The following is a 255,108-nucleotide window of genomic DNA, read 5'->3' as shown; positions in this document are numbered from 1 at the left end:
TATCGTTTGGACATTTTTACCTTAAATGTTACTGGTCTGATTTCTGCAGAAAAAAGTCTTCTAGGTGATCCTGAGCAAGTATTCTGTCTGTATACCTCTGCTTCACGTGCTAATTAAGATACATTTCTCTTCTCATAATTGGTACTGACCTCATTGATGAAGAGAAGGCTGAGGTCGTGCTTCTTTCTTAAGTATCAAGAGTAACTCAGATCAGACAATACGAGATAGGAATAAATTAGGTAGTCCCAGTAAAGCTTTATGGCTCTGAAGTATGATCCCTTCCCTGGCGTTCCAGGGAAATTATCTAGATTGCACAAAACTGTATGTCTTGTGTTTCTTAGGAATATGAATCTGGCACCAACCGGAGAGTGAGGAACAGCTCATGATAAAAATGGGACAACATAGATGGCATGGCTGCTGAGGACACTGTTCTGTTCTGTCTGAGGGGGTGGGGAGGAATGTTAAGAGCTCTGGCCATGGTCTGCTAAAAAAAAAAAATTATTAATTCTTTATCATGACTGAATTGTGCACTTTGATTAAATCACCAGTTTAAGATGTTTGAAAATTTTGTTTTAAATGTGATTATTGGGGCAAGAGAAATACACCACTGCTACTGGACAGCTGTTGCAGAACTTGAGTTGTTTTCCAAAATAATCAGCATTTGCCTTAGACAGCTCCAACTCTTACGGAATTTTCACCCCCACCTTGTCACAGTTGAGTGAGCACAGACATCTGAAACCATTCCAGGACACTGCTCTCTCCTAAATACTTTAAAACCTATATTTTAAAGAGATATTGCCGAAACACAAAACCATTGTCTGATTATAAGCAATTTTTTCAAATACATTTTTGGAAAGTAAACAGGATTGTGCTTTTTGTTGGATATGCATTTAAAATTTTGCATATAAGCTTTAAAAATCTTTTTTTATCATTTTTCTAGCCTCAATTTTTGTTATCCCATAAACAATGGGAACACAAAACCTTCATCTTATTAAAAAAAAACAAAAAAACAAACAAACCAAAAACAACCCACAAAAAACAAATCAGTCATGGAGAGATTTCTTCTGACTCCAGTGATTGTTTAATTGACTGTGGAATGCTTTGTTAAATAAAAATGCACTTGAGCATATGGTGAGCTAGGCTGCTGATTCTGGTGCTTAGTAGCTGCTTTTGTTTAGTTCCTTATTTTTGCAAATGACACAAACCATTTGCTTTTGCCTTTACCCCTAATAGATCCTTTCCTAGTGCTACCTTTGAAATTTAGAATTGATTGTCTTGATTTTGCCTTGTTTTCCACTGGTTTACAATTCATCTTCTTCCTCTTATGCAAGATCTCTATGCTCTGATTTTCGTACTCCCTACAGACTTTTCCCTTCCATCCTGTTAAAAGCTGTTCCACTTGCTCAAATGTTCTGATGGAATTATTTAGGGATTTTTTTCTATCACAGATCAGTTTTGAACCTTCCCAGGTGATAATTATTTCCCTCAAACAAATCTTTCACTCAGAAATTTGAATCTGCATTATTTGTAAGTTAGACATTAGAAAGAGCAGTTCCTAAAATCAGGCATACACAGCAAAAATTTCTTGTTTCAAACCGTAATTACTTGGAGTTAATTTTTCCAGAGCTGAAACTGTACTAGGATTTCATGGGAGAGAGGGGAAGATTTCTCCAAGATACAATAACTTTAAAAATATCTCTTCCCTTAAAAAACATCTTGGAACAATTTCTACAGAAAACCTAGTTGCCAGAATAAGAGGGAGAAACTTAAATTAATTCAGAGTGCCTTTTGAGGTTGTTGTGCTTACTTATACACTTTGAATGAGAAAAAAGCCTAATTTCACCTACATGCACTGACACAAATTTGTCGTATCCAGCTGCCATCTACCCCCATTGACAGAAGAGCTCCAGGCCTGCTTCTCTCTTAAATTTCAGATTGTCTCTGTCCATCCATGAAGGAAATATAACAGCAGAGAAGGTAATGAGAAAGTTAAGCAGTGAGAAACCTGATGACCTCCCTGAGTAAAGGGAACCTATACTGGGAGAACTCAAGTTTTGGGCAGCTGACAGAGCTGGTGCCCCCTTTTCCACACCAAGGCTTCATTTTCCAACTTTTCTTTTACATCCTGCTGCCTCAAGCCATCTTAGACCCCAATGGAGAGCTAAGTCCTACTTAGACCTTGTCTGCCATTAAAGACTATTTTATCTGCATGTATAATTAATACCTACCACTTTGATGTTGCCTTACTTTTTGTACTTTTACTCTTAAAGTGTGTTATTTAGTCAGTAATTCAAAACCATACCAATAAAACATAAAACAGTAAACACTGTGAAATGCTGGAATGTTTGATGCTGGAGTGAATCTACTTTTGATAAGCAAACATTTCAATGAGAATTAGAAAATCTACATTTAAAAACCTGTATTGGGCAGGAATTATGTTTTTTATATATATAGTAAAGAGAAATTTTTAAGTTCTACAGATTCTCTACCTAGATATATTTTCCTGAGGTTTCTGAATGGAAAACCTATATTTGTGTGTTTCTCCCCACATATAGACAAAGTTTGTGCAAGTGCCCACACTAACATTTACTCTGTCACAGCACTTGTGTAAACTTCAGTAATAATTTTTCTCATCATAAATGGATTTCGATTCATGCTCTACCCAAAGGAAAAGTACTACATTCACATTACATAGATTAATCAAATATTAGATCTGCATAGGTGTCTGTTTCTAAATACAGACATCTATACACCACATTTAAAAATCCAAATTCAGAACTAAGGTAAAGTTGCATTGAAAATGCTGAAATATATTAGAAGTAACAACTTATGCAGATCCAAATATTTTCTGCAGTTTTAAAATTTTGACTCAAAATATCTAAATTAAAAAGTGCTAATCACAATATCAAATTACAGCACATGGAAGAATCCAGTCAGAAAGGAATCATATATCAATTATTTAGGGTTTACACAATAAAACCCTGAATAATGTCTAAACCCTGTCATCGGGTTGATCTGTTGCTGGAGTCTGAGCAGCCAAAAACTCCACTGTTATAGAATTACAAGGAATAATTATGTATATGAATACATCAGTAATTTCAGTAATTTGAAATTCATTTTCTCTCCATCTGGTGTACATTTTATTTTGAACCACAAATGAGGTACTATCCTCAGAAACTAATTAACAGTTATTGTAAACAATACCAAAGAGAGCAATCTCATTGATCTACTGAGTGCATTCCTTGCTTGCTCCATGGCACAGCCACAGCAACTGGTCCATGACCACACTGGGTAGGAGCACAGCACCATCCCAGTGGGTAGCAGGTGTACATTTCAGCTTATTTTCATTTTCTCCTGAACACTGAAGACCAGTATTTCAAACACCTTCCACAAATCTGTAACACAAATACTGCTGAATTCTTATTCTGACAAGAATCCTATAAAGTGTTAAGTTTTCCCAAATGGTTTAGAAGACAGAAGTGCTTCCAAGGGCACAATTAAAACCCAGTTTTGTCTTCAAGGGTAATATTTACATGTAAAGGTCTGCAGGACAAGGGACAATATTATCTCCTGTGTCATATGCAGCACCGAGTGAGGAGTGTACAGTAATGTTGCTGCAGAAAAAAAAAAGCTTTCTGAGACCACAAAAGCAACTTACATTATATTTAATTTAGGAAGAAGGAATTCATTTATCATTTTTACTGTAGTACAGTACAGGCTGGGATTGGACTTTGTGGAAAACATCCACAGAAACAAATAACTGAGGGTGAGAACATTAATTTTTGCATTGGACCCTACATTGTCCACATTGCTTCATTTTTTGCTGATTCCCTGGATCTTTTGGGCTGCTCCAGGTAACTGAGCAAAGTTTGGAGGAGAATTCACTTCAAAGCAAAAGACCCAAAAGGCGGTATTGACAAGGTTACATCAGTTCTATCTTTTCCTGTATACCCAGTCCTTCAATGCTATATCCCAGAAGTTTTTCCATCCCCACAAACCCTTAAAAATCCTCATGCTGCACTCCAACGTGCATAAGTGCCTTCACTTGCATCCTATAAAACCAGTGCCCTTGTAAGCTGGACCAACAGAACTCAGTGTAATTCAGAAACCTTAAAATGAGAGGAGTAGACAAAGAAAAACTTCTGTTTCTCAGAGCCACAGGCTGCAGGACCTCACAGGACCCAGCAGAGCCAGAGAGTATTGGAGAGGCTGCTGTGGAGAGCAACACAGGCACCAGCCAGCCTGTGCCACTTGGCTTCACAGCCAGGGACTGACTATCCATATAACCATGTAACTACATGAAACCATGTAGTTTCTATCCTGCATAGTTGAAGGTTGAAGAGACGGGATGAACAAGAAGAGTAGTAAAAGAGGAAAAACCACACTAGCAGTGGGCTGCAGCAGCCAGCTGCCCTGCTTTGCTTGCAAAGGTCTAGTAATGTGATGCATCCAGCAGAATAGTAACTCCACACTCCAAAATTCAGGATATTGTTGATTTTATATCCTACCCAACAATCAATTCAATGTTTTAAAAAATCAACCTCCATTTCTGTCCATAGATACCATACCTAGAGGTTTCAACACTCTGAGCAGGGGGTTACAACACTGGATGATCTCAAGAGGTCCCTTTCACTCTTCTGAGATTCTCCTGCCCCCTGAGAGGGATGACTTGCCAAGAACAGTGAAGCAAGCTCTGCAGAAATCCCATAAACTGATCCTCATGTTTCTCACTCTTTCTTACAATGTTACCTCTGCCTAAAGAAATGAGAGCAGAAGCCGCAGGCAGTTGGGAAGTTGTTTAAAAGTGTTCTGAAATCCAGCTGTCATTGTTGGCTGGAAGGAGTTCCACTTTCGAATGGCTCTTAAGAAATTTAGTTTTCCAAGGTGCTGATCAATTTCAGCCATCATTTCAATCACCTACACTAGGACCCAAAACACATATATATTTGGTGTCTTAAAAAGAGCTTTATAAATCTAAAAATTATAAAAGAGTGAGGCCTTTGATAAGACAGCTGCCTAAGAAACCAACCGAATATGAAGTAGTGTAGCAGGAGGAGCCATTCTTGCTCCTGAAGCTCGACGAGCTGCTGGTCTCTTCCAGGACTCCAGCCACCACACAGCGCTTCCAGGGTAGAAGTGTAGCGGGAAGAGCCTTTCTTGCTCCAGAGGCTCAACAAGCTGCTGGCCTCTCCATGCCTCGCACCAGAGTGAGCTGAGGTTTTCTCTGTGGGTGTGTGTCCCACCTTTATTGGCCCCCTGGTCTTGCTCATGCCCAATAGGGGCCTGTCCTAATCAGGCACAGGTGGACTCACACCCATTCACTGGCAATTCGAGGCACCTGGTTTATCTTGTTTCTCTACAAAGTAGTGCAAGTCCTCTTATCTAGGATCATCCAGAATCAGAAAAATAATGAAGCTTTAAAATCCAAATTCTTTGGCATTTCAAAAGTAATCTACTTCCATAGAAATGTATTTCATGTTGAAGAGTACACTTCCAGATTTCCTGTTTCTTGGTATTGCACATCCAAGGGCTTTCTAGAGATTTACAATTCCATCACAATTTCTCATCCCACATCCACATATAACCCAATTCTCTTTCCAGTCATATGATTTATCATATTACAGACAAACCATTTAACCTCTATGACCTTATGTATGATAGCAAATCAGTGGCCTGTATAATGAGTACAAAGATGCACCTGTGTTCAGCTGATAGCACTGAAGAAGCAACCATTAATTCACAAAATATCATAAAAATTATGCTTGCATAAAAGTACATCCTTTACAACTCAATCATAAAGAAAACTAAGAGTAACCACAAATAAGATATTAAATCAGGCCATTGCTTTGAAGACATCTATCTTTTCCTATATATACTGTCATAGAGACTAAAAAGTGCTAGTGTCTTTAAGTGACTGTGTAGCCATAACTAAAAAGCCAACTATGATCTGTTTGAAATCTTGGACTAAGATGATGTTCAAGGTTGTTAAAGAATGCCAAACAATGACACAAAAAAAAAATTAAAAACATGTGGATTTTCTTTTTCTCCAAATTTTAGGTTTGAATTACTGCTTAACTTACTGAGTTAAATTGCTCATCTGATTTACATTATGGAATGCTTAGAAAAAAATAGCAAGCACATCTTGCATAATGGTGCTACAAAAACTGACCCAAAGGTCAAATTGAAAAAAAGGATATTGCTGATGAAGTAGAATTATCTCATTTTATGCTGAAGTTCTTGAAAATATCCTGATAAGTATAAGTGCTCTAAATTTTATCTAAATAATAATCTTCAGTTGGAAAAAGTAGGTGAATACACAATTACACAATTTGATTTTTCTCTTATTGCAAAGATTTCCAGTTTCTGTCACTACCACTTTCCTCAGATGAGTAGAGATAGTAAGAAAAACACCTAAACAAAAAAGTTTAGAAGAATTTGAAGGCTGGATGTATGTCAGCCTAAAATCTTAGCACATTCCAATGCAGCTCTCCAAATGAAATAAAAACCTGTGTATCTACAGATATGAAATATCTGGAATATCCATTTTATTTGAACACATCCACAGTAGGACCAATCATAGCTAAAAAAAATGTATTTTTATGTTATCTTCACATACTCAAATAACAATAACATAATAAGCAGTAAAAAAAACCTACTTGTCACTCTGTCTAACTTCATGATCAACCTTAGCTGCTTTTCACTGACTTCTTTCTATCTAACTTGGTGAGGTAATTTTAGTTTGCATGGTACAAATCATTGGCAAGATTAAGAGTACATATTAAGATGATGTATGTTTTATTGCTGCTCAGCTAAATATGTCAGCTAAAGTAATTATGGCTATGAAGCTGCATTTATTTTTCTATAATGGGACCCTTTAAATCACACACATTTGGAATGAGGCATATCCAGCTCAGTCTCTTTCAAGAGCAGTTTTAAACTGCATTACATCATTTAATATGGAGTTGAAAGTTTATTATCCAGCACACAAATAATTTACTTCCAAAACTCTCTAACTTTTAAGAGGATCTAGGGAAAAGCTAACATTACCAATGCTACAGAAAATAAATAAAGAGTCTTGAGGACTGGATGGTTGTGGGACATGGCAATGGTATTTTGGACATTCCATTTCCAAGTCACTCTTCTTATTATGTGCTCTGTGAGTAATAACCAAGAGTTGTTACTACAGCTATTTGACATTAGCCCCCTGGCCTAACACCAGATACTCATGGATCAAGTCCATTTTTTAAAAAAAATAATCATATGGTCTTACTGGCAGTTGCAGCAGAAGCAGTAAGAACTGCACATGCAGATATATTACCTACTCTGAGATGGAGAAGTCCTTTCACAAGAGGTGAAAGGCATGCAAGATGAGTACTTTCTGTGTAATAATTTGTGTAGTTTATGTCCAACTAACAAATTATTTCATGCCACATAACAAAGGCTGCCAGAAATTCCCCATACTTGTTGGGACTTCTGTTCTGTGGTGTAGACAGACTTAGGGTGAAGTAGATTCAAGATGGATTACAAAAGTCCAAGGCATCTGCTGAGTGAGATATCTAATGCTGCGTGACAAACTCCGTTACTGCTGTCCAGTCCAGTCCAGTCCAATCTTACATACCCTTCATTTAATGAGGTGCAAGAAGTAGAAAATGCCATATTGAGGTGTGCAGTGGCCTCTAGATTGGAGTGAGGTGAAATTCAAATGCCAAACGAAGGGTGTGTTGCTCACCATCTGCCCAAATGTGGTAAGTAGATCACTTTGTGAGGGATGTGTTCACAGCTGCTATGGTATACAGGTGAGAGCTCTGGGAGTCTCAAACAAGGGCTGAGGTCAAATGCATGAAATTCCTCAGAAACAACAGCCCCCAGGCCCAGAAGAAAGAGACTACAGTCCATACAGTGCTTCAGCTGTTTTCCAGTAGGATGATTTATCTGAAGAGCCCTAAGTATGATAGGTCATATGAGGAATGTGTGATTAAGAAAATGAATGGAAGAGTTTCTAAAAAGAATAAGCATCAGGTAAGTTAAATAGGCTTCATAACAGAAATATCTTGAAATATGTTCTAATCTATCAGCTGACTCTATCAATTGAAGACAAAGTGAGTAGAAAACCCCTAACAAATGTCTCCCTCACTATGGCCTGAGAGGCTGAACCTAAATTAGCTCAAACTGAGAAAATCCTCACCTAAAGGATTCCAGAGGAGTGTGGTCCTTTCACCAACATAACCACAGGAACAAAGGGCCTGAAGCAAACACATGGAATAGGAGATTCTCTTCTGTGTCTCCAGGGTTCTCGGTAGCCTTTCCTCCCCTTTTTCACATACCAAAGGATGGCTCTCAGAAAGTGATAAACAATAATTTGATCAATCTGAAGTTAGTGCAGCTCTCTGGACATTAGTGAAGCACAAACAGAGACCCCTAACTAAAATATTATATGAAAACCATGCTTCATGTCTACCCATCTGTTTCACACTTCATTTTAGTGAAGTGTGGTCAGATTTTGACATCTTGTAAACCAAATGTTGGAAAGTACTCACTTGGTTTTATAATAAAGTGTATTATTGAGGCCACTGATAACCTTGTCAAGAATTATTTGCCCAAATTTGACACCCACATTCCAAATCCACATCCATCACCTTGTATTTTGATGGAATTTAAAAATCAAGTTATTATAGTTAAGGGATAAATAATGAAGAATATTTAATACATATCTCTAATCTCGGTGCACAGTCCTTCAAATACTGGGTTAAACTCTTCTTGAAGCCCTTAATTGAATGAACACAATGCCATGTGCTTTGTGTGCCAGCAATATGGTCAGAACTGACTCCAGAAATTTGCTTAACTATTGTTCTCCTTTAGAAAATAAACTGGGAAAAAAAAGTACCAAGTACATGGGGTATATATATTTAATATTTCTCTATATGATTATACATCCATGGACAGATGAGTGGCATGCAGAATCACAGTTTCATGACAAAATATAATTGAGGCTTGTTTGGCATAGTTGTAGGTTACCTACTCTCAAGTTTCTGTATCACGAAAGCAAATGTTTGTGAGTTGTACTACATGCAAAATTAGAAGCAAAGTTTCTTCTATAATTTTCAGGGTCTTCAACTAAGATTTACTGACAGTTTTATTCTTGACAATATATAATTAATTTCTGGAGTGTTTTAATAAAAAATGTGTCACTTTTCATTTGAAAAATTGGAAGCATTTCACTGCTGAGACAGTCTGCTATTAAAACTGCTCTGATTTGAACACATTGATAACAAAACTGAAGTACATCTAAAATCAGTCAAGTAGAAGACATTTTTTGTATTAATCTCATTAGATATCCTGATCATCTTTTGAGACTTAAATAGTCTGAGTTTCTAGCTTCCCAGTAATCTGACACTGAATAGCAAGATCAATCAAGTAAATGAGGATTAGCTGTCTGATTAAAGTATGAGAATTATTAGAAACACAAGGGGACTATGTACTCCTAAATTTCTGCAAAGAAAGATGAACTTTAACTTAGTATACTGCATGGAGCATCTGAATTTGTGTCTTTATCCGTAAATAGTTTTTTAATTTATAAAACAACTGATATAAACTGTTACAAAGATGACCAGACAAAATTGCTTAGTCACTGTTGTAAGCTTTGAGAGGACCTTAGGTTAAGGTAGTTATTACTCTGTAAAAATAAAATACAGCTTTAGAAACAAGACATCAATATAATTTTGAAAGAGGTTGGTCTTCTGAAGACTAGTAACAAGATTATTCAAATATTCCATTTCCTAAAAATGAAGTAATCCAAACCAAACTATTTAGAATTAAAAATAACTAATACGTTAGCTAAAATACACTTGACTAGCTAAAATAACTTTTAGCTTACAAGATGTAAGCTACAAGATTTTATTTACACATCTTATGGCATTCGGCTCAAAAAATTAAGCTTATGCATTTACCAGATATCCTATTTGCTCTCTTCTCAGTCTGTTTACTTGGCTTCCATTTTAATAGTAGTCAGCAGTTCTATGACTTTTTACAGTGCACAGCATAAGGTTGATTTTTTTCCCCTTTTTAAAATGTGTATTTGGTTACAGTCCTTGAAATTAAATTTCATGATTGGTCTGATATGGAAAATGTTGCATATCAATGCAGTTGAAATTTATGAAGACCATTTTGAGACTCTTAAATCATGTAACATTTTCTATCAGTTTTGGAAAGCCCACACTTCAAAGCTAATACCTTAGTTTGTGCATTTGACAAACTTTGATGTTACTGTGGTATGTACCATACATAGTGTGAAGTAACTGAGAACACAGGAAAGCTACTGAACACTGGTTTCACTTGTTGTATCAATAGGTTATTTTGTGTGTCTTTCTTAAAAGACATAAATAAATCTGGCAGGGAAAAGACATAAATTTCACACACAGGATGTAATGGAGATTTCATAATTAAATGTATTTACTAATCAATAGTTGTCAAATGTAACTTTGTTTTATTTTTAGATTAAGGCTCCAGAGTTGGACAGTGAACTGTGCAAAAGAAACACTATGAGTAAAATCAGTTAAAATGTTAGATGGTGTGTAGAAGGTACCTACTACAACACATAGGCTGCTGACCCATCAGTATCAGTAAGACAAGAGAGCATGGACTTAAGCTCTGCCAGGGAGGGTTAGGTTAGATATTAGAAAGAAATTCTTGACAGAGAGGGTGATCAGGCATTGGAATGGGCTGCCCAGGGAGGTGGTGGATTCTCCATCCCTGGAGGTTTTTGAGAAGAGAGTGAATGTGACACTCAGTGCCATGGTCTGGTAATCACAGTGGCAGTGGATTAAGGGTTGGACTTGATGATCTCAGAGGTGCTTTTCAACCTGGATGATTCTATGATTCACTACAACCAGACCTGTCACCTGTCCCACAGGCCAGGACTAAGCTAAACCTCTTTCCCACCTTCCCAGCCTGTCCTTAAAGATCCTGTACCCAATGCACAGCTCCAGTCCACAGACAGCAGTCCACAGACTGTTCAGCTCCAGAGTCAAAACTCTGCAGATAAGAAGTTTATTCTGAAGAGGCTACCATGTGGGACACATCTGACAATGCAGAAGATATATTGGTATCTAGATTTTAAATACACAGTTTTCTCAATATGCCCAGAGTGCCCAAATGACTCAAGTCTATTATTGCCTAATTCAGGAAGCTATCTGTGCACTTCCTGCTGCCCCACCCTCAAGACTCCCACCATTAAAGAAAGGATTTTTAATCAAAAAAACTGAACAGTTGTATTCCTACATATGGCATCAAAGATGTTTCAATAAAAATGCTAGAAACTCAAAATGGCCCAACTAGAAAAAGACCCTTATCATAATTCTTGTAATGTGTCCTTGTACTACAGGGGGAATATTACTTGTTACAGCAGGGAAAGCTACCATTCCTTTTGAAATAACAATCTGCAAAAACCAAGTATACTATCAGAGGTGTGACATCCTGTTTCTTCACTGCTAAATTTTTTACTTGATTGTCACAACATGAAAATTAAACCGTAAAGGTTTGGAACATGAACAGGGTATTTTTCATTAAAATGTTTTCACTATTGCTCTTACTGAACAGTATTGTTTTTCAAGTTAGATTTAAAGCATTCTTTGGTTATATTCTCAAGTTTCTTGACCCCTGTTGGTTCTCTCAAAGACCTCCATGTCAACTCTAAGTCTGCAGTTGCCTGCAAAAATTGTAATAAAATGTTCAGAAGCAGATGGATAACATATTCAAGCAGCAGATCCAGCAGACAGCAAGCACTGCAACTAACTGGGTGGCATAAAACACAGTATGTCAAATACTGATAAATACATCAGAGATTAAAATAAATTAAAAGTTTTTAAAATACACTGAAGTAATCTGTAGTTAAAGAAGGTGCAATGAAGGCTGACGTCAAAGCTACAAAACAGCTCTCTCTTTCAGGGAGCTCACCAAACCCTCAACATTTGAGACTGCTGGTTATAGTCAGTCTCAAATATATAACCATATAGCATATGTTTATATTCTTCAGAAGCACACAAAGTATAAAGACACAAGTAAGATCTGTACAAAAATGTATATTGGTATTTTTCATATTATGGAGTGAATTACGAGCTAAAAAAAAAAAAAGCTAATATTTACCTTCTTTTCTTTCCCCTTCCAGAAATATATTTTAGCATAAGCAGAGATCTCATGGAGTCACACACAAATCCGTGTTTTGTCTCTGGAAAACAGGTTGCTAGCTTAGTTTGCCATCTGTCTGCTCAGATACTCCTATAGCTATTCTAGCTCTTACGCTTGTATTCCCCTGCCTCACTGTTCTTAGCCTGGATATTTTTGTGTATTTCATTCAGGTAGCCCCAGTTAGCAGCAGATTCCCTGATTCTGCTCCTGGCTTTTTGTGCTCCAGCATTCTGCTCAGTCACACTGCTCTCAGCACCTCTTACTCCTTGAGAAAGAGGGGGAGCAGACAAAATGTGCTCTGTATGGACTGAAATCATAGAATGGTTTAGGTTGGAAGGGACCTTAAAGATCAATTCCCCTTCCACTAGATCAGGTTGCTCAAAGCTCCACAGGACCTGGCCTTAAACACTTCCAGGGAGTGGGCATCCACAGCATCCCTGGGCAACCTGTTCCAGTGTCTCACCACGCTCACAGAAAATATATTTCTTCCTAATATCTCATCTAAATCTACCCTCTTCCCATTTGAACCTTTTTTCCTTTGTCCTGTAACTACATGTCCTTCTTAGAAGTCCATCCCCACTTTTCCTGTAGGATCCCTTCAGGTACTGGAAGGTTGCTATGAGATCTCCTCAGAGCCTTCTCTTCTCCAGGCTGAACCCCAGCTCTCTCAGCCTCTCTGTAGCAGAGGTGCTCCAGCCCTCTGAACATTTTTGTGGCCCTCTGGACTTGCTCCAACACCCCCATGTCCTTCAGCCCTGATTTTTTCCTGTCACAGCCACTGCGGAACCACCTGTTAAAAAAAGCAGACTGGAAGGAGAGAGCATGGACTGCAGGGGAAAAGCACAACTAAGAGACAATTTAGCCTCAAGGGTGTGAAACAAATCCTCCTCCTCATAGTGTTTTAGCTCTGGCATGTTAATTTGTGTAAACATAACAGGTGATGAGAATGGCCATGCAGCCATTATGGCTCAGAGGAGCACTCCCTATCATCCCAGAGGTTCCTCAGGAGATCAGGGCCTGCACCTCTGTACCCGTGGCTTTCAACAACAAATGTTCTTCCCTTTACAAATATTGCACACAATTTATTGTAGACCACAAGGCAGTTTCCCTCCCAGTCTCGTGAGCATACATACCAGAAACTAATCTCCACTGATCTTGCAAAAAAATTACCTAACAGCCCTTAAAAAAAAAAAAAAAGAGTGGCTGAAAAAGCTGATGTCAGTGAATTGCAGATAAAAAAAGCAAGAAAAGCTACCTGGATACATATGGATGTATCCATACCTGGATACATATAAACTCAAGTACTGTTGTTTTACAGAGAAAATGTAATCTGGGCCAAAAAGCTAAATTCTGAAACAACCTCCCACTTTAACTTGATCATTTTTACATATGGAGAGGGTCAACAGTATTTTCAAACAGCTTTTCAGAGTTCAACTGCTAAAATACTGAGGATATATTTTAATTTAGAAACTTCATTTCATTAACAATAAAACTTTGTCTCTGCTTGAACAGAAATAGATGGTTGGTGGATAATCCATACTACAGTAGGACCCTTAAAGGCATAAAAAAGTAATTTAATAAGCTTATTAATACCAGGATTTAAGAAATTAACCAGCTCGGTGTCCAATAAAAAGTGACCACAACAAGATTTGCCACAAACTGATTTATTATTTTTTTGCAAATCCCATACAGCATGAGCAAGGATCTTTCAGCCACTGCATTAAAACATTATTCCAATTTATACAAATTGTAAACATCTTCAACAGGACAAACTGTTGGTACAGGTGTTCCATGATCCTGGCATATTTTCTCTGACAGTTCATCAAACAAGAATGAAAACTCAGCAAACCAAAGAACTTTTTTTCACATGTGCATTTCATGTCATGTCAATTCTAAGCAACATAGGACAGTATTTCTGATTATTATTTTAAGCAAAATTCATAGTGTTATTAATGAACAGAAACACTTTTCTTTCCATGCTGTTGCATCCAATTTTTGGTTTCAAATTAAAAATATTGTTTTATACATTCAAGGTAGTAAACCAAATCCTACAGTTGCTATAAATATGGCTATATTTGCCATACCATATCAGATAAATAAAGATGTAAAAACTCCTAATCTGGTTAATACTTTGTTTTCCTGGCACACACCAGCTTGAAGAAGTCATAATTCAAATTCATAATTCAGTTTGTCCAAAACCCCCTGCTATATTTGTGGTTTTTCCCCTCCCTCTCTCTCAAAGTGCTTTAAATCAAACATAATCTGATCCATAAAGTGAACACTTATCTCCTTCTTCTTAAGCAAAAGCAGATCTTTCTTTCTAATTTGTAAATCCCAGGAATGTCAATCTGCTGGCTAGCTATACTGAAGGAATACAGGATGTGCAGTTAGCTCATAAACCTCAGATCAGAGCAAGGGTATTTAAACTTGACATAAACCGCTTTTCTTCAAAGCATCTCATCAGCACTAAAATAAAGACAACTGGTAAGTTATTGGCAATGGCTTTAAAAAAAATAAATTAAAAATGCAGTACAACTTTGGTTTCGGTATGCTGTTAGTTTTGGAGTCACATTCACAGCGACTTAAAGAGAAAAATCTACATTTCTAATGTGAAAAAAAAAATCAAACCCTGTTAAAAAACCCACCTTTCAAGTCTCTATGTGTCATAACGAGCAACAAAAAATCCAGATTAATTTTTCTGTAAATCACCTTTCAAGTTACTGACAAAACCTAAGGTGGTTATTTTTACATCTGTATGCATCCAGCTCTTTAAAGCATTCTAAGATGTCACACTTTATAGATCATGAAGTGGTTAGATTAGCAGATCTATAAGTACTGCATTCAGGTAAATTTCACTACCTGAAGTGAAGACACTGAGGAGCCTTTTGTGTGCAAAATTTCTGTATCATCAAAGTGCAGAGATGAAAGACTGGAAAAGATGTACAGCACAGTTAACTTTCATCAGGCTTATGATGTACAGTCATAAACAACTATGCTCTTCTGTAGATTCAGTACCAGGAACAGCATCAATGCTTATGTTCCAACTGTCAACTGGGAACAAAAAAAAATGAAGTTCTCACACCTTGGTAAAAATATTAAAGTCTTTAAAATAAAAAGTGTGCAATTCTTTCAGCCAAGCAAGTTGTTCAACTACTGGATTTGCCTCCAGCTCTTCTCTGCCTGTATGAGAAAGGGGATCCCTACTACAGCATTTAAATCTAGACCCTGAAAGAAGTAAAGAAACACCACAGAGGATATTCTGTCAATCAAAAGAGGATACAATAAAAAATTTAAATGGCTTAACTCTTCCATGATCAAAATCTGCCAGATTATTATAACAGGAACATTCAGGTAACTTAATTCTTCATCAGAAATGCAGATCAACCAAAACATTTACTAGTCGGCATTTTCCCTGCAGCATGGGATGAATCTCTTAAAAAATGCCCTCTGATCTACACAGCCACCACTTCAGTGAAGATCTTCTAAACATGATTAAAACCAACAAGTTCAAGATACTGCTGTGCAGTTTTGGTTTTGTTTGTAAATCAAGAGTTACTCCTGATTTATCATCAGACCTTGTATGTCTCTTTTTCATTTTTAATTCATTCCATTTAATTTTACTTTGCAGTCTGTCTGGGATTTGTTTGGAGCCCAACACTTTAAGATGCAACTGTTATCCATGTGGATTTATGACTTTTGTATGCTAGCTGCCATTTTCTGTAGCAGTGTCCGTTAGAATTTTTACAGAATTGTAATGTTCTCCTAATCCATAAGCATGTCTCATATACCTAAAAAAACCAAAAGTCACAGAATTAGTGTTCTAACAAAAGTATTTTATATCAAACATTAACAGCATAAATAACAGCATTAACAGCCTTAATCTAAACTTGTCAACCACAAATATAATTTCTGACCTGCAAGATCATTATTGAAGTAGCATTTCACCGTCAGATACAAAACAGGAAATAGGAGGAGGTGATAAATCAAAGCTGAGCCCTGTGCTATAGAAATAAGTGCACTAATTTTAAAAACAAATAAAATTTCATACTTACACCAGTATTATTGGTTTGCCTGAATATTCTTCACCAACAATGATGGGAGGGGAATCCATTTGCACTACTTCGATAGGTGTTTGTAAAATGTGTGACAAAGCCCTTAGCTTTAGGCATAAAAACAATTGAATAATAGAATTAAACCCCAAGCAGGGAGAGGAAGACATGGCATTTAGCATGTTAGTGTTAGCAAACACGAGTTCAGGCATAATATTTCTGGGATTGTTAGAAAATAAACTTGATTAAATTAAGCAAAATTATTTTAACTTTTTCACATTTAATTGAAAATCAATCACTATTTTGATTTTGCAACACATGTAACACTGGATTAGCTTCAGAAATTTATTAACTATTCTTTCATAAAATAAGACATAAGACAAACTGAACTTATTATGTACTTTCTCAAGCTCAGGTTCTAGTTTACAGTATAGGAATCTAACATTGCTCTACTCTAGTCAGCTTTGCTACCATCTAAGTCTGCACAATAAAATGCTTTCTCCTTAGAAAGTCTTCCCCCACTCATACCATCAGTCTTCCTAATGATATTTAGAACTACTGATTTGGTAACTTGCACGTTGTCAAATACATGTCTACATGTGTACAGCAGTGCTTGATCAGCAAAGCTACTAATATGTCAAAACAATTTATAAACACAGGAGAAAATTCTTAATAAACTCCGTTTCCCTATGCCTTCAGGTATTTTTTCTTAAGAAGCCCTTTTTTGAAGGTATATGCACCCACTTCAGAATTTCACAAATAATTATTATCAATACCATACTTACTTCAAGCTGACCACCCCAGGCAGCTGTATTTGCTATATCATCACAGTATTTTTCAAATTCCTCTGTGGGGACAGAAAAGACAACTTTTAGTACTTCTCATATTTCATGACCTAGCAACTGAAGAAAAAAACCTAATTGCACAATGGAAAACTAGAAGATGAAAAGTCCAAACAAATTTTACAGGAAAACATGTACTTTCACTGAAGACAATGACAGGAAAAGAAAAAGACCAGAGGTAAAAAAAAAAAAATCTGTATTAGTTTTAGAAAGAAAAATTAAGACTGAAGGCAGGAATAAAAACAAATATGGGAATAAAAGGAAGTGCAGTTTTATATTTTAAAACTTTTAATTCAGGGAACTGTTAACAACAAGCACGAAATTACATACTATCTTATGTTAGATAGATGTCAAGTCTGTTTTTAAATCTTGTAACTCTATGGACTTTAACTGGTTTTTTTGTTGTTGTTTTCTGTTTTTTTTATTTCCAAATTAGCTGCCTTTTTTTTAACATCTGAACTATTTATTCCCAATAGTTTCTTTTCTTATAGCTAAACAAACTTTTTGCAGATAGATCATGTGGTACAGAAAACAAATTTATAAATTCCAACCCTTCAGGTTCCTGAACACTATGAATAGGTTCTGATACAGAACAAACAGATTTTCTGGAGACTGCCCAGTGTTTTTTTTCATGCATTTCCCTTACAACAAACTTAAGAGACATAGGAAAACCAGAGCTCCCTGATGCTCTGCAGAATTAAATTCGGTCTCCTCTTGGGGCACTTTTGCCCTTTGACAATTATTTCTGTCAACATGGGAAAGACATCTCTTACTTCACAACAGCCCCCAGTCACCAAATGAAATCCACAACAATAACTACCAAATAAATGTAGCTGTAATTAAAAAAAAAATTATAGTCATCTGCATGGTGTTCCAGCCACAGAGTAAGAAATTAATAAACCATGTATTGCTCAAATAAGTAGTACATAAATTCTATTTAACTGCCTTTAGTCAGTCTACACTGAGTAGACATGTAGAGTGTACACTCTACATTGCTCCACACTATTTGTGCCTTTTTTTTGTTTGTTTGTTTTATCTGTTTATAAGAAAGTGGTCCAAAAGACCTAGCATTAACAATGAAGGGTAGAGTAAGAAAAGCACCTACAAAAACTATTATAAAATAAGTTTGATTAAATTTCACACATTTTTAACAGGTTTCCTAAGTCAACTGAAAACACCAATATTAAAGTTGACCAAAAAAGTCATCCCTAAACTCAGCAGATAAGCTGTTTATAATACAAACTTAAATCACACTGCAGACCATGACTACCTTTTAGCAACCAGCAAGTTCTATTTTTTTAATTATTTTTTTAAAATGGGGAATAGCATTTGCTAAGTTACTTAAAAAAATAAATAATAATTACAAAATTCAGGTGTACCAAAATTCATAGCAGATCATAATTCTGTGTTCCACAGAACACGTTTGAACCAACAAAGTAACAAAGTTCAGGAACAAACATGGTAAGAGGTTAGACCCAACCCAGTTATAAATGAGACCAAGAATTATCAGAAATAGTTATACCAGGTTTTTAAAACCTCTTATGCCACAAGTCTTACCTCTGCTATACATGTCTCCAGTATTAGGGTTTGTAAGAAATGGCAAGAAGTCATCAAAGTGACTTTGCATATACTTTGCTGTTTGGTGCCTGAGAGTTGGAACAGTCCAAGAATTCTGGCAATCTTTGAGCTGATCTTCAATAGCTCTGTACATGCAATGCCCATCTGAAGGGATCTGTTTGATCTCCAAGTGTCTTGCAGCCAACAGGGTGGCAAGTTTCTGACTTTCAAGATGTCTAGCACCTGTTAAGTTTTCGATCTCAGCTTCAGCTATCCTTTCTTCTCTTTCTTTCTCCAAGGCAGCTTTTTTTTCCTTATATTAAAAACACAAAGAACCACATCAAATGTTAAAAATTAGAAGATGCTAGTACACTTCTTGGCCTAATTCTTGCTCCTAACCCTTCAAATATTTTCTTAGTATATTCCCACCTGTGAAATGTTCTCCTAAATCTGTATTACCAAATCTTAAGAGACCTTCTAAAAATAAACTTTAGCAAATGTTAAGTGACCAGCTACCTCTGATGCAACAGCCAAAATTACATGACAATAAAAATCTTAATTATATCAACATACCAAATAACACTCTACCACACCTGTACACAGGCTATTAGTAGTAGTAAATTCTTCAGGGCTACCTATTTCACCACATTGGCAAACAACTCAAATATAGGAATTCTAATTAAACAACAGAAAAGATTGCTCTTTCCCAATAAGCATGAGATCTACCACTTAGGCATATGACTGCATAATGGAGTTCATGCCATGAAACTGAAACTCCCTAAGGCTCAGTACTATACATCATAAACAGCTGCTCCTGACCTAAAGGCAGGTAAGAAAGCACACAGAGAATATTAGAGGGAATGTAATAAACATAAAAATGACTTAAAATTTACTTTTATGGAGTGCTTTCTAAGTTTACAATTAAGTTAATAAGGGAGTAAGAGTCAAAGTAAACAAAGCAAACAAAACCAAGAAGCAGTAGTACAGAGAATCATCTTTTCACTTTCAACCTTAAAATTCACCAGCAAATCAAGGCCAGACTGGTTAAGGCAACCACAATATAGGAATACCAAACTACAGTTTGTAGTTTGCCTAGACATGGTGTGATGAATCATGAATGTCCTTTTAGCATGTTGGTTACAAAGCAGCTTTGAAGCAGTGATCATGTAACATAAGATGTCCTCTGTAATAAAGCAGTGTTCCTCTGGACCTGAACCAGAATTCACAGAGGTACAATGAGAATGTTAATCCATCACTTTTTAATATCTGAAGCTTAACAAGATTTAACCAGGATGGCCCAGGTAGTGGTATTTTCAACAACTTGAAAATTTACAACAATTTCAGTACTAATGTTCTTTTGTTAGATGTGTAACATTCTGCTACTATATCTTCCATGTAGTATTTTACATTACTTTAACTCAATTGCTTTATTTCTTTAAATTAAACTTTATGGTGAAATTATTTTAAAACAATTTGCTTTACATCAATTGTTTTTTCTGGTTCCATTCTCCTGGCCTATCCTGATTCCCAGCTCACAGCTGAAGATAAAAAAGTACCACTATTTATGCTTACATATCTCTACATAGCAGCTCTACAGACTTTCAAGGCACCCAGTAGGTACAGCATCAATACAGAACTAGCCAGGTAATATCCCCTGCAAAATTGTTTAACTTTGGTTATAACAATTAAGACTACCTGTATGTAACTTAGAATTATAGAATCATAGAATTGGCTGGGTTGGAAGGGATCTCAGAGATCATCAAGTCCAACCCTTGATCCACTACCACTGCAGTTACCAGACTATGGCACTGAGTGCCACATCCAGTCTCTTTTTAAATATCTCCAGGGACAGAGAATCCACTACTTCACTGGGCAGCCCATTCCAATGCCTGACCACCCTTTTGGTAAACAAATTCTCTCTAATATCCAACCTAAACTTCCCCCGGCACAACTTAAGACCATGTCCTCTTGTCTTGCTGAGAGTTGCCTGGGAAGAGACCAAGCCCCACATGGCTACACCCTCCTTCCAGGGAGTTGTAGAGAGTGATGAGGTCTCCTCGGAGCCTCCTCTTTTCCAGGCTGAACAGCCCCAGCAACTTTAATCAAATATTTGTCAAATTTTGAAAGGTTAGGTCATACCCGTCTCTTCTGTGCTTTTGATATTCGATGATGATGAACCTGCTGCTCTACTCCTTCAAGCTCTAAATTTGCAACCCCATCAGCTACAGAATCTGTCTAAAAAGAAAAAGAAGTTAAACGTTCTCATTAGTATAAATGATAACCAAGATGTGTGTCCCGTGAAACAGTTTTAAGTTTTGTTCCTAGGTGACTCCAGGGTATATTTATGAAGTTTAAGATCTTTGTATAGCATAGAACCCATCAAAGCCAGAAGTAAAGCATTTCACATTGCAAGCCACTGTCAGGCATTTCATTACTTCTCCTGTAGTCTGAAGACAGTAATGAACTACACATCTCAAACTTAATCTACACTTCTTACAAGCTTCCACACTGAGGTGTGAACACTGCGCATTGGCTGAAAAGGAACATTTCCCTCACCATACCAGCTGACTGAAGTACCTGTCTTGGTGTGTACACAGAGAGTCATTTATTTATCAGTCATTTATTTGCCAGCCCAGTGTTTTGTGACAATCAAAGAAGGAGAAGGCTTCACCTTCTATACCAAAGTGTAAACAGGAGTTGGAAAAGGCAGGGACTTAATGGTTCCTGAGCAAAATGACAAAGGCAACCCCATACCAGTATGAAGATGTCACCTTTAGAAGCATGGACATGTTTCAATCCAAATAAAAACACACACGAGAGTGAAAGAAACCATGTATCTTAAAACAAAATCCTCTCAGGCAAAGCTATGTACAGGGCATGGATTTTATCTTGAAAGGTCCTCAGTTTTGGCAGCTTATTTTGCAAAATAAAAAAAGCTCCTGAAAGTAATCTAAGATACAGGTAAACAGAAGCATTATGATTTGTGCTTATGCATTAATCATCTGTGTAAGCATATGATTAAAAACTACTGCAGAAGATGGCTATAGGGTAATAACTGTTGTAATTGAAAACTCCTGAAAGTAATTCAGAATTTTTTTCACTCTTACTTTAAAAAAAATACATTCTGCTTAACTCTTGGTTAGGTCACTAATCGGAAAATATCTAGTACAGAAAGCACCAGGCAGACAGGTTTTTGTTTCTACACAAGATTTAAGCAGCCAAAAGACACACACTGTTACAGAAACACTTCAGGAGATATACAAGTGTAAAGCGTTACCATCACTGACAGGTTAACAGTGCTGCACCAATTTAGCCATAAGCTCTATTCCTGTTTATGTAGAAGTGTAAGGACCATTTGTGCAAGTAGGCCTATTCATAAATTCAGGCACATGATACAAATAAGAGTCTTATTCAGTACTGGATATAAAGAATTAAGTCTAGGGACTGCAAATTCACTACAACAGGAGTTTCCAACACTCTACCTACTAATTAAGTGCTAAAACGTAGCTGAATTTTTGCATGTAAGACAAGTATCTAATAGTACCTAGTTTACTCAGATGGTTGTATTTCCTTCAGCTAAATTTGAATAATACTAAAACCTCTGTTAAAAATTAAGCAGTTTACCATCAAACAGCAAACTGAAAGCATTTAAGAATGTAGTTAGATTGCCACCAGGGCAGAACAGCAGCATTTAAAAGGACAATTCTCATCATCACACAAAGTGTCTTCTTACAGGTCAGTTACACTGATACAACTGCATAATAAAACACACTGCATCAGCCAAACTCCCACTGATGGCAAACAACACTCCAGTAGTCTAAGCAAGATAATTAGAGTGACATTATAACAAAGACTCCAAAACAAAAAAAATTCTTTAAGAGGACTGAGCTAATAATTTAGCCTTGAAAGCAAAAACAAATACTGATCAAAAAGAACAATAAACCTCCTTCTGCAATGTAGAATGACCTTTGTAGTAATGCCCACCCAACAACTGAATCTTTCCGACAATGAAAAGTTAACAATACAACAAAGAAAAGGATAAATACTTTGAAGTGTTACTTCATTATAATTTTTAAAAGTTAAAAAAACCCTAACACAAACAGTATCTGTACAGCTTCAGTAAAAGTTCAGTTACCTACCTTATTCTGCTCAGGTGAAGCTTCCTTCAGCTGCTTTAATTCTTCCTTGTGCTTCTGCTCAAGTTCTGCCTCTAGCTTGGCAACTTCATCAGACAGCTGTTTTCGCCTCTTTTTATCATTCTTGGGAACTGCATTTTTCATGCCTTGAATTTTTGCTGTTGGAGATGTAATAAAATATTACCTCTAAATACAAACACCTGACAGTCATGGCAGAAAATGAACTTCAAGTCATACAGGAAAGGCTACAAATATCAATCAATCAAGAATGTTCACACTGAGAAATGTATGTTAAGCATTCTGCCTCAGAGATGAATCAGGTGAGTTTCACAGACAGATTAACATAGAGAAAGAGAAGGAAATCCAGGACTTGATGCACACACAAATACACCAGGAGAGTATGTCATGGGTGGTGAAGATAAGGATCATCAGCTGGAGAAGATGCTGGATTTTCAGAGGCTGAAATGAACCCTATATTAACTCCTATGAACAAACTGTTCTGGTATCTGTCAAACAGTTAATCATTGCACTTAACAGGAACCTATTTTTCAAGTGGGAAAATGTCTGCCTATAGGTCAACTGCCTCTCCTAACTGGGAAGTCTGGGGCTCTGCCTTTTGAATACCACTCCCACCTTTAGGCAGTGGGTAGACTGCGATTAGATACCTCCTTTACCACCTTCTCTAGGTGGAAAAGACTTCTGTGTCCCAGCCTCTCCCAGTCACTATGTTCTATGCTCCAGCCACCTAATAATCACAACACTTGATTCCTACCACTCTTTCCAATTTCAACCAAATCTGAGGGAGGAAAAGGCATCTCAAAGCAGGAATTTCTTATAAATTTAATGACAACACGAAATCCAAGAATCTCTCTCCCCTTTAACTCTTTGACTGATAAAAGGCTGCAGATAGGCCTGTTTCAGTACCTACCAAAAAAGCCAAGCAAAGGCCATGTCAATATACCAGCAGTGAGAAAGACATAACAAAAAGGTTATAACTGGCTATAGAACAGAACTACTTAACTATATTACTCTGCTGTGATAGGGCAGGTAAAAATGTGGCTCATGAACAGCTCATATGCAGCACTGTACTACCAGATAGCACAGATCTTCTTTACTGTGGACCGACATAATATGAAGGTTCATTTTGGATCACTTGAGCTGTGAATGAAGAAACATAACCACACGGGCAGCAAAGCCCCTTACGCACGCTTTTCAATCTAAAAAGCCTCACAAACCAAACAAATCTTCAGTTCAAAACGAAGCAGCAAAACGTTAACACAATGCTAATTCATTCAAGATGATAGTAGGGCGAACCCTGCATGACAAGACCCACACCCAGCAGCCCAGCGCGGCTCTGACACGTCCCTCCCTCCGCTTCCAAAGCCGCTCCAAGGCCAACGAGCCTGGCACCTCCCTCCCGCTGCCTCCCGGGCCTTCCAGCTCGGCTCCCGGGTAAGGCGGGGAGCGGGAGGCCAAGCCCGCCCCGCGCCTCCCCGCAACCTTTCCCCGGCCAGGCGGGAGCCTGAGGGAGCCGCCCTCCCCACAGCGCGACTCTCGAGCCGCCTTCTCTCCCGCCCGCCCGCCCTTCGCCGGGCCGGGCCGCCCCTCACCCTGCAGCTCCCGCTTCTCCTTGCGCTGCCGCTTCACCACCTGCTGCAAGGTCCCCTCGGCCGCCGGATCCTCCTCACCGGAGCCCTCCATGGCCGCCCGCATGACCCCGACCCCGGAGCTTTCCTCACTTCCGGCAGCATCGCCCCGCCGTGCCCCGCCCAGCGTCCTAACCGAGCAGCCGGACTCGGTTCAGTCCGGCTTTCACCTCCCCTCCTCACTCGCCCACTGTCCCTTCCTCTCCCTCTGGCGCTGTCTTCTCGGGTTGTGAGAGCAGGGGAAGATGGAGGGCGGGGAGAGGCGGTTTTGGAGGGAAAGCGACCTCTCCCTTCTCCTCTTCCCTCCCCCCTCCACGTCCTGTGTTCTGTCCTTTGGCATAACCGCGGAGATGCTCCCTTGCACAGTGAGGAGCAGCTGTGGAAATGCCTTCCCTGAGAAAAGTGGGCACTTTTAGCTCCAGGGAAGTTGAGGAACGTCCCCTCCTGGAAGCGTTCAAGGCCAGGTTGGATGTGGCTGTGAGACTCCCGGTCCAGGGGGAGGTGTCCCTGCCCATGCAGGGGCCTGGAACGGGGGGATCTTTACGGTCCCTCCCAACCCGAAACATTCTGTGACTCAGCTAAAGGTAAATCCTGTTAAAGAGAAAGGCTCGAAATGAGAAAATAATTAGTTAGGGTTTTTACGTGATTTATCAGATTAGGGAAAAGTATGACTTGACCTGCTCACTTTTGTGAATTGTGCTCTCTGTAGGTGTTTTTTTTTTTTTTTTACTGAAGTTTCTTAAAGCTAGGAAATACCCAAAAGACTCACAGTTTTTCAGGCTGTGATGTTCATGGGTTGTGTCTCATCACCACTGTGAAATTGTCTCATAAAGTGTTACTTTTTTATTGTAGTAAAACTACAAACCTCCTGGTTGGGGTCAAATCTCCACCTCTAAGTGGGAACTACAAATTCTTGAGTGCTACCCTGGAGTGAAACACTCCAGTGCTGTGACCAACATTGATTTGTGGTACATTCAGTTCATCTGGGCAAAATATGTTATAAAGTTGTAAAATTGGATTTTAAATTGTTCAAGTAGAGCAAAAACTTTGGTAATGGAAACAGAACATTTGTCCTTGACTGTTAAGGAATTGCTATTATTTTGTATTTTTATCAGTAGAACCCGCACAGGAATACCTCCCTGGAGGTATTTCAGGATGGGAAGATGTGGTGCTTAGGGACCTGATTTAGTGGTGGACTCAACAGTGCTAGGTTAACAGCTGGACTTCCAATCAAGGGGTCTTCCAATCAGAACAATTCTGTGGTTCCATCAAGTACACTGTAAAATGCAAAGAAAGGAAGCAGATCTGAAGAAGAGCCATAAGATAATGGATCAAACTCTTTTGCTGTGTAGGACTACCTAATTTTTAGATCTCCTTTATAGTTACCATGAAATGTAAATAATTTTCGGATTTCAGAAGTATATTTTTCCCTTACCTCCACCTGCTTTTTCCCACCTGTTGAAAGAAAACATGTCCCAGACCAGCTAGGAAAAAAAAAAGTCTCATCCAAAAAGAATGATTGGCTTTTAGCTAGAAAAGTAGGTTAGCACTGGAAATTGCTGGGGTGGACCATCAAATCCAGAATAAAGACATTCTGGGTTAGATTTGACTTTACTAACATATATATATGTTCTGTATCAATTGGCAATGACATGTATTAGTCCACATATACATATGCATGACTATGCTGACAATTAATACGTTTTTAAAAACAGCTTTTTAAATACTGCTTGATACCTTCTCTACTTGAGTATCATTTAGAACTTTATAAATCACAGCAAAGAAAGCAATCACTGTTCTTTTTAGCACAACAAACACTGTAATTAGATGTTCAGACATATGACCCAGTCTGTCCTTCAAAAAGGCTGAGCTCTCTGGTGTTTTGGGAGACTACAAGATTTAATATTTAAGAAAAAGAAGTAGCAGGGGCTCCTTCCCTCCAGTCCAACTATCCCCAGCTAGAGGGTATATCCTGTGAGGTCCCTGTAGTGGCTACTGGTTTCAGACCAGGCTTCTGCTGTATTTTTTGATATTAAGATCTTCAGATATTATTAGTTAGTTAGTTAGTTAGATATTATTTGAGATATTTGTAATGAGGTATTTATTTATTTAGTTGTTGGAATTTATTCTATATTCTCTAAAGAATCTAAATAAATAAATACCTCAGGCGACCAAGTGTGAAGTGCTAAGTGATGATGCAGGTAGGTTGATTAAAGTTATTTTATGATACAGTAGACTCATTGACCAGCATGTTTCTTAACTTGAACACAGTTATACAGGAATGGAGATTTTAGGGTACAGTAAGTACCAGGGACAACATTTTAGAGAACAACAGTACTATAAATACCGGGGAATTCATGCTGCACAACCAGCTGAAGATGAATTTTTCCTCTGCTGCCATGCAACCTAATATAAATGAAAGCTATTAAGAAGAGCACTACCCTTGCTAGCAGCAGGCCAGAGTCTTAAAGCCAGCTTCAGATGGCCCTGATCCTGTGGACAATCTGAGGTAAGAACCTGCCCTGTGAGCTGTGGTTTAGTGCCAGACAGCTGTCACAAACTGGAGTTTAATGTGGGATAAAAGCAAAGGCCTTGAAAACAGAGCACCCAACATTATGTACAATTAGCTGCTTGCTAGTTACTGGTTGAAAGAAGCACAGCATCACAGGTTATTAAGTCATCTCCTTTGAGCATGCCAAAGGAATAGCAGCACCAGGGCAACAGAAAAACAGCTATGCAGCAGGAGGAGTGCTGACTCTTTACAAAGTATTTTATAAAAGGAAAAAAGCCCTTACTTTGGGGAGGCTGTCATCATGGGGCTCTTCAGTCATGATGTCTGTGTGGGATCCCCAGGGCTGTATGTGCCCCTTGCTCTCCCTGCCTGCACCAGAGGCCCTGATGCTCCTTCCTACACAGCCTGCTGCAGGGACCATGTCTCTCTCTGCCTGCTTGCCCCAGGGTCCCTGGCTTCTCAGGGACCCCTTGAACTGCCAGCTCACCAGGACTGTGTATATCAGGACTGTGTACGTGCATTTTTACCCCTACAAATTTTGTGTGCTTTTCCTTTGATGCTCTTAAAACACTTAGAACCTTACTGCATGTAAACTCAGCTTGGCTAATTACAGTTCCTGCGTCGAAAGGATGCTTTAACAGACCAAAATGAAATATAATGCTCAGAAGCTGAAAAAAAAACCACCAAAGAACTGAAATCTGAGGTAACTAACCATGAAGCACTTTATCTGGGATGTGATAGGTTCACTGTCACACAAGTCTTTAAGTCAAGACTGAAAGCCTTCCCATGGATATCTGTCAGCTCGGCTTTAAGTTGTGGGCTCCATGGAAACAACACTTACTGGCATTCTTTCAGAATTCAAAGAAGTTTGAACTACCATAAAAGCCCTTTCTGGTATTAAAAATTAATTTTCAATTAATTAATTAATTATTGATTAATCTGTTTTGTGGAAACTTGAACCTGCTATTGAAACCTGTGGTAGCTGTAAGATGCTCTGTAGTGAGCTCAGTCAATGTCATACACGTTGTCGAAACTTTCAGAATTAAGGGGCACTTTTGAAATGTGACTGAATTATTATATCAAGTTAGTCACTGAAGTCAATGACTGATGTTTACCTTTGATAACAGCTGATTCATGTCATGTTCTCTTTGGTTCAATTTTATTTTCTGAGGAGGGAAGTATGCAGGGCTATTTAAAGTATTTATTTGACATTCTCTCTTACTGTCTTCCTCCCAGTGGTTTCCCAGTGTTTAGTAAGCAAGATCAAAGTCAGGAAGGTCAGTTGTTCATTGGTATTTTATAAGTTGGGGCAGGACCCCTGGTACTTCTGTCTCTCTAAAAATCTTAATTTTGTTTCCTTGGTTGCAAAATTAATAAGTGAAGGCTGTCTAGCAGACAGTCTTCATGACAGCAGTAAAGAAACTTCCAAATCTTACTCCAGCTAAGTAATACAAAATGCTGGTTGAGCAAAGAAGCTGTCTTGCAACTTTTAAGTAAGTGTGTATCTCATTTGCCTCCGTTATTTTTAATAATCTCAGCTATTGAAGCAAAAGTAACCAATTTTCCTTTGCTCTATGCCATAAAATTGGCTAGTAGTAAGATTTGTGATTTTCCTGCATGAATTGAAGAGTATTCATGACCTTGCAGTGAAGCCTCCACAGAACAAAAGGATCAATATGACACATTCTATTTGTCACCTAAAATCTCTTAGTGTGGTATATGGGCTATATATAGTTGTCTGAAAGTCAATTATATCTCTAAGTGAACTGGCTGAGCTTTTCCTGTTCTTAGTTTACGTTCACTGCAAACAGTGCTGACATTTTCATAGCAGGACATCTGCAGCTGAGATCCCTCAGCTGTGAAACTGTTTTCTAATAATTTTTCAACACAAATCTGACAAGCGTCAGGATTCTTAATGCAAAAACAATCAGTCAGTGAAATCTGCAATGAGTCACATTTATCAGTAAACAAAATAGGAGGGGATTATTTCCAGTTTTGATATTCTGGAGCTCACAAAGCCCAATGTATTTACCTTTTCTATTTGTAGCACTAGAAGGTGTAAAAAGAACCTCATACCTCTGTTAATGCAAACAGATTCAGGGTCACTCATTGTTCACTGTTATCTTACAAATGCTGGCATGCAGAGTAACAGCAGCTGTTATCTGGAGATGTCCTTGATTTCTATGAAAACTGCTACTGAGAAATGTATGCTAGTGGTAGCACAATTTTGACAGCCTGTACAGATGTATTGAGGGCTTTGCAATGTTTTTCTGTCTTAAATCTCAAGATTTGGAGTGGAGAGATTTCATTAGAACTCACGAGCTGGATTTTTAAGCGGTTTTCTTGAATATATGACTGAGATGTTTGACCTGTGTTTGAAAAGATGTGACTTGAATGTATCCTAAGTGCTCAGAAACAATAAGCCAAAAGGAGAAGCCCTAGCTCTTCACACTGCTTTTCAGTAGAAAAAAAAAATTAAAAATGGGACACTTGGGATTTTCGGTACAGACACTTAATACATTCAGGAACAACTGTCAATCATGTTTCACAGAGTTAGCACTAATGTCATCATGTTTTGCTGGTGTAGTCTTGGCAAGAATCTTGGCCAATAATGAACGCTCTGCTAAACCCCTTGAAGCAGCTGTAATTTTCACTGTGGTCTTTATTTACTTTCTAGATTGTAGGGATTGCCAACTATAGCTCATGTCATTGTTATAAAACTATGAGTGTTGCATTACACAGACATTTTTTTCCAGTTAATCTTCCCAGACCTCATAACGATGAAAGAGAAGAAGAGAAGAGAGAGAAGAGAAGAGAAGAGAAGAGAAGAGAAGAGAAGAGAAGAGAAGAGACGAGACCCTAGGTACTACTTACACTGCTGTAAAGTGTAACTGGACAGTTACTGTAATCTCTGAGACTCTCAAAGTGGCATTCAGCAGTAAGCATTCCAGCTAAACCTGTATTTTTCTTGTACATAGACTTCAAGACAAATATATGACTAAACATTTGTCCTGTGATTAGTGCAATATAATTTCAGTAAAATACAATTACACCTTGGTTCAAACCATGCTGTATAGCATACAGACCACTGGTTAATTTTCCTCATCACTGTCACAACTCAACCAAAAATACTTGTTCCTGTCAGACAAACTGGGTGTACTTGAGCAGAGAACATACACATGCACGCATGCTCAGTGGCAATTGGGGAGGGTCATAGGGGGGTCCAAGATAGCCCGAGTTCAGGTTAGGTAATCTTTGGGAACTTTCAGAGTGGGCCTGTGTTGCAGGTAGAAGGGATCTCAGGTACATTCTGCAGAGTTCCAGGTATGTTTAGGGCGTGCCTAATCACCCCAACCTCTCTGTTTGCACTAGGAGTAGAAGGCATCCAGTTATCTAGACCCACTGCTCCAGTAGGCAAGATCAGAAAGTGCCAAATTGTCTCTTGTTATTGAAACAAGAACAGTGTTAGGCCCTGTGTGCTTGAAACTAAAGCAAGAACAATGTTGTCTGATGCTGATGTTGCAGCGTGGCTCTGACCAGGCACACAATAGAGAACCATTCTCTAATCCTGATGCTGGATTGCCATTACCCTCCAGAAGGCTGAGTACCAGAGCTCACCTCTGGTGTTCTCCCTTGCTGGGTAACCAGAGAGAGAAGGAGTCTATCTCATATGAATGACCTAAGGACAGGGCAAAGACATGCAGAAAAGGAGTCTGGAGATCCAGACATGGTGAAAGGAAAAGGAAATCTCTGACTGAGAGTGGTGAAAGGAACATTGGCCTAGAGAGTTGATTGCTGGAGAGAGAAACCATGTCTGTGACAAGAGAAATGAAGGTCTGAAGCTAGTACAGGCAATGGAAGAGGGAATGGGAGAAGGTGTGTTTGACAAAGGAAAGGGAATCTGGGGGACAGACTTTTTAGTGGAGTCTGTTACAATAAGACAAGGGGTAATGGTTTAAAACTAAAAGAGAGTAGATTCAAACTAGTTATAAAGAATAATGTTTTTTATTATAAGGATAGTGTAACACTGGAACATCTTGCCCAGAGAGGTGACAGGCTCCATCCCTGGAAACAATCAAGGTCAGGTTGGACAGGGCTGCAAGCAACCTGGTCTAGTTCAAGATACCTGCTTATTGCAGGTAGCATGGATTAGATGATCTTTCAAGGTCCCTTCCAACACAAACTATTCTATGACTCTGAATCTTAAATTAGGTGATTACGACTGGGACTTGTCAGAGGAGGAGATGGGATTCCTATCACAGATAGGTAGAGTTAGGAGATAGCTCTGGCAAGAAGCAAAGCTGCAAAACAAAATCAGGATAAGCTGAGTGACAATCCATAGACAATCAAGGAATTGTGCGTGTAGAGGACAAATCCAAGAGGTAAAAGAAGCTAAGGAGCTGGAGTGGACAAGGAAATAGTTAAAAGAGATTAACGAAACAAATGGAGGAATTCCAAAACTCTGTAATGCAATCCCAAAGAAAGTGGGCTGCACAAATATTATGATTGAAACAGAGACATAGCTGCACACACTCCAAAGAAAACTATTGCACTGCATTCAACATTTTCAGAGCTGATTAAGTAGTTGATGAGTTTGGCAACAGAATTTTGTTTGCTCTTGCAGGAATGATTTATAGCTGAATTGTGCAGAGGGGTGAGATGAATTAAGACAAAAGTGATTAAGCAACACGCACAAATGAATGATTTGAAAAAGTACAGAACATATGGAAAGATACAGCACTTGATAGATGATCATAGGTCAAATGATTCATAAAGCTCTTATTATAGCTATGGGACTGTAACTACAAAAGCATTACTTCAAATGTTTGTAACCCATGCTGGTACCTACCATGAGCCGTCTTTCAATCCATATCTTAACCTGCTTCATGAAGTTTTATTTCTAGATTTATAGATCCTATTAAGAAGCATCTGCCAGAGCTCTCTATACCTTTGCTGTGTATCATGTGGGGAAAAAAAAAAATCCAACAGTTTGCCCCAAAAGCAAAGCGATGTATAGATGTATATAAACAAAGAAACAAAGCTGCTGTCATCTTACTGAGCATACATAAAAGAAAGTGATACAGAAACAGAATATATTATTCCTTCCAGGTTTGTTTTGGATTTGTTTTGGTTTGCGTTTTTTGTTTTGTTTTGGTTTTGAGTAGGAAAGTTACTTTCAGAGCTTGAATCTGTGGCAAAACTGAATTTTCCATTGCCTTGGAAATCTTAGATCAGTGTCTTTAAACTCCAAAGGTCACAATCTTCCAGTAGCATGGTCTCAAAAATATGTTTGGGAATTGCATTTGTTCTTGCCTGTTGTCTCTTCTAGTAATGTGTCCAGAGATGATGTCTTGTCTGATCACTGTCAGATGCTAAGGACATACCAGGTAACACAGATACTATAAATTTCACATGGATTTTTTTTTTTTTTTTTTTAATCTCTAATAGATAGAATGCTAAAGACCTCAAATGGTATAGCAGATCACCAGGGAGGGGTTGTGGAAGGAAGGCAGAGCTGCAGTATCTGCCTGTAGGAAATAAGGGAAGAATAAGCTATCCATGTTTCTATATGCACATTAAGAGCAACATCTTCCAGCTCTGCAGGGAGAGTTCAACTTACCATTTAAGTGAGCATCCTGATAGCAAGATCACAAGAAATCTAAGTCGTTGTCTCCCAAAGCTGATAGGCACTAAAATGACTTTTGCTGAGGCACACTGGGGAGACTAAGTCTCTTTTTCCCAGATAAAAAGATCACAGGAATCATGTTTCATGCATTATGTGCTGAGTAACAATGTGCAAAGACTCCATATTTATTAGCTCTTTTTTAGCAGAGCTACTTATAAGAAAGCAGCAGTGACATTAAGTACACTTATTTCATTGCATTGGTTTTAATTGTATGGATATTAAAACTCTCTTGTAGTACCTGTAAATTGATTTTTTCCCATTCAGTTCCTACCTCAATTGCAACATTTTGCACTCTGTCTCCTTTTTATGCATCCTGAATCTTTTCCCAGCAATCTCAAGATCAGTCAGTTGGTAAAGATAAGTAGCTCCTGGCTCAGTTTTGACCTTTCCCAGGAGAATACTGGGGTTTGTATCAAAAAGCTGTAAATTATGTTTCTGCTGGAGATCGCATACTATTGGCATGTTTCTCACAACTTTTCCTTCAATGGGAAAATAATGTGTGTTTCCACTTTCCATTTTCAATCTGTACAGATAATATCTACATGCAGAAAAAAAAATTGCAGTTATTTTTATTCTCATGGTGGGAAATTCAGCTTTCCAGTAGTTGGAGTCCCTCCAGGCTTCTAATTTGTCTGGTTTCTCATTGCTACTTTGTTCTGCAGTTAATTACAGTTTCCTCTTTATTGGTGTCTGTGATTAGAGGAGCTGTTGTCACCCTTCCATCACATGCTGAGAGCCACACAATAGGACTCCGTATCTGCAAAACTAAATTATTTATTAAAAGAATCAATTCAAGAGGTTCTGCAGGTGCAGCCAATATTTAGATGCAAATATCAAAATGTTTAATTTCTAGGTATGTACAGTAAACTCATCCCCCCTCCACCTCTTTTCTTTCTCATCCAGTTATGTGGAAGTTTCCTAACTCAGAGAAGTCTTACAGAACTCCAAGCCATAGTGGAGTCAAGCTCAAGGCACTTGATACATTTTAAGAATTTCATTCAATCACTCTTGCTGCATAGTTCTTCAGCAACACCATCTCTTCTGGCAGATCCAGTAGCAAAGCTTACCCTGGAGACAGGCCATCACCACTATTTTCACTCCCCCAGTCTGATTTCAGATGTTTACTACCAAAGTGCTGATGATTCAAAGATTGCCAGATAAATATGAGAAGTCATAGAATCATAGAATTGGCTGTGTTGGAAGGGACCTCAGAGATCATGCAGTCCAACCCTTGATCCACTACCGCTGCAGTTACCAGACCGTGGCACTGAGTGCCACATCCAGTCTCTTTTTAAATATCTCCAGGGATGGAGAATCCACTACTTCCCTGGGCAGCCCATTCCAATGTCTGGTCACCCTCTCGGTAAAGAAATTCTTTCTAATATCCAACCTAAACCTCCCCTGGCACAACTTGAGACCATGCCCTCTTGTCTTGATGAGAGTTGCCTGGGAAAAGAGACCAACCCCCACCTGGCTACACCCTCCTTTCAGGGAGTTGTAGAGAGTGATGAGGTCTCCTCTGAGCCTCCTCTTCTCCAGGCTGAACAGCCCCAGCTTCCTCAGCCTCTCCTCATATGATCTGTGCTCGAGTCCCTTCACCAGCCTGGTTGCCCTCCTTTGGACCTGCTCCAGGACCTCGATATCCTTCCTAAACTGAGGGGCCCAGAACTGGACACAGTACTCGAGGTGTGGCCTCACCAGCGTTGAGTACAGGGGCAAAATGTTCATGCTCACATCTGAGCACTGTGGTACAAATACAGCTAAGCTTAAAGAGCAGCATGGTGCCACTTCAATCCACACGACCCAGATCTATGTGGAACAGTCTTTGCAATACCATCTGCAATATTGTCATGAATCTACTAAGCATCATGTAATGAATCTACTAGATTATCAGCAAGACTGCTACTTACCTGAAATAGAGATTGATCCTTATCTAAAAATAGTGGACAAGTCTTGTTACTCTTCTTGATTCTCACAGCCAAATCTTGAACTTCTTTATGTTATTCACTTCATTAACCCCTGAAATGGAGGAATACTTTAATGAACACATTACATGAAACAAGTTTTGGTTGAAAGTGAAGAAGGCTCCCCATTGAGACTAAAATGGCAAAAAGAATTCAAGTCAATCTATTAATTAACCAAGATGCTTCTGTTCTTGTGATACGTGTCATGGGCTAGCTCATGATCAAAAGCTACCATAACCTTGACTTCAATTTAAGCTTCCTTCTTTAAATTTAGTTTCCACCTGGTACCAGAGTCATAGGGAAACTTTGGTTTTCCTCAGAGCAAAAGATGTCATCTAGTGAGGCACCAGAGGTAATTTTACCTATTTTTATTGGATGTATCACATCTAGGCATTCCCTAAAAATGTCATTGCTTAGTTTCATGACCAAAGACTCTGAGGTGTTTCTAACTAAAAAGTAACTCCAACATCAAAACTGAAAAAAATGCTCAAATAAAAGTGTAAGCCAACTTTTTCCCTGTTTTTGCCCCCCAAATCTCCACCTTCAGAACTAAAAATTGGAGATTAGATTAAAAGAGGATATGAATCCAACATTTACAAGTTTGTAAGTAAGTATTCCTGTAATATTCATCCACTTAAGAGCAGAAAAGAAAGTACAAAGAGGGAATTAAACTTTGATATTATTTTACTGACAAATGGAACAAATGGAATGGTTTTACAGAAGGAAGGGATGTAGACAGGTATTAATTATTGAGTTGGAACCTCTGACACACAAAGTAAGAAAACTTGAGAATATATAATGTGATTAGGAGGAGATTAATATATTAAACTAAGATTTTTTTAATGCAGGTGTTGTCCTCAAGATGACCAAGAAAGTACTTAGAATTATGGGAATACACTGATATGGGGCTGGGCTAGAAAGGCTCAAGATGACCAAGAAAGTACTTAGAATTATGGGAATACACTGATATGGGGCTGGGCTAGAAAGGAATCTAAAACCCATAAACAATTTGTCTGCCAATCAAGATTCCATTTTCCAGTACAAACTTCTTTGGAACCGAGACTGAAGATTCCTCTATTATTCTAAAAATAAGGTTAACTAGAAATAGCACCAGGACTGTAAAAGAAATGACAGATGTGCAATCAGGAAAAGATAATAACAAGAATAAGCTTTGCAAGAATCACAGTTTCAATTGAGAATAACAGAAAACGTCTCCCCTTATGTAAATGAAGATATCTTTGCCATGATAATTTCTGCCACAATCTACTGTCGTAAAATTGATGTGATCCATTAAATCACAGCTTTGTAACAGCAGCCTCCATACGTACATTAGCATGAGTGCCCTGTAGTGACAGGACTAGAATATATAGGATTAAAATGTTACTAAAAATAGACTTCTCCAGTCACTGGCCAAATGCACCCTGTCACTTCTGGAAACAGAGGGTGGGGACAAGCAGAAGCTGCCTGTGCAGCAAGGATGGCTCTGTTGTGCTGCTCTTCTGCCTCCATAGCCCTGCAGGTGGGAAGGAGTGGGTTGGAAGGAACAGCCAAGCTTTGCAGCATTAGCTGCTGTCAACCTCCAAAGTCATCACTGAGGAACATAATGTTCTTTGTCTGTGTTTTGCCAGTGGGAGGGTGACTTATCACACAGCCAGAATGGGATCAGCAGTGTTGATGGGACTAGAGATAAAATTCTTCTGCACATAAGAGGTTTATGTGTAATTTCTGTGTTCTGTAGACCTACGATCTAATTTCTGCTCTATGGAGAGGAATAAGCCCTTTCCCAAGTACAAATAAATATGGAACTGTGTGACATTACCATTTTCATGGTGCTTGTATTCTTTTCCATATCAAATGAAAAAAAGAATCCCAACGAACTTAACAGTTTAAGAGGTTATCACACAGTTGTGTGTGTCAGTGCCAAGTTACAATTTTATCTTGTGTCAGTAGTCTGCACTAGGTTGTGGCATGGCACAAAGGGCAGAAGGGAGAAGCATTTTCAAAAGACTTTTCAATCTGTCAAAATATACTCTCAAATACTATCCTGTATATTTGATCAGACTTACACTACCTTACCTGAAACCATATATATTTGTAACTATAGTTAGTTATTTTTATGACTGATGCTAATTATTGTATTCTGTATTTCATACTATACAAAATGATACTACATTTTCAGACTATGAGCAGTATAAAAATTTATCTTGTTGGTACATTGTATAAGCTGTTCCTATACACCTCTCTGTATTAGTTTTTAAAAATGAGTCAGGTCATATATTGTCTTACAGTGCCTCTTTCTAATGTAGTAGATTTGGACAAATATAAGAATAAGCATTTTTCATTCTATTTTTATTCAATATGCTTACTAAATAGCAGAAGAGGAATTAATGTATTTCAGCAACACAGGAAAAGAGACATTAAGAAAGCTTTAGCTGCAATTTACCTTGTCTTCCCCAGCAACATAATCAACATCTGACATCCCTAGAAATGCTGATATTTTAACAGTTATCTATACACCATAGCCAGTTCCTTTAAAAAATCATTTGAACTGATAAAAATTCTGGAACCTTGTTAAAGTAGATTTGTATTGTTTTCTTTTACTGTCTTAGTATCAAAATCAGCACTAGATGAACTTTTCATTGTTGGAGAGTAGAATTTTACTTGAGAATGGCTGAAAACAAGATATATAATGTGACCTTAATTTCTGCTTACTTAAATTATTAAGCTCTTTGCATAGCATCTGAAAACTGTGCTCAGGCCATAGTGGGGCACAGAGCTGGACCATGTGTGAGACAAATGCTCCCCTGCTTTCCTTTCCTCTTCCTTTAGCTGTGAGGTAGAAACTTGGTTTAGCAAACAGCCTTTTGAGTGGACTTGAGAAAAACTCTCTTCCATTTTTTATACTATCAGCAAGATAGGAAATGAATTTGCATAACCCATATTATGCCTGATTTTTTTTTCCTTTTTTGTTTTTTAAATAATCGGGACATTCCTGTGTGCCTTTGAACAGCTCCTACTCCAGTGGATTGAGTCTTCCAGTCTCTAAGCATTACCATGAAAGCAAAAAAGGTCATTACTGGTGGGGTTTTTTTTCTTAAATACAACACATAAATTTACTAGCTTATCTGAAAAAGATCTGTAAAACACAAATAGACTCCATACGATGTTTTTGGCACTTCCTACTTATTAAAGAGGAAAGATTAACAGAGTGGTAGTTGTCTATAGTATTGGTACAAAAATACTTCTGCACTTCACAGTGAGCTTCAATGTTCACCATACTTTTTCTTATACTAAGCTAATTTGATTCTTTCTTTTATCTAAGGAAGTGAAAAAAAAACCAAGAACTAGGTAGGATGATAGATTTTCAAAATGAAGAAAAACAAAACTTGAGCATTTATCAAAATGTTACACTAAGTATGGGAAATAAATAAAAATAGTAGAAAAAAATTTATATCCTCCAAATTTTAGGCCTCTAATTTAATGTAAGCCTTATTGATAACTGATGTGCTGTCTTACTCAGCCCTTATTTATTTAGTACAGAATATAATATGAAACAACCCAACTTTGGAGCAGGATGGAGAGGTACCTGTGTGATTCAGTACTATGACATAGATGAAGACACCTTGAGAATCCTTCTGTAAGGCTGTTCATTTGCATGCACCATTTTCAGACCTCTGTAAAAGCATGTTTTCAGTTTACCTGCACTGACTAGAGACGTTTTCCATGGAGGCAGGTGCTTGGATCATCCAACTTTTATTACTTGGGAACACAGGAGGTGCCTTGGCAGCATGAATAAGTACCACAGTACCAAAGTGAAGCATCTGCACAGTGCTCTGGGACTTGCTGGCCGAAGGGACAACAAGGCCAAGTGATGAAGAACTCAGTGATATGTCTTGCACAGTGGCTTGTGCTATGGCACTGAATTCAAGTCGTGACATGTCCTCTGGGTAGTTCAGTCACAAGCAGGGCTGCCCAGGGCAGAGCATCCCACCCACTGGATAAAGCAGGATTTTCACAGGAGAACCACACAGCAGTGTAATTGAACATGTATCATTGGGCAGCTGTGTCAAGAGGAAGAAAGAAGTGGCAAGGTCTCACTGCCACTGTTTTCTTCAGCCTGCCACTATCTAATGCTAAAATTACAGCATGAGTAAGATTCGAAGAAGGTTTGTTACCAGCTGAGTGCATTGCCTTGTTCCCCAGCATAACTTTTGGTACCCTCTGGTGCTACTAGTTGGGTCCACCCAACTTCACTTGGATACTGCAGTTAATGCTAACAGATCTACATGTTAAGCTGCTTTAAACTCAAGGACTCAAAATACTGAAAAAAAGAGGCAGATGATTTAACTGTTACCTAATTTCAGCTATGTAGTGGCTCAGCTGACTATTGGGTTGAAAGGACCCTGACAAGTCAAATCACAGTGGCTGGAGGAATGTATTTTATTTTTAATCCCAAATGGGTACTTACTTAGATGGCAATTTTATTTCCAAGAATAGGAAAGCTGGATGTTTAGTAACAATAATTCTCAGTTGTATGTGAAGGTTTGAGCTGTCAGACTTGAGACATAGGGTTCCCTGCAGGCTCCTGGAAGCAGTCATAAGGTTTCCAGTCTGCTTCTGAGGCACAGAACAGCAGTTCAGTGGAGATGGAGCTGCCACACAGACAATTTGCTGTCATTACAGAGGGATGGTCCAGGCAGTGGTGGAACTCAGTGCTGCCTACTTGGCAGTTTTAACAAGATACAAGTTTTCTTCTATCTTTCCCCAAACAAGAAAAATGATAAAGAAACCTGGTTGCAAATGCCATTTACTGCATTAGGAATCCAACAGAAAGCCTATGACTCTGTACTTGTTGAAAACTGGGCATAGCAAAAATGTTGAAAACTTGTTGAAAACTGAGACAGCAAAATCATGGGCTGAAGATTAACTGAAGGTAACTTTTTGCTGCCCTGACAGGTAATACCAAGGATCTTTTGAGCTGCTAATGTCAGCCTCACAGCACCTCAGCAAGATGAAGGATCTGGGGCTATGAAACAGGCATAAAAATCCTCATGAAAAAAAAGCTTTTAAGTATTTATTTGACCTGGAGAAAGTTCTTTTTAAGCTGACTGGAAACTGAAAGCTCAAGGTAATTTACAAAAAAGCATCTTCCAAGCTAGTTGCCACATTTTCCAAGGGAAGAGCAGAGTGACGTGGCATGACTGCATTGTTTGCACGATGCAGACAGTTTAATGCAAACAGCTGCCTTGGAGCATAGTATTCCTTGGGTGGTAACATCAGAGCCTGCTCTATTTCAGAGTTTATTTCTTCAGGAAATAAACTGTTCAAAACATATTTTTGTCCAAAATAAGAAAGAAAGAACAACATCTCAAAATAAAAGATTTTTTTTAACATTATAATAATGTACAACAACAGTGTTCGCCATCAGAATACTACCATAGTTTATTAATTCTATATTATAGTTATTAAAGTAAAAATAATAATTTCAATCTTACAGGAATGACATACAGCAGCCTCTTTAATACTTTATTTCTCAAAGTCTCTCAAGTACACATCTGTTTTTGTATAATGGTTTGATGTCACAGATTCAATTTTTTTTTTGGTGAAAAACTACTCCCACAGAAAATTTTCAACATGATGCAAGTAATAAATACTATTCAATCTTAGAAAACATATTATTAAAGAAGAAACATGACCAGAATATGATGAACTCTCAGGCCACTATGTTATACGGTAAAGTTCTCCAATTGTAATTCATTATCCAGTTCTTAGGAAAACACTTGCATGCTTTTCACATCATGTGTGGTGAGAAGCAGTGTGGTTCTGGGTAACTGCACCAGGTGGCACTTGGCAGTGAGGACTGGAGTCTGCCTGGGTACCAAGTAACTACTTAGGTTGTGGCATCACTTACCACAACCTGGCAATTTCTGACAACGGGTGGAAATGGCATACATGGAACAAACATCTGTCTTGTCTGTAGGCTGAAAAATTCATCAGGGGAGGTTATTTTCCCTCTGCTCGAGACCTCCAGATGGTGCCCAAGCAGGCTGTCTAGCAGAAGGAAATTAAGTCCTTATGTCCTCAGAGAGCTCAGTGACACCAGAAAAGTCTTCTCGGTTGAGCAAATTTGGTAACGTGCAGATTTATCTCCTCCTGTTCAGAGTGGCTTTAAGGGCTACCACCATTTTCACACCTCGATGGGTACAGCCTCAGTCGAGCTGATCACTGCTGGTCTGCATCCTCATACCCCTGGAAAAGGCGACTGGTAGCAGTTAAATCAAATACCGCACTTTCCTGATATTGGTATTTAAAACCACAGCATTTCAGAGAAAAACAAACCGAAACACTAGCAAAAAATATTACTGCAAAAACGGGCTTGTTACGTTTCTCCCCCAACACTTTCCTGCCGAACATGCCCTCGATTTACCGCTCCGCGCTGGGCTCCAGGCCCTACCCCTCCGAGCTCGCTGGGGCACGGCGGGGCGAGAGGACCCCGCACGGTTCCCTGATGCAGCGAGGGGCGGGCTGGGCCGCAGCTCCCCGCCCCGAACCCTCCTCCGGCGCCGCTGCGGCTGCCGGCGGGCTGCAGGGAGGAGCCCTCGCCCGCCCTCTCCTGCTCCTCCGGAGGAAGCCCGGCCCTCCCCGGCCTGCCCCGCTCATCAGCCCGTGACGGGGGAAGGCAGCCCCGAGCTAGCGCAGTCCCCGCCCCCCGCCCCTCCGTCTCTCCTCCCCGCCCCGCTCCCATTCATCCCCAGCCCCTTCCTCTGCGCTTCCCCGCCCCTCGCCGAGAGCCCGGCAGTGGGAAGGGCCCTTCGCGCCGCAGCCATGGCCGCGGAGGGGGTAGACGAGCGCTCCCCTTTGCTCTCCGCTCCCGGCTCTGGCAATGTCACCCCGACCGCGCCGCCCTATTTGCCGGACAGCACCACCAAAGGTAAAGCGGCTGCCGCAGCCCTCCCCGCCCGCCGCCCCGGAGCTGTGCCGGGCGCTGGGCCGGCTGCCGGCCCGGGTGCCGCGGGGCTGGCGGCGGGGTGGGGCGGGCAGGCCCGGGGGGTGCTCGGGGCGGGGGGGGCCGGGCCCCTGCGCTGCGGCGGAGCGAAGGCGCCCTCCGCCTTTGTCGGCAGGCGAAGTTTCGGCCGCTGCGGGGGGGCAGGGGGGCCGGGGACAGTGGAGGGGCTGGGCCGGGAGGTGCCGATGTGAGGGGGGGCTGGGGGAAGCCCTGGCCATGTCCCGGTGGTGGGGGGCGAGCTGAGGAACAACAGGTAACGCCGCTCGGGGCCGGGTAGGCCGTGCTCCGCGCTCTGGCGTGAGCCCTTCAAGAGGGGGGAAAAAAAAATAGCATAATGGTTTGCAGTGGCAGAACAAGCCTGAACCGGTCTGCTTATTATAACTCACTGGCGTGTCGGGGCTTGCAAGGTAATTGTTGGAGTTGGGTTCCCCCATTAATTAACAGCAGGATTAGGTAAGAGGTCCTTCGCTATGAACAGCAGAACTCGGTGCGGTGAGCTGGAGGGTGCAGTGCAACGCAGAGGCGAAATCAAGTACGCAGATCCCTGTTCCATCTCCAGTGACCGTCGAAGCTCTTTCCCCAGGAGGTGCCAGCTGATCGGTTTCTTTTCTGGCAGTCAAATTAAATAAGCAAGGGTCTCTGTGCAGTGTGGTAGTCGAAGTCCAAAACCACTAGGATGTCCTTGCAAACACGTTTCAAGGCCATCGCTGGGTTTGGCTTTATCTTTAAAGCCAGTCAGATGTTGTGGTTACATATCTGCAATTGTGGCTTGGTGGTCTGGTGTTAATTTTCTTCAACAGGTTTAGGAAAATCATCTTATTGATCAATACTGAATATTTAGTAAGCAAACGAAAAAATTACTTGGAAAACATAAATTGGGAAGTTTACAAAATATATTGAGAGGGTTTTTTTTTTTCCAGCTAAACATTTTAGAGCAGAAACCAAGAGGGGAGAAAGCTAAAGCAATGAAGGCTAAATAAGATTAGTGTAGCTTTGCTAGCAGTAGCTTTTAAAATGTAAGATTACAGTCCTGATCTCGCAGACTCTCGGCTTCCTTAGGGGTTTTATGTATTTGCAAGTTTTTATTACATGTGTATGTAACTAGAATGCTACAAATGAGCATATCTGTGTTTTATAATAATTAAACCTGTGCAAAGCTAATCCTCTTTGCCTTGATAGGAAAATGCATTGCAGTTTGTACTGTGGCTGGTATTGACTGTTCGCTTTCATTTGAAATGTACAAACTTTTTTTTTTTCCCCCCAATCAAATTGTATAGGACTGGTATAATTCTTTATAAGTATAAAAAATAATCCAGAAAAACTTAGTTTAAATTCTGATAGTTGATGTTTTTATCCTTAGTAGGCCTTATTTTGGCATACATTTCAAGTTATTTTAAAGAGTGTCTTCATAAACAGTAATGAAAAAGTGTTGGATCAGTGACTTTTGTTTAAACCCAGGATAAAACTCAGGACCTGGAAACAGGCTTGACCCCAAATGCTCATATTCCGTTGATAGCTGTGTCCTGCATCTTCAGGCCCTGTCTGTTAACTCCTGTTAACTGGTTTGGGGCTGATGGTGGGATGTGGTGCTTGAGATAAGTGGCTTGTGTGCAGGAGTGGGGAGGAACCATAGAGTTTTCTTAAATGTCAAACAGCTGATCACAATTTGAGGATCTCTTGGTTGGTCTACAAGCAAGCATACTAGGTAGCACTTTGAAGCTGCTCTACAAAACCAACAAAAAGGTATCTGCAGAACAAAATTCTGCAGAGCTGTGACACAGGGTGGCTAACTGTAGTTTCCTTTCTTTGTCAGTCATACTTAGTGGAAGGATCTATGCAAGCTGAAGTGCCTTTTTAGCTAGCAGGTAGTCTTTAGCTCTCTTCCTAGCACAAGTCTAGATGTAGAGGAAAGAAGTATTTTTGTGGCGAGATTAGGTTTGTTTCCAAACCTCATTCTGCAGAGATTCTAAGAGCTTGCTTAATGTAGCTTGACTGGTGTGGAGCTGCAGAGGAAAGAGGAAGACGACCTTTGCCCTCCAAACTACCACCTGAATGTTCACTAATATAGTTATCCTTGTAATTATCTACTGTGCCCAATATGTCCTCCTGAGCTTTAAATTAGAGAGGCTGTTATTTGAAAGTAGCCTCCTCTTCCCTTGTTGGGCTGCAGCTGAAATCCAGCTGACCCTTTTCAGTGTAAGGTGATGGGTGGCCAAATCCTGGTAAAGGTTCAGAAAAATATTTTTGATGTGGATGCAGGGCACAGTGTTTAAGAAACTTTATTCAGAGACAAAGGGTGGGACCGTCATCTGGTCACCTCAGCAATGTGGCTATTCAGTGCAGTTTTTTTTTTCCTTTTTTTTTGTTCTTCCAGCTTTCTACCTTTAACTACCTGTTTCTGACATAAATACTTCTTTTTCCCTCCCTACAACCCCTTCCATGTCAGAATAAAGAAAACTTTTTTTTCTTTAAGTCAAATAAGCAAAACAAACCAATTTCTCTTTGGCCCAGGTAAGCTACAGGTGGTCCCTGTGGAGCTGCCCTTTACATACCAAGGGAGAAAAGTGTGTAGGCACTACAAGGAGTTTCTAAAGGTTGAATGGTATCTTGCACTGCATCTCTGTCCTGTGAGGATGAGGAGGAAATTGTCAGTTAGATTCAGATGTACAGCATGATGAGGTGCTCTGCTAATCTCGCTGAACAAATTCCTGTTAGATTTATTTGGTTTTTTTTTTTACTAAAAAGTGATCATACAGTTGTAAAGTGGTATGTCAGCAGCAGGAAATTCAGTGTTTCATTGCATGTGTCATGAAACCTCTGGTATATATGTGAGACTTGCCTACCATCCAGTGACATTTAACATGATGGACCTTTATGAATGAGTTTTAGATGTTATAGTTAGCCTGAAATTCAAGCTGTCAAAAAAACCCAACAACCAAACCCACCCTCAAAGAGAAGTAATACCATGTTACTTTGCTTTGAAAGCTGCCAGTCTTTTTGTTAAGGGATACTAAGCAACCAGTCATGGACAATGACTTCACTTTCCTTTTCATACCCCCTCCCCGAATATACTTTTCTTTAAACTTAATTTTGGAGGGTTTTGCTGGTTAGTTTTTTGACAGTCTGTCTTCCTGATGCTTTTTTTCTTTAAGCATGAAGGCTGCAGTGCCAAGATACCTCCTGCTTTCTTCTCCGTAGCAAATGCTATTTGCTGCAGCACCACTCTGAAAAGCAGCCATTATTCTCTTCCTCTCTGAAATCTGCTGAGCCAGCAGGGACAGGAATGGAGAGGCTGCTTACCTGAAAGCCGAGCAGCTCCAGTGTGAAGCTGGAAAGGTGGCTGGCTCTGTCTGTATGTGCTCACACACCTCATTCAACTGACTTTGAAAAGCCAAAGAATTGTCACTTACAAATAGGGTATAAAATATTCTGAATGTCTAGATGGCTATAGTTGTCAATTCTTAAGGTATTCCAGGATCATGGAAAGCTGAAAGGCTGGGAGGGAAATGGGGGTGTGTGTTCTTTACTTCCTAGTACTCTTCCAGATACTGTTTGCCTTTGCTTAGAACAGCTGCCCTGTGCCCAGCTGATAGTTGGGAAGTTGCACTGTAAATGGAGAGGACAAAGCAAAGAAGTTCTGTGGCATGCTTGTTGCTTTTCAGCAAAGCAACCTTAAATCTGGAATTGAACTCTTGACAGAGTTTGGTGTTCAGTCTGCTGGACATGCGTATTGTTTTATTATGGCTGCCTAGTCTTTGAACCAGAAAGTGTGTCAGCTGCTTGCTGCAGGAGGAGGGAAGCAGTGTGTGTATGGCCAAAGCCCCTTGCAGCAGCCTTGATTTTGCCACTTACAGCTTAGACACTGCTTTTCCCATCAGCCAAATCTCAAACCTAATCAACTGTAGTGATTCAGTGAGCTTAAGATTGTTTCCAGTTGCCAAAGGGTGAGGGTCTTGGGAGTTTTCCTGTATATGTTTTTATTAATATGTTGTAATTTCTTCTCTCTTGCCTGCTGCAGTTTTGTACTAAAAATAGGGTATCACAGGAATGTAAAATACTGTTTTTCCTAATGTCCAACTGGATGCTACTGTAATTCCTCAGAAGCAGGAAAAAAAAAGACCACCCTTAACTTACCGGACATTTCTTGAGGATGTTGTCTTCTGCAACCAGGATATCACAGCTAAAAGTGTGAAGTTTGGTTACTCAGCTACCAGAGCATCAGTTTGTGCAATTACTTCAGAACTCCATTACTGTGTATAAATTAATTTTGATTCTTGTCTGCAATAATTTAAGTATGTTCGATGTGATTCTGAGACCTTCAAAGGGTCTCCCTTCTTTCTGCTGCCTTTGCAAGTTAAAATCAAGTATGGGTCTGGGTTGTTTGTAGGCCAGGTAGCAGAGGGAGCACTGAATAGCAGTGCTGCTTCAAAGGTTTTGAATTTTGTGGATCTGAAGGGCAGAGAGGGTTCCTTTATATCCTTCCAGCTCATGACATTCACTTTAAAACAGAATGAAGAAGGGATAAATATTTCCTGACATGAATTTAATACTTGCACTTTGAGCTTTTGATAGCAGTCTGTGATTTTTCTCCCCACCCCTCCAGCAGGTACCAACCACTCTGTTCAGTCCTGTTCATAAACTGAAAGGAGGTTGATTTCTCATTGACAATTTTGGTGGCTGCTTGGATCTAATTAGAAAATAATTTAATGAAGTCTAAGGCTAATAATTTCAAATGATTACCATTAAAAGAAGTTAACTATGAACTACTAAATATGCCTGTTCCTTGTTTGCTTACCTGAAGAGCTCTGAACTTCTTGATGAAATAAAAGCTGGTGCTACTACATGCCAAATAATTGTGGCAATAAGCTCATGAGAGGTTGCTGTATTTAATTGTTTTCATTCCATGGATTCTTAAACCAAGAAGGATCTTGAGTATTTCCTCCTTGGTTTGCTGTGGATCCAGGAGTGGCAAAGTTGAAGTCTGCTCTTCCACAGAGGCCTGAATCCACCCATGTTCTTTGTTGTGTTAGCCTCTCTTATGTGACTTAACCTCCATGTGCATCTGTGCTTTAGCTTTTGGATGACAAAAACATCTGGAACTCCTAAAAGCAGAAGCTCTGAGGGTTAAGTTCATCTGTTTTCCTCTTCAAGATAGCATAAATTTGCTGTTGTTGCACTCAAAGAAGCACTTCATGCCACTTCCATCTAAGACCTGTTTCCATAATTGAATTCTTCTTATCTGTAGCATTTGTTACTGAAATAAATACTTGTGTATGTTTCAGTCTCTCCAGATGTCTAAGTGGTGGCATAGGCTCTTCTGCTTAGTTGTGTTTTGTTTATCTTCTGTTTTTCTTCAGAAGCCATTCTTGTTCCTAGTCATCTCGTAGCTTTAGGGCTTGGTTCTCCTGCGGAACCCCCTGCCTCCCCCATCTAAACACTTTTAAAAAGTTGGTTTGAAAATAAAGTGTCATTGATGGGCCTTGGGTCTGATTCACTTTTCTGGGGTAATTTACTGTGTCTTTCTTTTGCTGGTTATGCTTTCTCTACAGGTAGGTTTGATGTTTTTTTATACAGAAGTTGTGGGGAAAGCAAAAGCAAACACATCTGTCTTACATTTATACTAGTAATATGTGATTTTTAAAAATTATTTTATTGAGGCCGTGACTATTAGAGACTGTCTTTGCTGACTGTGTATTAAGATCCTCTGTTTGGTTTTTCAACTGAGATTTCCTGATCTCTTGCAGCAGAGCTTCCTCCTCCCTACACTGCCATTGCAAGTCCAGGTGCCAGTGGTGTTCCTGTAATAAACTGCCGTGTGTGCCAGTCACTGATCAATTTGGATGGCAAACTACACCAACATGTTGTTAAGTGCACAGTTTGCAATGAAGCTACGGTAAAATGGATTTTTAGCATTTCTTTTTTGTGAAGGGAAGTGGGGCAAGGCTGAACATTTACTGGTAGAATTCATCTCCTCACCTCCAGAGGGTGAGTCCCTTCCTCCTATCCCTGCAAAGGACCTGTCAGTGCAGCTGGTGTGCAAGTTCCAGGGTTGCTGGCACAGGGATGGCCATAAGCAAGTAGAATAAATCATAGTGCTCTTTGTTGGTGAGGCTGCACAGGATGTTTCTTTATTTTGCAGAGGACAAAAAGCAAAGATGTGGTTGAAGTAATTACTCTTCTGTAAAGAAGGGTGAAACTTGTTTTGGTGGCATGAAGAGTATTTTGAATGTGAGGGGAACAGAGTCACATCTCTTCCTGGATGTGTGCTTTCCTCCAGTAATACTGCTATTCAGTCAGTTTGTTAGCTTGCTAACAAATGGTAACACAACAATTTTGAAAAGTGGAAATTGTAGGTTCTCTCTGTGATCACAGACCTTTTTACTTCTAGTCCCCTTAATTCAAGTCTTCAGCTTTTGGCCTTCTGCTTCTATTTTTTTTTTTTTCCTCCTTGCCAGTTTTAGTTTCAGGATGCAGCACTTCATAGCTGCTGGGGTCATTTATATGAAGACTGGATTGGATTTATTTTATGAAAATAACTTCATTTTTTTTTCTAGAAAACGGGAAGTTTTAAGTCTGAAGGAGAGCTTTTTTTTTTTTTCCCCTCTTAAAAAAGAAAGTAGGGAACCTGCCATTAATACTCACTTTCCCCACCAGTGCATAGTGGGTTTGGCTAAAAACAGTATCTTGCAGCTTTTGAAACCTGTGATTTGCTCTGTGAAGGGGATTCAGAAGTTTGACTCCCAGGGAGAAATATAATTCCAATATAGTTTAAAATCAGATTAGAGTTCAGAGATGTCCACATACTCTTTTAGTGACTGAGAGCCAGACTGTGGTCCTTTCACTGTTGAATAAAGACATTGTGTTAGACTAAGAGGTGTGCCTGATGTTTTAAAGGTTTTGGGTGTTGTTTTTTTTTAAATATACCACTACTTAAGTTTGCATTTTTAAAAATAACTAAACTGTTGAGCTCTTCATTATTAAAATATGAATGTTTTCTGGTATTTTTCAGAATATCTTGTTTGTTCTAGTGAGGAAATTTGTAACTCTTTCTCTGAGAACATGGAGAAGACTAATTTTTTTCTTGACTCTTGAGTTTGTTCTAAGAGGAACTGCATTTCTCTGTTAGGAAGAAGTTGCCAGTAAAGTTGTTCTGCTTTGTTGTACTGTTTTGAGGGGGGGGGGGGGGAGTGGGAGGAGAAAAACCTTAATTTCCTTGACTTCTGATATGTGTTTTCTGGTGTGTGGTTGTTTTTTTGTTTGTTTGTTCAGCCAATCAAAAATCCTCCTTCAGGGAAGAAGTATGTTAGATGTCAATGTAATTGTCTCCTTATCTGTAAGGATACATCTCGGAAAATAGGCTGTCCAAGACCAAACTGGTAAGAATTAAAAAGTGTGCCATGAGATAATTTTCTTTAAAGCAGTGGTGCTTTGTGTTGAATATTTAAAACTAAGAGATTCAAGCTTCTGTATGTGAACAGAGCATTAATGACTTACTGCAGAGATGGGTTGTGGTAGTGTTGTTGATTTTGAAATTTTTTTAAGACTGACTTTAAAGAAGAAGCTACTTTATAAGGAACGAACAACAAAGCTACTTTATAGGGAAAGAACAACAGAGATTAAAATCTCCTCTTGTTTCTGGGATGTAATATTCATCATTTTTGCCAACCTAATTACTGTAAACCCACAGATTGTTCACTTTGCCTAGTTTGGAGTGGGGACTTCAGAATGAAACAGGAGAGGGAGCATAGTTTGGTTTCAGTTCTGTTCTCCCTTCTTAGTTGTGCTGCATTTCCCATTTCCTCTCAGCTCTCAACTTTATTATACACAAATGTAAAAGAAATGAGCATGATTGCTATTGTGATCATACTTACTATTAGGTTTCAGGGTGTTAAAGATCCCACTGAGGTAGGATCTTTAGTTACCTGTAGTTTCATTGTAAGTAGTGCAGTTCAAAAAGGAGAAGCTGATACAACAACTAGGTCTTGCACATACTTGAAAGGAAGGTCTACCACACCTAATGCCCTGGTCAGCAGTCTGCCAATCTGGTGTTGAAATATAGTTCGAGGCTAGGGGAGGGGGATATTTCTTTCTTTATTTTTTTTAACGTGCATTATTGGGGAAAACTTGTAACATTAGAAGTATTTTCACAGAGTGAAGAAATGTTCATGGGATACTTCAGTTGTAATTCATTATATAGTTGGTGACCAGGTTGAATCAGAAACTCCCTAATTTTATTAAAATAAACCCCAAAGCATATATCTAAGCAGTTTTCCTGAGATAGCTTATGTATTTGTCATACTAGAAGATAAGCAAAATTGAGGTACTTCAAAGCAGAGTCATGAGTATATCCTAAAGGCAAGAGTAAAGAGAAGCCATCCAGAATTTTCATTGTATATGAAGAGATGCCATGCAAGTTAAGTGATGTTTTAATTTTTCTCTTGACTTTTTTTCATGCTAGGAAGTCTGATCCTGATTCTGCTTTGTGTTGGTTAATTTGGGTGCTGTAATTTTGGAAGGAAAAATCATATAATTAAATTGGAAACGTTGGATGAAAAAGGCAAATACTTACAAAATATTCTTAAAGAAAATTGATTTTCATTTAGTCAACCCTGGGTGGTTTTCTTTGTTAGTTCACTCTATTTGGATGGATTTTTTTCTGTCCAAATGCAGGTGCAGTGCTTATATTGATATGGTTGTCAGTAGTGTGGGAAAGAGGAGTGTCTGACTTGTTGAGGAGCAATAGGTTATGGAAGAGTCTTTACTTCTTCTATGTTTCACATGGGTATATACATTTCAATTCGTGGGCTTGCTCAGCTTGTGTGTTAAGAGTTAATTTTCCTGAAGAGTGTTTCTGCCATACTATGGCAAGTCTTTGAGCTCTGTGGGGTTCTGGCTTGCATGGCTGATTGTACAGTGAAAGAGAATGTTTTCAAAGCCGAAAAGGAAAACACTTTGGAAAGAGACCAAAACAGGGTGTATAATCTGTTTAAAAAGCATACTGTAGTTTTAAGAGTGTAAAATATTTGGTAGTGACTGAGCTAATTGCTTAAACACATTATCCTTCTCCTTTGGTAGCTTAATTACATGTACATCTAATGTTCTTAACACAGTAGACGCATCATTACACTTGGTCCAGTAATGCTGATCCCAGAAGAGCAGCCAGCTCAGCCTGCTTTGCCAGTTCAACCAGATGGAACCAGAGTGGTATGTGGGCACTGTGGAAATACATTCCTTGTAAGTAAAGCATGAGATTCTCTTCCTCACTTCACTGTGCTATAGCTCAAGTTATTTATTGTAAGCACTTTTAAGAGTGTATTACCTCACTCTGTGGCATCATTGAGGAACTAAAGCTTCTTCTCTGCTCATATTGTTATGGATGTATGATCTTTGGTTATCTTTATGTCCATTTCAAGACTTTTAACTATTTTTGTGTGCATTTGTGGATAAAGCCCAGTCAGTCTTACTCTGCTTAGTGATGAGAGAGTGGACAGTGCTGCAAAAGGAAATTATGCTTCCAAGTTCTTTTTAGTCTTGGTTGTGTTAAGCAGTGGTTAGGAGAGCAGTTCTGCAGCTGTTGTGTGGACCCCTGAAAGCTGTTCAGTTAAGAAAGTAGCCTTTTTTTCCCCTCACTTTTATACAGCTTTCCCACTACTCTTTTGCTTCTGCTTTTTTGCTGTTACTAAGTTTGAGTTTCTGCAAACAAAGTTTTTTGTTGAGACGACCCAGGAAATTGCTTGGCTTTTAGAGTGAGCAAAGACATGGAAAACAGAAAACGCTTTGGCCAACCTGGAAACTGAGCTTCTGTGAGGGTATTTCTGCTGTTTAATATCTCCACATTGTAAAGCAAATGCATAATTCTGGATGCATCGCTCAGCAACTCAATGAAGTGTCTTCTTTGCTTTACTTGGCAAAATAAGTAACATAGACAAGCAAAGCTACAATCACTGGGATGGAAAGGTCAAATATTCAGTTGCTTGTTCTGTGTTTTCTGCTTGTTTTAAGAGTATGAACTTGTTCACCACGTTTCCAGGACTTTTTTTCCCCTGGTATGAAAGCGTAAGTCCATGTTGTGCTCCCTACACGTGTTTGTTTTTTTATAAATTATTAAAAGCATACTTCATGCTGTTGAGTTCCTTAGACTTTATCTCAGCTGGGAGAATGACTGCGTATTGAAGTGATACTTTTGTTGAACTATCACTAGGTATTCACATCTTGTTAATCAGATTTTATGTATTTCTTTTCCTTGAGTAACCTAATAGGACTCTCCACTTTGTTAAAGTTTCCACTGTTTCTGGCAGATCTGGAGTTCAGACAAATGGGGAGAAGTTGTAGAGAAGAGAAGGAGGGCAGGACTGCTGTTGAATTGCAATCTGGTCTGGTTTTGACTTTGAGAGCTTCTGGACTCAGGCTGTGGCTGTGTTACTGTTACTGTAAGCCCCAGGCTGTAGGCTAAGCACTGTGGTTTGTCAGGTGTGCTCTCAGTTTTATTTTTTAACTAAACAAATATGAAAACTATTATTTCTAAAATTACTGGATAGAAAACCCTTTAAATTCTCTAGGAAACTACAAAGTGTTTTAATCTGCTGAAGTAAATCCTGTGATGGATGTCTGGTTTTGTCCACAGTTGAAACATTTAAGACCTCCCTGAAGCCCTCATATGTGTTTCAGTACCTCTGACCAGGGATTTGGGCTATCACTTGTTGTATTGTTTCAGTGGGAATAATAGAGATTGTGTTGCTGGCAGGGAGATAAATTTCACATAACTGGAACCTCAGGTTTCTTAACAACATGAAACAAGATTAGATACTTTAATTCACTCTGGAATATGAATAAAAATATCAGGTTTAAGCATGATTTAAGCTCCTTGTTTAACCACCAAAGTGCCAAAAATTAGAATGTGCATGAAAATAACTTTTCCCTACTGTGCTAATGCAGTCTGAGTTCTTGTAGCTTGAATGTCTGGTTACCTTTTTGTTTCCTTTCTGCAAATATTTCTGGTATACTCAGAAGGCATCATAACAATTAGTCCTTCTGTTGTTTCCAGGTAACTCTCAAAGAAAATAGATTGTGGGGTTTTTCCATCAAAAGTTGGAGCTCATATGTGTTTGAGTTTGTATCATTAATACCTATGGCTAATAATAAATCTCAAAATAAATAAAACCCTATGAAGATTGTTAATGAGTAACTCTAGGAATCAAGTTTCCTACCCTAGGATAAAACTAGTGTACAGGAGTGAAGTTGAATTACAGATGCATAAAATGTAAGTTCTGAATTTAGATTTGCTTCTGTTTATGGAATTGCTGCTTTAGTTGCTGAAAGAACAGCTCTGAAGAGTACTGTCTTCATCCCTGATACTGGCAACTGCATTTTAGCCCTCTTCTGGTGTGTAGAAGTAGGTGAAACTGAGTACCTTTTGACAGGAATGGAGGCAGATAGTTATCTTGTTTCTCTGGTAAGATTGTAGAAGTAGAATTAATGCTCCTAAACATGTTGCACAGGTGAGGAGCATTACAGAAGTTTTCTTCTTATTATTACCAGGCAAGTCATGGCAAAATTTCACATGGAAGTTCCAGTGCTAGGTTGCCAGTGACAAAAGGGCAGCTTGTTTGGAAAAGAAATCAAGAAATGAGTTGAAGAAGCCTGAGAAGCAGAATGTTTTCTCAGTGTCATTTAGCATGAAGTACAAAAAAATCCATTTTTTCAGGCTATTTTACTAACCTTTTTCTTTTCTCTTTTACAGTGGATGGAACTGAGGTTTAATACATTAGCAAAATGCCCACACTGCAAAAAAATGTAAGTGATCTGAAAGCAAGGTTGCATAAGTTAACTGTTAAATGGGTTATCAATGCTTCTTCTGTAAAAGTCTTCGGAGTAAAATGTGTTTATTGTGCTGATAGTTTTGCTATTCATATCTGGATTTCAAGGCTGAAGAGCATGCTATATGCACATGAATTGTCAATTCTATGCACAAATCAGTAATTCTGACAAATCCAACCTGTCTTTTATGAAAAGGCTCTGACTAGTTAGCAGTTTATTTTTGCTTCTAGCAATAAAGAGGAATGGGTTGCCAAAATTAACAACTTGTATCACTGCATGCAGTTAGTCATATACCATGTTTAAATGTAGAACTTCAATAGTCTTATTGTAGAAGGAGGAAATGAAGTTGTCTTGTCTTGATTTGAAAGAGGTTTTACTGATTTTGTGAACTCAACTAACTTGTTAAGCATCTGAATGCATTAGCTTGTTTAATGTTTATGAATTATCATGGAATGACTTACATACTCATTTGCTGTTACTTCAGTAAGAAGGAAAAAAAAATTATAGAAAAGGTCCAAGAATTTGGTTTTTTTTTGTTTGGGGCTTTTGAGTATTTGTTTGGCTTTTCTTATCATAGGTCAGGAATACTTTATTTGAAGTCTTGTTAGAAGCTGCAGTAATGACATACTTCAAATTTGAATGGAATCTCAACCACAGGGTGTGAAAAAAGATATAAAAAATATTACGTCTCATGTCCATATTTATTTCCTTTGATAGGCAAGTATGATTTGCAGTTAAGGGAGGAAATGTGTTTTCCACTGGGAATGAAGAGCCACAGCTGTGGTGCATGTTGTAGGATAACCAGCAGGTCCCTTATAAAGCAGAAGGCTTGGGATGAATGTAATGTAGATGTTGGCATTGCCTGGGCTTCAGCAGTGACTGTAATATTTTACTGGAGTATTTCAGAGAGCAGACAGTCTAGAGGTGCATTTAATCTGAAGAGTGTAATCAATTGGGTGTGGAGTATGGATATGTTCTAGTTTGCACAAGTCAGATAAACTCATAGTCTTGATAAGATGTTGCTTTGCAGGGATTTATTTTTTTTTAATTGACTGTTTTTTAATTGACAGTTTCATTCAGTGTCTTCAATCCTGGAGGGAGGGGCTGGTGTTATGTAGTTTGCTTTGTTTGTCTTTAAACTAATTGCAGCTATGTTTTATATTTTATCACGTCACACTTGATATTTGACCTAAGGTTTTTTTCTTGACTGTCCTTTGCAACAAAATTATTTGATGTTTAACCTTAAAAAAAAAAAAAAAAAAAAAAAAAAGGACCAAAAAGTAACCAAACAAAACCCCAACCATAATTAAAAAGCCCACACATCAGGCAGTGGTCTAGAAGTCATCCTGTGTGATCTTTTGGTCTGTTTTCTGTTGATTTATTTTATTGTTGCTGTTTATTTTAACTGTTGCTTTTATTTTAAAATACAGATGGAGCCTAAGGATTTCTTTGCATTTTTGTCTATAAAAGTGCAAAGCATGCTCTGTGTGTAATAAAGCCAGAGCATTGCTGCACCACAATTTGTGAAGATGACAGCTTGGGTGGCATCTGAGTTACAGAATACAAAATGAATTTAAACAAATAAATTAAACAAATAAGCATTCTTTCCTTGGGCTGAGGCTGCAAACTAGACAGTATTGCAATTTGGCTTTGAATGAGTTGCTTGGCATCTTTCTGTGTTTGAGATGTGATGGGCAGTTCTGTATGTCCAGGTGCATAAACATTTCTAATGCATGGATGCAGGGCACAGCATATTTGGGGCACAGCTTTGAGTCATGATGATGGAATAAATAACTGCAGTGACCTTCTGCTTTCTATCAGCCTTTTGTCAGAGGTTTTGGTACCTGTAGCCAAGTAGTCAGAAAGGAATGTGGGATTCTTTAGTTCTGCTTATTAATGCAAAATTTCTTTCATTAGTAGCCAAGCAGTCAGATGCAAAATTGTGCATTCCTTCTGTTGACTCAGTTAATGATTGTTACTGAAAAATTGCTCACCTCTCATATGAAGACAGGCTGAGAGAGGAGAATATTCTGGGGAAACCTTATAGTGACCCTCTAGTATCTGAAAGGTACCTACAGAAGAGCTGGAGAAGGAATATTTGCAAGAGTGGTTAGTGATAGGATGAAGGGCACTGGTTTTAAACTAGAGCAGGATTGGTTTAGATTAGATACTAGGAAGAAGCTCTTTATTATGAAGGTGGTGAAATATTGGAACAAGTTGTGCAGAGAGGTGGTGGAGACATTCAAGGTCTGGCTTCACAGGGCTCTGAACAACCTCATCTAGTTGAAGATGTCTCTGCTCACTGTAGGGGAGTTGGTCTAGATGACCTGTAAAGGTTCCTTCTAATACAACACATTCTGTGAAAAAAAGATACTGTAGGCTGATGCAAAGGCATCCTGTAACAGTATGTTTTCCAAGAAGGTGTCATCTGAGTATTTTGGATTTTTCAAATAACTTTCATGATTTTACTGTAAATCTTTTAAAAAGTTCAGTGAATCTGTGCAAACAGCTTGTTTGTGAGCACGAATTTGGTTGATTGAGACTAGATCTTGATATTAAGAATGCCTTGTAAAACTTCAGGGGAAGTTGTGCTATTACACAAAAAAGTCAATAACAAAACAATGTTCAGTGAAAACAAAGCAATTTGGCCTCAGTACATAAACAAAGGAACTGTTCATACCTGGATGCTGGGGGAAACAGGATCTTGAGTTTTGTTTTTTTGATCCCATCTATCTTCTTCCATTGTGGTCCAATTTATTATTTTGCGGTGTCTTTTCTTTTGTCTGTGTCATCCTATGTGACAATTACACAGAATCACAGAATCTTAGGGGTTGGAAGGGACCTTGACAGATCAAGTCCAACCCCTCGTGCTGGGCAGGATCACCCAAAGTAGGTCACACAGGAACATGTCCAGGTGGGTTTTGAATGTATCCTGAGAAGGAGACTCCACAACCTCACTGGGCAGCCTGTTCCAGGGTTCTGTCACTCTCACAGCAAAGAAGTTTTTCTTACATTTACACAGAACCTCCTATGATCCAGCTTGCACCCATTACTCCCAGTCCTATCATTGGACATCACTGAGAAGAGTCTGGTTCCATGTTCCTGACACTCACCCTTTACATATTTACAAACATTAATGAGGTTGCTCCTCAGTCTCCTCTGAGCTAAAGAGACCCAACTGCCTCAGCCTTTCCTCACATGGGAAATGTTTCTCCGTCATCTTTGTGGCTCTGTGCTGGACTCTTTCAGACCCTTCCCTTTTAACCTTTTTGAATATTAAAGTCTTACAGTCCTCAGGTATCTCTCCTGTTCCCCACACCCTACCAAAGATGATGGGGCATTGCCTATGAGTCACTTCTGCCTCAGCTCCCTCAGCACCCGTGGGTGTATCCCATCAGGACCCATAGGATTTGTCCAAATTGCTTAATGGATCCCTAACTGAGTCCACATCAACCACGGCACATTCCTCCTTTATCCCAACTTCCTCTGAGGCCTCAGGGGCCTCGGGCTCCTGTGGACAGTCTCCAGCTGTATAGGCAGAGACAAAGGTGGCATTCAATAACTCTGCCTTTGTATTCTCTGTCACCAGGGCACCCCACCTCATTCAATAGTGGGTCTATATTTCCTCTAATGTTAGGTTTTTTTGCCATGTATTTGAAGAAGTCCTTTCTCTTGTTGTTGGCCTTCCCCTCCCCAATTTAATATTTTGAAAAACAATTTTGGAAATACAGGAGATAAGTTGTGATACGGATAAGGAAATCACTTATTTGGTAAATGACCAAATGGCCATGCCAGCATGGACATGTTACTTACTGCATTAGGACAACAAATACACTGCAGCAGTTGCCTCTAGCTATAGTTTTATTTTGTAGTGTAGAGGATGACACCTGAAAAGGGGATAAACTGTTTCTTTCACTTTTACAGTGTTCTGTGATTCAGAGTATAAAATACCAGATGTCTATCTGCCTGTTTCCCAAAAGAGTGAGAGGCCTCTTCCTTAGATGAGTAAGGATAAGAGAAGAAGCAGGAACTGGCTTTGTCTGCTGCTCTCTTTCCCAGGTTGTTTGTTAAATCATATAAAAACTAAAGGATTGGGACTCTAGCTACACGAAAGAGAATTGGATGGTAAAAGGTTCTGTTTCAGAATGTGAATTTTTTTTTTCCTTTAGAACTTAGTTACTTTTCTTTTTAAGATGTGAGAAATTGTTGAACCCTAGTGAGTTTTTAACACTTTTTTATCCTTCTAAGTACATCTGAAATCTTAGCAACAATTCCTATTATTTGGAGCACAGGAGACCCTGTATTCTTTACTGTGCTACTCATTTAATAACCTCTCTCCCTTGTAGTGGTTTTTCTCTGTACTAATTAATACCTGATGCTTAATTGGCTTTGATGTCTTTTATATCTGCTGTGGCTGCCCAAAGGTCTGGAAGGTGCCTTTGCTTCCTTAGCAGCAGCTCTGAAAGAAAGAACCACTGCCTTCTGGGCAGCTTTGTAGAGACTTAACCCTCATTTGAGAAGCTTCTCTCTCATTAGTCCCACAACGCACAGAGCTGCTTCTGCAATTTAAAAATGTCCTTTTGACTCGAGTTTTAATATTTCTGAATGTGCCTGTCAAAGTTGCCACAATTGGTAGGCTTTGGGGTAGAGCTTCAGTTGCTGTTATCCAAAGTTAATTCATTTTTTTTGTCATCTGAGGTGAGGGAAACCTCACTATTTAGAGTGGCCCAGTGACTAATATAATTGTCAGGAGATGAAAAATAAATTATAATTAATTTGGATTGATAAATATTCCTAGTTATATTCTACAGCTATTCTGTAGAAACTGAATATATTTTTAATCTTTGCTCTTTGTGGAAAGAAAAAAGTTATTAAAATTGAGACATTCTTTACATTTTTTTATACTATATTTGAGGTGAAGGCATGATGGCTTCTTCCTCAGTCTTTCTTAATGAATGGGAGAGGACAGAGCTTGAGAGAAATATGGGTGGAAAATACACAGCACATCTTCAGAATTACAAAAACAAGGTCATGTGAGCCAACTCTGAAAGCGAAGGTCTTTTTCCCAACCTAAATTGTCTCCCTGTGAAATACTCGGTGCAGTAACTATACTGTGTCTTCTAGGTGAATTGAACATGACATTTCTACCAGCTTATCTTAAAGTATCTTGTTCTGTAATAAAATTAACTTACTACCTAGCCAGAAAATCCTGCAAAGGAGGGCACCCAAGGTCAATTTGGCAAGCTCAATGCTCATCAGTTCAGCTTTTGGAGATGTACCTGCCCTCTTATATAAAACTTTTTTTTTTCCTGTGTGTAACTTGGAATTGGAAAACACACTCCTCTTCAAGAATGTCTATAGAAGTATTTAAGGGTGGCTTTTGGGGAGTGTTTGAGTTTGAAGGTGAGAAGGTGATGAGATTGGGAATTATCCCCCCTTTGTTGGACCACATACACCCCTCAGTCCCATCCCAAGTGTGTACAGTGGGGCTTTTGATAAGAATTCATTTCCCCTGGGAAATGAATGAGCAGAACAGTTCTGGGACTTTTTGTCTTCTGATAATGTGTAACAGGTGGCTTGTGAGTGGTCACTGTATTCAATCTGTGCATTGTAAAATGAAGCTCACTGTGTGCATGTTAGCTTGAGGGTGGGTCTGGGTTTTATTTTTTTTTCCTTAGAGCATTTTAGAAATTCCTTGTAAAGAACATTGGAGCAAAGCAGCTTAAGTCAATCTATTTGAAGGCTCTCTAAGATGAATGCTTAAAAAAATTCTAGTCACATGCTAAGCATATGAGGCCTTACTATGTAGCTAGTTAGCTGAAGCCAGAAATTTGGTGAGTCTTATGACAGATGTAATGCTTTAATAGTTCAGCCGTGCTTTCTTCTGTTGTACATTTATCTTAAATATGTTCAACTATCATGAGATGAAAATCACTTTCTCTTGTATCTTTGAACACAAAGTACAAGCACCCCAGTATTTCGAAAGGCATGTTGATATCTCAGAATGGGATAAAATAGTTAACTAACGATACCATGCTTCAGGATGTCTCAAAAATACCTCTAAAATAGATGGTAAATGTTTTATGAAAGCACCTTTGCCTCTCTACTGCTTTCAGTGGACCTATGTCTGTCTTCACTGTGTTTCAGTGGAATTAAAGCATATTTCTGTTTTCTTCATTAGTATAGATGTATGTGAGTGGAAGTGTGTCTGCTGAACAATGATGAGTTTTTGGAACAATTTGTCTAATCTGTAGTAAAGAATGTAATGTTTTATTTACATTTTGTATTCTGTTTGTCTCTACCTGCTTAATTAAGCTAGTACAAAGTTGTCTTGGAGCTCATTGTCTAAATGATGACAGAACTTTCAGGGGGTTTATTTACCTTGGTTGTCAGCTGTGATTTGTGCAGCTCCTGTAACTTGTGGTAGAACCCTAAGAGAAAACTGGAAAAGTGAAGAGAACTTGTCATGTTTTGTAAGTTACAAAAACTGGCTTAAAAATGTCTAAAGAGTTTCAGTCTTTGGAAATGTTGAACATAAAAAATATTTAATTCTTATTACTAAAATGGTTTGGGGGTTTTATCTTCAAGAAATGGGGTAGAGTTTAGCCACTCAGTAGTACTGGGTGAACTATTCCAGGAGGTAAGATTATGCAGGTTGCTAATCATGACATTTAGGGGTTGTTGAAGTAACTTCCAGTTACTTAGATGCCTTGAATGCATTAAAGCCATTCACTGATGTATTAAAAGTCTAAAGGGTATCTTACAACCTCACGCAAGCTGCAAAATAAGCTTTGGTTTTACAGTCCAAAGGCTATTTAAGATACTTATCTAGGATCACTGTGGATATAGGAAGTATGCATGAAGTAGGCACAGACTATGGGTGTGGTACGTTCTCTTTGTAGTAAGCATACAGATTTTTAGATACTAGATAATCTTCCTCAATAGTTTCCCTTTCAAATAAACACCATCTTTTACTGCTTGGTATAATTGCAGACTTTGCCTAGAACTTTTTAAACTTAAAATGGTGTATGTGTAATCCCATTCTTTTCCCTGTCCCCCGTGTAGCCTGAACCACTGCTATTTATGTTCGAGGTTTGGTTTGTTGTGTGGTTTTGGGTTTTTATTATTTTAATTTTAAATAACATTTATTTTTTAACAGTTCTTCTGTTGGAAGTGCACTGCCACGGAGGCGTTGCTGTGCATACATTACAATTGGAATGATATGCATCTTCATTGGAGTTGGATTAACTGTGAGTGATGTACTCTGATAGGAGTGCAGCTGTGTGAAGGGGTGTGCATGTACAAAGGGGCTCCCTTGGTCAACCAGCACTTGAGTAAAACCTCCTAAGATTGCGTGCGTGTGTGTGTGTGTGTGTTTTCCCTATTAAAACAATTAACTTAATCATCTGAGTTAGCTGGAAAAAATTAAGTGTTCCTGAAAAAAAAATCATATTCCAGCACTTTGAGAGTCTCTTCTTCCTGATGTTAGATTTTGATTCTTCGTATCTCTAAAAATTTAAAGTATATGAAAAATTATTTTCCTTCAGTGTAGAAATACTGGACCATCTTCTTCTTGCTAGGGCTCTCAATATATCCAGGTCTGTAGAAATACATATTGCTGTATAGCCAGGAATGTCAGTTCCACTGCAGTAGAGGGGAGTAGGATTCCAAAAGATAAAAATGTGTACGTGCCTTTGTACAAGCAATAAGGAGTAAAACAAGCTATCTACAAATTAAAAGGCTTACATTTTTCTTAACTCTGTTACTCTGAAAACTATCTCGCTTGCTTGGCTTTTAAGTATATGGTACTGGTTGTTAGAGCAAGCTTCTGCCCAGCAGTCCCAGAAAAGAACATATTGAGAAGGTACCTGCAGTTGAATTCTCACTATACCTTTAACTTGCATTATAACCTATTTTTTTGTGAGCTCACATGAGTTATGAAGGATTTTCCATTTGCACTAATAGAAAAGTGACAGCCAGAAATAAAAACAGCGACAGATTTTTTTATTAACATACTTACCAACTTACCAATTATGAAAGTTTCCTTGTGAAGCATAGTTAGAGGCTTCTGCAGTCTCCATCCTTGGAGTGTTTTGAGACCCAGATGGATTAAAACCCTGAGCCACTTGGTCTGATCTTAGAGCTGGTACTGCATTGGCTGGGAAGTTGGCTCTAGAGACTGCCTGACGTCCCTTCCATGCTCTATTATCCTATGACTGTAAAAATCTCATCCTTATCATAGCAATAAAGGTGACAAGATGCTTCTTTTTTACCTTCTTTTGTTTACCTTTACAGCAGATAGTGCTGTATGTTTGACACTTTTTTCTCTTTTTTAGGTTGGCACACAGGATTTCGCCAGGCGATTTCACGCAACATATGTTTCTTGGGCTATTGCTTATCTCTTAGGTTTAATCTGTCTCATCCGAGCCTGCTACTGGGGAGCCATTAAAGTCAGTTATCCAGAGCACAGTTTTGCATAGAGAAATTGTTAGGTTATAAGCAGATGAACGTCTAGTAATTCTGGATATTACATCTTGGACTCTTTTAAAACCTTGTCCTGTAAGGATTCCATTCTGTTCAAAGTAGTTTTAAGACTGGGGGTCTCTAAGAACAAATGTTCATTGCACTACATAATATGCAAATAGTTTGTTTTGCTGCTAGATTCCCTAGCTCTGAATACTAAAGCTCTGTTTACATGTTCATAAGTCTGTCTTTGTAGGTGTTGAATTTTATTTCAACAGACAGTATTAAGTTTTACATTTCCTTTGTTATGTTAAAATCCGTCTCCATTTTTCTAGATGATCAGTAAGAATTTAAAAGCAAGAGTGTTTCTAAGTGTTTCTACAGTAGCTTTACATTTGTACTTACCATTTTAACTAAGATTATAATAAAGTGGCTTGCTTTAAAACCTAAGCAATAAGCATTTTGCTTGAACCCTGCTTACTGTATCTTTTGCCTAAGATCATAGTGACCTTATTCAGGAAATGAAAGTTATGAGTGTACTTCAAAATAAAGACTGACACTGTTGCTAGAGAGACATTTGTGAACACTGTATGCTTTGAAATTTTTCAGGTAGAGGGATACTGTTTTGGTAGTCCAATTAAATTTCCATTTATCCAGGATTGGATTTATTAGGATAAATGCTTTCTTCTCAAGGATCCTGGGACTTTGGTGTATGGTTTTGTTTGGTGTTTTGTTTTTTTTTCTAACTGGCAAATCCTAAAAGCCATGTTCGGATTATGGAACTTAACTCTGGTTATTCATACAAGTTCCTTTACAGGGTCTAAGGGAAGCATTTCATATGATGTGTTTTGTAACAGTTCAGTGTCACACAGGTGACAATAAGGTGGTGATGAGTTGCCTCTTACTTTCCTCTGATCATGTCAGACTTTCCCTATTTAGGAGAGTTATGCACTGGTCACTGCAAAGGGAGACACTGTGTAAATTCACATTAACTGCTGTAATAAGAAAATGAGTAATAAAGAAATGAGTAAACTACTACTTGGACCATTCCATGGAAGTACATCTGGTCAATTTAGCACTGACTTGCCAAGAGAATACGGAAACAGAAAGTTTCTTTTCTAATGATGTATTCACAAAGGATTGAGGGACCAGTTTGTGCACTGCCCAACTTTATAGTTTTAAACAAGTTACTGCTAAATTCAGAAGGAATGTCCCGAGTGATTTAGATGACTAGTAATTTAGATAATGGGGTCAGATGGGTAAAATAATGTGGATGTTTCAGGGATACATGTAATTTAAATTATCTATGTTCCTGCTAGGACAAAATGATATTCAGATAAGGATTTTGGAGCACAATAAATGTAAATGATCAAACTGTAAATGATCTGTCTTTGTATAATGCTAAATGTATAAAAGCTGTAGCTCAGGATTACAATGTACCTTTTACAAATAAACTAATAAAGAAATAAAGATTATTATTCAAACTTAATTTACTTTGTTATTTATATAAATAAAAGTATACCAGTGGAAGAATTTTGTAATATGATACAGGAACACACAATGTATTGTGTGTCTGCTAAATGATAGTCTCAGGAATAAAAGAGAGCAAGAACAAATTTGTTGTTGATGTTTTGGGAAGAATGAAGTAAAAAAGGGATGAGGCCACTGCTGGGATTGTGTCTTTAGCCAATGGCTTACTGAGGGAAATATGGTAATATAATTTTTCCCCTAATGCTACATACATTCCTTCATTGTAGAGATCTGCTGAACTCATTTGCATCTTAAACCTTCCAATACTCTTTACTGTTGTCTCTTATTTCTAAATACTTGCCTGCTTTCAACCTCCTGAAATAAAGTAAGCTGGGACTTCACAGAAAATCATCCACTGCTTTTGTAAGTTAAGTGAGGTTGTGGGTAAGAGATGGAGGAGCCTGTGTGCATTATATCAATGAATCAAGAGGGTTTGTATCTTTTCTTCCCATGTTAAGCTGTACTTTATTAGCTGTCTTGTGTTTCTTTGTTTTATTTTCTCAACCTTTTTGCTTAGAAGGGAAGATACATGGAAAAAGTAATTGTGTGCATCATGATAATAGCCCAATATTTGCTACTGCTTTTTGCAAAGTGAAAAGTTGTTTCTGTAAAATGTGAAATGTATTGAGGCATTGTGTTTCAACAGCTTCTGGGTACATAAGATATATTCACTATGCAAGGAAATTAATTTGAGGGGCATCTAAAAGGGACTGGAGCAGATCTGGGTATTTGTTGAGCTGGCTTGTTTGCAGGCAGTCACGACATTCTGTGCTGAACTGGATCAATCCATTAAATTCCTCTGGTTAAAAAACAGTCCTGTCCTGTGCGTACTAGAACAACTTTTGAACTTCCAGCTTTTACAGTCACTCATTTCTTTCATTGTCTCTTAACAGTCTTTTATTCAATGTATTATTTTTGTATCAGAGTAAGGAGCTATTGGAATTCATAAAGAAGGGCTCTTCTGTGCTTTCATGTTTTCTTTCCCCCCTTCCCTACTTAACTTACACTTCTCCCCACCAAAGAATTTTATATAAATTTAGTGGTGTTGAACACACATCAGAACTTAAGCTGTGGTTCAGGGTTTTTTTTTTGGTTGTTTGTTTTGTTTTTTCTTTTAATTAGGAATCTACTGATGACTGGTTTACTTGTTTGTATTCCTTGTATGTATTGATCTTTTGAAGACTAGAGGGTATTTTTTTCTGGATTAGATTATTAGGAAATCTTTGTCATGCATGTTGAAAGAGTCTAGAGGTTTCAGATCAGCTTGTTAAAGAAAATCGCCATAAAGTGCTTAGAGAAGATGCTGAAGCAACTGTGGAGCCATTAGTGATTATTGCTGAGAAATGGATAATGATGATGACTAATACTTTTTCCTGGCCTTTCACACCTAGTGTATGTCTTCAGAAACAGAGGGAAAGCCAAGGCAGCACCTTAAAATCAAATTCTAGAAAATCTCTTTAACTAGAAGGACTTGAATTTTCAATAGTTGAGTAGAAGCAAAGAGGATTTGCAGTGTTGGATCCAACAAACTGCCTTTTCTGACAGGGCAAAAATACCACACTGAATGTAATATGCCCTTTAAAAATAATTGTGCAATGTTCTTCCAAGCAACCATGAGAAACACACCAATAGAATTGCCTAAAGACAGTGATTATCAGACTGGAGGATGTGGCAGAATAATGCCAGCTATTTGGAAATACTTGTTTTGTAAAGTTAGTGTGTTGTTTACTTCTTCTGTTTCACTCCTAGCTGATAGAAACTGAGCAAGCTGAACAACTATCAGGTTAACCCATCCTGTTTTCCTATGTATTTTCCTTATGTGGGAGTTAGAGTTATAATGCCAGGGACTGAAATTTCCCTTTCAAAAAAAAAATTATTGTGGAGAATTACATCAGTGTTGAAGAAATGAGTGGCACTAAATGACCTGCAATAGAAAATTGTAATAATAATATTTTATATACCTTGAAAGTTGGACTCATTAAATACCACTTTATATAGAAGATTTTCTTTATAGTTAAGTTATAAACCACATTTGTCTAAGCCATACCAGGATAAGATCCCCATTCCTTAGACTTAACTGTTTTTCTGTCTTTGTCCCACTGCTCAGCAGTACTGCTGGAGGTGTGTGACTGACTGCTCTCTACATCCATCACTGGGAGGGGGAAGGGTTATTTTCAACCTATTTGAAAATAACTTAAGAAGTGCAACTTTGATTCAGATTTCTTTCAGTGATTTTATCAGTACAGTCAATGTAAAGCAGGTTGCATGAAAGGAACAAAAGACTGAAGGTCATGAAGAAGAGGGGAGAGAGGAACTTAATCTGATTAAAGTTATTTGCAAGATTTTGTTATGGTTATTTGAGCCAACAAGAAAAAATCTAGGCTCAGTTTCCTGCAGCTTTAATCACAAAAGGGGTTTTATATTAGGACAATATAGCTACTTGTTAGCCTGATTAGGTAGCAACTCATCATGTTACACTTCACTGGAAGATAAACTTCACTGGGGAGATATCCTTGTATCACTCTTTCTGCTTTTATATTTGTCTGAAGGGGTTCACTGTTAGCTGATCTTGGAAAAAAGGACATGGGCTAAAGGTACTTTGACTCAGGACCTGTATAGTAGTTCCTGTGGTTCCTTTTGAACAGGTTGTTAGAAGTGTGTTCAGCTAAATCTTGTGAACAAAAGTAACAGAGTATGGACTGGAAATTGCTGATTCAGATGACAAGTTGTATGTCACTGCAATGATGTATTAAAATTATTACCAAATGGGTTTAAGAACATTTTATAAATAACTGGGGTAAGATAAAAGTGTTGAGGTGGGGGTTCATAAAGACACTTGGGTGTTATGGTTTTATCCAATAAAAGTGTTATCTTGTAATGGAGAAGCAACAGTTTATTTCACAATGTAATGCTAGCTCTTCTGCATAGCTTTATATCAATTTATATTTATGTCAGTTTATATCAATGACATGGTTAGAGTTCAAGCTTATGAGAGTTTAAATGTGCTGTTTAGTGTTTATGAAAGACTGGGGGAGAGACAAAGACTAAGGTTAGAAAAACACCCATGAGGGCATGCTGCTTATTTTTGTTGCAATATTTCCTAGGGAAAAATGATGGAATTTCAAGACTGATTTAAGTAAAAACTGTGAGAAAGAAGCTGCTGCCAGGCTTAGGGCCGAGAACAAAGATAAATATAGTACCTTCAAAGAGTGTGAATCTTTGCTGGTATCAGACTGTGAATTGCTGGTGTTTCCAAAGCAACATCCCTGAACTTTTATTTAAGACAAAACTTCTATTTAAGACATGTCAACTTCTGCTGTAAAGGCAAGAGTTGTGGTCAACGTCTCGATGTCCACTCTGCTGCTTTTTTTGTGTGTAGTATGTCTTTGGCATAGTATTCAGTCCGCACAGGACTGCAGCATCCCAAAGATGCTTTTAGTACCTCCAGACTTCACAGCAAAAGGATGAGGATGGAGAGAACCTTGGCTACAAGTTGGTCATTTGGGCTAATCTCTGATACTGCCACTATCTGCATAAATCCTGTACCAGGTGCTGGGAAATGGAAGATTTGTAGAAGCAAGACATCCCTCTCTGAGATGAAGAGCACACTTGGCATCCTCACAGGTTCACTCAATCATGTGCTGTCCTATGTGACCGAGGGTCCTTGGAGTTGTGGCAGAAATGCTCTGAGGTTGTCAGCACCCAGGGACATCTGCATGTCCCAGCAAAAGGGGGGACAAGATAAAGTTCAAAGTGAAATCCTCTCTGTGGGGGGCTAAAACAATTAAGAAACAAGAAGGACAAGTAGCTTTTAAAATTATAAATTAGTAATTGATACAAAGTTGTTCTATTTGGATTTCGATTGTCTAAACTGGCCACAAGGAATCTACAGGAGCTAAGCAGAATGGTTAAAAATGCATGCACACTACAAAGCAAACAAAAAAACTGAGCCTACTACAAAATAGCTTAGATTGTCTCAGAGACCTGGCTCTCATTTAAAAAAAAAAAAGGAAAACAAACATCAACAAATGTTTCTCATCGTTGTTATGCATTAATCTTAAGTGGGTTTGCTGTCAGCCACCTTCTCCAGCCTGACAAGGCTGGTGAAACCCTCATCACTGTAAGCATCATTGTGTATCTTCTGTCACACCCAGTGCTAACATGAAAGCTGTTCCCAAAGTCATTAAGGTCAAACACCATAGGGGTCTTATTTGCAGATTGCTGAGCAGAAAAGATGCTGTAAGTTTCCTGAAAAATCATTAGAATCTGCACTTCTATCAAAAATACTTTCAGTTTTGTTTAAAATGTCCTGTCGTGAGGATCAGACATGGTAGGTTTTAGACTTCATTGACTGCCATCATCATGGCACTCATCAAACACTATATAGTTCTGGTACTACATCTGTGGCAGAAAGCTTAACAAGAATGCTTTTTCTACATTACCAAGATAACAAATGAGAATAAACCCTTTTTCTTCATCTTTCTTCTTTTAAAGTAAAAAGCAGAAAACATAATCTGTTAAATAAACCTATTTTAAACTGTGATTCTGTCAGTAAACCAAAACAAACCCCCTCTGCAGGCTGCCTGTTTCAGTTTAGCTTAAAATAAAAGTTTAGTGCATCTAGCTTGAAAAAATATACTTCTCTTTTTGTTTGTTTGTTTCTGGGTTTTTTTAGAAATACAAACTGTAAGCATGGGATATATCTCATTTTGAGAGGCAATAAATGAAAGCTTTCCAGTTCAAAGTATCCTACCTGAACATGTAGGATATGAGGAATATTGTTGCCTCTTCTAGTTCAGGCTTTATCAGTGAATTTCATATCATTGCATTTCCATACATTTTCATCATTAAGCAGACAGAGCAGGTCAAGAGTGTGGAAAATTCAATGTCTTGCTTCACTGCTGGTGGGAAAAGCAATGTTTCTGTCACCCACAGACAGCGTGGCACTGCCAGGTGTGACGCTGCCCTTCTCTACACTGGAGAAGTAGCCTGCGTCTAAGAGTTGCCAGGCATCAGCATAGTGGCAGGAGAAAGAACTTCCAGCATTGGCAGAAAAGACAGCATTACCATAGCACAATTAATGATCTTGTTATGCCCAAAACAACTCATATTTTTAATATAACATTAAGCCTACTGGACTTATTTTATATCTGAGATCGGGCAAAGGAAGAAAGAAATGCTGAAATTTACAATTTAAATGTGTATATTTGAATTTTAATTTACTTTCCTGCTATGATTATCTGCTTTTAGCTTCAGATCTATAAGTGCACAAACTGGCTCAGCTAGGAAGCTAGAATGGAATTTTCAAATAACAGCAGATCCTAATCTTGGCTTGAAGGTAAGCCTTGGTGTGAGCTGATTTAATGAGATATTTATGTGAGCTGACTGAACACTAAGTTTCCTATTGCATTACTGTTTATGGAATCTCAGTTTTCTAAGTCTGTAATTTTTTTGTAAGTTGATGATGAACATACCACAGAATCACAGAATCATCCAGGCAGGAAAGAACCTCTGGGATCATCGAGTCCAGCCCTTGATCCACTGCCACTGTGGCTACCAGACCAAGGCACTGAGTGCCATATCAGTCTCTTAAAAGCCTCCAGGGACAGAGAATCCACCACCTCCCTGGGCAGCCCATTCCAATGCCTGATCACCCTCTCTGTAGAGAATTTTTTGCTACTATCTAACCTAAACCTCCCCTGGCAGAGCTTAAGTCCATGACCTCTTGTCTTACTGAGAGCTGCCTGGAACCAACCCCCACCTGGCTACACCCTCCTTTCAGGGAGTTGTAGAGAGTGATGAGGTCTCCCCTGAGCCTCCTCTTCTCCAGACTGAACACCCCCAGCTCCCTCAGCCCTTCCTCACAGGACTTGTGCTGGAGTCCCTTCACCATGAACTTTAATAAACATAACTATTTCTTTCTTTAGATACTCCTTTGGCTAAAGTGAGACAACATTTTATGTTTAGTGCAGCCATCTATTATAGTTTCTGTGTTATTGCTGACTTTGATGGGATTCGAGACATCAAAAGTTTGGATTTACTTATCCCACAAAAATGGTGCTGCTGCTGAGAGATTGATACCACTGGAGTTCTTTGGAAGTCACCTTCCAGGAGTGAGACCAGCCTGAACAACAAATTCCTGACCCAGGGCCACACATGCTTAATGTTCAGAATGGAATACTGACACCCAGGTTTAACTTCCAAAATGTGCATATATTCCTCTGCTGCAGCAGCTCATGAGCTGTTTCTCACTGAAACTGATTTCTGAAGGGTACTAGTAGACTTCTGTGAAAAATGGCAAGAACACACAACTTCCTAAATACTTCCATGCTTAATTAAAAACTTTAGATTACAAAATAAATAAATGTGGAAGTTATATTTGTTGACTAAACTGCAGTTAATATGCCATTAAAAAGACTGTTGCAGCAAAATTCAGGTTTCTTGTAAACCAGGGTTTCAGTTGTCATTGGCAGTTAAAAGACAGCATGAAAAGTGAAATATTTGCAAAAAGGTTTTTTTATATTTACAACCTTTGAGGAACTTTCTTTTGGCTGCATCTCATAGAAGCAGAGTTTACTACAGTTGTATACTAAATATTAAATATGGATTAAAGGTTTTAGAAAAATATTTATCCCAAAATATTAGTTTTGTAGAAATATCTGCTGTCATAAAAATATGTAAAATGCAGAGATACAGTGTACTGGTATAAATTTGTTCCAAACCAAGGCACAGTATTACTGTAATACTTTTAAAGCCCTAGAAAAGAAGATTTATAAATTAAAACAAAGGAATACCTGTAACTACCTTGTGGGGCCAAATGCCTAGGCATATGCTCAGAGAGAACACTATTTCCTTCATTGTAATGAGAACTGGTTTAATTTTTCTTTTTTTTTTAATGTTTCCTATATTTTTAGTAAGAGGAATCTAAAATCCCTTAGGCTTTGCCAATTAGGGGACCACATTTTGTGCTTATTCTGAATAACAACAAAGATTTCCACTGTTCATTTTGCAAAGAGTGAATGTATTTTTTCACTTCATAGATGGAAAAAGAGATTTTTGCTTGTTCAAAAAAACAAATTAATTTTGATCCCAGTGGTGCTTGTACAGCTTCAGTGCCAGGATACAGTTTCTAGGCACTATTTTTAGGTTTTTGTGTGTTATTGGGGTTTTGTTTTTGTGTTTTGTTCATTTTGTTGTTTTGTTTTGTGGGGGGTTTTTTGTTTGGGGTTTTTGTTTGTTTGTTTGTTTGTTTGTTTTAATTAATTCTGTATTTGGTTAGTGATGGCAACAATTCTTTTGTTTATGGCCTGCAGTTGTGCCTTTTTCTCAATTGCTGTTTGGTGACCTTTGCTTCTTCCCTACCCTTGTCAGTGTTTCAGAGGTACACTAAATTACAGTATAAGGTTCAGAGTATCTGAAGGTTCCAAAACCACCTTCTTGGCCGAAGCTACCTGCTGCCCCAAGTTATGTAAACAGCTGAAATTTCATGGGTCTGTTGCTACAACGACAGTAGCAAGCATGGAGAATGGAGAGTAAGTAAACAAGGAGTGCATTGGGGCATAAACTCCAGTTTCTGGCTTCTCTTAGCAGGGTTAATGTGCAGCAGGCAATGCCAAAACAAGCCCCACAGTGCATTGACTTTCTCTTGGAGCACCCCACTGCAACTCTGCGCTTGGCAGGGCCTTCCTGCTTCTGACAGTCTCTGCTGTAAGGAGTCTATGCCCAAGTAGGAGTTACTTCACTAACTCAAACTGCTATTTCTGGCAGAGGAAAGGCAACTACTAAGTGGACAGACAAAACTTCCAGTGCTAGACTTTGTTCTCTACTCCTCTTAAGTGCTATTTCTCACATCAGTTCAATCTCACTTCTCCCATGCTACTTTGCATGGCAAGAGACTGCAGTTCACACAGTGAAGCAGAGAATGATGTTCTTACATTTTTACTGTCTTCAACAGCACACGCAGCAGCCAGATGATCCATATGCTGCAGGCAGGTGTATGCTCCAGACTGTCTTAGGGCAAAACTAAGGCTCATCCTCTGCCTGTTCCTTGCCATGCTTCCACAGGGAATGCAGGAAGCTGTCCCTGTCTTTCTCCACAATTGTAACATCAGCTGGACATTAGATGAAGCATTATCTGTCCTGCAGCAGACATGCAGGTGCAAAGACAGAAAGGGCTGGAAAGCACATTTGCTGGACAAAGCTTTTAAAACCCTAATACACATGTACACAGAAGACAAACACATTATATAAAATGGAAAGACCAATATGAGATGGAAGCTACACTGATTGCTGTCCTGATAGTTCATTGTAACAAGCTATTAGATATATACTACCTCCCATAAAAACAGTGAACTGACTTAAAACAGAAATTAACTTAAAAGCTATAGAAATATTAGCTTCTTTTAAGTAAATTGAATTTAAATGGCAAAATAAGTAAGAAACTTTATTCTGGTTCCTTATGAATCAGCCACAGCTTGTATCTAGAAAAAGATGAACAAGGTCAGAATTATTCCATTCCAATATCTGGTAATTTCCATTTAGTAATTTTACCATAATGTATCTCAATGTGATGAAGCAAGTTTGATTTCCAGGGTGCATGACGTGATCCATGTTGTCAAGATTTTTCTCCAGTTTCACAGAAATCACACATTTTGAAGAAAAATGTCAAGAATCTCTTATAATTAATGATTTCAGAAAATTACTTTTAAATGAAAATGCAAAATCCTAGTCCAAGAGAGACATGACACTTGACAGAAGTGAAGAAAGGTTTTTATTGGAAGAAAATATATCTGCATATACTATGTACATAGTATTATAGTCTGATGATTCTGTGTGCACACCTCTACATTTACACATACATTCCTGTTGCTTGTGTTTGTTCTGTTGACTGACTGATAAATCATGCAACATTGGAAAGAGTGTGGTGGTTTTTTTGCTTTGTCATAAAATGATTTTGAAAATTACTTTAGGAAAAAAAAAAACTCTCCCAGAAAATTATGGCTAAATAATTTAGCTGCATATGCAAATAGGCTGACTGCATTTGGCTGCATAACTGAATGATAAAATGACACTAAAAGTGGCTTTTTAAGCTTTCAACTACAGGTCTGTCCTGAGGCTGACCCAAGAGTCCTTTCATTTCAGCACACCATTGCTTTGCTCTGAAGTGACATCCATTACAAAACTAAAATCATGCAATTACAATTACACGCTCATTTACATGTGCAATTGCTCATTTTTACATGTGCAATAATCATATTGCTTTCTTAAATGTTTTATGCTTTCCTGAGCCTAAACTAGCAAAAGTGTAACTGTGGCTTTCTTCAATCTACAGGCTCTAGGATCCTGAGCAGTATGTTAAAAAAAGGAAATAATCTTCCTGATTGGTTCACCAAGCAGCAAAGGCCAGTAGTCTGGGGAGTGGGTTTTTTCTACAGAAATTAGTTTTCTTCATAGAGCAATAAAATTTTTAATACTTATATTTTGCTATGTATATAATAAATATCTCTTGGCTAAACCAAGTGGCCCTGCTCTGGCAGGGGGGGTTGGACTAGATGATCTTTCGAGGTCCCTTCTAACCCCTAGGATTCTATGATTCTATGAAACCTGTCATTGAGTCTTTGAATTAGATATCAGGTATTTGAGAGAACAGTATTTTATCATAATGAAATTAAATGAAAGAACATGAAGAATTCCAAATGAAGAAGGCATTTCTAGTTGGGAAATTACCAGCACCAGGCAAACTGTGAGACAATTGATAATGTGGAAAAAATGTTAGCTTATGTTTTCATTTCTCAGAGTCAGAAGCAGGATTCTCTCTAGGCACAGGCAAAGTTGCTTAATACAGCAGGTTGCTGAGATCTCCAAAATGGCTGCGGTCCAGAAGCTCCGTCTGCCTGTGCCAGACTGCTGGAAAACTGGCCTCACTGCTACTGCTGGGATTGCCAGCTCCTGGGTGGAAGCGTGGGAGGTGATAACTATGCCTGCTGGGATGGTCAGTGCCTCAAAACACAGCCATTACCAGCCCTAATATTCCCATCTTCCCTACAGGCCCAGGAGCAACAAGCTTTCAAAATACCTACCACGCTCCATTTCTTGCCTCTTGCCCTGTTTCTGCTCCTGTCCCTTCTCTTTCCCTTATATACCAAAAGCAGCAGCCCAGTCTACAGCCCCTGAGAAATATGCTAGTGAGGTTCTTTTACTGTTTAATTCATCCTTAGCATATTTAAATCTGAAAAAAACCCAACACTGGTACAACTGATAATTCTACATCACTGTGATAGTGATACCATTTTGATGTGAGCCACAAAAAGGGTTGTGTGGAGCCTGTGCAGTTGTAATTCTCAGCACCTCGCTCAGTGTTTTCAATAACCCAGACAGCCTTGTGACCAGCTGTACCTTTGCCTTGGTTGCCCCATTGATTTCCCTGCCAGTAATGCTCTGGAGTAGCAGCAGATGTTTATGTGCACTTACATATTAATAATTGATAGTTATCTCTAATTTATCTAAGGGAAAAGGCTGACATGAATAGAGGATTAACTCTTCTACATTATAATCTTTTGAGAATAGATGATAGGTCAGAAGAAACATCATTTGTCTGAGTATAAACTAAGTCACTTGGGAAAAATTCCTTCAGACTAGACTTGGAAGTGGCAGCAAGTGGGTTACCAACTATGCAGATGTACTGTATCAGTGCCCACAAAAATAATGTGATGGTGCACTATGAGTGAACAGTTCAGGGCACTTACTGGAAGGTGATGTGTTTGGAGAGAAGCCTACACCTATTATTTAAGTACATGCTATTTATATAATTGTTATATACTTGAAGTTACACTACCTATTCTGAACCACTGGAGTCAGTGGGTGTTATGAAATATTAAAATAAAAATATAAAAAATTTTTAAAAGTTAAGGATTTTTATCAATGTTCTCTAGTGACTTAATGTAACTAAATGGAATCCAGAAAAAACAAACAAACAAACAAACAAACAAACAAAACAAAACAAAACAAAAAACACAAAAAACCCCCCCCCCCAAAAAAACACCAAACAAACAGGGAATTTTAGTCTGCCCTTTTGGAAGTTAGCAGTGTATATCCGTTGCAATTGATCATATAATAAGTAAATTTCCAAAACATGCACAATGCTGTCACTTCTATAAATGAAAATCCAGTGGCCATTCTCCAGTCCCTCATACCTGTGTAACTGTTTGATGCAACTGGGCAGGTTGGCAAGGGCTGTCCCCTGATTCACAAACCACAACTGACAGATTTTCCAAGCCTGAGCATTTTATTTTTCTTTCTGGGTTAGTCTTAATTTTTGAGGCCTCATGGTTGTGTTCAAAAGCCACTTATTTTCTCCAGACTTCCACTGCAAGGCTCTGCAGAAACATGACTACACTTTGTAGGACAAAGGAGTAGTTCTAAGGATAAACACTGAATTTTTGAAAGAGCAGAGAAAGCTCAGTAACTACCAACAAAGGCAGGGGGGAAGAGTATGTGGAGAAATGTTTTCTGTAAATCACCCAGATGCCTAAATAGCAATTTTATGGGCACTGAAGTGCTCAAGATCAAAAATGACCCTCAGGGCTACCTCGGAATAGGAACATGGACTGTACCTCCCCTCCCTCACACACGCCAGGCTTCACTCTTACGTCAGAGGAAGAGGCTGTGCAGGTTGCTGTCATTGTGGTAGTGGTGCAGCAGCTGCAATACACGTAACATACACTTAAGTATTTAATTAAAAATATAAAAACATCAAAACTGCACAAAAAAATAGCTTCAAAGCACCCGGCAACCTAAAATAGCAAAACTTCGAAGGCAAGCGTGAAAGACTCGACTGGCTTCCTAAACGACACCTCTTTTACTTCTAGTCTCTCTCCTGACACGACAGGGGTCTGGCGGCAGCTAAGGCACCATGAGACCCTGCCTCCTCGGCAGGGCCGGCGATAACCCCCGCGCCCCGTACGGCACCCTTCCTGTCACCCTAAAACGCGTCCGGCAGGGCGAAGAAGCCACCGCAGCCCTGCTGCGGGACGCTGAGGTACCGCCACCGGGTGCGGACCGCCACCGGGTGCGGACAGACACCGGGTGCGGACCGCCACCGGGTGAGGTCCCGCCATAAGGCGATAACCGCTGCCCCCGCCCGAGGGCGGCCCGACCGTTAAACGGCCGCCGGTGTCCGCCCCACCTGGCACGCGGCTGAGGCGAGTGCCGTCGCGCGAAGGCCGGGACGGCCGCCGCCGCTGAGGCAGAGCCGGGGCTCCTTGCACGTTGGGGCGAGCGGGGCTGAGGCGCTGCCCGCGGCGGGGGAAGCTGCCCTGGGAGGCGGTTAGAGGTGGGCTGGGGCGGCCCGTGGAAGGGTTGCAGAAAGAGCTGGCGAGTCGTGAGGTGACGGGCCGGGGAAGTGGCCGGGCCGGGTTATCGCTGGCTACTAGGTACCCGATGGGGGAAGTGCCTCCTGTCAGGCTGGAGGAGGGCGCCTTGGTTTTCTTGTGGGGTGGGTAGGCGTTGGTGGGCTCTGACCGAAATAGTGCTGTGCCTCCTGGGGCGAAGGGAGATGTTTCTGGTCAGTTTCTGGTTACTGCCGAGTTTAGCTTGCTGGGCTGAGGGGGATTTTTCACAAAAAAAAAGGTGTTAATTGTTCATTCCCTTCACATGTTCAGAAGGGAGGCTTCCAAAGAAGTTTTCTGATGGGCCCTCAAAAACTTCTGTGAATGTCAAACTTATTAAGCTGAAAAGAACCCAAAACATCTTACATAACTCCTCCTGGACCCGACTGCAGAGGCATTCTTTCTGCTGGGCAGGTCACCAGTTGGAGTAACAGGACGTGCCCCTGCAGCAGTGGTCCCTGCTGGAAAGAATTTTGTTTCTCAGATATTAAAACTAACCTTTTTTCTACTTTTCTTGTTCTTAGTCAGATAGAATACTGTAATAATCCAGAGGTTCAGGCTCAATAACAGATCTTTTCTAGCTTCTTCCTTCAACTTGGAGGAAATAGAGCTGTTAAAATACTGTATGTAATTTCAGCCCTTGCCAAGCTCCCCTCTACCTCTGCTATACTGTTTTGCAGTCTTCAGGAGTATGTGGTCTCTTGCACATATTTCTCATGAAATCTTGAAGGGGAGAGGGGTAAAAATGTATTGTTAATGCCATCACCACAAATCATCTTTATTGACACAAGAATGCTTTAAAAAATAGTGTGTTACGTTCTACAAGTTAGCCAGCCTCATAAAAAGTTTTTCCTGTCTTTGAGAAGGGTCTGCGTGTCATTTGTCATTAGGGTATGGAGGACTTCAACTTAAGTCTTTCTTCAACTTAAGTCACACAGAGTAGATTACACATCAGAGGAAACCTTTTTTAATTCCACAGACTGGAATGAAGAAATTCTCACTTGCATCTGACCAGCTGATTCATGACTGTTTCTGAGTTTTGGGCTTTAAAAATGCCCAGTCCTTACAAACTTAAAAAAAAGTAGCTTTTAAAAAAATCTTCTGATGCAAATACCATGACTGCATTGCTTTCTGCTGAAATATAGTATGTATAGTATGATTTAAACTACCATTCCTGATCTGGATAAAATGAAATAAGTTAAGTAGTCTCAGTTCATTCACCAGCAGGAATTTTTATTGTTGCTTTTGACTACTGCTTTCAAGTCTTACATTTTTTGTTGAGAATTACATTGGGCAATTAAAGTGGGAAGTGATACTGGATCATACTTTAAGTAGCCTAACTTCTCTTTTCCCATTCCATACTGGAACTGTATAATAAATGATGTAGTTTTACCTCTTGAAGGCATGATAGTTTCCTTTGAATCTGTGTAATACAAGGGAAGAACTGTTGTAAAAAAATGTGTCCTAGAGAAAAAAGAATTTCAGTATTATTATTATGTTGATTGTTGTTATTCTTGTTGCTTTTCTTGTTGCTATTCTTGTTCTCTAAACAAAAAGTAGTTCCTTCAAATCAATAAATCTTCCAGTTGACAAGGGAGATGAGAGTGGGAAGGACAATTTAGATACAGATACTATTAGTTAAGTTATAATTAAAGACTGATGGTTTACTTAGGGAAATTCGTTGTCCCAGCAGTGTTTTAGCAGGCTTCAGCTTAGCATCATATTTACAGTGCTCATATAGCAGCTAAACTGTGTGGGAAGATACAGAGCTATTTTCATTTAACTAAAGTAGACTTTGTAAAACAATTATGCAAGTTTATGTGGAGATATATATATAAATGAAACTCCTGTGCAGCCAGCATAGTGTAAACAGTACAGTGATGTTAACTATTTAAACTTGCATTGAATTAAATTACCTGTTAGAAAATACCATTGTTTCCATCATGTGTTGCCATCTGCTTTCTCTGAGTGTACAGATACACACAGAGGAAAAAAAATCTTTTTGAGAATAAACTAGAATAGCTCATTTGGAAGAAGAAATGAGGCAGATGTTTGAATCTGCCCATGCACAAATTTTGTCTGGCATATTCTGTCATCTGCAAAAGCATCTGCATTAGGTCTTTCTTCTTTTTCCTGCCCAAATACTAAAAGATAGTCTATCTTCTTGTCAGATGCAATATGTAAGTGGTGGGTAGACTACTTTGCTCTCTTAACATCTGTATGTGAAACCAAATGCTCTCTATTGATTTCTGCTGCTTTTTTGAAGTGTGAAGCTTCAAAATGTTAAAGGAAACTAAAAAGTTTATTGGTAAATCCCTTCAGCCCGCACGACCTGTGCATCACCTCTCTTCTAAACAAGGTGAGTAACATGACTAAGATACTGTCCACTTTGCCAAGGCTTCAGTTGCTTATAATAAATAAGGATGTGTAAGGTGACTTGGATATGGGGTTTTTAATGCTTTTTTTCAGACTACAGTGATAAACAACTATTGTGTGTTGATCTTACAACATAATCTCTGTGATAAAAATCTGAATTTAAGTTTATATAAAACTCTTTTTAGTGGTGTTTTTCTAGCTTGGTATCTGAAATTCTGGCTTCCAAAGCTGGATCAGGCTTTTCTGTTAAATTTGAATCTCTTGGATTGGTTGATTTATGTTGTTGAAAACATAAATATAATCTAACAAATAGATTATTATTTAGGTTTTATTGTAATTGTGATATACAACACCACACTGTTCTTACCTAGCCTTCATACAAGTTTAAAACAAACCTAAGAAAGCCTAATAAAAAAGTCATGTAGTTGTTGTATCAGGTTTGTATTTCTTGTATTTAAATGTCTATATACCTTCTAGATAGTGCAGTATTGCAGCTGTTATTATTGCTAAAGTAGAAATTTTTGGTGGGCAGAGAAATAGTGACATCAGTGACAATGTGGACAGAACTAAGTAACGTAAATTTTTGCTTTGTTTAACTTTCATGGAAGAAATGTAAAAATGATGCTATGGTGATTCAGAGCTATTAAAGTGTGAGTAAATGCTCTTATGATCTCTTTTGCAGTTGAATCTCAGTAATGTTCTAGTGTCAACACAAAATAAAAATGTGGATTCCATCTAAAATATTTTTTCTTAATGTTTTCTCTTATCTTCACCTGCATCAGCCATTGCATTAAACTTTCAGACTGAATTACCTAGGAATGCTGAAGTATGTTTGCAGAGTAAGGTTGACTGGGTAAGTATTAAGCAAATAGTAGATTACAAAGTTGATGGAGTGTGTTCTAGAGTTCTATAAATTGAAGCTCAGCTGATCACTTGTGTTACCAAATGAAAATAAACCATTTTCAGGTAGGAGTGTCCTTGAATCTGTATGTTGTAAACCAGCAATGTTAGAAATGTTTTTTAAAAACTATGAATTTCAGGAATGCCTTTTCCTGATACTTGCATTCACTAGTAGCTAAAAAATCTTATGAGCTACTCATGTAAGAATCTTATAAAAGCCTCTGTGGTGTTTCTTTAGTTGTCACTGAATTTAAGAAAACTATTTTTAAACTTAATGTATACATATGCAGTTCTTGCTTATTATGTGTAAAGAATAACATAAGAAATATCTTTTTTTAGTTACGTTAGCAGCTACACAAATTCATTTGAGACAGCTATCATGAAAAAACTACATAAACAGTTCTCATGCATTCTCTAGTTCTTCTCCATTGACTCTGCTGGATCAAGCAATAAATGAATCATAGCATCCAAAAAAGTAGAATCACTGTAGTGTTTAATTGCCAAAAATACTTGGTTTTAGACATAGTACAGTGTGTCTTTCAAACTTAAGCTAGGTTGTAGCTGGTTGCTGCAAAAAGAAGTTTGTAGTGTCCAACTAGAATGCTTAATGGTTCATAGTTTGAATTTGGCTTTTTGTTGATAGTAATATGAAGCTTCCAGATTTTTTTTTTTTTTTGTGGTTAGGCCAAGTATCCATTTTTTAATGGATTTTTTTTATGGATCCATTTTTTTTAAGAGGTCGAATGATGGTGTTGTCCTTAATTTTATGTACAGAGCTTCTGGAAGCTATCTTCAACTTTTAAAATTCAAGATGTTGGGCACCTTAACTTGATCACTCATAAGGAAATTAAGTTCTAATTGTCTCTTGAGCAATCTGTATTTAGAGTAACAGACTTCTGCTTTAGAATAGTCCTGTGGTCAACAATGTTGTACTCAGTTTCATGAATATTTGGCTGCATGGAGCTAGGTTATGCATTTCTTTGATGTTAGTATAGATGGTTTGGGTGGTTTTTTTCTTATTCTTTGGCACAGAGAAGGCTTTTTGATACTTTTGACTGTCAGCAGTTTCATGGGTACCTCCAAATACCAGCTGATTAGTACCCTGTGAACTTGTTGGTTTTAGCTGATGGGCAGCATTGGCCTGAAGACTGGCATAGCAGCTTCATATGATATTTTTCAAGAAGGAGCATTCCGTGACTTGTTCTGCAGATACCAAGACCTAAATCTGATGATACAAAGTAGTACGTTATTGCTCTTCAGTGGATCTTGGCCAAACATCTGTGTGTTTTAAAATAGTTATCAGTGAAGAGCTGAGAAAGCTGTGTGGTGTTATCAGTTTGCTCTTTGGCTCCTGATAATGGTGAATTAATGTCCCCATTCCTAGAATAATACATGTATTTCACTTCAAGAATCTGTGCCTCAAAATTGTAATTGTATTTCAGATGCTTTAAATCTTACTGCTTTTTTGGCAAGACAGTAAGAGTGCTCTGTACATTCATAAAACTTTAATTATAGCTTTCTCCTTTTCTTCCTCCTCCAATATATTTCCTTTTACACAAGATAAATGATCACAACACTAAACTCACTGTAAGGTGAAAACTAAGAAGACTTATTGCTAAAGGAAAACTTTTTATACCAGTCATGGTCTATGTAGCAACAGTCTAGTAAAGACAGAATAAAGGAAATGCAAGTTACTTTTTGGAGAGCTTGGTAAATGGTCAAGATTTTAAAAAGAAAAGCAAATTGTATTTGCCACTAACTTATAAATAGATTTTCTTTTTTTAAAGTAGGCTTTAAAAACAACAACAAAAGAAACCCCAAACCCCAACTCTGACAAACAAGGTTCTTAAAACAGTGAAAGAACTGATGAAAAATCAGTCAACCAAATTCTCCAAAATGCTTTACTCTGCATTATTTAGTATGCACACCTAAAGCTTCTTAGACCTCTGCCAGAAAAAAAAGAATCATTACTATTGCACATCAGGAGCGTTAGATTCAGCTCTGAGAAATCTCATAGTATTACAGTATTAAAACTGCTACCTGAGGGACTTACTGTGTGAAATTTCCAGTGTTAAGTCTTGGAGGAAGTGAAAAAAGAACTACTGTTAACAATGAGTGCAGTGATAGTGCTTGTATATAACATGCTAGTCTTAATTTTAGGGAATTTCCACCAAACTGATGTTCAGAGTGAAAGTGCCTGAATAGAGGCTGTGCCCTAACTGAATAAGCAAATAATACGTTTTATTCTTTCATCGTGTCCAGAGAATTTCCAGAAGATTTGGGGAGTGGTGAGTCCACTACCTCAGGTCTATTTGAGGTAAAGAGGGGCTGAAAAAGACCCTATCAGTTAGTATTGGTTTTAATTAATTCTTCTTAGCTAGCAGTTAGAAATTATTTTGAGCTTGAGAAATACATCCCCGGTTCTAGAGATACTCTTTATAATGGTTTCCATTCTTTGTAGATGGATTTCAGCTAGAAATATGTATGAGTATTGTGAGTGGTATTATTCAAGTGTAAAGCTTTGGCCTGAAACCCAAGCATAATAGAGCTTTGATATTATTAAGTAGTTGGCAGGATGATGTGGTGGGGGATGATGCAAGAAGAAATGTAAAAATACTGTGCTGGTGTTGTCTGGCACATTGCTGTAAATTCTTTATCATGCATATCTTTTCTCGCATACATTTGAACGTGTGTTAAATCCTTGTTTGTACTTGGAAGGAGCATTTGAATAGACAAGAAATGCAAAGACTAGTTTACCATAACAAAGTAGTTGGAATTAGCAGTATGGTTCTCTGTTAACTTCGTTCTCGGAAATCCTTAGAATTTTCAGATTTTTTTTCCCCAGAAGTTTTATTCAAATCAGAATAAGATAAATTAACTTAGGGCAGTGAGGAGGGTGCACAGCAAACTGGACTTCAGGAGAGCAGACTTTGGCCTCCTCAGGGACCTGCTTGGTAGAGAACATTGAGATAATGTCCTAGCGTGAAGACGAGCCCAAGAAAAGTGGTTAGTATTCAAGGATCACCTTCAAGCTCAGGAGCAATGTATCCCAACAGGAATTCAGGCAAAATTACCAGGAGACCTTCATTGATGAACAAGGAGCTCCTGGACAAACTTGGATGTAAAAGGGAAGCCTACAGAGGATGGAAACAAAAACATGGAGTTTTGCCATGGGAAGACTGTAGAGAAAGTGAGCAGCCAGGGATCAGGTTAGGAAAGGTAGAGCCCTGATTAAATCTGACCGGGGACATCAAAGGCAACACGAAAAGCTTCTGTAGATACATCAGTGTGAAAAGGAAGACTAGGGAAAATGTAGGCCCTCTCTGCAAGGAAACAGGAGACCTGGTTACTCAGGGTATGGAGAAAGTTGAGGTACTCAGATGACTTTTTTGCCTCAGTCTTCACTGCCATCCACCACAGAAGATGAAGGTAGGAACTGAGAGAATCAAGAAACACCCACTGTAGGAAAAGATCATTTTCAAGACCATATAAGGAACCTGGAGATGCCCAAGTCCATGGTGTCTGATGAGATCCTTCTGTGGGTCCTGAGGGAACTGGGGGATGAAGTTGCTAAGCTATTGTCCATCGTATTTGAGAAGTCATGACAGGTCCCGCTGAAAGGAAAAGGGGAAGCAAACCCCCCATTTTTAAAAAGGGAAAAAGGAAGACCCAGGGAACTACAGGCCAGTTAGTCTCACCTCTGTGCTCATCATGATCATGGAGCAGGTCCTCCTGGAAACTGATAAGGCACATAAATAACAAGAAGTTGACTGGTGAGAGCCACCATGGCTTCACTTAAGACATGAGATACCTGATAGATATGGTGGCCTTCTGTGATGGGGTTACAGAGTTGGAGGATAAGGGAAGAACAGCTGATGTCATCTGCATGGATTAGACATGGACTTGACAGATGGACCACTTGGTGGATAAGGAATTGTATGGATGTTTGCATGCGGTCAGTGGCTTGAAATCCAAGTGGATATCAGAGACAGATGACCTTCCTCAGGGGTTGGTATTGAGACCTGAGTTTTTAGCATCTTTGCTGGTGACATGGAGGATTGGATTGAGTGCACCTTCAGCAGGTTTGCTGACAACAATGAGCTGTGTGGTGTGGCCAACTTGCTGGAGGGAAGGAAAGCCATCCAGGGGGACCTTGACAAGTGGCTGTGTGCAAACCTCATTAAGTTCAGTAAGGTGCAATGTCCTGCACGTGATTTGGCAATCACCAGCACAAATACAGTTTGGATAGGGAATGGATTTAGAGCACTCTGGAGAAGGACTTGCAGGTAGTGCTGGATGGAAAGCTCCAGCCCAGAAAGCCAACTATATCCTGGGCTACTCCTCTGCTCCATTCTGGTGAGACACCACATGGAGTACTGCATCCAGCTTTAGAGCCCCTGACACAGGAAAGACATGGACCTTGGATTGAGTCCAGTAAAAGCAGTGTGAGGGCTGGAGGACCTGCTATGAAGACAGGCTGAGGGAGTTGGGGGTTGTTCAGCCTGGAGCAGAGAAGGCTTCAGGGAGACCTGGTAGTGGCCTAATACCTGAAAGGGGCCCTAAAGGAAGCAGAGGAGAGATTTTTTACAGGGGCATGTAGCAATAGGGCAACTGTTTTAAGATGGTAGATTATGGCTAGATGCTAGGAAGAAATTATTTATTGTGAGGGTGCTGAAGCAGTGGTACAGGTTGCCTGGGGAAGTTGTGTCTCCTCCCTGAGAGTATTTGAGGCCTGCTGGATGGGGCTTTGAGAAAACTGGCCTCGTGGTGTCCCTGCCTGTGACAGAGAGGTTGGAACTAGATGATCTTTAAGGTCCCTTCCAACCCAGACCATTCTATGATTAAATTTCAACTGCAGAAAATGGAAATGAAAGCCATGTGGATAATATGCTAGAAATATTTTGCAGTCATTAATCTTAGCACACGATGAAAGATTGTCCAGAAAATAAGATCTCTTCTGCCTTTGATAAGAGCTCCCCAAAATTTTCAGTACTTCCTGTCCTTCCATCTGCCTCCACCCTGTCAGGAAAAGTAATAATTCTGTCTCAGAATGAGATTTAAATTCCTCAGTGTTTTGGGAGCCAAGCTGAACTGTTGAGGGTAAAAAATTTTCCTACTTCTCCAAACCCTTAGTTCAGTGTTTTGGCAACTGGAAGGAACTCAACATTATGCTGTAGATTTTGCATTTTGATGCTTATAAAACCTTTTGCTAAGTGAGAGAACCCAAGTCTCTCTCTCTAGTCTTAAGGAAAGTCCTTCCTTGCTTTTATTATTCCCCAGTGTTGCAGCTTGTGAGATAAAAGGAAGAGATAATTCTGGTGTACCCAAAAACCAGCAGTAACACTCAAATTCTGCCTAAATGATTACTGTCTCAAATCTGCCTACCTTTACTGCTTTTAAGGTCATTGAACTATTGTATGTTCAATGTATTGAATGTTATCATAGTATTTATTATTGTATGTTTATTGTATGTTATCAGTAGTAACAAGCATTCTCCAGGTTTAAATTAAACTTCTCAGACATTTTACATTGTGCATATTCCTGTTCACAGATGCATCAGGTGTTATAAATAACTACAGTTCTGACTACAGTGTAATTTTTGCATATGTTTCTGTTCTATAAAGAAGACTGATTAAAATCAAGAAGTAGGAAAAAGCACAGTATGCAGTTTTCTTAATGCATAGAGAGTATTAATTGTCAAAGTTCTTGGAGACTGATGAAAGCAAAATTGATTACTTAAACTGTGCTAGAACTGTTACTTTTAACAAAGAAATCTAGAAACATACAACCATGTTTTAATATGTTTAAAGGAAACAAACTTCATAACTTAATTTTGTGAAATACATAATAAAAATTATTACTCTTTCCACCCTAGTTATCTGGAAAGACTGAAGCGAAGATCTCAACTCAAACTATGTTGCCCTGTCAACCAAAACAGCCTGAATCAGAAGCAAAAAAAGGAGGTAAAATATTGCATGGAGATTTGTGTCAGAATTGTATGTTCTGGATGCAAGTTGAACTTTGAAGAGAAGCAGGCTGCATATTATTTTTTCTGACTAGCCAGTGATGTGAGAGTTTGGCTTCCTTCTGCACCACAATTTGAGAGCAATATGGAACCTTCCTGCTTTTCACATAACACTTCAAGTGTAAAACTTGCTCATAAATAAGGCGGGGAGCCTCTGCTTGTAGGCTTGCTTGTATATAACAGTCTACCTGTCTTTTTTTTCTTCTTTTTTTTTTAAAAAAAAAAACAAACCAAAAAACACACCCAAACCAAAGAAACCCACAAAAAAGCCCAAAGAAGAACAAACTTTGAGCATAAAAAATATTTCTTCACATAAAATCCTTTTTTTTGTGTGTGTAACTTGCTTCTGTGTGTAGAAGTACAGGTTTGCGTTACATCCAAATGTAGTCTCACAGTCTCCTCTGCTCTACTTCCTTCCTAATTCTTTATTTTTAAGCAGGTCGCAGCAATGATGCAGGTTTAGGTCATCAGTTCATTGAGACAGATTTTTCTGTTGTCCTGTAATTGTGTGTCTCAAATCTCCATTTGTAATTTCCAGTCCTGAAGTAATATCTGGAGACTTGATTTATGCTGTTGGTCTTAGTACTCGAGAAGTGAAAAAGCTAAGTTTTATTGAGCCTTTCCTGTTTTTTCTCAGTCTGAGGATACCTTCACTCAGGTTTTTGAGCAGTAATTCTTCTCTGTTGTGTATTACTGACTTGAAAGGCAGTCTTCCGTGTATCCCCTTTCATGCTCAGGTTTGGTTTTTTTATTCTTCATCTTGGTAAATAGCAAAATATTCTGTTCTTTAGATATAGTTTGGTGTCACTCTTACCAAGTTATATGGGGTGGTGGCTTTCTGATGTTGTCCTAATGCTTGTGATGTGGACACTATTCAGTTCTACCAGATGTTGTATGGCTTCTCATGACATCCTAGTCTCATGTATAAGCCATCACTATAGACATTTTTTAGGGGTTAATTGCTCTGTGATGTCTTTCACTTCTGTGGGGTCTACTCCACAATTGTCCATAATGTCAGGCCTGTTTGAACACTTGTTTTCAAGCGGCTTTTGTTTCGGCAGTTTGTTTGCTGGTTGTTGTAATCCTTTCTTTCATAGTAACACAATTTAATAGGGCCTGTCATTCAGCTACTGCCTACAAATAAATCTCTCTTTTTTTTAACTTCCTTTCCTCCATCGCACTGTGAAAGTTCCACTGGAACTCCAATTTTATTGCCAGTTGTACTTAAAGTCCTAGATAATAAGTTCCATTTGATACCAGTTCAGTGGTAGTATGACTTCAGTTATCTGTCTTTGCAGGTCTTAAGTTCTTTTTACAGCTATCTTAGTCACTTCCTTGCTATCTCTTAGGCTTACAGAATGGTTTGGGTTTAAAGATCATGTAGTTCAATCCCTCTACCTTGGGCAGGGACATCTTCAACCAGATCAGGTTGCTCAGACCCCACTCCAACCATCTCTATGAGCAAGCTGTTCCAGTATTTCACTATCCTTATTGTAAAAAATCTCTTCCTTATATCTAGTCTGAACCCTCTTTCAGTTTAAAACCATTGCCCCTTGTCCCATCACAACTAAACAACTAAAGAGTTTACCACATCTTTTTTATAAACCACTGCTTTAAATATTGGAAGGTCACAGTAAGGTCTCCCTGGAGTCTTCTCTGGGCTGAACAAATCTCTCAGTGCGTCTTCATAGGAGTAGTGATGCATCCCTGATCATTTTTGTGGCCCCCCTCTGCACCTACTCCAACATGTCTGTGTGTTTCCTACGCTGGATAGTAGTAACCTTGATATGTTTTTAAACAAGGGAAAAAAATCATCAAAAAATCAAGCTGTAAGTTTTCCAGTACATTTGTGTTCTTTAAAGTATTCTTTTTAAAGTTAAAGTTTTAAAACTTTTTAAAGTTATCCTCATGCCATAGGTTCAGCAAGCTATTACAGTCACTTGTGGCTAAAGGCAGGAAAATATCCCCTTTGTATTTGGACTTTGTGGCTTCTTTTGTCAACATCCTCCAGCCTGAGAATCAGTCAATCCAGTGACTATGTAACAGTCTTAGAAGAGGCCCGTTGTTCTTTAAGAAACAAACTTCTTTGTCTCAAGGAGCAGAGATAAAGTTTATCCTGTCTTTGCCTAATTCTTTATTTCTGCTCTTGTTTAAGAATACCAGCTTAAAATATAGACGTGTGTAGACGTAATCTGAGGCCATGCTAGAGCAGTGATATTGGTACAAACTTGAATTATAATATGCATGTCCGGAGCAAAGCCTACAGCTCTTGTTGATACAGTGTAAAAACCCTCAAAGCTATTTAATTGATATTAATCTGTTTGCCAGTTTACCTCTAGCAGATCTCATAATTACTTTTTCCTATGGAAAGTAATATCCCCAAGAAGAGAGTCACTCAGTTTTTGTTATCTGTCCCAGAAACGTGCCCTTTCCTGTGAGTTAGAAACAGATAGTCTCCTACAGGTGTAAGACCAGTTTGTAGTGTTTCTGTTGATTAGAACAAGATGCAGGGAATCTGCAGTGTAAGGCTGGATTCATCTTTTTTTATATTCTTTTGTATTTAAGCAGGAAACACTTATTAGCTTGAATTAGTCCTTCATATTTACTAAGTCAATTTGATAAAGTTAAATGCTCTGTAATCGACTATACATAGTCCTGATGCAAGGTCAGACTTAAATTTATATTATTTATATTTATAACACTGATTTTTGTATTCCACATGCAGCGTTATCATCCTTGTGTAAGAAAACAAATATGTTATCTGAATTCCTAACCTTAATACCTTAACAGCAATGTTAAGCTTTATACTTTTGTGTATTCACAGAAAGGATCAAATACAGCAGAGATTTCCTTCTGAAACTTTCAAGTGTTTCTCTCTCTCAGAAGAAGCCAGAGTTTCTTCCTGATCACCCAATTGTACTTGAAAAGCCAGTAAGTGAGTTTGAGGCCCCTGGGGTGTAATTCTTGTGGAAATAAAACTCCTGTCTTGGAGAAGTGTGTCCAGATGACCACTGTGGTAGCTGCAATTGAGGCAGCTTTGAAATTTATAAATTTCTGTTATTTCCAAAAACAAAGTTAAACTAATATGTGACAGTGATTGCCCATCCCTAATCTTACTTTTTACATCTTTGTTATATTTGTCCTCAAGACAAAAGCATTACTGGTTTGAAAACCTGCCTACAGATAGGGAAGGCAAAACTCTTATTTCTTAACTTCTCCCCGTCCCCTTTCTGTCACTTGAGTTTCTAAAGGGAGCAGTTTTTGACAATATATGTACTTTGATATGGTTATGTTCATAGGCAAAGGGGGACCCCCACAAAAATGGAGTCACTGGACAAATGAACTCTAAAATTGCTCATGACATGGCTAACTTGGGAATAATTTGGGTAGCAAGAAAGTAGGATAGTAAACACTTGTGCAGGCCAAGATGGCTTGCGTGTGTTTTAAAAGAGGTTGTTTTAGGGCTGGAAAATCTTCGTAGGATGATGTTATAAGTGTTACCTGTTATATATAGTATTTTTAGAAATAAGAGTATCTTGATGTTTGTGAGGCCTTCTTTTGAAGTCTTTTTTCTGCTTTGTGTTAGTCGTACATATGAATGCCTCCACCTGCATCCATTAACTTGTCATATAGATAAAAACTCTGAGTTTTCTGATTCTGTTGAGCTACAAAAGGGGTAAATTGAAAGTCCTTATTAGTCAGGATATTTTGTTTGGATAACATTCCTGAGCTGTCTTTACTCATGTCTTAAGCACAAAATGTGGATGGTTGAGTAGGAAGCTAAAGAAAAAATCCTGTTCTCATTAGAAAAAAAGCAAAAGGTGGTAAATTTAGTGTGTGATCTTGGAGACAGTGTTGAAAAGTATATTGGTCTCATTAGTATATAAAGGTGATAGTGTTAGTGTGCCAGTCATGATTCAGAAGTTCATTTCACATCAAGTGAAAGTTGGCCAGTGATTATATGTTTTTTAAATTGACTAGAATAAATGTTTTGCTGACTGAAGAGTGGTTTATCAATATGCTTATAGATGTTTATAAAATATCAATATGGTGATAGGTGCTTTATATATACAATTATATAGAACCATATAAAAATATAAATACAAATATGAATGCAAATACAAATATAAGCATAAACATAAATATTTCTAGTCATCTGGGAGTCTTTTTCAAGTTGTATTAATGTAGATTTAATGTATAAGCCCTTTGAATGTGGATTGTCTTTAGATGTATTTTGTATGCCAGCATCATTGTACCAGCTTGCTTTTCACTTAGTAGTTTCCTTATTGGCAAAGAAGAGTTAAAAATTACCATTGGTAGCCCAAGACCAATATTAGTTAAAGTGTATGAACTGTGTGACAAATCCTAGTGCTGTTTAGTGAGACAGAAATGTTTGTGGAACACGTGCCCTACCCAGCTGTCACTTTCTATGAAAAAAACTTGGAGGTATTAAGTTTCTCTGTGCAGGAATCAAAATACAAGAATATGTGATTAGAAGAGAATCTGAATCTTAGCTAGAGAATACCTTAGACTTAACTATGAAGTTACGGATCTTACTTCCAGGTCTGACATGTTAGTGTGAAATGATGCATGCTGAATTTGAAGAATGAGGAGTGATAAAAACACACTTCAGAATTAAAAGAAAAGCCCTCCACTATGTACATTTTAGGGGACAAAGACATTCATTATTTCCTCTTCTGAGTTAGGTGCATCTCTATGAAAATGTTACTTGTGAGACTTCCATGAAATACATCCTGTTAGTCAATATGGAAATAGGAGAGGCCTCTGTGGGGCTTGTTGGTGTATAACTCCTTTTAAAACAGTGACACTGAAAAAGCCAGTTTTATGTCCAGGAAAGGGTTTATCTCAAGTGAAATAGGCTGAGACAAATATCTCACATAGGGATTTAGCCTTACATATTTTCCTTAATGCTGCTTAAACTACGTAGATCAGGTGAAAAGCATTTCATAATTCTTAACCATGTAATCTCAGAAGGCACCTGAAATAAAATAAAGAGTGAAGGCAAATTCAAAACTAATTTACTCAGAAAAGACAGTGTTTTCAGGCTCTTTCCGGTGCACTAGGGTGATGTCAATCTGTCATGTTAAATTGTCAGCTCTGTGTGACACCTTGCTTGCTGAGACTGGATGTCGGAGTTAGAGCATTCTGCACTGAAACAGAACAAGTTGATTTTGTCCTAAAGACACTGGGCTTTTTGGAGATGTAGGGATCAGGCCTGCCTGCACACAGCTCAGCATGTGAACTAATGTTACTTTGTTGATAAAGTCTGCCAGGAAGATTTCAGATTAAGTGTCTATGATTAATCAAAGTAGAACTGTTTGCTTTATTAAAAAAAAAGGGTTATAAGTAGATCCATGGCAACATGCTTTAAATTATGCATTATAACTGAAGTAATGTGGGGGTTTGTTTGTCTTGCAGGAAAAGAGCAGCCCTTCTATTGACATATGCAAGAAATGAAAGGTTGTTCATAAGATGAGAAACCCATCAATGAAGGAGCTACATATGATGTAGATCTTGAAGATTTTTGAAGGTTCTTGGGTGCCTACAGATGAAAGTTGGACCCTGTGAATGCTTTAAAATTCAAACCTTTAATTTATAATGCCTGTAATTGTGATACAATTACAGTGAAAATAAATAATTATACATTTTTCTGTGACAGAATTTTGTCCTTGATTTGTCTGTGTTACATATATAGCCTTAGAGTTTGAGCATAAATTCTAAACTATTTCTTGACTGAGGAGGCTTCTTGCTTGCTCTCACCTTGTTTCCTCAGCAGTAGTAATGGATCAGCAAATACTGGCTGTCAAATCCCAGATATCTTAGGGTATGTCCTCATCTGTCTTGATTTTTTTCTTCCTTATCCTCCCCCAAAATTTCAGTTGATTGCTTGCTTTCTTCATTTGAAATCTCCATCTTGGCACAAGAGATTCCTTGATATTTTGTGGATTTACACCTTCCTTCGAAGTACAGTCTCTTTTTACTAATGGTTTCACTGAAATAAGAAATCTTTTTTCATCATGGATCAGAACAAGAGAACTGTCTACGTATTGCATTACTTGCAGTTCTTTGTAAATAATTGTTCAGGATTTCTTGATTTTTAAAATGTGGAAGTCATGGGCAAAATTGAAGAAAAAGACTGATTCTGATTATATCTTGTGGGAAATGGGTATAGCAAGAGAGAGTTAATTCCATAATTTTCTTTAATTAGAATAATAGTGAAGGAGAAAGTAGCAGTTTGAGTATTTCCTGAAAGTATTCTTCAGTTCACAAGCATCAAGAAGCTATTTTGTATGAATATAATTACCTTCAAAACCTGAATTCAGACCTACATTTAGACACTGAAGGCAATTTTTTAACCTCTGTCACAAACAATAATGGAAACTAAATGAGAATGTGTTGAACATAATCACAACAGGGCAGAAAACTTTCAATTTGCAATTGGCAGACACTAGATTTCTTCCTCTGAACTACACAAATAAACTCCTTTGAATTCAGTTGTTTTTAAATTTAGCATAAGTTTGTTGATTAAAGTAAGCTTCCAAGTGAATTCTATTTTTATGCTGTTTACAAGTATAGATACAAAGAACTGAAATCTTTTTTTTGTTTGTAAGTTTTGTAATCACTAGGAGCTTTTTGGAATGAGTCCTATGGATCTTTTTCTCCAGTATATGTTGAAGGCAGTATCTGTGTGTAGTTCTCAAAAATCCCAAGTGAAACTTCTCAAACTTTTTCTTGTGTAGCATTCATCAAAGGGTTTGTTTACTAGTAAATATGTAAAGGAGAGTAAATGTTAAAAGGACATATGACCCACTAGAAATTTTACCACCACCACCACCTCCTAATTGACATGAAGTTCTAAAGTGGGTTATTTTAAGAATAATTTTGATATTGTTTATCCAGTGAAAAGGAAAAACATTGTAAGCCTCAGTATAGGTTGTCATTCTTCACTGAAGGGTGTACTCTGCAGCACTGACATGTTCCTGTATTTCCCTTGCCAGTAGAGCAGTCACAAAAGAAAAGGCATACGCCAGACCAACATCTTGGCATAGGAAGAAACTCATCCAGATCATCAGTAATATGGGTGGCTTTACTCCTGCGTTGCTAAAGACAGGAAAGCTTTAAACTTTGAACTTGCACTGATCTTTCATTTGTGAGTCTAATATGGTTATTTGGGTGGGGTTTTTAAGAGCAAACAGATAGGTAGGTGGATCATGTCACTATGGAAAAGCTTTGGACCTAAATATTCATAGAATCATAGAATCATAGAATTGGCTGGGTTGGAAGGGACCTCAGAGATCATCAAGTCCAACCCTTGAACCACCATTGCGGTTGCTAGACCATGGCACTGAGTGCCACATCCAGTCTCTTTTTAAATATCTCCAGAGATGGAGAATCCACTACTTTCCTGGGCAGCCCATTCCAATGCTTGATCACCCTCTCCGTAAAGAAATTCTTTCTAATATCCAACCTAAACTTCCCCTGGCACAACTTAAGACTGTGCCCTCTTGTCTTGTTGAAAGTCATCTGGCAAAAGAGACCAACCCCCACCTGGCTACACCCTCCTTTCAGGTAGTTGTAGAGAGTGATGAGGTCTCCCCTGAGCCACCTCTTCTTCAGGCTGAATACCCCCAGCTCCCTCAGCCTCTCCTCACAGGGTCTGTGCTTGAGTCCTTTCACCAGCGTGGTTGCCCTCCTTTGGACCTGCTCCAGGACCAAATTGAAATATTGAAATATTGAATATTGAAAAGCATTCAATATTGAAAGCATTCACTTTTGCTGAGTTACTGTGAGATGATTTAAAGGTGAGATTTGTCCCTATAACATGAGCACCTAAATTTAGTTATGTAGGCATCACTTTCTGACATCTGCTTAGAGAACCCAGGCTTCTTTGACTTTATTGGCAAAGGCTTTTTAATAAAAGCAATTAGGACTGCCTAAGGGTGGGCATCTGGTGTCATCTGAGGCATGCAGGATATCTGAAGCAGCTGCATGGCTGCTGGCATAAATGATACACAGCCTAACTCATGGGAGCTGGAGACCAGTGGAGGTACCTTAGAGCACCTCAGGCACATTAATGCCTTTATTTAGAAAACTAATTCTGCCTCAGAATTCCATTGATACAGTGGGAGCTAAGCTGCTGTTACATGCAGATATCTAAAGGTGACACCTTTCATAATCTTGAGCTCAGTCCTGGTTTATTGAGTATGGAAAGTAACAGCCATTAAGATTGCTCATTTGTAGTGTAAATTCCCTACTTTTAATTACATGTGGTAATGTGCTGGTTGAGTTAAAGTAAAAATAGAGATAGACACAGTGAAGATATTTTATTGAGTATGACTTACATGTTACATTTTGCGTACATTTATAACCTGGGAGTGCAAGGTAAAGGGAGTGGTCATTCAGCATGTAGAGCTTGTCAACCTGTCATGGAGATGTGAGGTTACAACAGCCCCTTGCCTTTCATTCTTGAGCTGGAGGATACAGCTGCTGCTCAGGTTCAGGGGACAACAGCAAGACTTCTTAGGGATAAAAGTATTTTTTGCTTGCAGGCTTATGACTATTTATGCTCTAACAGCAGCTTCACTAATGACTTTTCAGTGAGCTGCCCGTGGTCCAGTGAAAATATTTTTCAGGGTTCCAAGGAAATCAGTTATGAAATATTAAATTTGTGGATTGAAAGCAGCTTAACAGGCAGATGGGTTTTCTCTTGCAAGGGCAGGGACTAGAGGCTGTGAAGAGAGAATGGTACTGCCTTGTCTTGTTGTGGGCAGATTTATTGTATAAGTGAAGTTCTGTATTGAAACAAAAAGTTGTCCGTGTGTTTAGAGAATCTTAGAATCATAATGTCAGGTTGGAAAGGTCCTCAAGAATCATCTGGCCCAGCCCTTCTAATATTATTGTTTATATTATTGTTTATATGATATGTCTCACCACCCCGTAGAGCTGAGACTTAAAACTTTCCAAAGTGGGGAATTTATTCTCCTAATGAGTTTCAGCTTCTCTGAAGTGTAAGACATTTATGAAAATGTGCACTGATGTTCATACCTGTTTCTTCATTAAAAGGAGAGAACAGCAGCATTAAGTGACAACTGTATATTTACGTAAGACTAGAACTTTTCACAAATATTTACTCATACCAATCAAGATGCACCTTTCTGTGCCCAAATATACAGAATAAACAGCTTAATGTAGTTGTCTTATTTCATGGATCATTTCACTGAACCTAGTCACGAGAACAAGAGGTAATTATGTGCAGTTTTCTAAATTGTAAAATGTAAAATCACATCCATAATGATGAACAGGATCACATGATAAATTCCTAGCCCAGCACACCTGTACACTGCTAGATGCATGTTACAGTAATACAAATCAATCCAACATTAACATTACTTGAAACCACAGCTTCTAGTTGTTATTGAGGACCCACCACGAGGCTGAAAGAGAGAATTTATTTGTTAGCATAAATCTGTCATAAAAATCCTAAATAAAAAAGCTATAATGTATATAAAGAACTGTGCATTTATAAATGCAGCTAATACCACTTTCTTTGAAAGCTGAGTGCTTTCAAGGACAAAACCTCTCCAGGCAGGGAAATACTTGAAAGACAGGCAAGCTGAGTGTAACTGGGGGGTTTGTGGCTTTAGCACAAGAATTTGTGTCTCTTTTTTATAACATCCAAAGAAGCAGTAACATTTCATAGGTGTGGTTGTGTAAAAGAGCCCAGATCCCAGATCCCAGACCACATGAATGCTCCATCTTGTTCTGGTACGTGTCAGTATTTAGCTAAACCTTGGGTTGGGCTAATTATTCCAAATTACTGTTTCTAATACAAACTAATAAAGATGCATCATCTTTTTCAGAGAAATATTATTTAAAATAGACATTGCAGGATGAAGCAAATCCTGGTGACATTATTCAAACCTGGTGTTTTTTGCGTAAGTCCAGAAATGAAGACTTTTGGGGCATTTTGCCCCAAAAGTGAGAGAATGGAACAACTTGTAAAATGACATTCCCATAAAAGAAGATTTATTAACACCAGATTATAGACAGGTCTGGAGTGAAATACATTTGTACTTCTCCACAATCCCTGCCCTTTTGAAGCTGAACCTTCTGCAGAGCAAATCCACAAGATTTATGGAGAGAGAAAGGAAAGAAAGGAATTGTGGTTCTATGTGAGATGCCAAGTCCCCTTAGAGATGGGTCTTTCTAAGCTCAGGAGGTTTTGCTCTACACAGTTTGAGGATTAAATTCCATAACGAATCTTGTTTCTGTGAAGTTTTCCATATATCCTTCTATTTATGCCACTTTCATGAAAAAAGATGTTATTACTGAAGAAGGTTTAGAAGATACTAAAGAATCCTACCTCAATTTGGGTTATGAAAACTGAGTAGTCTCTGATATATCCATGGATTAATGAATTCTGGTCAAAAAATGCCAATTTACCAGTTTATTGCGTGGGTTATTGCATCATAAGTATTAAATGGTTTTCCCTGAGCTTTTGTTTTCCTCACCAAAAAGTTCTCTAGTGTCATCAAGGCCAGATCTTATCTAAAGATCAGGTATTCGCAACCGCAACGGTGGTTCAAGGGTTGGACTCGATGATCTCTAAGGTCCCTTCCAACCCAGCCAATTCTATGATTCTATGATTCTATTCACTGAGGATGAACTGGGAGACTGGCCTGAAGCAACTTAGTTGATTAACAGATGTGCAGGTGACTGAAATAGGTTGGGGTTCCTGTTAACTGTTGGTAAACGAATTTCCTTTAGGATAATACTAGAGGTAACACTCTTGAAATCCCATGTCTTTCTGAATTGTTCTTAGCCAGGTAAGTGTATCTTTTTCAATTTGATTAATCAACTGAGTGAAGATTCCTGCACTATAATCTTTGAATGAGCTTCTCATTATGAGTTAAAAAATGTTTCAAGTCGTGGTTATCCAGATGTGTCAAAATCTGTAGATGTGTTTGGATAACTTTGTTTTTAAAATGGAGTCTATGTGTTAGTTGCAGACTGGTTGTGTTTTGTTTTTTTCCTGATTTTACAATGGTATTGCTTTATGGTGCCTAATATTATTTCATAAAGTGTACTGGTACAATGCAGCCATCATTTTTTACTTCATGAACATTTTCAAATAAAAATATGACCTGTAGAGATTAAACATGGGGAGTATGTTCCATTAAAGAAAACTTCAAACATTTGCACAGGTTTCTAAATTACAGATAATCTATACAATTGTAAAAAAAAAATAAAAATGGTGAATTCATTACTTGCCATTGCGCCCCTGGCAAGGAGTGCAGGTTGAGAACTGCTGTTTCCATGGCAACCATCTGCCAGGATAGAGAGCTGCAGCCTGAAATCCTTCTTAGCAGTCAGAGTGCATGCTTTAATGAGCATTTTGAATCCAGTTTCAGACACATCTATATTTAGGCATTTACAAATGATGTTTACGTTTTTTTTAAAATGTTAATTGTGCTTTAGTTGGGAGACAAACCACCTCTGGAACACTCCTGGGTCATAACCAGTCTGTCTCTTTGACACAAAGTTTGGGGAAAGGCTGCATTGTTTCTTACGGCCTAATTTGTTTTACATCCAGCAATTTCCACAGTAAGATACAAGATCTGAGGGGATTTTTGGTTCATTAAGTGCAATCTCCTCATACTGCAGGCATGCATATAATTTTTTGTTCAAAGCAGGCTCATGAGGTCTGAAAATGTAGTCTGGTTTCTTTTAAGGAGAAACACCAAGGATTATTGACTTTTTTTTCCTACTAGGTAGGTCTTCATTAATTTAAATTTAGTGTATACTTAGCCATAGAAGAAACTGGGGTTTCATTGTAGTAGATTTCATAGAATCATAGAATCACAGAATAGGCTGGGTTGGAAGGGACCTCAGAGATCATTGAGTCCAACCCTTGATCAACTACCGCCACAGTCACTAGACTATGGCACTGAGTGCCATATCGGGTCGCTTTTTAAATGTCTCCAGGGACAAAGAGTCCACCACCTCCCCAGGCAGCCCGTTCCAATGTCTGATCACCCTTTCAGTGAAAAAATTCTTTCTAATATTCAATCTGAACTTCCCCCGGCACAATTTAAGACCATGCCCTCTTGTCTTACTGAGAGTTGCCTGGGAAAAGAGACCAACCCCCACCTGGCTCCATCTTCCTTTCAGGTAGTTGTAGAGAGCAATGAGGTCTCCCCTGAGCCTCCTCTTCTTCAGGCTGAACAGCCCCAGCTCCCTCAGCCTCTCCTCATAGGATCTGTGTTCGAGTCCCTTCACCAGCTTGGTTGCCCTCCTTTGGACCTGTTCGAGGACCTCAATATCCTTCTTGAACTGAGGGGCCCAGAACTGAACACAGTACTCAAGGTGTGGCCTTAACCAGGGCTGAGTACAGGGGCAGAATCACCTCCTTGGACCTGCTGGTGACGCTGTTTCTGATACATGCCAGGATGCCATTGGCCTTCTTGGCCACCTGGGCACACTGCTGGCTCATGTTCAGCTTCCTGTCAATCCAGACTCCCAGGTCCCTTTCTGCCTGGCTGCTCTCCAGCCACTCTGTCCCCAGCCTGTAGTGCTGCATGGGGTTGTTGTGGCCAAAGTGCAGGACCCGGCACTTGGCCGTGTTGAAGCTCATCCCATTGGAGTCAGCCCATCTCTCTAGTCTGTCCAGGTCCCTCTGCAGAGCCCTCCTGCCTTCCAGCTGATCAACACTTCTCCCCAGCTTGGTGTCATCAGCAAACTTGCTGATTTGTGTTGCCCATCATGAATATTTTGCTGTCCTCTCTCTGCTAATGTGGAATTGACTCTTGCTTTGCTTCATCCGGCAATGTCTATTTTAACTATGATTTCTCTGAAAAAGTTGATGCATCTTTATTAGTGCATTAGATACTTATGCACTAATTAGTATTAGTGGATTTTGGAATTTGGAATAATTTTTCACCCTGCTTTTTCAAAATAGTTGATTTTAACATAGCAGGAGGCATGTACAGTGAATTGGTTAGTAAATATAAATTATTAGTAATTAAATACTGGTGTCAGTAAATATAATTATGTTGTGGTCTTCATCAGCAAATATTTTTTTTGCCTCTAAATCTAGAACAAGCTCCATTTTACTAATCATAAATATTGTTGTTTATTCTAGATATTTTCTTCAATAATATATGCTTGTGTATGCTAGTATAACTCATTTAAAATAAAGCATTTTGGGTCTTATTCTCCTTTAGGATAGAAAGTCTCACTAAGGATGATGTTATACAGTGGTCTTGCTTATGGAACAGATTAATAGAACAGAACTCTTCACATGCAACAAGCAAAATATTGCAAAAAAATGGTATTTACCAGGGACCAGCATTGTTGTGATGAGCTCTGGAGTTTCCAAGAAGTCCACGTTACTTCTTTGGAATGTCTTGCTGTAATTCATTTGAAGGTGGCTAAATAATTTGAAAAAAACAAACCAAAACAAGAATAGAACAAGGATTTTAAAGGGGTTAGATGTAATACCATAGTATTACATACCATAGTAGACAAATTTTGTGCTGCAAAACAGACAATTATGATAAGGGGAGAGGAGACCAGATAAGCTGTGAAGTGCTCATATGTTATATTAATCACACTGTATCTTCTATATGGTTGCCTGTTATTCTGATTGCTTATCTCTTTGTTGTGACACAGTTCTTGTTCCAAATGAGCTTATGTGTGTTACCAGTGGTTTTGAATCTTTCTGAAAGTAAACATATCTACCATAGAAACTTCTGTCTTCCTGCAGACCAGTTGCTGTATACATATTTAGGATCATAGTGTTTGTCTGTCTTCTATAAGGAGCAAAAATAATTAAGGAAAATATTTTATTCTTAATTTTTTTAGCCATCTGTCTGCTGCAGGTTGTAACTCAGAGCTTCTGATCACTGAAACTTCTATTTTGGGTCCCAAAGAGACATTAGGGGAATCTTCCAGATGGGTATTTTGTGAAGTGGATTTGGGAAGCTGTGGGAGAGCTCCCCATGGTTGCTTGCCATGGTTAAGTGTGTTGCTGGATGGTTTGCCTCCTGTCTCACTCAATGGCTACTTCTGTTTCATCCATTATCATTGAACTGTGGTAATATTGCAGTTGACCCGTTCTTTGTGATCAACTAATATCCATCTAATGCTTTACCTTTCTCTATTCACTTTCTGGCTTTTTTTTTTTTTTTTTTTTTTTTTTTGTTCAAAGTGTCTTGACATTTTTATTTATATGTTTCAGGATATTTTTGTCTTTAGCAATTTTTCTGAAGTATTAGTTGTGATGTATTTTGCAAGAGGTTGATTAGCAGTATTTAATTTGTATTCAGTGCTTCTACACTATTGCTCTCTAACCTTCAAAACTTTCTGATTATAAGAAAAACACCCAAACTCCCCAAACTCACCTGTTCCAGGCATTGCTGTTCTCCCAGAACTCATAAAGAATGAAGCGACTTTCACTTGGATGCTTCTGTGTAGAAACACTAAGAATTGTAGGATAGAACTAATTTAATCAAACATAGCACAGTTATTGGACATATGCAACTTATTCCAAATTGCTTATGAATAAGAACCAAATTAGCTGAGCTTTTTTAAAATCCAGAGTATTATATGGCTTTTTTATTTATTGATATATTATTACACTTATGATGGAGTTTTATTTATAAAACTCATTTTTCTAACTGCTCCAATAATGTCATTTATCTAAAGAAACACTATCAGTAATACAGAAAATTAATCAAATCACTGTGGTACAGAGAAAATCAGCTAATACAGTGTATTGCACACAGACAACAGCTCAAATACATTTATAAAGTAACTTGTGCTCTTTCATGGAAGAATTGCATTGTGAGAAGTCATCCTTTTGAATGAGAGTTGCATCAAAGTGGCATAGTTTAGGTCCTATGAAAGCAAATATTAATGGAGTAGAAAGACAGACAGGCTGATGTCTGCTGCAGATAAACTTTTGAAATAATTTTGCATACTATTTCCTTTTCTTACACTATTCAGCTATTTATCATGTGTAAAAAATTACCCACAGGTTATCTGCTGATTACACATCACTCATCATCCCACTTATTATCTGGATCATTAAAGCTTTTTAGAATGTAGACTACTTATATAGTTGAGTCTTCAAATTGATGTTTAGATCTAGAGCACAAAATAGATATACTTCAGATAGATAGATATAGGAAAAAAAAAGATATATAAAATAAAACAAAAATAGGATATATAGAAAATAAAATAGATATATTTTTCTTGAGTGCCCAAGTGTGAGATTGTGGATCTTACTACTGATGCACTTACAGATTGGTCTCATAGCCTATATTGTAGTAAGAAATAATTTATATAATTTATTTGGTTTCTCCCGTTATATGTGAAAGTACCTTGTAAAATAAATATCAAGAAGCTGGAAAACGTCAATGTCAGAAACACCCACAGTGAAAACCAACCAGTAGGTGGCATTACAGACTTAACGAAAAACTGTAAATTTAGGAAAGGAACTTTGTCATCATAGAAGTTGTATCCGGAATTGACATAAACTCGCTCCCATCAGGTTTGCATCGCTGCAGCGTTCTGCTGGATATTTGTTTTTGGAAGGGTGCTGAGGGGCTTCTCTTTTTTTGTTTGGGTTTTTTGTTTTTTTTTTTTTTTTTTTTTTTTTGTGGGATATTTTTTTCCAGCACAAGAAAGTTTTATTTTCCCTATCAGTCTGCCTTTACTGGTGAACCACTGCAAACAGGTCACTCTTTTCTTCTTCCAGCTTAACTTACTTTTTCTGGCCTGTGTGAACACTACTGATATGATCATAAGTGGGAGGATCTCATAGCAACAAAGCTTATAAACCAGGGACGTGACAGGCAGCCTTTGAAGTTTTGAATCCATAGGAAGATTCTGTATTGTGTATACATTATTAAAAATATTATAAAAATATTTAATTCATAATGATCTGTAGTGTGGACGATCATAGCTTTTTATGTTAAATTAAGAAATTCAGTACAGTGGTGAGTTACTAGAATTTATTCTTAACCCAGTTCTACTGTTTTATTTAATTCTAAAAGAAGGAAAGCAGAAATGCACTCTTCCATTGAAAAAAAAAATTTTTTATTTTTCCCATTAATTATTATATATCAAAATTTTAAAATGACAGCCTAGAAGGCAGATTTTGAAATCTTCCAAGCAGAGAACTGGCAAACAATTAATTTGGTTGCTTGCCAGGTGAGCACAAATGTGTTTTCCAATAAAGAATGTCAATCTGGGAGCTTCCAGAAGTCATTAATTGATCACACACAGAGCTGAGAATCCTTAAAAGATTGTTAGTATATTCTGTGATACCACTTCCCTCTGTGTATATACTTCAGCATCCCTTTCTGATTTTAGTTGTCTTCGAAAATCTTTGTCTTGCACGCCTGCTTTCTAGACAGGAATTATGTTGTTAAAGGTTCTCCCTTCATAAATAATCCAATTCCACTTAAGTTACACAAGAAATTAGACCTTATTCCTTCCTTCAGCTCAGGGAAAATAGCATTACACTTACTGTAAGCAGCCACCCTGAGCAGAAGCAGATTCCACGTACTGCTTCAGAGCAAGCCGGAATCCCTCAAGTTCTTCTTCTATCACAGACATTTGACGTTGGACAATCATTATGTGCTGGCACAAAAACACAACAATATTACTGCCATATCACCCTCTTCATTACTTGTACTTTAAACTCAGAATAGTGTATCATAAACCAATAAAAAACAATAATCAGAAAAAACCCACAGAAGTTCTTTTGAAGTCTGCCCTCTCTGTTTTAGTGCTTGGAGTAGTGAAGGAGTAGAAATGCTCATATGTGGCTTTTGTGAGGCTGAGGAACAGAATAGAAACACCCAAAATAAGAGCCCACCTTAAAGAAAGCAAGAGTTGTCCAAAGACAGATTGAGGGGGTATTTTCAGTAAATAAAGTCAGCATGTTTCCTTGGATGAATCTGTATGCAAGCAGGTGCAAGGTTTGAGATAAGAGCATATTAGAATCATAGAATCATAGAATTGGCTGGGTTGTAAGGGACCTCAGAGAGCATCGAGTCCAACCCTTGAACCACTGTTGCAGTTACCAGACCATGGCACTGAGTGCCACATCCAGTCTCTTTGTAAATATCTCCAGGGACGGAGAATCCACTACTTCCCTGGGCAGCCCATTCCAGTGCCTGACAGCCTGTGCTGGAGGGATGCAGTGTTACATTTGATTGAGGTGCTCTTGTAGTCTTTGACCTTTTAGAGCTGTGACTAACACCTGACTGAAATGCATAAGGTAGCTCATGTTAAATAATGTATAGAGAGTGGTTTTTTTCACTCCACCTTTCTGCAAAAAATGAACAATCTTTATAAACAGGTCTGTGGAACACTTGGAAGTACAGATGACATATTTATCCAACCCAAATTATTCTATGATTCTATGATCCTGAATGATTATGATTGCAACTTGAGCTAAGGTAAGAAGTTTCCATATTGATTCATCCATTGAAGCTTGCCAACTTGACTAATGTAATATTTAAATAAATAACACATGCTTCTTAATCTCTTCTTAAATCTCTTGTATAGCTTTTTTGACTTGTTTCTGCCTTTTTATAGATACTGTTATCTCATGGATTATCTCTCTATTGTAAGCAAGCTGTCTAGCAATATTGCATAAAAAAATCTAATAAAATAAGGTTTTTGATGGATTTTTTTTGTTGTTGTTATTTTTAATGTGTATTTGGCTTCTATTTAATTAGGTTCAAACACCTGATTTAGGGATGCTAATGTTTTTTAAAAATTGAGCTGAATCTTGAGACACAAACATACTTAACAGTAAATTTATTTCTGGTCATGATTTTGGTTTTGTACAGTGTGATAACTGATTATTGCTTAGCACTAAATACTCTTCCATCTTTCCCATTAAGGTTTTCTGTAGTGGCTTTGGGAGGGAGGAGGGGAGACTCTACAATTATGATTCAAAGCATGCATGAAGCATTAGGTGACTGGGAGTAGAGAAGCTACTCCCTCATAAACACTGCTGCCAAACTTGGTAAATCTTATTAATGACAACTTCTCCCTAAGCAAGCTGAGGTTTTGGCTAACTGTACCTGTGGAAAACAGTGCAAAAATTATACAAAAGTTTTGCCCACATATTCTAAGTTTTGTTTTGTTGCCTCTTGCTCAGTGTCTTCTGGTAACTAAAATGGATTCATACCACTGGAAACATTGAAGATGGCGATTTTCTAAATTATTTTTAAATAAAAGAGATCCAATGAGATTGTTGTCTCAATACCTGGCATGTGAAAATCAAGTGTCAAAATCATTATCTTGAAAAGCACTTACAGCTCTTGTGTTTTCTTCCAAAACTTCCTCTTCAAATGGCTCGAGCTTGAGGTCCTTTGAGGCAGTTGAAAAGACAATAGAAATATAAAAGGCAATACTCCAGCTGTAGTCTGCTCTTACCTTTTCAATAATAGCTAGATTCTGTTTTATCTCCAGAAGTTGAAATTAAATCCCTTCTTTGTTTTCTGTAAACCAAACACATGCAGAGTCTTGCATGCTTCAGTGGCTAAATCCACCCTGAGCTGTTCTGCAAAGTTTTATTTATAATGCTGAGCAGGTGATTTTTCATTTGTAATAAATCCACTTGTTCATAAATGTATGCTGGACTTAATTGAGAAAAGACAGATATCTTCTTAAATCCTCACTTGGAATATGGAGATGAACAAGGATGGTAATTTGAAATGAACTATCAGCTACTATTATGCAATCATAAAACTTTACACAGAAGAAACTCCTTGGGGGTGGGTATGGTTGCAAGAGGCTGTTTTCTAGCATTGAAAAAGATGTGTGTGGTCTTCAGATGAGGTTTCTGAACTGCTGTACTTGCTTCTGAGGACAGGCCGGGCAGCAGCACAGATGCATCTGTGAGAGAGCCGTATGCTTGTGTGGCACACAAAGTGGATGTGAACTTTGTGATTTGGTGATTCGTGCAAACATCATCTAGCAGTGCACACCAAATTATCATTTACATGCTAGGCACATGCAGTACCTTCTAACCCAGTGCCATATGGATATTTTGGAAAATACCCACAGGCCAGAAAAAAAGAGAGTTTAGCAGTAAACAGCTGGAGCAAAATGCACTCTGAGTGGTGCTTTGCTTCTCATAGCAATTCTTGTGTAGCAAGGATACTTGCATCTAGGTGAGGACTGATTAACTGTAGGGAGCAGACATTTCACAAGCAAAAGTACTGTACTTGCTGAAAAACCAAGAGGTGTGCAGGAAGAACTCAAACGTCGAGGGGACCTCCACCAGCAGCAGGTGGCAGAGCAAGACAGGAATGAGGTAGCAGTCACACAGTAACTCCTGTGTATCTGAACCTCTCCTGCAGAAGGGTCATAGAAAGGCATGAAATGAGTATGAAACTACACTGGTTTTAATAGCTCATTTGTCACTGCAGAAAGTACAGAAAAAAAACCCAAAAGCAAACCCTGAGGGAAAATGTAAATTCCTGTGGTAGCTCTATACTTTCAGTGCAATTTGTTTCTAGGGAAATGTCTTAAAGAAGATAGGAGTGACTTGCATTGTACTGCAAACCTTCTCTTATGTTAGTAATAAAATAATTTCTTTTTTCCTGTGTATGTAATTGTAGAACTTGAGAAAAAAAAGATGACTTAGAAGACTGATTCATGGTGAAATTCAGCTTTGACAGAAGACAGCAGAAGAGTTAGAAAACACTAAATCAATCATTCAGTTTTCCAGTAGGAACCACTGATTAATAACTTGCTACCCCCCTCAAGAAGTTAAAAATAATCTATGCTAGTTCTTTACTAGTATTATGTCATTAGACAGGGCATGACTAAATAGATGAGGGGAGTCTTACAGACAGCTTGCTATGAGCTCAGAGAATGCAAGCACAGGCACATAGTCCTCATCAGGCATTGTCTGACTCAATATTGTCTGTACTCAGGAGGTCATTCACCTGCTCGCATCTCACACAGACACTGTCCTCAGATGCTAGCACTAGGCTCAAACACTCTGTGCAGCCAGAGGCCTGAACAGCTACATCCATCTTAAGGGGTTCCGTCTGTGTGGACACACCCTTTGCTGTAACAAACATGCCTGTAACATGATGCCTGGAAGGAGAAAAGAATGGATGAATGGGTGGGGGGGCTGCACCCTTCTGCGGAAGCCCCCCCTCCAAGCAGCCTGTCTGCAATGGCCCTGATGCCAATGAACCTGGCTCCTGCAGCAGTTGATGGACAGCAGCCCCTTTGGAACAAAAGGAACTTTGGGGGTATAAGATGGCCACTCTGGCCACCTCGCTTTGTCATCTCTTGACCCATCACCATCTCACATCGGACCCATCTGGGATCAGCGCCATCTTGAAGAAACTCCCTGAGTAGCTGGACTCCTGGTGGTGACTCTCTCTCATTCTTTCTTCCCACTTTCTTGCCCTTTTTCTGTCCCACTTCTCTCCCACTTCTCTCTTCTCTTATCTGGCTCTATCATGTTGCTTGTGTCAATTGTCAAATAAAAGCTTTTGCTTGCATCCAACCCTTCTACAGTTGGGCTTTATCTCGCGGATCCAAACCAAAATGAATTTTAATGTTACCTTGGACCATATTGATAAATTTTATATTCGTAAAATATAAAATATAGGGGATAATTATGGAAGGTTTATGCTCTGTTACTGTTTCTTTTTGGCACTGAGCTCCTTTTCAAACTGAGGTTCTCTGACATTTATCCATAATTTTATAACATCCTTTTTGTAAGTTTATTTACTACGAAACAGTTCTGTTTTCTGTAATGTGTGCATCATTGCTGTGTGCCATGTTTCTTTTTTCAGTAACATTCTTTTCAGTCTGAAACTTCCTTTGGTATCAGTCCATATTGGGAGATAAGTGTGTCAGGCCAATGAGCTCCTGCTTCTAAAGCAAAGCTGGGACTAAAGTTGGACCAAAAGTGAGAGTTACATTTCATGACAGACTTTGACATTTGAAAACCCAATTTATAGCTATTCTGCAAAAATCGGGTTGCTACTAAAATGTCATTAATGTGGCAACTAATATGCAATTGCTTTCCTCATGCAGAAGTGACCTCTGAGATGAAGCTGTTCTGTTCATGCAGATGATTATGCCCTGGCCAGAGGCTTAATGAACTGAACTGACCACAAGGAGCTGCTGAGCATGGCAAGGAATAGAATGAGAAGCTGACAGAAGTTACATACAGTGCCACAGGGAATGGCCAAATTTCACAGCTGGTTAAGGAGAAGCAATGCGAGAGCCCATCTGACCTCAGGGATAACTGAAGGGAGCACCGAGCTCCTTTTCAGGAGCAGAGTCTCTCAAGGCTGGCAGTGCTGGGGGTGACTGAATGAAAAATGCAGCTAGGCAGTAATAAGGCTGAGGCAACAGAAATACCAACTTTTGGTGCCCAAACTGGGACCACAGGGGAAAGATAATTAGGAGAGGCTTGTTCATTTGAGAGGAAGCAACGGCAGAGAAAGGTCAACATGCTTGTCTTGCTGATCCCTTTGCCAGGTTACCACTGTTCATTCTGTCTTCTTCTTAAAGGCTTTCCTTAATTATTTTCTAGGTGTATAATTTGCTACTGAACTCAAACTGGATTAGGGAATGAATAGGAGGAAACACTTGTCTGCCAGGATCCAAGGCCTGAGCCAGTGTTTAGGTAAGGGGCACGGGTCCAGCTGCAGACATTTGATGGATTTGATAGCTTTCAACATTGGAATTCCCACCCTGATCATCTGGAAGGAAAGAACAGGATCAGGTTGTGCATGTTCATGTTTTCTTGAGTGCTGCCTCTCTACCTGTGGGTGTGGGAGAAGACACCCATGCTGGTGTGTGTGTATCCATGTCTTTGGGGCACAGGCACAGCCCCAGCACTGGTGACACCTGCAGAGAGGCACAACAACAGCTGCACTGGGACTGGAGCAGCTCCTGGGCTGAGAGCATTTAAACGGAAAGCCTCTAGAAGACCAGGAGGAAGAAATACCCTGGGTCCCAAAATACACTGAATTTAGACACTCCTTTAGCAGCTACTGGAAACTACCTGTCTGTCCCTCAGTAGGGGCACTTCATGTAGAGAACAACACATGAATTTATACCTCACTTTTTCTTCTGCTCTTTCTTATAAAAAAAAAAAAAAAAAAAAAAAAAAGTCACCAGACCACATATGGACATAAGCCAACTTTAAAACCTCGGGTAGTAACAAATCTCATCGGAAATGAAAGAAATATTTATTTTCTGTATAGACAGATGTTACTTGGTTTTTTACAAGGCCCAGGAAAGCTTATTATCATTATTGGATCAGACAGGTCATTTGTCAGACTCCCAGAGGGCTCTGCTTTGGTGTGGGAACCACAGGCAGTCTCAAGGATCTGAGGGCTTATGCAGCCCTAGAGCTGGGGCAGCTCCCATGGCTCCCAGGAGGGATGGTGGGATTTGCATCAGCTTTTGGTTGAACTCAACTTACTAGGAAAGTGTTTAAATCTTAATACATTCATATTCTTTGATGGGGAAATAAAACTTTCTGTCAAGCTTTAGTGAGAAAGTCTGGAGAGGAAGAGGAAAAAACACCTAAAAAAGAAAGGCTTGTCCTATGTTCTCCAAAACAAACATAACTAAATCCAATAACATTTCCAGTCATAGAATATTATGACTTTTCTGATCTTTATAGAAGTTGGATTTGTGGTGACAGAAAGGGGAAAGAGGAGCTTGGGAAACCTGGGTCATGCTCTCATGAAATAGGAAAAGAAGGTGATGAGAGGAATATGTAGGCATTTAATGAGTGTTAGGTCCCTTAGGTGATGATTCACTCAGTATTGATTGGATAGACTGCCACTGGGATGCTGAACTTATTTGTGGTGTAAGAATTGCTTTACTGAAAATAAGACAACAAACACATGAAAAAAACCCCACACACCTTCTTTTCCAGCCTGTCAATCAGCTTTTGGAGTCTGTTTATCTGGGTCATCCAGTGGCTGTCTTCCTCAATCCTACCTTTGGAAAACATAAATAATCAACATTTATAAAATGTTACTAAATATGGGAAGATAGTGTATTCATTTATTTTCTGAAAAGGTTTATCCTAGCTTGAAATTTATTTTGCTTCTTGAAAATTATGCTGCAACTAGTTCAATATTCATTTAAGTGTAACTAAAGGAAAACATGATTTTGACTATTGGATTTATTTTCTTTCTTTTAAAGAATCAATCTGTGGCCCCAAAATGATATCACAGTTTGGCCCATGATTATGTATTTACTTTTTACTGTTTCGGAGCTATGTGTATATATTTATCTTCCTTACAGTCTCAGCTCATACCTTCTATACTAAACTGAAGACTGATTTCTGTCAGTGAAGTATCTGAGTTAGTTACTATGTCAAATTAAATGTTTGAGGGAAAGGTATAAGCATATTTTTCCCCATCTGTTTGTGCATTCATGTGCTTTAAATATCTTTCAAATGTGAAAAACAGTACCTGTGCTAAAATTAGGGCACTTCAGTGACAGGCTGTTGTTCCTCTGAAGCCTTCGAGCTGAGCGTTTTCCTGGCCATTGAATTGAGAGCACTTCTGGTTTTGTTGGGCCTTGTCTGCACAAAAACACAGGAGACTACATAAGGTAAAATGTGTGGGAGAGCTCCTTTCTTTTGGGTCTCAAAAAATGAATGTGCTTGTGTGTTTCTTTTTGAATTAAAAAAATGAGAAATACTGGTTGATTCCACTCAATTATTTTCCATATTTTTACTATTACTAAATAGTTGTGTTTAGGTTGCTAGCTATGAGACAAGTAGAAAAAAAAAAAAGAAAGCAAAAAAAAAGGGGGGAGGTTAAGCTAAAGTAAACCTGATCTGGCCTAAGCAAACTTTCATATCTGTTCTGCACTGACTGGAATTTTGTAGCATCTCTGCAAAGGAAATGGGGTCACAAGAACAGCTAAAAGTGAGATATGAACTTTAAACATTGACTCCCTCAGCTTAAAGGAAGAAAAAATAAAAAGCAACTTCTATTTGTTAATAAGGAAGAAAAAACAATGAGAATTAGCTAACAATGGATGGACTCCATTGGATGATCCTACTGAATGCAAGGGCTTTAAATGGATGACCATCAGAGGTCCCTTCCGACCCACATTTATGATTCTGTGATGTTTCTGAAATACAGCAGATACAGAAATGATTTATGGCTTTGAAGATTGAAAGTCTGTGTGAGGACTGAAGTCTGTTTCTGTTTGGTTCCTCCTGGAGGGCAGGGAAGGACCAGGACTATGGTTAGTTTTGAACAGTTGGTTAGATGAGTGGTTGTAAAGAAAATTAGACAGTAGTCTAAACATTTCAGTAAATAATTTCCAGGTCACTGCTTTGGAAAGCTCTCCAGCCTCCTGAAGTGCTGAAGGAAGGCTCACCATAAATTCACAAAGTATATTAAGGAGATGTTTTAGGATGGTATTTTCTGCAGCATAAAATCCCTTCACTGTAAGCCAAATTACATCCCTTCCCTAAAGTGAGCACTCTTGAATTAGTTCATGAGTGTCTTGAAGGGATTTTGATTCCCACAGCTCGCCCAGCTTAAGTTAAGCATAACTGAAGATGATTTTACATAGGGACATCTGCACAAGGAACTAATTTTCTCCTAAATAACTGTAGTTAAAGTGCTGAGTTTGCCTGGCTTGCTCATTGCTACCTCAGAAAATGGTGCAGATGGGGCAGTGTCACACTTTTTTCTCATTTTCTTTGCCACAATTCAACATATAAGAGGATATTTCTTAACAAATGTACTAATAAAACTGGAGAAAGAAGTCTCCACAATGTTCTACCAGACAGTCAGTGAGGATGAGAAAGCTGGCAGCAAAAGGGATGTTCATATCACCCAATTCTACAGACCTAAGAGAGCACTTTGAGGTACTCAGGTGCTCTGTCTAGACTGTATTTCTGGAAAGGCCCTCATAAAAGGCAGGTCAGAGAAGAAGTCAGTGATTACTCTAGAGGATGTAGGAGCAGCTAAGTTAGGCTTCAGCTCTGCACTGACCAAGACTTCTTTCTGTCCCATGGGGTTGTGTGGGGAACCTGCAAACATCTATAGATGAATGGAGGTGTATAACTACTGTGCACACTTACTGCAGCCTCAGCCTTTCAGAACCTGATTGATTCCTGCAGTCAAGCTGGTAGGCACAGAACCCTAATGTAATATTTGTCTGCTTCAGAGATCTCATAAGTAACAGCAAAGAAACAGGACAATGACACTTTCAAAAGGAGGAATGAAAAAGCAATGCATTTTAAAATATGAAGTGTTGAGATCTTCTATGTCCATGAAACACAACAGCTTTCCCTTTTCATCTTTAATAATAGCATACTGTGGACAACAAATTCATAAAACCAAAAATATTTTGTTCCTTGATCACGATCAAATGTTCATTTCAGCTAAAGCCCTTGGACTGAGGTGGGTTACCCATGTGACTAAGAATTCCTAGAGTTAGATGTTAGCCAGTAGGATGGCCCTATGTTCTAGGAAGAAATTGTAACAAGAAAGAGCCTGGCTATTTCTCCTCTTAACACTGGGTTCATTGTACACCCAGGAATGAAAAATAAAAGTTATAAAAGTGGAAGAAACAAACAAGGATACAGTCAGTGGTCTTAGTCATTTCATATATGTTCACATTACAGTGGTCTGGTCTCTCTGCAATTGATATTAAATAGTGCATGGATTTAAAAAGAAGTTAGAGCAACATTGGGTGGAACAACATTTTCCCACATTCAATGCACCCCAAGAGCACATTGGAACCTGTTTGTACTCAGTTTCAGAAAAAAAAATCCTTTTAGAAAGTTCCTGTTTGGACTAAAAAGTGTATCCTTATTTATCATAGACTGATAGAATTGTTTGGGTTGCCAGGGACTTTAAAGGTCACCTAGTTCCAAACCACCTTGCCATGGCCAGAGACACCTCCCACTAGACCAAAGCCTCATCCAACCTGGCCTTGAGTGCTTCCAGAGAGGGGGCAGAAGTAGCTTCTCTGGGCAACCTGGGCCAATGTCTCACCACCCTGACAGTAGAGTTTCTTCCTAATATCTAACCATTACCCCTTGTCCTATCACTACATGCCCTTGTAAAAATTCCCTCTCATGGTTGATAGGTGACATGTGAAACAGTCTTGGAGATCCACAGGGATCCCAATCCTCACACCTTCAGTGCTGTCTCACCTCTCCTGGCGAGTCTGCTCCTCCGTGGTTTCCATGGCACATTCCAGGGAGCTCTGGAGGGACTGAAGTTGGTTCACAGTTTCCTTCAATAGAAAGCGAGTCACAAACTGCTCCAAACCAGAAGCTTCTTGATAGTCCTAAAAATTACATGAACAATAAAACCAACAAAAAGGTAAAGATTTGCCTATGAGGTTAGAAATATGTGAAGGAAGATTCAGATTTAATTCAGAAAGGAAGCAGCTTGGATGGTTTTCTGCTTATACATGCAAACCACATAAGCAGCCTTTATATTTCAGAACAAGAAGACCTCTGGATTTTCAGGTATAGACACTGATCCCACCCAAGCTGGGAGAGACCCAGGTTTATAGTGGCACAACATAGTTTCTGCTCAGAAAAACTTTTCTCCTTACATTTCTCATCTCCAGCGGATGGCAGCACCACATTAACTCTCAAGTAAGGAAAAGCCAAGATATGACTGACAACTACAGAAGTGATTTAGCTAAAGGACTGCCTGCACCAGGGAAATTACCTTATTAATTTAGGTGTCTAACTGGTTTTTTTGTTCCTTTAATCTGTGTAATTAATTTGAAAACCGTGTATCTATGTATTTCACAAGGACATGAAACAATTACATGAAATTGCAACAAGATTAGGGCTAAAGGTTTTAAACTAAAAGAGGGTAGGTTTAGACTGGGTATAAAGAAGAATTTTTTTGCAGTGAGGGTGGTGAAACACTGGAACAGGTTGCCCAGAGAGGTGTTAGGTGCCCCATCCCTGGAAACATTCAATGTTCAATAGCAATGTGATCTAGATGATGTCTGCTTAACGCATGGGGATTGTACTAAAGGACCTTTAAAGGTCCCTTCCAACCTAAACCATTCTATAATTCATGATTTTATGAAACGTATCTGAGTGTTCTTTGAGTTGGATCTTGGTGGTTAGAAAAGTTTGTGCCTACATTTATCGCTCTGCAATGGTTCTTTGTTTAATAACATTTCCAATATGTTTTATATGTTAAAAAATATTTATGCCTACTCCGTGTAGATTGTATCAGAAATAAAATTTTATGCTTAGTTCCCTCCTTGGCCCCACAAATCATATTTCTATATGATTTCCTTTAATGTTTCTGGCAAGCCACTATCTTCAAAACTCAGTTCTACATGCAGGTAATGTTGTGTGAGAAGGGTCCCCTATGCATTAATGTAAACACCATCTTTTTTTGTTTTTTCATTCATAATTGGAATAGAAGATCTCTAGAGCCTCTGCTTACTGTGTAGAGGTCCCACCAGGAACACAGAAGGAAAATGGATTTCCATCTCTCAAACTCGGAATTAATTTGTTGTCTCCTACTCTGATGAAAATGTGCTGGTATCCATTTTTCTTATATCCTAAGCCTGCTTGTGTCTGTAGAAAACCCTTTGAGCTAATCTTGAAAGACTTTGAGTACAATTATTAAAATTATTTTGTAAAATATGAGGCACATTGAAGGAAGGATTTCTCTAGTTGCCACATCTGAAGCTAGGAGATGGTCTGTTATCTCCAAGCTTCTGAATGGTTTTGCCTCCTACACTAGCTGAGAATTTTTGGCAATATATATGGGTATTTTTAAGCTCTTTCCTGTTCTTCCCAATGTGACTTACAGATGAAATGCCTTTCTGATTTTATGACTTCAGATTTTTTGCAAATATGCAATCAAAACACAAATATAGGATCTTTTGAAATTTAAATATAAAATAAAAGATTTATTCTGAAATGAGAGCAATCTATTCACAATGTTAGAATTAGTCCTTGTTGAAAGACTTCTGCTACAGATATCTCAGGTGTTAAACCACTCATGAATCATCAGGTTACATACGTAGATAGGAGCTTCATGGTCATCTATATTTACATCTTTTATCTTTCAAATGAATCAGGTATGAGTCACTCTGAAAAACAATTTCTTATTTATACATATTTAAAATAGATACTCATGGAAGATTGCATGTCTGCCTTTTGAGGGAATACCTGAAGCTCACACTAGTCCTGTAAATAACAATTTTAGCAACATTTATGAATACTGAATCTTATGCAATAGGAAAGCTGTTTTTTGGTGGGTTTTTTTGTTTGTTTGTTTGGTTGGTTGGTTGGTTTTTTTGTTTGTTTGGTTGGTTTTTTTTCTTATTCTAAACTGTCTCAGTAATAACTGATTTAAAACTTTGGTGAACCTGAAAGAGATAATTTAATATCCAAAATTTTGATCCTCTGTGTCATGTTAGAACAATGTGTGCAAATCTGTGTGGCACAGGCAGCTAAATAAAACCCTGCAGCAGAAATGCAGGGTATGTTTTAAGTTTTCAGCTTTTGGCAGTGCTCTTGGAAATAAGTGAACAAAACACGACAGAACTGATCATTTATTGTAAGTTTTTGAATACCAAAATAATCTCACATGAGGAAGGTAATCAAAGTGTTTTAAAATTATGGGCATCCAAAAAGAAAATGCTACAGAAACCTCCATATAGCTTCCTGATCATAGTCATGATAAACCTGATACCAGCATGCTGTACTACAACTTAAAATGTTTATCAATACTGTTTTATCTTATGAACTGTTCGTGTGGGTCCTCACTGATGGTGGGATCATATAAGAATTAATTGTGCAATACCTGCTACTATCTGAGGCTGGCTGCTTTTTGACTCCTTCAGAAATTCTTCTTTGCATCTCTAAGTTATTAAGTTTTTCTCATCAGAACTGCTTCAGGTTTGTGAACTGCACCAGATTTAGTTTTTTTTTTCCCTGTTCTGTTGTCCCTCAAGTTTTTTGTTTCAGGACTTCCCTATGGAAAAGGTCCTGTGATCTTTAAATGTGTCTTAGATTTACCTTAGGTACATAGAGCTTTTTTGTAAAGATGGACTAGGCAGGCAGGATGCTAACATCATCTAGGGGAGTCTAGAATTATTAAAGACCCTTTCCTTGTGTACGTTTACCCAAATAGGGTTATTTGCACCTTTTCTATGTGGAATTACTTCTCTCTCCTAATGCACCCAGTTAAACAAATGGCTACTCATAGTTTTCCTTAAAATAATGGCTCTAAACTCACAGCATGCAGGGCATGCTGCCCTCTGAAGGGTAACTACTCTTACCTATCCTTCTAAAAAGCTTTGAAGATCATGGAAGAAGGTATTTCACTATTATACATTTTCAGCATTACTATATTTTAAGATTTTTACAATTCAAACTAAAATCTCAGCTCCAGCTCTCAGCCACGAGGAACCACCAGCTGTGCTTTGTTATTGCTTCACCACTGAGCTTCCTACAGAAAAGTGCTTTTATTTGCATTTTATTAAAGGCATACTGGGGCTAGATTTCATTAGAAGAAATAAAATGTTAATTCTAAATTAAGAAAATATTAATATACATTAAGAAAAATGTATGTCAATTTGTTAAGGGTGTATTATGTTAGAATCAGCATAACCAGCATGACTACCATTTGTATTGTCAGTCTACTCTGCCACCAATTAATAATGGGACCCACTGGTGCCACCTTTATGTATAAACTAGAAAAATGGCCCATTCCTGAATGTCATTAGCTGTAAATTACCATTAATTAGCATATACATTATACTGCACAGCAGTTTGGGCAGTCCAGATGAAGTAAGTCTGTGTTAACATATCGTTCTGCTTGTTAGTTTTATTGATGGTGAGTGAATGAGGATAATTTTCCACATCTTTCTCATGAAGAGACAACCACAACCTTTACGAGCAGCTATAGATTCGAGTTTCCATTAATGAAATTGAAAATACACATAATTAGTGATTTCCCTGTGAAAAAGGTCACTGTGGTCTGGCTTACAGCTATCTTAAAAGTTGCAGAAGAGGTTTTCCTTTTCTAGAGGCAGAGGAGGTAGGGCTTAGGTATCTCCTGAGGGAGCCCAAATCTCAAGGTTACCACAAGTTCAGAGACTCTCTTCATCCTCTCATTCCCTGGTGTCAGCCCTGATTTTCTTCCCACAGGTGATCTGATTCCATGCTGATCCACTTAGCAGAAAAGCATCTCCTTGAGATGGTGAAGGAGGCAGATACCTGTGTTTGCTTACTTGGAGCAAGAAAACTGACTTAGTTGGGACAAAAAAGAACTCTGAAATCTCTCAGCAGGGGTGGGAGCTTAGACAAGAGCTCCACAAGCTTAGGAAGAAAGGATTTTTGGCTATCAGCTTGTCCAGCCTCCTGTTCAGAGCAGGGGCAACTTCAAAGCTACCTGGGGATGTGTCAGCTGACATCAGAACATGGCCATGGATGGAGATCAAACCATCTCTCTCTGCTCCACTGTTGGTTGCAGCACTCTCTCTGTGTGAAGTGTTTTCTATTTTTCTATTTAGCATTTTCCTTTCCACAAGCTGTAGCCATTGCCTCTTGTGCTTTTCCTATGTACTTCTGAAATAGACATTTGTTTTGTCTTCTCTGTAACTCTTCATTAGAAAGTAGGGTCCCATCTTCCTTCGCGCTACAGGCTGGGGACAGAGTGGCTGGAGAGCAGCCAGACAGAAAGGGACCTGGGAGTCTGGATTGACAGGAAGCTGAACATGAGCCAGCAGTGTGCCCAGGTGGCCAAGAAAGCCAATGGCATCCTGGCCTGTATCCGGAACAGCGTCGCCAGCAGGTCCAAGGAAGTGATTCTGCCCCTATACTCAGCCCTGGTGAGGCCACACCTCGAGTACTGTGTCCAGTTCTGGGCCCCCCAGTTCAGGAAGGATATCGAGGTCCTGGAGCAGGTCCAAAAGAGGGCAACCAGGCTGGTGAAAGGACTCGAGCACAGATCCTATGAGGAGAGGCTGAGGGAGCTGGGGCTGTTCAGCCTGGAGAAGAGGAGGCTCAGGGGAGACCTCATCGCTGTCTACAACTACCTGAAAGGAGGTTGTAACCGGGTAGACGTTGGTCTCTTTTCCCAGATGACATTCAACAAGACAAGAGGGCATGGTCTTAAGTTGTGCCAGGGGAAGTTTAGGTTAGATATTAGAAAGAATTTCTTTACGGAGAGAGTGATCAGACATTGGAATGGGCTGCCCAGGGAAGTAGTGGATTCTCCATCCCTGGAGCTATTTAAAAAGAGACTGGATGTGGCACTCAGTGCCATAGTCTAGCAACTGCAACGGTGGTAAAAGGGTTGGACTCGATGATCTCTGAGGTCCCTTCCAACCCAGCCAATTCTATGATTCTATGATTCTATGATTCTATGATTCTATGATTTAGCCTGTTCTCCGAGACCTTAATAATGTTCCTAGACATTAGCTATTTTATCAGAGTGTTCTCTCTGCCTTGTAGCAGTGTGCAACTGGTCATACATTTAGAACTGTTGCCAGCATTCTTCTCTTCAGATGAGTTTACAGCAGAGAGCTGAGGAACTGTTAGGTATAGGGATTTATTAAAAAAGGATCTTACTCCAGCTCTAACCACTGGCAAGTCTGTCTCAGAAACCAGAGACTGATAAAAAAGCAACCCATGGAATTTAGTTTAGGTCATCATGGTCAAAAGAAAAATCTTCTGGTTGTATTTAAAAAAAAAAAATTCAAACAGATAGAAACAGCAGAATATGAGAAACAACTATGCCTGCAAGTAGGAACAGTTCTTAAAAGCCTAGTGCAGCTGGAGCTTATTAACAATTTCATTTGTTATCCTGATATTTTTGTGCTACTGCTTCTTATCCTTCTGTCAAATTCTGATTACTCCAAAAAGGACTGGTTGAAAAATTCCCACCAATTTTTTTCCTTGATAAAGCTTTGAAATTTAAACTCTACAAAAATACATTCAGCAAAAATGCTTTCCTCAACTCTTTATTTGATTTTTTAATGAAACACCTTTAACATTTCTTCAGAGTTCAGTCAAAAAAGTTCAGTCTTTAGGACTTTCTTCAGTTCTTATTTCAGAATCCTCTTTCATTTCATAGATGTAATGCTGAGCTCTGTTAATATATTAGAGGGGTATGTTTGGTCTGATTTTAGAGCTGAGTGAAATGCCTCTGAGAAATGCAGGAGGAAACAGCACCAAACCTGTCATTTCTTTGAAAGAGTAGCATGCATGAATTTTGAAAATATTGATATTTTTTCTTAGAAAGAGAAATAAAACTATATTTTGACAGAAGACTCTTCTTTTGATCTTTTTTTTGGGGGTGCTAGGGGAGGGCCAAACAATTCATGCAAATTTTTTGCTGGAATGTAGCTAACTTCTGCACAGAAGAGTAGGAGGGTATTTTTCTGTATTCAGGCTTGTATTCTTGAGGCTGGGCATGTAATTCCTAATTTGTAGGCAGCCACGTCTCCTATTGCTTTTCTGTCGTTCCTTTTGTCTTCCCTGAGAAAAATATGAATTTACATCAAGTTTTTCAACCCTTATTCCCCTTCATGGTATTAACTGATGCTATGCATGGAAGTGGTGCTTAACCAGTGAAAGTGCCTGTGGAATGTGAATACACCATTAGTGAGAGTGAAACAAATCCTGAGACTCCAGTTTGCTGGACTAGATGAGTGAGAAATATTCTGGAAGGGTGTTTTCTGATGTAGGATTCAGAAACTACTGATTCATCCATGATTTTTAAATCAGCATCTTACATCTTCTGAAGAATTACGAGAATCAATAACCCTGGTCAATATAATGGAAGGAGATTCAACATACACCCAACTAAATTAGTGCAACAGGGTTAACTGTGACTTAAAGGCAGTCTGAAGCAAGCAAATATAGAGGAAGAATTAACTCTGTGCATATAAGAAATACATAAGATTGCAGCATTTCTAATATTAAAATTTTAGAATACTATATAATACTAGAATTAGAATATATATAATATTAGAATATTATCATAGAATCATAGAATCATAGAATTGGCTGGGTTGGAAGGGACCTCAGAGATCATCGAGTCCAACCCTTTTACCACCGTTGCGGTTGCTAGACTATGGCACTGAGTGCCACATCCAGTCTCTTTGTAAATATCTCCAGGGACGGAGAATCCACTACTTCCCTGGGCAGCCCATTCCAGTGCTTGATCACTCTCTCTGTAAAGAAATTCTTTCTAATATCTAACCTAAACTTCCCCTGGCACAACTTAAGACCATGCCCTCTTGTCTTGTTGAAAGTCGTCTGGCAAAAGAGACCAACGTCCACCGGGTTACAACCTCCTTTCAGGTAGTTGTATATATTAGAATAAATAGTCATTGCATACTGCAGTGTGTATCACTGCTGCTCTTTATGTCTTGAACTTCATCTATCTGCCTTCAATGTTTTATGTAATCTTCACCCTGAACGTTTTTCTAATTCTCTATAAAAAATCCTAAAATCAAGAACTCCTTGTTCTGGCTTTTAATTTCGAGTGGAATCTGGCTATGTTTTCCACTTTAAAACATCAAGATGGGAGACAGCTATAGTATTTTAGCCCATTGCTTACCTGAAAAAAACTTACCCTTGAATGTAAATAAACTAGATTCAAAGCCAATGCATGAAGACTAGTAATCAGGATGAACTGAGTAATACCAGCTTTAAGTTATTCCTAGGCAGGAGCTATTTTTTTAACTTGAGCCTGCAAAAGGTGTATTTGTAAAAAGTGTAATTTGAAAGAGAACAAGACTAGACTCAGTGGAAACTATTAATAAATTCTAATCATGACCAAAATAACAAATAAAAATAAAAAATAAAAATGGTTCCAGCCAATTTAACACAGATTTAGAGAAAGCAAAAAAAAAATGATTGGAAATTTTGGTTTTGTTCAAACAGGATGATAGTTGTAGAACCATTGTTGAGATGTGCTTCTCTAGCTTTCTTCCCAGTTATTTTGTTTTGCAATAAAATTTACATAATCACTACTGTAACTACTACTCAAATATGCAATTAAAAAAAGGTTTTCTGGTTTATAATGAGCATCAACCCTTCAGAATGCAGTAATTTGCATTATTATTATAAACACACTATCAGTAACTAAACTGCATGACCCTGTCTTTCAGCAGGGATAAACCCCCTTACTTTGACTGGCTCCTATTTTTAGACTATTCATGAAGTTTTCCTGTAATAACAAGGCTGCATTGACTTCATTTAGCTTTGGGTTTTTTTGAGCAAAGCAGAAAAATAAATTATTTTATAGGAGCAAAGAATTGGGCTTGTTGTGTCAGTCACTGAATCCAGTATCTTGCCACTGCACACCATATGCACTCCCCTTTCACTGCAACGTGTAAAAAGCAATTAGTTTTTTTTTTTTTTCTCTCCCAAATGCTCAGAAGGCTATGCCAGAACCTGACTGTTTTACTGAGTAAGAATTATCCTATGTTTATTTTTTGTATTGTAATTGTAAATGCTGAGCATAAACCAGCCATGGTTATTGCTGCTTTTGTGTGTTTGCTGTCCAGGTATTCCAAACAGATCATTTGGTGTCCTTCATAAAACTGTTGCAAAGGAGGCAAGGAACTTCCTCTGAAGCAAAGAAAATGAGGTTTTTACAGAGTCTGGAAAGGAGAAATTTTGCAGTATCTCATCTTTTGTTTCCAATTTTTTTTGTTTGCCTGCTATTCCTTTCCATGGAAATCTGCAGTGCTTTTGTCTCTAAAAGAAGAACTGTATCTGTATTTACTGTGAAACTCAGAGGTCAGGGTTAGCTCTTGATTAAATTTTGAAAAAATGTACATTAATTATTCTAGACAAAGCACTTTCTGGCTTTCATCTACAGAAGAAAGATCTTGCTTTTGAGGAAGAAGAGAGATGTAAGGAAATGGCATGAGGAAAATGAAATGAGTATGGTGAAAAGAAAACACAGAGGAACAGATTAAGGGGGGATTTTCCATACGAGTTCAAACAATTTTCTACTTTGCTGACAGTCCTTCTTACTTATTTTTATGTTCCCTTTACTTTAGAGTTGAATTTCTCATTTTGCTGTTCATAAATGCTTTCTATTGGCTGTACAAAAGTCCTGCCCAAGTCCATCAAGGAGGATGGTATTGCATTAGAGTTACTGGAGTTGTGCTTCAGAAATAAAGTCTTACTGGATCAAAGTTTCTTATAATTAGTGTTTACTACAAAACCCAGTTTCAGTTTACTTTTTAAAAAATATATTTTCCACAATTTTCTACTGAAATTAAGTTATGTGATATATATAATCAATATAACCTAAGGAAAAGCTTAGATATGGAGCATTTCATTTCTGGAGGTCTCTGCAACAAGTACAGTGGGTTTCAGTCACTTCTGAGACAGATCACAGAGTGGCCCCCATTTGCAAGAAAAAAGAAACAACTCCATGGGTACTTAGTGACACTCCTGAAGAAGCACCTCTGCTGGATTCTGTTTCCTATGAATATTTTATTTTTGTTTATTAAATGAGCTTTTGCTAGTCTACTGAATACTTCAACAACAACAACCATAGGTTGCCTTTGCAGCCTATAACAACATAGGAAATAAAAATGTTAGAGGAAAAACTCTTTATTGACAAATTTTAGGGCTTAATAATTTGTGGATATTTGTTCTTTGTTTGTAAGTGTCTGATTCACAGAATCACAGAACTGTCTCGGTTGGAAAGAACCTCTAAGACCACTGCATCCAATTGTCAACATTCCACTGCCCAAGAACTCTTTTCCCCCCAAAATAATTATATATATACACCTATATATGTGTGTGTGTGTGTGTATGAATATATATATACATATATATATGTGTGCATATATATATATATATATATCTCAACATGCCCATCTGTTCCTCATCTACAGTTTTTAAATACCTCCAGGAATGGTGATCCCACCACCTCCCTGGACAGCCTGTACCAGTGCCTGGCTACTCTGTCAGAAAAGAATTCTTCCTAGTATCTAGTCTAAATACTGATTCTCAATAATTAGGAACCAATAGAATCAAGATGTCAAGTAATTTTAAAAACTGGTCGAATTTTATCAATCTACATCATTACTCAGTAAAAGATTTATTTTCTGTGCCATGAGTTTCAAAGTTTCTGTTTATTGTACTTGATGTGACTGAAAGCTATAGAATGTTATAAAAATGCAGTCTGCTAAAAATTTATGTTCATTTGGGTAATAAAGAAGTTAAGATGATATCTTTTAATTCACTATGCTTCCATGTTTTGATATACAAGATCTCAGGAAAAAAAAAAGTCTTAAAGAAAGAAGTCTTCAAATGTATTTGCAAAGTTTTGTTGAGTCATTAATTTTAATTCTTCCTTTATATAAGATAAAAAAGAGATGAGATAAACAAAACTATGTCAGATTGTACTTTGATCAAGAACACATCAGCCTGGCAGGTACAGAAAAAGCAACTGATACCAATGATTAATCTGTCCTCACCGCTCCTGTAAGAGCAGCTCATGAGGACTCCCCATCCTAAGGAAATAAATATCAAATGCCACAAATCCTTATAAAATTCCTCAGATATGTTCCTTGTGTAAAGATAAATCACAGGACAACAGCACTAAAACAGAAGGCTTTGGTAGGAAATCTTTTATATAAAAAGGATGTTGCTTGCAAATGCATATCAGTCTTTTCCCTGCTGAAGGATGTTCCTTGCTCTATCAATTTCTCTGCATTTTTCACACAGCACCTTCCCTTGAAGCAAGGAAGCAGGAACCTCTCCTACACCACTGGGGTTCCCTGTCTGCCCAGGTGCTGTTCAGTTTGGAGGGATCTGGCCCCACAATGGTAACAGGAAGGTTGCTTTCAGTTTCTTGAACCTACCAACATCTTCTCTCCTACTTGTCTCAATATTTTCACTTTCCAATAGCATAAGGCTAGAAGACTGGGAAAAGCTCACTTCAGGAAAGCTGAGCTGATGAACCTTTGAAACCATGGATGGCAACAAAGTACACACAAATTATGCTGCATTTAACTTGCAGCAGTCAGTGATTTGGTAATGTCTTGGGTTAAAAATATCTACACCTGGAAGTGATTTGGAGTGCTGGGCACAATTTGGTTGATCTTAAAGAAGTTTATAGCCAAGACAAACTCCAGTTCCTCTTGGTGAAAGATCTTTCTGACTAAAGTCTGAACAGGTTGGGAATGTTTGTAAGCAAAATCCAAGGTATTTGTTCATTAATCACAGAATCATAGAATGGGTTTGGGTTGGAAGGGACCTTAAAGATCACCTAGTTCCAAACCCCATGCATGGGCAGGGACACCTCCCACCAGACCAGGTTGCTCAAGGCTCCATCCAACCTGACCTTGAACACTTCCAGGGAGAGGGCAGCCACAACTTCCTTGGGCAACCTGTTCCAGTGTCTCACCACCCTTATAGAAAATAATTTCTACCCAATATCTCATCTAAATCTCCACTCATACAGTTCAATGACATTCCCCCTTGTCCTCTCACTATACAGCCTTGTAAAAAGTTCCTTCTGTGGTAGCTCCCAAAGCTTAGGTCTTAATTTCTGCTGTTTTTTTTTTCTATGTATGAATTGTACAACTAGATAATGGCTTAGAAGACTGCAATAAATGCTCTTGAAAGCTTGGTGACTACTTAAAGTACTAGATGGCTGCAATAGTAGAGTAATGGCAATATTCTGTTTTGCAATGGGAAAAAGAGGAACCCAACTATGCCAATGCCCATTCAGAACCAGACTGCCAGTTTCTGAGTCCCTGTCTATTTAGGCTCAGGAGTCACTTGAGCTAGGAGCTATATCACACCTACTATGTGACTCTGGTGATGAACATCATCTATGCATGTTATCTCAATATGCTAATTAGCTTTTTGTTCCATCTCCAGCTCTTAGTTTAGGTGGATATATGCCAGATTTTAGACTTCAATAAAAATTTGAAATGGAAATGTAATTATTTGCACTCCAATGATTTATCAGGCAGTCAGGTCACATAAACAATCTGTTTCCTGGGAACTGATTTTCTGTTGTGAATAATACCAAATCTGAATATAGAATTTAATTTCATAAAGAGCTGTAGTTCCTGGTTATATATATAGCAGGAAACTCTATTTTAGAATATTTGAGAACACTATTTTTGCTTGACTGTGTTCATACACAGTGTCTACTAATTGGAATGAAAAGTATTTTTCCAGTGTTAGACTTGCTCTAGTTCTGCCACCTCTAATGAAGTCAGTTGGGATATTCCTGAAAGACAGAAAGCCCATTAAACTGGAATCTTCAGTCAGGAGAAAAAAAATCAAAGAAGTTGTTGTGTGGTTTGTTTTTTGCGTTTTTTGTTTGGTTGGTTGGTTGGTTTTTGTTTGTTTGCTTGTTTAGGGGTTCTTCAAGCAAACAAATAAACCGTTTTTTAATACTTCACAATTTCTTATCCATTTTCTAGTGAGGCCAATGCTTACTTCTTACAATTCTGATTAGTTTACTGGGACTCCTCTGTAATTCTGAAGTAATCCTTAAATGCCGTGTTCTATTTACCTCCAGCAGTTAACAGATGACATGTCCTGCCCTTTACCAGTAGTTTATACACAAAGCTATTAAAAAAAACAAAACAAAACAAAGCCTGAATAGAATAAACTAATCTGTTGCTTTTCCATGTCCAGCCCAATGAGGCAGTGAGTCTGGACATCTAGTTCATTAGTAGTAGAAGGTGCAGCTCACTGGCTCAAGCTCCATAATAAATAAGCTATACTTTCAGGTTTTTATTTTGGCAGTTCATGCAAAATGTATGAGTATTGCACTCTTGGAGACACCTGAATGCCAAAGATAACAGCTCTGATAGAGAAGCAAAGCTTTATCCCCATTGATCTCTCAATTAATTAAATTTAAAAAAAAAAGAACTTTTCTCCCCACAGGATCTCACTGAAAACTTTTGGCTGAAATTTGTTGTTGATGGCTGGCCTTACAGTGAATAGCCTTGTGGTGTGGGTCTGGGTTGGAGGATCTGGGTTCACTTCTTTACCTGGTTTATGCTTTCCCTCATCTTTTCAAGCTGTTCCACCTTGCATAGAAGATTAAACTGTTCAGCTAGGGAAAAGGAGCATATTACCCAATGTCTTTATGTAATTTTTATCAGGCATTGAGCTGGGATGTGGTATAGAACCACAGAATCATTTTGGTTGGAAAAAACCTTTAAGATCATCAAGTCTAACTGTAAACCTAGCACTGCCAAGTCTACCACTAAACCATATCCCTAAGCACCACATCTACACAGCTTTTAAATACCTCCAGGGATGGTGACTCAAACACTTCCCTGGGCCTGTTCCAGTCCCTGACAGCCCTTTAAGTGATGAAATTTCTCCTAATATCCAATCTAAACTTCCACTGGCACGGCTTGAGGCCTTTTTCTCTTAACTTACTGCTTGTTACTTTGGAGAAGAGACCAACTCGATCCAACCTCCTTTCAGATAGTTGTAGAGTGGTATGGGGTCTCCCCTTAGGCTCCTTTTCTCCAAACAACCCCAGTTCCCTCAAACACCCCTCACAAGACTGATGCTCTAGACCCTTCACCACCTTTGTTGCCCTTCTTTGGACACGCTCCAGCATCTCAATCCTTTCTTGCAGTGAAGAGCCCAAAGTATTCAAAGTGCAGCCTCATCCCTGCCCAGTACAAGGGGACAATCACTTCCCTGGTCCTGCTGGCCACACTATTCCTGATAGAGGACATGTGGCCTTCTTGGCCACCTGGGCACACTGCTGGCTCATGTTCAGCCATCTGTTGACCAACACTCCAAAATCTATTTCCCATGGGCAGCTTGGGTTTTCGTGACCCAAGTGCAGGATCCATCACTTGTCCTTATTGAATCTCATACAGCTGGCCTCAGCCCATTGATCCATCCTGTCCAGATATCTCTGTAGAGCCCTCCTACCCTCAAGCAGGTCACCACTCCTCAATATGTGAACCAGCAGGTATGAACATATGAGGTGCTATGACCATACCAATAGAGTGCCAAGCAGACCATCCACATAGCATACCCCTCACCATGGCTACAGGCCCTGTCTGATGGACAGAGGGAGAAACCAAGCTTCTCCTGAGAAACCTCTCCTCCCTCTGCCCCCTCGCTGTGCTGGGGGGTAGCAGCCCTGACACCTCCTCTCTGCTGCCTCTGTGAGTGCTGTTATTGTTCAAAATGCTTGAAATGGAAGTGAAATCTTGTTCTTGGTCGGGATGTTTCAGCCCAAATTTCTGTGTCTTCTCTTGTTACTATCAATCAGAAATATATTCAGTGGTTTATGTTGGCCAGTTACACTTTGGGACTAAGTAGCTGGAACACACAGGGTGGTTTTATAATCATAAAAGCACTGGGGTTCAGCTGCAGGGAAGAGAGGGAAAGATATCACAGCCCTTTTTAATATTTTCAAATTATCCTGGAATCTGCATCTAACAAGAACATAAATATGACTCCTTTGTATGTCTCCAGATGTCTTTAGCTTACCTAATTTAAAGGTAGTAATGAATATAGTTCGGGTCATTAGCATCTTCCACTAAGATGTATTCTATTTTAAAAATTTGGGTTATTTTTTTCAAAATCAGCCTATTTTCCAATGCTGATATGCTGATAATACCCCCAATTTGGCAAGGGATATAGAACCCTCTCTTGGTGTGGCAATATGAAGAATATTCTTTGTGTCATTTGCAAAGACAGTTTTGGTTATATGCAAACTAATACTGTAATATTGTAAAGAAAAATTATACTGTAATAATGTAAAGAAAATTTTACAGTTTTAACTTACCTTCTTTGTTTTGTCCATTGCCTTCAGTATGGTTATGTTTAAGTCTTCCAAGACAGATAACACATTTTCATACTCTCCTAAGTGCTGGGAAAAATACTCTGAAAGAAATTAGAAAAACTTGTCACCTATTCATGAGGTGAAAAATCAGTATTTCATTCAAAAACAATTTTATCAAGTCTAGATTCAGTTATTAGCTTCCTAAATATATAAATTGAATGAGAGTTAGAATGAAAGGAGTAATTTTATTTATAAATTCTGAATGATTTAATTAACATTAATTCTTGCAATACTTAAAATACCAAAATCAGTGTTTCAAAACATTTACTTTCCATAAATGAGCTGCCAAATTGACTAAAAATTTAAAATAGCAGTTTGAGAGCTGAAAGAGACCTACTTTCAAACTGGCTAGGTTTTCTTTCTAAAGTAAATTTTCAGCCTAAGAAAACTGCTTTACAGTTACTAACAGGAAACAAAGTTTTCACATGCACATAGTAAATCTGATTATAGTGATGCAGAAATTAATAACATGGATAAAGCACTTGGAAATAGGATCAAGGGGGGGCTATTGAGAGTCAGGGTCAGCTGAGACCACTTGTTTCTCTCTGAGAAGTGAAAAGACCACGAGTTGGCCAGATAAGCTTCCAGTCCCTCATACATGCAAAATACTTTTTAACAAAAAACCATGGAAATAATGTAAGTTGTAGGATGCTTCTGCATAGCTGCTCAAAGCAAAGGACATTTTAACAGAAGGAGCTGATGGAATATCAGGGATATTTAGTGAAAATGATTATACTGAGAGCAGGAGACAACTCTGCAAAATCACTATCCAAGTTTCCACTTGGTCAATGTGGCAAAATGCAACAGAGGGAGGCACAGGAAAGAAAATGTGAAAAAAATAGAGAAAATTATGCTAAAGCTAGAGACTGTGTTAGACAAGGCATTTAGACATGAAATCACCTGGAAGATCTTGAAAAACAACATCTAAGTGGCAGACATAAAGAACAAGACTAGATAGAAGCTTTTTGACATAATAAATAGCAATACTTGGAGGCTTTTAAGAGGTCAGCATAAGTTTCTCAGGGGAGTCATGAAAGCATAAGGTTTTAGGAGCACTATGACATAACCTGGTAGTGCTGAGAGGCTGAATTAAATGTTTTAGAATGCCAACATATTGTGAATTAGTATCCTGGATGAGAAGCTTCGTTTCTGAGAACTGACATAATTCAGAAGTAGCTGTATAATCACTGGCTTAATAAAGTCAGTACCCATTTCACAAACACCCTAGTGGCACCTTATGAAAGATTTAAAAGGTGGCTGAAGCAGCTCATATTTAATCAAAACAGAGAGCACACAGAGCCAGTGCAGGGCTGAGAAGGTTCTCAGCCCTCTGGCCAGCCTGAGGTGTCTGCTGGGGTCAGGTGCTGAGCAATCTTTAAACTTCCAGCGCAATATCAACAGCAATAAATCTCTTGTGGAACAACCCCCCTACCCCTGTTGGCCAGTTTTAGATAATTTTGACCAGATTCTCAACCAGTCTAACTCACTTCAGCTGAGTCTCTTGTCACATGTTTATAAGCCACAGAAGGTGCCTCTCAGTTGGTTCTTTACCATGGGTAGAGACTCCCTGGGAGTGACTGAATAAATGAGCTGGCATTCAATTTGTCAGAGTTTTCAGCTTTTATAAATCTTCAACATTGGTGGCCATTGGAAAATTTAGCAGGCTACAGTTTGCTGACATCCTTCCCTTAGAAACAGGCTGGTTTTGACAAGTATAACTGATTTTTTTACATTTCATGGGAGGACTTGCAGAAATCTTCTGTGAATTGTTTTCTGTTGCAAGCACCCCTCCCAGATCAGGTGCTGGAAGGTGAGCTGGAGAGCAAGCAGGGTTTTGGGGAAATGACTCACAGCCCAGAATGTGGCATCACAAGGTATAACTGAGCCAGATTCTAGTCCTTGCAGGAGTTCTTTGTGATGAAAAGTGATAGAATTTATCAAACTGCTGTTCTCACTGGCTCAAGTTGGAGAAAAGTAATGAGTGTTCCTCCAGTGGGGTGCTGATATGACAGTCTCTTTCAAAATTTCCAAAGCACTTATATTTCTGAAAGTGATGAACTAATTAGAAAAAATTTCTCTCATGAACGGGAAATAAGATTAAAGGTGTCTGTCTGTCTGTCTCTATTTATCTATCTACTATCTATCAATTTATCTATCCATCTTTACATAAGAATAGTTCTTGAAGTCAGAGGATGTGAAGTATTGACTAAATGAAATAGTTTCAATGTAGCTTCTGCATGTAACGGATGATACTCTGAAAGATTATAAGGTATCTGCATTCTCGCAGGAGCTCTTTCAATGGATATTATTTTCTGTTTGAGCCAGAGATTAAACAGAAAAAAAGTCATATCACATGCTATGTTCACTTGCATAGGGCTGCTGCAGGCACAGATTATCTCCTTGATGAAAAAAGGAACTTACTGCAGAGTTCTTCTGTGTCGAGATTGCTGGAAAGATAAGAAGACAGAAGGTTAGTTAGCTTGGTAATATTTCTTGTTGGATTGGCAAATAGAAGGACTCAATATTATCCTGACTGGGCTATGAAGCCTCCCTGCCTGGGCTGTAGGAGATGTGAGAATCTGCCCCTGTTCTGCTGCCTAGGGGAGGCTTCTCCTAAGCTGAGGGCTGCAGCTGACTGCTGGTACACCCTCCCTTCCTGATAATGTTCCCACCTTCCTACTCACTGACAGAGCCCTTTGAAGTTCCTTCACCCAGCCTTTGGGCATCATGGGGCAGTCACTTCCTCAGGCTTTACACACTTGGTCGTAGTGCTGGCAGAAATCCATCTGAATACCAGAAATTGGTTTTTACCACATGTTTCTGCCGGCACTTCCCTTCTGTGGCTCTCATGCTGGGCAGCATAGCTCAGAGAGCTCGACCCTCTGTACTAAATGAGGGGAAAACCCAACAGATTTCTTCTCTTTGCAGTCTTCACTGGGCAGTAGTGGTCCACAGGAGAGACAATACAGCAGGAGGATAAAACCAGCACACAGAGTTTCTAGGTCATAGTTCTAGTTCATATTCTTTTAGCAATTCAAAACTGTTTCACCAGTATTAACTCCAGCAAAATTGCAGTTGCAATCCCATATTTCTATATAAATATATAACTGCAGGCAAGTAAACCATACAATTCAAAACTGCTCATTTCAAACAAAATTCATCTTGATCAGTTCTTGGGCAATAGCTTCTCTCCGAGGCTTTAATAGTAAAAGAAAAGCCATTTGACCTACAGCTAAATTGTGCAAGTTAGCATATTGACTTTCTTCTAAGGAGGAGAAGAAACTGAATATTAAAGAAACTTAAAGACATGAATGTCCTTTTTGAATCTTGCTGAGGGGTGAATATTGAATGGCTGACTGCATGTAGGATTTTTTCACTTATCTTTTTAATGGGCTTTTTTTCTTGACCCTTTAATGAAATGATAACACAGCGTTATCTTAAAGTCACTTCCACCAGTGCTGACTTCCATACACCTAGCTTCCATTTCACGAGAGAAACAGACAGATATTGCATGATCCTTGCATACCAAGGGTTATAAAAACTTCTCAACACTTGTAACTGATGATGGAAATGAGATTCTCCCACAACTTTTATATTAACTAAAGATGACCTGGTCTGCATTGGAACAGGCCTAATTGGATGGCTGTAAATGGGTCTCACATCTGATTTTTTAAATGACCTTGGTGCCAAGTATAAAGAAGTTCATAGTAAGAACCGGTTCTGAAGAGGGGAGACTTCCCCTTCCTTGCATGCAACTGAACTCTCAGATCTGGAAAGTTGCCTGAGTCTAAAAGCATCCACAAAATAGGGTGATGTTAAATGACAGGCATTTGCTATTATGATGCCTCTCTTTTTGTCCATTGTCTCTGCATTTTTTGCCCCTTCACACCATTTGTCCTAGTGCCTTCTCTTCATGAAAGACATTTCTGCATTTCTCAATGTATGGCTTGGTAACTGTGTTTAAAACAGCTTTTCACATTGTTGGCTAGGCTTATTCCTGCTCTCTTTTCAAATTTCACGTATTAATCCATTTGGTCCTTTTTTTCCTGCAGTGTCCCCAGCAGCATGGTGAGAGATTTAGTAAGGGAGTGGCTCAGATGGTTTCATTGTTGCTGTTACCAGAACATGGCTATTAGTCGAATTCCCAGAAGCTATGCAGCTGCAAATGGACTAGGAGTAAAAATGGAAAAAATATTGGAGTGCTGAATTAATTTTCAGTTAGAACTGGGCACCTGAATAATGCAATAATTGTCCAAAACTATTCGTGCAGCAGCTTTCAGGAATCATGACATAAAGAGTGTGGTTTTCAGTCGAACATACTTGTAGTATTTCTTTCTCTATTATAAATACCCTCTGAGGCTCCTTTGTTCTTGGCATTCTATTTGAAGGGGATGCTGTTCTAGGCAGGGAAACTATAATTTTGTGTCACTTATTTTTTCCTTCTCTCAGAAATAATAACAGGCTTCTTCAAGCATGGTCGTGAACAAACCTAGAAAATCTTTTCCTGTATACAAAAAATTTTGGGCTCCCTGCAGGATGCTACAGAAGTAATTAAAGATGTTTGGAATGTATTTAATGGTTCAGGAGTGAGGTAAACATCAGGGAGCTGTTTCTGTAACTCAGTGCAAAGTTTTATAATGGGGACCTGTTCATCATTTCAGTGGGTACATATGCCAAGGATGCTTCTTCTTAAACCTATAAGCTGGCAACACTGAGCATTTTATACACATTATTTGCTGGATGACTCACATCCAGGCACTAACACTTCACTCCTGATAAGCACAAGGAGAGCACGGTGCAGCCAAATTCATTTACATCACTTTAGCACTGTTATTTTTTTATCTTCTGCTCCCAGTTTGTATCTGACTACTAAATGCAGTTATTTTACATGCCCAACTTTATGTCTGCAGTGCTCTTTACCTAATAACATGAGCTATTTTTAAAGGACTATTACAAATATTCCACTGAGCAGTCCTGATCACTGTGAAGTTGATCAGAACCTGTTGCTCAGTGACAGAAATGTACACAAATTCACTTGAAGGAACTGTGGCAAAAATGCCTATTTGTGGCACCTATGGAAGTGTCCCAAAATGTAGGAGTGCAAGGCAGATGTTGTTCTGATCATGCTCCTGTTCTGCCCACCACAGTCAACTGGAGACTGGCTCCAGCCAGGAAGGAGGGAAGGTTAAAACTATTCCATCCCATCTCCTGGTGCAGATCCACTGATCCTCAGACCCCTGCACTGACCTGACATGTAACATTCTCTGGCTTTAGGCAAAGCTACCAGCAGAAGGTCTGTGTATATTCTCTGGACCACAAGAAAAGGCGTTGACACCTCTTCAGCACAGGAATTACGTATAAAGTATAGACTCTTGCATCTAAAGCAGTTATTTTATTGAATAATCCGATACTATATAAAAAAATTAATGAACTAGCTTAATTAGAAAATTCATTCTCATTACTATCATAGATGGAGAAGGGTAGCACTTTCTTGTTCAGCTCTCTCTTCATCTTCAGATATGAGAAGGTTTTATTTCAGAGGCTTGAACCAACTCTTTTTTTGGGACCTACTTGCACGTCTCTTTGCTATATTTGTTTTTAGGGAGGACATTTTGAAGCTGGCATCTCCTATTGTTAAGTAGCAGCATATAATTTCTGATTGAAAGAAATTAAGTATTACTCAGAATGTGCAAGGGTAACTGAGTAGTCACCCATGGACAATCTCTGCCAAAAAGCTGTAAGTTCTCTGCAACAAGGAAACTTGTGTAGCATCCTCTGTCATGTCAGCAAAAATTAGATAAGTGCTCCAACCCTACAGAGGCTTTTGTGCAAAGAAGTCACAGAATCACAGGATGTTTGGGGTCGGAAGAGACCTCTGGAGACCATATAGTCCAACCCCTGGCAGAGCATCTTCCCCTAGAGCAGGTCACACAGGGGGACATCGAGGTGGGTTTTGAATGTGTCCAGAGAGGGAGACTCCAGCACCTCTCTGGGCAGCCTGTTCCAGTTCTCTGTTACAGTAAAGATGTTCTTCCTTATGTTTCAGTTGAATCTTCTGTATTCCAGTTAGTGCACGTCCATTTTATGGATATTCTGCTTCACTGCTTCCTTGCAACAGCAAACACCTTTTCCCTGAGGTTTGTTCAAGGTTTCTTATCAGTGGAGACAGAACTGCCTTTTGCCTTCAGTGGCGTGAGGTGTCGAGACAAGCCCAGGCATTGGCCTCTTGCCACAGAAAAGGGAGAGGAGGAAAAAGAGATAAAAGTATGGCAGAGCTCTGGAGGCTGGTGCCTGGGGAGTCCTGAGAACACTCCTGCTCTTCAACCCCAGGGCTACAAGGACTCTGCACTCCCTGGACCTGCAGACTCTGCAGCCATCAGGGTTTCTGGGCAGAGAGCTCACAGCTGTTCCAACATCCCAAGTTGTGCCTCACTAAATAGCTGCCCAGTTTGTTTATCCTTAGCTCCAGGCCAAGGGATAACTTCAGAATTGTCACTGCATGTGGCAGTACTAGAGGAGAGAATAGAGTTTGTTTGTTTTGTTTGTTTTGTTTTTTCCTAAAATAAAATAACCTGAAATAAAAAAACCAAAACTCGTCTTTTGCATTAGGCCATGATTCACAGGTATGCAATGAGTACAGAACTGGCTAGCCACACTAACCATCCCACCTCTAATAGTCTTTGTGTTGCTAAAAGAGTCTTAATAATACTATCAAAAGCTGTGATGCATGCTAAAATCTATGGAGAACTGTACAAGGGCTGCAGAGCTAGGGATTTCTCATCTGAGTGAATCATACCAGCCTGAAGGAGGAGATGAGAGGCAACATCATTGTGTATCTTTTGCCACAAGGAGCAAATTTCAGAGTTTCCACCCCACAGAAGATTATAATGTTTCAACTTCTCTTTTTGTCCCCAAATGTTCCTGTTTTTTTTAAAAAATGATTAAATTATGTGTTGTTACACAAAATAAAATGTTTATTTTGATTTATTAAACTCCCTGGAAAGGCAAATGTTAGCAGAGATGCCAAAACCGCTGTGGTTCTCTGGAAAACTCAGCTATGGAAGGGACTTGGCCCCCAAACTACACCTGACATTAAGCAATGAGCTCACTGCTAGGAAGCCAATATTATTTTCTGAAGAGCTGAACCGAAACATTCAAGGTCAGCTCCATTTAGGTCAATGCAACTGAAACTACTCATTACCATTTAATTTTCCCAGTGTGAGCTACTCTCATTTATTCTGCAGAAAGCTGAATTTCCCATTAAAAATAACCATCCGCATGGAAAATTCCCAAGCAACTCTATTTGCAGCTTGTGTGTCTGACCAGAGGATCTGTTAGCACCAGGACCACGTAACTCATTCTTGGTGAACTAGTTTTCTTCAGTCGGATATTAAACTGTATAATCACCTCATTCTGAACACTACCTTGCCTTTTCATCTGAACTTCATTTCCAATGTCATCGCTTTATCTACTGTGTTGAAAATGAGAAAAGTCTAAGGCTCACTTGGAATTAAATCTAGCAAGGGATATCAAGGGCAGCAAGGGCTTCTTCAATCAGTAGCAAAAAGAATGCTAAAGAAAATGAGAGCCCACTGCTGAATGAGGTGGGTGCCCTGGTGACAGATGATGGAGAGAAGATGGAGTTACTGAATGCCTTCTTTGCTTCAGTCTTTATTGCTAGGGCCTGCCCTCAGGAATCCCGGACCCTGGAAGCAAGGGAGAAAGTCTGAAGAAGACTTTTCTTTGGTTAAGGAGGATAAGGTTTAGAGATACTTTAGGCAAAATAGTCACCTACAAATCCATGAGCTCCAATGGGATTCACCCACAAGTGCTGTGGGAACTGGACCACACTCCATCCTCTTGGAAAGGTCCTGGAGGAAGGCAAGGTGCCTGAGGACTGGAGGAAAGCCACTATCATCCCAATCTTCAAAAAGGGAAAGAAGGAGGACTCAGGAAGCTACAGACCAATTAGCCTCTCCTCCATACCTGATAGGGTGATAGACCAGTTCATCCTGGATGTCATGTCTAAGCAGGTGAAGGCAAAAGAAGGTTATCCGGAGTAGTCAACATAAATTCACCAAGGGAAAATCATGCTTGACCAATCTGATAGCCTTCTATGATGGCATGACTGGCTGGGTAGATGAGGCGAGAGCAGTGGATGTCATCTACCTTAACTATGCAGACAGACTAAAGAAGCTGGGGTTGTTCAGCTTGGAGAAGAGGAGGCTCTGAGGTGACCTTATAGCAACCTTCCAATATCTGCAGGGGGCTTACAAGAAAGCTGGGGTAGGGCTTTTTACAGGGGTGTGTAGAGGGAGGAGAAGGGGAAAAGGTTTAAAACTTGAAGAGGGGAGATTAGGTTAGACATTGGGAAGAAAATCTTTAATTGACGGTGTTGAGACACTGGCACAGGTTGTCCAGGGAAGTTATGGCTCCTCCCTCCTGGTCTGGTGGGAGGTGTCCCTGCCCATGCAGCGGGAATGGAACTAGGTGATCTTTAAGGTCCCTTCCAACTCAAGCCATTTTATGATTCTATGACTTCAGCAAGGCTTTTGACACTGTTTCCCATAAGGTCCTCATAGGTAGGCTTAGGAAGTGTGAGGATGTTGCCGGAAAGGAGTCTCTTGTCCTGGATCGACGCGTTGATACAGTGATATAGACTCGTAGGATGTGATCTGAGTCTATTGCCCATGGTGTGGAACTAGCAAAGATGGTCTGCTGCTATGGAAGCAACCAACCACTCTCTCAGCTAGCTCTAAAATGAGCTGCCTCGGTGGGTGTGAGCCTCACTATTTATTGGCCCCATGGTCTTGCACATGCTCCATAGGGGCCCTGCCCTGACTGGGCACAGATGGAGTTGATAGCAGCTCACACCCACTTCTTGATGATCAGAGGCACCTGGTCGCTCTGTTCCACTACATGAGTTAGTTAAGTGCACAGTGGAGCTGGGCTGAGAACTGGTTGAATGGCAGAGTTCAGAGGGTTGTGATCAGCAGCACTGAGTCCAGTTGGAGGTCTGCTGATGATGATCCCAAACTGGGAGGAGTGGCTGATACACCAGAGAGCTATGCTGCCATTCACTGGGACCTGGAGTGTTGGGCAGAGGGTAACTACAAAGGAAAGTACATTAACAAAGAGAATTGTCATGGTTGGGAAACATCTCTAAGACCATGATGTCCAACCCAGAAAAAAAAAAAATCAACGTCCCCCTAGAGCATGTCCTGAAGTGCCTCATCTCCACAGCTTACATCTCTTAAATAGCAGCAAATACACCTTTATGATGTCACTGCTGCACCATTCACCCTAAATTCTCATTTAATATAAAAGATCTGGTTTTAAAAAATCATCAAAAAACAATGTGTTGTCTCCCTTTCACCTGCAATTCACCTAATTAAAGAGCTTACCTGTATTTCACGCTGTTTTTAATAAATTCTATTTTTTCCCTCATTGTACTTAGGAGTTCATTAATTTTTTTTTCTGTGTACTTTTATTGAACAGTGATAAATTATCAATAGCATGAGACTAAAATAGGCCTTCCAACTACAACAAAAGCAACCATCTAAGGCACAGATAATAACTATCCTTACTACTTAACTTAGGTTTTGCCATTTTGATCTTTACGACCAGAATCTTGAGGGAGGCACTGTGGTCCCACATAAGATGCATTTCATTTCAGTTTCGGTGCCCAGCACTGGGCTGCAGGTTAGTGCAGTCGGATGGGTTCTCACTATTACAAGGATAACACCAACCAACCTCTTGCTCTCAGGCATGAAATTGGCATCCTTTGGGATTTTGAAATTTGGGCAGGTGATCTCAAGATTTCTCGTTTAATCAAAAGGAGCAACTAGAGCTCTGCTACTGAAGATCTGGGGAGGTGGATTCACTCTGAGGCTCAGAGTCCCAGATGTGACATCCATGAGTGCTGCCTTCCATGCAAAAGATCCACCAGTGTATCCAATGGATCTGGAGACCTTTAAGTAGACCAGCTAGTAAGAACCTGAATAAATAGACATAACACCGGCATCTAGGGTTGTTCTGGATGGTCTAGGATTTCTCCCACCACCCTGTCCCAACTGCTTCTCCTGTGCGATCCTATCTACCTTGGGGTGGGAGCATCTTGAAGGCCTTGTGCAACAGCACTGAAGGCTGGGTGAGCAGTTCTACTCACTTCACAAGTGCCAATGACTTCATTGACTATGAGGGACCATTAGGTACCCTGCCAATACATAATCATGCAGGTATAGATGTCTCTGCATTGGGTACCAAGTCCTATCCCTACATGTGCAGTACATGCAGCCTGACAGACTCTCCCAAATGCCCAGCACAAGCTCAGTGCTGCAGGTTCCCAAGGCTTTCAAGTCCTCACCAGATTCATCTCCAGCCTGTGCATAGCTTATCTTCAACTTGTGCCATGGGCAAAGGCTTGATAGGACCTTCCTGCCTTTGGGAGACTGCCTATGCCCAAGGATATGGAACTTAACATGCCTCCTACTTTCTAAATAAGGTCATGGCTGAGGACTTCATTTCACCAATGAGAAAAGTGAGAAAAACAAGTCTGATTCCCCACTGACTCACAATATGAGTCAGTAATCGGTGAAGCATTTATCTCACTATCTCTTTGGTAATGCTGCAGACTGAATCCCCTGGAGATCCTCAGCATATCTCTTAGTTCGTAATTTTGCCAAATCTGATTATCTTCTGACACCTTCCCCCTGAGGATGCCACTATGCAAAAATAAATTTACATAAAAGTTATGAGTGAGGAGAGGAAAGGGAGAAGGATAAGAGTAAAAGGTTATTTGCAATGACTGCTAAAACCTATTCATTAAACCATTAACCATGTCAAGGATTCTACTGGAACAGGGGCTCATCACAGATGACATTCAAATTAAGCAGGGGCAGATTTTCCAAAGAAATGAGCTGTAAAAGCATGCACCCCATAAGCCACAAATTTCATACTTATTTTACATAATTCTTGACAGGTATAAAAAGATCTGTGCTGCTGATACTTTACTTTCAGGACATTTATTCAGGCAACCAGACAGGTAAACAAAACAATTATATTTTCACAGAACTACCTCCTCTGAAGCTGAACTGTGCCGCAAAACTTCTTGCATGCAAGTTGTTTAGCATTCAGAAGTCCGGGCAATGCAATCTATTAATTCTTTAGAAAGCTCTAACCTTACAAGTTAGGATTTTCTGAGTTGACATAATGGGGAATTTAAATAGTTTATTCAGCAGTACTATAAGCCCCAGGCAGCTGCACTGAACATCCCCATACATTCAGTTTAGAAACCAGATTGAGAGCTTATGGAAATACTGATACAAACCATGTTGTATGTGATGCTCACATTATTTAAGTGCTTAAAATAGCAAATTTACAATAAAAATACAACTTTTGTTCCCAATTAGATGCAAATATGGGAGGAAGGAGGTTTTCAGACTTGGGTGTGTATGGTTTGTCTTTACTGTTATTTATTGTTTAGAGTGTTACAAAAATATAATGTAGATTTTACGAAGTAGGAAGTAAAAAATAGCCAGTCTACAGGCAAGCACATACATAAACTGCAAAAACACGTCCAAATGATGTACTGAGGAAAGATCCTTAGATAATGAAAATTTTCATTACAAGCAATAATCAGCCCTGGATCAATAACTTATACGTTGTGATAGAGAATCATAGAATCATAAAATGAATTGGGTTGCAAGGGACCTTAAAGATCATCCAGTTCCAACCCCCTGCATGGACAGAGACACCTCCCACCAGACCAGGTTGCCCAAGGCCCCATCCAACCTGGCCTTGAACACTTCCAGGGAGGGGGAAGCCACAGCTTCCCTGGGCAACCTGTGCCAGTGTCTCACCACCCTCACAGGAAAGAATTTCTTCCTAATGTCTAATGTAAATCTCCCCTCTTCAAGTTTTAAACCATTTCCCTTTCTCCTCCCACTACACACCCCTGTAAAAAACCCTACCCCGGCTTTTTTGTAGGCCCCCTTCAGACATTGGAAGGTTGCTATAAGGTGACCTCAGAGCCTCCTCTCCAGGCTAAAGAACCCGAAATTCTTCAGCTTGCTTCATAGAGAAGGTGCTCCAGCCCTCTGAGTATTTAGTGTCTCTCCTCTGGACACATTCCAGGAGCTCTATGTCCTTATGTTGGGGAAATCTAGACAAATTGTAAGTAGAAATTCATCCTTGCATAATCAACTCCTATTTCACCTATCTCTTGGATATTTCATGTATTGATTACAAATTCCTACTGATCTTTTTTTCCTGATGAATATGGTCACTGTGGTACCAGTTGACTCTTGTTTTACTTTGTGCAAAGGTACCACCTGTCTGCGTCAAACAACAAAGGTGCAGAGGTCATAGTCAGGCAGAATAACCTCAATTACTAGGAAGTTAAACCCCTACTATTTGTCTTCCTCTCACACTGAAAATGGTAATTGCTCATTTTATCAGTCTCCCACAGCCTATCTGCTCTGTAGCAAGTATGTTACATTAGCTTGGCTTCGTCTTTTTAAAAGTTAATAATCTTCTAAATCTTTTTTCTGCCAGACTGGTATAAGGACCCATGTAACAGGGGGTTTTAATACCTGGTTAATTCAGTTCCCTTAAAAGTGTTAAGCCAGTGTAAATCTTTTATGCTTTGAATATTTTTTTGAAAGACTGCAGCAGCAAAGCTGAAAAGGGAATTCAGATTTCTTGAGTTTGCAGCCCATGGATACCACCCCAAAGACACATCTCTTTTTTTTTCTTCAGGCTTTGAAGTGCAAAGACTCATGCACACAGACATGAGGTTCAGAATACCATCGGAGGCAAAAGATTTAATGCAGGTGGAAACAACCCAAAGTCTGCTCTTGTGATAAGCTGGGTATGAAATCTTGAGATACTCCAAGAAACGATCTGGCAGATCATAACATGTTTCCTTTGCCATCTGTCCTAGGCATTTATTTGTAGTGTAAATCACTGCATAATCTCAATGCTTGCAAAATATTTCTTGGACAGAGAACTACAGCCTGCATTTTGTAAATAACAAAGTCAAGCAGAAAGGAGAGAAATGGTTTGCCCAGAGTTTGACAGAGTCTGTATTTTAACTGGATAAGAGACCAAATAATCTGTGCACATCTTCTACTACTAGCTACACAACTGAGTAGAATTTCTCACCCTCTCCTTCCAGAAAACCAGACATAAAGTATTTGGGAATTACAGGCAGAAACCATGATTCTTGTTTCATTCCATTGGGTATTTTGCTAGTGAAAACATCACAAAACAGATGGTTTGGGGATTGTTTGATATGTACATGGTCCTCCTAATTCTTGCATTACAAAACTTCCCAAGGTTCACTGAACATTTTGCTGCTTTTCTTAGCCAGCTGGTTAATTCGAGATGTTTTATATAATCTGCCCTTTTCAGCAAATGCCAGTGAGTCAAGTTTTTGCCTCCTTATTATATCTGCTTCATGTGATTTTTGCTGGAAAGCTATACTAACAAGGAATTTATATGATAATGCCCAAGCTGTCTCTCTTTGCTAGATCCATCTGATATTGGGCATACTCCATCTTGCTGTCTGCCTGATGACAGGGTTCTCAAAAGCTTTCGAAGGTGCTAAGGGAAAGCCTTTAAAATGTAAAAGAGAAAAGATTTCTCTGTAAAAGAGAGATCCCGAGAAGTGTAGAACACTTTTCAGTTGCAAACTCTCAGGCACTATCAGCTAAAGACAATGAAAAAACATTCTCAAAAGTCTCCTTGTTGCTGCTTTAAATGTAAACTGTAATCTTAGACACTTACTCAGTGTTGTGTGTATCGATCATGCGAAAAAGTTCATGCAGTTCCTCTCCACTCAGAACCCCATCATCAAAGTAAGCTTTGAATTCTTCGAAGGACAGTTTTCCGTCATCTGAAACAACGAAGAAATGGAAATTGCCTTAGTTCCATTTATGGTTTTACTTTTTTACTTCATGCAGTAGAAAAGGAAGTTATAAAAATCCCTGGATCTTCAGTTTAGGTGTAGAAATGTTACCTATTTGATCAAGGCACAGAAAGAACGTGATTGTTAAATGCATCAGCTGCTGTATCAGAGTTCTCAGTTTTCCTGGTAACTCTGCTATTCTTCCTCCTTCATAACTTTCAAACAAAGATAGCTGGATTTGGGAAGTCTCTCATGACAAACACATCACAACGATCCTGTCTTTGCCCTGATACAATTCACTTCACCTTCTCCCTTCCATGCCTCACGTTTCCCTGCTTGCGCTCTGCCAGTGTCCTCACCTTTGCATGGAAGATCAGTGACCTCATAAGACTGAGGGGGACAGGGAAAATCCAAAAAGTAGAAAACCAAACAGTTAGTTCAAGAAAAATGCCTTCAGCTATCTAGAGCTATCTATTTATTTCCTTTTCCTCCTCTTTCTTCCCTCTGCTCCCTCCCCTCCCCTCCTATATGAGAAACTGAGACTCAAGTGCAACATTTAACAGCAGGAGGGTTCTGACCCTGGCATTCTTCTCTGCCTAAGGACATTAATCAATACACTGCACCCATTTTCAGCATTATGATATTATAATATCATAAAACTCTTCATAAAATACATCTGTCTCAAAAGCTCTATGCTTGGTGCTCTGTACCTTTTGTTTGTTATCCTAACACTCTGTTTTGTTGCTCTAATGTTTTAACACTCAGATAATCCAATTTATTTAGTCCAATATTTAAGATCCTTTACTATTTACATTGTTGTTAGCTTTGTTTAGTACTTATACATCTTGTCTGTGATCTTGTCCTGTGTGGAGCAGTACATTAATTCAAGGGGAGTAAGTCCTTATTACAATCTCTACTACATTATTTAGTGGAGCCTGTTTCATCTGTTTCTTACTTTAACTTTAGTTATGGCAAACCCTTGATATCACGAAGCAAAATCCTTCACCTGAGCTGTGTTAAGCAGAGATTATTTCAATTGGTATTCTTAGTGTTCACTTCAGATTGAGGCTCTACCCTCCCTTTATCAGATCAAATTCTGCACAACCAGGAATGCTATTGCACTTCACTGAGGAAGGGATGGTATTTATATTTCACATCATGTGCCATGTCTGAAAATCCCATAAAAGGTGCTATACTGCAGATTTTTCATGCTTTAAAAATATATATATTATTTTGATCAGTGAAGTCAGAAATAGATAAAAATGTCCTACAATATGGATAGCCTGTCACATCTTTAGGAAGGATATCAAGGTCCTGGAGCAGGTCCAAAGGAGGGCAACTAAGCTGGTGAAGGGACTTAAGCAAATATCCTATGAAGAGAGGCTGAGGGAGCTGGGGCTGTTCAGCCTGGAAAAGAGGAGGCTCAGAGGAGACCTCATCACTCTCTACAACTCCCTGAAAGGAGGGTGTAGCCAGGTGGGGGTTGGTCTCTTTTCCCAGGCAACTCTCAGCAAGACAAGAGGGCACGGTCTCAAGTTGTGCCGGGGGAGGTTTAGGTTGGATATTAGAAAGAATTTTTTTTACCGAAAGGGTGATCAGGCATTGGAATGGGCTGCCCAGGGAAGTGGATTCTCTGTCCCTGGAGATATTTAAAAAGAGACTGGATGTGGCACTCAGCGCCATGGTCTAGTAACTGCAGTGGTAGTGGATCAAGGGTTGGACTTGATGATCTCTGAGGTCCCTTCCAACCCAGCCAATTCTATGATTCAATGATTCTATGACCTACAGGGTGGCTGTGGCTGCAGTGACAGACTTAGGCTACTGCCTGTTCTGGGAATTAGGACTTTGGGATGCAAGGAGCATTAGGCCCTGTTAGCTCTGGCCTCTAATCATAGCACAATGACTATTTACACAACATATGACAGTCAGCACACCTAACTTGTTCCTGAATATATGATTCAAGGCTGAGGCAAGAATCAGTTCAAGGAAGAAATGTAAGATAATTCTGCTTTCTGAAGTGAACTAGATCCTGGATGGAGTTCTGAATGACCTCGTATAGAAAGCTATTCTTGCATCAGCAAGAAACCAACCATCTCTTGTCAGCAGTAAATTAAAAAGTGAAAGAAAGAAGTTTGTAAATGGAAAGCTGACCCTACAGAAGTCCATTGGATTTCATCAGGAATCCCTTAGCAAGAGATGACATTTGCTTCTGTCCTGAAGAATAAATGTCCTCTTTTCTTTGCTGCACAAGAGTGATTTCAGAAGAAGTGTGTGGGTCAGGATAAGTCAAATCCATAACTCCATTAAAACAGTTATGGCAATTTGCTCCTCATTAATGTGTCTGAGTGAGTTTTAAGTGCAAGGCTGAGAAACAGGATACAAAAACCAAAGGAAGAAGGTTCATCTTTTACTTAGAAGAAGGTGAAATGGCTAAAGAGTAGTTAAGTAAAATTTTTTTGAACTGATTGAGCCTTTTCATGAAGCACAGAGAATATTTTTAGAGCCTAAAACTTTGAAAATAAAGTTGCATGTTCTTTTCTCTCCCTTCAGCAACCTACTGCTAACTAACACCTGCAGAGGATTAATGCTATGATGCCCTAAGCATGACAAAAATATACAACATATTGCTGCCTAATTTTATAGTGGTGAAGAACCTACCATAAAGGCAGTATATGAATCCTGTAACTACATGCTGTAGTATAGCATACAAATTTGAAGAGTGGAGCTGAAAAGTTTCCTCACTCTTTTACTTGCTTTTACTTCATAATTTCTTTGTCTTGAATATATGGCTTCAAAAGAGTTATCTTCAAGAAGTGTCAAAATTGGGCAAACTGAATGTCTGCTTCAACAAAAACACTTTGAAATATTTACTATGAAGCGACAGATTGTAGCTGGAGATAATCATCATTACTATAAAAAAAATTGTCAGTATCTACAAGAGCTAAAAAGCAGGAAAGCACAATATTTTGTTGCACTTAGGCTATTTTCTTTTACAAAATTGCTATAATCACCTAATTGAGAACCTAAATACATCTGCTCTTTGACACTGCTTACAGAGAAGGAATATCAAATATTGACTGTGTTGTTGAAATGAGCTTCTCTTCACAGCTATGATTCCTTTGGCTCATGTAGATACAATCAGTTCTTTAATCAAACTGCCTCTGATACTTTAACCTTTTCTGGCAAAGGTGGTTTGCGTGCAAGTTATACACATAATCAAGAAATGAGTGAATTTTGGCAACTTTTCTAAAGTAAACGTTTGATGAGTTTACTCACAGAACAGTCTGGTCATGACACAAAACCTGATACATCTGTCTGTTTACCTCTGTTCTTCAGGATCATTGGCTTTACATAAATCCTGACAATCAATGACCTGCAGCAGCCTGATTTGACCCTTTCACTATTTTCTTCAAATTTTATCTTTCAGGAGCAAACATTGCCTTTTGCTTCGTAGCTATTCATTCTCAGTAACATTTTGAATGTTATAGACACTGCCTGCCTTATTGCTGTAGTTGTTGCTGGCAAAACCCAAGGAGATTTGAACTTAGGCAGCTGCAGCTTTTGTACAGTTATATTTACTGAAGAATCTCTGGTTCTCCAGGGTGTTTCTTGTGTTGTATGAGTGTTACTTGCTAGTGCTGCCGGGTCTCAAGACACCAGTGGCTCAGGCCACCTCAGTGGTTCCTCAGTGCTCAGATGAAGCTCAAACCAAACCCTAACAAGTGCTCCTTGTGCTAAAGAAATATTTGCCTAGCCAGAGGTTTTTTTAGGTGTCAAGAATAGTTTTTATTTTAAAGGTGGATTACATATTGGCAGCACTGCATCCCTGGGGTACACCTTGCTGTCCCTGCAGCACCCAGATAAATACTGTCTGGTCTCAGCACTTGAAAACAGCTTGGTAGAAACCTCTACTATAGCTTCTTCAATTTCTGTCACTGACAAAGCCACAGTGGATGGATGATTCATGAAAGATAAACTTCTCTGGAGCAATGTATCCCTCAGACAAATCAGACTTTAGCAGCGTTTGCCTTGGCAACCTTATCATGAAGGAGCTGTTTTGCAAGTCTTGCTTTCTTTTGTATATCTTCTCTGATGCCTTTCAAAAGCAGGGTTTCTTCAAAAGCAGGTACAGGTGCCCTTCCTCCTTGGAACAAAACCACTTCTGACTGGCCAACAAAAGTATAAAAAATAAAATGAATCTCCCTATATAGCACTAGCAAGTTTAGAAATACATTTACATGGTGTTTTAGAGGAGCCTTCCCTGGGGTTACAACTGCATTCTTACATTTATTTCAGTAAAATTCATTTCTACTGAACAGATGTTTTTATAAAATAAACCCAGTTGTTATTCCTCAGCCAGTCTGCTCCAGGAACCAGGACCCATTTTGGATAGCTTATGACTTCAATAGACAACAGTGTGTCTGATAAAGGGAAGCCCCACACATGCTCTCTTTCTGAGCTGAAAGAATAAATCAATGAGTGAAAAAGTATCAGATGAATAATGAACAAGGGCATGTATATATTTGGAGTCCACATGCCTAAAGATGATGGCAAACGGTGAGTGTGCAACCCGTGAAGGAAGTGACAGTGATGCAGAGGAGCAGAATGTCTTGCAGAGATACAAGCAAATGCTGGAGGGAAACAAAACAGCTTTCATTTCCACCTATTTCAGGCTTCTCATTAGGACTGTGAACTTTTCCTAGCAGTTAAGCATGCCTGTGGGCTCCACCTGAGAAAAAAACAAAGCAGAAGCCACATCAGGTGGAGCTCATATGGCTGAACATCAGCCCTAGGGCTTATGGCAATCGGAAGAGTTACAGGGAAGAGCTTATGGAAATCAGAGGGAAAAGCCTCATTGGACTAAAGCTCATCCTGGAGTTCATCTTGATAGTATGGGACTTGGAAATCGGAGCCTATGATATGGTCCCAGCCCAACCATATGGTGCCCAGCCTGCTTTCAGGCTAAAAACTTGGACATGCCAGGGCAGCTGGGTTATTTAGGGTCTGAGACTCTATGTGAGCAATCCTCTGCCCTTGTAGGGCAAAAATTAGCAAAGGGAGAAGAGAGAACAAGTGAAACCAATAAACAGAAAAATCCCCATGGCAGAAAGTATCTGTTCCTCAGGAAGGTACAACAGGGACTAGGAAATGACAGTGACTGAAATGAAACTGTCACTGCTGCCATGGGAAAGGCAGGGGCCAAAACCACAGCCCCATCCAGACCTCACAGTTCACAATGGGAGCTGACTTCCTAAATCTCTCATGGGAGCTGTGACAGCTCTTTAAGGTTTTCTGAAACTTGTCTGCCTTTGAAAAACTGAGAGGCTTGAAGTGCCTCACCTAAGCCACAGTCTCCTGCATGACTGAAGCAAACAGTGGGAAGGCAGTGTAAATGTGGGTCCTCCTCCTAACTCACCTGCTCCTGGGGACCTGCTGTGTGACTTGCCTTTTTGGAAGGAACTGATAGTCCTTACCTGGTGTAAAAGGTTCAAGTCACCTGAGTGATAGAAGGTACTGCCTTTTATACAGAGAAAAAACAGGTGGCGGGGACACGCACATGACAACAGGCACAAGCAGACAGAACCAGATGCAGAACATTGGGGGAAAAAATAATTGATTGGCATACAGCACATAGGCTGGAGTCAGGGCAAGGAAGAGCTGCCACAATAATAAATTTCAGTGTGCCAAAAAGTATTCTTATCATATCCTCTAGGTCCCAGGCATGAGGGGTTGAATAAGAAAAGGCACAGACACAAACTGAAGCTTTAAAGATCCTGAGCAAATGCACATATTGCATGGATTCTGATCTGTACCGAGTGTTGATATAACCAGAAAAAAGTATTTTGAGCTATTATTCCAGCTATTATGCTGGAAAAGCTTAGCACATATAAGCAAGAGATACCAAGGGAAATAGGCTAACAGGAAGAGAATTTATATTTGACAGTTGGCATTTAATCTATATAGAAATAACATCTGGTATCTGGAGTGCAGAGTCCAGCCCTGCAACACCTGAAGGACTCAGGGAGGTGGAGATGGGACATTCCACCCCGGGCAGAAGCTGAGATCTGAAACAGGAGCCAAGGAGATGTCTGAAGTGGATCTGGACAGCTAACAGCTGTTTGGCCAGAGTCCCTGGAGGCTGTGATACAAGGGTTTTGCCTTACAAATCCATCTGGTATTTGGGAGTTCAAATCAGTGACAGTGCAATTCTCAGAATCTCTGTGCTCTGGCTCCCATTCATAATACATGTTCTGTAATGTGATCCAGTAAATACAGGGTTCAAACGAGGCCACTATGGGCCTCTCAAACTTTCATGGCACATGTTGGTTCCCCAAAGGATTCCTGCACATAGCTGCTTTTCCCAAGGAAGGGTAAACAAGAGCTGGGTCACCCTGCCACGTTATGCTGTGTCTGAACAGTCCATGTGTGTGGAGACAAGACCCCATCCTCTGCTGCAGCTGCCACCAAGCAGCACTGCTGGGGATGGGCTGTGGGCTAGCTGAAGACCTCAGGAGATGTCAGGATGCTGTGGTCCAGATTAGGAGATACTGGCCCAGGAAAAAAATGCTGAAATCAGGGACGTGGCACGCTTCACTTTGGTGTAATGTTAAAGTTTTTCTCAAAAAAAGTTCAGTCCCTTAAGTGGCAATCTCCACATAGCCTCCACACCAGGTTCATTTTAGAGTAATTCAAGAGATTCCATTCCTGAGGTGGTTCCCCTGCCTCTCACAGATATATTCACTCAGTCCTCTGAGATGTCTTAAATTAGCACTCTGGGCTACAAGTCAGAGTAACTGAGAAGTCACCATCTGAGGTTTGATCTAGTGAGGGAGCTCTGATAATGCCAAAGCTCACCTGGAGACACAGGAGCAGATGCAGCAAGTAGAAGACTCACCTGCACGGAATGTTTGTCCTGAAATGGAGAAAATGCTAAATTGATTTTAAATTCTGACTGTAGAGTGGATGTTGTGAAATTTTCTCTTGACCATCAAAGAGGTGCAGCTCAGTGACTTTTTTTAGCTGTGCTGTGGAAATTGCGTTGGGTGACTCAGATGTAGATGCTCTGTGAATCAATGTGGTCACTGACACCAGTGAAAGCTATAGGATGCTACTGTTGCCTTATTTCAAGTAGTCTTTTATTTATGACCAGTTGTTTTTTGCTAGGCTAATGTTCAAATGTTTTTAGAACAGGTCAGGAATCCCCAGGCCACTGCAATCAACAAGAATTTTGCTACAGCTGGGGTGCTGTGTGTTCTGTAGAGGGCACTGGGGGACATTTCCTAATTTTATATATATATAGTAATTATATAATTTCTTATGCTAAATGCAGTGAGAACATACTGCTGGCATTATAATGCTATTTTATTCAGCTACAGAATTCTGGTTTTAAAAATGGGATGTCCCTGTTCTGTATCATGGACATCATGGGGTGCTGAATTAAAACATACAACAGAATGAGGAGATTCATCTCATCAGACTGTATTTTTCATTATACAGATTCTAGTTCAGTGACATTATAAAAGTTACATTTTATGGGGGAACAAAAAAAGCTTTCAGTGAATGCTTGTTTGAAATGTCAGAGAAAAAATGGAAGCAAATATAAAGGTGCTGGTTCTGGCATTAATAACATTTCATTGCTAGAGTCTGCTGGGTGTTTGATATTCAGGTTTGGCCATTTCTGGAGCTTTAGTTGCTCTTTGTTTAATCAGTTTTAAATTTTTCCCTCGTTTGGTTGCAGTCATTCTTGGACTGCGTGCAGCATAATGTTTAGTGGGCTCCTTAAGGTTAAGGCTGTATTTCTTTGGGAAGTCTCTGCTTCTGTAGCAGATACTGCTTATGGTGTTTTCAAATATATTCCTCTTAGGAGCCTTATGGATGTTTGAGATATAGTTTATACTCAGTGCCTTTTCATAACAGCTGACTTGTATTTGCAAATCAATGACAGCACCTATATACAAACCATCTTTTCTAAAACTGTCATATTCTAGCTGCTCTTTTCAGTTAACTCTTTCTTGGATCTGATCCAAGAGTTTGGGGGCAGGAGCTGTAAGTTTGGAACAAGGCCATAACCAAATACCAGTTCTAAACTTGTGGAGGAGAGAGGGAGCTGAGAGGTCCTCCTCAGTTCAAGTTAGGGTTGAGATCATGACTATGTATACCAGCAAAAAAATCCAGTGGCTACCCTTGGGGTTGTTACAGGAAAGCCCTTCCACTGCTGCAGTCACAATGGGAGCATTTGTGGAGCCTCACATTACTGTGCTCCAGCTGTCTGAATTTAAGTAAGGGAAAAAAATATCTGTGGATAGAAAAGCAGTCAGTAGCACAAGGACAAAACTCTCAGTTAAGAGAAGTAAAAACTCATTGTTTTTGTGTTGTAGAGATGCAAGTTGAATTCAAGGCTTTATTCTGCCTACTGACATGCAGAACAAATAAATAACTTCAAAATGTAGGAAACAAGCCTGATTGATGGACATAGCCTATGGTGGTTTTAAAATGTAATAAGATGGAGGTATTAACAAGTATTTCAGACTTTCTTATGAACACAATGTCACCAGAAAAACAGCCATGTGCACGCAAAGTGAAACTCAAACACACACACTGAATGGTGAAAGCACATCTGTCCTTAAAGAACCCATAGTGAAGAGCAGTGCGCAACAAAATACATAACCTGTAGAAAACATAAAATGACATGAGAGATGTCTGCTTTTCCTGTTAGAATGTTTAAAGCATGACTTAAAATGCTGAATCAGCAATGTTTGCCTTTTTTTTTCCAAAGGGAGTAAGGAGGGAGACACATGACCAGTCTTACCATTCTTGTCTGCTCTTCTTAATATCTACACAAAAAGAAAGAGAAAACAAAATCACTTTATTATGTATGGGTTAGTAGGACACAATGCTGTACTTAGTGGGCATTTATAGTTTGAGAAATACACCATATTTGCACATGGATGCATAAAGCTGAAAAGCCCTTGGTATGTCTCCCTTCCTCAGATCCTTCTTTCTTTAACTCCTCCCATGCTGTGCACACAGAAAACAAAAGACCATAGCAAGAACCAGTTTTATGTTTTAGTTTGTGCATGGCTTGTACCTTGTGCATGTCTTGATACTGTATGGCTACCATGATACTAAATTTGGGGGTGGGAGAACTGTTTTAAAGAAGCAGAGCAAGGATGATAGCTGGGAGGATGCACTGAGCATTGGAGAAGGTGATCAAGACTTGGGGGTTTTGTGGGTGGAGGCAGCACAGGGATAAGTCAGGAGAGGAGCTTGATGCTACAAAGGGATCAGACTGAGTGGTGGAGGTAATGAGATCAGATGTGTGGGAGCAAGTTTGAGGACTGCTCTGAAAATAAGTAGAAAGGGGAGAGGGAAAGGACAGAGGTTTATAAGCTGGGAAGGCAAAAGCAGTGTTGGGGTGCCTTTTCTAGATCCTTTGCTGGGATGCTTCTACCATGAAACCTATACATGACCCCAGTTTACCCACCCAGTATGCAAGGCTGCCTTTTCTCCCTGCTCCTAACAGCATCTGCTGGAGAAGCTGTTTAAATACACAGGCAAGAGACTGTAACTCCTTGTGTAAAGTCTGACGAAAGGATCCTGGGGGTGCATCTCACCAGGAGCCTTCCAGGCTCAGCCCTGCCATTGGCAGGCAGACAGCACCAACCCATCCAGGGCTGTGTCAGGTCCTGTCTTACCAGCAGTGACATTGTGACATGCCTGTCCCTGCTGGAGTCCCACCACACCCCCCTGGGAGAAAGGGTGAAGGATAGGGAGTGGAAGCCACAGATGGGTTCTCTTCCAGCTTCTTTGCTCCCTGCTCTCCAGGTAAGTTGGTTTTGATGTGGCATGAGTCACCAGGGGACAGTTCAGAAAAGCAGAACTGCCACCTGTTGTCACCCTGATACATTTCCAGGTGTAGTCACCCTCACTACTTCAGCCTGAGCCTCAATGGGGAGTCACCCAGGCAATGGCAGTAAAAGATTTAGACAAGAGAAGAAAGCAAATCTTCCAAATATAGTTTCTATTGCTGCTACAAATATCAGTAAAGGAAAGAGTTTCAAAATGGGCACATGTATTTTTTATAAACTACCAGTAATATTTCAACAGCTTCACCTACACCCACACTGCTCTGCTCCCAGAGTAAAACCAAATGAGAAACCCAAGGATCCAGGTGCCAAGACCTTCTGGAGCATCTTTGTGACTGTATTCACTGTGACTGTATTCTGTCGGATGGGGTTTGTAGGGAGCTAAAAAAATTGTAACCCTCATCCAGGAATTCACTTATGGTCTCTGCTAAACTTCGCACCCCATAAAGCATGAAATAAACTTAGTAAGATGACATTTTCCCGTCCAATATGTCCAAAGAAATCATATACTGAGATTGAATTTTCAGCATGAGGACTGGACTGTTTAGGGTTTTAAAATATTTATTCTTAAATTGGAACTTTTTCTGCAATGCAAATGAAAATACTAAATGCAGAGCAAAGGAAAGACCATTAAGAACATTGCTAGAACAAAATAAAAACTTAAGGCTTAAGAAATTGCTGAAAATTAAACAATTTTGATTTGAATTAAATTTTTCATAGTAAGTGAAATGAAAAGGTTTCATTTTATCAAATATTCTGACCATCTGCAGCTTCTTAACCCAGTATGCTGAGTTAAACTGGGGAGCTGGCTCCATCTGAATGCCTTTCATCTCTTTCCTGGCACCCTGGGCTTGTTTTCTGTCTTTGAGATTCTTGACTGTAAGTCTTCTCTTGTAAGAGGAATTTATATGGAAAAAAAGCTGCATTTTTCAATGTACACTTGAATGGAAAGAATAAAAGTCAAGGAAGAATCTGATTTAAATGATTCCTTATGGAGTGAAGAGCAATCAGGATATCATAGAATCATAGCATGAATTGGGTTGGAAGGGACCTTTCCATGGGCAGGGACACCTCCCATTAGACCAGGTTGCCCAAAGCCTCATCCAACCTGGCCTTGGACACTTCCAGGGAGGAGGCATCCAAAAGGTCCCTGGGAAACCTGTTCCAGTGTCTCATCACCCTCAGAATGAAGAACTTTTTCCTAATATCCTATCTAAATCTATCCCAGCACCCTGAGGGGTGAAATTTCTGAGCTGAGGGGCTCAAGGTTGCACCTCAAGTCCATCAAGGTCTCCCCACCCATGGATGTGAAGGAGGCTACAGAATTTGGGAAAGGAAACTTTTTTAGGGTGAGAAACTCTTCAGTGAAAAGCCCAGAAAAAAAAAAAATAATCCAAGCAATGTATTTTGAAAAGTGGAAACATTTTCACCCAGTGCCTCTCCCAACCATCCCTTAACCTGCTCTCCTCACACATGCACATTGAAAGCAAACTCATTGCACTCATTCACATTTTAAAAGTTAGAAACGTTTTGTTTTTTTTTAAATAAGGAAAGGGGAAGATAGAGGGGAGAGGAGAGAAAATGAAAGACAAAGGGGAAAGGGAAAAGGGATGGGGAAATCCTGCTGGGCTTCACCCCCTTCCACCCCAGGAAGGAAATCATGGCTCCAGGAAAATATACAAACAAATAAAGAAATAAAAGACGGGAGGGGGGAGAGGGGGAAAAACAAAACAAAAACCCAAACAAAAAACCAAAAAAAACCCCAAAAAAAAAAAAAAAAAAAAAAAAAAAAAAAAAAAAAACCAAAAAACCCCCCAAAAAAAAAAAGAAAAAAAAAAAAAAAATGTCGACACCAACCCACCCCCAAAAGCTTGCAATTTCTGACTTTGCTGGAGGGAAGGGGTTCATGCCAAAGGTGCCGCGTACTCACATCGCGGAAGATGCGCAGCCCCGCTCCCGGTTCCGCCGCCATCCGCCCGCCCGCCTCAGCCGCCGGCACCGCCCGGAGCAGCGACGGAGCTGGGAGGGAGAAACTGCGGAGCCGTGGGGGATGCTGCCGCCCCCCGGCCCCGGGGATGCTTGCTTTGCACTTTTTATCTCACTTCCTAAAGATGGCTTAAAAAAAAACAACAAACAAACCAAAAAACCAAAAACAAACAAACAAACAAATCTCATTATTTTTTTGCTTTTAATAATACTGAAAAGCTTTTATTCAATGTGATTTTTATAATGGAAGCATGAGAATGTATTTCTTTCCAGAGAGAAAAGAATAAAAAGTCCAAAGGTTGTCTTTAGATTATGGAAGAACTTAATTTAACTTCATTGACTAATTACTGTATTGGAATGAAAACTTTTGTTGAAAGAACCCATATCTTTCCTCTTTGATTAGTCTTAACGTTTACAGTGAACATTTTGCCTACAGAGACAAAACATATTAAAAAAAAAAAAAAAGTAAGGAAAAAAAGTGAAATCCTGATATGGAATGGATGAAGAACAGTGCTGAGGAGAAAGCCTTGGGTGTGTTGGTTAAGGAGAGGCTCAACATGGACTGCCACTGTCCTCTCACCACCCAGAAAGCCAACCATATCCTGGGCTGTGTCTAAAGAAGTGTGGTCAGCAGGTCAGGGGATTTACACCTCTACTCTGCTCTCATGAGACCCCACCTGGAGTACTGTGTCCAGTTCTGGAGCCTCCAACACAAGGTGGACATGGAGCTGTTGGAACAAGTCCAGAGGAAAGCCACAAAGATGGTCAGAGGGCTGGAATGCCCCTCCTATAGAGACAGGCTGAGAGAGCTGAGGATGTTCAGCCTGGAGAAGAGAAGGCTCCAAGGAGACCTTAGGGTGGCCTTCCAGTACCTGAAGGGACCTACAGGAAAGCTGGGGAGATGCTTTGTACAAAAGACACATAGTGATAGGACAAGAGGGAATAAATTCAGACTGGAAGAGGGTAGGTTGAGAAGAAGGAATTCTTCATTGTGAGAGTGGTGAGACACTGGACACTGGTACAAGCTGTCCAGGAAGGCTGAGAATTCCCCTTCCCTAGAAGTGTTCAAGACCAAGTTGGATGGGGCTTTGAGCAAACTGCTCTAGTTGGAGGTGTCGCTGCACAGGGCAGGAGAGTTGGAACTAAATAGTTTTTAAGGTCTCCTCCAACCCAAAATATTCTATGATTCTATATTTTTAGGGCAAAAGTCAAAGCATGAGAAGCAAAAATAACTCATAGACTTTTTATTGTAGAAGATAGCATTATTTTCATTATTAAAAAACTTATTTGCAAATGACTTTTGCACGATGGAGAAATGTGAAAGTACAGGTTAAGTAATAATTTTCAAAGACTTTAGTTTTCAGGATCAGAGGAGCAAACAAATCCATGAGTATATGTATAACTTACCGGTGATACTTTTTTAATACCACTTCAAAATGATTTGAAGCAATACCTTAACAACACCAGCATGATAAAAGCTCTGAATTTTACCAGCTTCCTTATTGATTCAGTGATTTCCTTCTGCCTCTGAGCAAGAGCTTCTGAGGTGGAATGAAGGGGAACACAGCCCTGAGGTCCCCTGTGATGTGGGAGTACAAGTGTGGTACCTGCTGCATTAACAGGAGGAGGATAGTTTTGTGAAATACCCAGGTGAGGTCAGCACTCAGTGATGCAGGCACTCACTTCTGCAGCCCTAAACCTCTGCTGCCCATCACCTGTTACCAGAAATAAAGTTGCTCCCTGTGTGGATGAGGATAAAACCTAAAACCGCCTGATCTTTCTCCTGCCATGTGTCACATCAATAAACTTTTATTTAGAAACCAGCCTACTGTAACAGCATCTTCACTCATGTGAATGAAGTGGTCAGACAGTACTTAATGATTTTGCCCTTTTATGTGGGAAAAGCAAACGAATGAAAACTGCCAGCAACAGCTACTTTACACTTGGTGTGCAGTGAGGCTGTGCAACAAGAGGCACTGGTGCAGACAGGAGCGAATCTTCAGCTGAGGAAATACAAGCAGCCTAAGTGCCTGATCAAGTTTCTAAATCACTCCATGATGTTTACCTATGTGTGTTGCTTCTAAATGACAGGAAAAAATGCTATGTACTGCTTATAACAAAATATAACCTTCCCAGCAGAATAGCTTGCATGCTCAGGTACCTGATGGTTCTCTAGGGAGAAGTCCCAATTTATTTGCTCCTGGTTGAGGAAATGGATCTGCTTTATGGTCCTTTCTTTGGCTGCAGGAGTGGATTGGTATTTATCATAAGAGCTGAGTTAGCATAATAAGATGTCTCTCTTCAGCTCTCAGAACATGTAGTTTCATCTGAAGCTCTGTAGACCAACCCCAAAACTTCCAGTTTGAAGAGGTCCCCAGCTCCAGCAGCTCACTTCACCCTCATCCAGATCCCTTCTAAGGCAAGACCTGAATTTGCCCCCATGTCCTTCCTCCCATCTCCTTTTCCCTCTGGTCCCTCTGGTCTGTGTTGATAAGAGCTCCTGCAGAAGGAAACCACACAGCTTGAAGCAGAACATGAATTTGTTCTTTTTGTTTATTTGCATGCTTTTCCTAAAAATATATGTGAAAAATCACTGAAAACCTACTCGTTCAATCCAATTTTCATCTCGGTTCTCAAGCCTAATTTTTCTTAATAGCTCAGTGCCTGTGAAAGACACCTCTGGGTCAATAATTCATAGGAATGCATTTCAAGTGCCTAAGTGAACCATATGTACATCACTGTACACAGAATATCAGTTGTTTCTTACAAGATAATACACCTTTTTTTGCACACTCTTTCACATAGATCCAGGCAATTTGGTAGATCTTAGGACAACTTTTAAGGGATATGTGAACTGTATAAGATGTGTGATGATAATTAATATACCACACAGACTCTCCTATGCACATTCTGCTTGTGACCAGCCCTGCAGTGTAATAAAAATTACTGTAATAGGGCATCCATTAGAGATTATGGCTCATATTGAGGGAAAGATTGCTGCGTAGAAGGATGAGTAAGTCAGATATTTACTTAAAAGATCTAAGAAAATGAACAAAGGAGAAGATCAAAACATGACAGAGAGTCAGGAGCATAACAACACAACAGCCCAGTAAAAGAGAAGCATTTTCATTCTTTGTATTTGCAACATTCTCAGAAAAAAAAAGGTAGAAAGAAACTGTTTTTGTTTGTCTACAGCTACAAATAATTTCATATTTTCTTTAAACCCAAAGAAGTCCAGCTCACAGTACCCGTCAGACTCAGATACAAGAAATGGTCCTAAGCAGTCCATAGACCACAGCTCCATTCCCCTCCAGAAGGGGAAACATAAGGTTATCTGTACTGCAAAGCTTTTGTTAATTATTTTTCAAATCTGAGTAGACAGTTTTCCACATAGCTGAAGAATGGAGTGAGGCTCAGCCAAAGGGTCAAGTCCAATCTTAAGAGTTGTGGTGTATATAGGCCCTGAAGGAGCCATTGACTATGGAGCAGTTTTAGAAGCTTGGTTAATTTATTCAAGTGCTTGAGGCTTGTTGGGGGGCATAAATAATTACTATTTCCTCTTCGGTGCCTATGTACCCATCTACCAATTCCAACCTATGAGTAACATGTTCTGAATTAGCAAATATTTGAGGACTGACACCAAGAAAAATGCTACAGGCTTTCTGCCTCCCATCTGGGCCAGGAGCAAGTACATATATATGTAAAATAGTACAGCAATCGGGGAGAGTGTCTGAGACCTATGGCATGGAAATCATGGTTTGGGACACTGGCAAAGTTTTGGTGCTTAAACTCTGCTGTAGGTGGCCAAGTGTTTTTCTATGCGGGCCATAATCCTTCATATGCAACATCAATTTAATTACATGAATCCAATAACAAGATTGTGGATCTAAGAAGAGTATCTTGTGTTCCTTTCATTAGCTGGCTTTGAGAAAATCTGAAATTTTGGGGGGAAAAATTGTATTATTCCAGTGGTTTGTGAAATGAGGAATTCTCTTTCTATGCTTTCCAGCAGGCTGCTGCTGCTGCTGCTCATGAGTTATACAGCTTCCATGAAGTAGCACCTGACATGATGATGCCAGTTATTTTCTTTGCTTTTCAGTTTGAAAACCCTTGGCAGTTGTTGAAATTTTGCTCTCAGATGCAGTCACCTGGCTTATTCCAGTTCAGTGACTTCATCACTTACAGCCACGCTGACAGCTCAGGGTCTCCATCTCACCATGGGCAGTGCTTAACATGGTACTTCTCATCTGAAGGAAAGCTAAGGGCTCTCTGATGTCTTTTTGACTGATGTTCATGATCATAATATTACCTTTGACAATTTGTTTTACTGTCAGAGGATCTTTTTTTGGAGACTGAGTTTGTGGAATAACAGCATGGTTTGGGTTGGAATGGACCTTAAATATCATCTAGTCCCAACCCCCCTCTGCTGTGGGCCAGGACACCTTCAACTAGTCCAGGTTGCTACCCAGCCTGGCTTTCAGCACTTCCAGGGAGGGGGCAATCTTGCAGAAAAAGGAGATAGGGAGCTGTCTTATTAGGGAGCTGCTATTGGTATGAGTAGAGGATCTAACAGCATGAGATAAGATGCTGATTCGTTTCAGTTACCATGAGAGCTGTAGGAATCAATCACCATTTCTTCTCTTTTCCCTTTTCTTTTCTTTTCCCTTTTCTTTTCTTTTCTTTTCTTTTCTTTTCCCTTTTCTTTTCTCTTTTCTTTTTTTTTTTTTTTTTTTTTTTTTTTTTTTTTTTTTTCCTCTCCTCTCCTCTCCTCTCCTCTCCTCTCCTCTCCTCTCCTCTCCTCTCCTCTCCTCTCCTCTCCTCTCCTCTCCTCTCCTCTCCTCTCCTCTCCTCTCCTCTCCTCTCCTCTCCTCTCCTCTCCTCTCCTCTCCTCTCCTCTCCTCTCCTCTCCTCTCCTCTCCTCTCCTCTCCTCTCCTCTCCTCTCCTCTCCTCTCCTCTCCTCTCCTCTCCTCTCCTCTCCTCTCCTCTCCTCTCCTCTCCTCTCCTCTCCTCTCCTCTCCTCTCCTCTCCTCTCCTCTCCTCTCCTCTCCTCTCCTCTCCTCTCCTCTCCTCTCCTCTCCTCTCCCCTTTCCTTTCCTTTCCTTTCCTTTCCTTTCCTTTCCTTTCCTTTCCTTTCCTTTCCTTTCCTTTCCTTTCCTTTCCTTTCCTTTCCTTTCCTTTCCTTTCCTTTCCTTTCCTTTCCTTTCCTTTCCTTTCCTTTCCTTTCCTTTCCTTTCCTTGTTTGGTTTTTGTTTTGGTTTTGGTTTTGGTTTCCTGCAGTGCTCTATGTGTGCATTCCTTCCCTGGGAAGGATTTATGGATTTATCCTGAGGACTCAGCCCTCCACTTCATAACAGGCTTTCTGGAACTGCATTCTGTGTTTGGAGGATCAAGCCCTGAAGTAGGTACAATACATCAGTGTATAAGAAAGAAAGAAGCATGGGAAGAATTAGAAGGGGAAGAACATTTTGTTCAAAACCCTCAGGTTGTTTTGAAAAAAACCCCACCGCTATTACTAGTGAATGTCAGTGAATCAAATTCTTATTTACTAGGATATTCACTATAAATATTATCTCAGGCATAGCAAGAACAGTCACAGGCATTTCTCAGTTAAAATAAGGAAGACTGTCAACACATATGAAAAGCTTGCTAATTACAGTTTCATATCTCATTTGAAAAAATGCCATTTTGTGTGGATCTTCTCACTGTCCAAGTCAGAAAAAAGTTTGGATGAGGCTTGGCAAATGTGGAAAGGTCAGTTTTTAATTTGGATGCAAATCAGGAATTCTGATCTACAAGAAGACCTGACTAATAGAGTTATTATTTTCCTCCCCTTTGGATATAGATGAGATGACTTGACTGTTGTCATGGTTTAATGTTGGGCCAGCAATGAACTGAAGGAGAGATGCTCTCTATTAATCCTCCTCCCTGAAAGGGAGAGAGACTCATAGTTTGGAAACTCAGCTTTAGTGAAATAATGATAAAAAAGGAAAAAATATTAAATAATTACAAATATACAGAAAAATGGTTACCACGTTCCTTCCCCCTTTTCCCAGTAATGCTCACATCACCACCAAGACTGCAGGGCAGCCCTGGGAAGGTCCAGGCTGGATTCCTGGAGTCAGCAGCAGGTGGGAGCTGGAAGCAGGAACACAGATTCAGGCTGGGATGGATCAGGACCACAGGCAGAGGAATGGATGGAATCCTCCCAGGATGCTGAAGCAAACAGGGACAGGCAAAGAAGGGCCAAAGGAAAGGGTGAAGTGTGAAGGCGAAGGCAAAGGGGTTTGACCCTCAAGATCTCTCAGATTTATACTGAATATAACCCGTATGGGATGGAATACTCTGTTTGGTCAATTTTGGTCATTTGCCTTGTCCCCTCTTCTCTAAAGGAGGGGTGCAGGAGTGACCTCTTCCCTCCCTTTCTCTTTCCAGATCATAAGATGTTCATCAGAACCAAGCAGCGGCCTTGGTTCTGCACACCACTCTCTAGCTGTAACTATAAACATTAAGAGTTATCAGTCCTAGAAAAAGATACTGACTGAGAAACTTGCTGTTAGTTTCAGCAAGTACAGCTATTTATGAGAGACTTAGCAGAAAGTAAAATCACAAGACAGAAAATTAGCTCTTTGCCCCAAACCAGGGCAACTATATAAAGATATTTCTGATGGACGTGTAAAAGTACTTAGATGAGTTTATATTTAGATTTTGATTATTCTGCCATAGTGGGACCTATCAAAATCCCTGGCATTTGTGACAATTGTTAAAAAATATGTCAGTACATAAATGGATAGTTAATATTTTTATTTCAGCCACTTCTAGAAATATTATTCATGTATTATCACCCTGAAGAGCTGAAGGACAAATAGCAAAACTCAATGGGGAATGATACAAATCACATTATTTTTGTAAAAAAAAACCAACCCTCAACACAACATAATTAAAATCCCTCTTCTTGCATAGTCCTCAACATATTTGATTCTCTTTACCTCAACTATCTCCTGAGCAGTTAATAAAAGCACATATCCTGGAGATAATAAACCTATACTGTCCAGTTCCTTGTGATATGCTGCCAAATTAATTAGTGAGTTAAATTTCCATAGTATTTTTTTGTCTTTTGGACCCATAAATTTGCATTAATAACATTATTGTCTCATAGAGAGCTTTCACTGCCTTGTGGATTTGTAATAAAAATACTGTTTTCAAAATGTCATTGGTATCTGACACCTAATTAGGGATTGTTCTCAAACTTGCTGTTCAAAAATAGAAACTGGCTGCAAATGGAATTGTATATAGGATAGAAAGTTTTCTGGCACTGTACAATTTTCCAGCTTTAAAATATAGAACACTAAAAAGCTACTTCATAATTATTTGAACACTGGGCTGAAAAGAACTGAAAGTCACAGTATTCTATTACACCTCAGACAAAACTGGTTTCCATGTTCAAAAGTGCTTTCTGCTTTGAAATGTTGTGGGTCTTCTGTAAATATATAATCAGTTCATTATGGAAAATAAAGGTTTCAGCATTGCCTGTTGTTCAGAGGCTCAGAGAACATTGCCCTTCAAGTAGGAATAAGAGCTTTTTCATCAGAATAAGTTATTTTTTTCTGTCTCTCCAATACTATGGTTTTTTTTTATTTTTAGTCTGTTCATGCCAGGCTGCCTTATCCAGTTCTATGCAGCTGTGCCATCTTGTGGTCTGCACAAAACTTGTAATATCTTGTAGCCTGGAAATTAAACAGAAGTGAAACAAGTTGTCCTCAGCAACACAAAATCCTTGGCACTCCCCTAAGCCATAGCCCAAACTTTCTGTTAAGCAGAGGATGCTTCACAGAGATGCTTCACATGCCCAACCCAAATTTTTAGGTCTGCGGGCTCCTTGCTTGGTGGGTAGGGAGAGCAAGGGCTGTCATGGTGGCAATGTTCAGGGATCTTTTAACCTGGAATCTACCTGGAGCCTTGATAATTCATAGCAAAATTGTATGTTAGCTTTTCTATAAGGTCTTGTGTTTTTCCAAAGCAGAGGATCCACAACCAACCCTCTGCTATCACTGTCCAGATTAAACTGTGGATCTGAATGCTGGCTGATTTTTCTTATTGTGAGTTTGTTGCCCTTCTCATTGCCGTTCTTTTTTATCCTTGTTTCTAGGAGCAGCAGCAGATGGGTGTACAGGGCCTAGACAGATTTGATTCCAGTTTCACTTCCAACTCCAGAGCAAAGAAATTGCCTGTTCTTGTGAAGGACTTTCCTTCTAATCCCACCATTAATAACCTGCACTTACTGAGCAGATTCTGTCCTTGAGAGGAGAAGAGGTGATTTTACTTACTACAAAGCAATTTGATATCACTTGGGCTTCCATACATCCAGCCAGAAATGTCTAAGGGTTTCTTATGGCTTCTTTTTCCTGCTGCATGATGGCAGTGCTCAAGGTGCCGCCTCATATGCTGATTACCTGCTGTCCTAAAACTTCAGACAGTTTTATTTGTCTCTAGTGAGTGACAACCTTCTCATGGATAGTTATTTTTTTCCCAGCTTTTCTGCCTTAACATATTCATGGCCAGTTTATTCCCATGTATTACTGTGTCAGGTAAAAATTCCTTTTCCTTTCCTGAGACCTGATCTTGATAGCTTTACAGAGAATAATCACATTTTCTTTCAGCCTCAGTTTTGTTACACTAACTAGGCAAAACTCTGCAGTCTTCCTCTCATCAAGCGAAGCTGCCTGTTCCCTCATCATGTCTGCCTTCTCTCCTTTTCCTTTTCAAAGCAAAGAAAATGTCATTATGTGTTTCCTCCTTGTTTCTAGAAGTAGATCAGACAATATTTTCTAGGTACCTTTGCTTCTTTGAAAAGAAGTCCTCATCTTCCCAAATGATGCAGCTCCCAGTCTGTAACACAAACTTTGTAGGTCCAAAGGTCTTACACTATATTTTGATGGAAGCTCACCACACGGCTGTGAATCCATGTCCTAAAGTCCTCTAGTTCCTCCTGAATGCTATTGCAGTCTACTGCTTTGTCACATCTGCAATTTTGATTAAAATCTTTAAAAAATGAGGTTAGAAAGGTTAGCACTGTGTACATAATTTGCTTTCAAACAACACAGGAACCTGTTTTCTTTACCAGCTGACAATGCTATCAGTTGTACTTGAGTCCCAAACTGGTGTTTATCTGGCCATCCAGATCTCTTCTGTAAGTGTCTGTACTTGAGGAAAGTGGGAGGCATTGCCACCCTTGCACTTGCTGGGTACTGGAGCCCTCCTTGGAGCACATATTTACAGCCCAAGTATTTCCCAAGGACCATTTCCCAAGGGGCTTGCACCGTCGGCACCCACCAGCTGGGTGATGCAGTTCAGGGGCCAGGGCAGAGTTGCATTAATTTGCTGAGCAGTCCTAGTGGACCTGGTTAAAAAAAAATGTCAGGAACCTAAAAGCTTGGGGGAGGAGGATCAGTGTAAATACTGTTACAGAAGAAGACTGAACACACCACAAATCCTCAAGGATCTCTACTACTAGTGTCCTTCTAGCATAGACATTTTCCTTTTAACAGAATGAGATTGTCATCTGACCTGTCCCAAATCTCATGCACTTTTATAGTTCTTTTACAAGTTCCTTTCTCACTCATCTAACAGATACAATCCCAAGTGGCAGCACATTAAATGTTTTCCTGAATTTCAGATAGATTAGATCTGCGTTTCCTACCCAGATCTGATAGCACATCAAAGAAGCTTAGTCTGGCATGATCTACTATTGGTAAACACATGCTGCCTTTGATCTCATTTTCTACTAACCTCTGTGAGCTAAAATTCTAATAGATGTGCAGCATTTCTAAATAGAAATCAGTTCCCACAAGTCTCATTTTTATTTCTACTTTCATGGTTTCCTTTTGTTCCCTTCACTTTTGCTTTTACATTCAGGAGCATCAATGTGGGTGTAAATAAATACACATACCATCTTCCTGAAGAGTGGGAGATTACCAGCTGGGATCACTGAACTCCATTAATCTACAGATCATGTACAGCTTAGGAAATGCTCTGCTCACATCTGCACTGGAAAAGTCAGGACAGAAATAGCACATGTGAAGGGTCCAAAATGAAGCCATGGGAGCAAGACCCCATTAAGAGCCTCACAATCAAGTCTCTGAAAAGCATCTGGCTCTCAGGCTTTTATAACAGTCTACTTCTGTCTTAAATCTCAGAGATCTCTTATTTTTCTCTTCTTACCTGTTGCAATTTGGCTATGAAAAGCATACAAATCCCAAACTCTTTGCAGCTTTTGAACAAAGTGACCCAAGCTGTAGGCACATGGGCTGGATCCTCTCTGAACTCGAACCTGCCATGGGAGGACTGCTCCTATTTTAATTTAGGTTTTACTTTTTACACTGCAGCCTAATACTATCTAACCAAAGAGCTTTAGGGAATTTTCTTTAGCCTTTCCTAATTAAAGTGCTAGAAGAGCATGTTTATGCAAACATGCCTTCTTCTGGCTCTCAGCCAGAGTTGGTTGAATAGAATAATAATAATACTTGAATAATTTTCCCAACTATGCATATTAATGTTTTTTCTCAGAACTAAACAAGTAAATCATCAAATGTACTTGTGAATAATGCATTTGAAAAAAGTTGTTATGCATTAAATGACAACTACAAATACTCAGATCAGTCTCTCTTAAAATGAACATGAAATTTATGCTACCTTTTTAGAAAAAAAGAGATTATAAATCTCTAATTTATATTTTGAAGCATAAAAATAGTGTCTTTATTAATTTTAACTCATTTTGAGCTTACTATGTTTAAATGAAAATCAGAACTGCAATCTAATGAAACAGCATGAAGATGGCTTGAACAACATCACTTTGCTTTATTTGCTTTGTAGTTTCCAGTGAGTTTCTGAAATGGAATGCTTTAGGAATTCTGAATCTCACCAAGTCATTAAAACAAAAAATTTAAAGCTGTGCAAAGCTGTGCAAAGTCTCCTATTCCTCTGCTCATTACATTCATCAATTTTGCTTAGGTTCTGGGAAGCTGTGGTGCATGGAGAGAGGTTTAACAGTAACATCTGTTTCCCGTCTTATATTCTTTACTTTCCCTCCATTTATCATTTAGATTTCTCCAAATGAAAGGATATAAATAGGCTAGATCGGAGGTGCAGAAAAAGAAAAAGTGTCGAAGTACAAAATGCATCTGCACAAAGAGAATTGCCTACACTAAGCCTCTCTCATAGGTAAAAATTTGGGAGTGAACAAGAGCTACCATCACTTGTAGTGTATTTGATTAAACCCTGAAAGTAGTTAACAGGATGATGACCTAAGACACCTACCATTGGACTGTCAAGCAGTTTCTACAAACCACAAATCAAAGTAATGAAAGAACACACAGAGAGCACCCTGCACATGCACTGTTTGCAGAAGTCAGAAGGGTCTGTGGGATGCTCCTCTGTCCTCAGCATCACAGAATCACAGAATGCCAGGTTGGAAGCTGACAGTCTTTCCAGGTAGAAACACAGTTTAGATGAGAGCCCTATGTGTTTAATTGGATTGTCTTTCATAACTCAAAGCTGTTGCCTCCTGATTCTGTTTCTGAAGGTAGAAAGTCTCTGAACCACCAGAAAAGATTATGAGGAGGGAGCTTTAATTCTGGTGAACAGAAGAAGAAAGTGTGTCCAGAGAAGGGCAACAAAGCTCCTGAAGGGCCTGGAGCACAAGTCCTGTGAGGAGTGGCTGAGGGAGCTGGAGGTGTTCAGTCTGGAGAAGAGGAGGCTGAGAAGAGACCTTATGGCTCTCTTCAATGCCTTCAAGGGAGGTTGGAGGGAGGAGGGGAAGAGCCTCTGCTCCTTACTGAACTGTGATAGGAGCAGAGGGAATGGATGGAAGCTGCACCAGGGGAGGTTTAGGGTGGATGTTAGGAAACATTTTATCACTGGGAGGGTTGTCAGGCATTGGAATGTCCTGCCCAGGACAGTGGTGGAGCCACCATCCCTGGAGGCATTTAAAAGGCATTTGGACCTGGTCCTTAGGGACATGGTTTAGTAGTGAGATTATGGTGTTGGTCAATGGTTGGACTGAGTGATCTTGGAGGTCTCTTCCAACCTAAACATTCTGTGATTCTGTGAAAATCTGTGATAGATACTATGCACAAAAAATTACAGAAATGTCAGATTCAATCTTTTCCCCATCTGTCTTTACTCAGCACTTGATTTGTCAAAGTGAATATTCTTAGACAATTCCAGTTTCTTGGCTGAGAGGGGATTTAATGTCTGAAACCCTTGTATGGATGAGAAAGTTTATAGAGATGTATGGCAGCTGCATATTTGCCCTTTCATTTATCTTTTTTTTTAACATTTGCAGGATCCCAGCTGTTGTCTCTTTTATCTACAACAAACAACATCCTTGCAGCCCCAAGACCTTGCTCCAAAGGAATCTTTCCCTTCCACTGCCTCTGTAGTCATGTTACCACCACGCCAGCTACCTTCCCACAAACCTTCTTTCTTTCTATTGTGCAAAGCTTTATATGGATCAGCCTGGTCATCACCATCCTGCTTACCTGCTCAGAGACACATGTGGAAAACAGGAGCAGAGAACATCTACACTGAATTTAAGGATAGTTGGTGGATGAGTTGTTCAAAGTTCCCTTTCACATTTTGTAGCTCACACTAGAACTCTCTGTGCTGGGTGCTCTTTGGTTCTTTCAGAAGGCAATAAAACAGCCATTTGAGGCAGACACCTTAACTCTAAGCTCTTATCTTTTATTAACAGCTAATATTTATTGCCTCTTCTTGCTTAATGTCAGCAATGAGGAATGTACCAGCAGCTGAACAGTAAGCATAAGTACTTAACAGGTGGATTCCACTTGAGAGAAAGCAAATTATATCTAACACACTTTTAAGCCACAAAAACATCCTGTAGTAAAAAGAACATCACCACTCTCCGTGGAAGCCTGGGAATAACCCCCTCTCCTAACTCTGGACTACCCAAAGCAAGGGTGAAGATGCATCTGCAGAAGATTGAGACCCTGGGTTTCTGGAGAGGCTGTGGCCAGATCTGTGTCTCACCAAGCTGCTGAGGTGCTAGTGCTGCAAAGAGGGGGTGCACCTTCTCCTCCTGCCAAGGACAATGTGTGTTATTTGCCACACAACTGACAGATGTACAGAATGTGCCAGTCTCCACCTATAACCCCAGTGTACTTCAGCCACTCCTTCTTCTAACATCCACACATGCAGTGTGTATATTCTGCCTAGTCATAAGTCATATCTTCTTGTCAAAGGTCAGATTTTCATGTGTGCTTGGTAATAAATGACCATAATGTCTAGCAAATAGCTTTGATTCCTGTACTGTTATTTGTTTTACACTTCTTTCCTGTTGTTCAGAACAGTTTTTGGATCCAAATCAACCAAGACCAGGCATATTTGTCAGTGGTTACCTCTGACAGTTTTCCACCTACACATCTTCTGCTTCAACTCCCTTTGGCCCTGCTGTGACCTGACTGCACCTGCAGCTGAGCATTATTTCAGAGTTCTTTTTCCTATCTTCAGGAAAGCTAAAGCAAATCTCCACCCATTTGTAAGAGCAGACAGGGAATTTTGTCTCCAATGTGACTCCATCCTCTCTAAATCCGAATTACCCAAAAGAGAACCAATTAATTTTTTCACCATGGCCCAAGTACATCCGTTCTTTGGAAAGCTTTTTCCCATTAATTGAGAAACTGTCTGTATATTTTGCAACTTCAAGCCTTATTCCTCCTCCCTACTTTTTTTTTAGTTAAGCTGCTTTTCCTAATTGACCCATTTCTCACTGATCACCTCTTAAAAAGCAGAAGGGCCTCATTTAGCTAGCACTCATTTCCAACACACAAACCTAGATTTAAAGCTGGGATGTATTGTAGATTTGCAGTGTTTACTAGTATAGTTTGGTATAAAAATTTAATCCTTAGGCAAACTTCAAACTAAAAAATGCCATATGCAGAGAGCAGGGATGTCTGTGTTGTAGTACACTTCTGTACTGGCAGATGGAGTTAGAGACTCACACCCAGAAGTGGTGGTGGTGGTACAAGTGTTTGCATGGTTGTATAACTGATTCAGATGAACTGAGTATAAGAAACAAAGCATAAAATTAAGAAAGCATATAAATTTAATGTATTAAAATTTCTCCTTTGGGAAATGAAGCTTCATTAAAAACTGAGCCATCTGAAGAATTAATTGCTTTTCATTAAATCCTACGATGAAAAGAATTGAAAAGCATTTTAACAATGTCAGTGTGATTAATTTTGATTCTTTTCAGAAGAAATTGTCATGTTTGAAGCTCAAAGCTCTTTACTAGTTAATTATCTTAGGGTAATGGATTTAATTTCAAATTTCCTGAAACAGCATCTTGTCTATAAACTTGTATTTTAAGGAACTATAAAGAGTTGATTTTGTTCCCATCCAGAATGAGCACAACTTTAAAAGGGTTAGAATTTTCCTACAAATTCTGATTGCTGAGCAGCCAAAAATTACTGGAATGATGTTATAACTAAGTAAATTGAGAGTGTCAGTGGAGGCAATAATAAAGTTTAGAAATTAATTCTAAAGCTAGTGAGTTAGTAGCTACATTCTTCCATCCCTTCTGCCAATGTAAAATCTTGTGGGGAAAGGTAGTATTAATGGTTTTTTTGTCCTGGATCTTTCCAGAAAAAGCCATGTGCTGTTGGTGTCTCATTCTCTTGCTGTTTTAAATTTAATGCAGATGTTAATCTGTGTAGTGTTGTAAGTGATGGCTGATCCTGACTATAGTGTGTTAATTTTAATGCTGAGGAACCTTCAGAACATCTCATGGAAATGTACTGGTATAAAATAATAAATATCTTCCCGTTGCTGGGACACACGTCAACATTTCTGATTTCATTGGTAATCTCTTAAGGGTTGGACTCGACGATCTCTTAGGGCCCTTCCAACCCAGCCAATTCTATGATTCACAAACCCCAAGTCACTCCTGTCCCTCGTATCAGCACCAGCCAGAACTTCTGCACCTGGAAATCTGCTGATTCTGGGAACTTTACTAATAGGTACTGAGTGAGGCACAGTAAAACACTGGCTGGTTCTGTTGCCCACACAGTTTTCACAAATGAAATTAAAGCTTTGCTTTGTTTCCAAAATAATCAAATTCAAGCAATGCTATAGAGAAGAAGGGTATGATTAGCACAAATTTCAATTGGGTTAGCACTTCTCCATTCACATTACAGCCACAGAATAAGACAATTATTTGTTAATTATCAAGATGGTGACTGATTATTCATTATTAGTTATTATATAGCATGCTCTAGCGTCAGTGGCAACTGACTTGTTTGGATAATGTACTCCTTTTGCTCTGCTCACATCACCTCACCATCCTTTGTTAAATTCATGCCAACAAAAACTCCCCCCCCTTCTCTGCTTCAGTTTGAAATTGCTTTTGTCTGGGTGCCATGGCTCTGCTCAGCTTCATTTCCCTGACAACTCTTCTGCAGTTATTCCTGTTAAGATCCAAGCAGACCAATACAGTTCTTTGGAGAGAAGCACTTGAGCTTTTTCTGCTTTTTCCAGCAGAAGGGTTTTTGCACCTGCACAGTGTGTAGTAACCTTTGATTCTTCCTCTTGGACACTTTCTCTCTCCTCCACTCAGTCACCCCTTCCTTTTGCTAATTTTACTGAGTAACTCACATGAGAAAACAACAGTATAATGGAGAGCACTGATTAGTGAAACATTTCCTGAGACAACCTAATTATTTGGCATCCTTACAGATTTCAGGCAGGTCTATGGGTCCAAATGCAAGTCTTTGCTCTGGTTTTGTACTTCAGAAATAGCAACCAGAGGTGTCCTTGGTACTTACAAAGTGGTTTCCACAAATAAACTCGCTTACCCTTCCTCCACTTCCCTTCCTCTTCCTTTCCACTGTCAAACCCTTTGTGTAACATCTTATTAATCTACCTAGTAAAAATTAACAACTCCATCTATAGTTTGAAGGATGAAAGTGATTATTCTTGATCAGATAAGGAGAGTATGAGGAAGGATCATAACATGTCTGAAGCTAGGGATGAGAGAACTTCTCCACCCCAGGTACAAAATGGGCTGCATACACTGGTTTGGAAAAGCCATCTTCAGATCTAGAGGAATAGCAGTCCAGTTCACTGGCAAAGTCCCTTGCAATTAAGATATTGCACTTTTTAAATACTGGAATTTATCAGGGTGTAAGTTTGGCAGCTTTTAATACTTAAAAAAATAAAAAAATGTCTTTTTCCTTGTACAGACGATTTTCTTATCAAAGCAGGGAAGAGATTTTTATTCCTCTCTTTGCTTTTGTGTGTATATTTCAGGAACTACAGTTTATAGACTCTCAAACTGTCTATAAACACTGAAAAAGAATCAACTGTATGGTTTGGCAGGGGTTCTGAGAAAAAAGCAGCAGTGGAAAGGCATTTGATGCACGTTTATTGGCTCAGCAGTACGAAGAGAACTACATATGGAAACATCTGTGAGCAGGGAAACAGCATCAACAAACTGTTTCACTTAGAATTTCACAGTTAATAAGTGGTAAAATTACAGAAATATGTATTTTCTCCCTTGCTAAGGACATGACAAGGGTTCAAGTGTCTCCACCATTCGGCTTCCCTGTGAGAACTGTTCTACCCATCATTCCCAGCTGAACAGCTTCTGAAGCCTCTTGCATTCCTGGTTCCAGAAAACCTGGTTCTCTTGTAGGCTTCAGGCATACAAACCCATTGCTGAATATTCTGAGTATTTCTCAAAGCCTACTCCCGTCTCTTTCTCCACGGTTTCCTTTTCTCATGTCCTTTATCACAAAGAATGAGGCTTAATTATTTTTGGCAAGCAGTAAAGAGAACATTCCAGGTGCTGAATAACCTGATCCAACCAGATTATTTTCAACATAAATGGCAACAGAATCTAAATCAAACACATGCTCATCTTCTATTGGATGTGCTATATTTGATTTGTTCTTTCTCTCAGGCTCTTCAGCTCTGAATACTCCTATTTTCTTATTCTTTAGTCCCCAGCACTGAAGCTGGTTGTATAAAATTATATGGCCTGAAAAAAAATGGCTACATAGAATGGGTAAACTTTCTAAAAATTGTCTAGAGATTGATGAGAGACTAAGGATTTGTATCAAAGTTTCATTCATGGTTGTCCCTGCTCACCATGGTCAAAGTGTCTCTGAATAATGCAATTAGAGCTGCTAATTCCTGGGGCTTTTCCCAAGTGGGAATCTGGCCTAATTCAGGGAGTGAGTCAGGTCCAGATAGAGAAGAGTGAGCCTGCCTGCATCTGCTGCAATACATCCATCCAAGGGCATGCCTGAAACTGGCTCAGAGTTAGTCATGTGGAAGCCACTGTAATTGGTGTAATTTACTCTTCTTTCTGTATAGTTAATAGCATTTCCTCTCTCCTCCCTCCCCTCGGGTAAAGGAAATCACAAAGGACATTTTTTGAGTCTCAGAAGACCCCACATTGCTGGACTGTGGTAGATACAGAGAGAAGGAGTCCTTGACAGGATCCTGAGCTCATACTGTATACAATACAGCTAAAACAAATACTTGTTAAAGTGCAAAGATTATTAATATGTTCTCTGGGAAAATCTGTTTGCCATGATGATATTCAGAACATTAGATGAGGACAGATAGAATAAATTATTTTGGGATATAACAGCTCTAGCAGATTAGAATCACTCTGACTCTCTTGAAAGATGAGCATCATCTTTAGATAGACTGACTTCATATTTTTAAGGGACGTGTACTGCATGCTGAAGAGAAACTGTCATGAGAGCTGCAATGGAGATTGCCTTCAAATTTATCTTTTGATCTGTGTCCAATTGCTAAACAAGTGCTTTTTCAGGAGCTGGCCTGTGTCAGCTAGCTAATGAAAACTCAGGAAGTAAAAATAAAAGAATTTCCTGTTTAATTTTGACCTGTCTCATTACTCAATTAACATATTAATGATGATACTGGCCTTGTTTTCTTTATTTTTTGGTTACATAATTAGGCTGAAAAATTATGTCCAAGATAAGTGCTGGGAATAATCCCTTTACAATTGCTCATCTCTTCCAGAGCTGCATGAGCAGCACAGGTTCTCCTGCATGACTGCTAAAAACTGGCCTCCAGCCAAGTTTTCCAACAAAAGTTAGCTCCATATCTCAGGGTCTATATTTCTGCTGTCATAGTAGAGAGTTTTGTGTGCACTATCAGGTGACTTTTTGTAAATTTGTTGACAGTGGTGCTGCCAAAGGACTTGCAGCATCCAAGGTACAGGGCTTCTGAAAAACCCTCCAAGAGAGCTCCTGTGTGGCAGTGCACTGGGAAGGAGTAAGGCACAACTATAAGTCACCTTGATGAAGTAGTAATTTTGGTCTGCTCTGCACTGAAATAGGTCTCTTTTGTTCAGTTCAAAAGGCTGATGAGATTATTTCCTTTCCAGAAGGCTCTTCTATCTTAAAATCAGACTCATTCTTTTACTTCTTAATCTCCCTGCTGCAGAAATGTAGGAAACGAAGCGTAATTGCTGCTGTAGGAAAGGTATTTGTGCTAGTACAACATATTTAAAAATTTAAACCTGAACATGGAGAAACATGTTTGTGTGGTAATTTATACCTTGTAGGACTTAATGCTGTATCACCTGTATAGATCACCAATGAGGAGGAACCAGAAAGTTCACCCATTTCCTGAGTTCCCCAGAAAGCAAAGGTCTGGTAGACACAGACCTTTGGTTGGCTTCCCTCCAGCTTGGCTTTCCTCTGACATCCACACACGCCTGTCCTCTCCTCTCTGAGATCTTGGTATGAAATGTCCTTTTTTCCCCCTGCGAAATAACTATTTTATGGAATTTTTTGTGCACTTTAGAGGAGGCAAGGTAGAGTTCACACTTTAAAATGTAAGTATTTCACAGCAAAAGAGGAAGAAAGAAGGGAAAAAAATTAATAATCTGGTATATGTTGCTAGATGTGAGACTAATCTGGAAGGCCTTGATGTATAAAGAAGAAAATTAGGAATGCTTGAGATTAAGAAAAAATCTGTGCTGGAGTGGTGTTCAGTTACATTCAGAACCTGTGAAAGAATTATACCCACATGTCCACATATTAGATCTTCAGCATTTCCTTTGGTACTAAATTAGTCGTCTTACTGACAATTATTAATAACACACATAGAAAACAATGAAATTAAATTTTAAAGGAAAAAATATAGCTAATTAGCTTATCCAGTTTCCAGTGAGGAATTTAACAGCACTGCTGCTCTGGGGATGGAATGGCATCTCAGCTGGTCCTGGCTCCCAACTGGTGCCTGCTGTCTGTCTGGCAGTGAAGTGATAATGCAGCAACAGCTGCTAAGAGGGATGGAGAAGTTAATTTGAAGAGATCTGCATGCCTGAAGAGACTGGTGCAACTGCTTGAAGAAATAATATACCCCTGCTGCCCCATGGGCACAGGCAGAATGCCAGGAAAGAGAAAAGTGAGGAAGGAAAACAGAGGTGAACCTCCCACTATTGCTGACTGTAAAGAGGAAGAAAAGGATGATAAGTGTCACCACTGGGACTGTATATCCTGATAAAAGTTGTTCCTAAAGATGGAGCAGTACAAGGTGTCTGTATATTAAAAAAACATGTTATTTTGTGAAGGAATGCACACTACCTTGAAGCAGTGATTTCAGAATATATTAAAGAAACTGTAAAAAACATGAAGCACATGATAAACATTCAAGAACTTTTCCTGTTATACAAATTTATTTAAATAAAAAAAAAATCCTTTTTAATTTTTTTTTTAAGAGAGAAAAAGAACTCACAAACATCAGTCCTGTTTTGCCTGATGACTTGGAAATCACTTTAGAGCAGATTCATTCAAATATACAATGTGTTTGATTTAATGCATTCATAGTTTATGAAGGTAATTTTTAGTGCTTCAATGGACAGATGGAGGCAATAAAGCCAACAAAAAATGCTTATATAGTGTTTTGAGGATGAGAAGGACTGCAGATACAGACAGTTGAAAAATTTGTTGTAGCCCAGTGAAAACCATTCAAATTTAAACTGTTATAATAAAGACTGAGCAGCAGTGGTACAGATGGCTTAAATCCCATCCAATCACCTTCACAAACAAACTCTAGGTAAAGATCTGAGCTAGAGAAGAGCATTCCACAATAATGGAAAACTCTGGATGCTTCCAGGTTTTGCGGATGTTTTTGCCTGAACATGTCTACCAGTGGCATGTATAATTCTTCTGTGTGTTTAATAATGCTGTATCCAATTGCTCATAATATTCAGTTTTAATGTGAAAGTTTTATTATTCAGAAAGCACAATTTTGCCCAGGATACAGCAAAAAGAGGGGAGACCAAAGTATCTCCTTGTATGAGTAAAACTCACGTGCTGGTATTTCTTTGGAAGACCAGGTTTGGAAACCTTTTTTACTGACAATCTAGCAATACAATTTAAACAAGGTTTACTAAATAATTCAGTTTAAACAAATGCTTTTGGGTATCAAGGAATGAGCAGTTTAAGCCAGTCTCAAAGTCAATAAATAGTTTCAACATGTCTAAATATTTTAAACACAGCTATTCTGGCTCTGATTCTGTCAGAAGGTGCAATTTGGAAATGTTTGCTTTCTAAAGTCCAAATTGCATTGCACCTGGACTCCTACTTGCCTAAGCTGTGTGCCCTGCTGAGATCTGCAGTGAAAGAAGGCTTTATATTTAGCAAACACAATGATCTTCATTGCAGTGTGCAAGGCTGTATTTTATAGCAGTCAAGGTTCCTCCCTCTTGTTATGGAAAATCTCCCTTCAAGTCCAGGAGATGGTGCATGGATGTTGCCTTGGACAGAGTAGTTTTGGGATCAGAGAGTGCAGACCCTTTCATGCACAGACCCTGTCCCCCTGCCCTGTTTCTTGTACCATTCTCCTGTATAACTCCATTTAATAGTACTAGAAGACAATTTTATGTTTACAACACTGCTTGTTACTGGGGGTAGGAGGAGGGTGGGAGGGGGGAAGAGGACTGGGAAGAACTCACAGCCCTTTTTCATGTGGTTTCCTATCAACACTAACACATTTTAGGTCCCTGTCATACCTCATTGCCTCATCTGAGCAATCATTTGTTTGTATTTTGTGACAATCTCCTAAACTGCTTGATGTGGAGCACCTCTTACAAGTTCTTGCTAACTGCTGAGGGCTACTGAATGCTTGAAAAGAAAGAGAGGATACTCAAAGCCTTTTGCAAAATCTTTCTTGAGAACACAATGGATTGCTGTTCTTGTAACTATTTTGTGTTCCTGAGCTCAGCTGCTGGAGTAGCTGTGCAGACACAAACCTAGAAAAAGAGGGCAAAAAGAGGCTGCACACTCTTAGAACATTAGAGGTGAGATCATTAAGAAAAGACAGGGAACAGTTTTCCAAACAGTTTCCAAACGCTGCCTCTCCTTTAAACTCCACAGCAGACGGGTCAGGCTTCCTACTGAACTTGGACTTTTGGGGCTTCTAATTAAGATGCTCTTTTGCATGGGGCTAGGGCCATAACAATGAAAACTCAAGGCAAATCAGGCTTCAAATCATGCTTTCACCAGTGCTTATTGTAAAACGTGAATATTCCCTTGGATGTTTGTAACGCATCAGTTAATCTGGTAGAGAGAAAAGCAAAAATAAATAATTTAAGATTTACTACAACAAAGATTGTAAACACGTAGAAGGACATAACTGTGCTTTGTTGCAGCAATGCTGCCTGATATACTGTAACTCTTAGACAGGGTTCTGCCATTGATTTTAGAAGCTGGGATTTTTTTTTCTATCCTTCTTCAGAGGCATGAAATCCTGCTCTGCTCAATGCCTGCTGGCGGTTGCCACATTGTGGTTTCTCAGATAAAGGGATAACAAATAACAACAAAGATGGGAAAGAGCTGCTCTAACTTCACTGAGTAGAAGCTAATTATAAGTCAAGACAACACATAAAAAAATAAACCCATGAGCTTTTTTTCTGATCTTAAATTGCTGTAACTGAGATTGGTGGTCTGCTTTATACAAGCACACAAATTCATGTTTGTTTATCCAACCACAAACACAAATACAATGTTCTTCTTCAGTGCTGACTTGAAGCTAACCCTAAAGCTGTTTGAGGAAGCTTAACAGTAAAACTCAGTCAAATATTATTGTGCTGCTAAAGCAGCATCTTTAGATCTCAGGTTAACCTTTAATGTTAAATATTCTTACAAAAAATCACTGATCCAAAAATATTAGGAGAAACTGAACCCATAACCTGCTAGGACTATACTCTTGTTATGGAAATTGTGAAAATAGTCTACTTTTTTTTTTTTTTTTTTTTTTTTTTTTTCTTAAGCTGTTTATATTTGCATGATAGTATTCCTTAATATAAAAAGTGGGACAGGGGAAGGAGAGTTTCAGGACACAACAGTCCTCAGTTGTTCATGACAGATCAGGGAAATATCCTGGACCCATATACAGCTCTGGAAAAAATTCTTCAAAACCCAGAACAATCTATGTCAACATAGATCATAGAATCATCATTGTTGGAAAGGACCTTCAAGATTATTGAGTCCAACTGTCAGTCCTACACCACCTTAACCACTAAATCATCTCCTGAAGCACCACATTTACCCATTTTTTTAATACCCCCAGGAATCGTGATTCCACCACTTCCCTGGGCAACCAGTTCCAATGCTTCACCACTCCTTCAGTGAAGAAATTTTTCCTAATATCTAATCTGAACCTCCCCTGATCCAACTTGGACCCATAGCTGCTTGTCCTACCACTAATCCCTAGGCAGAAGAGGAAAACACCCACCTCACTACAGCCTCCTTTCAGGTAGCTGTAGAGAGCAATAAGGTCTCCCCTCAACCTCCTCTTCTCCAGGCTGAACACCCCCAGCTCCTTCAGCCTCTCCTCATAAGACCTGCTCTCCAGACCCACCTTCAGCCTGGCTGTCCTTCTCTGCACCCACTCCAGCATCTCAATGTCCTTTCTATAATGTCGTGCCCAAAACTGCACACAGTACTCGAGGGGCAGCCTCACCAAGGCTGAGTACAAGAGTAAGATCACCTCCCTGGTTCTGCTAGCCACACCGTTCCCGATACAAGCCAGGATGATGTTTGCTTTCTTAGCCACCTGGGCACACTGTTGGCTCATGTTCAGCCAGGGTGTTGTCAATCAGCACCCCCAGGTCCCTCTCTAGTGAGCAGCTCTCCAGCGACTCCTCCCAAGCCTGAAGCACTGTTATGGTTGTGGTTGAAGTGCTAGACCTGGCATTTGGCCTTGTTGAAAGTCATCCTATTGGCCTTGGCCCACTTATCAAGCCTGTCTAGATCCCTCTGCAGAGCCTCCCTACCCTCAGGCAGATCAAAACATCCACCCAGTGTAGTGTCATCTGCAAATTTACTGAGGGTGCACTCTGTCCCCTCATCCAAATCATCAAGAAAGATGTTAAACAGGAGCAGCCCCAGAATTGAGCCCTGGGAGACACCACTCATGACTGGCCATTAGCTGGATTTAATTCCATTTAACACAACTCTTTGGACCTGGTCAGCCAACCAGCTTTTTATTCATTGAAGGGTATGTGCATCTAAGCCATGAGCAGCCAGCATCTCCAGGAGGAGCATCCTTCTACAGAAACACCTTTGCTTGAAGAGGAACAGTCCTCTGGCTGTTACCCTGTACTTCTCAGACTTAAAATAATTCACTAACAAATACCAAAATAAGATGACAGGTAAGAAATCACCTCAAATGACAGGTGACTTTTAATGAGAATTTAAGTAACAGCCTGAGGAGTATATGAGCAGTTTTAGTTGATGGAATGTAATAAAATTTAAACCTATTTATACTAAACTGATTTATACCTTTCTTTAAATAATTTCTGAAGCCAACCAAGCCAGCAGTACTTTTTGAAAGAACAGGTTAGACAAGATTTGTTGGAAATTATTCACAAAATCAACTAGATTACTTGGGAGGAAGAAAAAAAAAATGTGCTATCTTTTGGAGCACAAAATGTTTGTCCAAGAGCTGTGTGCCCAAGAGCTTGCTTGTTTTTCTAAAAGTAGTGATTGGTATATTGAAAGAACTGCTTTTCCTTACAGATCTTGACTTGCTTATATATCATCAGACCACTGCAACTGTATAATTCATAGTATGGAAATATCCTATGATTCACTGACCAGTAGGTCTCAAAGGCAGACCATTTCGTGCAGCAGTTGGCAAATTTTCAAGGGTGTGTTTTCAAGGGAGGTTGGTTTTTTTTTTCCCCTTCAGACAATACAAGCATGCTGGGGAGACTTGCTGGAGCCAGCTGATGCTGCCTCTCAGCTCTGTAGCTGTATCTGCTTTGCGTGTTTGAGAGGCTCCCAGCTCTGCTGGAGTACTGCTGAATTCCTGTGGCCTTGCTTGGATGTTTATCCAAAGATACTTCAGCTCCTGCTCCATGACAATGCTCTGTGTCACTCAAAATATGACTGCATGTCATCTTTCCTTCCTGAAGGTTTTGCTCCAAGGATCTGTACGCTGCTATTTTAGGGGGCTGACCAATGGATGAGGTTAAGGAGTTTCAGTCTTTTTACTCCTAGAGACACAAGAAACATTTCCACTAACTAAATAAAATATTTTTATAGGTTGGAAGCTAATGTCATCAGTACTGTCAGTAATGTCAGTAGCATTATATCCCTCATACCATTTCGTGCTTTTTTCAAATATGTTTTGTGTGATTATAAATACAGAACCCTGCAGCCTTTAGGAGGAGCAGGCAATTCATTCCATCTCAGAGCATAAGGTTATGCACTTTAGCTGCAGAAATGCAGGGGCAACACAGTGTGTAGCTCCGACATTTCCACTCAGGCTTTTTTGTATTCTGTGAAAGCCATTGTACGGAACAAAAATATACACAAGCTGAAATCATGGCAAAGGCATACATGCTCTCAGTATGGAATCAGAAAGCCATGGTCTGTCTTGTTTTTTTCCACTTAACTTCCATCCCTCCCCAGTGAGCAGTGAGGAGAAATGCCTTACTGAATGCGTAAGTATGCCCATCATCCTTTACAAGCTGTAATGCAAGGCTTTCTTGCCTTTGCTGTTATTATGGATGTCTGCCCTGCCTGTGTTTGCATCTGAAGTAAACAGCATATACAAACTCAAATGCTCACATTTGGATCCAGGTAACAGCAAGAAAGCAGATTATGCTGGAGATTCTTATCTGCAACTTCCTTGATGAAGACTATCCCAGGATCCAGCTCAAAGATATCTGTCTTTTCCAAGATTTGTTGTATTGCTCAGGTTATAGTATTCCTAATGGTATATTTTGCAAGTGAACACATTTGCCATACATTCTTCAAGATTTATTTTGAGATCCAGGGTTGGTTTTTAATTTTTTTTTAATCACCCTTTAACCATTACAACTCCCACACACATCTTCATTTCATACATGCTTGCAAATTTCCCAGCAAGAGGAATATAACGCTCCACTGGAGCGTGCTGTAGATTTAAGTACTGTAAAGGAAACAAAACCTTTTCCACACTGCACATGGCTGCTGTCATTAGTAACACCAGGCCTACGAAGCTTTCAAGCCTCAGCGAGGTTCCTGAGAAAACACTCCTCTAAACCGAGCCCTTTGCTCGTATTCGTACTGTTTGGGGTTTTTCGTTTGTTTTGTTTTGTGTTTTTTTCAAGTTCAATCCATCCAAAAGTGTGCCTGAGCCTCCAGGCATGTGATCCAAGCAGTCGGGTCAGGCAAGCTGTTCCTCTAATGTGAAGATGCCGCAAGCACCAGGCAGCAGCCGAGGGCCCTTGGTTGTCTCTCCTCACCTCACCCCCCGCCTCCCCCTCGGCTGCTGGCTGGTAGAGGTTTGTCTTGCTAGTGGAGAAAACCTGGCTCTAGGTGAATCAAAGCCTTCATGTCACGGAGGGAAAGTGTCCGACACGTCACGGAAACCCCAAAATAAGAGTCTGGTCAGAGACGCCTCATACACGCGTTCCTCTGACAGAAACCCCCAGCTTTTCAGCACGGTTGCTGCTCAGGCACTGCTGTGAATGAGGGGTTCTGCGATCGGGGCAGGAACCCTCCAACGTGCCGGGGCCTCCCGGCCAAGGCGTGAGGAGCGATCCCTGACCGCCGGCACTCCGGCACCCCAGAGCCAGCCTGCACCTCCGCGGCGCCCCAGCGAAGCCCCCACTCCCCGGCCGGAGCGGCGTTCCCGGGGCGGGCAGGGGGCGGGCCTCGCCGCCGCGGCGCCGCCGCCGAGCCCCGCAGCTGGGCCGAGCCTCCTCCCCCTACTGCTGCGAGGGGCGTCCGGGCTGCCACATCGGCACCGCCGCTCCGAGAAGGCGCTACCCGTAGCGGAGCGGGAGCCCGCTGGGAGATGGAGCCCCGCTGCCGCGGTTGCTGCCACCGGTGCCGCCCCCCGGGACTCGCGCTCCGCCAGCGCAGTCGTTGCTACTGCCGGGACGGAGAGCGCGGCGCTGCCGCTTAATAACGCCGCAGCCCCGGCGGCGCGGCCGAAGGGGGAGGCAGCGCGGAGGCCGCCGCAGCCCCTCCGGCCGCCGGGCCCGCGCGGCGGCGGAGAAGCGCGGCCCCCTCCTCCCCGCCCTCTCCGCTGCCGCTTCCCCGCCCCCGCCCGGCCCTCGGCTGGGCTCCGCCGCCGGGAGCCGGGCCATGGCGGGGCGATGAGGGAGCGGCCGCCCCTGCCCGCAGGTTGCGTGGGGAGGCGGGGATCGACGGGGCTGGGCGGCTCGGAGGCTCTAGAGCCGGGCGGCGGGGAGGGGGGATGTGGGGCGCGGGGGCCGCTGCGCTACAGCTCCTCTCCCGGGCCGTGAAGCAGGCGGCGGCGCAGGGGGCCCGGCAGGACCTGGGCCGCTGGCTCTCTCGAGCCGCCGGGACGGCAGCTGGAGGCGGCGGGGACCCCGGTGGCTTCGTCCCGGCGCAGGCGGCGGGGACCGGCGGGCTGCTGCTGGGGCCCTACCCGGAGCAAGGCGGGCTGCCGCCGGCGGAGCTGCTGCTCTGCCAGCTGCCCGAGGCGGGCGGCGGCGGTCCCGGGCTGGCCGAGGCCCGGGGCTTGCGCTGCTCCTGCTGCCTCCTGGGCACCTGCTGGTGCAAGAGCTGCCTGAGCGTGTGCGTCCTGGCGGCCCTCTGCTTCGCCTCGCTGGCGCTGGTGCTCCAGTACCTGCGGGACCTGCTGCTCTGGGCCGAGAGTCTGGACAGCCTGGCCGGCGTGCTGCTCTTCACCGTGGGCTTCATCGTCGTGTCCTTCCCCTGTGGCTGGGGCTACATCCTACTCAACGTGGCCGCCGGCTACCTCTATGGCTTCTTGCTGGGCATGGGGCTGATGGTGCTCGGCGTCCTCGTTGGCACCTTCGTCGCCCATGTGGCCTGCAAGCGGCTGCTGGCCCGCTGGGCACGGGCCAGGATCCAGGGCAGTGAGATGCTCAGCGCCGTCGTCCGTGTCGTGGAGGGTGGCAGTGGCCTCAAGGTGGTGGCTCTGGCACGGTTGACGCCCATCCCCTTCGGGCTGCAGAACGCAGTCTTCGCGGTGAGTCCCGGCCCACACCGTGAGGCCAAGGTAGCAGCTATGGGTGGAAGGATGGGATGCAGCATAGTGGCCAATGTCTCTGTTGGAGGTTGCCCTCTTTCCTGAGGAGAAACCTTGTTTTCTCTCTGTTTTAACAACGATAAAAACAAGTTCTCTGGCAGGTTTTGCTGGTCGCTGTTCTGTGCTTGCGGAGGGTTGACAAGTAGGTTTTTGAGGCATGCATTCAGCAGTGTTAAGAGTTGCTCTGTGGCTTTTGAGACTGTATTCAGGTGTTACAAAGAGCACCGAGGTGATGTATAGCAAGATCTATGGAGGACTGGACAGGTTTAACATTGCTCTGTTTTTAAAATCAGCTGAGTAAGAGGAAAAGTAATTTTTAAGCAGTCATGCCAGGTGTTTCTAAGCTACTTGATAATCATCTTGGAAAAAAAGAAGTGGACAAAGTAAAAATCTTGCTCTGGTTCATTGGTCTTAATAGTGAACATCTGGCAAATCCATACAGGGTGTTAATGTCCATGCACTCAGGAGAGATTGCATGTTTCTGGCAGAGACGTAAGACATAGGCTCAGAGCTGAAAAGGTTTTTTACACTAGAATGATGCTGCAAGTTAGTGTAAACTTAAGTTTGGAAAGGGCTTAGTCTTGCTTTTCTGTCTTCTTTTACACACTGTCAGAATAATTGAAGTTTTTAATCTTAGTATTCTCTGTTTATCTTACAAGAGTAATTAATTAAAAAAAAAAGCTTAGGTCTTTCATACCATCATATTGGTGATAAGATTACGATTTCATGACTTCCTGAGGGCTTTGTCTGAAGGACCTGGTTTTGACTGTGCTATGCCTCAGTTCCTGCAGAGCTGAGGAAGTTGAGCCCTGTGTGGCTGTGAGCAGCCTCCCTGCAGCCCAAGGTCCCACTGTAGCTGATGAAGCTTTCTGCTGCAGTGTGACCCTCCAAAACTGGGTAGAGCTGTTGTTCTTCAGCTGTTCACATCTTCTGATAGAGTTACTGCTTTAAGTTGTCACCAGTTGTTGTAGGTTAGTACTGAATCTGAAAACCAGACTAGATTTTACTGGGTTAAAAATTTTTATTTCCTTCCTGGAATAATCATTCTGTTGGAAACATGATTCAGTGTGGTGTTCAGGACAGTGCAATATTAAAATGATGCTGTAAATCAGTATTGTGTATTCTCCAAGTGCTATAAACTAAGTAATTTCCAAGCGGAAGATTTCACTGTTAAAATAACAGGTAATGAGGTTAAACAAGATTCTTGAGTATGCAAAAAAACTTGGATTCTGACTAGCTTCTAAAATTACTTTAGGTTACATTAGTTGCTCTGGATTTACAACTTTGCAGTAGTCAAAGAATGGTGTGCTCAAATTTTAACAAAGAACATTTAATATGTACTACTAGATTGCTGAAAAATAAAAATGATGCATTCGAGTCTGGGAATTCAGGGCGGTTTCTCACTCTGAGTCAAGTTTAAGCTACATACAGAATCTAACATTCTACATATGCATAATGAGCTGTCATTTCTCTGAAATCTGACTTATTTGAAAACTTAATGCCTTGTTAAAGTTCAAATTGCAAGGGGGTTTGGGGCCCTGACCACCTGCTCCCTGTGCCTAGTGACTTCAGCAATGAATTTGTAAATGATCTCTCTTCATTATAGGGGAAATAACCATGAAGAAAACCTATGCACCTTTAATTTTCCAGCAGTATGGTCTGTGCATGTTTTCTTTGTGCATCTATATCAGTAAACTGGATATGCTGAGATTTCTTAAATGAGAGGGGAGGAAGTGACAGGTGAGGTCCAGGGCAAGGCATAACCTTGATGTGAGAGGGGTCATCTGCAGGGCTCAGATTAGTGGGTTTCTACAGGCACTTGGTCAGTGGCCTGTACCATCTGAAGTACACCCATGCTGAGGTTTTGGGGAGGGTGAATTACAGGTCAGTGTAAAGAAGGAATGAAGAGCTTCCTAGCATGTCATTAATGATGTGATTACACTAGTTGAAACAGTACATGAAGAAAACTGATGGCAATTGGTTTCTGACCAGCCAGACATGAACATTTAGCTTCTTAGGGTCATTCTGTTGCTGCTGTCTGGGAAAGCACTGCTATTAAGAGCAGTGGGATAATGCATTTGCTTGCCTTTCTTGATGAAGTCCTTAACTGGAAACATGTTTGTATTTCTCTTTGAGTGGGTTTTACTTAATTGTCACTCTCCTGTGATGCCTGAGTGGCCTGGGCTGCTGGGGTGGGCTGCTGGCTCTTACTGAAGTGTTTGCCCATGCACAGCCCTCTTGGCAACTCTGGAGTGTTTTAAAGGCAAGTGTGCAAAGAGGCCTGGTATGCAGGTCTCTCACTACTCAGTACTGCTTGCTCATGACTAGGTCCCTAGAGCTAGATTTGTGCAAATCTATTGGCACTATTAATAGTGCCAGTTGTAGCTAAATCAGAATTCATACTTGTTCTTTCTCCTCTGAAAGGAGTATTGTATGGAAAAAATAATCTGTCAAAGTATTCATCTTTGGTTCTGTGCACATGGTGGAATCAGAGTTCAATTATTGCTGGAACATGCTTGCTGCTTGCTTTGCTTGTTGGGAAGTTGCTGTCTATTTCTTTGGTTTGTTTTTTATTTGCTGCCTGTTTTGTTGGCTTCTGTTGGAGTAAAGTAAAGAGCATCAGAATTGTCCTTTGCTCTCAGTTGCTAAGACTGCCTGGTCTGAAACAGAGTTTTGTAAGTTGAGGGGAGAGAAATCTGCAATCCCCAGTGGCACGTGAACCCCCAGCAAAGTCCTGACACAAGCTTATATTCTTTGACAGGACTGAACCAAAGGTGCCAGCACCGAAGAATGCTCAAAAGTTTTAATGGACAAAGCCTGTCCAAGGCTTAGTGGGAGAATTTCTGGCTAACACTCTTTTTACCAGAGTGGTTAGGTAGTTCTTTATTTTATTGTAATACATTGATATGGCTTATAATAATTGTATTCATGCTTGCATTGGGATTTCACTGTTCACTTTTGCTGGCTTGAGCTTTCTGTAGAAACAGAGACCTGGTAGCCTCTGTTTGGCAGCTTGGCCACACAGATCCCAGTCTGGTAGGTTTCTAGAATAGAGTTTTATAGAAGGAAAGATACAAAAAGCTGTAAGTATTACTGAAAATTCTCTCTCTTCCCCCCATAACTTTTGCTTCACTGGGATGTGTCCATTGGCAGCCTCTCCTTTGGAAACACCGTGTCTCATGGCCCAGGAGATCCTGTTGCTTCAGGACAGATCCACTGGTTGCTCTGCAACCAAAGTGTCCTTAATATGTGGACAGAACTGAAGGAGGGGACCAGGAGAGTTAACACAATCATTGAGAATTTCTCCAGCTCCATTAAGGAATCTCATTGTTAGTATTTCAGAGACTTTTAATAGCAGCTCCTTCATTCCCTTGGCAATATGGGAAGTTATGGTTGTGCATTCATATTACATGGTCCAGATTTCTATATTGTGTTTTGTTTTTTTAAAAAAAGTATTTTGAAAGCGTTGGCCAGGTGTGAGGTTCTGACATATTTATGTAGTGCTTTTTCATTATAGATCTAAATCTTTTATAGAGAGGGAATTGTATTATTTTTGTTGGTAGTTTATGTTTCAGTCTGTGGGAAGTGTAATTTACAGGGTAAAGTTTGGAATTGGCTTATTGGATTTTGTTCCAGTCAATTAATTTTTATGCTTCATTGTGTTCTCCTTCTCCATTGCCCATCCTTCCTTCCAAAAACTTTCCACTGATAGTGCTTAGAGTTCCAAGAATCCAGTACCATGACTTTTATAGTAACCGAAGTTTATTTTAAGAATAGTGTGATGAAATTAGTAACTTTGCTGCCATTCTCTTGTCTGCAGCACTGTACAAAACTGTCAAGGTCACTGATTTCCATGTAGGCTCACAGTGTTGGGGACTGTTCTTAATTAGAACTTCTTTTATTACTACGTGATTAGCTGAATTGTCTGGAAAATTCTTTAACCCATAGTTTCTTCCTGGTTTAATTTTTCTTGTGTAAATGTCTTTTGGCCTCTTGGCTCTTGCATTTCATATTTCCCAATGGCTGCTGATTCTAACTTAGCTAGTTTTGTGTACTTTATTCCCATGTAAACGGTCCCTATATTGACTCAGAACAGAAATTTCACAGCAAACAGAGGAAAAATCTGTTGTTGGTTTGGTTTTTTTTTTCAGAGAAACTTACCAAAAACTGTAGCTGTGTGTGCTATTTTAGTCACTAATTAAAGAATTAAAGTGGGATGTAAAATGTCTTTGGTGGAAAATCTTAATTATAAACATGTATATTGATGTAGATACAGGTATTGCTGATAGACATGTCTGATACATAACTCATGAAGATACATATATCTAACTGTCCTAGCAGAGGCAAATTATATCTGCTGTTCTGTTTACCTAGATCACATTACAGTGACATTTTGAACACTTACTTCTTTTACTGGTTACCATATATATAAAATGCAAAGCAAGTAGATTTTTGCTTTCACATTTGATAAAGTAATTTTTTCCTGCAAGCAAATTGTCATCAATTGTAAGGCTCCGTTCACCATGAAAGAATAAACATTTTCAATGAGCAGTGTTATTGCATCCTAAGTGACTTTTGCCCTGAGATGTTGTGTAATGTAAGACGAAATGAAATAAAACTCAGTTTTAAAAGGCCAGATGAAAACTAGTCACATACTGTTTTATTGTGTTATCTTAGATTCACACACAGTGGAAAGTTTCTCTGAAGGAATGTAAGAAATTCTTTCATTATTTTGCACAGATGTTTGTGGGAGTGGCAACCTGGTAGTTTGTGTGGATAGAGTGAGTGCATTGGAACTGTGCTTAATTTCATACCCTGTTTTTTACTCAGATTACAGATTTGTCATTACCCAACTACCTGATGGCTTCTTCAGTTGGGCTGTTGCCTACTCAGCTCCTGAACACATACTTGGGCACTACTTTGCGCACCATGGAGGATGTGATTGCAGAACAAAGTGTTAGTGGCTACTTTATATTCAGTTTACAGGTAAGTTAAAATGATTGCTTCCATAGACATTGCTAACAGCAATGTCAGTCTCGGTGGCTGCTTGGATAAGCAATTACTCTTGGAAACAGTCATCTTCTTGTGTTTGAGTTTTCTTTTTAATTTGCTTATCTGCAGTACCATTGGGATTGAAGACAATACTTTGCTTCTGAAGACAGTAGGCAAGACCTAATAGCAACCTTCCAGTACCCTAAGGGGCCCTAACTGAAGGCTGGAGATGGACTTTATAAGGGCTTGTAGTGATAGGGCAAGGGGCAATGGTTTTAAATTAGAGAAAAGTAGATTTAGATAGGGTGTTAGGAAAAAATTCTTTACCAGCAGGGTGATGGAAAAATGGAACAGGTTGCCCAGGGAGGTAGCTGAGGCCTCATCCCTGGAGATATTCAAGGTGAGGCTTGAGGAGGCTCTGAGCAACCTGATCTAGTTGTGGGTGTCCCTGCTTACCACAGGGGAGTTGGACTGGATGACCTTTAGAGGTCCCTTTCAGCTCAGATTGTTCTATGATTCTATGATTCCTTCCTGTAGCTTGGTTTCTTCAAGTCATTGAGTTTGCTCCAGAAACTGCTTGCCAGTATATGAACTTGCATGTATATGAACATATATGAGATGCAGAAAGCTTCAGCATTGCTGATTGCTCTTTCAGACTGCCCCACCTTCAGTCACCTTCAGAAGGAGTGGGCTGCAGGGGGTATGGGGGAATGCACGTTTTGGGGTTAAGAGCTGCTCTCTGTTGGGGTAACAGCTCCTTAATCTGAGGCAGCTGACCTCTGACAGACTGAGAGCCAAGCAAGTGTGGCCTGTGGTATTGAAAAGCAGCAGGTTTTAAAAAGTGTTTAATTTTTAGCCCTGATATTTTCAGTAAATTGGCTAAAACTAATCCGAGTTTTCTTTTTCACAGGCTTATTGTCTACTAGATACCTAGATAAATGGTTTCCAGTGTACTGTTTTCTTTTGTTGCTTGCTTCTTTAAAAAATTTTCTTTCTCTCATACCTCACATGACATAAAGCAGAACTTACTTTTTTCTCTTTCTGCCACAGTTTTGTAAAGTTTTCTTCTCTTGCCCTCTCTAGGAATCTCTTACTGAAATTTTGACTTGTCAAGCAACCCCTACACAAAAGCCTGTGTCCACCAGCTGTGAAGTGGTTGGCTTAGGGTGCTTAGACCCAGCAGCTGTGCAGTGTTCTCTGTTAGCATTGAACAGACCCTGTTTTGCATAGATATTCAGGAAGAAAAGTGCTATAGAAATGTAATTTTGCTAATGCCTGAATCAGAATATCATAATTTTGGAAGTGAGTAAATTAATGAGAAGCGTATAATACCTTTACATGAGCTTAGCCAATGAAATAATTTGTCAATAAGCCTGGAGGCTAAGCCTTAAGTCTAAGACCATTACAACCTTAGAAGTCATGAGTATTTCAAAACCAAACCATATGCTAAAACATTGTCTGACAGCACCAGTACTTCAGGCTGTGTTTGAACAGCAGTTACCACGGTTGGCAGACACTCAGTTGGTACTGCAGTCAATTATCTTCCTCTGTTTTTACAATCAGCTAGCTGGTGTGTAATGATCTAAGATATAAAACTAAGTCTATGACCCTTTGAAACCACCCCCATCCTGCCCCCAAAACTTGTCACTTCTTAAATGGTACTTAAAAGCTTCATAGAACAGGTTTATGAGTATAAAAAATGCCTTTGTAAATGTGGAGTAAAGAACCTCAATAGATGGAAAATAAATGCTTACTTGATCAAGCTTTCATTTTACTCATGAAATGTTACTTCAGGGTAGTAGTTTTTGGTTTGCTTTTCCTTTTTTTTTCATACTGTGTGTTTTGTTTTGGGTTTGGGTTTTTTTGGGTTGGTTTAGGGGTTTTGGGTCGGGTTTTTTTTTGGTTTTGGTTTGGTTTGTTTTTTTGGGTTTTTTTGGGGCGGTTGTTTTTTATAATGACATTGACCCTCCTTTTTTGTCACTCCAGTAAGCACTTAGCTTCAGAGGCTGGATGTCTGAATTGAAGTGCTCACCTCCTTGAGAGCAATCTTTGGGACCTGACTAATAAGTAAGGGGAGCCTATTAGTGGAGGGCAATTACTCATGTTCTCCCACTTTCTCTCAGGCATCTGGCTGGTGCTTTGCCTGGCTGGGCTTTGATGGGACTTTGACTTTGTGAATAGCTCTAAAAATCCTTCATGGTTGTCCGTGTGTATGTATTTTTAAAGTTACTCATCTAGGGAATTAAGCTACTGGTTCTATTTCTAAATCCAGTCACAATGAAATATTTGGATAAGCTTTTAGAATAGCTTTTTTCCTATACTTCAGAACTTCTGTTCACATTCTTGTGGCCAGAGCTGCTCTGGACAGTAGATTGGGCTGGATACCACCAGGCTGCCTTCCAGCCTCAATTACCCTGTGACCATACTTGTCAATCATCTTACTCAGTGATATTCTAGCATATTTTATGCCACAGATGTTTTTATGCTGACAGATGTTTGAAGTGATAGTTCTAGATGTTAAAAAAAACATGTCCTACCATTTAATAATGATGTTCAGATTCTGAGTTCAAAACTTTAGGTCCTGTTACAAACAATGTAAACATTTTTTGGTTTTGTTGTTTTTTTTTTTTAAAGGAAGTTGCAAATATCAGTTTCATAAAAAGGCAGAGGATTTACTCTCTTCAAAGAGACTCAAGCTGTGAGATAGATTTATTTGTCATTGAAGATTTTCTTTTAAAGAAAGACGTGAGCTGAAAACTTACCTGGTATTATATTGAAACCAAGGCCACCTCTGTGAAGTGCAGTGCATGCTAATGCCATTGAGTTACTGCTTTCTAATAAAAAATTGCCCATGCTTGTGGTGAAATTTAAAAAATTCTTAGTAATAAAATTCAGAACAAAAACCTAACCAAAACCCTAGGTTTGGGCAATATTTTCCCCTAAAAATAAACAAACACCCCCCCTCATCTACAATGTCCTGTCTCCAAGCCATCTTCCAGAAACCAAGTTCTTCCCATATGGACTATTATAAGTTGCTCAGAAACTCTTGATTCTGCCCTATTTAGTCCTGATATCTAAGAAGCACAGTGACACTGCTGCTCTCTACTGTTTTCCACACCAGAAGGGCAAGGGCAAGAGGTTTTATTTCCTTTACATTGCATCATCCTCTGTCTCTGTGGTTTTGCAAGTTGGAGATGCCCAGTACAGTTTCAGCCTCTTATTCACTGGCTACATGGGAAACAGCCCTTTTGACTTGTAGCAATGCACCATGTTGTTTCTTCTTGGAAACATATTTGGCAAGAGAGAAAGTGAAAGGATTGTTTTCTAACAAGTATGTGGATGGCGATGGAAAGAAAGCAAATACCTTTCCAATTCAAATCAGTATTTAAGTTCCATGTCTGTGTTCTGATATGCTGGGTACTTTGATAGGATACATAGGTTTAGAGCCACTCTAGGTTTAGATAGTTAAGTTCATCTCCCTTAAGATGTCTTGCCTGTGAAGCATTGAGTCAACAGATGCCTCCGTGAATCTTTACCTTGATGGCTTTTTGTTTTTGTTCAAAACAGTTGCTTTATATCCTATAGTTTATATAGCCTACAACACTCTCTTGTTTTACTTGCAGATTGTCATAAGCATAGGACTCATGCTTTATGTCATTCACCGAGCTCAAGTGGAACTGAATGCAGCTATTGCAGCGTGTGAAATGGAAATGAAGACATCACTTGTTCAAGACAGTCAACCAAGCATCAGTGGTTCAACCACATACTGCAACAAGAGAACAGTGGCGTTCTCTGGAGGAGGTGTCAATATTGTGTGATTTCAAGTATTAATAAAGTAAGGTTTTGTGAACCTAAGCTATTGCCTAGAAATATCTATGGACAATTCAAAGAGTTTTTTTAAAAATACAAGTGGTTACAGGTTGAACTGTGGCACAAACCAACCGACCAGCTCTTCAGTTGCACACGGGGTGACTTCTAGAAAGAAAAGGTGGTCAAGTAACTTAAGATGTGAATGCAAAATTTGGCTGCACCTTTGGTCATTTATTATGCCTGTCATGGCCTGTAGTCTGCACTTTAGGTTTGTTTTTTTGTTTTTTTGGTTTTTTTTTTTTGCTCCTATAAACTGAGAAAAAGTAGCACAGAGGTAAATATTTTTCTGCTTAGCATTATTTATAAGGCTGAATAATTATATGCAGTAGAATTTTATTACTGATAAAAATGAATGAGAATGTATGCAATTCAGTGTATGTTATTCTTGAATGTGCTTTTGCTTTGGAATTGCTTCCAGACTTGGAGTGTAGTATTTAGCTAATGATGGGACCATTTGGCTTTACCTTCATTTTTGATGAAACCCCCCCCCCCAAAAAAAAACGAAAAAAAAAAACCACAAAAAAACCCCTATATAAAGTTTTGGTTGAATGTATTTTTCTAAGTCATTAAAATGTTGCAGAGCCATGCAGATGTATTCACATAAGCTTAAATCCTACATTGTGGGACTGAAGTGCTCTTAAATAATGTTTTAAGTTACACTGTGTAATATGCAAAGTAAAAGGGAAAATACAGAAGTTATAATAGATTGCAGTGACTATTTGAAGGAGATTTCATGACTTAACTGTTGCATTGGTTTTACCACCTTGGAGGCTGTAACAAAGGGCTGTTCCAAGTTAGTCCTATTTATAGTATTTTTAATTGTTAAAAGGATTGTGTTTTTCAACTCACATGACTGCTTTAGGCTTCCAGAGCAGGGAGCTAAATCTGTCCTATAAACAAGGAGATGGGATACTGGCAGTACTAATTTTACATGAAGGTGGCCTTTATTTTCTAAGTGAATCCCCTCTCCCTTTAAAAAGCTTTAAAAATTCACTTTGATTGGCACGTTTTTTTCTAAAAGGTTTACATTTTTTAAAAGATGCAATCTATTATAAGTTTCATTAGAGTGAAGAAATGAAAACTAGATGTTCTCCTTGGAAAAAAAATAAATGATCCAGTAATGGAAGAGGACCGTAATGTCTCTGAGACTCAGGAATTCTGACTCCATTTTGCAAGACAACACTGTAGTGGATAATGCTCCTTTTACACGTGCTGTGGACTGTTTCTCACTGCAATTGAATAGACTGGATAACCCAACAGTAACTTCTGTGTGTGTAAAAGGAAAGCAACAATATTGCCTAAACATGATGTCTTGTATGTGTGAGTTTCATGTAGGTGTACCAATGTTCAATTGCTCAGACACACGCAAGTCATCTGATAGAAAAATTGTAATGTACTGCTTATTTTGTAGTTATTTTGTGTAAGTTTTTAAGGATGCTTTCACTCTTTAAGATTTCGTGTTATTTTCTAACAGTATGACTGTGCCTCTTGTTTGCAAGGCTGCTTGTTTGGTTCAAGCATTTTTGTCATGTTGAGAACAGAAGGTTTGATAGCATCTCACAGTCTTACTGTGAAGATCTACAACAGTCGCTTAATGTGACATGGACACGTTCCTTGGTAGTGGAAATTCAGTTTTGTTCCTCAAATGTGTATACTTTGCAGACTGTTGTTCTTGGGTCTTGTGGCCTAAAGAGCTAGTTACATGAAACAACAAAGTTCTGGTTGCCTCCTTTTCTTGTTCTAGGGGTTGTGGATTTTTTTTTGTTTATTTGTTGGGTTTTGGTTTTTTGTTTGTTTGTTTTGTTGGTTGGGTTTTTTTGTTTTTGGTGGGGTTTTTTTGTTTTTTGTTTTGGTTTTTTTTTTTTTTTTTGAGGCTTTTTTTGGGATTCTCTTTTGGTTTGGTTTGTTTTTGAAAAGGCAGTCTGTATATACCTGGAAGTATCCATTTACACACCTCTGCCTCTGACAGCTCGTGTGGGAAAACAAGAGAGCCCGATAACTTTTGATGACGTTATTTGTCATCATAGTATAATTGAGCCCTTTCTTAACTAAAGCTTGTTTTGTTTTCTTTTCTTTCTTGGAAGGAACAGTCCTTCGATAAATTAACTGATCTGGACTTTGCTCCATCTTGCCAAATCAACAAGTGTTTTGGAGTGTGTTTCTTTCATTGTGTTTTTTAACTAACTTAAGGTTGTGTTGACTATTCGAGGACATTGCCCAAAAATGTATTTTGAAGTGCTTTTATTTCCATGACATTTTGTAACCAGAGTAACTTCACTATGTGAACACTTTTGTAGTATGGAATTAGTTCTTAAGACTTTTGCATTTTGCTTGATACTTGTAATATTTGTGTACAAGTTAATGGGAAATGTGCATTAAAAGGAACTTTTCTGTACCATGCCAATCATAATTTTATACAATAAATTCACTCAAATTTCTTTAAAGGAATATGTGTTAAATGTTCAGGTTGCTATGAAGTATTGGAAGAAGGTACAGTGAAGTGTTGAGTGAAGTGTTGTCTTTACATATGCATGCATATGTTAAATGAGGAATAAGTTAGGATATAAGGATGAATTCCATGGGTGGGGAGTTACTGGAAAATGAAAGATGCTTGTAGGATTTTTTGTTTGTTTTTTTGTTTTAATTAAGATCAATACATGCTTACTTCTGTTAAAAAATTTGTAGGTTGGCTATTTGTGGCTGCTGTTTTGAAAGAAGAAGCAGCATTCATGTGCTTGTGAGATGTGCAACTGAAACATTTTTGAATGTGGAAGTTGTAGTAAAAGTAATGTGAATATTTTTTAGATAGTCTCCCTACATAAAGCAATTAAAAAATAAAAGGGTGTGGATCCAGTTTTAATACTACGTGGCAAGCATGACTATTTTCTGAGTTTCCATGGTAGTGAAATTGCTGCATTTTGTATATGAAAGGTACATGAATTGTAAGTCTTACAGAACAAGGAATCTTGCACAGCTTTCACTCTCATTGGCACCAGTTTTCCTTCCTTCTCCTTCTGCTAAGTGTAATAAATTTGTCAAAATTTAACTTTATACCAAGCATCTGTGAGGAAAACTCTGCTTTGTCCCAGAGCCTTATTTACAATATTAATACTCATTTTTGCCCAGTAACTTCAAAAAGCAAGGTCAAGGTTGCAAAATGGAAAAACTCCCATTGTCTGTGGCTAGTTTGACATAGCTCATCTTTTGTGTTCATTTTCAGCTTTCTACCTAAAGATGGAACAATATGGATTCTGACTCACCAAGATTACTGGAGTCATCAGTGGCCTTGCTGATAGTCTAGGATGTGGTGCTTAAGATGAAATGTTAATGGGTTCCCATTCACTCCATGGTCATACTGACAGAAGCAAGGAACTGGAGTAGCTCTGTGACAGGTGTCCTTACTATAATTCAAAGCTAGTGCCAGCGCTGTCTACAGAAGATAATGATTTGGGTATAGGGAATAGGATATTGAGTGCTGATGTAAATTCTGCCTCAGCTGAGGAAAGCAGCTTGTCCCTGTCCTTCCCAGTCCTACAGGATTTCAGGGATGTGCCTGGCAGCGCAGGGCTGATGGATCTAACATATCCTCTCTTCAGGGACAATAGCATTTGTATTGCACTACTTTGCTGTATTGATTTTTAATTCATGTGAGTTTGTTAGTGACAAGTAGTGAGTCTGAAGTTTCAGTTCTGTCCCTTTCTTCCTCCAACAGATTTTTCTCCTAAATTGAAAACTACATTTTAGTGAAGTCTTGTGTTCATTAATTCAAGTTAGGTCCACCTTGCTTGCCAAGTGAGTAATGTGTAGTTGGTTGAATCTGGATTCTCAACTGAAAAATTAGCTGGTCAAGGTTTGCTGTTGCTGTTTTGAGTGTGCACAGTCTCCTCTAGCGTCCTTTCTAATTATTTAGGACTTTAGATATACTGTGAAAGAAACTGGCAGAAATAGAAATTGGGCTTATTTTACAGGTGTTTTGTTTTGTTTTGTTTTCCTTTGTTTTGTTTTGTTGTAGAAGAAAGGTCATTGGTGAGAAAAAGGATTTGTTATCTCCTGATCCTGGGATGTGAGTACTGGTGTTCATTCCTTTTCAGAGAAGAGAATGTTGCCAAGATGTAGCATGCAAGCTTGGGTGATCCAAGGTAATTAGGTTATTGCTTTGGTGAAGGTGATGTAAAACCTGTATCTTCAAGTTACTATGGCAGGTCCTTTTTTTATCATGTAGCCTACAGACCAGTACAGTTTGGCATTGGTGGCTGCAGTAATTTGCTTCCCACCCCTCATCTGCAGGGGATGCTAGAAGTCTTTCCAGCTGAAGGGGAATAAAAAATTGTCTGAGCACAGCAGACACAGTTTGAGTAGGTTAAATTAACCATGGTATTTCCAGGACTGTGAGTACATCCAAGTGCCTCGTTTTCTTAACTACTAAATCCTTTGACAACTTCTGCTTTCAATGGGAGGAGAAAGCTGGGTGACCTCACCTGGAGGCAGGTCAACATTTTCTCTTCAAGAGAATTTTAGCATGTTTTGACTTTTAGACCTCTTAACTCCCAGAACAGCCTTTTGACAAAATTCCACCCATGTCTCTCTAATTAGAAGGGTTTAGTTTGTCCCAGTAACAGGGCAAGATCAGCTGAGGTGCAAAGATGTCCAGCAAACGGTGCTCATGCATGTGCACCTGGCACAAGCACAAACTTCTCTAGGGCAATGTGCATGAATTTGCTGAATGTGAGGTGCATCCCTCTCTTCCCAGGGAGCTGGAACCCTTTCCTTTAGAGACTGTGGGCGGGTGGGTGGGAGGAGGGAAGGAAAGGGCTGTGGTGATGGGCTGTTCTAACAGTAGATTTTCACTCTTTGCCTTAGAAACTTGATTGCTTAAGATCACAAATATCCTCCACTTAATGTGAGAAATGGTAGGTGGTAGGGGAATAGACTAATGAACTTTCTGACTGATTTTTGTGAGGGAGTAACAATTTGCTTTGGTACATGATGAAGCACCCAGATGGTAGAGGGGTGGGTTTTTTGGCTGCATTTTGGGGCGTGTGGAGGGGGAGGATGTGTACTACCGGAAGCAAATAATGCTGAAATGGCAACTGTATGAAGTTAATGCTGAAGCTTTTGAATCTGAACTTATTAGGACTCTGTCAGCTTTTATAGGGATAGTGTTTCAGAAGTATTCCTGACTAAGTAAGAGCTCGAAGATCTTCTCAACTACTGGGGGGAGGCTGCTGAATAACTCTGCCTCTTGGCTCTGTTTTATAACTTGGGCTAGCAAAGTCCAAGCTGTCAGAAGAGGAACATTTGTTGCTGCCCTTTTGATATTTTACCCAGCAGAAGTATGTGGCAGATGGTTTGCCTGCCTGAAAGGCTTCCTTGTCGCCATGCTCTGCTTTACCCACCTCAGGCAGTAGCTGGGTGAGGAAGAGCTGTGCACTTGACATTTGCTTTTCCACCAACCCTGGAGGCAGGGGTTGCTGGGTTGGAGCCAGAGGTTGCTCTATGTCTTTTGTTCTCAGACCACTTTCTGAGTATCTTCCTTATCCTATGTTCTAAAAAATACCCAAAACAAAACAAACAAACAAAAAAACCAAACAAAAACCAGCTAACAAACAAACAAAAAATTCCATCACTACTTTTCAGGATTGGTAAAATTCATACCAGTAAATGAATACCTTATATATTCTGCAGATGTAAATTGAGGTAGAAGATAGGTGTTCTGTGTTCAGCCAGCTGTAGTAATCTCTTCCATGCTCAGTGACTCCTGCACCAGCTGAAGTTCTCCTCCTGCTGCTGACATTGCTGAGGTGCCGTAATTAGCAGCTAGGAAGGGACTGTCCTTGCAGCTTACACTGCATCAAATCACTGATTTCTGGTCGTCTTAACACAGCCCTGAATTTTAGGATTTCAGAACTGCAGGAACAATAACTGATCATGTGTCCAGCTCCAGTGTTCCAGGAATCAGTCGTTTCCAAGCATTTTGTGTTGCCTCTATTGCATTTTTTGTGAAGATGGCACTGGGTGTAATATGAAATTTCTCTTTTAGGTTTTGGTGAGGGTACATTTACTTGTGGGGTTTTTTTGGTGCAGTGAGTTGAGCTGCATTTCACTGCATATAGCATGCCTCTTTCCTCCTGCCCCTTCATCAGCCATAGTGGTTTACCAGACATGGTATGGCTGGTACTTAATTTGCTGTCAAACAGGACCCTCTGATATGCGTACGTGCTGGTCCAGCACTGAGCAGGTTTTCTTCTGTGGTTTTCCTCTTCCAGCTGTCTTTTTTTCCAGCTGTGTCAGTCAGTGTAATGAAAGGCATTCTCTTTCCTTGCAAATGATGTTTCCTTAGATTAAGGAGGTTGTGACAGTGCTACTGTTCTTTCAAACAGGCTTTGAGGTGGGAAAATGGCAGGGTCTGGAGGAAGAATCCTGGACACTCCAGAACCCCTGACATCCGGGCTGGGGAAAAGAGACTTGTGGTAATGAGTTTTAAAGATGTTTCCATAAAGCAGCAGTTGGAGACTGCAATTGAAAACTTAAAGGAGGAGGGGAAAAGTTGCAATTAGTGCAAAAGTATTAGTGTACTTACCAGGAGGTAAAAATCCTTGCAACTGTAATTAGACAGGGTTATTCATCCCTTTTCAATGAGTCATTCCGTAGAGACTGGATTAAATGCATTTTATTTTTTAAATCCTTTTCACTCGTTAAAACCCAAGTAGAAAAAGGAGAGGAAGTCACAGAAGAATGTATTAACAATGCAGAAAATGCAGACTCATAAAGATTACTGAATATTAACCTTGAGGCAAGGCAGAAATTTGCTTTTTTAAGTGGCAGGTATGTTGGTACAAATCTACTTTTCTTCATTAAATCCACTCAGACAAACAGGAAAGGAAATATAGCCACGTAGCAGAGTATGGATAGATTTGTATCACGGTGATTATATTCTCTTGGGGAATCAATCTTTTAAGGCTGCCATGGAGTGCAGAAATACAGTGTCCTCTTCCTGCACACCCTGCTGGCTGTAGAGGAGCCAACTCTGTCTCAGAATTGGCCAAATGTATAGCTGCAATAACATGGCATGAGCCTGAGTAAATCATCTCTTTCTCTTATCAGCCCTCTTAGTAGCTTGAAACTTAAATAAGGGGAAGTTAGGAGATGCATCTGTATTTTCTGATAATGGATATCATTATCCCTAATGCTATGTAAAGTGTTTCAGGTACCTCTGATAGAATCTCTGTACAGGAGGAATGTGTGATTATATTTGCCTAAGTAACAGCTGAGTTTTCTACTAAAAAACCCTATTTCGTCTAGTTTTTAAGCATGGTCTTACCCAAATTGTGAACTTGTGTCTCAAACACCTTGATCACTCTTTGAAAAGAGTTTGTTTCCAGGCTGTAGAATTACAGAGTAATGAAGATTGGGAGGCACCCCTGGAGGTCCCACTCCAGCCCCTGTGCAGACAGCATCTAAATCAGGTTGCCCAAAGGCTTTGTCTTGTCGAGGCTTTAATATTTTTAAGGGTGAAGTATCCACAAGCCCAGGAGACCCCTTTGACACAGAATCACAGAATGGTAAGGGGTTGGAAGGGACCTCTGAGGACCATCTAATCTGACCCCCCTGCTAGAGCAGGATCCCCTAGAGCTGCTTTGAGAGGAATACATCCAGGCAGGTCTTGAATGTCTCCAGGGATGGAGACTCCACAACCTCCCTGGGCAATCTATTCCAGTGTTTCGTTACCCTCAGAGTGCAGAAGTATTTTCTCATATTTAATTTAAATCTCTTGTGTGCCAGTTTATGTCCATTACCCCTTGTTCTGTCACTAGACACCATAGAGAAGAATCCTGACCCATCCTCCTAACCCCCACCCTTTGGATATTTATAAACATTGATAAGATCCCCCCCTCAACAACTTTAATAGTGAAGTAATTTTTCCTCATTCTTAGTCAGAATTTCTTGTGTTGCAGTTTGCATCCATTGTCTCCCCTCCTGTCATCAAACACCCCTGAGAAGGGTCCAGCATTCTCTTCTCTTCCTATTAGAGAATTACCTATTCTCTGCCTACCCATTAGTTGAAGACAGCAGCTAAATGGGAGCTGGGAGCCATAGCTCCCTCAGAGACAGTCCTGCTGGCCTGGCCCTGTCCTTTCCTGGCCTGCAGGTGTCCAGATGAAACAAGCAGAAGGTGCTTGCATAAGGGCTGCTGCTGGGGATGTGGGTACCACATCAGGGAAGCTTGGCTGGGCAGACAGCAGGAGTTCAAAAAGTTGTTTTCATACACGCAGCACAGTTCCTTGCATCGTGTTTATAAATCCGGTGTTCCTTGGATTTATTGTCCCTCTGTGGTTGTCAAGAAATGCACACGCTTCACTTATTTGCACTGCAGAAAAGTTATTTGTGGAAGGAAATCCTGGATGACAAGAAAGGCATCTGCAAATGCTGACCTGGCTAAGTTACCTCTAGAGAACAAAGGAAAATATTAAATCCCAAGTGATGTCTTAGGCTAATTTTGTTTTTATCCTCCTGTTGAATATGCATGTCCCCAAAACCTGAATTATAGAATTGTTGTATCTAATACATTTAAGATGAAGAAACAACATCACTTATTGTATTTCAAAATTTTCTTGTAAAGTCTATTGAAATTATTAAACTGCCTTTTTAAAGTATCAGCATGGAGTCATATCAGGTAAAAATAATAACAGAATATCAGATAATCAGAGCAGAAGGTTGTTCTTTGTAGAGAATCACAGAATTGTTGTGGTTGGAAAAGATTTTTAAGTCTATCAGTAGACAGGTGCCTGTTTACAATAATGACACAACCTTGAAACACTCTCAAATATGTTTTAAGTTCAGTGATAGTGCTGTGAGGTATTTGCAGGCCTGTTCAGTCTCAGTAACTGCTTTATCTTTTCTATTGTGTCAGGGTAGTGAATATTTAACAGCAGAAGGACAATGGGAAGCTGCCAACACACAAGAAGAAAATAATTAGTTTGAACTTCTCAAGGGACACTGGCAGTCTTGTTGTATATAATAAGTATTAGATTTGCCAAAACCAATTTTCTAAAAGAGCTTTGGTGCCTAAGGGATGTGAAGCCAGGTAGCCAGGATCTCCAAAGCATGTCAGTGCCCAGGAACACTGAATGTATCTGGGTTACGAGTAACTGGTAACTGGTTTACCAGTAACTGGTTTACAGTTAACTGGTAACTGGTTTACCAGTGCTTCTGAGAGGTGATCCATGTCTTGGCCTTACTTTGCATCTGTATCACTCTGCCTTGCCTGGTGTTCAGTGAGGCACAGGATGATCAAAATGGGAAATGCAAAGCAGCAGTTCCCTGATCTTGATTCCCACTGATTTCTGAGCTCAGCAACTCTTGGGAATCTTTACTCATGCTGTAACACCATGCTGTGATAAAGGTGTCATGGCTTTTGGAGAGGAGCTTTCACTTGCTGAGTTTCCTCAGGCATGCTGACCTCTTATTTTGGAACAAAAGAATTGTGATTTTATGTAACTTTCTTGAAATCTTGCCAAACCCTAATCTACCTAGATGTCATAGTTTAGATGCAGACTTTAGAACAATCTCAGAAGTACTCTGAATTTAACATATATCACAACTGAAAGCTGTGATTGTATTGAAGCATTGGACAGTGAGCCTAATCTGCTCCCTACTAATATCTTAAAGTGCCCAATTTAATATCATGTAGGGCTTGTGAGCTGGACCAATGCAAAGCAAAAGTGCTGCTTGCTATATATGGCCTTGCTTTGCTCTAGAGATCTCTCAGCATATGTCTGAGATGATCCTGTGGAAGGGAGTGCTGACACATTTTGCTTGTACTCTTTGTACAACCACAGGAAGAAAGAGGAGGCGTGGAACAATGAGGTCAGGAAATCAGTTGCTCATGTAATGTATATATATATATACATATATATATATATATATATGAAGCTGCAGATTAATTCGGCTCACAGATTTGTGATCTGAGGCACACAGGAATTTTTTTGGACTTCAAACCACATTTCTTCTTGATCTGACCGAAGAAACTTAGCAGCAGTGCAATGTTAATCTGAAAAACAATTTTGAACAAGGGGTTTTTTGGAGGTCTCTGACTGTGGGCTCAGCTTACAAATCAAAAATCTCTTCTTAGGTTGCAAAATCAGCCAGAAAACCTGGCCCCTAGTAGTGCCTCTGTGAAACTAGCTCTGAGATGTGGTATTTAGGCCTTTGCAGGAAGGAACATCAGGAAGAAATACTGCAGTATCAGGCTTGTGATTGCATTCAGTAGCATCCTAGTTTTAACCTCTGATATATTTGTCTTTCTAATGATGTATCTGTTTCGTAGGTAAAGGGAAGCATTCATTGTTCAAAGCAATGCCAATAATTGCCAAAGGTTGGCTTCTATCTTGGCCTAGGATAAAGTTTTATTCTGCTTAAATATAAATCTTTTCAGTAGTCTGCAGCATACACATTCAGCCTTCAGCTGCTATTTGGAAAGGCTGAAATTTTGCAATAAGAAATGGTAGCAATAAGAGAAATGGCAAGCAGTAAGAAAGCTTTTTCTGTCAATATTCTTGCAATATTAACTTCACATGGATTCCAAGAACTCTGTGTTATATTTAGATTTCTGTCCTCTGATGTATACTTAATAGTTTGGGGATTTAATAATAAATTTAAACACAGGTGGTACTCACCTTGGAACTAGCTGGAAGAGCTCATTGGAAGAGCCTGGAACTGGGGAAGATAAAAGCAAAAGCTGTTGTATTTTATAATTTAAGTAAGATTAAATTGATATAAATGTAAGGTTATTTATCAGTATGTTCATATATGATTCATTAAGTCTCTAGCTCCTGCTTAAGGGTTTAAGAAAATATTTGGATAAAAAAGAAGAATGCTACATATTTAAAACTGGAGGGATGAGAGAGAAGTCCCTCACTGTATCTGACATCTTCCTCTTTTTCTGGGTAACAAGAGGAATCTGTCATTTTCCACGGGTCTTCATGTGTTCAAGGGTATTAGATTCTACATATCTTATAGGATGTGGGAACATTGCTTAAAATATTCTTTTTACATTCCTCTTCAGAGACAGCATATAAATTCAACAACTATTTAGCTTACTTAATAAGTAGTAAAAAAGAATCATAGAAAAGAACCAACTGTCTCTTCTCCATCCTTCCTTCGCTTTGAATATATGGATGAAGTTCCAAGCAGCATTTCTAGAAAATACCATAATTTCAATTTAAATAATTATGGTCAGAACCCAGCAGAGAGGTAGGTTCATGCATCTTTGCAGAATAATGGCTTAATAAAGCAGTGTAATATCCTTCAAAGAAAAGTCTGGTGTTAAATGCTGCCTTAAATGGAATATTTTTAATAATTTCACTATCTCAATACCATTCCTTTAATAATCAGGGTAATATTCCTTGGAGAGAAATTCTGTAAGGAAAATAAAAAGGTTTGTTGATTCATTGTGAGCTGAAGAAGGTGATTCCCTCTATCCACATCTTATACAACAGTATGTTACAGTCTAGGTCAGGAGGAATTTTAAAAAAACATTGTTCACTAAAAATATAAGAAAATATTTAGGTAGGTAGGCTATGTGGAGGAAGACAGACAGCTTTATGTACAGTACTACATTCGGGCATCTTTCTCCCCTCCTGTATTTTATGCTCCCAAAAGGAATTCTTGTCTTGACAAAGTCAGTATCTGTTAAGGTTTTTTTGTTGTTTTTGTTTTTTTACAAAAGGGGCAGGGATTTCTGAGCATCTTCAAAGCTCCTGTGGCAGCTGGACTTGTTTCTCTTTGTTCAGTGGAGCTGCTTCTCCTTTCATATGACTTTGTAGTGCTGTTTGCCTGGCTTTTCAGTTACAGCATAAGGCAAGGATCTGGTCAGCTGCCACATGCACCCCAAATTTGCCTGTAATAAGAAAACAAAGTGAAGCAAGACTGGCCATGATTTTTCTTTATGAGGGGTGCTTTGGGACAGAAAACTGCTTTATATTCTATCTGCTAGCTTGACCTATTTGTATGTGCATCAGTAATGATCTCATTTTAGAATGAAAAAAGCACCTTTGGGTCTTATTAGGAGCTTCCTCGTGTTGATACCCATATCCAGCTAATTAATATGAGAGATTGATGAGTGTGGTCAGGAGGGGAAATTTTGATCTGCAGTTTGTAAGCTGCCTGACCATCTCTTCCCAAACAAGAATTTGTGCAGGAAAATAAATGACTATTGATCATAGTAACCCTGTGGTCTGTGGCAGACACAAGAAGCAAGTGCAATCACAGCAAAAGTTTCTTTTCTTCTCTTTGATCTCTTCCACAAATTATTTATTTCCACTGGAGCTATGTGAAGAGGAGCTGCACGGTTTGGCCATGATTGACAGAGAGCTTATCTGTGACTGTGTTAATGAAAGATGTCAGGGACTGTTTGCTGATACTGAGAGACAGCATCTTGAACAGTCCATGCCCAAATAAGTAAACCCTCTTGTGCTCTTAAATAGGGTGGAGATGCCCTAACTGGATTTATTCCCCAGCCACATTAACTTCCAAAACCAATGTGGAAACTTCTTAAGAGAGTTCCAGTAAGCCCAGGGCCCTGTTAGTGACTGTTTTAAGAGTTCAGCAATGGAGCTGAGATAGTGAATGCTCAGGATCACTACCTGTAGCTTCTTAACTCTTGTATTTTGGGAAGCAATCTGTTGCTTGCTTTATGGTAGAGAAGGGGTATTTCTAGAAGAACCGTTGCCATCACTATGTGGTACATGAGCATGCAGACCTTAGTCAAACTGAAGCAGATGAATCTGAAATGGATCTGTCAGGCAAGGGGGGTCCTTCTGCAGCTGTGGAGTGCTTGACAGAAAACTCTCCTGCTCTCTGGAGATTTACAAGGATTTCCTCAGCAGGCCTTACAGTCCCTTCTCCCTTCAGGTTAAACATTTCAGTGCCAGATATCTGACATGCTCAGGGCTGTCTGTTGAGGAGAAAGACCACCCTCTGAGAAACTGATAGCAAGTCAGCAGCTCCAAAACAGCTTGGTCAAATCACCTATAAAAGACTTTACAGAACGTATATGCTGCCTGGTAGAGTGTGATAGACAAGAAAAAAAGCAGAGCTTTATCCTGATGCAGTTGTGGGCTAAAGCAATACTGCTGTAATCACAGCCAAGGGGTACCAGTAGCCCCCTTAGTAATCCCATGCTGAACCCACACTGGGGTACCCTTTATCCTGTTGTCTTTACATCTCAAACAGTCTCATGGTTTTGAGGGCTTCAAAAATTCAGGTCCCTACAAAAAATAAGGTGTGTTTATTTTTGAGCAAAGAGGCCTGTCCTTGGGGGGAGAGAAAGGCAGACTCATGGTAATAACACTTCACTGAAAGCAGGAAATCTGAGGTTGTGTTTTGGGGGAAGTGTGTCTCAGTTTTTGTTCCTCATCTGTAAACAGAGACAGTTTCCCTTTTTTGGTTTGTGCTTCTGTGATGTGCTTGTGACAGTGTGCACTTGGCTATGATGCAAGAAGCTACAGACCCACTGCAGGGATGTCCTGTAGCTGCAGGAGGACTTTAGGCACTGCTTGGATTATGAACAGTATTAACCAGGTGTATGTAGCTCTGTAGATGGTGGGGATTTGCAGTTCCTTAGAATATATATATAAAACCCTCCCTGGAGGAACAATGACTGTATTTATGTTTCTTTCCTTTACTGTGCAAGGAATCTTCTCTGGTTTTAAGTAAAGCAGAGATTGGTGCAAGAATTTATCGTATAACAATTTTTCTTGTAACAGCAGGGGACAGAACTCAAGTGATAGGATGGGGGAAACCATCTTTAGTCCAGTATGACTGTGATTTGGGCATGGTTTGTGTCTGTATGTCCAATTTAATCACTTGTCCACAGCCAGGCAGCACTGAAATCCTGCATAAATATTTTTATTGCCTGGAGAAGGAGACTCTGGCTGTAAATGAGGGCTATGAAACATTCAGCATGTTTTGCTCCTGCAGAGGGTTTGAAAGACATGCTGCTAATGTTGATGTAACAGTGTCTCATTTGATTTCACACTCAATACGGTTTGTGCCAGATGAGGATGCCACATGGACAGCTGATGTCTGTCAGTAGCTGGCTTGGGGACTGAGAGTGGTGAGTAAAGGTAATTGAAAGAGTAATTAGATTCCAATTAGGAGCTGTTAAGGCATCTGTCTTCTCTAGCTTTGTTTTCTCTTGCAGTATTATACAGTCATCCTGGGTGACAACCCACAAACAGATTTAGTAAGTGCTGCGTGTTCCAGAAGACTTGAAGCTTCACGCTTCCACATTTTGTTGACTTTTTGCAAACTGAAGGATTCAGACTTTTGGCTGTGACACAAGAAGCACATAACAAATAATGCCAGCTCTTTGTGAAGCAGAATACACATATATTGGTAGCACTGTCACATTTCACACTGTTCTCTGGTCTTAAGCAGCCATGGAAATATGAAGGGAAAATCTAAACAGCTGTCTCAGGCTCTCAGATTTCCTTCAATCAAATCTTGAGATGTGTGCTCATGGGCACAAGTTGTATTAGTTACTATCTGCAGCCCTAGTCCTGTAGTATCTTACCTCTCCAGCCCTTTTCTGACCTTTCCATACATGCCATGGGATTAACTGACTGACCAGCCTGAATTTGTGACTTCTGCCAGACATTGCTTGGTTTCAGCTATCTCTAGAGTCAATGGGGAATAGGGAAACCATTCTCGGATGTAATACCACAGCTGTGGTATTACCTGAGCATTGGAAACTCCAGTGTCTGAAAAGGTTTGTATGTGCTTATATGTGAGAAATCTCTTGTATAAAAAATTTATCCTTATAATGCTCTTCCTCTATGTGGTAAGTACTAAATTTCATTTCTGATCTTTAGGAGGCTTTTTATTTTCCTCCTCTACTTCCAACAATACAGTCTTTATTGCGTTGTTAGCTGGAGTGAAAAAATAAATGTTGTAGCTAAACAGCTGTGAATATTTTTGTTTCCAAAAGGTCTGAAATGCTTTAGGTTCCTGCAGATTCCCATCCCTACACTGATCAGCAGGGCACCATGAAGCCCTCAGGATTATTGCACTACTATTCCAATACCTTTGCTGACTGCATGTTGGAGCATTTAGGTTACCAGTTAAACCAAGCCTGTGCTAAGAGGTGATCTGCCTAACCCTTAGGTTATTTCTTGGCAGTACAAAGCATCCTCTAATATTTGACTTGTTGCACTGAACTCAGTCATATGCATGTATGTCTGGATACCTTCCCTGTGTGTTCACTGCAATTCGACCTTTCATTAGCAAAACATAGCACAGCAGATACTGCATGGTTATAAAACAAATAAAATAAACCAGCTGCAACTTATACATTGAGATGGCAAACAGTTTAAAGGCAAACAGTTTACAGTCTGAAGAAAACAAAATCCAAGCACCTCAAGATACTGAGCATGTTAATGGAATCACTGAATTAATATGGCAAAGACACAGTAATGAAACCAGTGAACTGCATGATACCATTTTTGAGGTATGTAGATATATACAACTACCAAAACAATCCATATGAGAACAGAATCATTGCTTTCTGTTGCTTAGAATCTGAGTTACTCTGGTTGAGCCCACCCAACTTTAAGTGTCTGTTGTGTTGTTTCCCAGCAAAGTCAGTGGAAATTAAAGTACAATTCATCTGATTTTACACATCTGATCATTCATCTGATCTACATCAGGATGAAACAGAGGAGCCCTTGAACTGTTCTTGCTGCTCCTGCCCAGCTCCCTGCTCTCTGCAGAGCTATGGAAGGATGCAGTGATGACTTGACAGAGATGTATGCTAGGCATAACCAACTCCTCGTTTAATGAATGCCATCCCTTCATGTCTGGGGCTTTGAGAGTTGGAGATTGAAGTTCATAATCAACATTAAAGACATCAGATAATGCTTATCTGATGACCTCACAGGCTAAAGGTGCCCCTGGAACTAGAGCCAGTCCTGTTTCCTCTTTAATCTGACTGATTCAACCTAATTTCTACCTATGTTCATCAACCCTGTATTTTTTCTTAACAGCCTTCAGCAAGCCAAAAGGAAATACTAGACTCTGCTATCATCACAAGCAGGAACTCTTTAATGTTCTGAGTAAATGCATTTTGCTATTTATATTTCACTGGTCTCTATTCTAAACAGGTCTGTGTCCCTAACAGTGAGCTGTTCTGAAACTTTTCTAGTGCAATAAATATTGTTGGCTAGGCAGCCAGATGTTTGGTGTCCTCAGACTTCCCATTCACTTGGGGATAAAAACTCATGGAGCAAAAGCTCTCAGCTGTAACGATGAGAGTAGGAACAGTAACATAATTATTTAACAAAACAAGTGTATTTTTTCAAGCACTTTCAAGAGGATTATAATGCTCTTCCTCCATGTGGCAAGTACTAAATTTCTTTTCTGATCTTTAGGAGGCTTTTATTTTCCTCTCCTACTTCCAACAATACAGTCTTAGTTGTTGCGTTTTTAGCTGGAGTGAAAAAATAAATGTTGTAGCTAAACACATGGCTTGCAAGGAAGTTGCTTTTGCAGAACAAAACACTTTTTAGGGTCTCTTGGGCTGCCTTCATCACTTGACAGCTTATCATTTTGTATGCTGCTGTTGTTTATCAACAAACAATGCTTCTAAAGCTCTGTAGGTCACATTTTTGTGATAATTTTAGCTTCAGGTGCCTACAGCCTGGAATATTTGATTATGTCAATATTTATAAACTAAACATGTTTGGGAATGTTCTCCAGCACAAATACCAACTGGCACAGAATAACCCATGTCCAGCTGTTGAACTAGCTTAACCTCCAGGCTGCCTGCAGGTAATAGGCATGATGGGAGGTAACCCCTGACATGTGCCTAGAAATTGCTTGTGAAGGTGTGTCCTGGTTTTGGCTGGGATAGAATTAATTCTATTTTTAGTGGCTAGAACAGCATTGTGTTTTGGATTTAGTATGGGATTTGGTATGAGAAGAATGTTGATAAGACACTGATGGCTTTAGTTGTTGCTAAGAAATAAAGGACTTTTCAACTTCTCATGTTTTGCCAGTGCAAAGAAGCTGGGAGGGAACATAGGCAGGAGAACTGACCCCAACAGACCAAGAAGGAAGAAGGGGATATTCAGACTGATGGCATTTGGCTTCCCAAATCATCATTAAGTGTGATGCAGCCCTGCTGTCCTAGAGACAGATGGACCTGCCTGTCCATGGAAAGTAGTGAATTAATTCTTTGTTTTGCTGTTTGTTTGCATGGTTTTTGCTTTATCTGTTAAGTTGTCTTTATCTCAACCCACAGGTTTTCTCACTTTTACCCTTCCTGTTCTCCCCCCATCCCACCGGGGAAGAGCGAGTGAAGGACTGGGTAGTGTTTAGATGTCAACTGGAGTTAAACCACAACATTGAAATAATATTAGGGACTTTTCTAATACTTAAACATAAAGAAAAGTAGTTCTGGTACCCAGGAAATTTTTTTGGTGCTGTTTAAGGTTCACCAATAGACATATAACTTTTGTTACTTTCAACTTCATTATTTTTTTCAAGCTATAGAAGTTTTCCTGTCCAATTGCAGATGGTATCAAATCAAAACCTACTGTTTGGGTTCACTTGCAGACCCAAGCTTGACCTGGATTTTTACTTTTTTAAAATCTTAACTATAGGTTAGATACTGTTTTGGATAGTAGTGTGAGAGCCTTTCCCGCTATTGTGAAGTTAACAATAGTTCCAGTTGGTTTTTGTTGCTGTTGTTGGGATTTTTATTTTTTTTATTTTTTTTTTTTTTTTTGTTGGGGGTTGTTATTGTTTGCCTTTTTTAAGGTTCCTTCTAGCACTTCTGATTCAAATTGGTGTAGGTTAAAAAGCCTCTTTGTTATCTTACATCTACATATGATTTACTTGTATTTCTTTTAAAATTATGAGATAAGTGTCAATGTGGGTTAAACCAATGCATCAGATCTTAATTTCAAGCTCATAGGACTTATTCCCTCAAAACCCATACCCATTAATATTTTTACACACTGCAGAAATCAAATTGTCTACTTTGGACATTTCACATTTCACATTTTCCCCATGTCAGTGATTTAACTTTTTTTCAAGTTAGGCTTCAGTCATGTGCCTTTGGTCTTTTAGTTCAGGATCCAACTTTATAATTGCTTTTTTCTGCTCTGAATCTCTTCTGTTCAGGTATTGTGAGGCTTCAGCAACTACAGCTTCACTGTTTGCATTCTCCAGTCATCATGATTTCAGCAAGACCATTAAAGTCCTTTTAGGATAAGTGCCAAAGACTGCCTGGCAAGGATCATCAAAACCACGTACATTTTTGGGTGGCTTTAAAGTAAAAGTATCTGTGAATACTTTACAGTATGGATATGGTAAATGCTTGGGAGAAAGCATGGTTTTATAACGTGATTGCACCTGGGCATCAAAATGAGCGTTTGCATCTCCCTGGTATTATTTTAAATGTTTGGAAACCAAAATGGCTATTAGGAAAAGATCCAGTCTCCTCAGTAGATTTTCTTGGTTTGCATATAACGTAGTTGGAGCCCATGGCCCATGGGTCAGATTTTTAGAAGTATCTACTTTCCTACATCTGACTCAACTGCACTGTGTGTCAGGAGCTGGGATACCTCTAATTGTATGAGACAGAATATCTTTGCTCCACCAGGATGATGATCAAAGAGCTCGAGTGTTACTGCAACATGAATCTTCGTCATGAATATTTGGTAGGCAGCCAAGCAACATCCAACCACTCATTCAGTTCCCCCCCCCCTGCCTTGGGATAGGGGAGAGAATCAGAAAGAGTAAAAGTGAGAAAACCCATGGGGTGAAATAAAGGCAGTTTAATATGTAAAAGCTGTGCATGCAAGCAAAGCAAGGAATTCATTCAGTGCTTCATGTGGGCAGGCAGGTGTTGAGCCATCTCCAGGACAGCAAAGCTCCATCACACATAGTGGCATGGGAAGCCAAATGCCATCACTCTGAACATCCCCCCTTCCTCCTCTTTCTCCCAGCTTTCCCTGCTGAGCACAATGTCACCAAGTGTGGGATATCCCTTTGGGCACTTGTGGTCAGCTCTCCCAGCTCTCTCCTCTCCCAGGCTTTTGCCCACTTCCAGCCTGCTTGCTGAAGGGGTGGGGTGAGAAGCAGGAAAGGCCCTAGAGCTGTGTAAGCACTGCTCAGCAAGAGTTAAAACATGGGTGTGCTATCAGCACTCTGTTTATCATAAATCAAAAACTCAGCACCGTGAAAGCTACTAGGAAGAAATTTAACTCCATCCCAGGCAAGACAAGTACAGTCTTTTTTTAATATTCTGCATTGGTAAAAAGTTGAATGCTCATAATGTATTCTATAGATTTGTGACCACAATGGGACAAAAGCTTGTTTGATTTGGATTTTAGCTCTGCCTATGGATCAGAGCAATCTGGTGTTACACAGTTTTCTCAATGGCCACAATATAGGGGTTATCATCTAGGGGACAATTAAGGATGGGGAGTATGTATTACTTCTTAGAATAACCCTTTGGAAGTCTAAATCAAGAAAGCTCAACAGCAAACCATGATAGACTTAAACAGACAGGGGATTAGCAGCTCAATGACAAATACATTTGTATTTTTATGTAAGTCAGGCAAGTCAAGAGAATTGCTCACATATGGGCACTGGTTTGACTTTTGGAGTGAAGTCTGAGTCAAAACATGAACTTTTTTCATGTAGTGATTCTGAGATCCACTGTTTTTGTCAACCTCTGAATCTATAATCGATACATTTTTGCCTAGACATTTTCAGAGTAGTGATTTTCAGTTTTAGATTTTCAGACTGAAAATGTTTGGACCTCCAGGTAGTGAATTTAGATACAAATTGCCTTCTCTTAAGTAAAGGTCATGAGTCCTTTAGAATAGTTCTTGGATGTCACAGAGTAAAAAACAGTTTCAGCTCATTGCCTCCTGGCACTTCTGGAATCAGGATGTAGTACTGATGGATTTTTATCTGATCGTTCTGGTCCAATTTCTTTAAACTAACAACTTCTAAAAAACTTCCAGTCTGTAAGAACTTTTCAGCTGTGTTGCACATTTTCCTCATGGTTTGTGGTATATTGGTCAATTCAGGACATTCAGAGGCACAGGGGACCTGATAACTTTTTCTCTCATCTTGCAGAATAAGTCTCTGGGGGGGGGTCTAACAAGCTTGAGTTAAGAGTATTTTTAAAGTACTTTAGCTTTTACTCAGGAGAGCAAAAATGTTTTCTTTCTTGAACATCAGTGGGAATTTGCTGACTTAAAGCTGCATTGCACTTGATTTTGCCCCATTGCAATACCAAAGCTTCAGAGAAGAGTAACATGAATACTGGGCAAGATGAATTTCCTGTTGTGCAATTTCATCATGCACAGAACTAAAGCAACTGGACAATATACCTGACTAAAACTAAATGTTTGCAGGACCAGAAATTAGTACAGATTATTGGAATTCATTATTTGATTACAGAATGGAAAAAACCAAGCAAAATGAGGTTCTCTTCCACTTAAGATGCTACATAATTTTTTTTTCCATTTAAGGTCTCTGCTTTCTTATATTTACATAGCTGCATTCTATTGCTGTTGCATGAATAAACGTGTTACGCTTCAAAATAAACATTAATATCTTCCCTGAAAAAATAGCTGCATATTTGAGAACAGTTTGTGCTGCCTATATATTCTGTGGATTAAAACTTAAAGTTATTTTCTAATATTAATCCCCCACAATATGGAAAAATAGGCCTAAAGCGAGCAGAAAATTAGGACAGACAGGAAGCTGTCAATAAAAATTAGGGTGGTTTTTTGTCATTTCTTCTGCACTTGCCATAGTTTCAGAATTTTAATGTACTTTGTTGCTTCCAGAAGGAAGTAGTAAATTAAATGTATCAGTGTGAAGGTTTTGTAAGCAAAATTTCAAGGTTTACTTTCAAACCAGTTTCACAGTTCAGTGAGTTGAAGAACATTTACAATGCATGGCACCTAAATCTGATGCTAGAGAAAGGTGCTAGAGCAATACCTGTCTGAAATTTCTTTGAATTATAGTCCTATTAATTTTTCCAGGTAGAGTTACCTACTCTCAGCTCAAAGAAATAAAGAAAAATGGGAGCTGGATAGTGACAAACACATCTTCATACTTTTGCAATCAAGCCCTTTCAGTGATCAACAAAATGAGAATTTGAAGTTCACTGTCTAGCAGTCCATGATACATTATACAAATTGGCAGTAATTATCACAATAATATTACAATTGGAGTGTAAAATTGGACCAAATATTGCTTTGTTTAATTGCCTTATTCATTCTGACCCACCTGATGGAACATATTCTACAGAAAGCTAAATCTCACCTGGAATTAAATCTTCAGCTTATTCCAGGACATCTCTAATTCTGTTCATATGTGTTGCCTGAGCATTTACAGCAGAGAAAGTCTTAGAAGTACACCTCAAAGCCAGGCTGTTTCTTAACCCATTCTCCAATAATGACTAATAATTTCCCCAAGACAAATTATTTTTGATCAAATATTTTTTCTTTCATTTCTCCAATAACTTCTGGGCTTTTTTGGGCACAAAATATTTTTTTTTCCTCTTTTCTAAGAATTATTGTCTGATTTAATTTTTTTCCAGAGAGTCATATCTACTCCCTTTGTCAGGTTTTTCTTCTGTTCCTACATAGTAATTCATTTTGTATGGCCTACAGAGTTGCTGGCTGGGTAAGTCCTGTGATGTTTTTGCTGACTGCCTGAAGCATAGCTAGGAGGAAACTGGAAAAAGGCAGGAGGCAGAAGATAGGCTCATGTGGTTATTTCTAAGACCTTATCTTATTATTCTTGCTAACAAGAGAAATTACTTTTTTGGGAAAAAAATATCCTCCACACACCACTAAAACCAAACTGGCTGACTCTGAGGAAAAAACCCTTTGCCCAGTGGCTGCTGTTTAGTGAGTGTTGTTGTACAGGTGCATATTTACAGCTGATAAGGGTAGAACCAGGAGAGTTATCAAGGAAATTCGGGGAACAGAAGCTAACTCTAAATGTCAAGAAGAAAATGTTTGGCTTTAACTACCCGTATGAGTCAGATTTCAAGACGTTTACAGTAAGGTTTATCTATTTCACCTTGTGCTGTCCTTCAGTTCTTTTTATGGTCAGTAACCTCCTTGGAAAAGATTCTCATCACTACTACTTTAGCCTTTAAAGGCACATAAAACAAAGAAACTTTGAACATGAAAGTGCTCCAGGAACCTTAATTCCAGCCATGTTCTAGTGGGCGATGCAGATGTTTATTTTTTTTTATTATTATTTTGGGGGGATGTTGGATGCAGTGATCTTAGAGATCTTTTCTAACTGTGACAAAAAAATACAAAGGGGCAAGGATGAGAGGGAGGTGTTCCCTCAATGTAAGCACTGCTGAAGGCACCTTTAGAGCTTGTCTTCTAGGTATCCCCTTGCAAGCCCTGTGTGCATTGGGAGGCAGGTCACACCAGCACAGCTCCCAGTGCTGCCTTCCTTCTGGGTGACACTTGCTATGTCTATTTGTAGGTAATTTAATTCCCCGTCTGTGAGAGCTGAAAGTGCAGCAGCTGTTCTAACTTTTCCACATGAACAGAGTGTGATCAGAAGTTATATTTGTCATCCCTGAACTTGTCTGGCGTATGCCAAGATTTCAGTTTTGAATATTCATCCCATGAATATAGTTATGAATGCTGGAGGACAGGATTGGAAGTCATTCATCTGGAGACTTGTATATTTGGATGCCACGCAGATTAGGCTGGTTTTGTAGTGAATGTACATTAGGGCAATGTAATGCATTGAGCAAATGGGAGAGGCTGCTACAACAAAGGCTTGCTATAACCAGGGCTTCTTTTAATTCCCATAAAATGCCAGCATCCCCTCAAAATGAATCAGCACACAGCAATGCAAGTGAAGATAAAATACTGTATATTTCATCCCTCCGAAGTGAACTGCTGGCATAGGCATATGCACTTTTTTACATTTAATTTTGGCTCCTCTTCTCCATTGCGTTATGGAAAGCTTGGCCTCTATTAACAGTAGAAGACAGGCCTCCCAGATGAGGTACCTATTTGACTCACCTAAAGTTGGGCAATGGTGTAGCTCCCTCTCACTTCTGTTGACTTTGTCTATCAACTTGGCAAATACTGTATTGCCCTTGGCACCACTGGGACTTTGCAGCAGCTAACTACTACACAGGTATTATCCTGCTGTCAGAATGAAACTCAACCCCTTTCCATGCCAAAGGCAAAGTTTTAATGTCTAGGCAAACAAATTCAGAGAGGGAAACCAAAGGTGCTGAGCACCACCTGGGCAACCTGGCCTGGTCTCTACCTCTCAGACAGGCCCAGACAGACTGCAACTTTAAATGGCCACCAAATCTTACTGTCTACCAAAGCAAAACTTATCATGGAAGCATTAGTCTTGAAACTGCCCCTGCTCCACAAAACACAAAGCAAGAGGTCTATCCAAAACCCACTTGGAGACCTGCAGAGATGCTCTGTGCTGGTAAGAAAAGCATCAGTGCCATCATCTCATCAGAGCTGCTACCCACAGTGACTACGAGCAGAAGTAAAATAGGTCACTGTAAATCACAAAAACACCGTAATGTTATTGCTCAAATTGCTGGCTATACTTCTATTCACTGATTGCATTCAGCTTAGAGAAATTCACCTTTCAGCTTTCACTAGACAGGATGCTTTGCATCCTGATACATGTCACTGTGTAGCTTAGTCACTCTCTGTAAATGACTGCTGTGACTTTTCTCTTTGCTGAGTGACTTGACAATGAAAACAGAATGAAACCAAAATCTCCATTAGCACAGCAAAGGATAATGTCAGTAAATTCTAAGTTATACAGCTGAGTTCATGTGTGCATATTATAATTCTGATAAGTTATTCTTTATGTCAACTACTAGAATAGAAATTATCCTAGCAAACGGAGAAGCTAGATTTGCAGTAAATCTTGAGGAATGCCTGGGAAACAGTGTTTTCACAAAATCAATAATTCTCCCATATATTCTTAGTGCTCGTGACAGTTTTTTTCATTTTATCTCTGTTACACTGTAAGCACCAGTGATGCTGTGGTAGTAAAGTCTAGTAATATGCTGATGCCCCAACAGACCTTGCTCCTCTTTGGTGTAACTCCATGGTGCTGCTCTCTGAACAGCTGTGCATTTTCTGCCCAGTGAATTCAGCTGTGGGATGTGGTGGGCTCATTCAGTGGTTTTGCTTCTGAATTGTTTGTAAGTACATTATCCCATCTTCTAGGCAAAAAGATACTGTATAAATAAGTCAGAAAAGCTGGCTTCTCCTGCTTCCTGCAGGTGTGTAAAGGTATGTGCAATGGTGGGCCAGTTTTACCATGTGTAGTATTTGACTGTTCCATAAACCAAAGCAAGACACCAGTGTTTTTTTATTGTTTGCCCACATTTAGCAGGCTGCAAAGGGAACTTTGTGTTCCCTTTAAATTGCTTTTTTTTTTTTTTTTTTTGGTGGAAGTAAGTGAAAAGTTTTAGAACCCAGTATTCCTTCAAATTTTTTTTTTTCTTTTTCTTTTTTTTTTTTTTTTTTTTTTTGAGTGCAAGACAACTTCAGATATACATAGGCCGTTGCTGAAGGGAGTAATCATCTTGTCACCATGAAAACTGGCTTTTCAGTTTATGGGCATCTAGGATAATTATCTTTGATTCTCAAGAATTTGCACTCCTTCTCTACAGAAGTATTGCCTTCCTTCTCTACATCTCAACAAGTCTCAAATGTGGGTTGTACTCAAAACAAGGAATAAAAAAGTTGTCTATGCAGAAAGTGAAAATTACTGTGGGATTAATTCTTTTAAGCCAAAAGGATGCATTCAGTATTTATGAAATTCCTCCAAGAAGTATACTTATCCTCTGGCTATACTTAGCATACTACAATGGCAAAGACAGGTAGGTAAAGCATTACTTTCTGCCTGGAAACCCCGTGATGCTCAGGAACCTGGGTCAACCTGCCCAGAGTCACAGCCTGGCTGTGGAGCAGTAGCTAAAAGCCAAATCTGCAATCAAACAAAATTGCTTCCTGGTGTTCAGGTTGCTGACAGCAGAAATAGAAGCAATAGTCCTGTCCTTGACAGGTAATTAAATCTGATGATCTGACAGGTCTTTTCCAGCTCACACTTCAATGAAGGCAGCTTTGTTTGCTCCTTTGTTTCATCTAAAGGTACAAAAGTTTGCTACCCACTAATCTGGGAGAAAAAATACAGAAACAGAAAAATCTGTTAACAGAGTTCAGTGAGGATTGGACCAACAAAAAAGTAGTGGTCAGCATGAATCAGCTGGGTGATAACAAACCCATGTTTAAATCTAACACCACAAACAAAGGCCTCAAACTACATGTAACACAGAAAGGGGAAACGTAGCACAGAATTAACAGAGAATCAAATTAGAGTTAAACAGCAGGTCAGGCAATGGGTGTACAATTGTTTGGTTAGCTGCAGAGAAACAGAATGATGACAGCATTAAAAAGTTTGGTAATTTCATACACAAATATCACAATTATGTTTTAGTTTTTCCCCCCTAGCTGAATTTTAACCACAGGGGAAAATGTGAAGTTGATTTAAATGCAGTTGATGTATATTACCTCACAAAATGTCATATCTCTGAAATAAAGGACAAATAGCAACAAGGTTAATTTTTCACCTTGTGAAAGCAAAAAGACTAATGGGTATTCCAGAGCACCAGTAATTGAATGTGAAATAATGCTTCACATATCAGATCAAATTATGAATTTGCAGGTGACTTCTTTTTGTGCTACCACTCAGGATGAAAACCCAAATACCTGGATGTTTTTCATTTGGCTGAAATTTGGCAGTATTTTGGAGTTCCTACAGTAAGGAAGTATTGGTGTAGACAGAACAAAGGATGCTCATGCTGCTGCTAGGCTCACTGGGAGGGCTTGGAAAATGGGGGTCTGGAAAAGCTGACTGTGGGCTTAGAGAAGTCATGGAGCTGAGTCTCGTTTCCTGACAGATATTTGAAAAATTCCCTTCAAACTATTTTCTCAATCTTGGATCATGTCTATGAGAAATGATTTTCCATTTCTTTAGCAGACATCAAGGCTGCAGACATTTGCATTGGGATGGGTTACTGCTTCCCAAAGCTTCCAGACTGATTTTTTTACTGTGTTTTTTTGTTTTGTTTTGCTTTGTTGTTGTTTTAAAATTTTCTTGGAAGAAAGTTCTGTTTCCCATGTGGATGCAGTTGACTCTGTTACACACAGCCAGGCACAGGATGACTGAGCAGCATGTTAGCACGCTGGGATCCATGAAGGATATTTTGGTATTCCAGGCCATGTACTACTGCATGCCATGGACAAGCAAATCTGAGCCATTCTGATTGATTTGGAGCATCCTGGGAAGCATCAAGTTAGGAATGATTCTGCTCAGTAATAGTGCCCTGTTGAGGTTCAGACAGTAAGCACTGAAGGCAGGTGTTAAGGCTGGATCAGCATCTACTGACGCAGAGGATCAGCTGTTCTTCCTTTGGAGATTTGACAGAAAACATTATTTCTGGATGGTGGAAATGTATTGCCTTTTCAGGTGTGTATTTTTGTAGAAAAGGCCCTTTCACTTAAAGTTATTTACCTTCAGCCAAAAGGGATTTCTTACTCAGTAGCTGCAAACTTCCCACTATACTTGCTTCCCTCTGCTAGCTCAGAAAATGCTCTTCCTCAGATTTCCCTAGCTGTTCATCAGCTATGGATTGATCTTTTCCAGACAGCCCAATGGAAAGACATCATTGTATGTGCTGAAGGACAAGGAAAATTTGCAAATACTGGTGTTTGAATCTGTGTAGCTTCTTCATTTGTTCTGATGCCTTCAGTTAGATACTTCATGGTCTGGGTGTGTTGGTCAACCTGTAGCTTCCCACCACAGTTCTTCAGGACTTTGATGAGGATTTCAGTTTCTTCCATTCCTAGACTGAATGCATTTTACAGTACTTCTGGAGGCCCCTGATCCCTCTTTTGAGCAGTAACACACTATAGTCAGAGGTACTAAATGGTCTCAGAGAAGGCAAAGATTGAGGATATTGTGCCATGTCTTGGCCTGAAGAGAGGCTGTGCTCAGTCCAGAACACTGGCTCCAGCTCAGTACATTTGTGAGTGGCTTTTGTTGACTGGATCTGTTTGGGATCAGTTTGAGGACAGGGCTAGTGCAGTGTGCCCAGAAGTCTCAAGTTTTGGTTGTGTGAATGGAAGTTTTGGAGAGGATGAGGGATGCTGAATAAGCTAGGGCCATCACTCCAAAGCCAACTGGTAAAAAGTGAGGTGTGTTCAGCTTACTTAGAGTTAGCTTCTCTAGAAAAGATGCATCTTGAAGGACATTTGTTCAATCATCTCAATACAGAACCAGGGACTGGGCTAACAGATAAACTGTGTGGCCCAATGCTTTGGCATGCTCCTGTGACTACTCTGCACAAATAGTTTGCACAAGCACAGTTTTTAAGTGCCAGATACCTTGTGAAGCATTGGACTGGAAGTATGGGGTGAAGAGAGATGGCCTGTGGTTTGTAAAAGATTTTTGCATCAATGCATGAATGATACAGCACATGCTAAAGGATGTGAAGATCCATCCAGTTTGCAGCTTGGGAGGTACATTTGCAGACCTATGGAGGAAATTCTGTAGCTCCAGCTTTGCACAGCTTACACAGACATTTGCAGGTGCAGGTTCTTCAGTATCATGCTATTTTTCAACACATGGGTGCACATTAGAAAATGAGAAAGGGAATTCTTAAAGAAAGTTTTTGGACAATATTAGTTCTAAAGATCAGAGCAATGACACATGATGTGTGCTCCAACAGCAAGGAACTGCACAATACAAGGGTCTCCACTCACAGGCACCATTCTGCCAAATGCAATGAATTTGATCCTGAACTGAGGAGGATAGAAATGTAATCCTGGAATGCTTTCAAAAGGACAACAGTATGTGTTTTGTTAATTAAATGGTTAATATACCAAAGAAGAATACAGAGAAGAGTAAAACCAATAAAGTTGTAGACATTTTTCATACACTACAATATAACTTCTGAAAACTGGAAAGTAAGAACAAGGAAGCCCCACGTAGTGTGCAGTGACACGCTCCCCCTGGTATGTTTTCTGCAGCCCCAGTGTCCGTGGAGCTGTAGGCTTGTGGTTCTCTGAATCCTAACCCTGTCCCTAATTATCTTGGAATTTTTTATGCTGAGGTCCCGAGCACCATGGGTGGCACAGATGAAGAAGGTGTGTCAGGACAAACAACAGGTAGGGTGGATGTCATATAAAAACTATGTAACTGAACTTTGGTTCTGACAGAGTAAGAGACTACTCTAGATAACCTCTTCAGATCTCTACCAGCTCTGTCTTTCTAACTTGTAAGAGTTCTTTCCTTACAACCACCCAGCACTACAATCAAGTCACTACTCAAACCTATTGGTGTAGCTAATGTCTGTGAACAAAGTTGGCTGATTGTGTAACAGCCACTTAATCATTTGGTTTTATCAGATTCTCTACCTAAGTGTACCCAAATACTCTGCTGTAGGGAGGAGGTGGTCACTCACCTGCTTTGGGCTCACCCTTTCAGCAGCAAAACACTCCAGGGCAGATCAGACATGGGTGCTGGGTGATCATTTTTCCTCTTATCTATTCTATAAAATCCTATTACCCCCTTGGCATTCTATCAAGTTACTCCATGCTATGATGCATTATGAATAAAAGAAACCTTATCATTATTTATTTAGATACTGCTTAAATCTAATGGCTTGAGGTAGGAGTGAGCCCTCCTGATCTGCAAGGCAGTGGAAAGTCTCATCACAGGTGGCAGCTGCTGTTGCAAAATGGGAATCAGGGTGAGGAGGGGCAGCTGGGGGGGTAAGGGTATTTGCAGCATCCAAATACAAGAACCTGTGGCAGGAAGCAATGCTGAGGTAATTATATATGCTTGGTATCATGCCAAGATAAGGACACTTATACTCTACTGCCACAAATTTGGTAGGTCCCATTAGACTGGGCCCAGAATAGTCCTTAGTACAGGCTTTGGTTTTGATCTGTTCATGGCCTTAGATTTCCTTGAAGTAAAAAACATAAGCAAATAAAATGAGTGCAGTAAAATGCTCTTCAGGAGTGAACTGTTAGCCCTTGCAGAGAAGATATGCAGTTAGTACCCTTGTAAACCCATTGGACTTTTGCCCTGAAAGTCTAATTACATTCATTCCTCATCAGCTAATCAGGCAGCTGAGTAATGGCTACAGAATGTGTGTAGCAGGAGGGCATTCTGCAAATCTGTGGAAGTTCCTTCCACTACCATCAATGTAGTATGTACTCTTTCTGTGAGTAACTATTTGCAGGATTAGGTCTTTGGCATGAGGGCAGAGATGTCTGATGTAAGCACTTTGAAAATATGAAATATGTTTTTTGAATCAACATTTTTTCTACTCTTTAAAAAATATAGCAAGCATATTCTCAATTAACAAATTTTTACCCCAAACTTAACTAGTTTCTGTTTTGTATTGTGCCTGGCAGGCACCTAAAGATAAGAATGCAAATCAGAAATCTCCTTCTATGCTGTCAAGACAAAGATAATAAATTTAGCAAGGTAACAAAGACTGAAGGATTCCAATAGTTTAAAGCAAAGTTCTTGGGATGGCAAATCTTTGCCAGTGTGTGCCAGTGACTTGTGAAAAGACAGAATCCTTTTTGCTATATAAAAACTTAAAGACAAAATGAGAAGATGCTGGATCCCTCTTGCACCCCTCCCCTCTTCTCTTGCCACTTCGGCTTCAGCTACGGGATGGCACCAGCAGGAAAAAAAAGTGGAAAACAGCAGCCGAGCAGGAACACCAGACAGTGATAAAACTTAATTGCTCTCTTGCTTTTTCCTTTTTTTTCCTTTTCCTTCCCCTTTTCCTTTCCCTTTTCTTACTCCTTTCCCTTTTCCTTTTTGTTTCCTAACAACTCTCTCCCCAGAGTGACTAATTTGCTTCCTCTTGTAAATGTGTTTTTTCATTTAAAGGTGGTGTTATTGTCTTCTTTCCCTGAAATAAATCTTTGTAATTTACTTAAATCATAAAGCCTGTTATTTTTGTAAATTTGTGTGATGTCTATGAGTAATGTCTGATTTTTCCTCACAATCAAAATATAAAAATAGTAGCTTGGATCATAACAGACATCAAAATCCATCAGTTTGTCCAAAGGAGAGAGACGGCTTGATGTGCTTGTTGCCTCTGACAGCCCTGTTCTTAGTGGCAGCTTTTAATCTCATTTCTTATCATAAGAGGAGATAGAAGATTAAATGAAGAAATGAAACTGCTTTTGGTGAGAGAACTTTGAGCAGAGTTTGCCAGTGGGTGGCTGCCATTGGAAGGACCTAAATCTATGCAATGATAGGATGCTAACCAACAACAACAAAAAAATTATCAACCCAGGCAATATTGAGTTGCTCTGTTCTGGTGGGAGCATAGCTTCCCATTTCTGAGTTATCTCACTGGATAAGGTTATAACCTGCCTCAGCTGGAGCAGGGATATTTCAGGTTCCTTGTGGAGATTTTAAATAACTTTTTAGTGAATGTTTTGCTTCATCTGTAACAGCTGGCTAGAGAGCTTCAGTGATTTATTTTCAATCATACCTTCTGAGTTTGAGGTTTTATGGAAGGTGTGAGTGGATTCTTCCTGGGGGTCCTGAGCTATTTCAGACATTTCAATCTCCTCATAATTAACATTGTTGGAGTGATGTACACAGTGGCTCAGGAGTACAGATCAGTGCTGTGTGCATTTACTTCCCCATTGGCCAGCTGGCAATGTATTCTCTCTTCCAGCCCTGCATTTACACAGGAAACTGGCATCTGGAGCATGATGCAAAATCAAGAACGTCTAACACTAAAGAAATGGAAGAGAAAAGAGCCTGCTACCTCCTCATTCATGTGGCTTAAAAGGTTCCTTATCAGTGTTTCAGCTTCGATGCTGGAATAGAATCTGAGGGGTTGTTACTTCAAACAGGTGAGGTCCTATGGCTGTTCATTAGCACAAAAGGGAAAAAAAACCAAACATGTTTTGTCTGTGCTTACCTACTGGGATGTAAGAGTATGGGCTTAGGGATTTTTCTTTAAGTAAAGAGTTAATGTTACCAAAGCCATCATTAGCTGTTGTTTTCACAACCGTTTTATAATACAGAGCATTGACTCTGAAGTACTCACGTTTATATTTATCTATTAATAATTCTCATTCAGCATCTTAGTATATTAATAATTTCAAAGTATTAAAAACTGATATTTAAATTACAACATATATTTTTTTCTAGCAATAGAAATGTCCAAGTTCTAAAACTGAGAAATAATTTCTATATTAAATACAGACTTTGTCAGCAGTACCTCAAACTGACACACGGTGGCAGGATGATGACATTTTACAGGAGATGTCTTTAAGCGTGTTGTAGTCATAGCAACTAGTTTGAAATGTCTTTAAAGTATGTTTTGCAGAGAAAACTATTTTTCATTTTGCACTTTGGAGTGGAAATAATATTGCCTTTTTGAATTTTTTTAAGCTGGTATTAAAGTCAGCTACACCATAAAGGACTGAATTTCCAAAGTTTGATTGGAAAAGAAAAAAACTATTAAGAATATGGTCCATGGAGTTCTTGCCACAAGTCTTTAAAACCCTTCAATGAAAGTCACTGGCTATCTGGGGTTTTTTTTTTTTGTTCCTGTTGTTTCTCCACTAGCCCCCTCTCCCTCCCTTTTTCTTTTTTTCTTTTTCCTTTTGCAAGTCCTTCTTTGCAGGTAGCCTTAAATTACTGAGTAACTTTGCTTCTTCCTAGGAAACCTGAGAGCCTGGGTTCCTCATCTGTGAAGAGGAGTTGGGGGAGGTGGTGGGAAGTACTTCTCATTTGCTACTACTGAAACAGTCGTATGTCTAGTGGATGAAAGGGAGGGGGATTGGTATAGTTTTTCTAGATTTGAGCAAGGCTTTTGATACTGCCTTTCAAAGCATCCTTCCAGACAAGCTGTCCAACTGCAGGATGAATGTTTTCACAGTGCACTAGGTGAAGAACTGTCTGAAGAGCAGAGCTCAAAGTGCTGTAGTGAATGGAGATGGCAACGAGTCCCCAGTGGTGTTCCTCAGGATTAAATTCTAGGGCCAATTCTGTCCAATATATTTATGAATGATCTGGATGCAGGAGTTGAATGCAGATTCCTTGGTACCAACCTGAGAGGTTCTGTTGACCTATTTGAGGGACAAGAGGCCTTGCAGAAGGATCTAGGTGAATTAGATCACTGGGCTATGATTAATGGAATGAAATTTAGCAAGTCAAAATTCGGGATCCTGCACCGAGGACAGAGTAACACCAGGCACAAGTATAAATTTTGAGAGGAGTGGCTGGAGAGCAGCCCTGCAGAAAGGGATTCAGGGGTGGTGGCTGGCAGCAGGTTCAGTGTGAGTCGGCCATGTGCGCTGGCAGAGTATAACCAGGCAGTCATAAGGAGTCATTGTCCTGCTGCACTCAGTGTTGGTACAGTCTCACCTTGAGAACTGTGTGCAGTTATGGACCCCACCATTTAAAAAGGATGTGAAGATGTGAAAGGGACTTCTAAAGGTCATCTAGACCCAGCAGTAAGCAGGGACATCCTCACCTAGATCAGGTTGCTCAGAACCTCGTCAAGCCTCACCTTGAATATCTCCAGGGATGAGGCCTCAACTATGGCCCTGGGCAATCTGTTCCATTTTTCTACTATTCTAATGATAAAGATTTTTTTTCCTAACATACAGTCTATATCTACTCTTCTCTAATTTAAATCCCCTACCCCTCACTCTGTCACTATAGGTACTTGCAAACTGTCCCTCTCTAGGCCTCCCACAGGCCCCCATCAGATAATGGTTGGTCTCTATTAGGTCTCCCTGCAGCCTTCTCTTCTCCAGGCTGAACACCCCCAGCTCCCTCAACCTGTCTTTGTAGGAGAGGTGTTCCAGCCCCCTGATCATTTTTTTAACCATCCTCTGGACCTGCTCCATCAGGTCCATGTCCTTCCTATACTGAGAGTCCCAGAGCTGGATGCAGTACTTTGTAGGTCTTGCCAGAGCTGAGTGGCAGAATCACCTCTTGATCTTCTGACTGCTCTATTAGGAAGCATTTCTTTATGAAGAGGGTGTCCAAACACTGGAAAAGACTTCCTAGAGAAGTGGTCAAAACCCCAAGCCTGTCAGTGTTTAAGAGGTACTTCTATAACACCCTTAATAACATGCTTTAACTGGGACAGCCAAGTAGTCAGGCAGTTGGGTTAGGTGATCACTGTAGGTCCCTTCCCACTGAAATAGTCTATTCCATTCCATCCCATCCCATCCATACCATTGCAGCCCATTATGTCCAAAGAGTCTTTGAGCTAAATCTCTGTCAAAAGGCAATAGTTTTATGCCAATTACACCCTCACTGAAAGAGGTCTAGATTTCTTACATAAAAACAATTAACAAAACCTAAAGTGGATTTTATCATCTTGAAATAACCATGCTGAACTTAATATGCAAAGTTTTTGGTGTTTCTTAGTAATTGGATAATTGCCAATTACTTTCAGAAATCAGTTCTTAAAACATGCCAAGAAGTTTTATGATTGGTTTTCCTCCATTCAGACATTGATTTGGCAGAAACTCAGAAATCCAGAGACTCTATTAACACAGCACAGAGTCAGGAACACCACTTACTCATGCCTTGGGCTAACAAACAGAAACAGGCTCCTCAGTGAAACCCAGGTGTCTGCATTTATCCATGTCAATAATGCTGCAGGACAGAGAGCTTGCTCTGCTGAAGCTGAAATTATTAAGGAAAAATTCTTTTCAGTAACAAGGGATATATTCATCAATGAATGGGCAAAAAGGTTTGAAAGAAGCTTAAAAATATTTGAGTGTGGACAGTTAAGGCACTAATGATGCTGGAATAACATGAGATTTCAGCTTGTTGCAACCCCCAGATTTCTAGTGTTTTCAGTTGAAATGATTGGAAATCTTTAAAGAATTGCTCTTTGGGATGCAGCAATGTTGAAACTGAAACTTTCAGAATTCTGAAAGTGTCTACATATCTCTGTATTTTCAGGATGCTTCAGTTCACACTCAGGTTGAGAGAGAAATAAGGGGCAGGTTCTGGGTGTTGTTTCTATCCTCTCACCCATCTCAATTGCACTACCCTTTGCCGTGTAGGACTTTTATGCCAAATATTTAGGCACAGAGACAGATATCTTTTCCCTCATTGTCCTGTTGACACTGTTTTTAACAAAACCACATATTTTCTGAAGAGAAGTTTTGGGATTAAAAGGTTGTGATTTGGGGTCTAGCTTTAATTAAAGAAAAAAAGCAAACCAAAAAGCCCCATCCAGCATGTTCATAATGGCTGAAGGGGTATGATGCAATTTGTTTTTTCATGGAAACTCTCAACTCTTTGTATCCCAAAAAAGCTGTGTTTGCTCTACAGTGAAGTTGTTTTGAGGTTTTGTTTGAAAGTTTACTACTTCCAGTTTTCATTTACTCAATCAAGCATATACATAAAACATTTTTATTGTTCAGATAGTAATTTGCATGAACACCAGGGCTTTAGCTCAAATGCTCCTGAAGAAAGCTGTTCTTATAATGGGTCAACTAGAAGTTATACTCCTTTACTGTAGGGCTTTCAGTTGATTAAATTCAAAGAATCTGACTGCTAATGGCTTGTACTCCAGATAAGGAATAAAAAAACCCAAACATTTTTCATCACCCTGTGGGGAGTGTTAATGTATCTCCTGAGCTGTAGCCACAATACACAGTGAAACTTAGGAAGCATGTCCTGGCCAAAGGGTGATTTAGTGAGACATCTGTGATGAATACAGAATGGCTCTTCTGATGCATTTATCTTACAAAATGAACCACAATGTAATGGAAGTTTGTCTGGAGTATTATGCTCTGCATGTGATTTAATTAATATGGGGAAAAAAAGGAGTCAACTGCAGTTGCAATTGAAGAGGCCTTTATGAAAATTATCATTCCAGAAAATTGATTGTTCTTGTTAAAGTCATTAAGAAATTAAGAAAAATTTGCTTTTTTCATTTTTTTTTTTTCCCCTCACTTGAGTTTTACTTCCTGATTGCAGCTTTAGTTCTGCTAACTGAAGGAGAAACCCTAGTGGCCACTTTCTGACTTTATCAGTACTAGTACAGAAATTCAGATGCAAAATGAAGTGAAAATTAGGCAAGAGTTTTCCCAGGCATTTGGAATGTGTATCAGACAGGAATCCCTAAATGTCTGGCAGCTTGTATAAATCACAGGTGATAAGTGGGGTCACCTCAACTTAATAACAGTGGAGATGCTTTTATCCTATACTGTTGTTCCTAAATATGCTCATGGTCCACATTTTCTCACATGCATCTTCCATAAATCCTTTTGTGAGGCTCCACAAAAGGGGCTGTACTATTTAAGACAAGCTTGCTACTCAGTTTAAAAATGAAGTCATAGAAACCAAATTTTTAAGGCATTAAATTGTGTTCACTGTAGATTTCTTTACTTAGTAGGGGAAGCCACGTTCTTGAAAAACTCTGAAACCAAACAAGTGTAATTGAAACTCATTTCCTATCTTTGCCTTCAATAGTGTTGATCTGGAGTTTGAAGACCACCTTTTATGGTGGGAGGTATTTACTGATCTAAGAACTGTAATAATTAAAGAATCATAGTATGGTTTGGGTTGAAAGGAACTTTTAAAGACCACCCAGTCCAACTCCCTTGCTTTGAGCAGGGGCATCTCTCTCTAGATCAGGTTGTTCAAAGCCCCATCCAGCCTGGCTCTGGACACTTCAAGGGAGGGGGCATCGACAGCTTCCCTGAGCAACCTCTTCCAGTGTCTCATCACCCTCTGTAAAAAATTTCCTCCTTATCTCTAAACTAAACCTTTCAGTTTGAATGCATTCCCCTTGGTCTATCACTACAGGCCTTGGTAAAAAGTGTTCCTTTGTCTTATAAGCCACCTTTATATATTGAAAGGACACAATAAGGTCTCCCTGGAGCCTTCTCTTCTCCAGGCTGAACAACCTCAACTCTCTCAGCCTGTCACTGGAGGAGAGATGCTCCAGCTCTCTGATCAGCTTTGTGTCCCTCTTCTGGATTCACTCCAACAGCTCTGTGTCCTTTCTCTGCTGAGGGCTTAAAAAGTGGACACAGTACTTCAAGTGGGGTCTCACAAGAGAGGAGTGGAGGGGGAGAATCACCTCCCTGGATCTGCTGGCCATGTTTCTGTTGACCTTCTGGGTTGCAATCACACATTGTCATCTAATGTCCATTGTCACCAGTACTCCCAAGTCTTTCTGCACAGGGCTGCTCTCAAAGATAATTCTATAATTTTCTCAGGTTTGTTGGCATTTAGAAATATCTTTCCCATAAAGCTTTGCAAAAGCATTTATTTTATTTAATTTATTTTACAAAAATACACTAATATTCACCATTACAAACAATTTTTATATATCTTTAAATCTTTTACAGTTAACTGGTAACACAAAATACACCCAAGATGAGGGAGTGACTTTGTACAGATTTTTGTAGACCTGGGGACTTGAAAGGTCCTGAGCTCTCTCTTTGTTTCAAAGAGTGAATTTGAGACATTGTATAGATGGAAGAAAAGGCCTTGATAGTAAAAGATAGATAAAGTAAAGAAAAAATGAGCTTGAAAGCCTAAGTAGGAGAGACAATCTGAAGAAAAGAAAAAAATTATACAATCCGATTCAGCAGAAATAGAGATCAAAAAATCATCAAGAGACTTCCCTTAAAAGAGATGGTAGAATAAAGATCTATTTTTTAAGCTGCTATATTGGATTAAATGAGGCCTAAAATGAAAAGCTATGTGCAACAAAGGCATGTGACAGATGATAGATTCCTATCTTCTTTTTTCATGGCTGAGGGCTTCCAGCCCTTTTCACATTTGGTTGGTTGCGAAGTAAGAAATCTCGGAGGGTCATAGCCATCCTTGGCTTTTGTTGGTGAGAGGTACAAAGCAGACTCCATTGCATGTCTCTTCTCTTATAAAAAACCCCCACCTTTCCCAGGAAGAGCAGGTGGAAGGCTAGATGGACTCCTTTTATCCAAGTACATGGTAGAAACAGAAGAACCAGGCTGTTGACTGTTACCCATCCAGTGAACCAAATATACCCTGTTGTCACTGAAGATTTTAGACAACAGAAAGTTTGACACAACGTTGATGCAACCTCTTTTCTCTGTTATTTTGTGTTTGCCTTTGACAAACTTCAGTTTTATCTCTCCACTTACCCAAAACATCAGCAGGTCTGATATTTTGAAACTTAAAAATATCAAATACCTTACATATAAATGATGCTCCAAGCATAGATGTAGCAAGACCCTACAGGAAGCCAAGCCTTTTGGCAACTTGACATGACTGCTTTGCCTTCAGACAGCTGGATCCTCATGGGGTGGTGCTGCCTGATGTGAGTGATGTACTGGGGCTGCTGTTCAGGACATATCACAGAGCCTGAGCAGTGGGCAAGGTAAGGAAGAAAACCTATCAGAACTATTCAGTTCTGCCAATTATATGAAACTGTAACTTATTTCCCTGCATCAGTAACCACCTTCATGCAAAGGCTGATGCACTCAGGATCCTGCACTCAGAAATTCATGTTGAAGGGTTCCACTGGGGGAGAGCAGTGTGGCTAGAAAAATAGAAAAACTAGGAAAACTGAAGGTCCCTTTATGTAGGAAAAATCCTAGAATCTGGGCCAATATAGATGCAACCTCCCTGAGTTTATTCCCAAAATTTTGGTCCAGCCCTTCATCCTCTCTGTTTAATCACTGTGATCTTTTTACCCTGATTTCTAGCTTTGCACTTTCCTCCCACCAGCAATCTGCCCAGGTGATGTTTTGTCCACAGCAGGTGCTTCTTTGGACAACCATCTGAAGTTTGATTGAGCTGTACTTCACCTGCATCTCATTTCTGCTCTTCTGCCCCTCCCCTGGCCCCTCAGTCACTGTGTTTTCACACACTGTACAGGTGCTCCGTGCTTTTCCCAACAGCTCTGCCCTCATTCTATTTCATGACCTCTTTTGTGTCGCTCTGTGCTCCAAGAGTCCCGAAACAAAAAGGAGGACATAGAGCATAACTCCTTTACTCTCTTCCTGAAAGATAATTTATTCCAGGAAACCTGTTCTATCAGTCTCATGTATCTTTGTTCAGTCGTTTAATATTAAGCATTTAGTCAACAGCATGAATTGCAATTAATATGAATTATATGACATGACAGCTTCTGCCCTTATTTTCTCTCATTTACATAACTGCTGAACTGTAAGCACATTTTTTCTCTTCCAAACATTTTCCAAGCTTAAAGTTAGGTGCTTTTGAAAGCCTTTGATGGCTAAGGACAGCAGACTGTTGGAAAGATATGTCAGTGCATGAGTTTACAGCTTCCTATTATCAAGAACTTACTTCATGGTCATTCATTATGTTCTGCTGTAGATCAGATTTGGGTTGATGAGGGGCTTGAAAAAGGTGTGGGTAGTTAAAGAAGACCATACAGAAAATGCTGGTTCATGAAATTGAAACTATGGTGAGATTGTGATTTTTGCTTTCTGCTTGCATTACACAAGTCAGATTTTAGGTAATGTAAATGTGTTTGGACAAACATCTTGTTTGAATTGAAAATCATTCCTTTGTCTAAGTATGATATTTTTTACTATGCTGTGCCTTATCACAACCCCTAGAAAAAAACATTTTTCAAGAAATGGAAAGCCAGGTTCATTTCAAAAGAGATATTTTCAAATCTGCAGTGTTTTCCTTTCTGTCTGTAGGTGGTACAAATGTTATCCATCCCTCTCTTGAATCGAGCACACATTGCACTTCAGACTCTCTCATTTGTCCTGTAAAGCTGAGATGGTGATGCTGTTTGTGGCACTCTAAGTCCCAAAAGTCATTACTGATGTAAGAAATGTGCTCAGCCCTGGCCTACGTGATGCTGTTATTTCATCTGGATGCATGCTTCTCTCCAAACTATATAAACCCAGAGCTTTAATGCTACACTCCTTTAGCCAAGTGCCTAACACTTACAAGTGAAATGTGATTTGTTTGTCTTCCGTGAAATTAGCTTATGCTGCAACTGTTCTCTCAGTAAAAGCACTGCTATATAAATGTCATTAATTTTTTCATCACCCAAGAACAGAAAAGGATGAAAATGTGCATATATATCTTTTCATGCTGATGTAACTACAGGATTCTCTAAGCCTATTTAAGTATTATTCAGCATAATGATTGTCGTTTAGTTTTAAGCAAGGAGAAATGCTGTTGGTTTCTGCTTCTTTTGGTTCCACTTTAATTCAGTGCTATTAAACTACAAATATTTCAGGTTGGAGGGAGTGAAATAATAGGATGATTTTTAAAAGAGGAGGTTAAAATGACACAGAATAAAAAATTAAAATAAATCCTAGTTACTTAGGGATACTGCATTCTTAAAGTAAAACTGTACCTCTCTCTACCTGTTTCATCTGCTTCTACTTTCTTCATCCTGAGATCCCAGAATCTTGAAAGCAGAATAGAAAAAGCTTTATGGAAGCTCTGTGAAGTTCATTCACTTCTACAACAGGATTATTCATCACCACATGTTTTCCCCATCTGGCAGTAAATGGCCAAAATGTTGAGACCACCACTGTCTCACTTGCAAATTGTTCCATGCTCTAACCAGTCAAGCTATTGAGAAGCTATGCCTGCAGTTCAGTTTAAATTGTCTGCAATCATCCTGCTTCCTTTCCCTTGTTATCCTGAGTAGTTCCTCCCCACCCATGCATTTAACCTCTCTGAAATATTTGTGGATGGCAATCAGATCCCTCTGAGTCATTGCTTAGCTAAGCTGCATGTGTTTTGAGACTCATTCTTTTCCCTCTGTAAATCTTTTCAGACTCTTAACCATTTTTCTCAGTTTTCTTGTGTAATCCTCAACACTCACTGAAGCCACTAGAAGCATTACCACTGGCTGAGCATGGGTACCAATGGCAGGCCTTACAAAGGTGGTCTCTTTAGGGGGCTGTGCATGGCTGTAGCTACACTATGAAGCTCTAAAGTGTTTTATGCTATGCTATGAAGTGTTTCAGCTACAAAAACGGGAAAAATCCCAGCTCTGTTAAAAGCCAGTGGCTCCATTCTTAGCAGCTGTAGCATGGCCCAATTTAATCATCCAAGGCAGCAGCAATGGTGTTCAGGGAATAATGTTTCTTCTAGGCTTCAGTGGTAGAACCACCATTTTATTGATTACTGGTCTGACATACTGTGTGATTTGAAGCACAGGGAAGCTTTTCTATTTTCAATTTATTTACCATTTTGATTTGGAAAGAATTTGGGAATGAGAAATTTTCCATGGAATGGTATTTTTAGAATTTTTCCTTATGAGATTTAATGTAAAATTACATTTTAATAAAATAACGTGATCAAGGAACTGACTCTTGGCCAGACAGGGAATTGAGGAAGCCAGGCAGCTGGTCAGCACTTTCAACCTCTCCCTTTCCAGTGAGCTTGGTGACCAAAAATCTGTACACCCTGAGAGCTAAGGAGCTGGGAAGGCAGGGCAGGTGACACCGGCTTCCCTGCCTCCTTTCCATCAACAATTTTGACAGGTCACCACAGAGTGTTGTTATTAAATCAAATCAGTATTTACAGCCAGAAAATATCTGTCAGAATATATTTTTAATAAGCTGAACTTTAATTCTTCAGCTGTCTGCAGGATAGGCTTGTTCTTTCCAGACAATTTTTCATTCCTCATTTCATAGAATCATAGAATCATAGAATTGGCTGGGTTGGAAGGGACCTCAGAGATTTCATTAAAATGTTTTCAATTTCCTATGACAAAATAACACTTTCTGAAAGAAAAAAAATACCAACCCAAATTTTACTATAGCAAATAGATGTATAAAATAACTTATTACCTTTGACTCCCAGTGTTAAGGCAAGAGAGAGATGTGCTTAAATGCCTAAGCACATTGGGAAGCTCTTAGGGCAGTGCAACCTACCCAGATTTAAAAAAATAAGGATAAAATAGATAGGCTAAGTGGTTTGATATCTAGATGACAAGTGATTGAATCTGTACAAGGAGAAAGGATGAAAAATTGAAATGACAACTCTGCCAAGACTCTGCTAGGTAAAATAACAGCAGGAAGCTGCTGCAGTGCACATTAAGACCACCCAGCCCCAGTGTGCTTGCAAGGTATAAACACCAGATAAAGCACTTGGAGAAGACAGTAATACAATTGGCATGTCTGTTTAATTGGCCTGCATTCCACAGCTGTCCTATTTCTCATAAAAAGAGCTAACACCTTTTATATTTCTGCTTTGCTGTTGTTAAGGAACTGCAGTCAAGCTCTTGTTCCTAGCTTTGCTCAGAATATCTCACAGATTTGAGATGAAAATCCTGCCCATGACCAATTGGGACTAAGGGTAGTTAGTTGGTGGTGCAGGGCAAGAAGGCAACATCCCAATGTCATGGAACCAACACTTTTAAACAGAAAGGGGGGAACATCTATTTGTTTCCTTGGTCATAATTCAATGGAGCTAAATTTTATTTTTAGTGACATATAACAAATATAGAATTGATGAACTATTTTAGCTGCAGCATAGTGTTTATGTATGTATAGATTACTTCTCATACTTTTTCCCCTATGTAGTTTACAGTATCCTGGCTCCCACCCACCACCCTCATCATCTCAATTTAGCAACCTTTTAATTAGGGAGGAAAAGCTTTTGGGGTGTGCTCAAGGGAGTGGACATTTGCTGTTGGGCCAAAGGATAAGACTGGAGGCTGTAGCTGTGACAAGGTGACTGGATCAGGAGGTGTGGAATCATTTCAGCTAAAGCAGTGGGGAAAAGCCATGAGAGAAGGGTCAGATGAAAGGAAGAATTAGAGGAAATCCAAGGCTATGGGCATCTTAGAGCCCCTGTGGAGGCTGCAGCCTAAGACACTCACCAAGAGCCTATTCCCGACCATGTTAGGCTGTTACTGGTGCTGAGTGGATGACTTTACATGTTTTATAATGCTTCAGAGAAGAGATCTTGGCAAACAAGTGAAAATTCATATTGACAGGGAAATCAGAATTAAAACTATATTTGGAAGACTTAAAATCTTTTAAAGAGCACTTTGTCCTGAGGAGCACAGAGCCCAAGACAGAACAAGAAGAGTTATGTCTTGGTTGCATTTATGGTGGGAACAGAAAGAGGGGGTGAGCTCGTCAACGAGTCAACACAGAAATGAGTGTTTAAATTGCATTCAGTTTCAAATAAATATTTCTTGGACTGGCTAAAGTGTCTGAAAGTGTGAATTATTGCCCAGTAGTCCTCAGTGCTGCAGCCATCACCCATATGAAGACTTCTGGTTATGTGGAAGGGCTCTTGTGAAAGAAGTTAAGGAACAGATTCTGCCTTTGTCAGGTGTTTTGTAACTATCTGTAGGGACAATCTTACCCTGTGCTCTGCTTTTACTTCATTTTCCTACCCCTTTTATTGGAGCAAACAGCAATCTGGTGACAATGCCCTTAAGAATAGCAACTTAATTACCATGAATATGGTAGGTCCTGCATGAGCCCAGGTATTGTAAAATCACTGCTCCAAAAGTTGCCAAAACAAGGAATGTGAGTACCTGGAGGATGTTCTGCTAAAAAACTTCGATTACTGTTGGCCTCAGGCCATTGAATTAGGCACAAGGTGACTCATCTTGGCCATACAGGGCAGTCAGGGCTTGACTCTAATTTTTCCAGCTTCAAGTCTGCAAACCGTGTATCTACCTCTGAATTCTTAACAGTACAGTTTGATACTCTACTGTTAAGTACAGAAGTCACCTTGACTTCAAGTATAAAAAACATCTGGAGTGGAAGAAGAGAGAGTATAAAATTGTGAATGGTGCAAAAGTACACACGCAAGTCTTAAGATATGACAAGTTCTAGGAAGGGAAAAGGAACCCACAATTTACTTTATTCTGCTCCCTGCATGTGATTTTTTAATATATATTTTTCTTTCTATGCTAGAAGCAGATTCAATTCCTACCCAAAGACTCATTTAGATATTTTTCATGTTGTTTGCTTACCTAGAGGCTACAATAACAGGGATCCAGCTGTGAATGGACCTCAGTAAGATATTATAATTCAAATGATTTCTAATTATAATTTCAGTGAATGTTTTACCCTCGGGCCATCAATGCCCTTTCCAAAGAATGCTTACTGCTCACAAACTCTGTACATCTTTAAATTATTGAACCCCACTGCTATGAAGTCACCTAACTGCCTGTGTATATGCTCATCTCCCTGAGTCAGTTGAATTGGGATTCAGATTAAGAGATCTTTCCATTTATAAGATTAAGTGATTAAAAATACGTTAAGGAAATCCTAACTTCAGAAGCAGATGTATTATATTTCTGAAATGTTATGCTTTGTTTTCTTTTCTGAATACACTTGAAAGTGCCTGAGTGTTTAATGGGATTGAGTGCACCATCAGCAAGTTTTCAGATGGCACCAGGTTGGGTGGTGCTGTCCAGAAGCCAGAGGGATGGGATGTCAGCCAGAAGGAGATGGACAAAATGAACGGGTGCGCCCAGGTGAATTTCATGAGGTTCAACAAGACCAAGTGCAGGGTCTTGCACATGGGTCAGAATGATCTGCACTATCAGTACAGGCTTGGGGATGAGGTTTTAGAAAGCAGCCCTGCAGAAAAGGACTTAGGGATGGTGGATGAAAAGCTGGACATGATCCAAGGGTAGTGGAAAAATGGAACAGGATGCCCAGGGAGGTAGCTGAGGCCTCATCCCTGTTGACATCCAAGGTGAGGCTTGATGAGGCTCTGAGCAACGTGATTTAGTCATTTTATTCTATGATTCTATAAACATAGGGATACTTTGAAATTAATTGTAATATATACATGTCTTTGAGATAACCGATATAAAACTGCATTAGTTTGTTTGTTTCCAGTTGCAAAACCAGTTTACTTTCACTCATACTTTAAGAATTTTTTTTTTAGTAAAGTCTGTCTAAACACTGAATAGTCTGAGCAAGCCTTTCTTTTTTCTATATGTTAATAAAGATTTTCCAGAAATCTCAGCAACTGTGTATGCAGATAGGTGAGCGATGATGACATTTAAATTACTGAAAACTATATAACAGGTACTAATTCAAAAAAATCTTAAATATGATGAATAAATAGCTGTGAATTAACATTTAGAAATTCAACAACTGGGTTTTTCTGTGTGAATGAGTATCAAAGGTGAAAGGAGATATTTTTAAAAGCTTTTATGGTACATCAGCAGAGTGCATGTCAGAAAGAAATTATTTTGAGAATGCCTTAATATCACAGTTGCAGTAATGAGGCTTTAGATAAGTAGAATTAATTGAGATGGGTTTTTTTTTTCATTGAGAAAGTTTTCAGAGCTTCCTTTTTGCTACCTCTAGACACATGCCCTGAAGACAAGAGAGGGAAAGATCAGTCTCACTTAAATTATCTTAGGAACCACTCTGGTTCTTTGAGTTCTTCAGTGAAAATCCTTGAAGCAAGGCTGTGATGTGGCACATAATTTTAAGTTTTGCAGTTAGATAATCGTGGGGAGCTGTAGTAGAAAGACACATATATTGAAAGGGCAGAGAAAAAGCTATTCCTGAAGGTAGAAGTCAGGGAAGCTGATAAAATTACACACTACCATAAAATAAAATAAAAGAATAAAATGTAAAAGAAAAAATGTTAAAAAGCCTAAATGGGTGAATTTATATCAACTAAACCTCTGCTGGTGGTTTAGCCTGGTCCCAGAGGACCTGGTTATTGGAAAAAGTATTACAGTGAAGTAGAGGAACTTTGCTTCCTGAAGGATCACCTGTTGCAGGAGTGAAGCTAAGAGATGCTCAGCCTTTGGTCACCAGCTTCAGTTCCAAGCAGTACTTCTGCCAGCACGTGGTTTCTGGGGACCTGAAGCAGCTGGAGCTCCATGCTAAAAAGTATATTACTACAGCTGAAGTAGAGTGAGTGGACAGATGCTTATTTAATGCTATGGCATGTGTAAATCATGCTTAGCATCCTGTCTTTGGTTACTTTCTGTATTTGGAGTAGAAGAAAAAAGCTTGGCTGTCTATGGGTCCACAATAGCAATGTGAAGACTGGGGGGCACATCTTTGACAGGTTAGAGAGATGGCCAATCACCAACCACATGAAGGTTAACAAGGGCAAGACCCAAATTCTGCACCTGGAATGGGGCAGCCCTGGTGGCAAGTGCAGACTGGGGAATGAGTGGCTGGAGAGCAGCATGACAGAGAGGGACCTGGATATGCTGGTTGATGGCAAATTGAATGTGAGCCAGCACTGTGCCCTGGAAGCCAGGAGGGACAGTGGTGTCCTGGGATGCACCAAGCACAGTGTCACCAGCCAGCTGAGGGAGGTGGTTGTCCCACTCTGCTCTGCACTGGTACGGCCTCACCTTGAGTACTGTGTGCAGTTTTGGGCATGGCAGTATAAAGAAGCTTTTTGTCAAGCTTTTGGAAAGTGTCCAAAGGAGATCAGTGAGGATGATGAAGGGCTTGGAAGGGATGATTTATGAGGAGTGGCTGAGGTACTTTGGATTATTCATTTTGGAGAAAAGGAGGCTGAGGCATATTGCAGTATATGGCGTCCTCACCAATAGAAAGAGATGGGACTGGCATTAATTTCTTCACTCCTGTGACTGACCACAGGAATCAGGGAAATGTAGGAAGCTCTCCCTCTCCTTCTCCCTCTCTCTTTCCCTTTCCTCTCCATGTTAATATGCAATGGAAAAGAGAAACAATGCTCTTTATCTCTAAACAAAGAAGCTATAAAAGTGCATAACTAAGTCAGACAATATGGTCTGCCCACAGGGTGAGGTGTAAAAAATAGTGGGCTTGACGAAATGGCCATTCTTTGCCAAAAAACCCTCAATTATGGTATCATAAGGCAATTTTCTGAATGGATTTATCCTTTAAATTGCTTAGGGTAGTTTTCTGTCTCTAGATGAAATCTACATTCATTAATATCTGCAAGTCTTTTTTTTTTTTTTTTTTTTGATTGTTGAGCCCATCTTTGCTGCAGCTGATCTCAAGAGCTGCACAGAGAAACGATACGGTAATGTCATCTTGAAATATACACAATGTGAATCCTGTGATAACCTGGGGATCTTGTTGGGAATTTTTCTGGTTTCTGACTTAATTTTTATAAACTTGGTGTATGCAGGCCTTCAACTGGGTCAATAGATTTTTCTATTCCCTCCCCAAGTCTCCCCAAAACATTTTATTCCTCAGAATGTGAGGAAAGACAGTGGGTAGGGCTATCCTATTGTAGGATAGCCAAGGGTATTATGTTGCCTTCCTTCAAGCTGTGCTCAGTCATGCTGTATTTCCACCCTTCAGAGAAGAGGTGTCATACAAATTTGTCTTCAGTGCCTACCACAAGTTGCTCTGCAGTGATGGATCCCAAGAACAGCTCTCTGACTGCTGTTTGTCCTATGGGCCTAGGTAGGGAGACACATATGGTGATAGGGAATGCAGCAAGGTAGGAGGAGGTGGGCATACAATGCTGAGATATCATAGAATCATAGAATGTTAGGTTGGAAGTGACCTCAATGATCGTCTGGTCCAACCCTTCCAGTCTATCTTCCCTGGCCTAACCAGCACAAGAAAAACTCTAGGAAGACAAAATTAATAATGTGTTTCCAATTTTTTTATTTTTTTTTTAATAGATGAAGCACTAGGCCTTCTGGATTTGGAGGATGTGAACAGATACAAGCTTGTCTTCACGTGTGGTCCTGGAGAGGAATAATGAATGAGCAGGTATGCATATTAACTTCAAAGTACATAAGATGACTGCTTTAGAGCAGATGGGATTCATGCTTCTAAATATCTATTGCCTTGCTAGTTTTGCAACAACCCTCTTATCACTTGTGAAACCAGGCCTTTGTATATTTGTGTAACTCATGAAGGATGTGGTCAAACCATAGCTTGTGTCGTCTTCTGTTAAGAACTTCCTAACTTCAGTCAAATAATGAAAAACTTTCCTACAGCAAAGGAGAGAAAAAGCAAAGGGAAGACACTCAGGTAAATTTCCTACTGTCTGCTGAACAGTACTGTGACTGAAACCTCTGACCTGTGCTGGTACAGCAGCTCCAAGAAAATCATGAACCCTGGATAGTGCAACTAGAAAAAGCAAGTAGCTAAGTTAAACTTGTAAGTCAGATTCCTCAAACTCCAGGGAAAAGCTTGAAGACGTGAAGATGCTGCAGGGCCTTTGGACTTCACTTACAGAGTAAAGGGAGAGTAAAGGTGAACTGGCAAAGTGAGAGAAGACCAGTGGCAAAATGTTCCCTGGTCTTTGAGGGGGTGGGGATGCGTGTGCAGCCTCCTTGAACATAAAAGCAAAGCCTGAACGAGTCATGACCAGATGCCAGTCCATCAAGCTGGTGAGTATCCAAGTGGGAACACTCTTCAAGGATGGTGATGCAAGAAATTTAAGAGAAAAGAAGGACAGAACATACATTTTTGCTACCCTTTAAAGCTTAGCAATATTAAGTGTTATCAGTTCGGTTAATTTCAGTGGGAAAGATAGCCTGGTATAGGTTATTATTCAAGGTTAAAGTCATCTTTCATGTCAGCAGGGGGGATATGTTAGATGAAGGTTTTATCATATCAGGGACTCAGTGAATTCTGTGAAAAAAGAGTTCATACAAAATATGCTCTCAGTTCAGCTATTATCTTTGGCTATATCAATGACTCATTTGCTTTTAACTGAATCCCAGCAGCACCAAGCATAGCTATTCTCTTTCAAACTAAAAGCAGAATGCTGAGAGGATCACTGCAGCTGCTTGCTTCCATTAAATGCAAAAAATGTCATAAATGGCTGCAAGTGTGCCATCTTCCTGTGCTGTAAGTGCCTAATCTGATGTATTATTTTAAAAACATTTCTGCAGTAGGCTGATAGTCTCCATCTGCTAGCTTATAGTTTCTGCAGTCTAACACTCTTCTTCATATCCATAGGACAGTCTGTGATGCAATAAGTTGTTAGGAAATACACCTTTCTTTGTCTATCCTACACAGGGTCCTTTCTGAATTAGTGTTGGTGAGCTCACCTAAGAACACAACCTTTTGTCCTAGTTTAGCAAGGGTCCGTCATCAGGGGAGGAGCAACAGAATGGGAATAAAGCTGTAACCACTGCTCTGGTCTGGCCAGTGAGAAGCATAGGAGCAATGCCCTGCACCTCCTCATGGAAGATGTCTCATGCCTCCTTCAGATACTCATCAGAAAGGGACAACCTATATTGCAGTAATGACCCAAAAGCTTAAAATTTATCTGTGACACTGGTCCTCTAAGAAGTCACTGGGGGATAGCAGAAATATTTGGATGTGATATAATAGTTGTATTTGCATTTTCCTTTGCTCTCTTTCTAGCAAACAGCAAAATTTTCTCAGCATTGAACATTTAGATAAACAACCTGCCAAAAGAGAGCTCCTCTTCTGTCTTTTGAGCCTTTTTTTTTTTTTTCCATTTCTTGCTGGTTTTTATATGTCAGGTGCACATAGCATGCGTATCTTTTTTTTTTTTTTTTTTAATTATTTTATGTTTAAGATTGAGAATTGACAAACATAATTACATAATTACATAATTACCTGCCTTTTCAAAACCAAACCAAGCTATTTACCAAACTCAGCAATTTACTAGAAAATGCAGCTATCCTTTGAAGCAGTGGAAGCAACCACAGAAAAAAAGAATGTAGTCCCCGAGAACAACAGAGAAAGAATTCATCTCCCTTTCAGTTAATAATATTATTAATAAATATGACTAAAACTATCATATTTAATAATAGCATTAATACTATTTTGGCATCTTTTTGTGAAATAACAAGAGCAGAGGAAAGTTTCTCAAGGGCAGTATCACAATGAATATGATCTCTGAGGGAGTTACCAGAGCTGTACATAAAATGTGTGGCTATTTAAGAAGTGAGCAGAAAAGCAGATCTGTGTCAGTCAGAGTTAACTTTTCACTGTTCTTGAAAACTTCATTGGTAACTAAGAAGCTATATAAAATATTGAAGAACTCTGCCAAAAACGTGGTAAAGAATTCCTTTTCATCCATTGTTCTTGTTGCAGAAACTGTCAGACATTAGATAAAATGTGATCAAGTGATCATTAGCTATGCAGAATGGAAGGAATTTCTGGCTGGTGTGTTTATAGAAACCCTTGAAATACCAGTGTGCAAAATCTAGATGATGACAAGTATCCACTATGTTGTGAAAAGAAACAGGTGTATGCTGGGATGATAATGGGAAAAGAACTCAGGAAAACAAAAATATCCTGTAGGACAAGCTACATTAAAATATCAGTGAGAAGCTGGAAATTATTCAGATGAACTGATCCAAGATAGGCTGCTGAACTACAGAAACAAACAGCTGCAAATCTAGATCACAAAAGAAAATATGGATCCATGGATGGTGTTTAGAAACTGATCATATTCTTTTATGGGTAAAGGCTACCACAAGATTTACCACAGAGATTGTTCTGAAAGATGTTTCTTGTGAGGAGTGGGAACAAAATTTCTTGCCTCCCTTAATTCTTACTGATAGTTGGGTAGCAAAACTAAAAATTTAACCTGGAATGTTTTGAAAGTTATCCTATTTATAGATCAGTAATTTAAAGACTTAAGAAGCTAAGTCCCAAATGCTCAAAGGCATGGAGCTAGATACTTAGGTATCAACCCCTGTGGTTGTTAATTCTGTTGTATATATGACATACTTAACTGGGATGATCATAGCAGTTAATGGGCTGGATTCATTCTAGCTATCAGAATTTCTTTTGTGAATTAAAGGTATTTCTCAGTTTTCAACTTCATATTAATTTAGGCAGTTTCTATGTGTTTTCGCTGAAGGCTTCCTTCTGTGGCTCTGTGGGTGGGAAAGCAATAATATTCACATAAAGCCTGGTGATGTACCTACATTTGACTTACTGAGACCACACAAAACAGACTCCATTTACAGGTAGAACAATGCTTTCTATGTTACTATGATTCCAGCCCCTAGTCTCAGGCTGTTTTAATGTATTTCTGGGGTCTAGAGCTGTGACAGAATATATGCAGGGGAAAGACTTGGGGTATTTATGAATGAGAGCAAATAAGCAGGTTGATCCAAAATTATTCTGGCATTATTACACTGAAATAATCTTATGTGTACTTTAAGAATAAAAATGTAATCCCTACCAAAGGACAGAACCTTTCATGCAAAGCAAAGGCAGTTCTGCATGCAAACCACAGTAAATACAATGGAGACTTTACATTAATCCTAAATTCTAAGAAAATGTCAATAGTGCAGCTAGATCTAGAGGACAGTGGAAGGAAAAAAATTCTCTCTAATGATTAAAGCTGAAGTAGTCAACATTTTGGCTCTGGTCTAAATCCTTCAATTCCCAGGCAAAATATTATTTTTCTTTCTATCAGCAAATCCCTGGTCTCTGACCTTCACATTAGCTAATCTTCCACCTTCTATCATAACACACGCAAGCTGTCCCTCCAAACCCGTGGTGTTTCCTTGCAGCAGTTCTTCTTATTGTTGAATAAATAGAAAATATATTTGAAAAAATTATATGATGTCCACAATGATAAATGGAAATCCTACAGATGTGTTTTCATTTATGTGATAGTGTTGGAATCAATACTGAGACCTCTTTTGATCTTTTTTTTTTGGACTGTCCTACATGACAGTCACCCAGATACCTGTTGTATTGGAAGGCATGAGGGAACAGCAAGCATTTTCATTTAGGTGTTTCCTTTCTCTGAAATGGGGACCTGTTTTGAGATGAAAAGTTACACATTGAAGTAAGACAAAAGTGACCCAAAGTGGTTTGAAGAAATCAGCCTGTTCATGATTGTTTAAGGCCACTGCTGGTGCTCAAAGTCCATTCCCTCAGCTGCTCGCTGAGGTGCTGCTCCCCCAGCAAAACCCATAGAGGCAGGTAGGCATCATGGCCGCTGCGGCACCACACAGGGCCTGCTCACTCATTGGCTGCTCACAGACGTGCTGACACCAATCAGCCAATTAGAAGCTGGATGGAAATGAGCGCAGGTGCCAGCAGCCAATCAGAACAGTGGGAGCATGGCTGGGCTGAGGTGAGGCCTCCAGACCTTGATGGGTCCACTGTGGGGTGAGGGCTAAGGGGGAACCCCTCTGAGTGGCGGTGGAAAGAAGGTTCTTTTTTAAGTCTTTTCTCAGATGGGGTGTTCTGAAATGAACACTTTTTTTTTTTTTTTTTTTTTTTTCAGAAGGAAAATTGTAAAAGTCTCTGTGGAAAAATGTTTCTTTATGTCATTTTTTCACAAAGAACTTTATTTTTCTTCCATCAGCTGTACTGGTCTTGCGCCGTTTTTAAAGTTGTCTCACTTAACACCTGATGCTTCTCTGGGGATTAATAGAAATCCTCAGATTTGGGGACTCTTAAATTCATAGAAATTAAGAGAAATGTTTCTTTTTATGAAGTAAGTGGGGTAGCTCTGGCACCTGCAGAGGAGCACCTGTTAACTTAGACTGGTAATTTAAGAATGCTTACAATAAGATATGAAATGAATTAGGCAGTTTTGCTCAAATGTTGAAACCTGACAGCATGGTTCTTGTTTTCAATTATCGTAAAAATAATCCAGTCTCTAAATTTTCAGTATTTAGATTTTTATATTAGTATATATCATATCATATGCCTTATTTCATTGAATCCATGCTGTGTCATTGCAAACTCACTGTTATCCTACTTGCATAATATTTAGAGAAAGTGGTTTCAAAACTGTCCTCAGATGATTTTTATGAAGCCATCTTTTAATGTTACTTATTTTTTCAGTTACTGGAAACACCTGCATGAATTCACTCAGACTTGAGTACTGTGTATGCATGTGTTAAACATGAATTTATCCATGCTTGGGTTGGTGGTGTTATTTATGCAGTTCCAGGTGTTCAGAAAACTTTATATAATTCTGCAAAATCCTGCCCTCAGAAGTTTATTACTTTTATAGAATTTTTCTGTGTTAATGATACATATTAATTATACACTTTATATAGTTTTAGCTGTTTCTTAAAGGGATTACAATATCTGTAAACTATTGCAGTACTGCAAACAAAATTTTGTGTTGTTGTAGACCTTATCCCATTCATATCCAACTCAATATTTTTAAAGGCCTGAACAATCAAAAGAAAATCCAGAAAGTGTTAAGTCATAAGGGGATTGTTATGCTCTGTCTTTTTTGTCAGGTAGGCAGATAATTATCTGATTCTGTTCAGTACAAGTGGGAGGTTAATAAAAAAAGGGAAAAAAGAACCTCTAAAAAGACTGCGAAAAAACTTCAGGTGAGGATTTGGTTTTTGAATTATGGAAGAGCTGCAAAGTAGGTCATTTCAGACTGATATCAAGGGTAGTTTTTAGGTTTTAGATGTATGATGAGTATCCATTTTTCTTAACTGAAAAAATTTTTAAAAATCCTCTCAGAATAGAGGAAATAGCTTACAAAGCTGTCAGTGTGTTAAGATGGGGCACTCCAGGCATCAGAATAACACCAAGGTTAGAAATAGTTGTATGAAAGTGGGAGCTGTCTATTCTAAGGTATATGTATGCCTTCCATTTTCATATGATCAAACAAAAATGAGAGCTGTATAAGCAGAGCTGCATAGAACTAGTTTTTATTATTGAAATCAAAATATGTTGGTGACTTCTCAATGACTTAAAGTAGAAAGGATGCAAAGCAAAAAGAAGAATTTAGATTATTTTATAAGAGAAAGACAAAAAATGTTTAAAATAAGGCTAGAGTGGCAATCATCTTACTTAACTTTATGGTAGTGTGAACAGAGGACACAAGGCCATTGGATGTCCTGGCACACCCAGGAAAGCTGCACAGTTCTGGAAATGTTATGCACTATTTCAGAGAGGCCTTCACACTTCTGAGGGGGCAGCTGGAAGTCGATGGGCACACCTGGTAGTCTTGAATGTGTTTGTAGACACCCCTGCTGAGATAACTGGATTTCATCCTGGAAACCTAGGAGTTAGGTTTCTCAGTCTGACCTAGTAATTCCTAGGTTCCCTTCAGGGTCAACAAAGACAAGTTAAGGTCTCCAGAAGTCAGCTTTCATAATCCTAAAATAGATCAGATGTATTACATCTGAAGCTGCCAGTTTTTCTCCACAAAGAGATTCCTAGAGGGACTTATTTAGTTACTCAGTTAATTTTCCTGCCCTACCTTTGAGCTCCCAGTGCCATGTGAAGTGTCCTATGGCTCCCAGCTCATGGATAACTTCTAGTCTAGGAAGGGGTCCCTTCCTTGGTCCTCCCTGCCAGACCAATGCAGTGGCCTTGGCCCTGTGGTGGGAAGCCAGGAAAGAAAACCTGCAGCACCTGAAGTGACTTTAGCTACCTGTGGATGAATAACTGAACCAAGCCTGTGACATTTACTTCAGGATAAGTCAAATCTCTAAGATCTGTTGACTGTACTGGCTGTATTCCCACTTATTTTAATAGTAGCTTATACCTAGCTCACTTATAAGTACACATAGGTAAGAGATCTGAATCTTATTTCCAACTTGAAACATTTAATTAGAAGGAAATTTATCCAGGTCCTAAGAGCTTCCTTTAAAAAAGAGAACTATTTTATAGTTAGCTCCTCATTCCCAACATAGTTTATGCCCGTGTTCACATCAGAGAAGGTCCAGAGTAGAAGCTAGTGCAATGAGTTCTTGTAAAGGCAGAATGTGAGTGAGATCTGGCTGATACCCAAAATGACCCTGGACTTCAAAATGGGATCTTCTGTAGCTTGCTTTAGTCTTGCTGATTCATAGAGTTTATTAAAACCATATGAAAGTCCCTTGTCAAAGCCTCCTTCAACTTGAGGACAATGCTAGCAAGCTGATCAGAGGCAGTTTTATCTTTTTATCTTTCTCTCCTCTTCCTCTTCCTCTTCCTCTTCCTCTTTCTCTTCTCTTCTCTTCTCTTCTCTTCTCTTCTCTTCTCTTCTCTTCTCTTCTCTTCTCTTCTCTTCTCTTCTCTTCTCTCTCTCCTACATATGATCTCAGAAATAGCAATATTAAATTCTACAGAAAGTTTGGTTCATGTGATTAGATTAACTGTGATGGGAGCTCTGTTGGTAACAGTAGAAACAGAATCTCCTTTTTTGTGATGGCAGCTGTAAATCACCAATATTCAGGATGCTCAGGGTACAATCACAAAGTACCCAACTAACACTCATGATGTCACCAGACATGTGTCTATGCCATGGCTTAAACATTCATCAAAGCACTATGAACATTTCCTCTCATAAGGTTACATGCATCCCACTTTGAGTGCTTCCTGAGCCTTCAAAGAGAGAAGGCAGCATGGAGCAAACGAGTGACAACTTTCAATGCACTGTGCTGGCAGACTGGATTCAGGTTCTCAGCCAGTCTTTGGCCATCTGTGGCCTAATCTGCATCTACAAAGCTATCACAGCTATTTTAGTTTCCTTGCTGCAAACCTTCACGTTCTCACCGTCCCATTTAATAGAAGTTTAAAGAGTTTATCACAAATGAATGCTCATTCATTGCAGATCTGTGGGTTAGGAAGAGAGCATATGGAATTGCATGGGAATTCCTTGCTTAATGCCACAACACATGAAGAAATGAAACAGGATAAAATTACAAAAGCACACTTTAAATCAGGTGTTGCCTGCTTTGTTTTGGTTGATTCCTTTATTATCTTCATCACTATAATATTAATATCTTTAATTCTGGGTGCAACTGAGACAGAATACATGCACTATCCTTTCAGTGACTAGAAGCTTCACTACCTGTTTAGCCTTGTTACCTCAACAGCCTTAGCTAAGGCAGACAACCATAAGCTTTCTCTTGGAAAACATGGTCAGGAATGAGTAAGTTACTAGAGCATTACTTTCAAAACAACACATTTTATATTCATTGCCCCAGTGGCACAGAATCGTACATCTATTTTGGCTGGAAAACACCAAGATCATCAAGTCCAACTTTTAAACCAGCGATCAGTAAAACCAAACTAATGAAAAAGATGTGGGTGTTGTGCCTGATTTTTACTTTCATCCTGTTCTGGTGGGGAGAAAAAGAGGTTGCATACTCGGGTCAATATGTTATTGGATTCAGTTCCATCCAACAGTCCTCAGCAGCCAAGAAGAGCACTTGCAGGTAAATGCTCCTGCTCCTGTACACATCACATTCCCTAAGGCACAAGACACAGTTGCTCTGTGGGAAGGATGGCCATGGCATGTCTGGTTGGCTCGTAGAAGCTGAGAAAGAATAAAAGACACATAGAGCAGATGGTGTCTCTGCAAACTGCCAGCATGTAAGAAACCTTCACTGACCATATTGAGATTTTTCAAAATCTTGTTTGGTCAAAGTTGTGTGGATTTTCATGGAGTTAAAAAAGGGTACATCCCTAAAACCAGGATGATTGCTGTCAAATGTCAAGTAAATACTTCAACATACAGAGCAGCTTGATCTTTTCAGTCATTAATTTAGAAAACCTATAACATAAGTGTAACGTATTTCCTCTAGCTATACCAATAGTTGAATTATTTCAGTGGAAATTTTTCCAACAAAATCCAACCTGAGGCAGAACCTGATATGTAACTTTGGATCTTATGATGAGAAGAAAATCAGGTGAAAAATTACCATAGCCAACTATGAGATTCACAGTAGCAGCTGCAAAAGTATTTAATTACTCTTTTTTTTTTTTTTTTTTTTTATGCACATTTTTATATTTTTTTGTTAGGAAAATGAATATATTTCATCATTTGAGAAAACAAAATATTAAACAACAATTGCTAAAATTATGTGTGATTTGGCAAAATACAGATGAGTTTGTTAATGCTGGATTCCTTCTTCAGCCAATTATTTAAACTGTGAGTGAGAGCTGAAATGTCCAGCAGTAACAAAACAAAACAAAAGAATGGTTGAGGCTTGCACTTCCATTATTCTTGCCCATAAAACATTTACAAAAGTAAATAAGAGAAAAAATGTTGATGTAAAAAAAAACCAAAAACAGAAAGGTAATTTTTATCCTATTTTCAAGGTTTTTGATTGTTCTCAACAAGGTTGAGGATAAGGTTATTATTAGGTTAATCTTTGATCACTCTTCATGATTTTAAACAAATTATGTTGAAAAGTTAGCAAGAATAATTCCTGGTAGTAATTATCAAATCAAGAATATAAACTAATGGTTTGGTCTAACTAAGAAGCAATATGCCTAAGCCACCTGCAGCGCATGCTGTTTCCTAACTGGAATGTCTCTGTCTCTTAACTCTTGAAGGTGTTTTTTTTATTGGCTGTAGGTTACATGACCTCTGGCAATAAATTATTTAATTGTATTCTTTCCATCTGTCCACCTGGCTGAGTTTTGTAGCAACATGTTGGAGTTTGGGTTGGTTATTTTTTTGGCCACAATTTAAATAATGACCTAATTGTTCAAACAGTGGACACTAAATTTTGTATCTATTTGGAAATCTCAAACATAATTTTAATTATTGATCTTAATTTATTTCTTCTACTAAAGGCATAAGATTATAAAAACTTTGATAGCATTTTTAAATTTCTTATCTTGACTGTAAAGATCAGAATAGGGATGATTTTGCACCTTCGTTACTGTAAATTTCAGAATTATTCAGAGAAGAACCAAAGCTCTGGAGTATTTCTGGATCATCAGAAATTCAGAGATACACTGAGCCTCAAAAGATGATTTATCCCATCTTTCTTTCTCAAGGACAGTTGAATTATCTATGAACAAGAGCCAGACAGATGACTGTACATTTTATTAAAACTATTGGTGATGGAGGTTCCATAGGCTCTGCAAGTGATAATTCCCGTGTTTCGCCACCCCAGCAATTGGCAAGTTTTTCCTCATGGTTATCTAAGTCCATTGATTAATACCCATTGATAAACTGAAGCATGGCGAGCCCTTATTATTATCTATCAGCATGGGCAAATGCTTTTTTCCATTATTATGTTAGATAGAAGATAATCCTGATAGTAAAATGGGTTTGTAGAGTTTTTTTTTTTCCTCATATCTTTTCCTTGGAAAAAGTTCTTTTCTTAGTAGGTTTGATTTATTAAACCTTTGATCCATTAAACTTCTTGCACTGTGTTACCATGATAAAATTTGAAGGAAATAATACACTTGTTTTCAGATGGCTACATACAGTAGGACAGTGGCTGTTTTATGCCTTATGACCTGCAAAAAACACTCATCTCTCAATCAAGGCAAGGTCTCAGACACTAACCTATGCAGCTATATAGCTAATCCAGTAATACTGGAAAACTTCAGCTTTTAATGTATTCAGATAATAAATTTATATTGTGACCCTGTAATTATAGATGGTTTTCTCATTTTTACATTATTTATAAATACAAAAAGAGGACTATCTAATCAAAGCATTATTTTTTTTTTCACTCACTTTCTGCTTTCAGTGCCTTGCCATGAAACACCTGTTGGATTTTCATGCCTATGAGGCTGCTAAGGTACTTGGAAAGTCTTCCTGGAGTAAGCAATTTCTGATTGGCAATTTGTATGTTGTTATTGGCTTCTTTACATATGAGTTGTTGAGATTAGGCAGCTCTAGGCTTCTTGGCAAACCTAGTCAAGGGGATGGCAAATCTGTGATGATAGAGCAAAAATTTATATATCCCTTGTGGAGAGCCAGAGTGGACAGTGTTTGACAAATACAGGAGTAAACACAGCTTTAAAGAGCTCACATCCTCAGCTAATGCAAGAGATGGTAAGACATTGTAGACTTCTGTTGGATGAGCAAAAGAGAATCACTTTGAAAAGGCTGCAGTTATGTAAAAGGTGTGGAGGCCAGGGAGGGATCAATAAATTGACTCAGAAAATTCAAAATTAATCATTATATTGGAAATCAGTTAAAAAATGAGGAGTGGCTTCCTGTCTGAGGTGCTGTTGTAGAAGTTAAAGCCCACTTATTTGTTCTGGAAACAATTAAATAGTGCCCTTGAATATGCAGGAAGAGAATTTCCAGGGCTGATTAGAATGCCTGTTTTGCATACCTCCAAAAATTGTTTTATGTCCTTAAAACTTTGGTCTGTGGGAGATGATCTGACAAGAGGAATCTAATGCTCTGCCACAGATTTGGAAGGCAACACATAATTATCTGTAACCAGTAGAGAGTGGAGCTCCTGCCGATTGACACTAATGCAGTTGATAATCAGAATCTAATCCAATTTCTGTGCCTGAGCAATGTCTTTTAAAAATATGTAACACAGGGACAGGTTTCTAAGGAAGGCAATAGTTTGCTTGTTTTCCCTTGATGCTTGAAATAGAAAAAGAATGATGGCTTGAAAGAAATAAACAAAAAAAGGTAAATTCAAAACATCAGTATACCTGCATTTAAGAGTACTCGTAGTGTTCTTACATCTGTGGGAGAAACCAGAAATAAATAATTCAAGTAAAGTCTGGGAGTATCAAAAATTATCCAGTATTTCACAACAGTAATTTTTGTTTTCTATTAATGACAGGTAACAATGTTCTTGGCAGTGAGGCTCATCATGTTGAATCAGGTTGGGAGTATCTTGGTAAAAGTCTGAAAAAAAGTTCTTAAGAGAATATATTACAATTGACTAATGTGCTGCTAAATGTTTTTTCACCGGTTTTACAATTTCAATTATATGGAGTTAGCCCTAAATCATCAGGACTTCACATGCCAAAGAGATCTATGACCACTATCCTTTGGAAAAGATCAAAGGTTTAAGTAACAGTAATTGTGAATATGTTGTATGTATTTTTGTATTTCTTGAACTTTCTTTAACACATCAAATCTCATTGCAGACCTTGCTTTGAACAATTGTTTGGATTGCAGATCTCCTAAGATCTCCTAATCCAAATGATCTAAGAATTGATTAGCCCCAAATGTTCAACTGTTCTTTTCATATCTGTTTTTTTAATATTTGGGTTTTTTTAATACCTTAACCCTCACCCTAACTGTTCTACATCATATCAGACAGAAATATAGTCTTGCATTACTTTGCAATGTCATTTTAAAATAAAAGTCATATTACAAATTGTTAACTCTGCTGTGGGTTTTTTTATTTGTTTGTTTGGGTTTTTTAACAGATTGCAAATATACATAATCATATACAAAAAGTTGTGGACTATGACCAAGACCAGCTGGACAATGTGTTGCTTCCATATAACACTATTACATATTCAACTAGTATGCTTAGAATACAATCTAGTTACGCCTTTATGTAGCAAGACAAACCTCTTTTAGGGTACGGCGCTTCAAGATCCAACCAGGTGTTCCAGCAGAGACTCACGAACAGTGCTCCGAGCCTATAGCCCACAGGGTTGACTAGCCTGGATCAGTGCTGTTGCTCTGAGAGCAACTGATCTCTCTGCAAAGCATGCTCAGGACTGAGCTGAGCCTGTGTCTCAGGCCTCACCTTTTATTGGCCCCCTGGTCCTGCTCATGCACAGTGGGGGCCCACCCTAATTGGGCACAGGTGGGCTTGACACAAGCTCATGCTCACTCCCTGGCAATTAGTGGCACCTGGTTGCCTCGTTACACTACACCTTTACATCTTTTAATTAATATTTATGTTTATAAGAAGATTATAGATAAAGTGTGACTATTTCAGTCTCTGTGTTTGGCTCTCCATGATGATGTAACCTAGAGAAAAATGAAAGTACAGACAGCCAGATACTGTGCTGGCTTTTATACAGCTTTGCCTGCATGCTGGCTGTTTCTGTAAAATTCCTGTCAGGTACTATTTCTATCATGTACTGCATCTGTGGAAGAACTTGACCAGTACAAGTTGTCACTCAAAAAACATCTAGGAGAGTGTTTCAAATAATTTCTTGTAATATATTTAAACTCAAAAGCCAAAACAAATATCAGGCAAGTTGATTTCCATTTTTTAACTTCTTAAATCCCATGATTCTGAAAAGTATGGGAGAGCTATGGTCCCTGGCAACCTATATTCCGTTTTTTTACCTTATTCTTGTTGTCACCATTATTTTACCTTATTATCCCACCCTGTCCTGAAAGAATACTAATTCTGTCTTTCTTACAGTGTATCTTGAAAGTGCAACTAATTTTGATTTTGTGATATCTCTATCCGCAGTCACTGATCCTAACTGGAGTTACAACCTGTTTCTTGCAGCAGTTTCTGCCCTTGTCTGAATTATAGCAGAACCAATTCTCTTTTCAGTAATTTTACCTGTTGGTTAGGTCTCCCCTAAGTGACTGCATATTCTGAAGCTAACAATATATTTTCCAGACAGTGTCTGTTTCTAAAAATGATAATACTTGATGCTTATAGTTACCACTAGAATAATGGGATGAATAGCATGCAGAAAGGGTCTTGCCTTATATTTATTCCTGTTGAAAACAAGGTCACTGCAAAACTTCTTGTGAACCACAACAAAAGGGCATAAAGGGGGATGAGCAGGCAGGACAGGTGACCCAAAGCTGAGCAATGAAGTGTTTGATCCCATACACATCATGCTCAGTATAAAGCTGAGGGATCACGAGCACCAAGCTCTCTTCTTCCAGCACCCGGGAAGTACTCTGTCCATTTTTCTGCATTCTATTCCAATCTCTGTGTTCCTGAATCCAGTTCTCATCCATAGCTGAGTCCAACCCAGGACTTTTCCAGTGCCTGCACTGCAGCATCAGTAGTGCTGTGATCATGAGATGGGAAGCTCTATATTTGTTATCTATATATTTGTATATGTTTCACTAGTTTTCTCTTAATATCATTATACATTTTTGTTTCATTATTATTGTTTCATTAAAGTGTTTTTAATTACTTTCCAGCCCATTAAGTCCCTCTCCTTTTCTCTCTTCCCTTTCTGGGTAGGGAAAAGGGTTAATAGTGAGCATCTGTCATACATTTAATAGCCAGTTCAGCCTTAAACCATGAAAATTCCATGCCTTATTTCAATTTTTAACTGTGACATATATATGTACAGCACCATGTTTTGACTCTGGGGAACCACCCTAATTGCTACCAACTGAAATTTTAATCCTTCAAAAGCTATGAGAGTAATTTTATTACAGTTCTGTAATAAAATACAGTATGCATTTAGAAAGTAAAATCGAACACTGCTATGAGAATTGTTGAGAAATGAAAGCAGCCACGGTGATACATAATTTTCATTCTTTAGGTGCATAAGTTGCATACTGCCCAATTATTTTTATTACCACCTGTCAATAGAACTTCAATTTTTATAATAATATCTAAAACATGTAATCCAAAATAACATCAAAACCAGTCCAAAATTAAGAAATAAGAATCATAGAATGCTAGAATAGTGGAAAAGACCTTTCAGATCACTGAGTCCAACTGTTAACCTATCACTGCCAATTACTATTAAACCCTATCCCTAAGCACCTCATTTTCACAGGTTTTAAATACTTCCAGGAATGGTGACTCTCCCACTTCCCTGGGCAGCCTGTTCCAGTGCCTGACAACCCTTTCAGAAAAGAAACTTTTACTATTATCCAACCTAAACGTCCCCTGGCACAACTTGAGGCTGTTTCCTCTCATTCTATCACTTGTTATTTGGGAAAAGAGACTAACACCAGCCTTGTTATTTGGATATGGAACAGGCAGGGAATGGGAATAATATTAATTGTGGCTGTGTTCAGTTTCTGTATATGATTGCAACAGTGCTGAACTACAGAACAGCCTCACCTGCTTCTATAACTGGTATCTATTGAATTGTTTGAAAATGAAATCGTAGGCTCACTCCTATTTTGTGTGTGCCTTTAGACATGTTCAAAGGCTGCAAGCAACCAGGAGGTTGCCCTGGGCTGAGAACCAATCAGAGTCTGCAAAAGTGTCTTGCAGAGAAAGGAAACAGCTCTGTACATATGACTCTTATTTTATCAGATATCCAGCTGGGGAAGGGTGAAGGCATCTACAAAGAACTGTTTCTTTATAAGATATAGAATAAAATGCAAGAAGAGAAAGACAACAGTCACGTGTTTGCTAAGTTAGAAACTTATCTTGTGGTCTTCTGTACCATTTCAGAAAAGAGACTTTCTTCCCTCATCTGAGAACCTTTGCACAGTCAGAAAAAACATTTTGCAGATGCTGAGGCATTATTACAGTTGATGAGGCCACATTTATTTTTTTGCCTGGGACAGCTTTGTTTGCCAGCCAAATAGAAGATGTGATGGTGCAATGGAAGCATGACTTTGTTCACCTTCTCAGAGAGCCCCATGGCAAAGCAGAGCTTTTCAGCAGACTGTCATTTGTGTCACAATATTTCTTCACAGTGAGAAGAGAGCTCTTGCTGAGCAAACCACTTCTGGCTGCCTGCCTGCCTGTTGTTACTCACAAGGTAAAAGACTTTCTGACAGACAGGGTATAATGATGCTGTGTTTCTCCCCAGCAAGGCAAGTGAATTTGAAGAAAGAGGAAATATCTGTGCTGCAATGTAGATCTCTTTCATGGTTCCATACCTGTGTCCAAAGTAAGGACCATCACATCACTGGGAAGGCTTCTAGCCCCACCTATTGTCAGCATTGCTTGATATGTCTCTTGATAAGATTGTATTTGGATGCTCATAATTTAGCCAAACTTCCTCCTGGGTTAAGTGTCCCGTAGTGGGTGACTGCTCAGGTTGATTTACTTTCTTTTCTTTTGAATTTCAGACAAATTTAAATTTAAACTATAGAAAAAAAATAGGATTTAGCACAAGTGAAGAAAAAAAGCTTCTCTGCCTTGGAATCTGGTTGTTCAAATTGGCAGAGCTGTAGCTGCTTAGGAGTTCTTTCAGCCAGCATTACTGTTCAGCTGAAGCTACAAATAGGTACCCAGGGACTTATGCTGCATGAAAATGCTAGTTTTCTTATTGGTTATAATGGCAGCTTTGAGATATATAATCCTCATACCCTAAATTCATTGATAATTGTCTGTTTGATCTCTATGCCATAGGTCTTTGTTGTTACTTGAATGAGATAACTGGGCTAGCTGGACTCTCATCCATCATATAAGGATAACTGGAGTCTCTCATCTCTTGAGGCTTCTTCTGAAAATCCCTCAATTCTTGGAAGAGAGGAGAGAAGGGGGGAAGGGAGGAGAATGTGTTCTTATCATTACATTCTCTTACATAAACAGGAGCACAGTGGGGCAAATGTTAATCCTGGTATTTCCTCAACTTCTAATAACTGATTTAGAAACTTAATAATGTGCTTTAAGTGTAGTTTTTGCATAAAAGCATTGTTAAAGCTAGCTAAGCATGTGAAAGGACAGCAGCAATGATCCATAGACCTCATTTTTACCAAAGCCCAAGCAGTGCAGTGACTGATTAAAAGACAGGGAAATGTCTGTATTAGGATAAAAACAGTGGAGTGTTCATCTTTAGGGAAAGATAGGTTTTCTGTCAAGGATAAATCAAAGAAAATTTTTTAGTCCTTGTATTGTGTCTTTAATGGTTACATTTCTTTAAATTTTGAATTAATATGAAAAATATCATGAACGTGTAGAAGCAAGAAGCTTCAAAACAAAACAACAGCTGCTTAGGTACAAATCCACTGCTAATACATGGGCTTGGGACAGCCACAAGGTAAATTTTAGAGGTTGAAAAAAGAAGTTAAACAGTTGACCCGGGCTCCTGTTCAATCAGGTCTGAAGGACTGGTTCACTGAAGGCAGACCTGCTCTCTAAAGGATGCTGTGGCTTACTTGGAGCTCCCAACTGTTTTCCTCCCAGGAGATTTCTTCTATGGCCCTTTTAGTGATCTCTGAAAGACCTCATGCCCTTAATGAAATCAGCTGCACTTTCTGCTCCAGACCCTGCTGAATGTGCAAACCTGCAAAAAGTATCAGAGGATGTCTGTTTATTCCTAAAGGCAAAATGACCTCACACTTCAGAGATGACACTGCTGATTGGCACAGTACTATAATTTTATAAAGAGCATCAGATAAGTGTAGATATATAAATATATATTTACACAAACACATTTTTTTTTGTTACATTTTTGAGGCCACATTCATCCTGTTATCTTAAATTAGAAAGCAAAATTGCAGCCTCTTTTCTCTATTTTTTTACTTTTCAGACTTCTGGCTTTTTCATTCTTTAAGCCTCTGATATAAATCTCTAAAGCCTCTAACCCCCTAAATTCATTGCTCCCAGCTTTTGATATAAATAATCTTTCTTACCTGTGGTGTCCAAATATGAGCTAGACATGGAACAAAGTGCTTGTCCCTCTTATATGGGACAAATGCAGCTTGGAAGATAGAGCACAGAGCTCAGGCTGGGGGATTTGGGGCATGTCTGAAAGGTGCAGTGGGGACCAAGTTAGGAATTCCTAAGGCAAGCAATGGAGTCTTGTGGCTTCTTGCTCTAGAATAATGTTTATCAACTTGTTTGTACTCCCTGCCTGTTTTGGAATGGCTGTTAATCATACAATGGGGAAAATACAGGCACTGTTAAGATTGCAACATTATGATTATCAGTGCATCACTGCAAGCACTGGAAAGTGTTTAACAAAAGTTTTCTTCAAACTGAGGAGCAAACTTTTTTTCTTCAGTCTAACACTCAGTGTTGATCTTTTCCATTTTCAAGTGACTTTTCTTTATCAAATTTTCACTTCGTATGATTCAGGTTAGTAGAAATCAGAATGAAACATCTAATTTCTGGTGGAACACAATATTTTCATTGACCCAATATATTGTTTCCTATTTGTTATTTTGCACACAAGGTACATTTTATGTGTGGGTTTATTTATTACTTTAATTCCACTTCAGAACACAACATATTTTCTCAGTCTAGGGCACAAAATGAAAAAAACTTGCATTAGCAGGGTAGATATTGTACTTTTCATTTTGCAGGTTGACTTCAAAATGTTTATTTTCTGTTCCAAAATATCAGACAAAGAAGAGGTGCCTGAGGACCATCTGAGTGCTCACGAGGCTGTGAGGGAAAAGTTTGTTGCTTTGCCTGAGATTAGGGCAGCAGCTGTAGCACAGTACAAGCAGGAGAGAGATTGTCAGACCTCATGCTTTTAAGCATGAAATTCATTTTTCTGCTCCAGAAAAGAGAAGAACCTGTTATGTTGTTCTACCCCACATGCTGTGCAACAGAATCAGTCCCTCACTGTAAATTTTGGGCTGTGCCTTTGAGTCTGGTTGCCCGAGCTGCGTCCGCAGGGATCTCTGTGCAGTGCAGTGAGTGCATCCTCCTGCAGAGCACACCTGAAGTGCAAGGTGTCCTGGCCCATGATGGAGTGCAGGACTCACAAGCTCACGTGCTGTATTATCCTGCCACTCACCTCCCTCTGCCTTTCATCCCTCTTCCTGTGACTAATTCATGTGGGCTGAACAGCTCTCCTTCTTTGTGATACAAGACCCAGCTGGCTGGGAAGTCCCTGTGGTCCCCTGATAAGACACATTAAAGTCCCATAGCAACCAAGAAGTTGAAATGAAGCCCTGAGACAAGGGGAAGAATGAGGGAGATCTGCCAACTCTGCTGAGTGGTGTTGTCAATGTCTTGACCTGGGCTTGCTCCTTGACAAGCACCACAATAAATCTTTCAAGGAGAAGTATGCACTGTGTCCTCCTAAGCTATCATGGTGCACATTGCATCACAGTGTTATCCTGGGGGATTAAAACAGGCTTGCAGAACTGCCTCCCTGCTCCCAGGGCCTGTGTCAGACTGAGATGCAACTCCACAGTCACTTAATGTATATATATAGTGTTCCATGCTATAGTCCTGCTCCTTAATTCTATTTTTCCTTATTTTCTTTCGCTACTTACTAAGTCCGTAGGATTTTTAATACTACACAAACACATTGTTTCCCACTTCAAACTCCCCTGTCACTATTCTTTCTGGTTGTTTAGTCTCTGAACTGGCAGGATCTGCCTCCTCAAAGGTGTAAAAGAGTGTTTGAGCAGTCAGTGAGCCAGTCCAAAGTCCTGCTTATACAAACTCCCAGTTGTTACACAGCATTTAATTTATCACCCATTGATCTGCCCTGTTGGTTCTATGAAAGAGAAGGATGTCATTCCCTCCATACTTCTTTCCCCACTGCTGTTGAGGACACTGGGGCACATGGATCAGCTGATGTGCTCCATGTCGCCTGAAAAACCTCTTTCAGCTTTGGCAATAGAAGCTAGGTCTTTATTTTGAGCACAGAGCACTCTTACCCCTGTCACATGCTCCATTTTGGGGTAATGGATGGGGGGTGACAACTCAACATGAAGGGGAAAGCTGCTTGAAAGTGAAGAATGGACCTGGTTTTTGGTCTGGGATTTGGCACTACTGGCCGGGTGTGAAATGTTGCACTTTTACTGTTCATAGAGATATACTTTAAAGTATCTTTACTTTAGAAAAGAGGTGGTTTTGTTTAGCCTGAAGAAAAGAATGCTTAGGGGAAAACTTATCATAGCCTTTTAATGTATCAAGGGGGCTTATAAGAATAATGGAGAGAGATATTTTTACCACAGCCTGTAGTGACAGAACAAGGGGGAACAGTTTTAACTGAAAGAGGGGAGGTTTAGACTGGAGATAAGGAAAAAAATATTCATGGATAGTGAGACTCTGGCATAGGTTGCCTAAGGAACTAGATGATCTTTAAGGTCCCTTCCAGCCCAAACCATTCTATATCCATTGCCTCAGACACTCAGCCTGTATTTTCAAGCTAGATATTATACAGTTTCTTCAGCAGAGCTGAACTACAGCAGCATTTGCAGGCTGCCTGTCAGATAAAAATCTCCTAAGATCACTGAACCTTTCCTTCCAAACACAGCCACAGTTGAGCTTGGGAGATACGCTCTCTGCAGGGAGCATTCTGCCTCCCAAACCAGTTCTGCTTTACCACTGGAATGACTCTGTTAAGTCAGCTGTATAATTATTTGCATAGAACATCTTTCACATGAACTGATCCTGGACACTCTGCAGAATTAAATAGTACAAT

General features: G+C 39.5%; 5 protein-coding genes across 7 annotated transcripts; 3 read left to right on the top strand and 2 right to left on the bottom strand.

The window, feature by feature from the left end:
- Nucleotides 1–13,853: 13,853 nt before the first annotated feature.
- OTUD6B (OTU deubiquitinase 6B) lies at nt 13,854–24,504 on the bottom strand. Of its 2 annotated transcripts, none has more exons than XM_030446007.1 (7): nt 24,418–24,504; nt 22,771–22,925; nt 20,771–20,866; nt 18,632–18,944; nt 17,018–17,079; nt 16,236–16,342; nt 13,854–15,971 (listed from the first exon to the last, which is right to left on the bottom strand). In XM_030446007.1, the coding sequence occupies exons 2-7, from the start codon at nt 22,909–22,911 to the stop codon at nt 15,887–15,889; spliced, it is 804 nt and encodes a 267-aa protein (XP_030301867.1). In that variant the 5' UTR covers nt 22,912–22,925; nt 24,418–24,504; the 3' UTR covers nt 13,854–15,886. The 2 variants fall into 2 exon arrangements, with proteins under 2 accessions (XP_030301867.1, XP_008492960.2); XM_008494738.2 differs by having other exon boundaries at nt 24,378–24,497.
- Nucleotides 24,505–41,293: 16,789 nt separating this feature from the next.
- PIP4P2 (phosphatidylinositol-4,5-bisphosphate 4-phosphatase 2) lies at nt 41,294–63,350 on the top strand. Of its 2 annotated transcripts, none has more exons than XM_030446034.1 (7): nt 41,294–41,506; nt 47,329–47,474; nt 48,851–48,957; nt 50,692–50,815; nt 53,322–53,374; nt 60,558–60,648; nt 61,735–63,350. In XM_030446034.1, exons 1-7 carry the CDS (start codon nt 41,401–41,403, stop codon nt 61,876–61,878), a joined length of 771 nt encoding a protein of 256 aa, XP_030301894.1. In that variant the 5' UTR covers nt 41,294–41,400; the 3' UTR covers nt 61,879–63,350. The 2 variants fall into 2 exon arrangements, with proteins under 2 accessions (XP_030301894.1, XP_030301892.1); XM_030446032.1 differs by having other exon boundaries at nt 47,326–47,474.
- Nucleotides 63,351–78,057: 14,707 nt separating this feature from the next.
- On the top strand, nt 78,058–90,556 carry C2H8orf88 (chromosome 2 C8orf88 homolog). Its single transcript, XM_030446226.1, has 5 exons — nt 78,058–78,136; nt 78,936–79,006; nt 84,929–85,016; nt 87,903–88,009; nt 90,518–90,556. The coding sequence occupies exons 1-5, from the start codon at nt 78,058–78,060 to the stop codon at nt 90,554–90,556; spliced, it is 384 nt and encodes a 127-aa protein (XP_030302086.1).
- A 3,948-nt stretch (nt 90,557–94,504) lies between these two features.
- NECAB1 (N-terminal EF-hand calcium binding protein 1) lies at nt 94,505–151,765 on the bottom strand. The gene is made up of 13 exons (XM_008494737.2): nt 151,685–151,765; nt 148,698–148,722; nt 139,768–139,876; nt 128,401–128,426; nt 125,923–126,020; nt 111,312–111,448; nt 108,598–108,710; nt 108,042–108,118; nt 103,439–103,492; nt 101,634–101,746; nt 99,502–99,579; nt 98,438–98,529; nt 94,505–94,533 (listed from the first exon to the last, which is right to left on the bottom strand). The coding sequence occupies exons 1-13, from the start codon at nt 151,724–151,726 to the stop codon at nt 94,505–94,507; spliced, it is 993 nt and encodes a 330-aa protein (XP_008492959.1). The 5' UTR covers nt 151,727–151,765.
- Nucleotides 151,766–178,495: 26,730 nt separating this feature from the next.
- On the top strand, nt 178,496–186,369 carry TMEM64 (transmembrane protein 64). The gene is made up of 3 exons (XM_030444699.1): nt 178,496–179,257; nt 184,148–184,303; nt 186,296–186,369. The coding sequence occupies exons 1-3, from the start codon at nt 178,496–178,498 to the stop codon at nt 186,296–186,298; spliced, it is 921 nt and encodes a 306-aa protein (XP_030300559.1). The 3' UTR covers nt 186,299–186,369.
- The last annotated feature ends 68,739 nt before the right edge of the window (nt 186,370–255,108 follow it).

This window comes from Calypte anna, chromosome 2, assembly GCF_003957555.1.
Source record: "Calypte anna isolate BGI_N300 chromosome 2, bCalAnn1_v1.p, whole genome shotgun sequence".
Classification (NCBI taxonomy): domain Eukaryota; kingdom Metazoa; phylum Chordata; class Aves; order Apodiformes; family Trochilidae; genus Calypte; species Calypte anna.
The sequence above is the reverse complement of the archived record's forward strand: the minus strand, read 5'-3'. Positions and strand labels throughout refer to the sequence as shown.

Bases quoted from the DNA above. Each gene is read 5' to 3' on its own strand.
- NECAB1 (XM_008494737.2), bottom strand. From the start codon at position 151,726: ATGGCGGCGGAACCGGGAGCGGGGCTGCGCATCTTCCGCGAT. The intron at 139,877-148,697 runs GTAAGACTGGTC...TCGTTGTTTCAG, and splicing joins AAGAAGAGCAGACAAGAATG to ATGACGGAAAACTGTCCTTC. The intron at 128,427-139,767 runs GTAAGTGTCTAA...TTATCTTTCCAG, and splicing joins ATCGATACACACAACACTGA to CAATCTCGACACAGAAGAAC.
- TMEM64 (XM_030444699.1), top strand. From the start codon at position 178,496: ATGTGGGGCGCGGGGGCCGCTGCGCTACAGCTCCTCTCCCGGGCCGTG. The intron at 179,258-184,147 runs GTGAGTCCCGGC...TTTTTTACTCAG, and splicing joins TGCAGAACGCAGTCTTCGCG to ATTACAGATTTGTCATTACC.
- C2H8orf88 (XM_030446226.1), top strand. From the start codon at position 78,058: ATGTTAAAGGAAACTAAAAAGTTTATTGGTAAATCCCTTCAGCCCGCA. The intron at 79,007-84,928 runs GTAAGTATTAAG...TTTCCACCCTAG, and splicing joins TGCAGAGTAAGGTTGACTGG to TTATCTGGAAAGACTGAAGC. The intron at 88,010-90,517 runs GTAAGTGAGTTT...TTTGTCTTGCAG, and splicing joins CAATTGTACTTGAAAAGCCA to GAAAAGAGCAGCCCTTCTAT.
- OTUD6B (XM_008494738.2), bottom strand. From the start codon at position 24,480: ATGCGGGCGGCCATGGAGGGCTCCGGTGAGGAGGATCCGGCGGCCGAG. The intron at 20,867-22,770 runs GTAGGTAACTGA...TTTTCTTTTTAG, and splicing joins CTTCACCTGAGCAGAATAAG to ACAGATTCTGTAGCTGATGG. The intron at 18,945-20,770 runs GTATGACCTAAC...TTTTAATATAAG, and splicing joins CAAAAGCACAGAAGAGACGG to GAAAAAAAAGCTGCCTTGGA.
- PIP4P2 (XM_030446032.1), top strand. From the start codon at position 41,401: ATGGCCGCGGAGGGGGTAGACGAGCGCTCCCCTTTGCTCTCCGCTCCC. The intron at 41,507-47,325 runs GTAAAGCGGCTG...GATCTCTTGCAG, and splicing joins GCCGGACAGCACCACCAAAG to CAGAGCTTCCTCCTCCCTAC. The intron at 50,816-53,321 runs GTAAGTAAAGCA...TCTCTTTTACAG, and splicing joins ACTGTGGAAATACATTCCTT to TGGATGGAACTGAGGTTTAA.